General features: G+C 40.4%; 1 protein-coding gene and 1 pseudogene across 3 annotated transcripts; one reads left to right on the forward strand and one right to left on the reverse strand.

Moving 5' to 3' along the window:
• The first annotated feature begins 22,784 nt into the window (after positions 1-22,784).
• Positions 22,785-196,720, forward strand: CLCN5 (chloride voltage-gated channel 5). Of its 3 annotated transcripts, none has more exons than XM_030934234.1 (15): positions 22,785-22,981; positions 23,593-23,670; positions 25,379-25,520; positions 145,051-145,197; positions 166,709-166,860; positions 169,642-169,741; positions 173,008-173,195; positions 177,730-177,852; positions 178,784-178,990; positions 183,447-183,527; positions 183,796-184,338; positions 186,167-186,353; positions 187,621-188,019; positions 188,175-188,391; positions 189,620-196,720. In XM_030934234.1, exons 3-15 carry the CDS (start codon positions 25,505-25,507, stop codon positions 189,708-189,710), a joined length of 2,451 nt encoding a protein of 816 aa, XP_030790094.1. In that variant the 5' UTR covers positions 22,785-22,981; positions 23,593-23,670; positions 25,379-25,504; the 3' UTR covers positions 189,711-196,720. The 3 variants fall into 3 exon arrangements, with proteins under 3 accessions (XP_030790094.1, XP_030790096.1, XP_030790095.1); XM_030934235.1 differs by having other exon boundaries at positions 22,809-22,981; positions 23,593-23,930; XM_030934236.1 differs by lacking the exons at positions 166,709-166,860; positions 169,642-169,741; positions 173,008-173,195; ... (6 more) ...; positions 188,175-188,391; positions 189,620-196,720 and having other exon boundaries at positions 145,051-145,229.
• LOC115898843 lies at positions 41,837-41,936 on the reverse strand (annotated as a pseudogene).
• Positions 196,721-288,358: the final 91,638 nt, after the last annotated feature.

The following is a 288,358-nucleotide window of genomic DNA, read 5'->3' on the forward strand; positions in this document are numbered from 1 at the left end:
AACACTCTGGAAACATGCACAGGGTCCCCTTGAGTCTTTAGCTGAGTACCAGTCAGCACATGCATGTGGGAAAATTACCCAAGGCCAGGGAACGGATCACAAAAGACAAGCATGGAGGACACGTTTTGGAGCTCAAATAGGGCTGAGGCTTTGGGTTGAGTACTCAGAGAAGTACTGCTTCAGTGGAGGGCAATATTAGCCTTAAACTGCTGTTCTAATCTGTAAGGGAAAAATTAAAAGTAAAATTTCCTGTCAACCCATGACATTCTCTCCATGAATGGTAGGAAAATAAATAAAACAGTTTTGTTATTGAATAAGCATTAAACCAGACTCTTTTGCATCACAGGCAATCTGCTAATGAGATTACAAAAACAAAAATAACCCCATTCTTATGTATGTAACGTATCCATTATAAACATGTTATTCAGATAAATGATAAATTGTTCTTATGTAAGAGAACTTGACAGCACTGTTTACTATACATTCTTTTATAGTTCATCCTAAGTTCACCTGGTAATTGGAGTAGCCATCTGTGCTAGTTAATTGCCTTTATCGGAAGGAAATATGAAACTTCTCATATCTCTATGACAAGCAGGTGCTTACAGCTTAGAGCAAGGCACCTAGGCTAAACTCCCAGGATGACAGGGAGATATAGGGCTGCTATCTTCCTTGATGTTTACATTTCAAAGAGATGTCTTCCAGTCCCTTAAGAAAAACATTCCTGAGTTATAAGGCTGGCAAGAGGCTTATTTAGTCTTTAAAGAGATTTACATACATATCAAAGGGACAGAGGAAGGATTCACAAATGCGAAGTTTCTCAAGGAAGTATTACCGAAAAGGGAGAGAGAAAAGGTCTCTTTCTCTTTTGGCAACAAGAAAAGTTCAATTTTATTTTTGTTTACTCTTCCAGATTTCATCTTACAAAGATCAAAAGCAAGCTTCAAAAGGATTAAATTCTTTCCAAGTAACTTAACTGCTTCTCAGAAAAAGCTAATAGTTATTAAAAGAAATATAAAAATTTAGTACCAAACAATATAAAATTCACAACGTCTACCATCCAACAAAAAATGATCAGGTATGCAAAGACACAGGAAAATGATCCATAATAAAGAAAAAAAATCAATAGCAACAGACCTCGAAATTGCACAGATGATATAGTTCATAGACAAGGACTTTAAAACAACGTATAAATATATTTCAGATATGTAGAGGAAAGCATAAGCATGTTAAGAAGAGAAATGGAAGATATAAAAAGATCTACATTGAACTTGTAAAGATGAAAATATAATGTCTATGATATAAAATATACTGGATGGGATTAACAGCAGATTAGACATTGCAATAAAAAAAGATTAGTGAGCTTGAGGACATGGCAATAAAAATCATCCAAAAAGGAACATTAACAGGAAAAAGTCTGAAAATAAACGAACAGGACATTAGTGAGCTGTAAGAAGACTGCAAACAGCTTTATATGTGTGTAATTCCCAGGAGAGGAGAAAGAGGAGAGCAAAGAAAAATTACTAGGATAAGTAATGGCCAAAATTTCCCCAAATATGATAAATATATAAACCCACAAATATAAGAAACTCAACATACTCTAAGCACAAGAAATATAAAGATGTAAAAATCAAGTTGCTCAAAAAATAGTAATAATGAAAAAAATCCTAAAAGGCATCAGAAAATAATACACATTATGTACAGAGGAACAAAGATAAAAATGATAGTATATTATTCATCAGAAACCATGTAAGCTAGAAAACAATGAAGTGGTATATTTAAAAGAATGAAAGAAAGTACTGTCAGCCTAGAATTCTCTACCTAGCCAAAATACTTTCAAAAAGAAGGTAAAATGGAGACCTTTGCAGACACACAGAGGCTGAAACAATCATCACCAGTGGACCAGCCCAAGAAATGCTAAAGGAAATCTTTCAGGTAGAAGGAAAATACCAGGTCTACACAAAAAAAATAGATAAATATCTACTTAAAGAAATAAATCTACATAAAGATATAAAGGGACTGAAAAAGATAACTACTTAAATAAATATATATTTTTTCTTATTTAAAAAAATCTTGATTTTTAAGACCTCACATCATTTAAGTTTTTTTTTTTTTTTTTTTTTTTTTTTTTTTTTTTGAGATGAGTCTCACACTGTCCCCCAAGCTGGAGAGCAATGGCGTTATCTTGGCTCACTGCAGCCTTATGCGATTCTCCTGCCTCAGCATTGTGAGTAGCTGGGATTACAGGCACCCACCACTATGCCCGGCTAATTTTTTGTATTTTTAGTAGAGACGGGGTTTCACTATGTTGGCCAGGCTGGTCTCGAACTCCTGACCTCGTGATCCACCTGCCTCGGCCTCCCAAAGGGCTGGGATTACAGACGTGAGCCACCGTGCCCGGTCAGCATGTTTTTTAAATAATAAAAATGAGGGAAAAAGTCGTTAGTCATTTAAACGCATGCAAAATTTAGGAGTGGAGTTTAATATGTAAAGCATAAACTCATTTCTATTTTAAAGTTTTAAGTCATTAAACATAAATATTTGCCACATGCCATAATCTATGCTAGATACCAAGAGTACAAATAAGAAAATATATGAATCTTGACATCTATGAACTTATATTTCAGATACTACTTATCTTCAGTGAAAATAAGATTATTTCATATTTTCCTTTATATTTTCTGTTGTATCTTAATTTTAAAAATCCTCTTGATTTTATCTTTTTTTTGTTTTGTTTTGTTTTGTTTTTTTGAGGCGGAGTCCCGCTCTGTCGCCCAGGCTGGAGTGCAGTGGCCGGATCTCAGCTCACTGCAAGCTCCGCCTCCCGGATTTACGCCATTCTCCTGCCTCAGCCTCCCAAGTAGCTGGGACTACAGGCGCCCACCACCTCGCCCGGCTAGTTTTTGTATTTTTAGTAGAGACGAGGTTTCACTGTGTTAGCCAGAATGGTCCCGATCTCCTGACCTCGTGATCCGCCCATCTCGGCCTCCCAAAGTGCTGGGATTACAGGCTTGAGCCACCGCGCCCGGCCAAAAATCCTCTTGATTTTAAAATAAAGAAACAAAAAGGAGATTAGAAAGCATTTTGGACTGAATGAAAATAAAACTATGACATATCAAAATTTGAGGGTGACAACTAAAGCAGTGCTTAGAGGAAATCTTTTTTTATGGTCAATAGTACTTTATTTGTTTAATTATTATTATACTTTAAGTTCTAGGGTACACGTGCACAACGTGCAGGTTTATTACATAGGTATGCATGTGCCATGTTGGTTTGCTGCACCCATCAACTGGTCATTTACATTAGGTATTTCTCCTAATACTATCCCTCCTCCATCTCCCCACCCCATGACAGGCCCCAGTGTGTGATGTTCCCTGCCCTGTGTCCAAGTGTTCTCATTGTTCAATTCCCACCTAAGAGTGAGAACATGTGGTGTTTGGTTTTCTGTCCTTGTGATAGTTTGCTGAGAATGATGGTTTCCAGCTTCATCCATGTCCCTGCAAAGGACATGAACTCATCCTTTTTTATGGCTGCATAGTATTCCATGGTGGATACGTGCCACATTTTCTTTATCCAGTCTATCATTGATGGACATTTGGGTTGGTTCCAAGTCTTTGCTATTGTGAATAGTGCCGCAATAAACATACGTGTGCATGTGTCTTTTTAGTAGCATAATTTATAATCCTTTGGATATATACCCAGTAATGGGATGGCTGGGTCAAATGGTATTTCTAGTTCTAGATCCTTGAGGAATCGCCACACTGTCTTCCACAATGGCTTAATTAATTTACACTCCCATCAACGTATAAAAGCATTCCTATTTCTCCACATTCCTTAGAGGAAATCTTATAGCATTAAACACTTATATCAGAAAAGAAGAAAGGTCTCAAATAAATGACCTAAGCTTCCATCTTAGGAAACCAGAAAAAAAGAAGCAAGTCAAACATACATTAAATGAAAGGATAGAAATAAATAGTAGGGCAGAAATCACTATAATATGAAATAGGAAAACAACAGAAAAAAAATCAATGAAACCAAAAGTAGATTCTTTGAAAAATTCAATGCAATTCATATATATCTATTCAGACTAATCAGAAAAAAAGAGTAAAGTGCAATTTCCTGGTATTCAGTCATGAAATAGGGGAACATCACTATAGATCCTAGAGATACTAAAAGGAAAATGAAGGCATATTATGAATAACATGATGTCAATAAATCCAGCAACATGGATAAAATGAACAAATAATCTGAAAGACCTAAACTACCAAAACTCACTCTGAGGAAACAGATAATCTGAACAGCCCCATTACTAGAAAAGAAATTGAATTTTTATTTACAAACCTTCTAAAACTCATGTCACAGGTGGCTTCACTAATAAATCCTATCAAACATTTATGAAAAAACCCCCACAATTTCTACATAAATGCTTCCAGAATATAAAAGAGGATGGAATGAAGTGAGCACTTCCTAACTAATGGTATATGGCCAACATTACTCTAATACCCAAATGAGAGAAAAAATTTAAAAACAAAAACCTATGGATCACTATCCTTCATGAACATAGATGCAAAAATTCTTAACAAAATTTGAGTAAATCATCAAATACATTATGAACAAATCATTTAATCCAAGCATACCAGGAGGGTTTGACATTAAAAAACCAAACAACGTAATTCACCATATTAAAAGATTTTTTAAAAAACAAGCCATAAGGTCATTTCAACATATCCAGGAAAAGCATTTCACAATATCCAACATCCTTCATAATAAAAAACATCTCAGCAAACTAGGAAACAAAAACAAGAACTTCTTCAACCCATTATAGAACATCCACAAAAAGTCTACATGTAGTATCATATTTATGGTGAAAGCATATTTTGGCTCTGCTCCCAAGATCAGGAACAAAGGAAGAATATCTGCTCTCCACTTATATTCATTATTCTACTAGAGGCTCTAGCCAGTGCAATAAAGCAAGACAAAGAAATAAAAGGTATACAGAGTGGAAAGGAAGAAGTGACACTCTCTTTATACTCGCATGACATGACAGTATATGTAGAGAATGCTAAGGAATTCACAAACGAAGCTGCTAGGACTCTTAAAGGAGTTTAGCAATATTGCAGTATATAAGATCAATACACAAAGATCAATTGCATTTTTATATACTAGCTGCGAATTATCAGATTCCATTAAAAAATCTATGCCATTTACTATAGCTTAAAATATATAAAAACCTAGAGATAAAAATCTGACAAAATGTGTGTCAGATCTACACACTGAAAACTACAAAACATTGCTGAAATTACAGAAGACCTAAATAAATTGAAAGGTGTATCATGATCATGGAGCTGAAGACTCAATATTGTTAGCATGTCAGTTGTCTCCAGATTGAGACAATTGATTCAATGCAATTCTATAGATTCAATGCAATTCTAACCAAAATCCCATCAGATTTGTTTGTAGAAATTGGCAAGCTGATTTTAGAATCCATACACCAATTCCAGGAACTTAGAATAGTCAAATATAATTTTGAAAAAGGAGAATAACATTGGAATACCTATAATTGACTTCAAGATTTATTATAAAGCTACAGTGATCAAGACAGTGTGGTACTGGCATGAATATATGTAAATAGATCAATGGAATAGAATAGAGAGTTCAAATATAGGCCCACAGAATTGATTTTTTACAAGAATGGAAAGGCAATTTATTAGATAAATGATAGTGTTTTCAACAAATGGTGCTCAACTGATTAAATATCCATATGGAAAAAAATAAATTTTGATGCATGTCTTTTCCCATATTAAAAAATTAACCCAGGCCAGGCATGGTGGCTCACGCCTATAATCCCAGCACTTTGGGAGGCCGAGGCGGGCATATCACCTGAGGTCGGGAGTTCGAGACCAGCCTAACCAACATGGAGAAACCCCGTCTCTAGTAAAAATACAAAATTAGCCGAGCATGGTGGCGCATGCCTGTAGTCCTAGATACTTGGAAGGCTGAGGCAGGAGAATCGCTTGAACCCGGGGGTCGGAGGTTGCAGTGAGCCGAGATTGCGCCATTGCACTCCAGCCTGGGCAACAAGAGTGAAACTCTGTCTCAAAAATAATAATAATAATAAAGAAAATAATAAAATAAAGAAAATAAAAAAATAAAAATATTAACTCAAAATGGTCATATGCCTAAATGAAAAAAAAAAAGCTATAAAACCGCTGGAAGAAAGCATGGTAAAATTTTTTTTTTTAACTTTGGGTTAGGCACATATTTCTTATACGTAGCACCAAAAGCAGAGTCCATAAAAGAATAAACTAACAAATTAGATTAAATCTTGTTTTTAGAAAGACACAGTTAAGAGAATGAAATTACACGCCACAGGCTAGTATAAAATATTTAAAAATCTATACTCAATATAAAGGATTCATATCCAAAATATGTAAAGAACTTTCAAATCTGAATAGACTAGTAAACATTAAATAAGTCAGACTGTTAGAAAAAAAAAAAAATCCCCTCAAAGAAGGCCGAAATGACTTCATCATAGTTTTTGTTGTTGTTGTTGCTGTTTATTTTATTTTATTTTATTTTATTTAGCGAATCTTCGAAAAATTTCTAACCTCAACTTTCTTGGTGAATAGGAAAATGTTACATATTTTTGAGGCTAAAATGATCTTGATGCCCAAACCTGACTGAGACAGTACATGAAAAGTTTATGGGCCAATCTTGATTGCAAGCATAAGTGAAAAATCCTAGCTAAAATACAAGCAGATTTATTCCCTAATGAATGTTTTTTAAAATATATAAACAAGTAAGGTTTATTTCGAGAGTGGCTTAATTAGAGAATCTACTAATGTAATTCACCACATTAATAGATAAAAAGGAGAAAAATCATATGATTATGTTAGCTGTAGAAAAGCAACTACAATTCAACATTCATTCGTAATTTAAAAACAAACAACAAAACATAACGGACACAGAAGTGAAAAAGGATAGCTACTCCAAACCCACAGCAAACATAGCACCATTATTTTCCAACATGACACTGAAAGTTCTAACGAATGCACTAAAATGACAAAAAGAAAACAAAAAGAAAAAGAATATAAAAATATAATTCACAGATGATATGGTTATGTATAAAATCTATGAGAATCTATAAACGAACTATTAGAATAAGAGAATTCAACAAGGTTGCTAGATACAAGAATTTCATATAGTATCATTAGAATTCCTGCATAGTAGCAATTAGCACTTAAAATGTAATTGTTAAAGAAGGATCTCATTTGCAGTAGAATAAAACTCTATAAGGTATCTAGGAATAAGTCTAAAAGTAATATTTTACTCAATATATTAAAATGATCTCATCTAAAATTTATTTGATCTATTTAATTATACTTTAATCTCCATTCAATCAAAATTTTGAGTTCTCACCATGTGCCAAGTACTGTTGTTAGGAGATGTAGTGATGAATGAGACAAAGTTCCCACCCTCATGAAACTTATATTCTAGTGAGAGAAGGGGATAAGAAATAAAATGAGTAAAATATACAGCATTATAGAAAAATAAATCAAGTTAAAAAATGGAGGACAAAGGGGGGCGGTATTTTAGAATAAGTGGTAGAAGGAAAGGAGGACATATAACAGAGACCCAAGTGAAGTGGGGGAGCTTGCAAAGGTGGGGGTAAGGAGGGATAGCTTTTCAGGCAGAGAAAGCAGCAAGGGCAAAGGCCCTGAGGTAGAGAGAGCATGGCAGGTCTAAAAACAGCAACATGAAGTCACTGTGGCTAGAGGACTGAGTGAGGTGGAGAATGGTGGAAGACGAGGTTACAGAGTTATGCATGGAGCAGATTGTAGGGCCTTCCTTGTAAGCTATCATAAGGACATAAGGAGTATTGATTTTCATTTGAGTGAGATGGGAATGCCACTGGCGGGTTTTGAACAGAGAAGGAACATAATTTGATTTGTGTTATAAAAGGATCATTTTGACTTTTGTGTTGTGAATAGAATATAGAGTGATAAGGCTATGTAGACTCAGGGAGGCCAGTTAGGACAATATTGCAGCAACAAAGTGAGAGATCACTTTGTTGGTGTCTGGGAACAGTGTGGCAGTGGTAGAGAAGGTGAGAGGTGGTTCAGTTCTGAATGTGTTCTGAAGAGAAAGCAAAGGGATTTGCTGATACAGTTGTCCCTCTATATCTGCTATGGGGGATTGGTTCCAGCTCTCCCCATCAAAATCCGTGGATGCCCCAGTCTTAATGGTGTAGTATTTGTATGTAACCTACACACGTCTTCCCATATACTTTAAATCATCTCTAGACTATAATATCTAATACTATGTAAATGCCATGTAATAGTTGTTGTACTGTGTTTTTTATTTTATTTGTATTTTGTTTTTTCCTCTGAATATTTTCAATCTGAGGTTGGTTAATTCATGGATAAGGGCTTACTGTAGTTTCAAGGTATTCTGGCTTGAGTGATTGCAAGGATAGTTTTCCATCAACTGAGATGAAGCATGCTGGGGGTGGAACAAGTTTTTAAGGAAAAATTAGGGATTCAGTTTTCAACATGTTAAGTTTGAGACATCTGTTAGACATCCAAGTTGAGATGTCAAGAAAGCAGTTAGATATATGATCTAGAATTTAGGGGAGAAAATAGGTCTAAAGAGGTAAATTTAGAAGCCATCAGCTTCTTGATGGTAATTAAAACCAGGAGACTGGATAAAGTAACCTGAGGAATGAACATAGAAAAGAAAAGACAAATAAGAACTAAGCACCCTGAGCAGTTAAACAGCATATCAACCATGTTGTTATTGATCACTTAGGTTTTTGGATCTAAGTGATGGATCCTGTTCTTTCTCCTCTTAAGCTTGGTATTTTCTACATTTGTCAATGTCAGTGTGTTTTCCTATGGTTTATGTGGGAAACACCACTAAGTCTTGTTTCTGCCATCCTTAGCTTCTCACAACTAGGTCAGTTAACTTCCTCACCTGTAGTCAGTCCAGTCCCAGTTTTTAAAACAATTCATATTGGAAGCTTGAAGAATTTCAGAAATATCTAGATCTTCTTCAGCAGGGCTTAGGATCACGTTGCTCTCTTTATTGGCTAGGAATAGAGCTCCCCTCTCCAGGACTCTGCATTTCCATTAACAGAAGTGAAGAGCAAGCCTTGATCACCCACCCATTTCCTCACCATCAACAATCACAGAGGTGCCATGAGGTGCCATGACGATCTGCCTTAAGATCACAGAACTAAGTCCTTTATACCTTTCAACTTTGCTTATGTCAGTCATGACAAGAACCCTGGAGCTCCTTGGCCACTACCTGTGTGTCTCATGTTTTAATCCTCATACAACTTCCCTATTCTTACCTCTTAGCCCTCTCCAGATCCTGAAATCCTTCTATTGTGTCCTCTAAAACCGTAGTCCTGGTTTGCCCAGGAAAATTTCAGTTTACACATGGTGTACCACTGTCCTGCATCTGTCATTCTCTAAAGTGTCCCAGATTGGATGATAAATTATACAGTCACCTCATTCAGAACCCAAAGTCATCAGCAAAATCCCCTGTATCCATTTCCTGTTTGCTGAATGCTCCCCTCACCTTCTTGAGTTAACTGAAATCTGGATCCACCCAAGGACTTTACAGCCCTTTCAAGCAGTGTTTTTTCCTTCTTCCACATCCTGAGGCCCCTCATTGCTGCTTCCAGATCATTCTCCCTTTCTCCTCCCTAAAAATCCCCGATCTTTGAATTCCCTGTCACAGAGTATATTACCCACCATCCTACCTTGCTGTTATTTATAGACCATCAGTGTCCCTCCAGTTTCTCAAAAATTTTGGCTTCTGTCTCACTGTCACTCTCTTCAATTAATCTTGTCTTAATTCTTTGTGATCCCAACATCTCAATGCCTGATCCTTCCAACATCCCAGACTCTCAATTCCTTGAAACATCCCCTTCCAGTTTCATCCTCCACCTAATCGCAGCTCCTTGCCTCTCTCTTGTCCTTATCAATAACTCCTCCTTCTCCCCTCCATCACCAGAGCTGAACATGGCTGGGGAAAAACACAAAATGACACTCTCACTTTAAATTCAAGCCCACAAACCTCAAGTGGGCACTTAATGTTGCCAGGAAATCACATAATATTATCCTAGTCCATTTACCCTGCTGGTTTCCTAGACAACTATTTTATACCTTCTCCTCTCCCTTCAAACCTCTAATGCCTCAGCACACATCCTCATTCTCAGCCCATGACCTTGCTTCCGGTTTCACTGAGAAAACAGAGGCAATCAGAAAGCAAAGCCCACAAATTTCTACCACCATATCTTTTCACCTGCCTAAATCCGTGTATACACTCTACCCTTTCTCCCATTATGATGGATGAACCGTCTCTGCTCCTAGCTAGATCAACCCCAGTACTTGTTCACTAGATCCTATCCCCTTCTGGCAGTCTTCTCCCCTCCTGCCCTTGTAGTATAAATCCCACCCTCACCACACCAACAGTTTATTTCTCATCAGCTTTAACCATGCTATTATTGCTCCCATTCAAAAATTTTAAATATCTTTTGAGCTACCATCCCTTGCTGACTATGTAGCTCATATCTCTGCTCCCCTTCACAGCAAAATTACTCGCTAGAATTTTCTATATTCAATCTCTGCCATTTCTCTTTGCCCATTTTTGAACGTTTTATTTTGAAATAATTATAAACCACATGAAGTTGCAAAAATAGTACAGAGAGGCCCTTTGTAAACTTTACCCAGATTTCCCCAATAGTCACATCCTACAAACTATAGTATTTCAAATCTAGGAAATTGACATTGGTACAATGTGTGTGAATAATTCTATGCCATTTTATCATACATGTAGATTTGTGTAACCACCATAGCAATCAAGATGCAGAACTGATCCATTACCACAAAGAACTCCTTCCTGCTACCCCTTTATAGCCACGCCTACTCCCCTCTCACCCACCTTTCCTATTCCCTGGCAACCACTAATCTGCTCTCTATCTCTGTAATTTTCTCAAATAGAAAATATGATATAAATGGAATCCTATAATTCCTTTTTGCCCTCATTGTGATATCCTTGAGATCCATTTGTTAATTGCCTTTTTGCCCTCATTGTGATATCCTTGAGATCCATTTGTTAATGTATGTGTCTATCATTTGTTTTCTTTCTCCCACTTTCCTTGTGTTTTGTACAAAAGGGGATTGGGAAGCAGTGTACAGGGACAGCAGCGGCATCCATGGGCTAGAAGTGGCAGTGACACTGTATGCCTCCTATAGCCATTCAGGACAATGTCAGGCGTGGCATGGATTTTTTCCGTCAGCTAACCACCATACCCCATGGTGCTGAGGCAAAGGCAAAGGTTGAGCAGTTCTTGGTTGAGGACACTCTACTTGGTGTTCTCTAGGATGCAACGGTCCATGTGCAGCACCTGAAAGGCATAGGAGGTTGAGGCCAGCGAGGCGGCAAGGTGGGGCAGCATGGTGTTTGGAGCGTTCTGTAGCATCAGCAGCCCCTGGGAGGTTTTCTTCACCAGCAGCAGACGCCCAATACCACCAACCATTGTGTTCTCCCCACCCCTGCACCAACTGTTTGCTGGGTCTCTGGGGGACTACCTGGCATAGGGTCCTCCAGAATGTGTACACGCGGGTGGCTACATGGAAGGCTGCCCAGCTTAGCAGTTTCTGATGGGTATATGTACACCATAAGGTTGTGGTCTTTGCTGGACACCAGGATACTGGCTGGGCATTGCCTGCCGTGAAGTCCATGCTGTACACCTCGAGGAACTTGGCATCCTGGGACATGTGGCTTGGTATCTTGTTCTCCTCTTGGTAGTGACATCTGCAGCCAGATGAAGTTCTTCATGCTACTCATCACGTGAATGTAAAGCTGGTGTCCACCAAGGCCATGCCTGTCAGCTCACTGGCCTTCATGATCCACAGGAAGCTCTTCTGGCTGATGACTGACACCAGGTGGCCATTGCAGGACACAGGAGAGTCATGGGCCCCTTCAATTTCTTCCCATACAAGATCTGGAACTTGTTCCTGACCGTATAGTAAGTGTTTGTTTAGTTTATTAAGAAACTGCAACACTACTTTTCATAACAGTTATATCATATTACAATTCTCACCAGAAATGTATGAAAAATTCAGTTTCTCTGCATCCTTGTCAGGACTTAATATTACCATTGTGTTTTAGCTTTGCTGTTTTAGCAGGTGTGTAGTGATATCTCATCATAGTTTTCATTGGCATTTCCCTAATGGCTAGTGATGTTAAATATCTTTTTATGTGTTTATTTGCTAGCCATATATTCTCTTCAATGGAGTGCCTTTTTGTGTCTTTTGCTCATGTTCCCACTGGATTTTTGTTTTCTTTGTTCAATTTTGAGTATTCTTTATACATTCTATTCTTTCAGCACTTGGAAAACATTGTGCCTATTCCTTCTGGCCTCCATGATTTCCAGTGAGAAATATGCCTTCATTCAAATAGCTTTTCCCCCTAGGTAAGGGTGTCATTTCTCATTTGCTGCTTTCAATATTTTTTCCTTTATCTTCAGTTAGCAAAAGTTTGCTGTATCTTGGCCTGGGTTTCTTGGAGTTTATTCTGCTTGGGGTTTGGTCAGTTATTGAATCTGTAAGTTGTCTTTTCTCATATTTTGGAAAATTTGTGCCATTATTTCTTCAAATACATTTTCAGCACCACTTTTTTTTTTCTTCTCTCCTTCTGGGTCTCCTGTAATATGAATGTTATATCTGTTGTTATAGTTCCACAGGCTCTGTTCATCTTTTTTTCCCAGTCTATTTCTGCCTGTTGCTCAAAATAGGTTATTTCTGTTGTCTTATCATCTAGTTCTATCATTGTTTCCTCCATATTCTCCATCCTGCTGTTGAGCCCATCCAGTGAGTTTTCATGTGTTAGTTATTATATTTTTTTGGTTATAAACTTTCCGATTGGTTCTCCTTTATGTCAGTTCTTTGCTGAAATTTTCTATTTTTTCACTCATTCAAGTTTGGTCATAATTGCTCTTTGAAGCGTTTTTATGTTGGATGCTTTAAAACCCTTGTAATATAATCCCAACATCTGTGTTACATAGGTTTTGATGTCTGTTGATTTTTTTAAATTTGAGATTCTTCTGGTTCTTGTTATGACAAGTGATTTTTGTTTGTATCCTGGACATATTAGGTGTTATGCAATGAGACTCTGGATCTTATTTAAATCTTCTGTTTTAACTGGCCTTCTCAGACACCCTGCCAGGAAGAGGACCACCATGTTACTTCCAGTTGGAGATGGAAGACCATGTATTCACCATGGGTCAGGAGAGGCACCTCATTCCTATTGGGAAAGGGTGGAAATCCAAACTCTCCATTAGGCCTCCACTGATAGCACTCAAGCACTGTGTCATTCCTCAGGTTCCAAGGTCCTGGTCGGTCTGCCTTCTCTTCATCATTCAGAATCATCTTGTTTGTTTTCCATATAATTTCCAGGGTTTTTCTTAGCAAGAGGAATAGGGATGGGTGCATTCATTCCATCTTGTACACAATCCGAAGTTCCCTCTTTTCCATTTTGTCTTAAATGCACTCGTATCAAGCTTTCATCTTCCATGACTCTAGCAAAATGGATCTCGTCAAAGTCACCAGTGACTTCTACATTGCCAAACGTAATGTTGTTCTCATTTTATTTAACCCATCAGTAGAATTTAACTCAGCTGATCTCTCTCTTCTTCTGGAAACGTTTTTCTTCACTTGCTTCCAGGACACTGTTCTGGATTTTCCTCTATCTCATGGCTACTTTCTTCGTTTTCTTTTGAGTTCCTCCGTGGATTCCTGATCTCCTAAGGTGGGAGTGCTTGAGGAAATCAGTCTTATCTTCATCTCTCCTCTCTCCCTTGGTCATTTCATCTGATCTCATGGCTTTAAACACCGTCAGCTGTCAACTCTCAAATTTATGTCTCTGGCCAAACCTCTTCTCTAAATTACAATTTGTACATCTAGTTGCCTATTTAGTATCTCTACACTTGTATATCTAGTACATATTTCAAATTTTAATATGTTAAAAATGACACTTCTGATCTCTACCCTCCCCAGACTCTCTTGTCCTTCATTATTCCCAGTTCCTAAGGCCACAAGAGAGGTTATTTTTGACTTTTCTAACAACTTTTTCCAATCCATCAGCAAATCCTGATGTGCTACCTTGAAAATAAATGCACAATCTGACTCTTGATCACTGTCTTGTTATCACCTTGGTCCAAGCTACCATGCTGTCATCTGCCTGCATTGCTGAAATCACCTCCTAACTGCTGCTTCTCCTTCCATCTCTGCCTTCCTACTTAACGTAGTAACCTGGGCAAGCCTTTTACAAGAGAAGTCAGATTCTACCACCCTTTATATGAAACCCTCCCACGGCTCTCAAGCCATGGCTCAAGCAGGAGCAAAAGTCAAAGTCCTTCCACTGGCTGTACATGATCGGGCCCCTGTTAGTTCTCTGACTTCATCATCAACTGCTCGCTTCCTAGCTTATACTGTTTCCACCACACCAGCTGTTTCCAGTCACGCCAGCATGCTTCCATCCAAGAGCTCTCCCGCTTGCTTTCCCTTGACCTGGAATCCTCTTCCTCCAGGTACCTCCAGGAACTTTCACTTCCTGCAAGTGCTTTCTCATGGGTCACTTGTTTTCAAGTGTCACTTTCCCTCAAGGCCTTCTCTGATTACACTATTTTAATTTGTAATTCTCCAGATCTCCTTATATACATCTTCACAGCTTATTTTTTTTTCATAGCATGCACCTCCTACATATACATATAATATTCTTATTTGTCTTACTTCTCATCTCTCTGTACTTCCACCCTTCCCCAGTGTAAGCTTGTTGAGGGCCTGAACCTTTGTCTTTTTGCTTACTGATGAATTTTTCCTTCCTTCCTCCCTCCCTCCCCCTTTCTTTCTTTCTTTCTCTCTCTCTCTCTCTCTTTCTTTCTTTCTTTCTTTCTTTCTTTCTTTCTTTCTTTCTTTCTTTCTTTCTTTCTTTCATTCTTTCTTTCTTTCCTTTCTTTCCTTTCTTTCCTTTCTGTAATGGAGTCTCACTCCATCACCCAGGCTGGAGTACAGTGCTGCAATCTTGGCTCACTGCAACCTCCACCTCCTGCCTCAGCCTCCACAGCAGCTGGGATTACAGGCATGCGCCACCATGCCTGGCTAATTTTTGTATTTTTATTAGAGATGAGGTTTCACCTTTTGGCCAGGCTGGTACTGATGAATTTTCTGTACCTGGAACAGTGAATGGCACATAGTAAGTGTTCAGCATATAAATAAATGCATATATCACTTTTTTTCAGGTTGTGGTGTCCCAGTACTATTGGCAGTGGCCACTTAAATCTACATAGGCTTGGAGTCATAAAGATTTATTTTAAATTGTAATTATTTTACCTGTATTGTATTTTAGAGTTAACTTATCTACTCTTGTATCTATTGTTAGATTACAGAGATTGCCAGGATAACAGACCAACAATAACAAAAAATAGAATATATTCTTGTCAAACTTTATATAGTTTAGTAAATCACTATTCTCTATATCCTAAAGGGTATCCAAAGTGACTACAAAATAGACGTAAAAATGAGATAATCCGATCAAGAAAAAAAAAAAATAAAATGCAAAAATAAAATGAAACAGTAGGAGCATGGAAGAGAGTAGCTGGTGATGAGGTCAGAGAACTAACAGGGCGCCCGATCATGCGCAGCTGTGTACATGGAAGTCCTAGTGTAAGGACTTTGACTTTTGCTCCTGCCTGAGCCATGGCTTGGGAGCCACGGGAGAGTTTCAGATAGGAAAAATATAATGCAACTAGAGGTAAGTTTAACAATCTGTAAAGTCCTGTTCACTTGCCAGGGGTGGGGGATACCAAATATCTGGCTCCAAGCTTTCTAGCAGCCAATGCAAAAAAAGAAATAAAGGGCATGGTTCCTACGGAGAGCAAAGCCTCTTCCTAGAGCCATGTTCCCTACTCTACCAGCAGATGGCGCGCATTCCATGTGATGAGGATTAAGGAGCAAACTCTTCAAGGCAGGGCTTCTAAACTAAGCCTAATATTAATAACAATTATTCTTTCTGAGCTACGTGCCTGGCTATTTAATTCACCATATAGTTCTTAGTGCAGCTTTGGGAGACAGTATCACAGGTAAAACTGGCCCAAGCTCGGATTTGAGTCTCTACTCTTTCTATGGTACCAGGCAGGCAACTTATTATTTGGAAAACTTAAGTCAGGTTTTACTCTAATTGGTGGGACTCTTCGACTTAGCTTTCTTAGTGCCACTGCCACAAGATGCAGTAAGAGTCAGAGACGAATTTGGGGTTCTGACACAAAGTAGCTGTTTCAGACCAGGGAAATCGTTTAATCTGCCTGCCTCAACTTCCTCTTCTGTCAAATGGGACTGACAAAATCAGCTCCACTTAACTCTGCAAGTGGTGTGAGTATAGCAGAGGGAAATAGATGTGAAAACACAAAGTCGAAAACATTCTATAGGAATGCCATATTAAACCCAAGATTTATCGAATTCCTACAATGAGCTGGGTGCTGCGGTAGTCCTGTCAGGTAGTATTATTCAAAGTGTGGTCCATGGCCCACTGCTGGTCCACAAACTGTTTGTTACTGGTTTGAATCAAATGGGATAAAATGGAGAGAAAATGTTTCAAAACCTTAACAATTTGACAGAGTAATTTTATGTGTGTTGAATATAATCACGAAAGAGCTGCACTTGTATTTTGTGTTTTGTTTTTATTTCATTTTTCTAGTACTTTATTTGTATTGTATTTTATAAAAGTATTAATACATGATATATTTTGGGGAAAATGAGTTTTTCCTACAAATAGTTTCAAAAGCACTGCTGTAAGGAATATAAAGTAAAATATAGGACATGGGCCTGCCATCAAGGAGCTTGCAGGCTAGTTGGTGAACAGGTAGCAGAGTGGTTCAGAGACACCACTACCACTATTCCACTGTGCTTTAACTCCTCTGTGGAACAGAAGTCTATACAGAGCTGATGAACTTACAAGTGAAAAATCTTCAAATCCTCAAAAACATTCCCTAAACAAACCCTCATATCTGCTGCCATATAATAGTAGCAACTCTAACTAGACTTGGACTTCTCTCATGTGGAGGGCAGCCTGACATGGGATTTTTTTGTTTGTTTGCTTGTTGTGAGATGGAGTCTCACTCTATTGCCCAGGCTGGAGTGCAGTGGTGTGATCTCGGCTCACTGCAACCTCTGACTCCCGGGTTCAAGTTGTTCTTCTGCCTCAGCCTCCCAAATAGCTGGGAGTACAGGCGTACACCATCACGCCTGGCTAATTTTTTGTAGTTTTAGTAGAGATGGGGGTTTCACCATTTTGGCCTGGCTGGTCTCGAACTCCCGACTTCAAATGATCCACCTGCCTCGGCCTCCCAAAATGCTGGGATTATAGGCATGAGCCATCGCACCTGGCCTGACATGGAATTTTTAAAAAGTAAAATTTCTCATGAAAGCCACTTGTCAAAAATTATTCTTCAATTAAACACTATTCTTGTTTTTCTATATTACCTTTAAAGATATATAATTGAATGGGTAATACACATCCATGGCACAAAATTGAGAAGGTGGATAGCTCTACATCCACATACTGTATTGTAGAGAATTTTGCATATAAGTACATAAAAAGCTTTCTCATTCTTTTTTTTTTTTTTTTTTTTTTTTTTTTTTTTTTTTTTTTTTTTTTTGAGATGGGCTCTCACTATGTTGCTCAGGAAGGAGTACAGTGGTGCAATCAAGGCTCACTGCAGCTTTGAACTCCCAGATTCAAGTGATCCTCCCACCTCAGCTTCCTAACTGGGACCACAGGTGTGATGCCACATCTGGCTGATTTTTGTATTATTTCTAGAGACAAGCTCTCACTATGTTGCCCAGGCTGGTCTTGATCCCCTGGGCTCAAGCGATCCTCCCACCTTGGCCTCCCAAAGTGCTGTGACTATTCGTGTGAGCCACTGCACCCGGCCTCTCATTCTTTTTTTTTCCACTGGAGAGATGCACCATTATTTATTTGATCAGTCCCCTATTGAGGGACATCTGGTTGCTTCCCAGTTTTTATTATTACAAACAATGCTACAGTGAATAACTTTGTTCATATAACATTTTACACCCATGCAAACATAACTGAAGAAGAAATTTCTGGAAATGAAATTTTGGGATCAAACTCTCATATATTCATAGTTTTTATAGTTATTACAAAACTGCCCTCAATTGACTAATTGCACTCCAACCAACAATTTATGAGAGGACTTACCCTCCCACCCCTGCTTTGTCAATACAGTGTATTATTATTACTATTATTATTATTATTTGAAGCAGTCTCATTCTGTCGCCCAGGCTGCAGTGCAGTGGTGCGATCTTGGCTCATTGCAACCTCTGCCTCCCGGGTTCAGGCGATTCTTCTGCCTCAGCCACCTGAGTAGCTAGGATTACAGGCATGCACCACCACACCCACCTAATTTTTGTATTTTCAGTAGAGATGGGGTTTCTTCATGTTGGCCAGGCTGGCTTCGAACTCCTGGCCTCAAGTGATCTGCCCACCTTGGCCTCCCAAAATGCTGGGATTACAGGCATGAGCCACTGTGCCCGGCCAACACAAACTATTATAAATATTTAAAACTTTGCCAATGGTATCTCACGGTAGCTTTCAGTAGCATTTCTCCAGTTATGAGGTTGGCTATCCATTTTTGGTATAGAAGCCATCTGCTAATTTTGATACCCTGCTCTCCAGGCACAGGGCAATTACAAATGACTTCGGATCACTTTGTTATCAGGATTTCCTAACCTACTGTTTTGATAGATCCCCTGAGCTAGAGAACTTTGTTCATTTTCTTTTATCCTGCTCCATTTTTTTTTTTTTCTAGAACTATCCCAGGCATTTCTTAGGCACTCAGGAAATTTTACTTTAAAATCAGTATTTCTAGCGGCTAGCACAATGGCTAGCATAATAGTAAGGGCTCGAAAAATCTGAAACAAATAAATAAGAACCATACAAGAAACACTCACTACTCTACATGGCTACGTATTCATCTAACTATCTGTCTCTATTTGCAATGCCAATTTTAAAATGAAAGTTAAAGCTGCATTTAGACATGATAGTTTAGGTGTCACTGTGATCTATTGTTCTAAAGGTTTTTCTTTTGCAATATTAAGTCTAAAGTGTTACCTTTTATTATACAGAGAAATTCCCTGTTTTTTTTTTTTTTTTTTTAAATAAGCTTTAAGATCACAATGTATTTACTCTTTGCTCTATAAGACCTGAAATGGCTCTTGACCTGTTAACAGTTTGTTGACCGTCATGGGAGGTGGGGTGGGAACACCTTTTCAGTTTTTTCGAGGGTAGGGGGAGGAGAGCAGAGGACTCATTATGTTGATCTATCTTCACTCTCTTGGCCAAACCCACTCATGACCATGGGCACAAACACATGGGACACCTGGCGGGATTTCTGTAGACAGTGGTCTGAACCATGGGAAAGAAAACAAGTTAACAGTCAGAATCTGTACCTCTTGATTGAACTGCTAATTTTGCCACATTAGTACCAAACTCTCACCACTTCGCTTGGGAAGGTATTGTATAGGCATTTATACTCACCACACAAATAGCTTCTGAAAAACTTGGGGATCCAAAGGCCGAAGGAGACTTGGTCATTATCATCATTATCATTATCAATAGTAATACAAGCTAGCATTTATTGAGTGCTTAATCTGTTCTAACTGTTCAACATCTGTTAATACATTTACTCCTATTATCCCATTTTATAGGTAAGAAACCTGAAACAGTGATGTTAGATAACTTGAACAAGGTGACACAGCTAGTAAGCGTCTGAGTGTGGTTGGCTTTGAGCCCAGGCAGTCTGGTTCTGGAGCTCACTCTCTGTTTTGTTTTGCAATTCGCAAAAGAAAAAATGTTCTTTTTTTGAAATGCACATTTTTTGGGGGGAGGGGGAGATTTGGTCCCCAACTGGAGCCCTCCAAGCTGTCATCGGTCAGTGGCGACACCAAGTGGTAACATGGATGTACTGCAGCCCTCTTATAACTCCCAATTCCCCCCAATTCCTTGCTCCCTCCCACCCCCTCCCACTCGCTCCCCAGCTCTCCCAAATAAACCTGTATGTACTTTAAGTAAAGCCAATACGTTTGCTTTGCAGAGGCAGTTTCGTGACATGTCTCCTTCCAACCAGACTGCCATCCTTCAACCCGTTTTTTCCTGTATCAGAGGAAGAGGTGTCTGAGGTTAGTTTGTGTTTTGAATCTCATTTCTCTCCTCTCAATTATTTTACTCTATTAGTTATCCCCTCCTTTTCTTGCCTCTTTTTTGTGTGTATGTGAGACAGAGTTTCGCTCTTGTTTCCCAGGCTGGAGTGCAATGGCACAATCTCGGCTCACTGCAACCTCTGCCTCCTGGGTTCAAGTGATTCTCCTGCCTCAGCCTCCTGAGTAGCTGGGATTACAGGCGCTGGCCACCATGCCTAGTCATGTATTTTTAGTAGAGATGGAGTTTCATCATGTTGGCCAGGCTGGTCTCAAACTCCTGACCTCAGGTGATCCACCCACCTTGGCCTCCCAAAGTGTTGGGATTACAGGCGTGAGCCACCGCACCTGGCCTCTTGCCTCTTCAGTATTGATTTCACCAGTAGTTTTTCTGCTCGACCTACATATAAGCTCCAGTTTCTTCTACTTCAATGAGAGAAAAAAAAATCAAGCAAACAATCAGACCTCTCTTTGAACAATTACTCTAGATTCACCTTTTTAAAGATGAATTCCAAAAGGGGATTGCCTTGTTCAGAAACCTCAATTCTTTCTCAGTCACTTTCTGAATTAAATATAAGTCTTAGTCCAATATTCAGGACCTCCAAAATTGGGCCCCAATTTACCTTCTGGGTATTCTCTTCCACAATTCCCCTGTACTTCCCTACCCTAAACTTCAACCACAAAGGGCTACTCATGGGTCCTCATAAAACTTCCTGCCTGTTCATCTTTGCCGACGGTGTTACCTCCACTTGGATTTACCTTTATTAGAGGCCTGTACTGATATTTTCTGATACTGATATTTTCTATTCATTTGTGGCTATCCCATACACCGTGAGTGCCTGAAGGAAGGAACTGAATGTTACCAGTTCAGAAAGCAAGAATTATTTTGGACTCAGAAAACAAAAATCCAGCCATTCATCAGGCTGGAATAACACACAGATAAAACCAGATGCAAATTTAACAGAGAACAATATTTCTTTGGTGGACATATTGCAGCTGTAAAGTGGTAAAGATGTTTTTATTTCAGCGACCACCACTTTTTTATTCACTGAGAGACTTCGTTCCCTAAAATCGTAGATTATCAGAAACTCTTCTGCTTGAAATCATATCAGTAAGAATGAAACATCCCACATGCATCTGGAGGACATAAGTTTCTTTGACACAGAGAAGCAGCCTCAATTTCCAACCCAGGTGCGGAGCTTCAGATAAGGGGTATCTGGACACAACATTCCACATCTATCTTTATTTTGTGGTTCCCAAGGAAACACAACTCTGGGTTCACTTTGCAGTTCAGACCTGATGGTGACCCCAAATGACAGTACTGCTTTGCTTTGAGCTTACCAAAAACACTGCTTTGTTTAAAATTCACCTAAACTCCACTCTTCTCTCCAATCCTATAAATGACTCTATGTTTTTCTGTTTGATGAAATGCCCATGGTTTCTCTGGTGTGCAGTCTCTCATATTGCAATGGGTCAAAGCCTGACTATGTCAGATTACAGATTTGTCCCTGGTAGCCTTATGCTGATTGGGCTAGGATAGGGGTTTTTAAATCCCTGACCACTTAGCTTGTCCAAAGTAGGCATTCCAAATTGTTCACTGCAGTAGAGTACCTGGGTTCTAGTTAGATTACTTGGATTGATTATATGGATTCCAGTCTCAGGTCTGCCAAGAACTAATTAGCTGGATCATCTTAAGTGAGTCAGTGCACCCCATTTGGCCTAAGTTTTCTCTTCTGCAAAATGGGGTGCTATTTCTTTCAAACCTAGGATAAGGGCTTTGGAGTCAGTTAGACCTAGGTTGGATTCCCAGTTCTACCACTTACTAGTCCTGTGACTTTTGCTTTTCTGAGCCTCTTAGATAATGCAGTACTAACAACTGCAGTATAGTTTTTGCAGCGTTGCTCAGAGCATCAAGTTGGCTATTAAAAGTATCACTACGTTCCATCACTGTTCCTATTCCTACTATTATATGAGCTTAGGCAAGTTACTTAACCTTTCTGTACCTGTGTATTTTTATGAGTAAAAATGGAGAAATACCCCTCGGGGTTATTCTGAACACCAAATGACACGAAAAAAGTAAAGGGCTTAGGAGCGTGCCTGACACATAAGAAGCAGCTTAAATTATGTGATCTAATGTTTTTAGTATTAGATTTCTACTACTAATTACTCTGTGGGCCGAAAGCTCAGGATAGACAGTTCTATTCTAAGGACAACCCTTCTCCCCAACAAAAAAGGCGCTGAAAACTGGAAATAGTGAAACACAATGGGGCATTGCGTTTTCAAAGGCAACTGACACGCCCAGGGCTGGGATAGGACCCGCCCGCCCGCCCAGTACTCATTAAATATGGCAGCGAGCGGGACCGACGTACTGCGGCTGCGCAAGTTGAAACTCCTCCTGTCAGCTCCTCCCCGGCGGGCCTCCCCTCACCTCCGCTGGGCAGAGGTGCCGGGTGTGAGCCCGCCGTGGCGCGCACGCGCAGACGCTGGCTGGGCTGAGCCGATACTCGCGAGGCGCCCTGTCACATGAGCCGCGCGCCCGCTTCGCTCCCCCTCCTCCTCGGCTGGGCTGTGTGAATGAAGCTCTGCCGGCTACGTGGGGCGCTCACTCAACTTGGTGTCCTGGACGCCAGAGCCGACCGAGCGCGCTGCCCACCGGCGGTGGACACGGACTCCGCCGCTCCTGACCTCGGCGACAGGTAAAGGCAAACGGGCTGTCCCTTCCCCAACAGGTCCTTGGCGGGCCGCTGGCCCCCGGCCCACCCCCGGAGCACCCACTAAGCGCAGCGACACAGGGGAAGCGCAACCCCGCTGGCTTGGACCCCCGGAGATGGGGCTTCCTCGCGCCCGGCGGCGGCAGCCCGGCGCTTGGAAGAGCTAGACAGGCTAGTTCCAGCCAGTGCGGAGCGGCGTCTTCCCGGGAGCCCAGCCCTATTCTCCGAGTAAGGTCCCTGGGCTGCCCGAGCGAAGTTTCCTTGCGGAGCGGCGCCAAGCCCGCCCCGCTTTTGAATCGGAGTGTTTAGCCGCCTGCGTCCCCTTTCCCGGACTGGGGTAGGGTGACTTAGGCTGGCAAAGCTCAGCCGAGGCCCGGCTCTTCTCCCTCCGGCTCTGGACTTGCCGCTGGTTTTGTATGGGTCTTAGCGAAGTGGAGAAACTCTCGGAAAAGTAGTCGCTGCGCTGTTTTCCTTTTGCCACTTAACGAGCGTAGCTGGTTCTCTCCAGACTTTTGCCTTGCTCTTGAGCCCCTTGACCCATACGGGAAAAGCTTTACCTTTACATTGACGCACGTTTCCTTTGATTAACATTTCAGAGCAAATCAGTTGCCCGGAGTTCCCAGCGAAGTTGTACCTGTGTGCCCGTGCGATAACGTCAGTGGAAGCTGCCCCGAGTAAGTGCGGGAAATCTAGAAGTTTGGAGCATAAAAAAACAACACGAATCCACTTTACTTAAACTTCATACATTTATTAGCAACTGCTCGGGTTTAACTTCAGAGATGTTGAATTTCGCCTAGTCCCACGGGACGACGATCATTACTTCTTAACTGCCCGCGAAACAGGAGAAGAAAAAAAGGCAAATCAAAACAGACTGTCTCAGGTCTCAGATAAGTCATCGGAGCGCTTTTTCCTGGTGAATTCACCCTAGGAGTTTGTGGGTTCCTAATTTTCTTGGACTTCGCGAACTTCTCCTTGTCCAAAGCACTGTCTTTTCTCTGTTGGTGTTTTGGGACTGGTGTACACATTAACCCTTTTGTCATTAAAGAAGGCCAACAGGATTCTCACGTTAGTATTAACCTTCAGTGTTTGTGCTTTAGCGCTTTCACTTAGGAGGCGGAGGCGTTGGTTGTATAAAAGATAGGGAAATAGCAATCTACTTTAATGTTCAGCAGGTCAAAAAGGTGAAGACTTTTAGAAAAAACAGATTGCCTTGTATGCTAAGTAGGGAAGACCAATTTATTAACTGAGATCTTCTTTAAATGGACAAGCAGAATGTTAAGCCTCTAAGTCAAACTAAGTCGTCAGACCTCTCATTTTTTCTCCCATTCCTAGCTCCTATTTTTTTTTTTTTTTTTTTTTTTGAGACGGATATCATTCTGTCACCCAGGCTGGAGTGCAGTGGCACAATCTCGGCTCACTGCAACCTCCGCCTCCCTCCCGGGTTCAAGCGATTCTCCTGCCTCAGCCTCCCGAGTAGCTGGGATTACAGGCGCCACCTGTAATTATAATGCACCACCATGCCCAGCTAATTTTTGTATTTTTAGTAGAGACGGGGGTTTCACCATGTTGGCCAGGCTGGTCTCGAACTCCTGACCTCAGGTGATCCGCCTGCTTCGGCCTCCCAAAGTGCTGGGATTACACCACACGCGGCCCCTAACTCCTTGAATATCTTTGTAAATAGTATTGTCCTAGGACTGGATTTGAAGTTTTAACAACAGGAATTAGCTGAATTAATTTGGTTTTCTTTGAACTGGTATTCCATTTTTACATTTTTCTTCTTCTTTGGTTCATTTTCACCCGACTATAAAAGCAATATATGCTCACTATAGGAAATTTGCAAAGGGTGGGAAAGTACAATGACACAAGGAGAAAGAACTACTACTCAAAGGGTATCATCACTCTTCACTTTTTATTCCGCTTCTTTTTTTTCCCCCCATACAAGATCTGTTTCCAAACTTTAAGTATTCATAAATTTTCCTCTCCTTCTACTGATTTTAAAATGTAAAGTTGGGTATTTTGGGGGTTGGTTAGGGCACTGGATATTAATGTTGCTCTTCAGTCTCCAAAGCGTGAAACTTCAAGGTAGGAAAGGTGCTTAACAGTGATTTCATCCAGCATCTCACCAACTGAGACTCAGAACTTATTTACTGAGGCTCCAGTGATTCATGCAGCATTGTATAGCACTGAGTGGCAGCATTAACTCGCTCCAGATCTCTGGTGTTCTCTCTCTTCAGAGATACCTTGCTGCTTAGAGGGAAACTTGACACTATCCATGCCTGCATATCTTTGAAAGAGAGGTTCGGAGAGGGGCAGGAGATAATTTTCAAGCATTTGAAGTGTATAGTTTCTTTTAGGTATTCATTTTTCTGTTTACATTTTCAGGTTTGGGGCTTTAGCACCTTGCAGAAAACAGCCACAGAGCTGCTTTTCTATCAAGTCTCCCTATAAAACTGAGTGGCTCTGGGAAACTTAGCCTGCGACCCCAGAGTGGGTGAAGATAGGATCAAGATGGCCATGTGGCAGGGTAAGAAATTAGCACTTATTCTTCTAACTGGTTTTTCCTCCTACTCTATTCTCTACCCTCACCCAACCATTCCCCACCCAGCCAATGGCAGGCAGCCAGCTGTTCTTTAATTTAACCCTTTGTCTTTGCAAGGACAAAACACATTAGTTTAAAAAGAAGCTGCTGCTAGCTATAAGTTTAAATTATTTAAAAGTGGGGTTGGAGGAGAAGTAGGAAAATGGCATGCCAGCAACATTTAAAAGAACTCCCTTCATTTAAACGAGTGATCGTTGGGGGGTTATATGCCAGGAGACAGGATATTTTTTCCCATTTGTGTTTTTTATTTGTTTCTGGCAAATTTCTATCATAAGATTCCCCACGATAAGGTTGGGGAGATAGATGTCGTGCCTCTCCAGCTTCATCTTCCCAATAAAAACTTTGTGATGTATGCAGTTTGAAAGAGCATATTTAATGTTACAGTGTTTATATTTGATACAATATAAACATTGAGAAGGAAAATGCCTATTTTAATAATATGAACTACCTGAGAGCAAAGCTCATTGGTATCTTAGCTGATGTATTACATCTCTCATGAACTTGTGAATTCCTACCACATACAAAATTATGTTTTATTTTTAGTGGGGTTGAGGCTTGTGCCCTTTGGAGGGTTTAGGAATCTCCAGGGTTATGTGGGATTTTTATGGTTATCAAAAGTGAGTGTGGGTTTAAGAAATGATGACAAACACTACCAAAATTGGCCTGTGACCCATAAAAAGTTAAAGACCACTTAATGGAGTAGAATGAAATAGCTTGAATATCTAGAAATATTCAGCAGGTTGGTTAGTTGGTGGTCTAATGTGTCTTTTAAAAATGTTTCATTGTGTTGGTTGTGACTTTATGTAGGCACACAAATGTAACAAGTAGTTTCCATGTATAAAGATTATCAATTTGAAGACATTTATGGAAACGAGATTTGGCCTGTATGCTTGCTTTGACTCACACAATGGGCATTTATCAAGAGCAGTTTGGATATTCTTGCTTAAATCCTGAGACGTTCTTTCATTCAACAAACGAAATACAGAGATGAATAAGTTGCAGGATGCTAGAAGATTCCTTGTCCTCTAAAGACAGACACATAAACAAATAATTTCGCCACATTGAATAAGTTAGAATAGAGAGGTACAAAAAGCAAGGGAAGCCCCGAGAAAAGCTTGATGAAGTCTGAGTTTTGAGCTGGTCTAAAAAAATGAGTAGGAGTTTGCCAGATGGGCAAATGAGAGAATTGCATTCTGGGCAGACAGAGCAGCACTGTTTGGGAAGTTCCAAGTTGCTCTGTTTGCCTCATGTGAGATGTGTAGGGGCACGACCTCAGACGAAGCAGGGAAGGTAGTTGGAGGCCAGATAATAAAGAGCCTTGTATGTTCTAGGAAGGATTTTACACTTTATCCTGAAGACAAAGATTCTAAACAGGGAAGTAACATAATCAGATTTTGTTTTAGAAAGATTACTTTGGCAGCAGTGCTGAGCTGGAAATGGTGAAAACTAGGAGTCAGTCAGGAGGTTTCTGGAATAGTTTAGGGGAGAGATGGTAAGGGTCTGAACAGAAGCAGGGGCAGAAAGGTTAGAGAGAAGGGGATTCTAGAATGTTCTGTGACTGGATGTGGCAAGAAATGGGCCTGGATTAACTACCAGCTTGGGTGCCTGGGGGCCACTGGTGCCATTCTCTGGGATGGGGAGCATGAGAGGCAACTGATGGGCATGGGGATGGTACACTGGATTTGGATGACCTGTTTGGGTTGAGACACCTGTGGGCTGTCAGGTTGATGTTTCAAAGACAGTTTTGAAAGTACAGAACTGAGGCTGGCACAGATGGGGATCTAAAGTTTTGTTCCTAATGGTGCATAAAGAGCTTGTTTTTTTTTTTTTTTCTCTGTAGTTAATGGAAATGTCATTACTAGTTAATGATTTATTTTATAATAAAAACATTTTAATGTTTAACAACTCTTAATCATAATGTCATATTTTCATAGTAAATAATGTATTTTGCAAGCCCAGGTCCTGAAATCAGATGTGCTTAAAATTACATTGAAGTGAAACCTCATTTTTCCAGCATTAGTGAAGAGGGGAGTGTTCCGTATAAGTAAGCTCTTTGGGTAACTGCAGCTTATCCCTTGTTTTGGGTAACCTCTGAAGTAACCAGCAAAATACGATGATAGTTTGGAAGCAGTGTGGTATGATAGTTATATGTGTGGGTCTGAGTTCCACTCCATTGGTTCCGTCACTTGGTATCTACGAGGCGTTGGGCAAGTCACTTAATCCCTCTGTGTGCAAGTTTTCTCCTTTACAAAATGGAGATAGTAATATAACTCATCCCATTGCTGAGTATATAGCCAAAAGAAAGGAAATCAGTATTGAAGAGACAGCTGCACTCCCATGTTTATTGCAGCACTACTCACAATAGCCAAGATAGGAAATCAACCAAAGTGTCCATCACTGGATGAATGGATAAAAAACATGTGTTACATATATTCAACAAAATATTATTCAGCCATAAAAAGAATGAAATCCTGTCATTTGCAGCAACACGGATGGAACTGGAAGTCATTATGTTAAGTGAAATAAGCCAGGCATGGAAAGATAAATACTGCATATTCTCACTCATATGTGGGAGCTAAAAAATGTGGATCTCATGAAGGTAGAAAGTCGAATGGTGGTTTCCAGAGGCTGGGAAGGGAAGGAGGTTGGGGAAGGAAGAGAAGTGGGTTAATGGGTATAAACATACAGCTAGAGAGAAGGAAAAAGTTCTAGTGTTCAATAGTACAGTAGGGAGACTACAGTTAACAATAATTTATTATGTATTTCAAAATGGCTTGAAGAAAAAAATTGGAATGTTTCTAACACAAAGAAAAGGTAAATGTTAGAGGTGATAGATATCCCAATTACCCTGATTTGATCATTACACATTGTATACATGTATCAAAATATCACATATACCCCCAAAATATGTACAGCTATTATATATCAATTTTTGAAAAGGGGGAAAAGCAGAACACCTGTTAGACTTGGTGTGATGACAAATTAAGCTAATATATGCAGAGCACTTGGAACATAGTAAATGCCATGTAAGTGTGTGCCATTATTATAATAGTGAGACATTTAGAATATTATTTAGCATATAGTAAGTGCTCAGTAAAATTTAGCAATAGCTGTTATTACTACTGTCACTATTATTTTCCTATAACCTGGGATGGGACAGGGACCTTGTTCTGTGGAGGTAATTTCAGGTTGTCCTCGGAAGCCCTGTCCTGTGGTTGTCTGTTTGGGTCTTTAAATAGAAGTTTAGACTTGAAAAGATCCTTAGAAAACATCTAGCAGCTGGGCGCGGTGGCTCACACCTGTAATCCCAACACTTCGCGGGGGTGGATCACGAGGTCAGGAGATCGAGACCATCCTGGCTAACACGGTGAAACCCTGTCTCTACTAAAAATACAAAAAATTAGCCGGGAGTGGTGGCGGGCGCCTGTAGTCCCAGCTGCTCGGGAGGCTGAGGCAGGAGAATGGTATGAACCCAGGAGGCAGAGCTGGCAGTGAGCCGAGATCACGCCACTGCACTCTAGCCTGGGCGACAGAGCGAGAAAAAAAAAAAAAAAAAAAAAGATCTAGGTCACCTAATTCCCTATTCCAGTATTCTTTCTGTGGGCTCATGGAAGAGGGAATGCATGAGTCTGTTCTCAGCTCAAGGAAGCTTCTTTTTTTTTTTTTTTTTTTTTTTTTATTATACTTTAAGTTCTAGGGTACATGTGCATAACGTGCAGGTTTGTTACATATGTATACTTGTGCCATGTTGGTGTGCTGCACCCATCAACTCGTCAGCACCCATCAGGTCATCATTTATATCATGTATAACTCCCCAATGCAATTCCTCCCCCCTCCCCCCTCCCCATGATAGGCCCCAATATGTGATGTTCCCCTTCCCGAGTCCAAGTTTCCTCATTGTTCAGTTCCCACCTATGAGTGAGAACATGCGGTGTTTGGTTTTCTCTTCTTGTGATAGTTTGCTAAGAATGATGGTTTCCAGCTGCATCCATGTCCCTACAAAGGACGCAAACTCATCCTTTTTTATGGCTGCATAGTATTCCATGGTGTATATGTGCCACATTTTCTTAATCCAGTCTGTCACAGATGGACATTTGGGTTGATTCCAAGTCTTTGCTATTGTGAATAGTGCCGCAATAAACATACGTGTGCATGTGTCTTTGTAGTAGAATAATTTATAATCAGCTCAAGGAAGCTTCTGAGTCAGTCTCTAGAGCTTGTTGAGGAACCTTAAGGGCTACAGGAACCCAAATCTCCTTAGGTTCTTGGCTCATTGCTGTCTGGTTCCTCCATGGAGAATTTGATCTGAATTCCCATACCTCTTAAATGGGGCCAACGTTATTTTGACTTCACCTAATGGAGCCCTCTAATATATTTTTCTGGCCACTTTAAACAGTGTACTGAGCATAATTTAATATTTTTGATAACTCAGGGTTATCATTAATAACCTCCAGCCAGTTTGAAGTTGGAAACTTGTGTTGTCAGGTGTTATTTATTTATTCCATTAACATTTATTGAACACTAGTTGTACAGCAGGCACTCTGCTGGGCCCTAGAAACGCAATGGTCAGTGGAAACAGGTATGGTTTCTACTATCATGGAGCTTATCAACCAGGATAAAGGTAGCACTTCAAATTAATGAAATGATTTATTTAACACGTGTGCTGAAGTAATTTGGAAAAAATGACAGCATAAAGTTAGAAGGGTTAATGTTTCTTAATAAAGGAGGGGGCATCAGAATTACCTGTAGAGCTTCAAAAAATATTCCTACTCAGGTCCCCATTCCCCCAAATTGTGGTTCAGTCTTAAGACCTGAGCATTGCAATCCTGTTTTAGAACTGTGGCAATAAATAGTTGTTTTTTTTTTTTTGAGAGAGGGCAATGATAAAGGAACTAAAAAAATATGGAAGACTATGTATATAATCTTGGGGATAGGGAAGATATTTGTGTGCATAATATCAAAGGTAGAATAATGAAAAAGATTAATATAATCAATTATATGAAAATTTAAAATTTCTGCACAAACCATAAATAAAGTTAATGAGAAAACAAAAACAATTGCAGCAAGATTCATTATCTGTAACACAAAGACTTAACAGGGCAATAAGAAAAAACAAATATTCTACTAGAAAAATGTACAAAGGTCGAGGAAAAATGTGCAAAGGGAAATATATCAAAGAAGAAATGCAAATGGCCAGTAAACATGTATCTCAGCAGTAGTCAAATAAAGGGGAATTAGAATGGCATACCATTTTCTCCAGTATAATTTGCAGAGATTAAAAAGGAATGACAGAACTCACTGTTGGCAAAGACGCAAGGAAGCAGATGTTCTCATACACTTGTGGTGGGAATGTCAGTTTGGCAATATTTATTAAAAGCTTTAGAAAATATGTTTACCTTCTGACCCAGCAATTCATTTTCTTGGAATTTATCCTAAGGAAGTAATTAAGGGTGTGCACAAAGATGTATCAATAAGGATATTAATTGCAGCATTTTCTATAATGGGAAAAATTGAAAACACTTGCATTTTGATGCATCTATACAACAGAATATGGTAATTTCCAAAAATAATAATGTAGAGTTCTATTTAGTAACATAGAAATAGGTTCATGACATAATGTTAAACCCAGGGGTCAGGGAGTTGGGGAGCAGGGAAAAGCAGATTCCAACTGTCGATACAGTCATCCCTCCATGTACTCGGGGGATTTGAAGACCCCAAATATACTAAAATCCTAGCATACTCAAGTCCTGCAGTTGGCCTTACAGAACCTGCATATAGGAAAATTTGGCCTTCCATATTCATGGGTTTCATATTCTGAGATTACTGTATTTTCCATCTGTGCATTTGGTTGAAAAACATCTGCATGTAAGTGAACCTGTGCAGTTCAAACCCGTATTGTTCAAGGGTCAACTGTCATTAAAAGTATGGACTCTGGGCTTAAATCTGAATTCAGATCCCAGCTACACCTTTATCAGCTGCGTACTGTTGGGTGTATTACTTGTCTTAGTGTTCCTTGATTTCTCCATCAGTAAAATAGGGATAAAATAGTAGCTAACCTACCAGTTCCTATCTAGTGTGCCCAAAGATCACCTGGTGATCTTTCCAAACTTCCCAAGCCCAGGCTTCACTCAGCCCAATTAAATCTGAATCTCTGGGGATGGGACAGAGAACGGTATTGTTGAAGTTCCCCAGGTGATTCTAATGTGCAAACAAGTTTGAGAAAGCTGAGCAGTTGTTGAGGGGATTGTTGAAGGGATTAAATGAGAAAATCACAGTGCCTGTCATGTGGTAAGTACTCAATACATAGTAACTATTATTATTGTTGCTTTTTAAAAATTATTAATAGTATGATCCCATTTTAATGTATGTGTTTGTGTCCATGTATGGATAGTATAAAAAAAAGTCTGAGAGGATATATACAAAAGTATTTTAAAAAAGAAATTATAGTTGACTTTATTTTTGCTTACATGTATCGTTCCATTTTTCTGTAAATAACATGGATTGTTAATTTTAAAAAGTACAATTTCTGAAGGAATTATCAGATATATGTACCCAGCTTTATATACCAAAGTATTTATAGTGAAAAAACTGAAGACATAGTTTTCATACTAGGGGAATGTAAGTATATTATGATAGTTCTGAACAGTATAATATCTGGCCATTAAAAATAAAGACTAGCTGAGTGTGGTGGCTTATACCTGTAATCCCAGGACTTTTGGAGGCCAAGGCAGGAGCATTGCTTGAGTTCAGGAGTTCAAGACTAGCCTGGGCAACATAGACTCTGTCTCTACTAAGATAAAACTTTTTTTTTTTTTTTTTTTTGAAACAGAGTTTCGCTAACTTAGCCAGGCATGGTGGTGCACGCCTGTCATCCCAGCTACTCGGACGGCTGACATGGGATCACTGGACCCCAGGAGATTGAGGCTATAGTGAGCTATGATCTCGCCACTGCACCCCAGCCTGGGCAACAGAGTGAGACCCTGTCTCAAAAAAAAAAAAAAAAGAAAAACAACAACAACAAATAAACAAAATAAAAAACAAGACTGATGCTGTGGGGACTCCCTCTGTCACCCAACCTGGAGTGCAATGGTAGGATCTTGGCTCACTGCAACCTCGAACTCCCAGGCTCAAGCAATCCTCCCACCTCAGCCTCCTGAGTAGCTGGATCTACAGGCACACACCACTATATTTGGCTAATTTTTGTAGTGTTTGTAGAGATAGGGTTTTGCCTTGTTGCCCAGGCTGGTCTCGAACTCCTAAGCTCAAGCGATCCACCTGCCTTGGCCTCCCAAAGTGCAGGGATCACAGGCGTGAGCCATCATGCCTGGACCCATCTCTCTCTTTTTAACTCAAGTGTGGGTTTATGTATCTCTGTGTGTTTACATGTTACATGTACACCTATTAAGTGAAGATAAATACAGAAAGAAAGGAAATGATCCAAAGTTGTTGCACTGGCTGTCTCCAGGTGATAGGATACAGTTACTTTTATCTTCCTTTTATTATGCTTTTATTTACTTTCAAATTTTATACAATGAATGTGTATAACTTTTATAACCAGAAAACAAGTGATTTGAAAATGAGATGTAAGAGTCAGTAGACTCTCAACAAGTACCTGGCAGCAAGGAGCGCAGCATGTGTGGCCCGCTGGACAACTGCTTCAGTCACTCTGTGTGCCCTTCTGCCTTCCAACAAAAGAGCAAAAGAGAAGAAACCAGGCCCCTGAGGGTTTGGTTAGAACGGGATTTTTGCTATTAATACTTCCTGAAGTACTCTTGTAATTTTTCACTGTCTCTCCCAGTGACTACAAAAACCTCTTTTGGAAGTTGTGCAAAAGATGGGAAATTACACTGCATCTAATGTAGAGGTTGCAGAATAAGGTGAGATGGCAAAATACACGTCAGGATAAGTGTGAAAATAAGGCTAGAGGAAAATCATAATAAAATAGTTGCAACGAGAAACTGTTCTTCAAATTGAAAGGAAGTATATGTTTTGACTGTGCAGATTTTTTTTTGGCACATTGCAGTGTATTTGTAAACACTCTGGTGATTTAGCTAACACATGGAGGGTGGGGAGCAAGAGGGAGCCTCACAAAGCAGTCAGTGAATTGACGAAAGCTTCAGTGTGAAATCTGGGTAGCCATGTGGCTTACTAATTGGACCACTATCACCTAAGAGAAGCCATCTGGTCCTGCCTGTTGACGGAAACAAAAGTAGGTAACTCTTGAAAGAAAGTCAGGTTGTTAGAGCAGGAATAAAGAAGCAGGCAGCCCCCACCCCCAGCCCCTTTTCCTCTATCTGGCACAGTGCCTCACCTATAGCAGGCACTCAAGAAACGAGTTCTTTGTCAATTAAAATAATAAATAAATAAATAATTTTTAAAAAGAAATGAGTTCTTTGTCTCTCTTTGCCTTTTGCCTTTCCAAAACTCTTCAAGGGGGAGAAATTGGTGGGGAATGGATTCTGATGGAAGGCATTGCATAGAGGGTAAACGAAAACAACCTTTCAAAAAATTGTTCTCTAAGAATCAGTTATTCTTTCCCAAGCACACAGTTGTGGAGGGAGCACAGGTCTTGGCGTGCAATAACCTGAATCTGAACCCAGGTCTGCCATTTGGTAGCCAAAGTTATTTAAACTCCCAAAGCCTCAATTGTCACATCCGGGGTCAAGTGTCATGTCTGGAGACAGACTCGCTGGATTTGTATCCTGACTCTGTCACTACTAGCCATGTGACTTTGGGCAGGTTATTTAATCTCTTTGTGTCTTACCTTCTTCATCTGTAAAATGGGGTTAATACTAATACCTATTCAGGATTATTGGGAGGATGTAGTGAGTGAATACAAATGCAGCAAAGCACTTGCAAATGCTGGCCTTTACTATTATAATATGTGAAAGGTTGTGATAATATTTACTGCACATGCTTCTAGATGAGAGTCAGTCATCAAAATGCCTGGTCCATTATAGCTGTTCTGATTGGATTATAAGTTTTGACATGAAAAATAAAATTAGGTATACTATGAAAGAGATGTTTTTAAACTGGAAGGAGTTTTCAGAGGTGATCTGTTTCAGATGTATAATCTCGCAAAGGAAGAAACTGAGGCCCAGTGAGACTTATTTTAGGCCATACAGCTGTCACATCGTACCCAAAGCCAGGATTAGACCCTGGGGCTCCTGATAATGCTGCCCAGCCCTCTCTTTCTCTGTCAGTCTGTCTACCTATTTGGTCCTACTGCATTGCACTGCCTTCCCCAGGCTTGGGTATCTTACAGTTTTCTGCTGAATCTTAGTCTTTTCCTACTATGCTTTATTGCTACCATGAAAAGTTTAGTTTTTTTTCTCCCCTCAAAAATAGGTTTTTCATTGAGGCTTCCAGGATGTTTTCTTTCCCCTTCTCACTATGTTAGCTTATGAAATAAACTGTAAGTTCTTATTATTTAACCAGAATTATGATTCAGCTTCCTGTTTCATGTAATGCTGTTCTGTGTGTCAAGGGTTGGGGGAGGCGGGACTAGAAAGTTTCACTATTGGTGGCTACAAATGCCAGATTCTTCTTCTTCTCCTTCCTACCTTCTGTTAACTACCCAGTATTTATAGACCCATGGTCAGGTCAAAGAAACTGTTGAGGAGTTAATAGTATGAAGTATCTCCCTTAATAATGTCATATTTTGATGATTTTCAACCCAATACCATTCTGGCATTAGATGGCATTTTATTATATTTATTTAGGATTTCTGCCCTGACTACATCCAGGAGGAACATAGAACAACACAGAAATTAAAACATAGAGCAATTAGAAATAAATGCAGGACAGGGACCATCCAGTGGAAATGAAATCGATATTACTAGGCATGTGAGATATTAGACACTGAAGTTTTCTCTTTCTTTTCTTCTGTGTCCCTCCCTCCAAAAGATAAACACAATAAGTTACATTGTTGACATCTTCTGGCCAAAAACATGTTCAGATACAGAAGAAAACCCTGGCTCTGTCTATGCTAAATCTTCTGGTCCTTCCACTGCCCTCCCTTTGGTCTGGCCTTACCTGTGGCCACCTGTGACTCAGCACTGAATATTCCCAGGTTGAAATAATAATCTTTCCTATTTAGCTTTGAGAATGGTGAGAGACAGGTAGGCAAGAGAGTTCCTGCCATCCAAATTCTCACCTCTGTCAAGCTATTCTTTTCCTTGGGTCCTATACCCCAGTAATACATAATAATAATAGAGTTTCCTTATCTTACATTTCTCTGTATTGAATAATTATACCACCGTGGACCCAGATGTCAAAGCCCAAATTCTAAGAGACACCATACATTTCTTGCTCCTCCTTATCTGCAGTCCGACCTTGCTGGCCTAGATCATTTCAGTAGGTAGCATTCCTAGCAAGCACCTGCTTACCTTTTAGCCATGAGCTTTCCTGAAGCCTCCCCCATCCTCTGGTAAAATTAGCCTCTGGCTCTATTGTATGGTCCTTGAGGGCATTGACTGCACTTGTTCAATATTTTTGTTCTCACGTCTGCTGTGTGCCAGGCAGGCATTGTGTTGGGTGGATGCTGGGGTTATAGCAGTGAACACAAAAGTCATGATCCCTGCCCTCTTAAGCCTTGCAGTCTCATGGGGGAGTTGGAGTGCAAATAAATACACAGCTATTTTCTTATAAAGTGTTGTGAGTGCTAGAAAAGTCAAGTCTTATGAAAAAGAATAGTAGAGACTGAATTTATAGAGAGAAGAAGGGAATGGGAGGAAGTGACAAGTTCATCTGAGACCTGAAAGATGAGGAGGAGTTATCCAGGCAAAAAGTTGGGGGAACAGCATCCCAGGCAGAGGACACAAGGTGGAAATCCCTGAGGTGGGAAGAATCCCTGGGTCCTTTCCCAGCATGGTCCATTGCAGCTGGACCATAGTTAATGAGGCATAAAGGGACATGTGATAAAATTGGAAAGATGGGCAGGGGACAGGTCATACAGGGTTTTGTAGGCCATGTTACCAAGTACCCTAACTTGGTAACATGAAGGCCTTGGAGATAGATTGGATATGGCAGAGTGACCAGTGAATGAGTGAGGAGTGTCTCATTCATCTTATACCGAATACCTGGCAGAGAGTGCCCAGCGTATAGTATGTGCTCATTGAATCTTTGTTTAATGAGTAATAACTGCCTTGTGTTCCTATCAGGATTGCCATGGAGATGAAATGAGATAAGGTATGCTAAGATGCTTTGCAAAATAATTCAGTAGATTCTATGTAGTGATGCTTACAGATCTTCACTGTCACTAGGAACCACATCCCCCAACTCCATTCTCTGTTAAACTAGCAAAATCTTTCAATTAGTTCATCCCATGCCATGAATATGCTGATGTACTGTGTTCTTACATATTCAGTGTGTCTCTTTTATCAATGCCTTTAACTAATTATGAGTGAGTGGAAACTACCTTATATCACACCATTATGTGACACTCCTAGTGTTAGAGATAATTATGGGTAGTGGTGCCAGGAGCAGTATAGCTTTCTCTTCTGTGCTAAATCTACTTCTATATCTCTCAACCTATATAATTCATTATTTAGGAGCTGGATTAATACTGAGGAATAGCACCCTCTGAATTTGCATTTGGATAAGGGCAAGGCTAATTATATCAGGATGTGGTTGCTACCAATTATGGCACTTGGTTTTCTAGACTGTTAAAAGACGTAACAAAATGATCACTGTTTTGCTATTTTTGTGTTAAATATCTGTTCCCTATTTAAACTGCAGGAACTTCAGAGGATTGACTGAAAAGCCCAGCTCTGTGTACTGTTGGTAGGATATAGGTTGATAGAATCTATTAGAGGGCACTTTGAAAGACTTCCTCAAAATGTAACTTGTATACCTTTTGTCCCAATGAATCTATTCTCAAAAGGAACTGCACAAAGGTCACTTGTTACAAGGATGTTGGTTGCCTTCCTGTTGCCATCTTTTTTACTATCAACAGTCTTATTAATGTACAGCATGAGAGACCGGTCATGTTAATTATGGTATTTACGTACTATGGTATGCTGTTCATTTCATTTAAAAGAGTAAAGTAGCCTGGATGTGGTGGTTCACGCCTGTAATCCCAGCAATTTAGGAGGCTCAGGTGGAAAGATCACTTGGGATCAGGAGTTTGAGGCTGCAGTGAATGTGCCACTGCACTCCAGCCAGGGTGATAGAGTGAGACCCTGTCTCAAATAAGAAAATAAAACAGTAAAGTAGGTATACATATAGTGACAGGGAATGGTGTCCAAGATAAATTTTTAAGTGAAAAAAAGGGTGCAGAATGGTATATATTACAGGATCCCACTTGTTCAACACAAAGAAGGGAGGTATTATATAAGAATTCGTGTATATGTGTTCTTGCATTTGCTTAGAAAATTTCTAGGATGATGCACAAGAAATAGTTGTCAGTTACCTTGGAGATTAGAGGTGGCGAGGCTAGGGATTTTAGTTTTCACTTGACACCTTTCTGTACTGCTTGACTTATTTACAACAACCTGTAAAACCTTTAAATACTAAAATTTAAATAAAAACTGTATCTCACTAGATTCTTTCCTCGACAATTTATACTAAGAAATAAAAGGAATATTAGTGGTTGAGGTGAGAGATCAGGTCTGAAGCAAAGGAGGCTGACCCTGATAAAACCAAGGGTCTCTAAAAGCTACCTCTGTGGCCAGAGGACTTAGGAGAGATGTTGCTTTGTTAAAGCATAATGCTAAGAAAACAAGTAAGATTAAATTGGGTAAAAATTACTTTATTAGTTTTTTGATGAAACAGTTGTAATCATGTCATTAGTTTTCATCTCTGGATATATTAATACCTAAACAGCATAGTAATTGTATTCCAGACTACAATTTAAACATTAAATGTTTCAATGTGTAGAATGATAGCTGTTTTTCTTGTTCAATTTGTTTAAATGTTGCAAGTGAATGCTAAGCTACAGTTTCTTGAGCTTTTTACTTAAGGACCTGAGGAAAAATGCAAGTATAATCTTATGCTTGAAGTAGAGAAGATATAAATTACCTGATATTTACCTTATAATGTTTGGATTAAGTTAAATCTTCAAATTCTTAAGGCCCCTTCTAGCTCAGTCTCCTCCCAAAAAGGGCTTTTGTCTGAGATACAAGAAGTCAAAGGGTTGTCTGTCAGTGTCCTCTTGGTTTGGCATAATGAAGAGTTCCTTCACCCAGTTGTGGATGTTCAGAGACAAGAGTCACTATCCTGTGTTAAGTGACCCTCCTTCTCTAACATTTGGGGTTTTAGCCAGGAGATAGGTGGTAGAACACAAGACAGGTTTTACTCTAGGATGTTGATTGAGAAAGATATATAATCGGGCAGGTGGTAGAGACTGGAGTAATGGGAACAGTTGTGAGTAAAGAAAAGGCTATGTAATTTCAGGCTGTAGAAAGACTGGAATCAGGGGTAGAAAGACTGGAATCATAAAGAATGCAACTTTTGCGATATTTTTTCTGGTTGTGGGAACCAGAATATGAGGAGCTGCCTGGAGTTTGGTTTGCAGTTGAACCTGGACCTGGAGATTATGCCTAGAGCACGAGGCATAAAGATTCTTATCTTTGTTGGTGATCACAGAAGCTGTTAGAACTGGCCCCAGCTTGGACCGGGCATGAAGGAGGGAGGAAATGGGAGAAGAAACCAGACATCCTAGAAAGACAGAGAAGATGCTGAGCTCTGAGTGGGCTGGACTTTGTATGTGCTCAAAGCCTGTACTTGACTGCCCTGCATGGAGGATGTTGCTTACATTTCTTACTCTATAATAAAGTATTCTGAGTTGACTGAGGTCAAGAAAGAGAAAAGAACCAATAATAATAGCTATCATTTATGAGTACTTACCATGTGCTTTTTTTTTTTTGAGACAGAGTCTTGTTCTGTCACCTAGGCTGGAGTGCAGTGGCGTGATCTGGGCTCACTGCAACTTCTGCCTCCTGGGTTCAAGTAATTCTCATGCGTCAGCTTCCCAAGTAGCTGCGACTACAGGCATGCACCACCATGCCTGGCTAGTTTTTGTATTTTTAGTAGAGACAGAGTTTCACCATGTTGGCCAGGCTGGTCTCAAACTGGCCTCAAGTGATCGCCCACCTTGGCCTCCCAAAGTGCTGGGATTGCAGGCGTGAGCCACCATGCCCAGCCTACCATGTGCTTCTAAAAGTGCTTTACATGGATTATCTCATTTAATCTTTCCAGTAACAGTATAGCAGATAGGAACTGAGGCATAAAGTGGTTGGGTCGTATTCTGAAATTGTAACTGGTAGAGCCTGAGTCTGAGGCAGTCTGCCTCTAGAACCTGTGCTTTTAGTTATTCTGTATTTCTAGGACCATAGCTCCCAGAATCCCTTCTTCACTGCCACCCCCAATCAATCAAGGTAATGGCCAGCTGTGAAAGAAGGAAATTTCCTGTTAGAGTACTATTGCTGTGGCCCTAATGAGCAAGTGAAATGATTTCAAGGGAGTAAGAAAGCAGAGGCTTGAATAAAGCCTGTGTGTAAGTGAAGTACAATTCTGTAGCCAAAATTCTGTTTTCTTTCTAAATTTAAATAAGTGATTTTGTATCTTCTGTGTGGAAGACACTATTAGGTATTATGTGTGGGACTAAGAAGATTCAGAAGCAGATACTGTCCTTCCAAAAGCTAGTCTCTGAGGAAGTTAAAACATGTGCACTAATAACCATAACCCAAGCTTATGTTAGAGACATGGTTAGGGAGTCATGGACTACCACAGAAGTTAGACAAAGGTGAGGAGGTGGCGTGTGAGGAAGACCATGCAGTATGGGTAGGTTCTTCTGTAGCTGGAGATGTCAGAGATATGATTTCAGCCAGCAAAGTACCAGGTACATTTGAGGGAACTTGAAAGTGTCATGCCAGACCTGTTATATACATTGTCTCATTAACTCTTTGTAACAACCCTTTATTGACCAAATGATTTAATTGTCAAAACGAGAACACTTTTGAGAGTGGAGTACTAATCAGATGGAATAGGAATAAACAGGGGCTCAGGAAAACCAGGACCTATGAGGCAGTTGTTATTATTCCCATTTAACACGTTAGAAAATGAGGCCACAGATCACATAGCTAGGAATTGGTGGAGCTAGGATTTGAATCCAATCCTGGCTTCAAAACTAAAAGATTCATACTTCATTCCATATACAGTGGGGTACAATTGAAGGGCTTTGAGCAGAGAACTGTCATGGTCAGAACTATGCAGGACAGATGGAAAGGAAGGACTGGAATTGGGGTGATGAGTTAAGAGATTGCTGAATAAGATCCATGTAGAACATTCTAAGGACCTGTATATAAGATGTTAACTTTGGAATTTAAAGGAAGTGATAAATGTAAGAGATATCACAAAGCACAAAGGAATAAATAACAAAGTTAGACTACTGGGCAACTTTGAAGGGAGAAGAAGAGTAAAAGGTAATGTAGGATTTCAAATTATTTTAATGAAAACATTTTGTTAACCAAAAGTAGCCGCTAAGGTAACTTAGAAAGATAATGTGTGTTTTCACTAGTGTACTAAACTAAGAGAAAATCTGCTTCTCAGTATAGTTGACTTGCTGACTTGTAATCATGAGCAAATTATTTAACCCTTTCTTGCCCAGATTTACTCATCTTTAAAACATAATGTTGTCTCCCACTACAAAAGCCCCATGAACTAGCACAGATTGAATGCTTCTTTATCTCCACATTTTCAAAATTTGAGTGCTCATGCTCAATAATGTGAAATTGCATCCAAGTGTTGAATACAACCACTTTTATGTCATATCGTAAAACAGTAATAATATTTATCATGTGATATGTTATCACCCTCTTCTGAACTCCTGCTTCTGTTATTACCTTTAACTAGTTGCCAGATAAATTGTAATGCCAGCTTTATAACATCTTTTCTGCCATTGTCTTCAACTGTTATTTAACTTCTTTATTATGGTTTAACTTTCTTATATGTTTATCTTAGCTCCCTAATAGAGTGGAAGATACTTTAGGGATGGGAACATAGTTTATACATCCCTCCATTCCTCCTAATTCCTTAGGTAGAGTCACCCAGGAAGTATTTATTGATCTGATTCAACCAGTTCATGTGGCACAATAAGACTTTTTGTTTTGTACATTATACCCTGTTAATATGGTCTCAAATAGTATTGGATTTTGGATAATTATTTCTTACTATGAACTCATAATGATCCCAGAACCTACTTTTCCCTCCAAGTTTCTATCTGTCTGTCCCTTTCTCTTATAATTTTTTCAAAAATGTGCACGTCATCCCTGTGCAGGGACCATGCTAATCTTTTCTGTATCATTCTAATTTTAGTATATGTGCTGCTGAAATAAGCGCCTTTCAATTTTTTTTTTTTTTTTTTTTTTTTTTTTTTTTTAAGATGGAGTCTCACTCTGTTGCCAGGCTGGAGTGCAGTGGTGTGATCTAAGTTCACTGCAACCTCCGACTCCCTGGTTCAAGCGATTCTCCTGCCTCAGCGATTCTCCTGCCTCAGCCTCCCGAGTAGCTGCATTTACAGGCATGAGCCACCATGCCCAGCTAATTTTTTCTTTTATATTTTTAATAGAGACAGGGTTTTACCATGTTGGCCAGGATGGTCTCGATCTCCTGACCTCATGATCTGCCTGTGTTGGCCTCCCAAAGTGCTGGGATTACAGGCATGAGCCACCGTGCCTGGCTACCCTTTCGATTTTTTTTGTTTGGAGACAGAATCTTGCTCTGTCTCCCAGGCTGGAGTGCGGTGGCACGATCTCCACTTACTGCAATCTCTGCTCCCTGAGTTCAGGCAATTCTCCTGCCTCAGCCTCCTGAGTAGCTGGGACTACGTGCACATGCTGCCACGCCCGGCTAATTTTTTGTATTTTAGTAGAGACGGGGTTTCACTGTGTTGCCCAGGCTGGTCTTGAACTCCTGAGCTCAGGCGATCCACCCACCTCGGCCTCCCAAAGTACTAGAATTAAAGGCATGAGCCACCGCGCCCGTCTTAGTTTTTTAAACAAGAACCTTTCTATGCCTTTACTTAAATATTAATGTAATTAAATTTTTATTTATTGTTCTTCTTGTCAGTTTTAGCTTTATTATCACATATATTTCATAAATACCTTTATTCAAAGAGTTAATAAAACATCATTTGCTATATTTGTTTTCTGTTGCTGCATAATGAATTACCACAAACTTAATTGCTCAGAACAACAAACATGTATTATCTTGCAGTTTCCATGGATTAGGAGATGGTCATGGCTCGACTTGGTCCTCTGCTCAGGGTCTCACAGGCTGCAATCAAGGTGTTGGCAGAACCGGTGGTCTCATCTCAGGCTCAGGGTTCTCTTCCAAGCTCATGTGATTGTTGGCAGAATTTAGTTCTTTGTGGTTGTGGGATTGAGGCCCTCAGATCCTAGGGGCTGCCTGTAATTCCCTGTCACATGGTCTTTCTATAGGCAGTTCATATAACAGCACCTTGTTTTTCAAGGCTTGCGAGGGATAAAGTCTCAGTTTGTCTCTCACAATGGCAAGAAGGAATCAATAATATACACATATATATCTAGTCATGGGAGTGACTTCCGATTACCCTTGCCATATTCTATTGGTTAGAACCTACTCACATGTCCCACCCATACTCAGGGAAAGGGGATTAAACAAGGACATGAATATCAGGAGGTGGGCATCATTGGGGGTCACCTTATGGTCTGTCTGCTATATTTGGCATAGCTCTGAATCAGGCTAATTGAATACTTTCTTTTTCTTTTTTTTATTTTTATTTTTTGAGATGGAGTTTCCCTGTTGTTGCCCAGGCTAGAGTACAGTGGCATGATCTTGGCTCACCACAACCTCCACCTCCAGGGTTCAGGCGATTCTCCTGCCTCAGTCTCCCGAGTAGCTGGGATTACAGGCATGTGCCACCATGCCCGGCTAATTTTGTATTTTTAGTAGAGATAGGGTTTCTCCATGTTGGTCAGGCTGGTTTTGAACTCTCAACCTCAGGTGATCTGCCTGCCTCAGCTTCCCAAAGTGCTGGAATTAGAGGCATGAGCCACCGCGCCCAGCCAAGACTTTTTAACTTACTGTTATCCATCAACAAACACTCACTGGGTAAGGCTATTCTAACAGCTGTGACTCTAACTTTACTGTCATCCACCAAATTTTTTTCATCTACTTACAAAGATAAAATGAGAGATGATGTTCAGTAATTTGCCTGAAGTCATTCATTGTGTGAGGCCTTCCACTGAGACAGAGTGCTGGAGTGGGAGCAAAGTTGAGATGATTTGAATTTGGGTGCCTATCAGATATCCACATATATCCCATGGCCTGGGGTATAGAGAGGGTCTGGTCTCTAGTAGAGATTTGGAGATTCTTCATGTATAGATGATATATGAAGCCTAGGATTTGAGTATACTTTGAGAGGGAAAAGGTGCCAAAGGTAGAATTCTGGGGGAAATCCAGGTACTCAGTTTGAGGGATTTCCCTCACCTCCTTATATAACAACCCAAACAAAAAGGAAACAAGTTATCCAGTCTCAGAGGAAAAGTTGTATTATTTTGTCTACTTCTGCTTCAGTCCCTTCTCTGTCTGTTTATTATAGATACTACTTACTCAATTATACCTCTTTTCCTCTGGTTTCTTCTTCTCTTCCTTTCCACTGGAGCCATTCGCTATCGTCCATAAACATGTTCTGGTCTCCCTTTGCTGTATCTTCTGGCTACCAATACCTATCTAGTCAGCCACTTAATCTTTCTGGGCCTCAATTTCCTCAGAGATTGCGGGATGTGATGTAGGGAGGAGATTATGATTTTTAAGAGGCCTCTTTCTGACCTAAATTTTGTTCTGCCGTCTTATTTCTCTACCTTTTCCCGTTTTGGGTTGTGTTGACTATTCAGTTCCTTTTTGAAACTTCCCTCCCTGGGCCACAGAGTTGTACTCCTCTGGTTCCCTTTCTGCCTGCCTCTGTCACTGCTTCTCCATTACTTTTGTTTCCTCCTGCCTCCTAATTATGTCCATATTCAGGAGTATCAAGTTCTTGGCCTTTTCTCTCTTTATACTCACTGCCTCAGAGATTTCATCTACACTCCTGGCTTTACCTTTTTTTTTAAATTATAGAAGTAACACACAATTACATGTTCCTATTAAAAAATAATACAGATGCATCTAGAGTAAAAAGTGAAAATGCCCCTTCAACTTCATCCTTAGACGTAACCACCATTATTTGATTGGTGTTCTTTCTCCAGGTGTTGAGTCCCAAATCTATCAAGGTAGCTCTAAACTCTAGTTTTCATCTATAGCTGCAATCAGGATACCTTTATTTGGATGCTCCACTATCAGCATATAAAATCAGCTAGCTAAATGACTTTGGGCATGTGGTTGATATGGTGTTTTTTTTTTTTTTTTTTTTTTTTTTTTTTTTTTTTTTTTTTTTTAATTCTGTGGTTCTTTCATGTCTTGTATTTATTTCTTTTTGTGTCTCCATAGCATTAAACAGTAGATATTCCTTACATGTTTGGTTGATTCTGTTATTTTGCGGCTCATTAGTACTCCTTCCCAATTTGCTTATATGCATAGACCCAAGGAAATAGAATAACCCTCTGTTAGTACTTTAGGTGAAAAGGTGGGTGGCTGAATATAGGGCTTAATCATTGGGAACCAGAACACATGAGCAGTTAAATGGGTAACAGTAAGTATGGGGGCTTGATGGAGGAGAATGGGATGGTAGATGGGTAGTATATTGAAAACTTTGGACAGTAAATTAAAGCCAGGGTGCTAACATTAAATAAATATATCATGGGTTGTAAAATATAAATATCTTAATCTAAAATATTAGCTACCAAAATCACTGTTCATATGAAAACATTGTTTTGGCTCTGAAAAAGATACATGGATAATCTCTGCAGTGTAATGGGTCATTTTGCAAAAGTATGTTCTACTGTATGTGTATTAAATGCAAATTAATTGGAAAGATTGCCAATGAGAGTGTATCATTGCATGTTGTATTAATGAGGCTGTGTCGCATAAGCAGTTACACACTGAAAATTGCCAGTCTCTGTAAAAGCTTAATTCCAAAGAAATTTAGGGTAATCATGGACAGGATCCATAGTAGTGGCTCTCAACTGGAGGCAATTTTACCCCCTGGGGAAATTTAGAAATGTCTGGAGACATTTTTGTCACAATTGTGGGGAGGCGTTACTGGCAGCTAGTGGCAACAGGCCAGGTAAGCTGATAAACATCCTACAATGCACAGGCCAACTCCCTACCATGAAGAATTATCTGACCCGAGATGTCAGTAATTCTGAAGTTGAGGAATTTTCATGAAGGGAATTTTGGGTAGGGCAGGAGACCCATGGAGGTGACCATTGATGCCCCTTTGTATTAATGCTGATGTCCTGTAATTCTTTTTTTTTTTTTTTTTTTTTTTTTTGAGACGGAGTCTCGCTCTGTCGCCCAGGCTGGAGTGCAGTGGCCGGATCTCAGCTCACTGCAAGCTCCGCCTCCCGGGTTTACGCCATTCTCCTGCCTCAGCTTCCCGAGTAGCTGGGACTACAAGCGCCTGCCACCTCGCCCGGCTAGTTTTTTATATTTTTTTTAGTAGAGACGGGGTTTCACTGGGTTAGCCAGGATGGTCTCGATCTCCTGACCTTGTGATCCGCCCGTCTCGGCCTCCCAAAGTGCTGGGATTACAGGCTTGAGCCACCGCGCCCGGCCTTGTCCTGTAATTCTTAACCTTGCTACCTAATTGAAAGCTAGAGGTTATGACAATTGTTTGGCTTTTAGTAACAGCATACATATCAGATAGATGGACCATTTATTTTCTTTTCTAGGTGTTTTGGTTATTTGACTATTAAAGTAACTTATCCCCAGACTTTGTCAATGCTGATTTTTTTTGCAGGGGGAACTTACCACCAGAACGTTTAAAGAGCAACAGACAAAAATGCTGAGACTTGATAAAATTTTATGTTGAGTTATTGCATATTAATACTTAGTCCTAAATACTGTATGCAAATGTATCTTAAACTGAGATATAGCTCAGGAGTGTAAATGGGCTGGCTAAGGTAATGTAGTGATTTATTCATAGACCCAAGGCCAGAAATCAGATTCCTTGATTCCCAGGCCATTATTCCTTTGATTTGGCTATTGCTTCTGTATAACATCTTTTCTGCTTTGAGTCTCCTGAAGAGCACAATCAAGTATGTCGAAGATTGAATCATCTTAGGTGCTGGACGTTTTGCACATTTATACAAGAATATTCAATATTACCAGTCATCTTAAAAAAGCAACAAAATAATGCTGAGTAAAACACAAGAAGTTATGTTACTTTTTCACTTAGTAACATGGATGAAATATTACAGCAAATGGGGACAGAGCTTAAAGGAAGTGGTAGGGTGAAAGGACCATTAGTGTAACACAGCTGGATGGCATTTCTCTAAGCTACCATTTTGAAGAATGTTGCTCTTTGGACTGACTCCCAAACTCCATCTGGCTAGCACTTTGGAATTTTAAATGGGTAAAAAATATGATTTTCCATTGCTCCCAGCTGCCCTGCATGGTTTAATAGACAACTATGTAAAAGACAGGGAGTAGAACCAGCATTTGCTTTGCTTTATGAAATTGGGAAATACACTTGGTTTTTTAGCTCAAGTTTTTTCATAAGTAGATGATATGGTAGAGGATTATGGTAGTTAATATTTATTGATTCCTTACAATTTATCAGGTACTAAGTCCTTCCACATATTAAATTATTAAACCTCAATATAGTTCTATAAGGTAAATACTATTATTGCCCCTCTTTTAAAGTTGAGGAACTAAGGCAAAGAGAAATTAAGTAACTAGCTTTCACAGCTAATAAGTAGTTCCTGGTATGAATTGAGATATACTGTAAGTGTAAAATACACACTAGATTTCAAAGACAGCGTGATAAAAAATGTAAAATATCTCAACAATGTTCTGTATTGATTACATGTTAAAATGATAATATTTTGCTTTTTAAAAAATTCTTAGTTTTTGTGGGTATATAGTAAGTGTATATATTTATGGGGTACATGAAATGTTTTGATACAGGCATGTAATACATAGTAATCACATCATGGAGAATGGGGTATTTATCCCTTCAAGCATTGTTTGTGTTACAAACAATCCAATTATACTCTTTTAGTTCTTTAAAAATGTATAGTTAAATTATTATTGACTATAGTCACCCTGTTGTGCTATCCAATAGTAGGTCTTATTCATTCTAGCTATTTTTGGTACCCATTAACCATCCCTACCTTCCCCATAGTCTCCCACTACTCTTCCCATTCTCTGGTAACCACCCTTTTACTCTCTGTGTCCATCGAAGTAATATTTTGGATATATCGGGTCAAATAAATTAGAGTGTTAAAGTTAATTTCACCCGTTTCTTTGTGCTTTTCTTAAGGTGGCATCCAGAAAATTTCAGATTACATATGTGGCTCACATTTTTATATTTCTGTTAGACAGCACTGCTCTAGAGAGTTTCATCTAGCTCCTGGAGGTGGGTGATATCTCGATCCTTCTATCATGTACGTGAGACTAAAAGCTGAAGAAGCCAAAAAATTAGATACATTGGATTAAAGTTTGCTGTTGTAGCCATTAAGTCTCTAAGGTGACATTAGACCTATTCTCTAATGTTTGCATTATTAAGGGGTAAGGAACAAGGAAGCTGTTATACTTAGGTACATTCTAGGGTTTTAGTCCCATAAACACCTATTGAATAACTGTGTAAGGCATTGTGTTGATACTGTGACTCATATAAAAATCAGTGACTTAGACTTTGCCATCAAGGAGCTTATTATGTGGTAAAAGAACATGTATACACGCAACTGTTCATAAAATCATATATAATGGAGTGGTAGAAACAAAGGGCTTAGAATCTTAAGAGAACAAGAGGTTATTTGCAGCTAGCATGAGGGTGGAGGGTTTAGGAAGGAGGTGACATTTGAGCTGGTTGGAGAAAGATGGATAGGATTTCAGTAGAGGTTCCCTCTATACTCAAAGGAACATGCAGAACTGGGTGACAGGTCACTGAACTGACATGCTTTTCTCTTCACAAAACGGAAACTCTGTGCGGCACAACATGGAGAGAGGTCAGAGACCTTGACGTGTAGGTTTTTTAAGGGCCCATTTGTGTTGGTATGCCTTCCTCATCAGACCCCTGTCTTGCATATACATAGAAACTTCCAATCATAGAATACACTGCTTATCTAAGTCTTTTGGTTTCTGACATCCTGGATCAGCCAGGCAGCAAGTGATGAAACACATGGCTCATGCCTGTGCATATGTTTCTAGTTATGCATAGATGAATGGGCAGGCAGATAAATTGTTTTTAAACTGTAGTGGAAATGGCCCCATCTTGAAATTGAGATACAACTTGAATTTCTGTTGTCGAATCTCTTGGGCAAATAATTGTAGCTCCTACCATGGGGAAGAATAAAGAAAGGGGCAGAAAGAGGCTGGGAATGTTACTCTAACAGAAGTATCTCTACCTTAAAGTGGGAAAAGTGGGAAAAAAAATACTCTCCTCACTCCACCAATACCACTATGTTCAAGTCTGGCCTTCCCTTCCAGCTACCGATTGTAGCTGGATTGGTTTGGTTTTGTTTGGAGGTCATTTGGCATTACAAAAAAATTGGGAAATAAAAGACTATTATTTTCAAGATAAAACCTGGAAAGAAAAGAACCTATACCCTTAAGTAGCAAGGACTCTCCAGTCTATATTTGCAGATAGGCTGACTTTGTCTTCCAGGTGGGTTTTTTTTTTCAGTTGTTTGTTTTATGCTAATAGAGTTTTGCCCCATTAACATAGAATATGCTTCAGTGACTCCTTTCTGCTCTCCAGAGGACACCCGCACAGTTAATTGGCTTTTCCTTTTATAGAATTCTAAAATGTTAAAGCTACAAATGGATACTCTTATAGAATGTTGCAGTAGCTGAGTCCCTTAGTTAAAAAATGGTAATGTAGTTCTTCTCTTTAAAAAATTAAAAATAAATGTAATATGTTATTGTAATATGTATTTAACCAGTTTTAAAAATTAGAAAATATAAATAAGAAACAAAAAATTTTAACATCCCAGATTTAAAAAGAGAGAGAACCATTGTTAACACCCATGCATATAGACTTCTAGATGTGTGTGTGTAACTTTTTTTTTTTTTTTTTGAGACGGAGTTTCGCTCTTGCCCAGGCTGGAGTGCAATGGCACGATCTCAGCTCACCGCAACCTCCGCCTCCTGGGTTCAAGTGATTCTCCTGCCTCAGTCTCCCAAGTAGCTGGGATTGCAGGCGTGCACCACCACGCCCAGCTAATTTTGTATTTTTAGTAGAGACAGGGTTTCTCCATGTTGGTCAGGCTGGTCTTGAACTTCCAGATCACCTCAGGTGATCAGCCTGCCTCGGCCTCCCAAAGTGCTGGGATTGCAGGTGTGAACCACCGTGCTCGGCTGTGTGTGTGTCACTTTAATAAAAAATGGATCACATCATTTTGTTAAGTATCTTTTTGATCTTTACATTGTAGATATGTTTCTATATTGTCACCTCTTCATCTACAATAACTTTTTTGTGTTTTTGTTTTGTTTTGTTTTGTTTGAGACAAGGTCTCACTCTGTCGCCCAGGCTGGAGTGTAGTGGTGCGATCACAGCTCATTGCAGTCTTGACCACCTGGGCTCAGGCCATCCTCCTACTTCAGACTCCCAAGTAGCTGAGACCATAGGTGCAGGCCACCGTCAGCTAATTTTTTTAATTATTTGTAGGTATGGTTTCTCACTATGTTGCCCAGGTTGGTCTTGAGCTCCTGAACTTAAGCCATCTTCCCGCCTCGGCCTCTCAAAGCATCGGGGTTATAGGTGTGAGCTACCACGCCCAGCCTACAATAACACTTGACTACTCCATTTTATTTATGTACCACGAGTTATTTAATTAATCCACTGTTATTGGATATTTAAGTTGTTTCCATTGTTCCCTATCATTACCTGTGCTACAGTGAATGTTCTCATACTTAAATCTTTCTGTATATACTTAATGTTTCTTTAGTATAAATTCTAAAAAAGTAGAATTGGATAGGTAGGCGGGTAAAGATTGATCAATGTATACTATCCCCAGTAGTCAACTGAACTCTTGCCAATCCTGTGTATTCTCGTTTGGAAAATGCTTGTCAATTTGGTAAGTCAAAAAGGGCTTTTTGTTGTAGTGTATTCCTTTAATTATGACGATGTTGGACTTTCTTCATATATTATTGACAGTTCTTTATTGGCAGTCACTTTTTAATTTATTTATAAGTTATTTTTAAGGATAGTGACTCTCATAATGTTGCACAGGTTTCTTCTCAGTTTTGATATTTGTTTTTTAATTGATTTATTTTTAATGTCCATGAGTGTTCCACTTTTATATAGTCAAATGTATCAGCCTTTTCCTCTATGGTTTGTACTTTACACATATCTCACCACAGAGCAAGGAATTCTAAGGGCCAAGGAGATGTGCCTACCCATAACTCCTGCCTGTTTCTTCTAGACCAAGCTTGTGCAACCCGCAGCCTGTGGGCCACATGCAGCCCAGTACAGCTTTGAATGTGGCCCAACACAAATTCATTAACTTTCTTGAAACATTATGAGATTTAAATTTTTTTTTTTCTCATCACCTATCACTAGTATATTTTATATCTGGCCCAAGACAATTCTTGTGGCTGAGGGAAGCCAAAAGATTGGACACCCCTGTTCTAGACCATACTCTAGGTACTTGGAAGCTGAGGAATCTCTGTTCAATGTGCTACCAGGGCTTGTGAGGGCCTCTGCCCTGGATCTGTCCTCTCAAGGAGAGACTGTGCCATATGTGTGAGCTCTTCTAGGTCTAAGGGGGTGCTTGTTTGGTGGGAGAAATGTATGGATGAAGCTTGGCTATGTGGACTGAGTGGTCTACACACAGGCGGCCAAGGTTCCTAGCTGTGTAGGAAGGAGTGGGGTAGTGGAGAGAAGGAAGGAAAATTAAGAGCCTATATTTGTATTTTTGCCCCTGGCCTTGTAAATATTAGGGATGGACCTATTTCTCATAGCAACAGTTATAATTTTATTTACAGATAAAGATTGGATCTTTGTGGCATTTCCTTTGGGATAAGATGAGATCAAAAAACTTTAACTTTCCCCCCAAATGCCACCCCTCTTCTTTTGTAGATGGGGAAACTGAGCCTTAGGCTGTAATTGGTCCAGAGTCACTGGGCTGGTTAGTGGCAGAGCTGTTTCTTATGACTGATAGACTAGTGCTCATTTTTTTAAAGGAAGATAGACCTGGGTTTAACTCTGGGATCTGTTACTAACTTGCCTTTCATGTGTTATGCAGGACAGGTCACAACCTCTCAGAGTCTCTAATTAAGTAAATAAGAGAATCCTACCCACCACCCATCCCTGTGCTACCACCATTCCACCCAACTAGCTGCATTTTCCAGGTTATGCCCCTTGTAGGCAGTGTCGACCTCAGCCTTGTACCTTGTCTTGTGGACTGACTGTTGCCTCTGTTTCTAAAACAGTCAAAGCTCTATGGCCCTTAGTTGAAACCTGTACCCCTTAAGCTCCAACCAGAACCCTGAGGATGGGAATACGCATATTTGTAGACACCCAACAAAGTATTTGTGTTTTACAGAGTTGGCATTTTTTTTTTTTACAGCTTCCAATTAGCTGTTTAGATAGTCACCCCCCAGCCCATGACTCCCCCATGAGGTACCATAAGCATAGCCACTGTTAAAAGTCTGAGATAATTTGATTGCTTTTGAATACTCATTGTTTGTTATAATGACTTTAATGTGTTTTCCACTGTTCAATTTATTGTTCAAACATTCATCTAGTTTTGACTCAGTATCTTACATTCTGTCTTTACTTTTATTTTATTTTATTTTTTTTTTATTATACTTTAAGTTCTAGGGTACATGTGCATAACGTGCAGGTTTGTTACATATGTATACTTATGCCATGTTGGTGTGCTGCACCCATCAACTTGTCAGCACCCATCAATTCATCATTTATATCATGTATAACTCCCCAATGCAATCCCTCCCTCCTCCCCCCTCCCCCCTCCCCATGATAGGCCCCAGTGCGTGATGTTCCCCTTCCCGAGTCCAAGTGATCTCATTGTTCAGTTCCCACCTATGAGTGAGAACATGCGGTGTTTGGTTTTCTGTTCTTGTGATAGTTTGCTAAGAATGATGGTTTCCAGCTGCATCCATGTCCCTACAAAGGACGCAAACTCATCCTTTTTTATGGCTGCATAGTATTCCATGGTGTATATGTGCCACATTTTCTTAATCCAGTCTGTCACAGATGGACATTTGGGTTGATTCCAAGTCTTTGCTATTGTGAATAGTGCCGCAATAAACATACGTGTGCATGTGTCTTTGTAGTAGAATAATTTATAATCCTTTGGGTATATACCCAGTAGTGGGATGGCTGGGTCATATGGTACATCTAGTTCTAGATCCTTGAGGAATTGCCATACTGTTTTCCATAATGGTTGAACTAGTTTACAATCCCACCAACAGTGTAAAAGTGTTCCTATTTCTCCACATCCTCTCCAACACCTGTTGTTTCCTGACTTCTTAATGATTGCCATTCTAACTGGTGTGAGATGGTATCTCATTGTGGTTTTGATTTGCATTTCTCTGATGGCGAGTGACGATGAGCATTTTTTCATGTGTCTGTTGGCTGTATGAATATCTTCTTTTGAGAAATGTCTGTTCATATCCTTTCCCCACTTTTTGATGGGGTTGTTTGTTTTTTTCTGGTATATTTGTTTGAGTTCTTTGTAGATTCTGGATATTAGCCCTTTGTCAGATGAGTAGGTTGCAAAAATTTTCTCCCATTCTGTAGGTTGCCTGTTCACTCTGATGGTAGTTTCTTTTGCTGTGCAGAAGCTCTTTAGTTTAATTAGATCCCATTTGTCAATTTTTGCTTTTGCTGCCGTTGCTTTTGGTGTTTTAGACATGAAGTCCTTGCCCATGCCTATGTCCTGAATGGTACTACCTAGATTTTCTTCTAGGGTTTTTATGGTATTAGGTCTAACATTTAAGTCTCTAATCCATCTTGAATTAATCTTCGAATAAGGGGTAAGGAAAGGATCCAGTTTCAGCTTTCTACTTATGGCTAGCCAATTTTCCCAGCACCATTTATTAAATAGGGAATCCTTTCCCCATTTCTTGTTTCTCTCAGGTTTGTCAAAGATCAGATGGCTGTAGATGTGCGGTATTATTTCTGAGGACTCTGTTCTGTTCCATTGGTCTATATCTCTGTTTTGGTACCAGTACCATGCTGTTTTGGTTACTGTAGCCTTGTAGTATAGTTTGAAGTCAGGTAGCGTGACGCCTCCAGCTTTGTCCTTTTGACTTAGGATTGTCTTGGCAATGCGGGCTCTTTTTTGGTTCCATATGAACTTTAAAGCAGTTTTTTCCAATTCTGTGAAGAAACTCATTGGTAGCTTGATGGGGATGGCATTGAATCTATAAATAACCTTGGGCAGTATGGCCATTTTCACGATATTGATTCTTCCTATCCATGAGCATGGTATGTTCTTCCATTTGTTTGTGTCCTCTTTGATTTCACTGAGCAGTGGTTTGTAGTTCTCCTTGAAGAGGTCCTTTACATCCCTTGTAAGCTGGATTCCTAGGTATTTTATTCTCTTTTCTGTCTTTACTTTTAATGATGTACTTACTGTCTACTCCAAAGACAGTTCGACCTAACAACTATTAAACTGACTTTCAACATGGCAGGTTTCTTTCTTTTTTCAATATTTAATGAAGGAAAACCCTACTGCTCTATTTCCCCAGAGGTAGAAATCTCAATTTATGTTGTTTGAACTGGGAGAACTTGTTAATTAAAACTGTCAAACTGTAGTGAATTTTGCTATTTTAATATATGTTGCATCAGTTGATGGGGGCAGGGGTTGGAATAGTAAATAGTACACAGATACTTTTGTGATTTGGTTATGATGAGACTGATCTTGTAATGGATCTTCAAATTGACAAATTCTGGGAAAGCCAAAAACCAATCCCAATGTGTATAGAACTGTACCACTATTCCAAAGGTCTGTCTTAATTATTTGAGCCTGATGCTCTTGCCTTCACTCTGCTTTAGGACCAATCTGCTTTAGGACATTAGAGCTAATATCAGCCTTAGACTGGAGCCAAGCCACTTCCAGAAGGGTTCAACACTGGGTTTTGCATCCAAACAGGCCTGATCTTCCAAGATTCCTAAAATCCTATTGTCTTACCTCTGATCTAGTGCAGCCTCTGACTAAGGCTGGCATGCCACTCACCCTGCAGGGGCCTTAGCAGGTGATTGTTCCAGCTACCCCACAAGCAGTGACTCTGGAGTGGGTCTGCCTGGATTTGAATTCTAGCTCTGACACTTGACCAGCTGTGGTTATAGTCACATTTTACTCCTCTATGCTTTAGTTTTCTCATTTGTAAAATGGGGATAATAGTATCTACCTCACAGGACTGTTGGGATGATTAAATCAGCTAATAAATGTATAGTACTAATGTCTACTAGCCTATTGTTGTTGGTTTTGCTGCTGTTATTCCGTTGTCATGGAGATCAAAATGCTTGAAAATCCTTCCTTATATTGAGCTGAAACCTGTCTCTTATCTCTAATCACTGTGGCTGCACAGAAGAAAGTATAACCCTTTCCCCACTTGCTAGCCTTTCAGATACGGGACAGGTAAGGACATACGTATGAAAGCACATTGTAAGCGGTAAAGTGATATGTTATGTACAACAAGGTATTTAATATTATCATTATATTGTAGCCTACATTATAATTATTATCTAAATTGTCCTTTCTATCTGCCATGTCTTATATTTTTTAAATTGCATACCTTGCATTCCTTCTAGTGTTCTTTATATGACACGATTTCCAGATATTTAACCATCTTAGTTGCCTTATTTGGGATACACTCAAGTTCATTCATGTCTTCATTAAAATGTGGCCCTCAGGAATTGACTTGGTCCTGTATAGGCAATTGAGCTAGTACAGAGCACAACAATAGTATAATGTTTACCTCTCCTCTCTCTTAAAAAATACATACCTTGTGGCCGGGCACAGTGGCTCATGCCTGTAATCCCAGCACTTTGGGAGGCCGAGGCGGGTGGATCACTTGAGGTCAGGAGTTCGAGACTAGCCTGGCTAACATGGCAAAACCCCGTCTCTACTAAAAATACAAAAAATTAGCTGGGCATGGTGGCATGCGCCTGTAATCCCAGTTACTCGGGAGGCTGAGATATGAGAATTACTTGAACCCCAGAGGTGGAGGCTGCAGTGAGCCAAGATCGCACCACTGCACTCCAGCCTGGGTGACAGAGTGAGACTCTATCTCTATAAAAGAAAAAAATACATACCTTGTTAATAAAGTGGAATATTCCGCCAGTTTGAGGGAATATTATCATTCTGTTGACCTCAGAGCTTTTTAGATGAAGTCCCATTAAACCCTTTTAACCATTTTAAAACTTGCATCCACTGATTTTTTCACTACATAATTTTTGAGTTTTCTTTGTGTCAGGCACTGTGTTGCATGCTGTGGGTACGATGGTGAGTTCTACCTTTATCTCCATTACCTTTCAGTTCCTAGCCTCGCCTGTTGGTATTTTTGGATTCTAGTTCTATTTGAAACAGATTAACTGTGTCTCCATGTTTATATCATTCATGAATTTTATGATCATGCTTCCACTGTCTTTTCTAACTTGGTGGTATTTCAGTAATGCCAAGTATAGAGCCCTGAAGCATGCAAGTTGATCTTTTGTGAGGTTGACATTGATCCATTAATTGGTATTCTTTAAAAACGCTTTTTATTTAAACACAATAATTGATTCAGATAATTAGGGTTACTGCAAACAAATGTACAGGGAAGTCTCATGTACCCTCCCTCCAGATTCCTCCAGTGATAGCATGTTACAAACTATAGTACAATATTGAAACCAAGAAACTGACATTGATACAATCCACAGGGCTGGGCTTATTGATAGAGAGGTGGAGAGGGAGAGAGAAAGCGAATGGGGGGAGGGAGGGAGAGAGAAAGAAATGAGAGAGGCTCCATGCAACTTTATCACATGTAGCTTTGTGTAACCATCCCCACTATGATCAAGAGACTTTACTATCACTACAAGATTTCCTTTTGCTATCCCTTTATATAGCCACATCCCTTCCTCCTCCTCATCCTTAATCCCTGGCAAACACTAATCTGTTTTCTATCTCTACGATTATATTATTTCACAAATGTCACATAAATGGAATTGTGCAGCATATATCATTTTGAGATTAGTTTTTTTCTCTCAGCATAATTTATTTGAGATTCATCCCAGTTGTTGCATTTAGCAATAGTTTGTTCTGGTGGCATTCTTGTTGAGTAAGGTTATTTGATCAATCATAAATCATCCTCCTTGTTCAGGACAGGGCATACCTGTCTCACATGAACATATTCTATAGGGAAAAAATGTCTTCAGTGACTTACTGAAACTCAAAAGCGCTTCGTTCCATTACCTCAATCTATGATTCTCATGACCTGATCATTGTTCATAACCATCTGTTTACTAGTTCATTATAAACTGACTTTTTTCCCATCAAGATTAGCAGTCTTTGTTTTCTGAGCCATTTCAGAAATGCCCCAGCTTTTTAGTTTTACAAGTAACAGCTCAATTTTTCTAGTCTGCTATGATTTTTTTCAGAGATTACCAGCAGTGGCCTCTCAATCAGGAAAGTAGGTTATCTCAGTACTATAAGATATACTTTATCTGGGCTCACAGGTCCAAGTTCATTTGAAACTGCTTGCTACTCTCATTATCTCTGCATCAGATGGGCTGTGGTGAACTCTTATTCACGTTCGTGCTATTGTTTCCAGTTTGAAAAATTATTCTTATCATTTAAGATGAAATAGGAACTGAGTCATTCTACTTGCTTGCTCACTTGCTCTGTCACCTGTTCACATATATCTTCTACTTAGGGTAGATTATCTTAGTTTGAAAAATCTGCACCTGCTATAGCTGCATTAGTTCCTGTAGCGTAAAAGCATGTTTTCTGGGTAGCTTATGTTGTGTTCTTTAGTCACTTCTCCTTTTTTTTTCCTTCAAGATCATGGGGGATTGATAATATTATGAGACCTATCCTCCCAAATATTTTATTCCTCTTACACATTAGTCCACTTACGGGTCACTGTGGTCTCTTGTAGAAATTCTCATTCTCAGTTTCTGGGGAATACCTTCATTCCCTATTGTTTTTGTTTGTTTGTTTGTGGTCATTACCCAACAATACTTAAAATGACATGGCCATATTTCCTAAAGTTTCTTTCACTTCTACTTTTACCAATCAGTTCTTCTGTCTTGGTCAAACTTAGTTACAAAGTTTGTAGTTCCTCTCATTGCTTCCTCAGCATCCGAAAGGATGGAATTTTCCTTTTATAAATGCAACACAAGCCTTCCCCTTTCATAAGCATGGTATTTCCTGGCTGACATTCCCTTCTCAGATCTCCTGTGCCCTCCCAGAACTCTTGTTCATTGGTCAAGCATGTCTGTATATTCGCAGCCATTTTTTTTTTCCAGAACTCTTTCCCTTATGACACTGTTTTCTCCACAACAATCTTAAATGGAGCTTGCTCATTTGCCGATAATTCCTCAATCTTAAGCTAGCTTCTGTGCCAGAATGTTGTTCAATGACTTTCCTTTCCTCTTATTCTTTGACATGCATGCTATCAGTTATTACGCCTATTCTTTTCATTGGCACAGACCTATCTTTAGGTTACTTGCTCTCATTCTATGAGGCCTCTGGAACCTAGCTTAGTCTTCTATGCTCCTCTGACTCCTTGTATCATCCCAGACCATGCCAGTGGCCTCCTTGATGCATCATCAGATGTCCCCGCATGATATTTCCTTGACCTATGATAATATGACCTCCATTTTCACTCTGCTTCAGCAACCTCTTCATATGGGCACACTTACTAATCATGTCACCATCTGGAACTGTTTACTTCTGATACTTAAACTCTGAAATTCAGGTTTTTGACTAAAACCTCTAGCCTTTCACATCTCCTATTCCCTGACTCTCACAGAACCTCTTTGACATCACCAGTGCTTCTAGTTCCTTCCCCTTTCTCCCAGGAAGTCTTCCAGCCTTCTCCTGCTTGTATGTTCTTTCCCACCCAGCAAGCATTTCCCACCCCCACTTGACCATGCCAACCATTTGATATTAATTCTCACAGTATCCTCAATTCCCTCATGTCCTTCTTGTTCCACTGCACCTGCCCTGCCAATCTCCAAACCTAGATAGACTTCAGCATCTGTTTTTTTCTGTTCTGTTCCCAGGCTGCTGAGTAAGTACTAGGGAAAATTGCCTCACCATGCTGATTATATCCATGACCAAACTGTGATTTCTAACCACAGCTGGATCCTCAACGGCTGTTCACTAATCCTTTTTTACACATTCCTGGTTGTTTTATTTTCCAATTTCCCACAGCAACTGTTCCATTTTCTTACCACACCCCTCAGGCCTCCTAACTTAGTCCTGTCTATCCCCAGCTTCCTCTCAGCAGGTAGTCTAGTTATATAGATTACCTGCTGAGGGAAACTGGAGAAAAGAGAGAGCCCATTGGTCACAAACTTTCTCTTTCCCATCCAAACATTTATTTCCATGTGTACTTTCACCTTTATTCTTTTAATATCATCTTTTCCAAAGCTAACCTCATTTTCCTTTTTACCTATCTCCTGATGCATCTTTTAAGATACTCTGTTCCATTAATCATCTCCCTTCTCTCTCTTGTATCTTTAGTGTTTTTCTTAAAGAGCTTTTACTTCTGCCTGCAGACATGTCCAAGAATCCCTCTTTCATTTCCTCCCCCAAAATCTTCTTTTTAATCCTACAGTTCCCATAGGCTAATGGGATATCTTTTTCTCATACTTTATTTCAAAGTATGTTAAAAGAGCCATCTATACTTCCTTATCTTTCAGTCTTCAGCTCATGAAATCTGGCTTCTGTACCCTTCCCTCTACTAAAACCTGACCTCTCACAGGTCAGCATGACTTCCAAATTCAGATTAGGTGGGATTATGTGTCCCAAGACACACAAAACAGAGGAGGGAAAACATGTGTCCATGCACACCAGGTTGCCCATGCCTGTTTAGATGAGAAAAGAAGTATGAAGCAGGAGGAACAGAGTTCGATACTACGTCTTTCTTCTATTCCAGGGTAGTCCGTAGTGTGATCCAGTAACACATTACTTCTTTCTCTTCGCTTTTATTATTGACAAATGTTTTTACCTTCTGGTTTGTTAAATTCCATAAGGAGGTGCTACCTTTTTATTACAGATGATGATGATGATGATGGCCACCTACTGTGTGACATATACTATGATAGATATTTAAATGCATTCTAAACTTCGATCTTCATTAACAGCTTAGTGAAGTAAGTATTCTAATACCCAATTGATCCATGGGCCACTTAAGGTTCAGAGAGGGCAAATATCTTGACCAAGATCACATGACAAGAGGCAACACAGAGAGTTGAACCCTGGTCAGCCTGGCTTGAAAGCACCTTCCTTAACCATTACACTATTGCCTTCTATAATCGAGTGCCAGATGCCATCTCACCAGCTCTTGATGATCATAACTGTGAGATTATTTTTGCTTTTTGCTGTTTCAAGCATCCTAATAACTTTGTTACCAGTCCTATTAAATCAGTATGTAGACTCTTCTAGCCCTGGGTATGATTTCTGGCTTTTTTGCCTTGTTTTCTCTTGAGAAGCAGTGAATATCCTTTCCAGTATGGTTTTTCTTTGTCACAGTTGGTGGTATTTTTTCCTTCTCTTAACATTTCCCTTTCAGTCCATATTTATCATGTTAGTGAAACTACAGCGAAATCATTTCTTCCTGCTCTTTGTGAAATTTCCTCCATTTAGTCTGGCCAGAATAATGGCCAGAAGTCCATTATTCTGAGATCTTAAGTGATTCTCCAGAAAAACTACATCCTATTCTTTGACATCATCTAAGTAGCAAGATATTAATTTCCCATATCTTCTCTCCTAGTGAAAAGTCATGACCTTCAACAGGAAGAAGCAGTGAAAAGCTTCCATGTGTCCTTTAAGTCTTCAGTTTTCTACCTAAGCTTTCAAAGTCAGGTCCTTCTTGGTTATATAATTTTTCCCAGATCTAAACATTTGCATGAATAAAAATAAAGTAAAAGATGCATAACATCCGTGTCTATTTTATTGAAAGAGTCAAAAAATACATGAAATAAGGATCCAACTGGGACTGAAAAATAAAAAGGCAGCTTCTGCTGTTAATGGGGCTGAGACAATTGCAAGGTTAACAGGAAACACCCTTTCTCCCAACATAACGCAGCACCTGGAAAATGCCATGAAGACACCCTCTTTCAATGGCTACTGCTTTCTTATCAATGATGCTTCAAGACCCACTTGGCTCTTCCCATGTATTACTGGAGATTCCCAATTGCTGAGCTGCAATTGCCCATAACAGCAGCGAATCCCTAATTTATTCCTGCTTCTCCTGTTCCTGCCTCATAAATCATAACCAGTCCAGGACTGATCCCTGCTTTTTTTAGGCCTTCCTCAGAATCCTTCACCAGGTACCCATAAGAAGCTTTTTCCTCCCTCTTGTTGAGCACATTCCATGATTCCTCTGGAGTATTGTCCTTATGAAAGAGTGAACAGATCGGACTGTCAGACTACGGGCTTGTCCTTGGTGGTCTTTAGTTGATTAGTCTTTAAATGTCATTCTCACCTTGAGCTTCCCTCAAATGAAAATTTGACCTATTTAATTTCAAGCCTGGCCCAGTCCCGTATTTTCTGCCATGACAATGAAAGCCCCCACCCTCTTCTTGGTCCAGTCCAGGTATAGTGCTAATAACAGACTGATCTGGTGCCATCTTAAGCCTAGGGGCTGTAGCATGAGCTAACAATCCAATATTAGAATGATAATAGGGAATTGACATACCAGGGTCAATCCTGTACATGGTGGTAAAAGGGGTACAGACTTAATGAGCAGCCAGTGACTCCAGAAGGAGCTGAGAGGTGAAGGAAGTGAGAGACATAAATTGACCTGAAACATATTTTTAAGGAAGTGTTTGAATTGAGGTAGGGTAGAGAGGTAAGAACAAGTGACTCTGGGCAGATTAGGATGACTTGTGTAAAAGGATAGGTGCAAGAATGAACAAGTCATGTTAAAACAAGAGCCCTTCCTTTGAGACTGGAGAGGCGAAGAGCAAGACATTTTACATTTATTCATCTCTCTTTTTTGGGAAGTATGTGGTTTAAGGGCCAGGGAGAAGCTGATTAGGATTTCAGAAGATACTGTTAAAACAGGTGGCCGTCATAGTAATGGAAAACTAGTCTAGAAAAGAGGAGGAACAGATATATCGAGCAGTATGTGGGACAGGGTGGTAACCATATATAACTGATAGCATGCTCTGTGCTGAAAAGCCCCAATCCATATATGTGTACATATGTGTACATAAACCAGGCAGCTTCTTTTGAAGGTACTTTACTTGTTATCTGGAGAGAAGATGTTTTTAACTTCTCCTCACCTTGACCACTCAGAGCAAGAAGATGTTTCCTGTTTCTTAATTCTGGCCTTACATTTGGAAAAGGGGAATTTTATTTCCATCCTTAGAAGTCCATCTCAGGACAAATATTACAAATCAGTATTCCCTGCAAAAGAGGGACGACCAGTGAATTCCATGTCAGAGTTATTCCGAAGACCTGTGCTGTTTTCTACTGAGGCCATTTAGGATATAGTAAGTATATGTTCTTCCTGTTTGTGGCCCAGGTTTAAGTCTGTCTTTTTTTTCTTGTTATCACTAAGAAGAACTAAGAAATGCCTGCATTGCATCATCATTTCGACAGAAACCAAAACTTTAATTCTGCTGCTTTTGAAGTAAACTAGCACCTTTCTTGTCTTGGGCAAATTCACTGAAACTTGTTAACCAGTTAGGTGGTAACTGTACCTCTTTATTCCCTATTTGGATGTAATGCATGTTGCATTTTTAACTCTGACTATATAAATAACAATATAAAGTATGGTACAGTTGCTTTGGCCTGGAAGGATGTTTGTCCAGCAACCATTTATTGAGCACCAACAATGTGCCAGAAAATGTCAAACGATGTTGAGAAAAATTGAGCTGCTTTTGTTCAAATCGAAGCAGTAAACTACTTCTAAGATATGTTCTTCAGAAATAGTTATCACAAGAGGAGTAGGTAAGAGATTACTTTTTGTAAGGAAACTTCATGAATTCTATCCAATTGTAAGTAAAGTCACTGCATGTTAGTGAAAAGTGTAGCTTGAAATAGATTTTTTTCAGTTACAGCTGTAATGAACAAGTAGCAATTTAATTATTTATATTTTACTTAAATAGGATGAACTGTGTGCCAGGCTTTATTCTAAGCAGCTTACAAATATTAACTCATAAATCCTCACAACCACCTTATGAGGTGGATACTGTTTTCACTCCATTGTATAGATGAAGAAACTGAGTCACACAGAGATTTAGTATCTTGCCCAGGGTTATGTGGCCATTAACTTGTGATGTTAGGATTTGAATGCAGTCTATTTCCACAGTCTGTGCGATCTATACTAAGCTGCAAATAGGTTCTTACTGAGTGGCCCATAAGGTTAATTAAGTGGATTTATCATGCCCCCGGAAGTCTTATTTATGCTATTGATCTGTTTATTAAACTCATCCCGATCTTTTTCTACCCAGATCTAATCAAGATTATGGCAAATTCTGAATTGTATTTATTTTTAACTTTTTAAAAAAATATTATTTTAAGCTAATTTTTCAGGACACTTACTATGTACCAGGCACTTGTCTCCGAGGCTCATTCTTTCTGCCATCACACTGTTCAGTTCCACAAGCCCTCTCTTTTCCATTCCTCCTCCAGCAGCAGACTCCCACAGACTGCACATAGAATACCTTTATTCTGCCTCAATTTGTTAGTGACCAAGTCTCCAAAGTTCAGGGGAAAACCTTTCTTGAACTATATCAATATGTACAATGACTCAAAATTGTGTCATGTACAACAAAATATATGTACTCTCTAGGGCACTCAGCAGGATTGAAATAAGTCAGTCAACAGTTTTGTATAGCTCATTCCATTTGGAAGGTGAACAGATAGGGTCACTTCGGCTTACTCCTCTTCAGCTTAAAATCAGGAGCATCAGAGTAACAAAGGGGCCGAAGGTGGGTCTGATGATTTGTGAGATTCTGTTCCACCTTGAGAACATGTGATTTTTATCAATTTTTATCAGCTTTATTGAGATATAATGATATACAGTATACCAAGATATCTTTATGTAGGTTGTACTCCATTTATCTCAGCAATATTTTGTAGTTTTCAATGTACATACAGGTCTTGCATATCTTCTGTGAGATTTATCCCTAAGTATTTCATGGTTCTGATGCCATTTAAAATGGTGTTCTTTATTTCAATTTTTGATTGTTGCTAGTATATAGAAATAGAATTTATTTTTTACATTAGCGTTATATTTTGCAACATGCTAAACTCACTTATCAATTTTAGTAATGGTTTTTGTAGGTTCAATACATGGATGATCATGTCTCCTCTTAATATGAGTTTTAGGTGCTCCTTTCCAATCTGGATGCTTTTATTTCTTTGTCTTGCCTAATTGCACTGGCTAGAACCTCTGATACAATGTTGAAAAGTGGTGAGAACCTTGCCTTGTTCTTGATTTAGAGGGAAAGCATCCAGTCTTTCATCTTCAAGAATGATATTTGCTGAAGGTGTTTTTTTTGTAGTTGCCCTTTATCTGCTGGAGGAAGTTCCCTTCAATTCCTAGTTTACTGAGAGGTATTTTAAAATTAGAAACAAATGTTAGATTTTCTCAAATGGTTTTTCTGTATCTATTGTGGTGATCATATGGTTTAATAGTCTTTTAATATGGTGAATTACATTGGTTTTCAAATGTTAAATCAATCTTGCCTTCCTGAGATGAACCCCACTGGGTCTTGATTATTGGCTTTATATATTGTTGGATTTGCTAAAACTCTGTTAGGAATGTTTACATGTATGTTATTAGTGATATTGGACTTCAGTTTTCTTTTCTCAAGACATCTTTGCCTGGTTTTGGTATCCAAGTAACATTGGTCTCATAGAATCGGAGGAGAACAACTCTGTCCCTAGAACTAGTATTATTTCTTCCTTCAGTGTTTGGTAGAATTCTAGTGAAGCCATCTGGACTTGGAGTTTTATTTAGGGGAATGTTTTTAACTACAAATTCAATTTTTTAATAGGTGTTGTATATTCAAGATATCTACTTCTTTTCTTCAGTCTACTTTGGTAGTTTGTGTGTTTCACATAATTTGTCCATTTCGTCTACGTTTTAAAATTTGTGATAAAATTCTTCACAGTATTTTCTTACATGTTTAAAATTTGTAGAATCTGTAGAGATGTCCCCTCTCATTCCTGATAGTGATAACTTGTGTTGTCTCTCTTTTTAGTTTGTTCTGTCTGGTTAGGGGTTGGTAAATTTTATGGATCTTCTCAAAGAACTAGCTAAGTATTTCCTTGATTTTTCTCTTATTTTTATGTTTCCTTTTTAAATTGTTTTCTCTCTCATTGATTTTTATATCTCTGATCTTTAATATTTTATATCTTTTCTTACTTTGGGTTTCTTTTGCTTTTTGTCTCTTAAGTTTCTTTTTTTTTTTTTTTTTTTTTTTTTTTTTTTTTTTTTTTTTTTTTTTTGAGACGGAGTCTCGCTCTGTCGCCCAGGCTGGAGTGCAGTGGCCGGATCTCAGCTCACTGCAAGCTCCGCCTCCCAGGTTTACGCCATTCTCCTGCCTCAGCCTCCCGAGTAGCTGGGACTACAAGCGCCCGCCACCTCGCCCGGCTAGTTTTTTTTATATTTTTTTAGTAGAGACGGGGTTTCACCGGGTTAGCCAGGATGGTCTCGATCTCCTGACCTTGTGATCCGCCCGTCTCGGCCTCCCAGAGTGCTGGGATTACAGGCTTGAGCCACCGCGCCCGGCCTTAAGTTTCTTTAGTTGCAAGCTGAGACATTGATTTGAAACCTTTATTTCTTCTTTCTTTCTTTCTTTCTTTCTTTCTTTCTTTTCTTTTCTTTTCTTTTCTTTTCTTTTCTTTTCTTTTCTTTTCTTTTCTTTTCTTTTCTTTTCTTTTCTTTTCTTTTCTTTTCTTTTCTTTTCTTTTCTTTTCTTTTCTTTTCTTTTTCTTTTCTTTCTTTTCTTTTTCTTTTCTTTCTTTTCTTTTTTCTTTCTTTTTTTTTTTTTTTTTTTTGAGACAGAGTCTTGCTCCGTTGCCCAGGTTGGAGTGCAGTGACATGATCTCAGCTTACTGCAACCTCCACCTCCCGGGTTCAAGCAATTCTTGTGCTTCAGCCTCCCGAGTGGCTGGGATTACAGGCGCATGCCACCACGTCCAACTAATTTTTGTACTTTTAGTAGAGACAGGGTTTTGCCATGTTGGCCAGGCTGGTCTCAAACTCCTGACCTCAGGTGATCCGCCTGCCTCAGCCTCCCGAAGTGCTAGGATTACAGGCGTGAGCTCATGCACCTGGCCTGAGACCTTTCTTCTTTTCTTTTCTTTTCTTTTTTTTTTTTTTTTTTTTTTTTTTTTTTTGACTTTGGTAAAATTTATTTCTTTCTCCCAATATAATCCTCATTCACCATTAGGTCATATTTTTAATAGTTGTTTTGTTGGTAGCTAGTTTGTTCAAATATAGACTCCCTTTTTTAGATACAGGAAGTTCAATTTTTTCTGTTTGTGAGTTTTTTTTTTTTTATTATACTTTAAGTTCTAGGGTACATGTGCATAATGTGCAGGTTTGTTACATATGTATACTTGTGCCATGTTGGTGTGTTGCACCCATCAACTCGTCAACACCCATCAGCTCGTCATTTACATCAGGTATAACTCCAAATGCAACCCCTCCCCATAATAGGCCCCGGTGTGTGATGTTCCCCTTCCCGAGTCCAAGTGATCTCATTGTTCAGTTCCCACCTATGAGTGAGAACATGCAGTGTTTGGTTTTCTGTTCTTGCAATAGTTTGCTGAGAATGATGGTTTCCAGCTGCATCCATGTCCCTACAAAGGACTCAAACTCATCCTTTTTTATGGCTGCATAGTATTCCATGGTGTATATGTGCTACATTTTCTTAATCCAGTCTATCATTGATGGACATCTGGGTTGGTTCCAAGTCTTTGCTATTGTTAATAGTGCCGCAATGAACATCCGTGTGCATGTGTCTTTATAGCAGCATGATTTATAATCCTTTGGGTATATACCCAGTAATGGGATGGCTGGGTCATATGGTACTTCTAGTTCTAGATCCTTGAGGAATCACCATACTGTTTTCCATAATGGTTGAACTAGTTTACAATCCTACCAACAATGTAAAAGTGTTCCTATTTCTCCACATCCTCTCCAGCACCTGTTGTTTCCTGACTTTTTAATGATCGCCATTCTAACTGGTGTGAGATGGTATCTCATTGTGGTTTTGATTTGCATTTCTCTGATGGCCAGTGATGATGAGCATTTTTTCCTATGCCTGTTGGCTGTATGCATGTCTTCTTTTGAGAAATGTCTGTTCATATCCTTTGCCCACTTTTCGATGGGGTTGTTTGTTTTTTTCTTGTTAATTTGTTTGAGTTCTTTGTAGGTTCTGGATATTAGCCCTTTGTCAGATGAGTAGATTGCAAAAATGTTCTCCCATTCTGTAGGTTGCCTGTTCACTCTGATGGTAGTTTCTTTTGCTGTGCAGAAGCTCTTTAGTTTAATTAGATCCCATTTGTCAATTTTGGCTTTTGCTGCCATTGCTTTTGGTGTTTTAGACATGAAGTCCTTGCCCATGCCTATATCCTGAATGGTATTACCTAGGTTTTCTTCTAGGGTTTTTATGATATTAGGTCTAACATTTAAGTCTCTAATCCATCTTGAATTAATTTTCGTATAAGGAGTAAGGAAATGATCCAGTTTCAGCTTTCTACTTATGGCTAGCCAGTTTTCCCAGCACCATTTATTAAATAGGGAATCCTTTCCCCATTTCTTGTTTCTCTCAGGTTTGTCAAAGATCAGATGGCTGTAGATGTGTGTTATTATTTCTGAGGGCTCTGTTCTGTTCCATTGGTCTATAGCTCTGTTTTGGTACCGGTACCATGCTGTTTTGGTTACTGTAGCCTTGTAGTATAGTTTGAAGTCAGGTAGCGTGATGCCTCCAGCTTTGTTCTTTTGACTTAGGATTGTCTTGGCAATGCGGGCTCTTTTTTGGTTCCATATGAACTTTAAAGCCGTTTTTTCCAATTCTGTGAAGAAACTCATTGGTAGCTTGATGGGGATGGCATTGAATCTATAAATGACCTTGGGCAGTATGGCCATTTTCACGATATTGATTCTTCCTATCCATGAGCATGGTATGTTCTTCCATTTGTTTGTGTCCTCTTTTATTTCGCTGAGCAGTGGTTTGTAGTTCTCCTTGAAGAGGTCCTTTACATCCCTTGTAAGTTGGATTCCTAGGTATTTTATTCCTTTGAAGCAATTGTGAAGGGAAGTTCATGATTTGGCTCTCTGTTTGTCTGTTACTCGTGTATAAGAATGCTTGTGATTTTTGCACATTAATTTTGTATCCTGAGACTTTGCTGAAGTTTCTTATCAGCTTAAGGAGATTTTGGGCTGAGATGATGGGGTTTTCTAAATATACAATCATGTCATCTGCAAACAGGGACAATTTGACTTCTTCTTTTCCTAACTGAATACCCTTGATTTCTTTCTCTTGCCTGATTGCCCTAGCCAGAACTTCCAACACTATGTTGAATAGGAGTGGTGAGAGAGGGCATCCCTGTCTTGTGCCAGTTTTCAAAGGGAATGCTTCCTGCTTAAGCAGCATCCCTATTTTTGATATGGTATGTTTTCATTTTCCTTCAGTGCAAAATAGTTTCTAATTTTCATTTTGATTACTTCTTTTATTCATGGGTTATTAAGAAGCACGTTAATGGTTTCCAAACATTTAGCAGCTTTTGCAGCTATCTTTCTGTTATTGGTTTATTTAATTTCATTGTCACCTGAGAACAGACTATGTATAGTTTGGGTTCTTTTAAATTCGTTCAGACTTGTTTTATGGCCCAGAATATGGTATATCTTAGTAAATCATTCCGTGTGCACTTGAAAGTAATGTGGCTTCTGCTGTTGTTGGGTGGTGTGTTCTAGAAATGTCAATAGGGTCAAATTGTTTGCCATTATTTTTTTAAGTCTTCTATATCCTGATTTTCTTCTATCAATTATTGAGAGAGTGGTGTTGAAATCTGTCTGTGATTGTGGATTTATCTATTTCTGCTTGAGTTCTGTTTTTGCTTCATATATTTGAAGCTTGGTTGTTAGGTGCATGCATGTTTAGGATTACTATGTACTCTTGATGAATTGCTCCTTATATCATGAAATGACCTTTTTTATTCATGTTAACAGTCTTTGGTCTAAAATCTTCTTTCTCTAATGTTATAAAGACATTTCAGCTTTCTTTTGATTAGTGTTAGTGTGATGTATCCATTCCTAGCTTTTTACTTTTAACCTATTTATGTCATTATATTTAAATCAGGTGTTTTGTAGGCAACACGTAGTTAGTAGGTTCTTGCTTTCTAAATCTAGTTTACAGATTTCTGCCATTAATTGGTTCATTTACACCATTTATACTTCAAAACAGCTTTATTTAGATATAATTTGCATACCATCTAATTCACCCATTTAAAGTGTACAATGTAATGGTTTTTATTATATTTAAAGTTGTGCAACCATCACCACAATCTAATTTTAAACATTTCTATCACCTTGAAACACTATACCCATTAGTAGTCAATCCCTACTCCCCCTACCTGCACCTGGGCACTCTATCGCCACTAATTTACTTCTTATCTCTGTGGATTTGCCTGTTCTGGAAATTTCTTATAAATGAAATCATACAGTGTGTGGTCTCCACATAATTTTTTTCTAAGTTCATCTATGTTGCAGCAGGTAGCAAACAGTACTTCATTACTTCATTTGTTTTATAGCGGAATAATATTCCTCTATATGGATATATGCTACATTTAAAAGAATCCATTCATCAGTTGATGGATATCTGGGTTGTTTCCACTTTTTGGCTATTACAAATAATGCTACTATGAACATTCACACATATGTTTTTGGGTGGACATATATTTTCATTTCTCTTGGCTATATACCTTGGACTGGAATTTTTGGGTCTTATGATATCTCTGTGTTTAATATTTTGAGGAACTGCCAAACTGCTTTCTAAAGCAGCTGCAGCATTTTACATTTCCACCAGCAATGCATGAGGGTTCCGGTTCCAGTTTCTCTGTGTCCTTGCCAACACTTGTTATTGTCTGTCATGAGATATCTTTCCATTTATTTAGGTCTTTATTTTAACAGTGTCCTGGAGTTTTTGCAGTACAAATTTTATACTTCTGTTAAATTTATTCCTACTTATGACATAATTTTAGTGCCATTATTTATAAATGCAATTGTTTTCTTAACATCATTTTAGATTATTCATTGCTAGTATATAAAAATGCATGGATTTTTTGGTATACTGACCTTGTATCCTCCAACCTTGCCGAACTTATTTATTAGTTCTAGTGGTTCTTTGGTGAATACCTTAGGAATATATGTGTGTGTGTGTGTATATATGTGTGTGTGTATATATATATATATAAAATCATGTTATATGTATTTAGAAATAGTTTTACTTGCTTTCAAATCTGGATGCCTTTTCTTTCTTTTTCCTGCCTAATTGCCCTAGCTAGAACAATATTGAATAGAAGGTGTGAGATTGTACATTTTGTCTTGTTCCTGATTTTAGGTGGAAAGCATTCAGTTTTTCACCAATAATTATTATGTTAGCTCTGGGTTTTTCAGAAATGGTCGTTAATCAGTTTGAAGAAGTTCTCTTCTATTCCTACTTTATTGAATGATTTTATCATGAAAGGATATTGCAGCCTCTGCCCTGGGAGTGAACTGGGATGAGGGTGATCAGGACCCAGTGTCCTTGGCCTGCTGTGCCTGGAGTGGAGATTGGGGGGAGGAGCTGCCATTTTCTTGGCTAGCCAGGGAGAAGCCTCTGTAACCCAGAGCTGGGGGAAGTGGTAAGGAAGTAGTTCAATGCTCAGATACCCCCTGCTCTACTGTTCGTGCTAAGATTTAGTAGATTTTGTTGAATGTATGTTTGCTGTATGTCCTTAGGATAATTTCCAGAAGCTTTAAATGATTGCTTTAACAAGTATTTTTTGCCAGTTAAATTGTTGCTTTACAGGGAGAGAACCTGCCAAGTTCCTTACTCTTCCATTCTGGAACTCTCAGTCAATTATTAGGACTAATTTTTAAAAATATATTTAGAAATAATTTCAAACTTGTAAAAAATTTGCCCAAAAAAGTACAAAGAACACCCTTACACCCTTTACTCAGATTTCAGATTTACCTGTTGTTAGCATTTTACCCTCTTTGCTTTATCATATGCATTCTCTGGTTTGTGTGTATGTGTGTGTGTGTGTGTGTGTGTGTGTACATATTTCTGCGACACTTGGTGATAAAGGTTCATACCTCATGGCCCTTTACCCCCAAATAATTGAGTATGTATTTATTAGGAATAGAGACATTTTCTTATACAACTATAGTACAGTTGTCAATTTCAGTAAATTTGACATTGATTATTTCTCTTCTCTACCATAGAAATTCTAATCTTCAAATTATTTTTATCATCCTTCCTCCCTCTGTTTTTGTATAAGTTTTATATTGTACATAATATTAGTACAATGGTACATACATGGGAGTAAATGTTGAAATGTTTTTCTACTGACAGACATGTGCGATAAAAAAATTATGAAGCAACCAATCCAGAGGCTGACAAAATGCTTTCACTGTATCAGCTCAGTTGATCCTACTATCACCTCATGACACAGGCAAGATTTATTTTCCCTACTCATATCACATATGAAGAAACACTAAGGAATTTACTAAAGATATAAAGCTTTTATTAACAAGTGTTAGATATGGGCTTCAACCCCACGATTTTTGACCCCAGAGTCTGTACTCTTTCCCTACCAAATTACCTTGCTGAGTAAGCTCTCAGCTGTCTATATGTGACTTTTCTACTTTAAGAGTTTTAAGGCAATTTAAGATCATTTAATTCTAAAAATTGTACCGGATGCTTCCAACATACAGAATTGAAGACATCGTGGTTCAGTGAGGTTAAGTGGTCATCATTCTTAAACCCTCCCTTAAGCAAAGTAGGAAAAAGGAAACCTTACTGTCATTCCTCTTCCTTCACTCAAAATCATACCCCCCATACATCCTCAGAAATGTTTGACTTGTCTGCTTAGCAACCTTTATATGGTGCTTTACTGATTACAGTGCATTGTAATTCATTCTTTCATTTTAGAGCCACAATAACCTGGCGAAAACAAGACCACAAGGTAATTAATATGCACTAAAGTTGGAGAAGCACTCCTCTAGAGCACTTACGCTTCACTTCTGCACAAACCTGGCTCTCATTGTCCCCTCACCCATCTCTCTGGCAGTGCTCATGAATTCTTGTCATGGCTAGTGTCAGAGAGACTTTATAGCCAGATGATTTCTCTGTGGTTGAAATCAGCAGTCTTCAGGGTGGAATATACAAGATAATGGAATATAGGAAGAAAATAATTAGTATTTTTTTTTGCCATTTCTCTGTTTTTTATTCTCTGTATCTTTCTTTCTTAACAGCTTTATTGAGATACAATTAATGTATTATACACCTCACCTATTTAAAGTGTACAATTCAATGATCTTAAGTATACAGATGGTCCCTGACCTATGATGGCTCAACTTACTGTTTTTTTGACTTTATGATGGCGTGAAAGCAATAGCAATCAGTAGAAACGGTACTCTTCTTGCAGTGCTGGCCGGTGGCAGCCAGGCGCAGCTCCTAGTCAGCCATGCATTTTTAACTTACGATATTGTCAGCTTACTATGGGTTTGTTGGGACGTAACCCCATCATAAGTTAAGGAGCATCTGATTCGCACTAATTTCAGAACATTTGTGTCTTACCAAAAATAAACTCCCTTCCCATCAGTAGTCACCCTCCAGCCCTGCCAACCGTCAGTTTACTTTCTGTTTCTATGGATTTGACTATTTTGGATATTTCATATAAATGGAATCATAAACTATGTGTTCTTTTGTGTCTCACTTCTTTCACTGAGCATAGCATCTTCAAGGTTCATCTGTGTCATAGCATGTATCAGTACTTCATTCCTTTTTATTGCCTAATAATATTCCATTGTATGGATAGACAGCATTTTGTTTATCCATTCATCAGTTGATGGATATTTGTGTTGTTTCCACTTTTTTGCTATTATTTGGTATGAACATTTGTGTACGAGTCTTTTGGTGGACATATGCTTTCATTTCTCTTGGGTAGAACTAGTTCCTAGATTAGTATAAATGCCATATGTTAAATTTTGAGAGAAAAGCAATAGAAAAGTAAATGTGGCTCTTGGAGGGGATGAAATTCTTCACCTTACATGTTATTCCTCTCACTCTGCTCCATTTTATTGACCTTCCTATTTAACTCTTTACTGGTCTTTTTTTGCCTGTTTTCCTGTCCACTTCTTACTCCTGCCAGGGATGCTCTGGGGAAAGGAAACATTTATTGACTAACACTGAAGCTCACATTTAGCTCTGTAACAACCTTATGAGGTTGGTGCTATGAAACCCATTTAAAGATGAGGAAAATAAGGCTCTGAGAGTGTAATTAACTTATTCAAAGTCACCCAGCCCTTAAGAGGCAGAAGTGAGATAAGCCCATCTCTACCTGATTCCAAAGCTCTTTCCATAGGCTGTCTCCCAGATGAAGTGCTTATTGAAGTTCAGAGGACATATCTTGCCTCTCATTTGAGACATCAAAGATGGATGTGTGAAGGGAGAAAACGAAGTGAAAGATGATGTTAAGATTTTGATGAGCCTATGGGAATGGGTTGTGCAAGAGGTGGAAGGATGGTAGGTACCATAACTGAGATATTAAATACAAAGGTAGAACCTGGTTTGGGGAAGGAAGGAGTTGGTGAGTGTTCAGTTTTGGACAAATGGAATTTGAGGACATAATTCATTCAGCTGGTATTTCATTGGCTTCTTTATGCAAGGCACAGTATAGGATGCTGGAGATACACTGAAGAACAAGATAGCCATGGTCACTGCCCTAATGGAACTTGTGGTCTTAGTAAGGCAGAGAGACAAAAACAATGGTAATCAAGTGTAATGGGTGCCATGATAGGAGAGGAGGAGGATTTAACCCATTACCAGAGTTTGCAATTTTTTAAATTTTTGCCTGGGTGAAAAATCAGACCTTGGCAATAACCTTGAGCAGTAGGATATAAATAACTCCTATATCCTTAGTGTTCCAATAATGGAACACTAGGCATAAGTGGGTTAATGGAAGCATCTGATGAAAGTGTTTCTTAAGGTTCTGAGGCTACTGGAAAGAAAATCAAAGTAGCCATAGCTTACAGTACAAATGGGGACACAGAATTACCAGAGATGGATATAGGAGATAAAAAGATTTAAAAGTCATTCATAGGAAAGAAAGAGTTGATAATATTATTTTCCTCCATTTACCTTCTTCCTATAAGGGAAGAAAATAGGATTGCCTGCAGCCACATGGAACAGCTGGCGATTTTCTGACTCTCATCCTCTGCTCATCATCTTTGCATATGCCCTGCCCTCTTTCTGGAGTTCTCATCTCCCATCCCTTTTGTCTAGCCAGCTCGTTCCTATCTTTATTATCATGTTTCAGAAAGCTTACCATGACCCCCTGTTCCATGTCCCCACAGTCTCTTGGGCCTACTTGATCACACTGTCTCATCTATTAATTGTGAGTATTCTAAGAGTTGGGACATGTTCATCAATCCAAGTATCCTCACAGTACCTGACACATAGTGAGATGGATGCATGAATAATTAAACAAAAAGGACCAAATAATGAGAAAGACCTGCGTCCTTTGAACAGGTAGAAGAGGCTTCGTCGCTTCATGGAAAGAGAACTTGGTCATTAGTCTAACTTGGTGGTTCTTAACTAGGGGTGATTTTGCTTTTCCAGAGAACACTTGAGAATGTCTGGAGATGTTTTTCAGTGTCAAAATTGGCTGGGGGTATCTACTGGCATCTAGTGGGTGGAGGCCCAAGGATGACAGTAACCATCCTACAGTGCACAGGACAGCCCCTGACAACAAAGTTAGTAGTGTCAAGGTCCTAGAAATCCTGGCCTAATCTTGTTTAGCTCTCTCTTACCTAAAGCAGTTATTCTCACAGTGTGGCTCTCAGCCGTGGCAGCATTACCTGGGAATTGTTAGGAAAATTCTAGGGTCCTACCCCCAAATTCCTGAAGGAGAAACTCTGGGAATGGGGCCCAACACTTTATTTTTATTTTAACAAACAAATTTTTTAACAAACCCTCCAGGGGATTGTGATGCAGGCTGAAGTTTGAGAACCGCTCCTAAAGTGAAAAATCTGGTTGGTAACAAGGCCAGCACCAGAACTCTGAGAGGAGCCAGCATAGAGTGGTTGAGGGATAATATCAGAAAAACCCACAGGAGGTGATGGTTTCCAGGGTGAAGTGATCATTGGTATCAAATATTGCTAGACATGAGAACAGGCAAAGAGAGGGGAGACTGCCACTAATAGTTAAGACTCCTGAAATGGAAGGAGGTAAGGATGATGTTGTTACAAAGTTATGGGTTTGTGCAAGGAGGGGGTGCTGAAAACTTTTAATTTGCAGTCATCTATGTAAAAGAACTGCTTTTAAACTTTCTGTGTAATGTCAGGCGTGTGGGAATAGCATGCCAGGACTATCATCCCTTTAAAACAGCAGCTCTCATTATTTTTGTTTTCTTCCAGGCTTTGTCTATTTACATAACTATTTTTACAGTGGAGTGTTCTGCTGTCACAATAAATACCAAGGCGTTTTCAAAGGTTAAGACAGCAGGAGACAGCATTTTGATATGGCAGCAAAGATAAACTTGATCCCATTGTCAGTTTGTTCTGCTTGAGGGGAGGGTTGTTTGGTGGAATTTCTAGGAAAAGCAAGGCAGATGCACTTAGGCTAATTTTGGTTACTTGAGAAGGAAACAATAAAAACCCCTCTGGTACAGAAATGTTTCTTAAGCCTCATTAAGGAAGCAAGGACACAGATAAGACAAAGTGGAAGAAAAGGTCTCTTTTAGCGGAATAAGCTTGCATCATAAATAGTAGATATCCAAAATGGTGTCTCAGAGCCACTCTGTGGTTTCCTAGATTTTATCTGGATTGTTCCTTTGGATTGGATTATTTGCTAAAGAAGTTGTTTATTGAGTGGAGTTGAAGAGCAGGGAGAGATTTTAGAGTGTAGCTATTTTGAGGGAGGGGGAATTGAAACAAGGCGCTGAGGTTAGGGATTTGTTTCCCTTATAAAATGAATATATTAGGGCAGTGCTCCCTAACATTGAATATACCCCTTAAAAAAGTTATTGTGCATAGGGGACTTTTTCTCAGTCTTTTAAAAACTTTATGAATATATATGTGTCAAGCACAGTGCAGTGAATGTAGTGCACACTTCACAACCCAGGGAAATCAATGGTGTATATGCAATTTATAAATGAGGGAATTGAGGCTCAAAGAAGTGAAACAACGTGGCCAAAGTCTGACATCAAATAAGTGTCTGGGCGGGAATTCTAAACCCTGGTATGTTTCACTCCAAATCTAGTGTAATTTCCACAGTGATGCAGTTGCCATATGTTGTCACATTCTTAGAGGTATCTGAGACTCCTTCACTTCACTTTTATACTTTATAACTTTACTTTTATAAATACTAACTAGGTTGTATATGAGGACCATAAGGGGACTTTTTCGAATTATCTGTGTCCAGACTCCCCCCATAGAGGACCTCTGGAGTGAGAAAAAAAAAAAAAATTAAAAGAACACTCGCCCTCTCATCTCCTAGTGTCTTTTCTTTTCCCCCCGAGAAGCCCAGGCTGTACACAGGCTGATTTTAGAGTTGTAGAGCAGGTGGCGGGCAGGGCTGGGCCAGCCAGCAGCAGCAAGCCGATTCAGCTGTGACGGTGACAGCTGCTCCTCCCCAGCTGCCCATAACTAGCTGATCTCAATCACCTGGGAGAGAGACAGGGTGCAAAAGGGTCTTTTGTGGCCACAGGCAAACTGGAGTCAAACTGCCTGAGTTCAGATTTTATCTCTGTTGCAAACTAAGGGTATGACCTTGGGTAAGAGGATCCCTTAAATTCCCCAGGAGGCAGAATAGTGAGTACAGGTAAGGACTCTGAGATCTGAGGGAAGTAGGTTTCAGCCCCAGCTCTACCACATTTACTAATGATATACCCAGGGTGGACTTCATGGGCATGCAACCTGTGCAGTCTCACAGGGCCGGGCGCTTAGAAGGGCCTGCGTGTGCAGGGTTTAATCCTCTGCTGTCACCGTCTTGAAATTCTTAATAGTTTTTGAGTAAGGGACCCTACAGTTTCATTTTGCACTGGGCCTCACAGACTACGTAGCTTGTCCCATACTGCCTTTGGGAAATTACTTAACTGCTCTGAGTCAGTTTCCTTAACCATTGAATGGCAATTGTCCTGAGACTTATATGAGAGGATGCATGTAAAGCACTTGCTTGGTACAGAGCACGGGCTCAGTAGCCAGCATTAACACAGCCCTGGACATCAGTGTCTTCATCTATAAAATAAAAGTGTTATATTAGAGCATGTCTAAGATTTCTTCTACAAATACAATGTACCTACAAGATTTCCTTCACTCTAACCAGTAGGAAAACACTTTGAAAAACATAATGTAAGGCTTCATTTCCTTTCTTTACAGTTTCGATTTTTAAAAAAAACATGTCCATGTTAATTGTTTCTCCTCGTAGCTGCTGCCTACTAGTCTTAAAATCTCTTTTTGAAAATTCTAACAGAATCATTTTAACCTCTATTTAACCTATTTTAAGTGTGCCTTTTATTTAGTGAATGTAATGTTGAGAGAGGGGTGGGCTTGGCCTGTAGACTCTCCCAAGAGGGTGGACTTTTTAAAAACCAATGTGTGGCCGGGCGCGGTGGCTCAAGCCTGTAATCCCAGCACTTTGGGAGGCCGAGACAGGCAGATCACGAGGTCAGGAGATCGAGACCATCCTGGCTAACACGGTGAAACCCCATCTCCATTAAAAAATACAAAAAACTAGCTGGGCGAGGTGGTGGGCGCCTGTAGTCCCAGCTACTCGGGAGGTTGAGGCAGGAGAATGGCGCAAACCCGGGAGGTGGAGCTTGCAGTGAGCTGAGATCCGGCCACTGCACTCCAGCCCGGGCGACAGAGCGAGACTCCGTCTCAAAAAAAATAAAATAAAAAAAATAAAATAAAAAAAATAAAATAAAATAAAAACCAATGTGTAAGATAAAGGTAGGAACAAAGTATGTGTGGAAGGGTGGGGGATTGCTGGAGGGGATAGCATGATTAAAGGGGTGTTGTGGTCTTGCTTTAAATACATCACTGGAGATGTAGAGGTCTGATGGGGACAGTTGAAGCACAACCTCCACAAAGGTTAGAAGAAGATAATCAAAACACAGGACAGGGGGCCAACTTTGGAGAGGATAAGGGGAATGTCATCCTCTGAAATAAGCAAAAATAGCTTGAAGATACCATGATTTTTTAATTGTATGCTGAAATACCTTAAAAGAAAGAAGGCAATACCTTTCCTACAAAGTACCTACTATTTATACAACTCTGGAATCTCCTTGTATCCTTGTTGTTTTTACCAAAAAAGATGTTTCTTTTCTCCCTTTATTTTAGTAAAGTCTTGCTTGCAGCCCACCTCTCCCACATTCCCCACCATACGCCACACATTGATCATTTTTCACTTTTGATGGCTAGAGTTTAGTCCTTCACAAATATACCAGAGGTTATTTAATCACTGATCAATTAGAAAACATTTGAAAAGAAGATGATTTGTTTGAAAGAATGAACTTGTCTATAAGTCTCATATATTGCTCATTTCTGTGTATCACAGGGTAGTTCTGAAGCTTTTTACCTGCTTTGAATAATTTCTGTTCATTCTTCCTACTTAACAAAATATAATTCATTTTCTGACAGCCAACTCAATTTGTCAATGTCTTCCTGGAATTTAAAATTTTCCTCCAATATTAGGTAAACTTTCAGGTGATTCATTTTAATTGAGAAGTAAAAATTGTATATATTTATCATGTACTACATGATGCTTTTAAACGTGTACATTGTGGAATGGCTAAATCAAGCTAACATATGTATGACTTCACTTACACTTTTTTTGTGATGAGAACATTTAAAATGTAGTCTCTTAGCTATTTTCAAGAATATAGACTACATTGTTATTAACTGTAATCACCATTGTTGTATGATAGATTTTTGAACCTATTTCTTTTATACTTTATAACTTTACTTTTATAAATACTAACTAGTCATATTAAAAGTCTAGCACTCTCTAATGTATTTAGGGTTAAAGATATAAATATATCTATGATTACTGGAATGCTGAATTAATTATATGTCTATATATGTCTCCCTTAATTTTACACTACAGTGTTAAAATTAGTATCTAAAATCTAATGCTACTTTTAGGAATACCTAACAAAAAATTCAGCCATTCCCTCAACTCTGTTGAAAGCTCATTTCTCTTTAGAATATAGGCTTTAGTGAAGCAAAATAATTTAAAACAGCCCAAAATGCTTTTTTAAAAGTATGTTTTAAATACTGTAAAATAACAAGAAAATATACAAAAACTATTTATGGATAAATGGACTTGTGATTGGAAACATTAATGTCAGCCAAATTTCCAAAAGCAGTTTCACTTAATGGCTGAAATAAAATGGAGAAAAATGTATGAAAGATTGCCTAACAAATAGATTAGGCATAAATGACTAAAAATGAATCTGAAATTTTAAAAAAACCTGAAAGAAACTGAACTGCTGAAAATACGCATTGAAAGTTATAAAGCTGTCCTAGCGGTGCATGGAAATGACCAGTATATAAAATGCCAGTGACTGAAAATACGAAGTTTTCTCCAGTATTTGTTTCTTTGACCAATTCATCTAGAGCCAATAGAGTACTGTATACTTAATAACTGGTATTGCTTTTCAGGAAAATAAAATATGATATACCATTTAGTTGTATTAGGAAGCTAATAGGTATACAGGGCTTTCATTGCTGATAAGGCTGAACATTTTCTAGTGTTCCTTTCTTGTTGGTGTAATGTTTTTATATCTTTAACACTTATCTAGGGGAAAGTAGTATTAACCATAAGGGTGTATCAGAACTTTATTGTTTTCTATATTAAGTTATTTGTCCATCAAAATCATGGCTACTTCCTATCTATATTGCTTTCCTTTTAAACTTTTAAATTTTTAAATATACTTTTTTTATTGCCTCTATAATTGCAAAATGTACTTTATGTAGTCATATGCATCACGCATAGGTGACCATTTCATTTTTTGCTTTGGTATTAATGAAATTCTCTCACATGTTGAGTATAAATGCACCATTGCATTTTCTTATAGTTTTTCATAATTTAAAAAAGCTTGAATCCTTGACTCATCTGGAATGAATTTTAATTGTTTCCCCAATAACATTTATTAAAAGTATTTTTCCCCAATGAGCCATCATTTCTCTACACTGTAATCCAAAAATGTTCTGTGAATTCTTTTTCCAGAGTCCATTCTCCTACACAGCTGAAGTTGCTTGAATCTTATTCTAATTTCTGATTTCATGGTTAATGCATTCCCCTGTCTCTGAGCCTTACACATGTCTTTCTTTACTTTTTAATCTGGAAACCTCTTACACTACACCCCAACCACAAAATGGTAATCAAACAAACAAACAAAACTACATGTTGAAATTGCATCAGAAAATACTATGGATATTTTCTTTCATTTTTCCATGCCTCAGCTTTAGCATCTCAGTCTTAGCAGTTTAATTATATTTATTTACTTATTTTTAAGTGAAATTTCAAAGTACAAAAGTCAAGTCTTTCAAGATTCAGCCTGTAAATCTAAATATTACTAAATTTATTCCTTTTTATTACCAGCAGCCAGAGAGCAGCAGCCATTGAACTTTTTTTTTTTTTTTTTTGAGAGAGAGAGAAAAGGAAAAGAACTCAGAAAATAACGTATTTGGACTACAATTAATTGTGTATAAGCTAAATATGAAGCTGAAACCAATATAATAAAGGTACTCAAGATTCAATTCATTAAACTCTTAGTGGCATCATTAAGGAAATCAGTTTAAGTCTTCGCACCCAGTGTACTTTTGCCTCTGAGTCTTAGGACTTTGTGATGCTTCTAACTAGAGCCAGTCAGCCTGTATTAGAGGGGATCTGGGGGCGATTATCCTGGCTTTAGTGGCAGTTACTCTTTTCCCTTTTACTGCCATTATCAACCCTGCTCATTTCGTTCTCTGTTTTGCCCTGCTAATTTTATGCTGTTTTGCAAAGCAGCAACAGAGACAAAACATTGCTTTTAATGCAGGTGACATTTAGGGAAAAAAACAAAACAAAACAGTTGGAAATTTTAAGAATAAACATTATAACCTTTGAATGACTTGAAGGGCCCAGGGTAGCATAAATGTAGAGGAGCCTTCTGCCCCTGATGGGAGACTTGTAATGTCTGCTTTCAGGATTTCTTTTTATATTCCAACAAATAGCATCATATAAAACCAGGTTGAAGAACTTTTTAAAAAAAATCAATCAAGGGCCACTGACCCACTGAAAAAATTCAATTAAGGGTGGTGAGGGGGAAAAAAGCAACTGTTACAAAGTAAATAAATAGAATTTGTTCAATTCATCTGGTTTTAAAATTAGGAAAAGAGAACATAAACCCCCTTTTTCAGTAAATGCAGCAAGTAATTTACAAGAAGTACTTCAGTTTTATGTTATTGGCAATTAAAAGAGAAACACAGGAGAGAGAAAAAGAGGAGTATACAGTTACATACACATAAAGACTGGCCCCCTCTAAGAGGTACAGCTCTGGAATAGAAGCTGCTAAATAATGCCAAACGTTGCTATTGAAAGCATTCTAAAAGATGCAGTGCAAGCTTGTGTGCATGTATAGAAAACTATTTTATACTTTTAAAATGGCAGCTATATACATTATTGTCCATCTCTTACAAATTCTTGTCTTTCTCCTTTGTTTCTGTTTGTGTATGTAGAGAGAGAAAATCTTTTCACATTGCTTTTATCACTGGGTATACAGTTTTTTGTTATTGTTATAGACTTTTCCAACTAATGTTATTTTGTACATTCATTTCCATATATTAGTGTGCTACAAATACTTAATAGCTAAATTAAGTAATATCACATAGATTCCTTGAGATCAGAGACTGTATGTTTTTCCCCCAGCTTTATTGTGGTATAGCTGGTATACAAAAAAAAAACTGCACCTAATTAACATTACAATTTGGTGCAGAGACTGCATGCTTTGTTCACATGCATATCACTCAAAACGAATGATCAATGAGCGAGGAGAATAAATGCTCTATCAGAGTTGATTCAATCACATCTCTGGGATTTTAAAAATAAATCATGAATACAGCTGTGAGGAACATATTTTGTACAAGATGGAAGATGAGAGGTCTATTTGGGGGGACAACTGCTGTCTGAACTGGGAGTATTGGCTCAGAACAATGCAGTTGATATATGCTGTAGTATAAACAGTTTGAGTGTCTTCATTATCCACATAGCCCCACAGTTATTTGTTTTCTCTTTATTTTTTTTTTTTTACTAACAATGGGTGAATATGGTACTTCATACTCATTTACTTGTGCTTCATTTTATTCATTCCTTTTATACAAGCCATCTGCTTCTAACCTCTTGTTCTGAGGAACTGGCATTAACTTTGTATTTAGATGGGAAACTTTTTGTTTGTCATATTGTCATATTACAGAGGTAACATTGACAGGATTCGGCAAGTGTCCAGGTGGAAAGGAAGGCCTAACCTGTTGTTCTCTTTGCCATACTTAGTCCCCACAGTGTATATGTATACAGGGTAAAATATATATGTATAGGTAAAATATATCAATATACATAATGTATTATAAACTAATATAAATATATTAATATATATAATGTATATTATGTTAATATGTTATATAAATACATATTAAAAATATAAAACTTGGTGGTTGTTGCTGTGGTAAAAGGGATTTCTGCCCTTCTAATTGTATTCAGTAGATATTTATTATTGGAGTGGGAATGCAATAGATTTTTGTGGTTTTATCTTATAATTTGCGCCTTTGTTGAGCTCATTATTTTTAACTTTGTTTATCAAACATCTTGGCCTTTTAGGTTATGTAATTAATTATATATTGTGCAAATGGTGTTGTTTTTATTTTATCTTCTTACATTACTCATTTATTTTTCCTACTTGATTACAATGGTCAACATTTTCTAACATAGTTAATTAGGAATGATGATTGGGTATCTTTGTGGGGGGGGGGTTCTTCTTTATTTTAGATGACTGCTTCTAACATGTCTCCCTTAAGAATAACGTTGACTTCTTTCAGACATATCGTATTTGTGATAATAAAAGAAAATCCTTCTACTTTTAAAATTAGAAACAAATGTTGAATTTTTAGATTTTTTACCCTATTATATTATTACCCTTAATTATATTTTTACTATTTTTCTTATGAATTGTTGTCTTTATTTAAAATCAGCCATGCAACCTCAGACTAAAATCCAACTGATCATGACAAACAATTCTTTTCAAGTATTGATGTATAGCTTGCTAATATTGTATTTAGAATTTTGCATCAGTGTCCAGAAATAGGAAAAATCTATAATTTTCCTTGTGAGATTTTAGCCATAGATCAGGTTTAGTAATCAAGCTGACCTTAGTCTCATGAAAATAAGTTTGATAGAGCACTTTTAGGAACCATTTGTATTATAAGATTATTACTGATTTAATATTTGAACTGCTTGTGTCTTTTTTGTTTCTTTTGACGTTTGTTGATAATATTGCTTATTTCTTTTCTTTCTTTCTCTTTCTCTTTCTTTCCTTCTCTTCTTTTTCGTTTTTTTCTTTTATTTCTACAGGGTCTCACTCTGTTGCCCAGACTGGAGTGCAGTGGGCAGTGACATAATCATAACTCGATGTAGTCTCAAATGTTGGGGCTCAAGTGATCCTCCCACCTCAGCCTCCTGAGTAGCTAGGACAATAGGCATGCACCACCACACTCAACTATTAAAAAAAGTTTTTTTTTGTAGAGACAGGATCTCACTATGTTGCCCAGGCTGGTTTCGAACTCCTGGGCTCAAATATCCTCACACCTTGGCTTTCCAAAGTGCTGGGATTACAGGTGTGAGCCACCGTACCTGGCAATATTGCTTATTTCTTTGGTATATTTAGATTCTTTCTCTCATTTTGGGTACTTGGGCTGTTTTTTTTTGTTTGAGAAACTTATTCCTTTTTGTGATTTGTAGCATATTTACATATGGAATTCCCTAATGATTTAAATAGTTTTTTATTAAGTATAACTAAAATATATCTTTAAAGTGAATAATTTATCTGCTTTTCTCCTTTGTTTAATTGTACTAGCAGTTTATCAATTTTATTAGTTTTTTCAAACTTCTTAAGACCCAAATGTCCATCTGTGACAGACTGGATTAAGAAAATGTGGCACATATACACCATGGAATACTATGCAGCCATAAAAAAGGATGAGTTTGCGTCCTTTGTAGGGACATGGATGCAGCTGGAAACCATCATTCTTAGCAAACTATCACAAGAAGAGAAAACCAAACACCGCATGTTCTCACTCATAGGTGGGAACTGAACAATGAGATCACTTGGACTCGGGAAGGGGAACATCACACACTGGGGTCTATCATGGGGAGGGGGGAGGGGGGAGGAGGGAGGGATTGCATTGGGGAGTTATACAAGATATAAATGATGAATTGATGGGTGCTGACGAGTTGATGGGTGCAGCACACCAACATGGCATAAGTATACATATGTAACAAACCTGCACGTTATGCACATGTACCCTAAAACTTAAAGTATAATTAAAAAAAAAAAAAAAGATTTATAATATGTAAAAAAAAAAAAAAAAAAAAAAAAAAAAGATAGGCTTGTAGAGCTGTGGATACATTTTGATTCCTTGTTTGTATTTTAATTAGTTCTTTATTCAGTTGCCATTTAAGAAAGATTTTTATGATTTCTATGTGGTTGGATTGTGTTCTTATATCCCATTTCCTATCTTACTGCCTTGTGCTGTGTAGAAATCCTGCCATTTCATATTGAGAATGTCTGTTTGAGTATATGACAAATTATTGTGAAAAATAACATTTTCCCAAATATTTTTACATGAAACAAATCATATAAACCTGATGATTATATTGTATTGTCTTGTTTAGATATACTGAATTCTTTCATTGTTGTTTTTGTTGCTAATTTGATTCCTTATTCAGCTAATGGAATAATTCTGTAACTAGGAGTGTGTTTGTCTCCGTCGTATTGAATTGATCAGTTTTTTGTTTTATAAAAAATCATTAGATTTTTAAAAAATTTACTGGGTATTTAAAAAATCATTTCCTGTTTCATTTGTTTATCATTTGATAGTGTCCTTGTGTTTTGGTTTAAGGTGTACTTTTTTCCAATTCCGTGACTAATGTCTTGCTCTTTTTATTTGCATTAGCAAACTTACAGGGAGTAACCATTTAATTAATTAATTTATTTATTTATTTACTTTTCAAATACCTAGAGCTCAAGGAGAGAGTAACCATTTTAAACGTGTATTTTTATAACTAGAGTCAGATTTTATTAATCTTATTTCTAATTATTTTAATATTTAATGCATAAAATTTAGCATATTTATCTTACATTTTTAACTTAGCAGTGAACTTTTCTTTTTAAATTCATACTCTAGTAAATTTGAGGGATGATTTAATGATATGAAAAGATAGCCTTAATTTCTTAATTTATCTTGTGGCTTTGATTCCTTTTATTGCTATGTACAACGCTTTCTTTTATTTGTAATAATGTATTGGTTATTTGCCATAGAACTGTAGTCTTTCTTAGGTACTTTTTAGGCCGTCCATCTTATTCTGTTTGTTTTTCTTGTGGTCTTTCCTATGTTATCTTAACTGATGCTCTCTTCACCCTATCATGGTGACTTTGCTTATCTACTTCTAGTATTGTAAAGCTTTTAAAATTGGGCCTGGCTTACTTCTTAAACAATTATAGTAATTGAGTCCTATCTTGATTATTTTTTATTAATAATCCTTGTTATTCTTCCAGATTTTAAAAAATGGTGTATTTAATTTCAAAGGCACTGTTGGTTTGCCATCTGCCCAGATGTCTGGCTTTATTTAGTCATTTTCTTTATTTATTAACAATTAGCATGTTTTAAAAACACTTACATGAAATTTTCTTTCAGTGACATGAAAATAAATTGTTTTTCCTTAGCTAAACGTATATAAAGATTTATTTGTCTAAGTTTCTAAAATCTTTTGGGTCTTTTAATCTTTATGTTAGCAGATATGATATTTAGCACATTCATATGTTGTAAAACTTTCAGATGATTAAGAGTTTCCTTTGTATGTATGGTTTAATTTTCTATCCTTTCTCATTTTTAATTTACAAAAAAAGTCAGTTATTGAAGAAAATGCTTAGGAATCTACCTTCCTCTTTCCACTAGCAGATTATTTCCAAAATGATGAGTTAAATGAAGAATGTAATGTTTCTTTACTGTGGGATTTCTCATGGCTTTTAATCCGTTTGTATGTTTCCCCAATTTTTTCTTGACCGTGGGACAATCATATTTCATTTTTTAATGATAGAACCAAGTGTTACGTAATTCACAGTTTAGAAAATGCTGGTGTAAGGTATATATACTTGCTTTTATTTAGAAGAGGCTGCTGAACTTGATAATCTTCAAAAACAGAAGATTATGTAATAAGGAAAAATGCATAGCATATTCAGGAACAGTTAACACAGGTGTAGATTAAGCCAAAAGCCCAAAGCATCAGAATGCTGATGAGAGAATTAGCTTATATTGCCCAACACATTTTTTGAAATGACATATTATTATTCTCATAGGTACTCCCATCCCACCTTATATTCCTAAAATATTTCATTGGCCAAAGTCCATTGATATCCCTTGTTTATTGAAATTTCTAGAAGTATGACCTCTCTTTAGGAGACTGCAGCCACATAGTTTTTTGCTATCTTCTAAACTTGTCCAAAGTTGTTGGTAGTCCCCCCACCTTTAGGTCAAGATAACCCCTTTGGAGAGTAAACAGTACATTTCTCATACAAGGTGGATGGTATCTTATCCAGTAAGACCGTCTCTCAATCAGATTATCTGTATGTTCTTTTAGAAAATTACGAACAGCAACACACTTGTATAAAAAGTTTATTAAATACTGCTTATTAAATCCCTAAGAATCAACCTCTGACAGGTACAAGTATGGCAAGGGGGAAAAACCATATTCCTTCCTATAAGATACCCTTGGAAGTACTTATGTGCCACAAACTGAACGTTCACAGACCACTGGTGTTGTAATTGTAAGCTTTATATGATAAAACATTCTTCCTGGAAGTCTCCTAAATAGAGGGGGCGACTTAATTAGGCTCTATTAAATCTTGGGTAACATTTCTGTTGCCTGCGCCTGTGAAAGGGAAGTCCAGGGAAGCATTGCTATTTAGACCTTTACAGAATGGCCCTCCCTCAATCATGGTCTTGTGCAATCAGCCATTTTAATATACTCACTACAGTGCAAAGGAATCCCAGGGTAGAAATGTGATAGATTCATTTGCAGATTATATAGACTTGAGTTTCGCCATTTAAAGTGATACTTTTACACCCTTTCCTGCTTTCTATGGCTATACCCCTAGGCCCCCTGCCACTGCAGAAAAACTCCTCCATCCTCCAAGTACTTCAGTGTTTTGAGTCCCCTGCATTCCTCATTAGTCTGTCTTTACTTGTCATTCTCTGTCAAGGCTTAAGTTTTTCTTTTAGAGAAGCGAGGCCTTTTTATGTCTGGCCTCCAGCAAGAAACCCTGGAGTCCTGTTTTTTCATTTTTACCCCCAGAAAGTCAGCATATCTAAGTTTGCCCCTTGTTCTCCAGTGCTATATTGTCCCATCACCCAGGCCAGGGGTGATTCAGGTTCAGCCTCCTCACCGCTATTTCCAAGTTACTCTAATCCCTTTAGTTCCTGAGCTATTGTTCTTCCTTCCAATCAAACCCAAGAAACTGCTGCCAGACTCTGCCCTATAAAATAGCTGCATTCTTTATGTCACTTCCTTATTTATGAACCTAGGGTGACTTTCCAGTGCTTATTGGCTCCAGTATAAATTCTTCTGTGTGCTTGGATTTCAAGTCCTTGGTAATCTTGCCTCACCTCGTTTATCCATCCTTACCTCCCCCGGCTCTCTATACACACCCTAGCCCCTCAAATGATAGATAGCACCACCACTGCTTCTCAAGGCAGCTGTGCTGAAAGACCTGCTCTTTTAATTTTTTTTAACTTGTAAACCGTCATAGACAGATACTTTTGCAAAATACAATAAAAATCATTAGAAGAAGAAAATTATAAAGCCATATAAAATATAAGCTTCATTTTTATTAGATTAATGAACATAAAATTACTCTGTCAAATTGGTATAAAAGTCCCTAAATGCTTATTAATTTCTGTTCTTATCTCTATAAACACTGATAATAATAAGAGTGTGGGGGCTGGCACCTGTCCTTGTGCCATACTAGGATTAGTACTGCTTTGCCTCCTGTTCCTTCACACTGCCTTGCCTTTTGCTTGGACTCTCCCTGTCCTAGCTTGGAATGCCCTGTCTTTTTCAGCAACCTCACCTGCCCATGCTAGAGAGCCCCAGGTGGGTTCACCCTGCAACTATACAAAGCTATACTTAATAGACCCCTTCCTTGAACTCCTGCTGCTCTACTTACACTTAATACCATACCTCTTAGTGCCTGATTTTACACCATATTTTTGAGACAGGTTCTCGCTCTGTCGCCCAGGCTGGAGTGTAGTGGCATGATCATGGCTCACTGCAGCCTGGAACTCCTGGGCTCAAGCAGTTCTCCTGCCTTGGCCTCCTGAGAAGGTGGGACCACAGGCGTGCACCACCACATCTGGCTAATTTTTTAAAAAAAGTTCGTAGGGATAGGGCCTCCCTATGTTGCCCAGGCTCATATTTTAATTTTTCTGTAATTGTTCCATCTCTGTTAGTCCCACCCACTTAATGCCTTTGCAAGTAGCCTGAGATACTAAAGGGTATAAAGTGTGTGTCCTTCCCCCAAAAAACATATTATATCCTAGCACCTAGCCTTATAAGTCCCTTGATACATATTGGTTAAATGAATAAACAAATCTTCTATTCAAATAAAAATATTTTTCTCTCCTCCAAAAGATGTGTCTTCTATAATACATAGTAGGCCCTTCATTAAAATATTTATTTAAAAAGTATATTAAGTTGGTTGGTTATAGTCTGGGAACATACAGAGCACCTACTTTCCAACATTGCCCTGTGACATAACCTTTTGGCTACTGTATAGTGCTGACTATAGCACAGGTTTTCGTTTAGTGCCTTTCATAGTCAGTTTTCTGCTGATTCAGACCAGTTATTGCCGGATCTGATTTTATGATTCCATGGAGTGTCACATGTTGAGAATGTTGTGAAACTTTAAAAATTGTTTTCTGTTTACCCAATTTCTATTAACATTCATATCCACATGCGATGCAATGTTTTTTCCTCTTTAGAGGTTGGAGGAACCTTTAAGAGAGTATTACAGTTGCCCAAAATTTGGAAATTGCTGAATTAACCTGTTTCAGGTTAAGTTGTCCAGTCTGCACACTCCTTGATCAATGAATCATTTCTCCATTATGTGCTTAGTTTCAGGGTTGGTAGTCAATAAGCAGTGGCATTTCCATCTCAACCAGTGAGTTTACTCCAAATTCCTGGAATAAGCATTTGTATGGCAAGGTGGGTATTTTCCCCTTTCACTTAGTTATTTATTTATAATTGTTTTTCAATAGTTTTGTGGGAACAGGTGGCGTTTGGTAACATGGGTAATTTTTTTTTTTTTTTTTAACGGAGTCTTGCTCTGTCGCCCAGGCTGGAGTGCAGTGGCGCGACCTGGACTCACTGCAACCTCCGCCTCCCAGGTCCAAGCAATTCTCCTGGCTTAGCCTCCCAAGTAGCTGGGCTTGGTAAGTTCTTTAATGGTGATTTCTGAGAGTTTGGTATACCCATCACCTAAGCAGTGTACACTGTACCCAATGTGTAGTCTTTTATCCCTCACTCCCCTCCCACCCTTCCCCCCAAGTCACCAAAGTCCATTGTATCATTCTTTTTATTATTATTATTTGAGATGGAGTCTTGGCTCTGTCACCCAGGCCAGAGTGCAGTGATGCATTCTTGGCTCACTGCAACCACCGCCTCCTGGGTTCAAGCAATTCTCCTGGCTTAGCCTCCCAAGTAGCTAGGCTTACAGGCACCTGCCACTACACACAGCTAATTTTTGTATTTTTAGTAGATATGAGGTTTCACCATTTTGGCCAGGCTGGTCTCCAACTCCTGAACCTCAAGTGATCTGCCTGCCTCGGCCTCCCAAAGTGCTGGAATTACAGGCATGAGCCACCGCACCCAGCCATTGTATCATTCTTATACCTTTGTGTCCTCATTGCTTAGCTCCTATTTATAAGTCAGACTATATGATGTTTGGTTTCCATTCCTGAGTAACTTTACTTAGAATAATGGTCTCCAACTCCATCCAGGTTGCTGCAAATGCCATTATTTCATTCCTTTTTATGGCTGAGTAGTATTACGTGGTATATATATTCCATCTTTTCTTAATCCACTTGTTGATTGATGGGCATTTGGGCTGGTTCCATATTTTTGCAATTGCAGATTGTACTGCTATAAACATGCGTGTGCAAGTGTCTTTTTCATATAATGACTTCTTTTCCTCTGGGTAGATACTCAGTAGTGGGATTGCTGGATCAAATGGTAGATCTACTTTCAGTTCTTCAAGGAATCTCCATACTGTTTTCCATAGTGGTTGTACTAGTCTACATTCCCACCAGCAGTGTAGAAGTATTCCCTTGTCACCATATCCACGCCAACATCTGTTATTTTTAAATTTTTTAATTATGGTCATTCTTGGTGGAGTAAGATATATCATCACATTGTGGTTTTGATTTGCATTTTCCTGATAATTAGTGGTGAGCATTTTTTATATGTTTGTTAGCCATTTGTGTATCTTCTTTTGAGAATTGTCGATTCATGTCCTTAGCCCACTTTTTGAGGGGATTATTATTTTTTCTTGATTTGTTTGAGTTCCATGCAGATTTTGTCTATTAGTCCTTTGTCAGATGCATAGTTCGTGAAAATTTTCTCCCACTCTGTGGGTTGTCTGTTTACTCTACTGATTATTTCTTTTGCTGTGCAGAAGCTTTTTAGTTTAATTAAGTCCTGTCTATTTATCTTTGTTCTTGTTGCATTTGCTTTTGGGTTCTTGGTCATGAACCCTTTGCCTAAGCCATTGTCTAGAAGAGTTTTTCTGGCAAGGTGTTTAATAATGCTACAAGTTTAGCCAAAGGATGTCAGGGGGTTTTAAAACTTTCTTATTAACATATAACACACCTACAAAACAGTGTGCAAAACCAGAGTTACACCCCCATGATTTACCACAAAGTGAAGACACCCATGTAACCAAGGGTGGTGAGAATTTCACTGGGAACTTTCTTTCCTTTCTTTCACAGCCCCAATGATGGCTTCTTAAACATATGGCGTTAGTGGGAGTGTATGTTATGAAGTGTAAATAGTAATCCATGTGCAGAGGTGCTGCTCAGTTGAATGAATTAAGCCTTTGACTTGTCTCATTGTCCTGAGAGCATTGACGCCATCTGTCTGGCAGCACAAATTCTGACAACTGCCCAAATCTATAGGGTCTTTCAGTTCATTTATTTTTTTTAAAAGCTTTCCAGGTGTTTTGAATTATATTTAGTTGTGGTTAGTGGTAAATTTATGAGCTGGCTGGCTACGTCTTCTTGACTTGTGCCATAGAAATCTGCAAAAGGGTCCCGGGGTCTCTCTCTTGGGGTCTCTCTCTCTCTCTTTTTTTCTTTTTTCTTTTTTTTTGCCTTCCAAATTTCAGCTTGGAAAAATAACAAAAATGTTCCCAGCTCCCCATTTTCCCACCATTACTGCTTTCTTTGAGCTTTCAAGGGATGAATTCTGACATGCAGTTTCATGTCCTACCCTAGGATTATACACTACTCTCATCAAGTACCTGTGGGTAGAAAACCTGCCTGTTTTCTCCTTAAAAGCCCTACGTGGTTTGTAGGGTTGACATTTTAATCATTACCCCCCTTAAAATTCCCAGTGACTGTCCAGGTGCATCACTGGCAGAATCTCCAAAGTTTAGCAATAACAAAGGAAGAAGAGAAGAAACACTTAAATATTATACTTACAGTTTGTGTCGAGGAGAAAAATGCTTACACTGCTAAAGTCTATTGCAGCTTAACTAACACTTTGCTAGGACAATATGCTGAGTGTTCTGCATGTTGTTTTCTTTATTTTTTCCCCCAGCAATAATTTCTTAACTCAATGTTCCATTAACCTTGAGGCAAGCCAAGAACTTTTTAAGGATGCTTTTAATGCAAGTAATTTACTTACCCATTTGATTAATTAAGGGATATACTGCAATTATAAAGGTTTGCATATATGTAGAGCTATAATTTTTCCTTGGTTTATAAAGTAGTTTATAAAGTTCTGCTGACCCACAAAAATCTAACTGTTGCAGTTACTGTTAGGCAGAGTACAGTAGGGTGTGTAACTGGTGTGCTGTCGTTTCCTTGAGCTAACTAGGGAGAACTTGTTATTTGGTGGCTGGGTGATGGGTTAAGCAATACAATAGTTTAAACAGATTTAAGAATCTAGCCAGACAAGTTAGGAAGTGAGACTTCTGTGAACTTCTGGCATTAGAGAGAGATGTGCTGGCCCCAGTGGATTTGGGTCTCTTCCTTCCTTGGCTTGAGCTGTGGATTCTAGGCATTTAAGGTTTCCTCCCCACACCCACCTTCTCCACCACCAAGGTCAGCCTCAGAGCAGCATCTCCTAAGAGACCTGGAGAGGAAGGGTTTCCGGTTGTCCTTGCTTTTTAATTTAAGGGCTTTGTTTAAACCTGAATTCAAGGGGGAAACAGCAGTTTTTCCACATATAAGGGAAGTATCTAGCTGGATTTTGTGGTCCTTTGTTACTAAAGTTCTAAAATTGTGGACTTTTAGTATGCTGTGATATGTGTTTTTCATGTGCTAAATTCCAAAGGCAGGACGGGAGTCGGGAGGGGGTCCAGAGTGTCCTCTCATCAGCTCTTCCAGATTCAATATGTAATCACTAGGGAGAGAAATAAGAGCAGAGGTTTTAAAATAAATAATATAGTTTGAATGGTAATCGTCATATAATCCAAAAGCATTTCTTGAGCAACTATTGTGTGTCTAGCACTGTGAAGGAGGGTCTGAGTAAATTTGCCTGAATCCTGGTTCCCTTGTGCTTATTATTCAATGAGAATACAATAAAGTAGTGAGTGGCATTGTCCTAGGGGAGTTTACTAAAGGGAAAATATCATGAAAGAAGTGAGACTTGAGCTAGCCTTTCAAGACGGTTAATATTTGGGCCAGTCTGGCCCAGTAACACAAGTCTGGTTAGAGGTGGTTGCGGAGGCTGACCATGAGGAAATTGGCTTGACTTGAGAAGAGATCTGTGCGGCAGCTGGGAAGCAGGGCAGGGGAGTTAGAGATGGAATGTGGCCAACAACAGGGAATGACCTTGGAGAGTAATAATGTAAGGAAAAGGCCAGGATATCAGTGAGAAAAATAGGGATAGAAAGTAAAGGAATAAATACAAAAGACTGCAAACAAGAAAGTTTGGACTTTGCACCAAATTAAATATAGGGGTTAAAAGAGGAGGGAGCAAAAGAGGATCAACATTCTAGATAGGTGACATCAAAATAGCAATTGTGATTGCAGGGAATTTAGGGAGAAAGAAATCTGCTTTGGGGAGCAGTAATGAGTTTAGCTTTAGGGATGTTTTTCAAGTGTCGAACTTTTTATTTGGTGGCAATTATTTAAAATATGCTGTGGCTTGAATGGGAGAGCAGGAATAGATTTTTAGAATTTGGAAGTTATTTGAGAATAATGTCTGTAACCCATAATAGAATTCAGAGAAAGGTGATTAGACAGATGTATGGTGGGGCAAGGTGGAGTGGTGGTGGGGGGCTAGACACAGTAGGAACCTTGAGGAAGGAAGAAGTGGCAACAAATATTGAAAAGAAGGAAGGATCAGAGAGGTAGTAGGAGAACCAGAATACTGTACCATATAATATAAGCTAAAATGAGGGTATTTCAGGAATTAGGGAGTCATCTTATATCAGATGCCAAAAGAAGAAATTGAGGAGAGTAGAAAGTTAAAAATCCTTTTAGCTGTGTTAGAGTCTAGTGTATATTAAGCCCCTTTGCCATGCAAAGTTAGAATCTCATTATAACACAACCTGCAACAGTACAGAATTTGATACACTACCATTTAGTTTTGTGCTCTATTCCAAGAGGATAGATATTCCTGGAAACATCTTATCCATGACTCTTCTGCTGCATAAACCCTTAGGGACTGCGTAAGATAGAAGTTTATGCATATTCTCTTAAAAGATATACAGCAGGTCACAGCAGTTAAACATGATTGGGTGAATTCTTCCACCAAATTTTAGCAGGCTTTTTACCCCTCCAAACAAATATTTGTTCATATCAACTTTGGTATGATGAAACTAAGATGCAGAAGCATTCGCCTCTCACTCTTGAGGCTCAACTCAGGTCAGTCAAATGGGGTTGGAACTATAATCCAGTTCTCCAGATTGTCTAATTTGTTTTTTTCTTCTCTAACCCATTGAGAAAATAAAGATTAACCTTCAGCTCAGTATATCTGGTCTCCTGGACCTAAATTCAGATCAAGACTTATTCCTAAGCTTACATTTTAGAATTACAGAGTAAGGTGTAGGCGGCATTTGTCATTCTAGTAGTCACCACGCCTGGGGTGGGTGGTTGGGCAGAACAGTGACTGAAGGATGGAGTGTGTGTCCCTAAACCCGACACGCCCTGAAATCTTCCTGAATTAGTAAGTCACTTTATCCATATATTCTTGCACAATAATGGTGAAGGGGAAGTAATTTGGATAGCTGCTGCTAAGACATTTTTGGGTCCTGTGAAATGGCAATACTTCAAACAGAATGGGAGTAGCTGTACTAAACTAAGCAAACAGAATTCTTTCGAAAATAGTTTACGGAGTTTCTACCTTGTAGCTGAGGCTTCCCAGCAAGGGTAAAGTCAGTCCCTTCCCTCAGGGAGAGATAAAGCACAGTGTAAGTTACTGGAATGCAAGGCAGGATGTGTCTAAGTACTATGTGAGCGAGTCATATCAGAGACATTCTTAGAGTGGGCTCTTGGAGGAAATGTAGAGTGTAAAGTCTTGACAGCTCCTAAGAAAAGCATCAATGAAGAGATAATGAACCTATTCATTATGCCAATCTACCAAATGGTAAGATGTAATAAGTTTATGTACCAAATGAATAGTGTAACTGTGTCTATTTTTACAGGGGACTTGAGCTCATGAGTAAAGTCCTTCCAAGTTGTCATTTTTGTTTAAATTTCCCTTGAGCAATAAAGTAAAATTCACTCAACTGCCAGTTTTATCATGTGTTATGTACTGGCTTTAGAGCTGCAGGGGTTGGGAAATGAGGGAAATATGAGTGTTTCATGTTAGGAGCACCAGCACAGGATAGGTAGCTTGCCCAGGATGAAGAGTAGCAAAATAAATGCCTTGTTATCCACGTGGCATAAGACATTCTGTTGTTTAGTGCTTTGCAATACAGTGTGGCCATTTCAGTGAAGGGTGCTAAGACTCCAGATACTTAATTCTTGGCCTAAGCCATTATCTGTCTCTGTGTTAATGCTGGAATCCTTGGCATTTTCTGACATAATCATGCCTAAGCTTGATTACCCAAGTTCTGTAGATTGTTCAAAGTGTCCCTTGTGCTTATCTCATCTATCGGCTCAGCTGTCATACTCATTCAACCCTTGTGCTGAAGACTGTGTAAGATTCATCTTCATAAAACACAACATAGGATGAATTGCCAGTTTCCGCTCTTGAAATCTATTGAATCACTCCTCACTCCACACCCCATCACTTCCTTTCTGCTCTCAGCTCTACTCAGCCTAGTTCAGGCCCTCCTGAACTCTCTCATCTGTTAGTTGTGAGAGCTGAGCTTTTAAATTGATTTCCCTGGTGCAAATCCATATTTCCACTTGCTGCTAGACTAAACTTCCTGAAGAAGCATTTTGCTCTTCAACTTATAAAACTTTGGTAACTGCCCATTGTCTGTAGCTCTGTTTTGCAGCATCGAACCCCGTGATTTGCATAGTGTCTTCACAGTCTTATGTCCATCTGGACTTGTTATCTTCTTTTAAATCAGCTCATTTTAAATATTAAAACATATATATTAAAACATGTAGCCTCACTGCAAGCAATAAACTCCATGCAAACATGAGTCAGGGTTAGTTTTAATTTATTTCTCTTCACAGTCAAATGGACACATTAAGTAAGAGGAACAACATTGGTGAGCCACCTAAAATTCCCTCTCCTAAGAGGTTGCTCACCACACTGATAGTCCACCTCGTTATTATTATTGCAGCATTTAAGGACCACAGCATGGCCTTGACATCATTCACCCTCTTCTCTCTGTCGGAACTCTCCACTCCAGCCAAACTGGTTTCTTTGTGGCCTCCTTAGGTAGTAACTTTACATATTCTCCTCCTTAGCTTCTGAAATACGTTTCTCTACCTCCTCTTCCTCCTCCTCCTCCTCCTGATCTGTGTTTGTCTTTCCCATCCCCTTTGGTCACTCTTCACTCCAACCCATCTTATGTATAGCAGTGCCTCCACCTCTCTAAATTCTGGCATTTTGCATCTACTGCCTTGTATCAGTAGTTCAGCATTTTCATTTTATCTGGCCTAGTTCTAGCCTCATTGTATCATACAGTGTCAGAGTTAAGATGTATCTCAGAGAACTTTTCATAGGACTCTTACTGGATGTAGACCCTTGAAGCTCCTTGAGGACAGCAATCACATTATTCCTATCAAGCCCCAAATGTGTGTCTCTCTTTTAGGGTTTTTCTGACTCCAGAAGTCATTGAATATACCATTATTTCAGGATTTTTCAGGAGTTACTTTATCTAGCTCATTCTGCTGATCAACAGTTTTTCCACCAGAGATGCCAAAGTCATACCTTTATTATCTTGCCCCTCGCTTGTCCCTGTTGTAAGTTTCCACCCTTCACACCTTACCTCAGTACCTCCTCACCTCCTGACATACATTCAGCCTTCCCGGTTTTCAATACATTTTGTTACCTTCTCCTTTACTTCCAAATAATAATAATAATAAACTCTTGGTTTTTTTTGTTTTGTTTTGTTTTGTTTTGTTTTTTTGAGACAGGATCTCACTCTGTTGCCCAGGCTGGAGTGCAGTGGTATAGTCATAGCTCACTGCAGTCTTGAACCCCTGGGCCCAAGCAATCCTCCTGCCTCAGCCTCCTGAGTAGCTGACACTACAGATGTGTGCTACCATGCCCAGCTATTTTTTTTTATTTTTTTTTTATTTTTTTATTTTTTATTTTATTTTATTTTTTTGTGGAGATGGGGTCTCACTGTCTTACCCAGACTGGGCTCAAACTCCTGGCTCAAGTGATCGTCTTGCCTCAGCCTCCCAAAGTGCTGGGATTACAGGCATGAGCCACCATGCCTGGCCAATAATAAACTTTTTTTGTTTTTGAAGATCCCATCTGAGTCTGTCTCCCTAGTTCTGTCTTTCTTTTATCCTTAGCCCCAAGTTGTTGAACATAAAGTCTGGAACTCACTACTCTTTAGCAGTTCCTTTCTGGCCCCAGACAAGAGAGAAGCTAAACAGTTGGGGTCAGGGGCATTCATGGGGATCTTTGAGTGATATTTCCCTAGTGATATTTTGCTGTTGCTGATGCTAACAATGATAGTTAACATTTGCCACTCACAGTGTCCAGACACTGAGCTCAGCACTGGTCATAGTGTCCTTGTTAATACTTGCAACAACCCTAAGAATCAGGGACTCCTACCCTCCCCATTTTACAGATGATGAAATGCAGGCATAGGGAGATAAGACACAGCTGTTAATGGCAGAACCAGGCATTCCAAAGCTGAAACTACACTGTACTGCTCAAACGACACAGGTGTAGGAGGTGTATGGGAGCCTGAGCCCCATTTCCTGTTTGCATATTCCTGCTCATACATGCACAGGAATATATACTTATGGGGTACAGTCACTGGACCCTTCTCACTTACTCTTTCACGACCCCCTCTGCTCCTGCCATTTTGTGGGCACCCACATAGACGTAGTGCTGCAGAGTGAACCTGCCTTTGAGCAGATCCACACAAAATGTGCAGATACACAAGCCTTCTACCTCAGGCCTGTAGCACGCCTGCTTTCTGACCTGCTTGGTACCTCTCGGGCCCAAAGTGTCGGAGTGTGGATTTTCACAATCCCCCTCCCACATTTTAAGTTTGCAGGCAAATGAACCTTAATGTGCCTTCTCTACTTCCCTCCCTCCCTCCTTCCCTCTCACACTCAGAATGCCAGAAAGAAGAACCTGCTGACACTACCACCCGTCTATGTTTTGACTGTAGGAGAGAGAGCTTTCTGGATCCCACTCCTATCTGTGGGGTCTGTGGGAGAGCAAGCCGTCTTGCCTTCTTGTTGTTTCTCTCCTTCACACATGCATGACACTGCAAAGGGTTTGCTGGCTTGAGTCTTTTACACACACACACACACACAAACACACACAGTCTGAGACATTTGATTTGTTCACCCTCCCATTTGCCTTGAATGGTAGTGTGTGTTTTTTAATTCCACTCTCATATACACAGCTTACAGGAGAGTTAACTTTCTAGTGCCACCCACCCGCCCCCTCATAGGCTATGTGCCCCCTTGTTTTTTTTCACCTAGCATCCAGGGCCAAGATTGTTTAGTGCCTTTCTTACAGGCCTTGTTGGCAAGAATGAGCTTTATTATGGTGACACCCTCCCCACCCCCGACACAGATGATGCACATAGGAGTACAAAAGGATGAGGCTCCTGATCACCCCACGCCTCCTTAGACCTACGTCTGCGTACATCCTCTGTCTGTGAGGGAGCGAAGAGGTGACTCCTTACCTGTTTGTCTCACATGCCTCTCACATTGGGGTGTGAGCTGTCTCAGTTCCCTCCCACACATGAGGTTTACAGATGTGCAAGCTTTCTGAGCTGTGCCCTGCCTCTTAAACCCAGCATGCCTTCTTAGTGCTCTTCCCACAAGCATGCATTATTGGAGAGTGGACTTTGCTTTTTTTTTCTTTTTCTTTTTTTTTTTTTTTAAACTTGCTGAGTTGAAGGATTTGAAGGATAGTGGGCCTAAAAAAACTGGCTCTGACAACTGGCACATGTGCCTTCACATGTGTACACACACATGTACACCACGAGGGAGACAAATCCTTCGGCCTGTTAATGTTTGCTTTGTATGGTAGATGTGTTGAGGAATAAAAAAAAATAATCTGCCCCTTATAGCTTAGGGGAAAAATAAGTTCAGAAATGGCAGTTGATCCATTAAGGATGGTGGGCAGTTTCTAAGCTACACTCTGTTGGCCAGCAAGTTTAAAGACTAAAGAAAAAGTGTCAAGGTGAACACATATTTGGCTCTTTTCACTATAGTTAGTGTTGTCAAGCAGCTGGTACATGAGGAATAGAATATGAAAATTGTGCTACAAGGAATACGTTTGCTTTCTTAGTCTGTACATTAAAAGCTGCTTGTTTTTTTAGTTGTTTTAAAGGTTGTGGAGCATTGTTTGAATGATAATTATTTACATTGTAAAAATAGTATGAAATTTATGATATTTAAAATATTTGCTAGGATTCATCAGTGAGCATTCTTCCTATATCTGTCCTGTCTCTGCCTCTGCTCTCTACTCCCCCAGCTCTCCTGCCCCATGCAAGCCTCTCGAGCTATCCCATCCCACTTTGACCACACAGGAATACAGTGAGCTTTTTATTTTAAATATGCTTCTCCAAACCTGTTGTACTGTGGGTTTCCCCATCCCCCTCCTGCTGCAGCCTCCCTCTCTAATCCTGCTTTTCTCTTTCTTTCTCTCATGTGCACACACTCACGTTATGCACGTAAGGGAGACACCTGAGTTGCTCCATTGCATCCAGCATCGCAGGACTGTGAGCTGTCTATTGCTGTCACTCTCCTACCCCACGCATGGCTTAACCTAAAATAAAACTGACCTCCCAATTGGGAGGTTATTACAATCTCCCAATGCACACACTGGCTGGGCCACAGTGGCGTGTGAGCCACTGTGTCAGCCGCCTTATTACTGCTTTTCTGTGCATGTCCCCACACACATTTATGATACGAGCTTGAGCCTCCTTATTCTCCATCCTTGCTCTTTCTGTCTTCCTTTTCCTCCCTCATCCCACATGTGTGTGCCCAGGATGTGCCAGAAAGTGGGTCCTTATCATTTTCAGTTCTCATACACATATGAGTACACACAGCTGTAGGCTTCAGTGGTTAGGCCCACTGTCTTGACAGTCAGATTACCTGTGGTGGAATCCTGGCTTGATCTGTAATAAGCTTTGTGATCCTAGACAAGTGACTTATCTTGTATCTCAGTTTCCACAGTATGTAAATGGGATAACTAATTGTGCCAACCATATAGGTTTGTAATAGGCACTGAAGGAGGCAATGCATATATTGAGATTAACATGTAATAAAATTCCTTAACCCACATGCTTTGCCTGGAGCAACTGATTCTTCTAAGAAAACTCATACCTAGGCTGCTTGGTCCCATTATTTGAAAATGTTTGGAAAGTACTGCCTTGGATGACTGTTTCATAATCCTTTCCTGTCCTCAAATCTGCAGTGTCACCTCCCTTCCTTCCTCCTCACTCTCAGCTGCTGACTTTGCTTTCTTCTTCCCTGAGAAAATGGAAGCCATCAGAAGGGACCCTCCGAAGTTCCCTGACCTCTCCTCCATTACCTGTGCATGTCCCTAAGTGTGAGCTCCTCCCCATTATTGTAGATGAATTACTGGCACATGTAGCCAGGACCAGTTCCTCCACTTGTATACTAGATTTCAACCCCTATGACCTATTCAGTGACACTGCTCCTGCAACTTATCCCCCTCTACTTACTGCATCATCAACTGTTCACTGTATACTGGAGTGTTTGTACCAATATTTAAATGTGCTGTCACATATCCCATCTAAAAATAATTTTAAAAATTAAAAAGCACCACCTTCTCTACCCAAAAAGCTCCTCCAGTTTCTACAAATTTCTCTGTTCCTCTTTACAAAAAAAAAAAAAATTTTAAAGGAGCTGATTGAACTCCATCTCTACTTCTACTTCTCCCATTTACTCTTTTTTTTTAAACTTTAATTTCTAGGGTACATGTGCACAACTTGCAGATTTGTTATATGTGTATACATGTGCCATGTTGGTGTCTGTACCCGTTAACTCGTTAACTCATCTTTCACATTACGTCTATCTCCTAATGCTATCCCTCCTCCCTTCCCCCCACCCCATGATACTCCCTGGTGTGTGATGTTCCCCACCTTGTGTCCAAGTGTTCTTATTGTTCAATTCCCACCTATGAGTGAGAACATGCGGTGTTTGGTTTTCTGTCTTTGGATCCCTTCCTTACACCTTATACAAAAATTAATTCAAGATGGATTAAAGACTTAAATGTTAGTCCCATTTACTCTTGAACACCCTCCATGTAAAACTGTAACCTGTACCACTTAAATGACGCTGGTCAAAGTCCCCAGTGTCCTTCACATCTCCCAGTTTACTGGGCAATGTTGTCATCTTACTTGACAGATCAACACACAGTTGATCACTCCCTCTGCCTTGAGACTCTACCTGCTTTCCAGGATTCCACACTCATGAGGTTGTTTTCTTACCTCACAAGTCTCTCTTTTCTCAGTCTCTTGATGGTTTCTCCTCCTCTTCCTGAATTCTAAGTATTAAAGAGATATAGGGCTTAGTCTTCAGACTTTTTTTTTTCTTCTCATTAGTCCTCAGCTATTCTCGTCTTGCAACTCTAAGTACCATTTTATGTGGATGATTTCTGTGTTTATATTTCCAGCCTGGACTTCTCTCCTGAATTCCAGATGCCTGTGTCCAACTATGTGCTGGACATCTGCCCCTGGATGTCTAATAAGTATCTCAAAACTTTAACACATCCGAAACTGAGGTCCTGGTTTTCCTCCCCCTCTCTCAAAAAGCCCTACTCCTCCCTCCGTGTTCTCCAACTCAGCAAACAGCATTTCCCAATTGCATAGGCCAAGAATATGGAGAATTTTAATAGGCTAAAGGTTTTGGATTCATCTTTGACACTTTTTTTCCTCCATTCTCCAAATACAAACCACTATCAAATCTTGTTGGCTCTACTTTCAAAATACATTTCTAATCTGACCACATAGCCACTTCTCATACTTCTCACTTCCTCTATCATTTCCACACTAATCCACCTTTTCCCTGGGCTGACAAGTGTAAGTTCTCTTGCCTCTCTCTCTCTCTCTCTCTCTCTCTCTCTCTCTCTCTCTCTCTCTCTCTCTCTCTCTCTCTCTCTCTCCTCTCTCTCTTTCTCTCTCTCTCTCTCTCTGTGTGTGTGTGTGTGTGTATGTGTGGTGTGTAGTGTGTGAACACAAAGTGGTTGGTGGCTGAGGGCTTGAGCCTTCTTTTATGAGTTCTCTTTTTAATGACCTGCATGCCAGATTCTAAGCTTTCTTACCATCTGTTCTTGTATGTGTGGTCTGGTGTTATTTCTTCTGTAAAATAGGGATAATGATCACCTCATGGATATTTTATGAGAATAAATGAGCTATGTGTGAAAAACACTTAGAACAGTGCTCAGCAAATGTAAATACTATACTGGTGTTAGGAATGAAAAATAAAGGAAAAGAAGGAAGGAAAACAAATATGTTGTAGATAGTGAACATTTCTGAAGGTACATATGTAAATTTACACAAACACACCTTCTCATTACAGCATGTCTAGGGCACAGTCATAGAAGTCCAAGGCATCTGGGACACACCTGCACACAGTATACAGGAGAGCAAACCTCCCGACTTGCTTTCTCTCCTCCATGCCTTGAGTGTAGGACCGTTGGCATCTTAATTACCCTCCCACACCCAAGGCTTGCAGAAGAGCAAGCCTTCTCTTCCCTCTCCAGTGCATAGGCATGAGCACATGGACAGGTACACCAAAGGGATGTAGACCTTCTCTTACGTGCTCTGTGTGTGGGGTACATTGTTACCAGCCATCCCATCTGGATGACTGTCCTGCTTCCATGGCCACCCCTCCTAGTTTACCCATCAGCATTCCTCCGGTGGCTATCTTGCTGCCCACTTGCACCCCCCAGGCCAGTGCCCCTTGCTTCCTAGAGCATATCCATACGTCGTGCCAAGAGAGCGAGCCCTTCCCTGCTCCCTCTCTCACATCCCTTGCATGGTGGAGGGTGAGCTTTCTGAAAACCCCTCCCACATGCAGGGTTTGCAGGATGGTGAGCCTCAGCTTTCCTTGCTCTCTTGTGCATGTGCCCATACACATATGCACCCCTTCACCAAAAGAGAAACACACACCCAGGTGGTGGGAAGGAGAATGACTCTCAGCCATGTCATTTCTCCCATCTCAGTCTTACACGGATCCTGTAGGAGAGGGAGACTTCTCTTAGCTTTCTCTTGTACATGGTGCAGCCCCTCATACTCAGGGATAGGCACAGTCTAGAAGGAAGGGGGGTCTTTTGACCTGGTTCTGTCTTGCCAGCACCCAGAGGAGGAGAGAGAACCTTCTCAGGACTCCTATACATGGGGCATGATGAAAAGGGAGCCTTCTAGCTAATTCTCACAAACCCAGTTTGTGAGGAAAATTGTGTCTATATCATAACCATATGCAGGGATGCAATATGCACACACATTTTCGGTTCAGGAAGTAGAATCCACTCACTATACCTGCCTTTCCATATGCATACTTGTTTGCACAAGAGGGTGTGTGAAGATCTGTCTTCTTAAACACTCATGTAGATATGAGTCAGAGTGTGAGTTTTCTCTGTTATCTCCCCAGATCCAGGATTTGCAGCCGATTCATTTGGTGAGCCACTCATTCATTCAGCAAATATTTATTGAGCATCTACTGTGTGTTGGGTACTCCCCTGTGCACCAGGGATACACCAGTGATCAAAAGACAAGAATCCCTGCCCTAGTGAGGGGAGGCAGGTAATGAACAAAATAAGTAAAATACGTAGTGTGCCAATTGGTGATAAGTGCTCTGGAGAATAATAAGGCAGGAAAAGGGGACAAGGAGTGGGTGGGGGCAGTTACAGCAGAGATGGTGGTAGAGAAGTTTTGATATCAAATAGGGTAGCCAGGAAAGGCCTACTGTGTTCTAGGAGCAACAAAGAGCCACTGTGGCAGAAGCATACGGCTGGGAAGTAGTAAGATACAATGGAAAAAGGGGAAAGCTGATAATTACTATGTATCTCTAAAATGTAAGGCCTCTTTTTAAAAAAATCATGCCATTATCACACTTAAAAATAATTACCAGCCAGGCCCAGGGACTCATGCCTGTAATTTCAGCACTTTGGGAGGCTGAGGTAGGCAGATCGCCTGAGGTTAGGAATTCAAGACTAGCCTGGCCAACATGGTGAAACTTCGTCTCTACTAAAACTACAAAAATTAGTTGGGCCTGGTGGCAGGTGCCTGTAATCCCAGCTACTCGGAAGGCTGAGGCGGGAGAATCGCTTGAACGTCAGAGGCGGAGGTTGCAGTGAGCCGAGATCGTGCCACTGCACTCCAGCCTGGGTGACAAGAGCGAGGCTTCGTCTCAAAAAGAAAAAAAAAATACCAACAATTTCTTAATATCATCACATATCTGCTGTTCTCATTTCCACTTGTCTCAGAAATATCATAAATTAGGATCGAGATAATTTCCGTTCATTGCATTTGGTTGATACGTATCTTAAGTCACTTTGAATTGTATCGTTCCCTTCCATCTAATTTTTTCTTTCCTTATAATTTATTTGTTGGAAGAAAGTGGGCCATTCATCCTATACAGTTCTCCATAGTCTGGATTTTTGTGATCACATCCCTATGATGTAGTTTACATGTTCCTTTTCCTTGTTTGTATTTCCTGTAAATTGATAGTTGCATCTGGAAGCCTGATCAAATTCAGGCTTAATTTTGAGGAAGGGGGAGCAGAACTACTTCCATTAAGAGGCACAAAATGACTGATGGTCATCTCTCTGTGATGTTAGTTGCCACAGATGCTCAATTCATAGAGCCATTATTTCATTAGAGGTTGCAAAATGATGATATTCTAATCCCATTATTCTCTCTTGATTTATTAGCTGGAATACTTCTATAAAGAAAAACTTCCCTTCATCTGCTATTTGATCACCCAGTGTTACAGTCTTTATAGGAAAGATAGGATAAATGTTTGATTCTCTTTATTTATCAGTACTCAGAATAATGAGTTGGTTCACTAGCTTACTCTAAAGAGGATTTTTAAAAAAACTATTATAATAAACTCATAGATTTAAATATATTTGAACTTTTAATCAATTGCAGTTCTTTCCTTCAGTGAAGCTCCAATGCCCCATCTTTAGCCAGTAGGAGCTTCTTCAAATTGGTTCTTCAGTCCTTTTGACATGGCCTCCATAGTTATCTGGTAGCTTCTCTGCTTTCAGAGATGAAATAATGTACAAAGCTCATCGCAGATACCTTCCCCAGGCCTGGAATCTGCCATATCTTCAAGAAGCCCTGGTTTCTTTTAGTCAGACATGATATTTAAAGACCATATTTGCCTCTGGATTGGTCATTGTATTTAGGCTTCTCCAGTGATTAGAACAGAACAATGTTTTGTTTTTGTGTTTTCTTGTTTCTAGATAAATATATCATGATTCCATTATACTTCCAATTCAAAATCAGGATTACAGTTTTCTGTGTCTTTGCTTCACAAGTGTGGTTCTGACTGTTGTATGGCAAATAGGAGGAGAAAGTGCAGAAACTGGGAGACCAATTAGGAGGCCATTGAAGTAATTCAATTGAGAGATGGATGGAGGCCTGCATCAGAGTGATCGTGGTGAAGATAGTAAAAAGTGGTTAAATATGGATATATTTTAAAGTTACAGCCAGTTGAGTTTACTGATACATTGCATGTGAAGTGTGAGAGAAAGAGGAGTGGAAGACTGAGCCCTCTCTTCCCTCTTTGTCACATATGAGTCGGGTACATATGCTGACACTGCCTCTTTAATCTGTAGCGTCTGCATGCAAGTGCTGTCCCAGTGCAGTACACCTGGGCTAGGACTCACAGATAGTATGTTATGCATAGAGCAGAGAGTGCCTGTCACCTCTCCTAGTTCCTTTCAGAGAGCTTTTTGAATGCCTCTTGGATTTGGGGATCCAATAGTGGGAAGAGCATCAGGGACGCTGGGTTTACTGTGGGGTGAGCTTGTGCCAGAGAACACAGTTCATCATTCCCATTCAGCCTGCCTTCATGTGTTCAAGGGGCTGGAAAAGGGGAGCTTTTTCTTTCCTTCCTCCCATGCTATCCTTGGGGTGCAGGTACCTGAGCCTTCTCATTTGCTCCTTCTCTTTAATCCTTGATACTGGTGCTAGTGCTCTCCACATGTAATGCACCTTGGCAAGGATTCGAATGGGGTGAGCCTTAGCTGCAGATGGAAGGACAGAGCCCTTGTACATCACCTCCCTCTCCTGCTGCCTGCCAGTATTATTTACTTTCTGTAGGGAGCCAGAAGAGAACAGGACAGCCACGGTCCCCTGAGTGTACTGCCTGGCTGCACATATAGGAGGATAAAGCTCATTTGTACTCACTGTGCAGGTGTGCACACATGCTGGGGATACTGGAGAATGAATTTACTTTAGTTCCCACTCCCCAAGCGCCCCACCTTGTCCCCCAGGATGGTCACGCATATAGGGATGTAGACCCATGTACACGGAGTCCCACTGATCAGGTAAGCTGTGGGTGGATCCTTCCTGCCCTAACTCTACTCTCTTTGTCCTCCCATAAAGGGCAGTGAGCTGTCTCGGCATTCTTCCCTTAGGTAGCTATTGAATGAAGATGCACTTGCTTGTTAATGTTCTCTCTCACAATCACAGATACACAAATATTCGTATATGCACATGTGCACAAGCAAGGCAGACAGGAGAATTAGCATGCAAGGAAGGCCCACATGTGGCTGGATGCCCAGCATATGCAGACATGTGAGCATACAGGGACAGGAGAGACAGGAGCCTTTTTGTTTTTTGGTTTTATTTTATTTTATTTTATTATTTTTTATTTTATTATACTTTAAGTTCTAGGGTACATGTGCATAACGTGCAGGTTTGTTACATATGTATACTTGTGCCATGTTGGTGTGCTGCACCCATCAACTTATCAGCACCCATCAACTCGTCATTTACATCAGGTGTACTCACAGGGCCAGATGCCACTATCTTCCCATCTTTACTCATTCTCTCTCTCTCTCTCTCTCTCACACACACACACACACACACACACACACACACAGAGTGAAACTTCTGATGTTTTCCTTCATATCCCTTATGTGAAGGGGCGTGAACTTTGTTGACCTAGGGAGATTGAAGGAGAACCTCATCAACTCACACATGAAGAATTTAAGAGGATGAATCTGTGTATCCCCCTTGTGCAGGCACTCACACTCACAGATATTCAGACCTCTTCTCTCCCACATGTCCCTTGCATGCAGGGGTTTCACCATCCCCCTTAAAAATGCACATTCATTCAAACACATATATACATAAAAATGGAGAGTAAGAGGTAAAAATATTGATGGCTGTGTGCCAGGTACTCTACTTTATTTCATTTTCTTGACACCATTTAAGAGGTAGGCTTTAAATTGTCCTCATTCTTCAAAAGTGTTTAACTTGACCTTGGGAAAATCAGGTCGATTCTCTAAGCTAATATGTGGTAGAGTGTGCATTTGAACCAAGGTTCGTAGATACCAAAGTGCATGGTTTTTCCACTATATTAGTGATTCACCCAGTGTAGTCCCTGGACCAGTAGCATCAGCATCACCTGAGAACTTGTTGAAATGCAAATTCATGGGTCTCACCCCAGACCCACCAAGTCAGAAACCTCTGCAACGTGTATGTTACCCAGGTCTTCAGGTGATTCTGGTGCATGTTAGAGAACAACTGTGCTAAACTGTACTGCCTTCTTGTTGCATAGCCACACAAAGCATTTGTGGGATCATGAGCTTTTGTGTTATATTCATTCTCTTTCCTCCCTTTCACACTCCTCTCTCCTCCCAGTCTCTTTGTCTTTGTAGGTTTATACATTTTTGTTGTTGTTATCTGAGAGAACAGACAAAATATGTGTTCAACTAGACATCTTTAATGCAAAGCTCAAGAACTGTTCTCTTTACTTCTGTATCATCACAAATAAGTACCTTATGTGAAGAAGAATGAGCCCTCTTGCTGAACCCTCGCAGGGCTTTGTGCTCTGCTCCCCCTCTCTAATCCTTGCTACCTGGGTGAGAGTGCTGTCTGAATGCAATGCACCTGGGCAAGGATTCTGAGAGCGAGAGCTTCATCTTCGTGTAGGACAGAGCGTCTTTCTATCCCCCTATCATCCATTCCACAAGTATTTATTGACCACCTTTTCTGTATATGATACTAAGTTGGGTAATGAGCATACAGTTGCTAACAAGACATGCCTGGTCCCTACCCTCATGGAGCTACAGTTGAGGAAGAAGAATGAAATTCCTCATCAGCTGTTACACCTACATGCCCTGAGAGTGGGTGGGCCACAGAGTGGACTTCTCATTACCACTGTCACCCACAGACATACACAAAAGCATGAATCTTCTCTGATCTCACATGGAACTCTGCAGGAGAAAAGATTTTCTGCCTTTCTCTAAAGTCCCTAGTAAATGACACTCTATATATATGAGAGTGAGACTTGGTTACAGCTACACATGCACACATACAAACACACAAAGGGCAGGTGCCAGAGCCTTCTTGTCTGCTCCCCCTCTCGAATCCTTGGAACCTAGGTGTGAGTGCTATTTCAGTGCAACACACCTATTCAAGGATTCAAAGAGGCTGAGCCTTGTCTGCATGTAGAAGGACCAACAACCTGTCGCCTTCTTTCACATGTTCGTGTTTCCTGTGCGGTGCCAGATGCTGCAGTGGGTGGTGGAGATACAATGGTAAATAAGACAGCTAAGGTCCCAGGGCTCTGTAGAGGGCACCTGTGGGAGAATGAATTTCATCATTGCCCTAGACAAGCTTACACCTCTTTGAGAGCATGAGCTTTCTGTTTACTCCAAGCTTACTATGTGTCAGATACTGTAATGGGGAAACACAAATTGGGTGATGAGACTTGCACAGCCAGTCTTTGCTCTCAATGAGCTTATAGTTTACCAGAGGAACAGAAGGGAATAAAGTATTCCAATTTTCTGTACCATCTTCCAACATGTGCGTGTACATGTGTGCCCATATACACAGTTTGTCCCAACCTCCTTGCTAGGCCCCAAATACATCTAGCACATGCAGACCCTCAAGTGTGAGCTGAAAAAGATTCCACTCACATCTTTTATTCTAGTCTGAGGTTTTGTCTGAGAGGGCATGTCCATGTGACCTTGTGCATGGGGATGAATACATATGCTATCCCTGGAGAGAGGCATCTGTCTTAGCAAATGCACACAGAGATACTTTGCAGGGATGGGGCCGTGAAAGTCAAATATACATGGAGATATACATGCAGGGTGCAGGTGCCTGAGCCTTCTGCTCTGCTCTTCCTCTCTAATCCTTTGTCCCTGGGTGAGAGTGCTTTCTGAATGCAATGCACCCGGGCAAGGATTCTGAGAGGGTGAGCCTCCTCTGCGTGGAGAATAGATCTGTATGTCACCTCTCAGCTGCTTGCTACTCGCATGCCTGCTCTCTGACTCTCATTCATTCTTTCCTTCCACAAATAATATGTATTGGGCACCGTGTTGGGCATTGGACATAGGACATAGAAATGAACAAGGCAGACTTGGCCCCTGCCTTCCTGGATATTATAGCCTGAAAGGAGAATGGACTTTGTCACCACTCATTGCCCCTGCATATACTGAGGGTGAGTGGGCCACATAGGGAACGTCTTCTTTTTTTTTTTTTTTTTATACTTTAAGTTCTAGGGTACATGTGCACAACGTGCAGGTTTGTTACACATGCATACGTGTGTCATGTTGGTGTGCTGCACCCATTAACTCGTCATTTACATTAGGTATATCTCCCAATGCTATCCCTCCCCCCTCCCCCCACCCCACAATAGGACCCGGTGTGTGATGTTCCCCTTCCTGTGTCCAAGTGATCTCATTGTTCAATTCCCACCTCTGAGTGAGAACATGCGGTATTTGGTTTTCTGTTCTTGCGATAGTTTGCTGAGAATGATGGTTTCCAGCTGCATCCATGTCCCTACAAAGGACACGAACTCATCCTTTTTTATGGCTGCATAGTATTCCATGGTGTATATGTGCCACGTTTTCTTAATCCAGTCTGTCACTGATGGACATTTGGGTTGATTCCAAGTCTTTGCTATTGTGAATAGTACCGCAATAAACATACGTGTGCATGTGTCTTTATAGCAGCATGATTTATAATCCTTTGGGTATATACCCGGTAATGGGATGGCTGGGTCAAATGGTATTTCTAGTTCTAGATCCTTGAGGAATCGCCACACTGTCTTCCACAATGGTTGAACTAGTTTGCAGTCCCACCAACAGTGTAAAAGTGTTCCTATTTCTCCACATCCTCTCCAGCACCTGTTGTTTCCTGACTTTTTAATGATCGCCATTCTAACTGGTGTGAGGTGGTATGTCATTGTGGTTTTGATTTGCATTTCTCTGATGGCCAGTGATGATGAGCATTTTTTCATGTGTCTCTTGGCTATGTGAATGTTTTCTTTTGAGAAATGTCTGTTCATATCCTTTGCCCACTTTTTGATGGGGTTGTTTTTTTCTTGTAAATTTGTTTGAGTTCTTTGTAGGTTCTGGATATTAGCCCTTTGTCAGATGAGTAGATTGCAAAAATTTCTCCCATTCTGTAGGTTGCCTGTTCACTCTGATGGTAGTTTCTTTTGCTGTGCAGAAGCTCTTTAGTTTAATTAGATCCCATTTGTCAATTTTGGCTTGTGTTGCTGTTGCTTTTGGTGTTTTAGACATGAAGTCCTTGCCCATGCCTATGTCCTGAATGGTATTACTTAGGTTTTCTTCTAGGGTTTTTATGGTTTTAGGTCTAACATTTAAGTCTCTAATCTATTTTGGATTAATTTTTGTATAAGGAGTAAGGAAAGGATCCAGTTTCAGCTTTCTACATATGGCTAGCCAATTTTCCCAGCACCATTTATTAAATAGGGAATCCTTTCCCCATTTCTTGTTTTTGTCAGGTTTGTCAAAGATCAGATGGCTATAGATGTGTGGTATTATTTCTGAGGACTCTGTTCTGTTCCATTGGTCTATATCTCTGTTTCGGTACCAGTACCATGCTGTTTTGGTTACTGTAGCCTTGTAGTGTAGTTTGAAGTCGGGAACTTCTTATCTACCCTCTTCCCACCTTAACCCACCCATAAGTGTGAGCCTTCACATTCCTGCTCTCACAGTGATACTCCTTCCTTCCCTCCCTTCTTTCCTTCCTTTCTTTCCTTTCCTTCCTTTCTTTCCTTTCCTTTCTTTTCCTTTCTCTTTCTTTCTCTTTCTCTCTTTCTTTTTCTTTCTCTTTCTTTCCCTCCCTCCCTCCCTCCCTCCCTCCCTCCCTTCCTTCCCTCCTTCACTCCTTCCCTTCCTCCCTCCCTCCCTCTGTTGCTCAGGCTGGAGTGCAGTGACACCATCACAGCTCAGTGCAGCCTCAACCACCTGGGCTCAAGCGATCCTCCCACCTCAGCCTCTCAAGTCGCTGGGACCACAGGCTTGTGCCACCATACCCGGCTAATTTTTGTTTATTTTTTGTAGAGATGGGGTCTCACTATGTTGCCCAAGCTGGTCTCAAACTCTTAGGCTCAAGCAATCCACCAGCCTCAGCCTCCCAAAGTGTTGGGATTGTAGGTGTGAGCCACTGCACCCAGCCTGATACTTGTTGAAGCAACTTTTCTCTACTTTAGTTTAATTCAAGGCAAATGCACTAGGCAAGAAGAGCAAGCCTTCTTGTTAGATGCACATGTGAGGTGTATGGGTGCTGGAATCTTCTGTCCTGGCTCCTCCTCTCTAATCCTTGCTACCTGGGTGAGAGTGCTTTCTGAATGCAGTGCGCCCAGGCAAGGATTCTGCAAGGGGGAGTGACATCTTCGCATAGGACAGAGCACTTCTACCTCCTCCTTCCATCCTTTCTATGACTATTTGGTGAGTACCTGCCTCCCCTATTGCAGGTGCTGTCCTGGGCAGTTGGCCCACAAGAGAATGAGCCACATCTGATTCCCTACCTTCATGGAGTGTACAGTTCAGAGAGGAGAATGGACTCCTTCTCATTCATTATACCTGCACATCCTGAGGGTGGGTGGGGTACAGACTGGGACTTGATGAGCACCCCCCAACACACACACACACACACACACACACACACACTATCACTCTTTGTGGAGTCACACAGATACGTGCTGGAGAATCTACTAAACCTCAGTACAATCACACATAAATACGCTGTGTGCAAGAGAAAGGGCCGACATGGTTACGTACACAGAGACATGTCCTCACAGAGTGGTCCCTCTGACCTGGTGTATCAGTCACATTCTTTCAGCCTGTGTGCCAGTACTGCCTTGACTCACTGTCCCTTTTCAAGAACTCCAAGGGAAGAAGCCTTGTCTGTATTTAAAAGGACAGAGCTTTTGCACATCAACTCTCCCTCCTCTTCCTTCCACAGATATTCAAGTGTCTATTAGACAGCAGGTATTATGTTCATCACCAAGGATATAGCAGGGATCAAAATGGACAGGTTGCTACCCTACATTCTGGTTGGGACTCATAAACACACTATACATGAATGTTGTGGATGGATAGGCCACTGTTCAAAATAATGAAGTAGATCTATATGTTCCTTGCCACCCAGTCTGCATGCATGACCATTTGCAGGTTCTGCTCGAGTGAAATTCTCAAATGTCTCCCATCCTTGTACACCCAGACACACTCAGAGACATGGCCCTGCATGCAGAGAACCCCACCTACTGAAAGGGTAGGAGATGGAGCCTGCTGTGCTCTCCTGTCTCCCATTCTCAGCATGCAAACCAGTGAACTTTCTTAACTCCCTTATAGATAGGGATTAAATGAGGGAAGTCTTACTGCTACTTTCCTTCTTGCTGCTCTGTATGGGAGAGATCCTTTTCATTACTTTTCTGTACAGTCACAGATGAGCACACTATATGCGGTGAGCCTTCCCTGTAAACCCATGTGAGCACATGCACACACATGCACACCTGCACAAACACACTCTGTGTGGCTGCTTGGGCCTTCAGTCCTGCCTCCCCCTCTTGAATCCTGGTACCTGGATGCAAGTATTGTGTCAATGGGGTGCACCCAGGCAAGCATTCCAAGGCTGAGCCTTTTCTGCACAGAGCGAAGAACACCTGTTTATAATCCCCATCCTTCATTCATTCATGCCTTTAACAAGCAGAGGTGGAGCTCCTGTCATGCACCAGACATGGAGAGACAGGGTGGTCAAGAAAGACACAGAACCCATACTCACATGCCTAGTGAGTATGTTTAAGAGAAGGAACTTCTGTTGCCCACATTGTTCATGCGTACGTATGTGGCAGACAGTGAGTCTTCCCATCATCCCCTCCCCAACCCCAAACAGTGCTCAACTAGAGAACCACAAAAGGTGTGTCCCCCCTGTACACAGAGCTGCAGCCATGGTGTGCATAGGATAATGAGTGTCATTAGCAGCTTCTTCTCACTCATGTCTGGTGTGCAAGGCAGTAGGCTTTCTACTTGCTCCTTACGCCCCAGAGCTTGAAGGAAAGTGGTCCTACTTGTCACTCATCTCACACATGCATATGAAGAAAAGACACTTCACCTTTGTATGGTCATAGGAAAATCACCTGTGAGCCAGAGAGTGCTGTTTCTTTTGTACACACATACAAACACAATAGATTTGAAGATGTTTGAACCTTCTATTCAGCCTTCTATTCTATTGTCCCTCTCTTTCATTCTTGGTAGTTGGGTACAAATGCTATTCCAGTCCATTGCCTTGGACAAAAATTCAGAGAGGGAATCTCATCCATGTTTAAAAGTGTAGAGTCTTTATGTCACACCCCTATATCCCATTCTTTCATTTCTTTAAGTTATGTGTAGAGCAGTGGTTCTCAGTGTGGTCCCTGGACCAGCAGCATCTGTATCGCCTAGGAACTTGTTCAGAATGCCAATTCTTGGGCTCATCCCTGACCTACTACATCATAAACCATGGAAATCTGTACTTTACCAAGGCTCCCAGCTGATTCTGATTCTCACTTAAGTTTGAGAATCACTGATTTAGTGTAAGTGCTAGCTAGGGACAATGATAAGCTTGTCAGGTGAAGGGTGGAAGAGAATGAGCTCCTGCATTGCTCATGTACGTTCTCCATGCAGACTGTGGCAGGGAAGCCATCATTTCATTACTCTCTCCATCTCCTCCATAACCACACATTCGGTGAGCACATGAGGCTAAGTGAACCCACAATAAGTACTTTATTAGGGAATAGCACTGGCATTGCTTCTAATCAATCTCTCTCTCTCTCTCTCTCTCTCTCTCTCTTCCCCCCTCCCCCCAGCCCCCTCTCATGTGCAGAAGAATGAACTGCTCCTTCTCCCATACCCATTGCATATCGGAGTTGTAAATTCTCAAAACACCTCCTGTGTGCATGGATTACAGGAGGGTGAGCCTTGTCATCGTGAATCTTCTGCTGAACAATTCAAGTAGCCTGTGTTTATTGAGCACTTCTGATGTGCCATGAGCTGTGCTGGGAGTACCCTGCTAAATAATAGACAGTGTCTCTCTCCAGGACTTCCTAACTAGTGGAGGTGTTAGGTGCCTAGACTTCCCCAGGCCTAGACAACAGACACACAGGTGTGTCAGGAATTGAGCCTTCTCATTCTCTTATGAATATACATGCTCGCACTGTGCATGCATGTGCACATACATGTGTAAGTGTAGAAACATTTCTCTACAAAGCTGAATGGAAGGAGCCTTCTTATTATCTGAACTTGCCTGCAAGAATGTGAACTTCCTTGCCATACACACTCAGATGCATGCCTGGTGTGAAGGTACCTGGACTTTGACTTTTGCTTGCCCTCTCCTAGTCTTGCAGCCTAGGCACAAGTGCTGTCTTAGCAGTGCAATGGGCTTGTGCAAGGATACCAGCCCATGAGCCTTGCCTATGTGTAGGACAGAGCCTGTCCATCCCTTCTCTTTCCTTTGCTCATTCTTTCAGTCAGTCATTTGTGTGTGCATGTTTTTGGTCCATTCATTTATTCATTCCTTTAACAAATTTACTGAGTTCCTGCTGTTAGAGAATGCCACAGTAAACTAACCTGTCAGAGATGCCGACCTTACTATTTAGCAGGCTCATGGAGAATAAACATTCTCATGTCATCCAACTCACTGTGGATACATGGGCTCAGGGTGCCAGAAATCAGGCTTCTCTTTATTCCCTCACACAGACATGGGTACCTGTGCAAATGCATGTGGTGTGCACATCCTGAGCCTGCTGCTCTGCTTCCCCTTGTATCATTGCCACCTAAATGTGCATGCTGTCTCAGTGCAACATCTATTTCAGGACTCTCAGAGGGGCCCTTTTCTGCCCATAGACAGACAAAGTGCCTGTGAGTCACACCTCCTCCTCTCCTTCCCCTCTACCTCCCTTTCACAAGTATTGAGTACTTAGTACATGCTAACACTGTGCTGCCAGGGCAATGGGCATATGGTACCACACAAGATGGACTTGGTTCTTGCCTCAAAGAATATGTGTAGAATTGACTTTTTGTCACCTAATATTCCTGCATGTGCTGAGTTTGTGTGGGCCACAAAATGGGACTTCTTATTGACACCCTCTCCCAACATATACACAATGCAAGACTCATTCCTGTTCTCACACAGACCTGTGCAACAGAGAACCTTCTCTGCTTCGAGCACAGCAGGTGCCCAAGCCTTCTGCCCTGTTCTCCCTCTCTAATCCTTGCTATCTGGGTGCTAGTGCTGTCTCAATGCAATGCACCTGGGCAAGGATTCAGAGAGGGGGAGCTCAACTGTACCAAGAAGGACAGAGAGCCTAGACATCACCCCTCCCACCCTCCCCGTCATAGTTTTTGAGTGATGGGTGTGTGTTGGGGAAGCACAGAACAGAACAGTTAGGGATTTCAGGTGCTCTGATGGGCTTGTCTGTGTGTTAGAATAAATGGCCTTATTAAATAATGTCCATGTGTGCAGGTATCCAGAGTGAGAGTGAGCTTTCTCTATGTTCCCCACCTGCTGTCCACACACAGAGTGGTGGGCGGGAACCAGAGCCTTCTGATTTGCTCGCTCACTTCCTTCCAACCTAGATGTGAGTGCTGTTTCAAGTATTAAGTCAAGGATTCAATGAGATGGAGCCTTGCCTACCTATATGTATATATATGGACTGAGTGCATATATGTCTCTTTTCTTGCCTTCCTGAGTATGTCTTGAGTTTCTAGAGTGTGACAGGTACTCTTTTTAGTGTTAAGGATGCAGCGAAAACAAGAGAGTCAGAATCACTGGATGTACTCTGATGGGCAGCGTTAGAAGAATGAACTTCAGACAGGTGGGCACAAATGATGGGGGCCAAAGAGAGAGTCTTCCTATTCCCCCCACTCTGTCCACTCTGAGGACAGGGAGATGCACACATTCATGAAGCTTTGCACTTACAGAATGTATAAGAGTTTGAGTTTGTAAGCTGCCCTTTATCTTCCAGGACATCCCGAGCAGAACTTTGAGCTGCCTTTAGATGTCTGCTACAGACTCTTCTTGAATTAGAGCGGGTGAAGAGCAAGGGACACTTCTTATTGCTGATCTTGCATGCACGCCACACAATATGGAAATGAGAACAGCTTATATCTTTATATTTATCTTACTTTAGTCAAATAGAGATGGACTATGTATGTCTCTGTTTCAGTCTATCCCTCTCTCTGTCGGTCTGTCTGTCTCTATCACCTAGGGAGTACAGGTGCCCATGATCTGATTCACTCCCCTCCTCCCATCCTTAGTGCCTGAGCCTGAGTGCTTTCTACGGTGACCTCGGCAGTATTCTTCAGTTGTTACTGTCTACTTAGCTAAGCTGATCTATTCATTCCTACCCTTCTTATCATTTTTGCCCATTGCCCATTGCAAATTTGTGATGTTCAGGTCAGCGTAGCAATACAGTATTATAAATAGTGGTGACAGAGCCAGAAAGAGACAGACACTCCGTTTCAGGCCTTCTCAAGTTCTTAAACAGTTGGGACTTACAGATTCTGATCCTTGGTCCTTCTTCTCTCCCAGATTCTCCCAATCTAATCTGCAGTAAAGATTCAGCTTATTTAATACATGCTCCTTATCTTTTGTATATTCTAAAATCTCATTTTGGTTACTGCTCAGCCTTAGTCTTATTTTATCAGACTTTACATCTCTCTTGATGCCCAAGACTGACATCATCAGCATCCTCCAGGAACTTGTTAGAAATAAACTCTCATGCCTCACCTCAGACCTAGGTAATCAGAAAGTCAGGAGTGGGGCCCAGCAATCTGTGGTTTAACAAGCCCTCCAGGTGATTCTGATGCACACTAAAGTTTGGGAACCATTGGTTTAAATGACTTAACATTTCTATTCTGTCATTACTAGGGAGATTTCTGCGTTACACAGGATGATTTTTGCATCAAAATTTCCTTATGTGTAAACTGCTCTTTTAGTTTCTTTTCGTATTTTAAAAATTAATAGACTTTTTTGAGCAGTTTTAGGTTTACATAAAGATTGAATGGGAAGTATAGAGTTGTCATATATTCTCGAGACACCCCAGTTTCCTCTATTAACATCTTGCCTGAGTGTTGTACACTTGCTAAAATTGATGGGCCAATGTTGAGACATTATTATTAAATAAAGTCCATAGTTTACATTAGAGTTTCCTCTTTGTGTTATATACTCTATGGGTTTTGACAAGTGTATAATGACATGCATGACCATTATAGTATCATACAGAATAGTTTCACTGCCCTAAAACTCCTCTGAGTTCTGCCTATTTATCCCTTCTCCCCCACCCTAAACCCCTGGCAACCGCTGATCATTTTACTGTCTCCATAGTTTTGCCTTTTCCAGAATGTCATATAGTTAGAATCATACATTATGCAGCCTTTTCAGAATGGCTTATTTTACTTAGCACTATGCATTTAAGGCTCCTCATATCTTTTCATGACTTGATAGCTCATTTCTTTCATTTTTTTCCCCATTTATCCCATATAGTAACCAGCTTATTTCTTTTTATTACTGCATAGTATTCCATTGTCTGGAGACACCAAAGTTTATTTATCCTTTCGCCCACTGAAGGTCAGCTTGGTTGCTTCTACATTTTGGCAATTATGAATAAAGCTGCTATAAACGTTTGTGTGCAGGATCTTGTATGGACATAAGTTCTCCACTCACTTGAATAAAATACCAGGAAGTGTTGCTGGATCATATGGTAAGACTATGTTTAGTTTTGTAAGAAACCACCAAACTGTCCTCCAAAGTGGCTGTACCATTTTACATTTCCATCAGCAGTGAATGAGAGTTCCTGTTATTCCATATCCTCATCATCATTTGGTTTTGTTAGTGTTTTGGATTTTCGGCATTCTAATAGGTATGTTTTCTTATTCTTGAGCTTAAAGAGTTTCTTACTTATTTTAGATACAATCTCTTTCTCAGATATGTCTTTTGTGAATATTTTTCCCATGTGTGATTTGCTTTTTCATTCAATTAACAGTGGCTTTTGCAGAGCAGAAGTTTTTAATTATAATGAAGTCCAGTCTATCAATTTTTTCTTTCATGGATCATGCTTTTGGTGTTGTATCTAAAAAGTCACCACCAAACCTAAGATCACTTAGATTTTAGCCTACATTATTTTCATTTTCTAGGAGTTTTATAGTTCTGTGTTTTACATTTATGTCTGTGATCTATTTTGAGTTAATTTTTGTGAAAGTTGAAGACCTACCTCTAGATTCTTTTTTTGCATGTGCATGTCCAGTTGTTTCAGTACCATTTATTGAAAAGAATATATTTGTGTCATTATATGCCTTTGCTCATTTGTCAAAGATCCATTGACTATATTTTTGTGGGCACATTTCTGTATTTGTTCTGTCCTATTGATCTATATTCTTATGCCATTATCATCCTGTCTTGATTATTGTAGGTTAATAGTAAGCCTTGAAGTTGGATGGTGTCAGTCTTCCAGCTTTGTTCTTCTCTTTCAAAATTGTGTTGGCTATTCTGGGTCATTTGTCTTTCTGGATAAACTTTAGAATCAGTTTGTTGATACCCACAAAATAACTTACTGCAATTTTGATTGGAACTGCACTGAACCTGTAGGTCAAGTTGGGAAAAACTTCTTGACAATATTGAGTCTTCCTATCCATGTTCATGGAATATCTATTTATTTAGATTTGCTTCATCTGAGTTTTGTACTTTTCCTCATGTAGGTCTTGTACATATTTTGGTTAGTTTTATACTTAATTATTTAATTTTTAGGACTAATGTAAATAGCATTGTGTTCTGATTTTTCAAATTCCAGTTTGTCATTGCTAGTGTATGAGAAAGCAGTTGATTTTTGTATATTAACCTTATATTCTGCAACCTTGCTATAGTTACTCATTTGTTTCAGGAGTTTTTTGTTGACTCTTTGGATTTTCTATATACACAATCATGTCATCAATGAACAAAAAGTTTTATTTCTTTCTTCCCACTCTGTATATCTTTTACTTCCCTACCTTGTCTTTTGGCATTAGCTAGGTCTTTCAGTATGATGTTGAAATGGGTTGGTGAGAAGGGATATCCTTGCTTTTTTTCCCTAATGTTGCTGGAAAAGCCTTGAGTCTTGTACAATTAAATGTTAGCTGTAGGTTTTTGTAGATGTTCTTTATCAAGTTGAAGAGGTTCCCCTCTATTCCTGGTTTAATTAGAGTTTTTATCATGAGTGGGTGTTGGGTATTGTCAAATGTATTTTCTGTGTCGATTTATGTGATCATGTGATTTTTCTTCTTAAGTCTGTTAATATGCTAGATTATGCTAATTTATTTTTGAATGTTGAACTAGCCTTCCATAACTGGGATAAATCCCACTTGGTCATGATGTACATATAATTCTTTTTACATATTGTTGTGCTCAATTTGCTAATATGTTCAGGATTTTACATCTATGTTCATGGGAGATATTGGTCTGTAGTTTAGCTTTCTTGCAATCTTTCCATTCAGTTTTGGTATTAGGGTAATGAATTAAGAAGTGTTTCCTTTGCTTCTATCTTCTGAAACAGATTGTAGAGAACTGGTACAATTTCTTCTTTAAATGTTTGGTAGAATACACTAGTGGATCCATCTGGGTCTAGGGCTTTCTGTCTTGGAAGTTTATTTATTGGTAGTTTAGTTTCTTTAATAGATACACACCTTTTCATATTATCTGTTTCTCCTTGCATGAGTTTTGATAGATTGTGTATTTCAAGGAGAATTGATCCATTTCATCTGAATTATCAAATTTGTAGGCATCAAATTGTTAATATTCCTTTATTATATTTTTAATGTCCATGTGATCGATAGTGATGGTTTCTATTTTATTTTTTCCTTAATTATTTTTAAATTGGCATATAATTATACATATTTGTGGGATACACAGTGACATTTTAATATATACAATGTATAGCAAACAGATCAGGGTATTATTTTTTAATACCAAAATACAAAAAGTAATTTGTGCCTTCTCTCTTTCCTGCTTAGTTAACCTGGCTAGAGGTCAATTATATTGATCTTTTCAAAGAACTAGCTTTTGGTTTTGTTGACTTTCTCTATTGATGTCCTGTTTTCAGTTTCATTGAATTCTGCTCTCTGCTCTAAGTTTTATTACTTCCTCTCTTCTGCTTACTTTGGATTCAATTCTTTTAATTTTTTTAGTTACCTAAGGTGGAGGCTTAGATTATTGATTATAGATCTTTCTTCTTTATTAATATATGCATTCAATACCATAAATATCCCTCTAAGCACTGGTTTCACTGCATCCCACACATTTTGATAAGTTGTTTCTTCATTTTCATTTTGTTCAAAATGTTTTTAAATTTTTCTTTAGACTTATTTAACCCATGTGATATTTAGAAGTGTGTTTAATCTCCAAGTATTTGAGTTTTCCTGATTTGCCTTACTGATTTCTAGTCTAATTCCATTGTCCTCTGAGAACATACTTTGCATGATTTCTGTTCTTTTAAATTTGTTAAAGTATGTTTTATGGCCCAAATGTTTTCTGTCTTAGTGAATGTTCTGTGTGAGCTTGAGAAGAATATGTATTCTGCTGTTGTTAAATGAAGTGTTTTATAGACATCAACTTGATCTGGTTGATTGATGGTGCTGTTCAGTTTAACTATGTCTTCACTCATCTTCTGTCTGCTGTATCTGTCAATTACTAATAGAGGGGTGGTGAAGTCTCCAACTACAATAGTACATTCATCTATTTCTCCTTGTATCCCTATCAGTTTTTGCCTCATATGTTGACACTGTTATTAGGTACATATTTATTAGAGATTATTATGTGTTTTTAGAGTATTGACCCCCTTATCATTATGCAGTACCCCTCTTTATCGCTGATAATTTTCCTTGCTGTGAAGTCTGCTCTGTCCGAAATTAATATACCTACTCCACATTTGTTTTGACTAGTAGTAGCATGTTATATCTTTCTCTGTATCCTTGAAGAGAAGATTTCTGAAGATCTCTGCTGTAATTGTGTCCTTGCTCCTCCATAGGTAAAAGGTAAGGTATTTGTTTTACCCCGGCAACTTTCAAGATTTTTTTCCTTTGATTTTCTGCAGTTTGGATATGATATACCTAGGTATAGATTTTTTTTTTTTTATTCATCCTCCTTAGTGTTCTGTGAGCTTCCTGCCTGGACCTGTGGTTTGGTATCTATCATTAATTTGGAGAAATTCTTAGTCATTATTACTTTATGTATTTCTTCTATTTCTTTTTTTTTTTTTCTTTTGAGACGACGTCTCGGCCTGTTGCTCAGGCTGGAGTACAATGACTTAATCTCGACTCACTGCAACCTCTGCCTCCCGGGTTCAAGTGATTCTCCTGCCTCAGCCTCCTGAGTAGCTGGGAGTACAGGTGCGCACCACCAAGCCTGGCTAATTTTTTGTATCTTTAGTAGAGACGGGGTTTCACCATGTTGGCCAGGCTGGTCTCGAATTCCTGACCTCGTGATCCACCCACCTAGGCCTCCTAAAGTGCTGGGATTACAGGGGTGAGCTACCACGCCTGGCCTCTTGTATTTCTTTCTTATCCTTCTGGTATTCCCGTTATATGTCTTTTGTAATTGTTCCACAGACCTTGGACATTCTGTTCCTTTTTCTTTTTTTTTCTCTTTGAATTTCAGTTTTGGAAGTTTCTGTTGCTATTTCTTCCGGCTTCCTCATTCTTTCTATGCTGTGTCCAATTTATTGACGAGTCTATCAAAGGCATTCTTTATTTCTGTTATGGTGTTTTTGATTTCTAGCATTTCCTTTTGATTCTTTCTTAGAATTTCCATCTCTCTGCTTATATTACTCAGCTGCTCTTGCATGTTGTCCACTTTTTCCATTAGGGCCTTTAGCATATTAAACATATTTTAAATTGCTGTTATAATAATTCCAACATTCCTTCCATATCTGACTCTTTATCTTCATGCAGTGTTTTTTTTTTTTTTTTCTTTCTTTTTTGTCCTTTAGTATACCTTGTATTTTTTTTGTTGAAAGCTAGACATGATATACCGGGTAAAAGTGATTGAGGTAAATAGACCTTTAGTATAAGGTTTTTGTTTATCTGGATAGGAGTTAAGCTGTGTTTACGTTTGCTGTAATTTCATGTGTCAAAGGTTAAGATTTCCAGTGGTGTCTGTTTTTGACTCTTGTGTATTTAGGTTTCTGTTTCCCTAGAGACTGCTTAACTAAGGTTTAAAATGTACAATTCTTTCAGTCATATTCCTCTGTTATTATACAGGATCTCTATAGAAGTAGTGATAAAATATTGAGAGATTGGAAGCATTCTGTAGTCATATGATTAGGTTTCAGTTTTTTAGTGAGCCTGTGCCCTTAGTTATGACTTTGACAAGTGCTTCTCCATTTTGTTTTGTTTTTTCCCCACTTAGGTGAGATAGAAAGACTGGTGGGAGATAGAATTAGATATTGACTTTCTCCCAAGTTGGTTAGGCCCTGGTAAAATAGTTTTTCATGAAGATATGCCTTATAAGAAAAACCAAATGCTCTGGTTGTAATTGTAAAATGACTGTTTCCCCTCCCTCTGCTGGAAGCAGAAAGAGATTTTTCTCTGATCTTCACTGAAAGAACAAGAATGTTTTAGGACTCCTGGAGGTAAAACTCTTGAAAGTGTGAGGTCCCCCTAAGACTGGGCTCCCTGGAGTTTTTAAACTCAGCCTCCAACTGTTCTTCAGTTATAGTTTAGGTTTTCCTACCCCAGAGAACCTAAACTGTAAGTTTCTGTTCATGTTCCTATGAAGGTTTCTGTTCATGTAAGCTATGATTCTCTGTATCCGTCTGTGTGTTTCTCTAATTTTGGGGGCAGCAGTTTGCCCTGTGGTCTCAGTTCTCTGATGGAGCTGAGAAGAGTTGTTGATTTCCAGTTTGTATTGTGGGGATGGGAATGATGACTTCCAAGCTCCTTATACACTGAACTAGAAACTGGAAGTCATCCTTTGATTTTTACTTGGATATTTGCATCCACCTTTTCTTTAGCCTTTATCAGTGATGATGCAGATATGTCCTTTTTCTGTTCCTTTCACTTCATTTTATTGCATACATTGCCTGATGCAAGAAGTTATTTCTTTATTTTAGTATGTATGAATTAATCAATTTTATATCTTTCTAGATCAGAACTAATTTTGTCTGTTCACATCTGGGACAAATATACTATTCTATGTTTTTTTAAAAATCAACTTTTGAAAAACCCATCTGGAACCTTTGTACTGTGGTACATGTTGTAATTCTATATTCCCCATTTTGATACCGAGTGGTTCCTAAACTATTTACTAAAAAGTGATTCTTTCCTTATATTTGTGTTGCTTCTGATTTATCAACTATTAAGTTCAAATAGTTTGGATCCATTGCTAAACTTTCTATTCTTAACCCTGTGCCATGAGGTTTTGATGATTGCTTCTTTGTAGAAGAACAAAATCTACAGATAAATTTGCCATATTTACATGTAAGGAAATACATATGCTAGTATCTGTGTCTACTTATTTTTCTAGATGAATATCACTGCCAGTCTGTCAAGTTATATAAAGGATGCCATGGGGACATTCTTGCTATATTTAGACTTTCCAATCAAGAGCATAATACATCTCTGTTGATTTATATCTTCCTTTTTTCATTCCTATTTGGCTTTTTATAAATTTTAAAGTAATATTGTGTTTCAGGTTTATGTCTCTATTATGTCTCTATCATATATGAATTCTTTTATCATCATATTTTCTAGTTCTATGGTTATATGTAGGAATGCAGTTTTTTGTAGATTTACCTTCTAATTTCTGAGTTCATATATTACTTTTGGCTATTTTTAGTTAGTATTTTTGGAGTTGTATAGGTATGCATTCATGTAATCCATACTGGAATACCATATATCTTCCTTTTCTATATGCATTCCTCATTTTTGTCCTTTTAAAGCTTTTCTTGTACCGTGTTAAATATAATTGGCAACAAGAGGTATCATTGCCTTCCTGTATTAAGGGGAATAGTATTTTGCTTCTTGGTTTTTTAATTTGGATATTCTACATCATGTCAAGAAAGAAATCCTCTACATGGAACATTGTAAACTTTTAAATACAGAATGACTGTAAATTTAAAAATCAATTCTTGACATCTGTTGAGATAATTATGGATTTTAAATTTTTATCTGTTAATCTGATAACTTATGTTGGTCGTTTCCCATGTGATACCGGTCTTGCGTTCTTGGAATAATTCCTTCTTATATATAGCAGGCAAATCTTTCAAGGTGATGCTATATTTAGTTTCTTAACGTTTTTTTTTAGGAGTTTGACGTGTGTATTCCAAAGTGAAAGTGATCTTTACATATCTTCTTCTTATTATTATTATTATACTTTATGTTCTAGGGTACATGTGCACAACATGCAGGTTTGTTACATATGTATACATGTGCCATGTTGGTGTGCTGCACCCATTAACTCGTCATTTACATTAGGTATATCTCCTAATGCTGTCCCTCCCCCAGCCCCTCCACCCCACAACAGGCCCCGGTGTGTGATGTTCCCCTTCCTGTGTCCAAGTGTTCTCATTGTTCAGTTCCCACCTATGAGTTTGAACATGAGGTGTTTGGTTTTCTGTTCTTGCAATAGTTTGCTGAGAAAGATGGTTTCCAGCTGCATCCATGGCCCTACAAAGGACACGAACTCATCCTTTTTTATGGCTGCATAGTATTCCATGGTGTATATGTGCCACATTTTCTTAATCCAGTCTGTCACTGATGGACATTTGGGTTGGTTCCAGGTCTTTGCTATTGCGAATATTGCTGCATTAAACATACGTGTGCATGTGTCTTTATAGCAGCATGATTTATAATCCTTTGGGTATATACCCAGTAATGGGATGGCTGGGTCAAATGGTATTTCTAGTTCTAGATCCTTGAGGAATCGCCACACTGTCTTCCACAATGGTTGAACTAGTTTGTAGTCCCACCAACAGTGTAAAAGTGTTCCTATTTCTCCACATCCTCTCCAGCACCTGTTGTTTCCTGACTTTTTAATGATCGCCATTCTAACTGGTGTGAGGTGGTATGTCATTGTGGTTTTGATTTGCATTTCTCTGATGGCCAGTGATGATGAGCATTTTTTCATGTGTCTGTTGGCTGTATGAATGTCTTCTTTTGAGAAGTGTCTGTTCATATCCTTTGCCCACTTTTTGATGGGGTTGTTTGTTTTTTTCTTATAAATTTGTTTGAGTTCTTTGTAGGTTCTGGATATTAGCCCTTTGTCAGATGAGTAGATTGCAAAAATGTTCTCCCATTCTGTAGGTTGCCTGTTCACTCTGATGATAGTTTCTTTTGCTGTGCAGAAGCTCTTTAGTTTAATTAGATCCCATTTGTCAATTTTGGCTTTTGTTGCCATTGCTTTTGGTGTTTTAGACATGAAGTCCTTGCCCATGCCTGTGTCCTGAATGGTATTACCTAGGTTTTCTTCTAGTGTTTTTATGGTTTTAGGTCTAACATTGAAGTCTCTAATCCATCTTGAATTAATTTTCGTATAAGGAGTAAGAAAAGGATCCAGTTTCAGCTTTCTACATATGGCTAGCCAGTTTTCCCAGCACCATTTATTAAACAGGGAATCTTTTCCCCATTTCTTGTTTTTGTGAGGTTTGTCAAAGATCAGATGGTTGTAGATGTGTGGTATTATTTCTGAGGGCTCTGTTCTGTTCCATTGGTCTATATGTCTGTTTTGGTACCAGTATCATGCTGTTTTGGTTACTGTAGCCTTGTAGTATAGTTTGAAGTCAGGTAGCGTGATGCCTCCAGCTTTATTCTTTTGGCTTAGGATTGTCTTGGCAATGTGGGCTCTTTTTTGGTTCCATATGAACTTTAAATTAGTTTTTTTCCAGTTCTGTGAAGAAAGTCATTGGTAGCTTAATGGGGATGGCATTGAATCTATAAATTACCTTGGGCAGTATGGCCATTTTCACGATATTGATTCTTCCTATCCATGAGCATGGAGTGTTCTTCCATTTGTTTGTGTCCTCTTTTATTTTTTTGAACAGTGGTTTGTAGTTCTCCTTGAAGAGATGCTTCACATCCCTTGTAAGTCGGATTCCTAAGTATTTTATATTCTTTGAAGCAGTTGTGAATGGGAGTTCACTCATGATTTGGCTCTCTGTTTGTCTGTTATTGGTATATAAGAATGCCTGTATAATCATGTCATCTGCAAACAGGAACAATTTGACTTCCTCTTTTCCTAATTGAATACTCTTTATTTCTTTCTATTGCCTGATTGCCCTGGCCAGAACTTCCAACACTATGTTGAATAGGAGTGGTGAGAGAGGGCATCCCTGTCTTGTGCCAGTTTTCAAGGGGAATGCTTCCAGTTTTTGCCCATTCAGTATGATATTGGCTGTGGGTTTGTCATAAATAGCTCTTATTATTTTGAGATACGTTCCATCAATACCGAATTTATTGAGAGTTTTTAGCATGAAGGGCTGTTGAATTTTGTGAAAGGTCTTTTCTGCATCTATTGAGATAATCATGTGGTTTTTGTCTTTGGTTCTGTTTATATGCTGGATTACGTTTATTGATTTGTGTATATTGAACCAGCCTTGCATCCCAGGGATGAAGCCCACTTGATCATGGTGGATAAGCTTTTTGCTGTGCTGCTGGATTCGGTTTGCCAGTATTTTATGGAGGATTTTTGCATCGATGTTCATCAGGGATATTGGTCTAAAATTCTCTTTTTTTGTTGTGTCTCTGCCAGGCTTTGGTATCAGGATGTTGCTGACTTCATAAAATGAGTTAGGGAGGATTCTCTCTTTTTCTATTGATTGGAATAGTTTCAGAAGGAGTGGTACCAGCTCCTCCTTGTACCTCTGGTAGAATTCGGCTGTGAATCTGTCTGGTCCTGGACCTTTTTTGGTTGATAGGTTATTAATAATTGCCTCAATTTCAGAGCCTGTTATTGGTCTATTCAGGGATTCAACTTCTTCTGGTTTAGTCTTGGGAGAGTGTATGTGTCCAGGAATTTATCCATTTCTTCTAGGTTTTCTAGTTTATTTGCATAGAGGTGTTTATAGTATTCTCTGATGGTAGTTTGTATTTCTGTGGGGTTGGTGGTAATATCCCCTTTATCATTTTTTATTGCGTCTATTTGATTCTTCTCTTTTTTTCTTTATTAGTCTTGCTAGTGGTCTATCAGTTTTGTTGATCTTTTCAAAAAACCAGCTCCTGGTGTTGTCTTCATCAGGCCTGGTAGACCCTTGTCCTTGATCCTCCAGGGTGCCTCTCTACACTTCCCATTTATCGTACTCTTGAAAGCCTGTATAACAGGATATTTGTTATCATATCTGAAGAATCTCTGAGATAACACCAAAGAAAAGCTGATTAGCTAAGGGAAGATAGCATATTATTGTTTTAATTTTAATTTACCTGAATTTTTAAAGCCATTAAAAAACAAATTACCTATGTCTTTTGCCTATTCATCTACTAGAATCCAATGTTAATGATTTAAACAACCTCTCTCTATAGGCTGTTACTCCTTTGGGAGAATTTACAGAAAATATTAGTTTGTCATTTGCTTCACTTTCCCAGCTGTCCACATGTCTCTTCTGACTAATTTGTCCTCTTCCTCTTTCTCATCAACTGTGGGTGTTGCCCAAGTACAATTTGTCCATGCTGAGTTCTTTCTTTACTTCAGACATTCTCACAGTATAGTCTGTGAGTTATTGAGACCCTTTTAGGGAGTCTTTAAGGTCAAAACTATTTTCATATTAAGATATTATTTGCCTTTTTTACTCATTTTCTCATGAATATACAGTGGGATTTTCTGGAGACTGTAGTATGGTAGAAGATGACGTTGCTCTGAGAACTAGTAGAATATGTTAAGCAGAATCCAGTAATCCTCTATTAACCCAGACATTTGAGTATTGTGACATTTCAATAAATCATTATATATTTTAAACATTTTTCCATTTTAATTTCAAATGCAATATATATATATATAGATGTCATCCATATAAATAAAAGCTCTTTAAGGGTCCTCAGTAATTTTGATGACTAAAGGGATCCTGAGAGCAAAAAGTTTGAGAACTGCTGCTCTGGTATTGCCTGTTCAGAGTCCTCATCTTTTTCTCATAACCCCTACTTATCTGTAAGGATGACTCCCAGATGAAGACTACTCTGTTAGAAGAAGCACTATTACTTCCTTCTGGAATTCTAGCCTGAAATATCTGAAATTCTAACAGGTGGAGAAAGTACTATGGGTTAAGAATTAGTCCAAGCCTCTGAAATAATCACGTTCTATGGCACTCAGAGATTAACATGCCAGATTTGCATTTCATTTCCATTTCTCAAAATAAAGTAACTAAAACTGGAAATGGAGTATAAGCTAGATTATTTTCTGAGCCCTCTCTTTGTGTCAGGCACTTGGGAACACAGATTTAAGTAACTCTGTCCTTGAGTAGCTCAAAGTATAGTGGGTAGACAGAAGGTGATTTTATGTGTGTGCCAGCTCCTATTGCTTTCACTGCTTTACTTTGGATTGTCTTAATGTTTTATTTTAAATGATATGACAATACTTGTATCTTCGTTAATTGTATAATGCATCTGTAATCCCCTTCTTCCTCTTGCATTCTCCCTTTTCTGTGTTTGCAGTATCTGGCATATATTACTTACCCAGAATACCATGTATAGGTTAACAGATACTTTTGTGGAGCAAAAATAAGAAAGAAATAGAAAAGTTTATTGCTTCTCTGTGCTTGCTAGCATTGAAATATGTGCCATGCTTTATATTTTCACTTGTGGGGTCATGTGTGTCAGCCCACCTGTTGTTTTATACATTTGTTTTTGCCAAATGGGTTAGTTGAGATGGTATTAATTTATTTGAACCAACACATGTCAATGTCACTAGTAAAACAGTATGCCAGTAAGCCATACCACAAGCTAGCACAATCCCGTCCACCCCCACCAAGGGCTCTTGCCTTGATCTTAGTACAGTTATTGGGAATGTGTACTCTTCCTTCCCTTTTCCTTCTTTCTCCTCCAACCTAAATCACCACATTGAAATTGGAAATGGCAAACTGCCTTACTAGCCCTCTCCTCCTCTTCTCTTCCAGACTACTGCTGTCACACCTCCTAAAATGATGTTTTTGTCATGTTACTCCTCAAAAACCTCAGTGACTCCATTGACTTCCCAGGTCCTTCATGACCTGTCTCTATCCATTTGTTCATTGTCTTCTAGCCAAGCATGAATGCCACCTTCATTCTCATCTTCAAGTCTTTGACCATTTTGTTTCCTGGGTCTGGAATACCCTCTTTTCTCCCTGAAGCCTCTAGCTTACAATCTCCCATTCCATTTTCTGAATGCCAGTTGTAACAATTTAACACCTAGCTGCTGTGTAATTGCATGGTGTGAAGGTTTTCTTCCCAACTAGATCATAAATTCCTCGAGAGTAATGATGAAGTAATAAACTCTTTTTATATCCCCAATTCCCTTCCCTCATAGGGCAAGGTAAAGATTTATTGGGTGTCAGCCATATAAATATGTTGATTACCTGTTAACCCTTCCTCCCCAACTGGAATACTCCTCAGTAAGCATTTATTGAACACCTACTCTGAGACAACACTGGAGTTGCTAGAACAATGGAAGTGAGAAGGACATAGTGTAGTCACAAGACTCAAGTAGAAGAGAGTATGCAGTCAACGTAGATATGTGAACAAAGGGAATGTTGAGAGGAAAGCCTATTTGAGCTGGCCCTAGGTATGTTGAATGGGGTTTTACCATACTGAAAAAAGAATGGAGGTGGGGGTGGGTGGGATTCCACATAGGGCAGCTTGCCTGAGCACAGGCATGGAGGCCTGAAAGTACATGGCCTAGGTAGGATATAACAAATTTGTGGCAGGAGATAAGTCTGTTGGTGTAGATGGGATCCAGATTTGATAGGACCCTGAATGCCATGCAAAGAAGTTTAAACTTAACTCTATAGGCATGGGGAACCAGCTTATAATTTTAAGCAAGAAACTGACAAAGGGTATGCAAGCTTTGTAACATAAATATCAGCCAAACAACAGTTTCCCTTGTTTACTCTCCTCCTTAGCTCTCAGTTGCATGACAAGTCCTATCTGTAATCCTCTAGTTGGGAAAATAAATCAAATCCCATTACATTTGTTCCTGGCCTACCCCAAATTCTGGCTGACCTCAGGCTTGTGGCCATCTAGAAGTTTAATTTCTTCCAGATGTGCCATTCTCTGGACTGACATGTCATAGTGCAGCCCCAATGTGTTATGGAAAGAGCACTGGGCTTGGAGTTCAACTAGATGTGGATTCAAATCTCAACTCTAAGGAACATTGGATTGGTTTCTCATTACTCTGCAGCTTTAATTTTTTCTCTTGAACATTCTAAAGACTGTGTCAAAATGCGCAATATCACTTGCACTGTGGGCAAATACCACTTTCACTTTTACTGATTGTGTTCATAATATATGTTTTGTTTGATTTACTTGCTTCTTCTAATTTTCTTTTGTTGACCCTTTCTTTCTATGCATTTATTAAAGGGACACTTTATAACCCAAACAGTGAACCAGATAGCTGCTGCAGGAAATGTTTGAAATGAGGCAGCTCAATTTAGCTGGATTGTTCTGTCAGTGGGTTACAGGAAGAAGTTCGTAAGGTGCCTATGGGGAAACTAAAAAGTTTTCCAGCTTCTCCTTTGTTGGGTCTTCATCTTATAGTGTCGTTATTTTGTTTCAATGAATTCCCAGAACAATAGGTACGCCCATCTGAACTATGGCTACAGGACACATTCCAAAGCCAGAAGTAAGTTATTTTTGGACTCCCTGTACCTTTACTTCCTATGATTTGTTTGGCTAATGTAGAGTTGCTGGAACCATGTATTTTAAATCACTTCCTGAGTGAAACATAACCAGCCCGGGGAGAGAGGGAAGGGAATTCTGCATTACTTTGCAAGTTTTCTTGCTTTTTCTTTCTGTGCTAGTCACCATATGGGACTCATGGGCATTTAATAAATTTACACTAAAAGAAAACTTATTGAGTTGTGCTACTCTCTTAGTCTCAGTTCTTCTCATCAGCTAAAATGGTTCTTGTTTTTAGCTAAGATTACTAGAAACCTTGAGGGCCTACTTGTGAGATTGAGTGCTTTTTGTAGGTTTGTCAAATGTAAATCTCAGAGTTAGACAAACATTAACCATAAATATTGACTCTGATGCTGCCTACATTTATAAAGGAAAGTTGATTTGTCTTGTTTGGATTTTATTATTTGTGTTTAGGTTAATATTATTTTCACTGTTTTTTCCCTTGTCCTGCTCTTAAGTTTAAAGTAGCAATAAAAGTGTCTAATGGAGTTCTTGGTAATTCAGGACTGTAACTTGAGGGAGAAATGAGAGCTAGAAATAGTAAGGTTCCTTAATAAATCGGATTGAATCTGGGAAATATCTGTTATCTGAGTTACATAGGAGCTAAGATCCAGAACAAAGTGGAGGGGCTATTTGTTTTCTCTTTTCTTTGTATTTATTTTGTTTAAAGAGGACATCTGTGCATGTAGGTGGCCTTGCTTAAGGAGTCAGAGCCTAAGTGATATGAGAAGGGCACCCACTCAGATGGTTGACTTTAATACTAGAACTTAAACACATTGGAGATGACATCTGGATTTCCACATGGATATGTGGCTTGCTGTGGGTGTCAGAGGCTGAGCAGGGTAAAGAAGGAATCTACATGGAGTAGTAGTTCAGTTGTGTGAGTCAACCTGACAGGTATGAGGAGAGCATCTGTGCAGAGAAGAGTTGAGGAAAAGATAGGAGACTGGTTATATACAGGGGAGGTTGTTCAAGAAAGTAAAAAAATTAAAAGATTTCTCATTGTTAATGAAGGGGAAGGTACATATACAGGAAGAGAAAAGACTAGATTGAGCCTTGTTATGCTGGATTGGAATCAGAGATATAAGTGAAAACTTACAATTTTCATATGTGTAAATATTCATATATATAAAACATATGTTGTCAGTATATATAGGTGGATGTGAAAATATATGTGAAAGTGTGTGTGTGTTCCCTGTGTCCATTGGGGAGCAGCAACCCCAATAACAATGAGCACCCAGATCATGTCTTTTATTTTTTTTATTTTTATTTATTTATTTATTTATTTATTTTATTTATTTTTTTATTATACTTTAAGTTCTAGGGTACATGTGCATAACGTGCAGGTTTGTTACATATGTATACTTATGCCATGTTGGTGTGCTGCACCCATCAACTCGTCAGCACCCATCGATTCATCATTTATATCATGTATAACTCCCCAATGCAATCCCTCCCTCCTCCCCCCTCCCCATGATAGGCCCCAGTGTGTGATGTTCCCCTTCCTGAGTCCAAGTGATCTCATTGTTCAGTTCCCACCTATGAGTGAGAACATGCGGTGTTTGGTTTTCTCTTCTTGTGATAGTTTGCTAAGAATGATGGTTTCCAGCTGCATCCATGTCCCTACAAAGGACGCAAACTCATCCTTTTTTATGGCTGCATAGTATTCCATGGTGTATATGTGCCACATTTTCTTAATCCAGTCTGTCACAGATGGACATTTGGGTTGATTCCAAGTCTTTGCTATTGTGAATAGTGCCGCAATAAACATACGTGTGCATGTGTCTTTGTAGTAGAATAATTCATAATCCTTTGGGTATATACCCAGTAGTGGGATGGCTGGGTCATATGGTACATCTAGTTCTAGATCCTTGAGGAATTGCCATACTGTTTTCCATAATGGTTGAACTAGTTTACAATCCCACCAACAGTGTAAAAGTGTTCCTATTTCTCCACATCCTCTCCAACACCTGTTGTTTCCTGACTTCTTAATGATTGCCATTCTAACTGGTGTGAGAGGGTATCTCATTGTGGTTTTGATTTGCATTTCTCTGATGGCGAGTGATGATGAGCATTTTTTCATGTGTCTGTTGGCTGTATGAATGTCTTCTTTTGAGAAATGTCTGTTCATATCCTTTCCCCACTTTCTGATGGGGTTGTTTGTTTTTTTCTTGTATATTTGTTTGAGTTCTTTGTAGATTCTGGATATTAGCCCTTTGTCAGATGAGTAGGTTGCAAAAATGTTCTCCCATTCTGTAGGTTGCCTGTTCACTCTGATGGTAGTTTCTTTTGCTGTGCAAAAGCTCTTTAGTTTAATTAGATCCCATTTGTCAATTTTGGCTTTTGCTGCCGTTGCTTTTGGTGTTTTAGACATGAAGTCCTTGCCCATGCCTATGTCCTGAATGCTACTACCTAGATTTTCTTCTAGGGTTTTTATGGTATTAGGTCTAACATTTAAGTCTCTAATCCATCTTGAATTAATCTTCGTATAAGGGGTAAGGAAAGGATCCAGTTTCAGCTTTCTACTTATGGCTAGCCAATTTTCCCAGCACCATTTATTAAATAGGGAATCCTTTCCCCATTTCTTGTTTCTCTCAGGTTTGTCAAAGATCAGATGGCTGTAGATGTGTGGTATTATTTCTGAGGACTCTGTTCTGTTCCATTGGTCTATATCTCTGTTTTGGTACCAGTACCATGCTGTTTTGGTTACTGTAGCCTTGTAGGATAGTTTGAAGTCAGGTAGCGTGACGCCTCCAGCTTTGTCCTTTTGACTTAGGATTGTCTTGGCAATGTGGGCTCTTTTTTGGTTCCATATGAACTTTAAAGCAGTTTTTTCCAATTCTGTGAAGAAACTCATTGGTAGCTTGATGGGGATGGCATTGAATCTATAAATAACCTTGGGGAGTATGGCCATTTTCACGATATTGATTCTTCCTATCCATGAGCATGGTATGTTCTTCCATTTGTTTGTGTCCTCTTTGATTTCACTGAGCAGTGGTTTGTAGTTCTCCTTGAAGAGGTCCTTTACATCCCTTGCAAGCTGGATTCCTAGGTATTTGATTCTCTTTGAAGCAATTGTGAATGGAAGTTCATTCCTGATTTGGCTCTCTGCTTGTCTGTTACTGGTGTATAAGAATGCTTGTGATTTTTGCACATTAATTTTGTATCCTGAGATTTTGCTGAAGTTGCTTATCAGCTTAAGGAGATTTTGGGCTGAGATGATGGGGTTTTCTAAATATACAATCATGTCATCTGCAAACAGGGACAATTTGACTTCTTCTTTTCCTAACTGGATACCCTTGATTTCTTTCTCTTGCCTGATTGCCCTAGCCAGAACTTCCAGCACTATGTTGAATAGGAGTGGTGAGAGAGGGCATCCCTGTCTTGTGCCAGTTTTCAAAGGGAATTTTTCCAGTTTTTGCCCATTCAGAATGATACTAGCTGTGGGTTTGTCATAAATAGCTCTTATTGAGGTACGTTCCATCAATACCGAATTTCTTGAGCGTTTTTAGCATGAAGGGCTGTTGAATTTTGTCAAAAGCCTTTTCTGCATCTATTGAGATAATCATGTGGTTCTTGTCTTTGGTTCTGTTTATATGCTGGATTACGTTTATTGATTTGCGAATGTTGAACCAGCCTTGCATCCCAGGGATGAAGCCCACTTGATCATGGTGGATAAGCTTTTTGATGTGCTGCTGAATCCGGTTTGCCAGTATTTTATTGAGAATTTTTGCATCGATGTTCATCAGGGATACTGGTCTAAAATTCTCTTTTTTTGTTGTGTCTCTGCCAGGCTTTGGTATCAGGATGATGTTGGCCTCATAAAATGAGTTAGGGAGGATTCCCTCTTTTTCTATTGATTGGAATAGTTTCAGAAGGAATGGTACCAGCTCCTCCTTGTACCTCTGGTAGAATTCAGCTGTGAATCCATCTGGTCCTGGACTTTTTTTGGGGGGTAGGCTATTAATTGTTGCCTCAATTTCAGAGCCTGCTATTGGTCTATTCAGGGATTCAACTTCTTCCTGGTTTAGCCTTGGGAGAGTGTAAGTGTCCAGGAAATTATCCATTTCTTCTAGATTTTCTAGTTGATTTGCGTAGAGGCGTTTATAGTATTCTCTGATGGTTTTTTGTATTTCTGTGGGGTCGGTGGTGATATCCCCTTTATCATTTTTTATTGTGTCTATTTGATTCCTCTCTCTTTTCTTCTTTATTAGTCTTGCTAGCGGTCTGTCAATTTTGTTGATCTTTTCAAAAAACCAACTCCTGGATTCATTGATTTTTTGGAGGGTTTTTTGTGTCTCTATCTCTTTCAGTTCTGCTCTGATCTTAGTTATTTCTTGCCTTCTGCTAGCTTTTGAATGTGTTTGCTCTTGCCTCTCTAGTTCTTTTAATTGTGATGTTAGAGTGTCAATTTTAGATCTTTCCTGCTTTCTCTTGTGGGCATTTAGTGCTATAAATTTCCCTCTACACACTGCTTTAAATGTGTCCCAGAGATTCTGGTATGTTGTATCTTTGTTCTCATTGGTTTCAAAGAACATCTTTATTTCCGCTTTCATTTCGTTATGTACCCAGTAGTCATTCAGGAGCAGGTTGTTCAGTTTCCATGTAGTTGAGCGGTTTTGATTGAGTTTCTTAGTCCTGAGTTCTAGTTTGATTGCACTGTGGTCTGAGAGACAGTTTGTTATAATTTCTGTTCTTTTACATTTGCTGAGGAGTGCTTTACTTCCAATTATGTGGTCAATTTTGGAATAAGTGCGATGTGGTGCTGAGAAGAATGTATATTCTGTTGATTTGGGGTGGAGAGTTCTATAGATGTCTATTCGGTCCGCTTGGTGCAGAGATGAGTTCAATTCCTGGATATCCTTGTTAACTTTCTGTCTCGTTGATCTGTCTAATGTTGACAGTGGAGTGTTGAAGTCTCCCATTATTATTGTATGGGAGTCTAAGTCTCTTTGTAAGTCTCTAAGGACTTGCTTTATGAATCTGGGTGCTCCTGTATTGGGTGCATATATATTTAGGAGAGTTAGCTCTTCCTGTTGAATTGATCCCTTTACCATTATGTAATGGCCTTCTTTGTCTCTTTTGATCTTTGATGGTTTAAAGTCTGTTTTATCAGAGACAAGGATTGCAACCCCTGCTTTTTTTTGTTCTCCATTTGCTTGGTAGATCTTCCTCCATCCCTTTATTTTGAGCCTATGTATGTCTGTGCATGTGAGATGGGTCTCCTGAATACAGCAGACTGATGGGTCTTGACTCTTTATCCAGTTTGCCAGTCTGTGTCTTTTAATTGGAGCATTTAGTCCATTTACATTTAAGGTTAATATTGTTATGTGTGAACTTGATCCTGTCATGATATTAACTGGTTATTTTGCTCGTTAGTTGATGCAGTTTCTTCCGAGCCTCGATGGTCTTTACATTTTGGCATGTTTTTGCAATGGCTGGTACCGGTTGTTCCTTTCCATGTTTAGGGCTTCCTTCAGGGTCTCTTGTCAGGCAGGCCTGGTGGTGACAAAATCTCTAAGCATTTGCTTATCTGTAAAGGATTTTATTTCTCCTTCACTTATGAAACTTAGTTTGGCTGGATATGAAATTCTGGGTTTAAAATTCTTTTCTTTAAGAACGTTGAATATTAGCCCCCACTCTCTTCTGGCTTGTAGAGTTTCTGCCGAGAGATCTGCTGTTAGTCTGATGGGCTTCCCTTTGTGGGTAACCCGACCTTTCTCTCTGGCTGCCCTTAAGATTTTTTCCTTCATTTCAACTTTGGTGAATCTGGCAATTATGTGTCTTGGAGTTGCTCTTCTGGAGGAGTATCTTTGTGGCGTTCTCTGTATTTCCTGAATTTGAATGTTGGCCTGCCCTACTAGGTTGGGGAAGTTCTCCTGGATGATATCCTGAAGAGTGTTTTCCAACTTGGTTCCATTTTCCCCCTCACTGTCAGGCACCCCAATCAGACGTAGATTTGGTCTTTTTACATAATCCCATACTTCTTGCAGGCTTTGTTCATTTCTTTTTCTTCTTTTTTCTTTTGGTTTCTCTTCTCACTTCATTTCATTCATTTGATCCTCAATCGCTGATACTCTTTCTTCCAGTTGATCGAGTCGGTTACTGAAGCTTGTGGATTTGTCACGTATTTCTCGTGTCATGGTTTTCATCTCTGTCATTTCGTTTATGATCTTCTCTGCATTAATTAGTCTAGCTGTCAATTCTTCCACTCTTTTTTCGAGATTTTTAGTTTCTTTGCGCTGGGTACGTAATTCCTCCTTTAGCTCTGAGAAGTTTGATGGACTGAAGCCTTCTTCTCTCATCTCGTCAAAGTCATTCTCTGACCAGCTTTGATCCGTTGCTGGCGATGGGCTGCACTCCTTTGCAGGGGGAGATGCGCTCTTATTTTTTGAATTTCCAGCTTTTCTGCCCTGCTTCTTCCCCATCTTTGTGGTTTTATCTGTCTCTGGTCTTTGATGATGGTGACATACTGATGGGGTTTTGGTATAGTTGTCCTTCCTGTTTGATAGTTTTCCTTCTAATTGTCAGGACCCTCAGCTGTAGGTCTGTTGGAGATTGCTTGAGGTCCACTCCAGACCCTGTTTGCCTCCGTGTCAGCAGCAGAGGTTGCAGAAGATAGAATATTGCTGAACAGCGAGTGTACCTGTCTGATTCTTCCTTTGGAAGTTTCCTCTCAGGGGTGTACTCCACCCTGTGAGGTGTGGGGTGTCAGACTGCCCCTAGTGGGGGATGTCTCCCAGCTAGGCTACTCAGGGGTCAGGGACCCACCTGAGCAGGCAGTCTGTCCGTTCTCAGATCTCAACCTCCGCGTTGGGAGATCCACGGCTCTCCCCAAAGCTGTCAGACAGAGTTGTTGGCGTCTGCACCGGCCCCCGCTGCTTCCCCTGTTGGTCTTCAGCTGTGCGCTGTCCCCAGAGGTGGAGACTACAGAGACAGGCAGGTTTCCTTGAGCTTCTGTGAGCTCCACCCAGTTCGAGCTTCCCAGTGGCTTTGTTTACCTACTTAAGCCTCAACAATGGCGGGCGCCCCTCCCCCAGCCTCGCTGCTGCCTTGCGGATAGATCGCGGCAGACTGCTGTGTTAGCAGTGAGGGAGGCTCCGTGGGTGTGGGACCCTCCCGGCCAGGTGTGGGATATATTCTCCTGGTGTGCCTGTCTGCTTAAAGCGCCGTATTGGGGTGGGAGTTACCCGATTTTCCAGGTGTTGTGTGTCTCAGTTCCCCTGGCTAGGAAAAGGGATTCCCTTCCCCCTTGCACTTCCAGGTGAGGCAATGCCTTGCCCTGCTTCAGCTCTCGCTGGTCAGGCTGCAGCAGCTGACCAGCACCGATTGTCTGGCACTCCCTAGTGAGGTGACCCCAGTACCTCAGTTGAAAATGCAGAAATCACCGGTCTTCTGTGTCGCTCGCGCTGGGAGTTGGAGACTGGAGTTGTTCCTATTCGGCCATCTTGCTCCGCCCCCCCCCCCCCCCCCATCGTGTCTTTTAAATACCACCCCCAACTAAAAGGACTCAGAGTTTCTGGAAGAAATGGCTGATTTTGGAGATGGAGCGTGAAAATACAAGATTAGTCTGGAATGTCTTTTGTGACAAATTAAGGAAATTCTCAAAGCATGATGGGGATATGTCAAAAGAACATAGAAGCCAGTTTGAAAAGGTTCCCACTGGACAAGTTTGGAAAATTTGAGTATGAAAACAATAGCAATAGATAACCCATTTGAAAAAATTAGGATTTATGTATATATAAATAAATGATCAAATGAAAATGTTTTATAAGAAATGTAAACACTTAGTGTCAAAGTACCTCATCATAAAATAATCACTATTACAAAGAGACAAATAATATATTAACAATGTAAAGACCTGGAAGATATCACTTTTTTCAAGTGATCAAGTAAGTATCATCATTAATGGGGCAAATAAAAAGTATGTGCCCTCTAACAGGATGCAAACAGAAGAACACAATGTCACTTCTCTGATATATTGCCACAGATGTATATAACCTGAGTCTGTTCATGAGGAAACATCGAACAAACCAAAATTGAGATATTGTCTGCAAAATAATTGGCCTGTAATCTTCAAGAGTGTCAGGATCATGGACCTAATAATCCCGGAACAGGATCTGTTCCAAGTAGCAATTACATATGGGTATTCCTTCCAGCACTTTTTAGGAAGTTTATGTTTTTCCAAATTTTGATTCTCCGCAAAAATCAGTTGAGAAATTGGGAAAGTGGGAGCAAATTAGCAATCAACATAGAAATGTTACTGGTTTGAAGGAAGCTGCTGATGTTACGTTCAAAGCAAGAACAGAAAACATTGATGCATAGAGTCAAAGGTTGAGGTCAACATATCCAGGAAGAGGTCCAGGGGCTTATAAGAAAGAAAGTCATGATTTAATTAGTTAACCTTGGTAATAGCTGTTACATGTTGTATGTTTATGTCCATGGTCCTGTCTGTTGCTAACAGTGAGTCATTCTTCCAATGAGATAAATAGTAGGTAGGGTGCAGTGGCTTACGCCTGTAATCCCTATACTTTGGGGGGCTGAGGTGGGAGGATTGCTTGAGTCCAGGAGTTCAAGAGCAGCCTGGCCAAAATAGTGAGACCTTATCTCTGCAAAAACGAACAAACAAAACAAAACAAAACAAAAAATTAACTGGGCACAGTGACGCACACCTGTAGTCCCAGCTACTTGGGACGCTGAGGTGGCAGGATTGCTTGAGCCTGAGAGGCCAAAGCTGCAGTGACCAGTAGTGGCACCACCACACTCCAGCCTGGGTGACAGAGCAAGACACTATCTCAGAAACAAACCAAAAAAAAAAAAAAAAAAACACAAAAGATAAATAGTAATACGTTTATATGCATAGTATACTTTATATAGATCCTATGAGTGGTGTTCCAAGAAATAACAAGCTTCAGAAGTGAAACAGGCCCTTATATTGGCAGTTTTGTCATGTGATTCTGTGTGGTGGTGTTTAACCTTGCTTAGGAGATCCAAATGTTGTTTAAATATTACCCAACAATGTTTGCTGATCTTATACATGTTGTGTGTTGCAATATTCACTATAAGGTACGGTTATTTGTAAGGCAGACAAAATAGTTTCATCATTAAAAAAGAAAATAAACTTATATGAGCCAACATGTGCCCAAAAGCCCAAGTAAAGATGCTTTGGATGCACTCTTAATCTGACCAACATCAACACAGAATGAAATTTTTTCTTCTTTTCTTTTCTTTTCTTCTCTTTTCTCTTCTTTCTTTTTCTTTTCTGATAGAGTCTCGCACTGTCGCCCAGGCTGGAGTGCAGTGGCGCCATCTCCGCTCACTGCAAGCTCTGCGTCCCGGGTTCACACCATTCTCCTGACTCAGCCTTCCGGGTAGCTGGGACTACAGGCGCCTGCCACCACGCCCAGCTAATTTTTTGTGTTTTTAGTAGAGATGGGGTTTCACTGTGTTAGCCAGGGTGGTCCCGATCTCCTGACCTCGTGATCCGCCCGCCTCGGCCTCCCAAAGTGTTGGGATTACAGGCGTGAGCCACCGCACCCGGCCTTTTTTCTTTTTCTTTTTTGAGACGGAGTCTCACCCAGGCTGCAGTGCAGTGGCACAGTCTCAGCTCACTGCAGCCTCCACCTCCTGGCTTCAAGTGATTCTCCTGCCTCAGCCTCATGAGTAGCTGGGATTACAGGCACACACCACCACACCTGGCTAATTTTTGTATTTTTAGTAGAGGCAGGGTTTCACCATGTTAGTCAAGCTGGTCTCGAACTCCTGACCTCAGGTGATCCGCCCACCTCGGCCTCCCAAAGTGCTGGGATTACAGGTGTGAGCCACCGCACCCGGCTGATTTTTTTTCTTAAATAAAAAGTAAAGGCACTTCTTCCTGAATGACAGGCGAGAAGACAGACGGAGTCAATTTCTCGTGTGTTGTTGGTAATAGGAAAAACCTGCTAACAATCCTGTATTAGGCCTGGTTCCCTAGAAGCAGAAGCAGAGACAGGATTTGGTGTGAGTCCTTTACTGAGAGAGTCCTCTCAGGAGAAAGGGATTGAAGAAAGCAGGATAATGAAGGGCAGAAAAGTCCAGCAAGTTTGGATTGGTGAGCAGCAAGGGAGCTTGGCTGAGACTATAAAACATGGCTTCTTAGTATCCTAGCACCCATTTGATCCACACATCAAGGTTAGCTTTTGTAGCTGAGGAAATGGCTTTATGGTCAATAATTTTGTACATTATTAAGTACCCTGGGGTAACTTTGTATCCTTCCCTACCTGACCATATATCATCATGTATGCATGGTAGTGTTCCAGTATAACCTATTATTTAGTTGATATTTGCGCAGATTTCAAGTTACTTGTGCATGCTAAAGAAGAACATTGAGATTGCATTTCTTTTTAAATTTTATTTTAAATTGATATATAATTGTACATATTTATGATGTACAGTGTGATGTTTCAATACATGTATACTTTGTGTAATGATCAAATCAAAGTAATTAGCATATCTATCACCTCAAACATTTATACAGGAAATTTCCCTTGGGGTATCTGTTCTCTTGGTTTTAATCATCACCTTGATGTTGTTAACTCCCAAGTCTTTGCCTCTCAATCTTCATCTCATCTGGCCTATCCAGCATCATTTTTGTATCTGACCCACTATCCCACGATGATTCATACATAGTAGGTGTTCATAAATGTCACTCACACTTCAGTCAAGCTGGTCTCTTTATCACAAATGAGGTATTGTGAAATTGAACACATGATTTGGACCTTAACTTTAAAAAAAAACAACAACAACACTAACTGGGCAAGTTAGCCTTTTGCAGCTTTCAGTTTCCTTATCTGCACTAGGAGTGATAATGCCATAGCATAGGAATGTAGGAAAAATTAAAGGAAATAATTCATTTTAACCACATAGCCCAGTGCCTAGAAATTGACAAGTACCTGGTAAATGTTGGTTCTTTCTCCTTTTTGCTGAATATTTAAGGCCTACTTTTTAGGCGTCTTACTTAATTTATCCTATTTGGTTTTTACCACATTTATCACACTTAGTTCTGACAACCTAGGACAAGAAGTTTCTTAAAAGAGTTGGAAAGTTTAAAACAAATAATATTTGTGTAATAGAACTTTGCTGGCTATGATTTTCGACTACGATTTCCTTTAAAAAATAGGGAGGGTGCTTTTGGCAGCAAAAGCAAAAATTGACAAATGGGATCTGATTAAACTAAAGAGCTTCTGCACAGCAAAAGAAACTACCATCAGAGTGAACAGGCAACCTACAGAATGGGAGAACATTTTTGCAATGTACTCATCTGACAAAGGGCTAATATCCAGAATCTACAAAGAACTCAAACAAATATACAAGAAAAAAACAAACAACCCCATCAAAAAGTGGGGAAAGGATATGAACAGACATTTCTCAAAAGAAGACATTCATACAGCCAACAGACACATGAAAAAATGCTCATCATCACTCGCCATCAGAGAAATGCAAATCAAAACCACAATGAGATACCATCTCACACCAGTTAGAATGGCAATCACTAAAAAATCAGGAAACAACAGGTGTTGGAGAGGATGTGGAGAAATAGGAACACTTTTACACTGTTGGTGGGATTGTAAACTAGTTCAACCATTATGGAAAACAGTATGGCAATTCCTCAAGGATCTAGAACTAGATGTACCATATGACCCAGCCATCCCACTACTGGGTATATACCCAAAGGATTATAAATTATTCTACTACAAAGACACATGCACACGTATGTTTATTGCGGCACTATTCACAATAGCAAAGACTTGGAATCAACCCAAATGTCCATCTGTGACAGACTGGATTAAGAAAATGTGGCACATATACACCATGGAATACTATGCAGCCATAAAAAAGGATGAGTTTGCGTCCTTTGTAGGGACATGGATGCAGCTGGAAACCATCATTCTTAGCAAACTATCACAAGAAGAGAAAACCAAACACCGCATGTTCTCACTTATAGGTGGGAACTGAACAATGAGATCACTTGGACTCAGGAAGGGGAACATCACACACTGGGGCCTATCATGGGGAGGGGGGAGGGGGGAGGGATTGCATTGGGGAGTTATACATGATATAAATGATGAATTGATGGGTGCTGACGAGTTGATGGGTGCAGCACACCAACATGGCACAAATATACATATGTAACAAACCTGCACGTTATGCGCATGTACCCTAGAACTTAAAGTATAATAAAAAAAAAAAAAAGAAAAAAAAAGAAGAAGAAGAAGAAGAAGAAAGAAAGACTCAATTAGCAATGAAGTAAAGCAAGCATGACCAAAGTGGAGGGCAAGTTTTAACTGTACCTGATCCCAGTGAGTCATCAATTGATATTTGTTGAATGGGTGAATTATATGCAATAACATTGGCTCTGTATCCAGCTATCTAGGAGCTTAAATGCCATTACTAAAAATGTCTGTTGTTTAAAATGTGAGTATTTGGTCTCATATATAAAACAAAAAAAAAATAGGGAGGGTGGACCTACATAAAGTTGGCCATAATGCTTTTAAAAACTATATAAATCAGTATACTAATATTTTTAAGTAAAATTTATAATCTGAAAAAATTACACTTGGGATGAAGAACATTTTTCATCTTTAATATTGAATTCTTAAGAACAGGATTGAATGGCACACTATGTTTCTTTTCCCCATGTCAGTCATCTAGTATTTCTGTGCATGTGCACTGTATTAAGACATCTGGGAGAGTCAGAGGAATAAGATAATGTTGTTTTTTTTTTTTTCCCATTCCCAAATGGCCAGCACATTTCTCAATACTGATGTCTAGTTTTTATTTCAGTTGATTACTTGTGAACTACCGTTACGTTTATACACATGCCCTCATTTGGTTTTATACTCATTTGAATGGTTCTCAAAAATTGCCATCAACTACATGGTAATGCTAGAGGTACATTATATCTAGAGGATAACTGAATATATTTAGTTTATATAGCATGAAAGAAGACATAAGACTAAGTCCCACCCCAAAAGGTGAAGATTACCCAGATGTCCATCAACTGATGAATAGATAAAATGTGGTCTATCCATACAGTGAAATAATATTCAGCCATAAAAATTAATGAAGTGCTGGTACATGCTGTAACATGGATGGATATTGAAAATATTATGCTAAGTGAAAGAAACCCGACACAAAGTGTCACATATCGTGTGATTTCATTTATATGAAATATCCAGAATTAGCAAATCTATAGAGACAAAAAGTATAATAGAGGTTACCAGGGCCTAGGGGATGGGGAGTTACTGTTTGTTGGGTACAGAGTTTCTGTTTGGGTTGATGAAATAGTTCTGGAAATGGATAGTGGCGATGGTTGCACATTGTAAGTGTACTCAATACTACTGAATTGTATACTTCAAAATGGTTCAGATGGCAAACATTACATGTAAGGGACTTGAAGATAATTGTTATAAGCCTCCTATTTTTCTTTCTGCACAGGTGCCATGGATAACAGAGGCTTTCAGCAGGGGAGTTTTAGTAGCTTCCAGAACAGCTCCAGTGATGAAGACTTGATGGACATTCCAGCGACCGCTATGGATTTCTCCATGAGAGATGATGTTCCTCCCTTAGACCGAGAAGTAGGAGGTATCATTATTGGTGATGATAATTTATCTTAATTTTTTTAAATTTATGTACAATAAAATTCATTTATTTTCTGGCACATAGTCCTGTGAGTTTTTAAACACATGGCTAGATTATTGTAACTACCACCACTGACAGGATACAGAACAGTTCAGCTCCCTAGAGAATTCCCTCTTGCCACTCCTTTGCAGTCAGACCTCCTTCCTCCCTAACCCCTGGTACCAGTGATCTTTTCTCTGTCCTTATAGTTTTTTCCTTTTCAATGATGTCATATACATGGAATCACATAGTATGTCACTTCTTGAGACTGCTTTCACTCAGATTAGTGCCTTGGAGATTTATCTAAGTTGTTCATTTCTTTTTCTTACTCAGTAGTATACCCAGGAGTAGGATCACTTAGTCATACAGTAAATATGTTTAACTTTATAAGAAACTGACAAACCATTTTCCAGAGTGCCTGTACCATTTTGCATCTGAACTAGCTATGTATGAGAGTCCTACTTGCTCTGCACCCTTAACAGCACTTGGTATTTTGGCCATCCTATTATAATACGTATGTAGTGTTATCTCATCATTGTCTCAATTTAATTTCCTTAATGGCTAATGATGTTGAATAGCATTTCATGTGCATATCTGCCCACCTTATATACTGTCTGATGAAGTGTATGTTGAAATCCTTTCCTCTTTCTATAACTGGATTTTTTATTAACTGGAATACATTTGTAAAATTAAAATCCCCCTCCTTGGTTATCTGGTTACCTAGTTACATATTCTTTTCAATGGCTGCATACAGTTTCATGGTATGTTTGTGCCATGGTTTATTTAACCAAGCTTCTATTGATGCACATTTCAGTTGTTTCTGATCTTTTGCTGTTACAAACAATGCTGCAGCGAGCAACCTTGTATCTGTCTCTTCTAAGCATATGAGAGCATTTTTGTCGCATGAGTGTATGAAAGTGCCTATTTCCCCACAAAGTTACCAGTGCTGACATTACCATTCTTTTTTCATCTTTACAATATGATAGGATAAATAGATCTTAGCATTTTAATTTTCATTTTTTTACTTAATGAGGTTGAGCATATTTTTATATGTTTACACACCATTTCGATTTCTTTCTCTGGAAGTTTCCTGTTCGTGTGATGTTCCTATTTTTCTAATGGGCTGATTATTCTTATTTCTTTATCAGAGTCCTTCATATACTATTATTACTCTTTTGTCTGATGTAGGTTTAATATATTTTATCCACTTCTAGTTTGTCTCTTTTAACTTTTTTTAAATTTACAGATATTTAAAATGTTTATATAGCCATGTATATTGCCCCTTTCCTTTATGACTTCTGAATTCCTTATTGTACTTAGAAAGGACAGTATCACTTTAAGATTACATTTGTATAGTTACTTTAAAACTCTGTCTGGTTCTTTAACTGGGGTTGCCATTGTCGAAGTAGACAGAGGACAAGGAACTGCTGTCAAATTCATTATTTAGCAAACTCATATTAAGTACATATGACATTGTAGACACTTTACTGAGCTCTGGGAATTAGCAAGGCTTGAAGATACCATTCCTGCCTTCATGAAGTTGATTATAGCTAGCTAAATAGCCAGATAAATACTTATGATAGTTCCTACCCCTTAGAGTTATTTTCAGGATTAAATGAGATAATACATATATAGTGCTTATAACTATACCTGGCACAGAGTTAAGTACTCAATAACATGTTCAGTATCATTATTTTATTATTATTGCTAAAACCCTGTATTATAAGTTCTATAGCTCTTATAGGAATTTAGCAGAATAAGCATTTCATGTGTGGATGTGTCTGCGAAGGTCTGGAGATTTCACAGAGAAGGTGTGTTAGAGCGAAGTCTTGAAAGATTAGTTATTTGGTAGGAAGAACGCTTCAGGCAGAAAGTATACTTTTATAGAGATATCAACAGGCAGAATATATGGAGGTATAAAAATGCAGAATATAAGTCCGGATAGCTTAGTTGGTGTTACACGCATCCGTATAAGAGACCACTTGAGCAGGCTTAGTGTGAGCAACAAGGCTGTTTATTCACTTGGGTACAAGTGGACTGAGTCTGAGAAAGGAGTCAGCGAAGGGTGGTGGGATTATCATTGGTTCTTACAGGTTTCGGATAGGCGGTGGAGTCAGGAGCAATTTTTTTGTGGGCAGGGGATGGATGTTACAAAGTAAGTACATTCTCAAGGGTGGGGAGGGTGTTACAAAGTACATTCACAAGGATGGGGAATATCACAAAGTATGTTATCACAAGGGTGGGGGAATGTCACAATGGCTTGACCATGGTGTGGCCAGCTCAGAGAACGTTACAGTCAGGGCCTTGAATGTCATGCTAATAAGTTTGAATTAACCTTATTGTCACTGTAAGGATGAAACTCCTTCATCAATTCATTCAACAAATAGTTTTAGAGCACCTGCTGTGAACCAGGCACTATTCTAGGCACTGGGGATACAGTGGTGGGATTAAGACAAATATTGACCTAGAACTTAGATCTAGGTGGGGAGGGCAGTAAACGAGTAAAAAGGTTACTTAGTTAATTACCCATCATGATGAGTACTAGGATGGAAATAAACTGAATAGCAATAGATTATAACTGGGGAATAACACTTTAGTTAGGAAGGTCAGGGAAGGTTTCTCTGAGGAGGTGCTAATTTGGAGTGAACATACCAGTATAAAAGCCACCGGTTAAAAAGAATAACAAGGAATTTGCCTTGGAAAGATATGTCAGGAAAGCGACAGTAGGAGAGGGCCCCTGAATTTAAAGTTCATAAAGGAAAGGTACTGATGGTATAGTATTTAGTGGTCATCTGCCTACTTCTACAAAAGAGAACTGTGTTAGCATATTGCTTCCGCTTATGTGGTCATAACCATCCTGAGTCAGTTATACCAATCACCGACTTTAGTGAAGTGGTCAGTTAGGGGGATTCATAAGCTTACATTGGCTACCTCTACTTAAAGCCTTCTGGTTAAACCAGAGTGGCTAATCATTGTTACTTCTAATAGAAAATGGTATCCATCATCTATAACTGCAAAGTACTTTGTGTGTTCATGTTGCTCTCAGTAGATGATTGGGGCAAGTGACTGTGTATTATTCTCATTTCATAGACTAGAAAACTGAAGCAGAATGAGATTTTGACATTACCTATGACTGTAGAATGTGTTTTCACATGAATAGTCCTTCATCACTTTTCATTAGACTTTACAGGAGAACTACTGCTTCTAGTTTACAAGGTCTAACCGTAAAATAATGAGGCTGCTTTTCATGAAACACACATGAAAAGCAGCCCACTTACAGCCCGCTCTGTAGTGATATAACTTTCTTGCTTTGCTTTCTAATTGCTCTTACTTTATTTAATGTTTTCACATGGGATTTCCTAATAAAGACAACAACAACAAAAAGGTCACAATGTCCTTGATATTCAGAGGTGAAACTGCATAAAATACTACATTTTGTACCAGGCACAATAGCACGCACTAAAAAGATTAGCGAGAAGGGGCTTGAAAGGCAATAAAAGTGGTTCTTGTTTTCCAGATGGCTAGAGGGCTTGATTTATGAGGAATGAATAAATAAATTATGCATAGCATGGTTAAATGCATCTGAGGTAGTATTATAGTAGTCTGTAAATTAGAAGAAACAAACATGGAGATCTGAAAGAAGGTGGAGGGAATAGAAAAAGAGTTTGAGTAACAGAAAAACACGGAGGACTGTTCTCATAGTCCATCTGTTCTCACTTCCCTGCCTCTGCAGCCTGCACCTTATGGTCAGCAGTGCATTCATTCATTCATTCACTTATTCATTTGATACTTATGGAACACCCAGATATGAGCCTAGCACTGTGCTGTTTTAGTAATGCTCTTCGATTCCCTTTTTTTCCTCACCTCCCTGTCTTTCTACCTAGTGTGCCTTGCTACTCCCTAACTGTTGAATGAGGAGACATTCCTGGCAAGGAGAGTAACACAGGTAAAGGTCCAGCAGCATGAGAGAGCCTTTTATATTCAAGAAACAGAGTCTGCATATTTGAGGTCTAAGGCCCCTGGGGTGGGAAGGATGGTGGCAGTTGGAGCAAGAAGGAAGACTGCAGGGGCTAGGGTAGGAGGAGATCTAGTTAGAAATCTAGGTGGGGTCCAGATTGCGTACACTTTTTGACCTCATTTGTAACCAAAGCACCATCAAATAACTTAAAAGGAGAGGAATGATATGATCACATTTGAGTTTTAGAAAATTTTTGGCAATGTGGAGGGTGGCTTGAGTAGTGTAGGTTGGAGACGGGAAGACCAGTGAGTGAAACTTGTTTTTTTATAATCTAGGCAAAAGATCAAAAGGCCTGAATGAAGACAGCAGGAATGTAGAGGAAGAAATAAGTTCTGGACAAATTTCAGAGGGGGAACTGATAGGACCAATTAGATATGGGAAATAAAATAGAAAAGAGTCAGGGATGACTTCAAAGCCTAAGCATATTATTGCGTAGACTGTATTCCCCCATACCGCCTGCTGAATTTCAACATAACCTACCAAAATCCAGGAGAGGAAAAAAAATCTTAATACTGAAATATGATAGAATAAAAAACCCGAGGGTACTTGAAATTTACAAAGTAAATTGCGAAACATTTCTATCTGTTTTGCCACACTATAAAAATATGTCGTAGTTTTCCTCCAGAGAGAAACTGAAAACAAAGTAAAATATCTTGGGTTCCAGCTCATGGAGAAATATACTATCATCACTTCAGTTAGGCTTCCCTCAAGCTGTCTGACTAGAGCAACTGTGTGGATTGTGTGGGAACGAAAAGAAAAGGTATTATGAAATTTATCATTCTTAATAACACTTGAACTTCCCTAAACACTTAGCCTGGAAGAATGGCAAACATTAATACTGCCTTTTGAACTTAAAAAAAAAGTGGCCCATATGGAAAGCTCTGCAAGTCTATAAACCACATCAGTTTAATATGCTGAATCTTTAAAATGAAACCTATGATGATGTCCACAGGCTTTAAAGGGTTCATTTAGGTTACTTAATTAGGAAAACGGCCAAATTTTAGAATTGATATCCTCTAATTTTTCCCCCACTTACTTTTTTTTTTATTAGCTAAAGTGCATAATTTCTTCAGATTTACTTAGTTTTTACCTAAATGTCTCATCCAGGATACTATATTACATATTCATCATGTCTCTAAGGAGCTAAGGGTTCCTCTTGGCTGTGACAGTTTCTCAGACTTTCCTTGTTTTTGATTACCTTAACAGTTTTGAAGAGTACCGGTCAGGTATTTTGTAGAATGTCTCTCAACTGGGATTTATCTGATGTTTTTCTCATGATTACAATAGAATTTTGGAGAGGAAGGCCACAGAGGTGAAGTGTCTTTCTCATTATGTCTTATTAAGGAGCACATACCATCAATATGACTTATCACTGTTGATATTGACCTTGATCACCTGGCTGAGGTGTAATGTTTGCCAGGTTTATCCACTGTAAAGCTATTTTTTCCCCTTTCCATACTGTGTACTCTTTGGAAGGAAGTCACTGTGTAGACCAGCGGTCCCCAACATTTTTGTCACCAGGGACAGGGACCAGTTTCATGGAAGACAACTTCATTTTCAACGAAACCAGTGGTGGGGGGTGAGGATGATTTTGAGATGAAACTGTTCCACCTCAGATCATCAGGCATTAGTTAGATTCTCATAAGGAGTGCACAACCTAGATCCCTCGCATGCGCAGTTCACAAATAGGGTTCGTGCTCCTCTGAGAATGTAATGCCGCCACTGATCTGACAGGAGGTGGAGCTCAGGCAGTAATGCTTGCTCGCCCTCTGCTCACCTCCTGCTATGCGGACTGGTTCCTAGCAGGCCACAGACTGGTATCAGTCCATGGCCCTGGGGTTGGGGACCCCCTGGTTTAGATCACACATAGGACTAGGAAGTTAGGTTTCACCTCCATGAGGGTGAAATATCTACAGAAATTATTTGGAATTGTTTTACATGGGAGATTTGTCTTTTCTCTCCCATTTATTTATCTATTAAATCATTTATATCAGTATGGACTTATTTATCTTGTCCTTTGAGTTATAATCCATTACTACGTTTTGTTGCTCAAATTGTTCCAACTTTGACTATGGGGAGCTCTTTCAATTGGCTCCATTTCCCTTTGACAAACTCCTATCATTGTGGGGTCTTTTTTGAGCATATCCTTATTTTTTGGCATTACAGCGTGCTCTAGGCTCATATTATATATTTCCTCCCCCAGTGCTAGAATCAGCCATTTCTCCAAGGAACCCTGGTTCCTTTTATTGGAGAATGGTATTAGAAACCATGATACGGATACTAGGTATGCTCCTTTCTGCTGATGCATTTGTTGCTTCTAGGCCCTGTTAGCCAATGCAGTAAGGAAATATGTGTATACTGACCCATACATATAAACACACACATACACACATATCTATGAATATATCTATATGTAACCACCTGTATCTGCAGTAAACTAAACATGAGATCATACTCATGTCTCTAATTCTAATCTATTACCACATGGATCACTCTAGCCTCCTCCCTTTGCTTGTCTATAACCTCCAAACAGTGAAAAACCTGGTTCCTACCACTCACCATCTGTTACTTAACTGTTTACTTCTGGTATATAGTCATATGCTGCATAATGACATTTTGGTCAACTACAGACTGCATATATGATACCACATTTTAATAGTTTGTGGTATAAATAGTACCAAATTTTTACTGTACTTTTTCTATGTTTAGACATACCATTATGTTACAGTTGACTACAGTATTCAGTACAGTAACATGCTATACAGGTTTGTAGCCTAGGAGCAATAGGCTATACCATACAGTCTGGGTGTATAGTAGGCTAGACCATCTAGGTTTATGTAAGTACACTCTATGATGTTTGCACGATGATGAAATTACCTAACAACACATTTCTCAGAATGTATCCCCATCATTAAGTAATGCATGACTGTACCTGTATAGTGGTTTCAGAATTGTTAACCCATACCCTCCATAAGAAACAACTTTATCAAGAGTGCAGTGTTTATGCATCATTCCTTTTGCTTTAGTGTTACAAATTTTATTCATTTTCACAGTTACCTGGATCAACATTTTTCCCCTTTATCCCTTTCATTGAGGCTGTTTTATAAATTTGTGATGCAATTAAATTCTTTTCTCACATGCTGCATTCTATCCTGGGATCTTCAATCTCCTAAATGATTTTTTTTATTTGCATACATTAGGTTCATTCTTTCTTTCTGCTGTGAAGTTCTATAAGTTTTGATAAATATATAGTGTATCTACTATTACAGTATCATGTAGAATAGTTTCACTGCCTTAACAAGTCCCCTGTTTATTACCTATTCAATCCCTTCTTCTCTTGAGTCCGTGGCAACCACTGACCTGTTTCTTGTCTCCATAAATTTGCCTTTCCCATAATATCATGTAAAATGAATCATACAGAATATAACCTTTTTAGACTAGCTTCTTTCACTTACCAATATGCATTTAAGATTCATCCATGTCTTTGTGTGGATTTATTGCTCATTCCTTCTTATTGCTGAATAGTATTCCATTGTCTGTATATACTACTGTTCGTTTATCCATTCACCTACTGAAGGACATCTTGGTTGCTTACTGTTGGGGGCAATTATGAATGAAGTTGCTGCAAACATCTGTGTGCAGGTTTTTATGTGGATATAAATTTTCAAATCAAGTAAGTAAGTATTTGGGGGTGCGATTGTTGGATCATATGGTAAGACTATGTTTTGTTTTGTTTCATAAAAAAAAGTGCCACCAAAGTGTCTGCCAAAGTGCCAAAGTGGCTATACCATTTTGCATTCCTACCAGCTATGAATGAGAGTTCCTGTTAGTTTGAATCCTTGGTATTGTCAGTGTTTTGGATTTTAGCCATTCTAATAGGTATGTAGTGGTGATATCTCATTGCTTTAATTTGCGTTTCTCTAATGACAAATGATGTTGAGCATCTTTTCACATGCTGTTTGCCATATGTACATCTTTCTTTGGTGAGGTTTGGGTTTTTTGCCCATTTTTAATTTGGGATTTTTTTTTTAGAGTTTGAGTTATTTGTATTTTGGATACCAGTCCTTTATCAGATATATGTTTTGTAAATGTCTTATCCTAGTCTGTGGCTTGTCTTCTTGGCTTTTTTTTTTTTTTTTGAGACGGAGTCTCGCTCTGTCGCCCAGGTGGGAGCGCAGTGGTGCGATCTTGCTCGGCTCACTGCAGGCTCTGCTTCCTGGGTTCACGCCATTCTCCTGCCTCAGCCTCCCAAGTAGCTGGAACTACAGGCGCCTGCCACTATGCCTGGTTAATTTTTTGTATTTTAGTAGAGATGGGGTTTCACCATGTTAGCCAGGATGGTCTCGATCTCCTGACCTCGTGACCTGCCCGCCTCAACCTTCCAAAGTGCTGAGATTACAGGTGTGAGCCACTCCGCCTGGCCGTGGCTCATCTTTTTATTCTCTTTACAGTAGCTTTTGCAAACCAGAAATTTTCGATTTTAATGAAGTCTAACTTATTAATTTTTTTCTTTCCTGGATCATGCTATTTGTATTGTATATAAAAAGTCATCACTGAATCCAAAATCATGTAGATTTTCTCCTGTGTTATCTTCCAGAAGTTTTATAGTTTTGCATTTTACATTTAGGTCAATGGTACATTTTGTGTTAATTTTTATAAAAGGAGGAAAGTCTTTGTTTAGATTATCTTTTTAACATACTTATGCCTAGTCATTGCAGCACTGGTTGTTAAAAACACTGTCCTTTCTCCACTGATTTGCCTTTGCACCTTCTTTAAAGGTTAGTTGACTGTATTTGTGTGGGTCTATTTTGGGGCTCTCTATTCTGTTCTCTTCATCTGTGCATCTTTTCTTTTGGCAATACCATACTGTCCTGATTACTATGGCTTTATGGTAAATCTTGAAATGAGGTAGTGTGAGCTTTCCACCTGTTCAGCTTCAGCATTGTGTTGGATATTCTAGATGTTTTGCTTTTCCACAGAAGCTTTAGAATCAGTTTATTGTAGCTGCAAAATGACTTGCTTGGGTTTCTGTTGGGATTGTGTTGAATATATAGATCAAACTGGGAAGAATTGAAATCTCGATAATACTGAGTTTTACATCCCATGAACATAGACTATTTATTCAGATCTTTAATTTATTTAATCAGTATTTTGTAGTTTTCTGCATATAGATCTTGTGTATATTTTCTTAGATTTTGACCTCTAAGTATTTAATTTGGAGGGGGGGGGCTATTGTAAATAGTATTGCTTTTTAAAATGTGCAATTCTAGTTCATTACTGGTATAAGGAAAGCAATTGACTTTTGTATATTGAGTTTATATCCTGCAGTCTTACTATGTTGTGTTTTTTTTTTTTTTTTCTTTTTTTTTCTTTGAGACGGAGTCTCACTCTGTGCCCAGTCTGTAGTGCAGTGGCGCGATCTCAGCTCACTACAAGCTCCACCTCCCGGGTTCATGCCATTCTCCTGCCTCATCCTCCCAAGTAACTATGTTGTCTTTATTAGTTCTAATAAGTTGGGTTTTTTCCCCTTCAGGATTTCTTTAGGATTCTTTGGGATTTTCTGCATAGACAGTTATGTCATCTGCAAATAAAGACAGTTTTATTTCTCTCTTTCTAACCTGTATAATTTTTATTACCTTTTATTGTCTTACTTTACTAGCTAAGGTGTTGAATAAATGAATGGTAAGAGAAGACATCCTTGCCTTCTTCCTGCTTTTAGGGGAAAAGAGTCTAGTTTTTCACTATTAAGTGTGATATTAGCTGTAGGGTTTTTTTGGGTAGATGTTCTTTATTAAGTTGAGGAAATTATACTTTATTCCTACTTTGCTGAGAGTTAATCATGAATGGATGTTGAATTATGAATTATGTCAAATGCTTTTTTGTTGTCGATTGATATATGACTTTTCTTCTTTAACCCATTGTTATGGTAGATTACATTGATTTTTGAAATGTTGCTCCAGCTTTGCATACCTGGAATAAATTCCACTTGGTTGGGATTCCACTTGGTTGGAGTTAATTGATATTATGCAATGTTGAATTCAATTTTCTAATATTTTAAAAGGATTTTTACATCTGTGTTTGTGAAAGGTATTAATCTGTAGTTTTCCTTTCTTGTAATGTTTCTATTTGGTTTTCATATAGTTTAATGTTGGCCTCATAGAGTAACTTATGAAGTGTTCTCTCTGCTACTATTTTCTAGAAGAGATTGGGGAAAATTGGTATCATTTTATCCTTAAATGTTTGGTAGAACTTACCAGTGAAACCATGTGGGCCTGGTGCTTTCTTTTTGGCAAGGTTATTAATTTTTGATTCAAAAATAATAATAGTGAATACATTTAAGTTCTGCAGGTCTATTTTACAGCACAATGATGATAGTTAATAATAAGGTATTGTATGCCTGAAAATTGCTAAGCGAATATATTTTAAATGTTCTTACCACAAAAAATAAGCATGTGAGATAATGAATGTGTTATTTAGTTTGATTTAATAATTACAATGTATATATATATAAAAACATGTACACCTTAACTATTTATACAGTTGCTGTTTGTCAGTTATACCTTCATAGAGGTGGAGAAAAAATAGAAGTGGGTTGTTTAAGCTTTGTGTATTTTGGGATTTCTAGCTCTCTTTGTTATTTATCTCCAGTTTAATTCCAGTTTGGTAAGAGAGCAAACTTTGTATGATTTCTAATCTTTTAATTTTTTTTAAGTGTGTTTTGTGGGCCAGGATGTGATCTATCTTAGAAAATATGTGTAAACTTGAGAAGACTGTGTATTCTGCTGTTGTTGGATGAAGAAGTTGATAAATGTCAATTATATTCAGTTAATCCGTGAAAAAGATGATAATAATAGATATGGGGCTATTCAGATTTTCTGTTTCTCCTGTGTAAGTTTTGGTAGTTTGTGTCTTTCAAGTAGTTGGTCCATTTCACCTGTTAGTAAATTTGTGTTCATAATATTTCTTTATTATCCTTTTAATGTCTGAGAGATCAGGAGTCATGACCTCTTCTTCATTTCTGATATGGAAATTTGTGTCTCCACTCTTTTTTTTTTCTTGGTTAGCTTGGATAGTAGTCTATCAATTTTGTTGATCCTTCCAAAGAACCTGCTTTTGTTGATTTTTCTCTATTTTTTCAACTTTATTGATTTCTGTTCTAAATTTCTTATTGTCTTTGGTTTGCTTTAGGCTTATATTGTTCTCTTCTTCTCCTAGTTCCCTAAGATGAAAGCTTAGTTTATTGATTTTAGATCTTCTTTTCTAATATATACATTTAATCCTATGAATTTCCCTCTAAGCACTGCTTTTGCTGCATCCCTCAATGTTACGTCTCATATATATTTTCATTTATTTCAAAATATTTTAAAATTTGTCTTGAGAATTTTTTGACTTACAGGTTATTTGGAAATGTGTTGTTTAATTTTCAGGTATTTGAGGATTTTCCAGCTACTTTTCTGTTATTGGCTTCTATTAATAGTTCAATTCCATTGTGTTAGGATTTACAGCAAACTGGCTAGGACTTGGGCTGTATTTCATGTTTGGCGTAACTAGGCGCCAGAGGCTTCAGATTCCTCTAGTGTCCTTGTTTTTGTCTCTCCTCTTGATTGTGAGTTTCCCTGAGGACAACTCCTCTAGAGAGTCTGTGTCTTGCAGCTCTTTCAACTGTGATCCACTGTTATTATACTCGAGCCCTGCTGAAGTGGTGGTGAAGTATGGGGGGGATGGTAATTTTATAATGCTCTGATTAAACATCACTGTTTGATGGAACTGTGTTTTATGGCTATGACCTTCATACATTTTTCTCCAGTAGTATAGTTTTTTGTCCTCCCTGCCCTCTACTCTCTTCTTTGACTGCAACATTCCCAATGTGTTTACTTGAAGCCCTGCACCCTGTTGAGTATATTCCCCTGCTTTAGGTGAGATAAGAAGGCTAGAGGGGGTGGGAGTGGGAGGAATGTCCTTCTCCCAACCAGGATAAGGCTCAGGCAAAGTATTTTCCCGAGGCCTTTGTTACGGAGAAATCTCTGGCAAATTTCACAATGATATCTCTTTCCCTCCCCTTGTCAGAGCCAGGAGGGATTCTTAGAACTTCACTGTGAGAACTTGGTGGGGTTCCTGGAGGTAGAGCTTTGGTGTAGGAGCTCCCCTGAGACTGTGGTCCCCAGGAGTTTTTTGTACTCACACTAGTCCACACTCAGCCTTCAGCAGCTTGTTCAAGTTGCCATTTGTGTTTCTACCAGCTCCAGCCATTTCTACTCCAGGTAAGCAGATCTCAGCTGTGTTTCTTTGAATAAGCTTGTCTCTTCAGATTTTGGGGTGGCAGTTTCCTCTGCAACCTCAGTTCTCCAATGGGTCCAAGAAAGATCATTGATTTTTTTTTTGGTTTATCCAACCTTTTGTTGTTATAAGGATGAGAGTAATAACTTCTAAGCTCTTTGCTTGCAGGAGCTGAATCCAGAGGTTCCCCATTTTCATTTGATAAAACCACTTTGGTCCCTTCTTGAAGGAAATATATTTTTTGGCTCCACTTTGTTCCAATTTATGACACATGGTAGAGGAAGGGGTTGCTGTAATGCCTCAGGGGGTATGCGCCGTATGTTTCTAAGATCTGGGGCTACCAGGTAATCCAGAGATACTGTAGCCATATGGGTATAGCTCTGTGTAGTTAACTATATGCCAGAAATGTTGGGTCTCAGTGAGATACTAGATAGTCCTATACCTCGCTGATGAGCTGAGTCTTACCTTTCTTTTCTAATGATTGATAGCACCATTTTATGATCTTGCCAGTAGAGCATTCTCAGTTAGCTATGCAATCAAAATATCATTTGGAATTCCTTAAAGATAAGGGCCTCTCAGAAGTCATTCAATCCAATATATGAGTGACCAAACAAAAAATCAACTCTTAAATGATAGAGTATGAATTTGGAAGGGACCTCAACATTATACTTGCTAATATCCCTTCATGTTACAGATGGCAAACCTGTAAACTCACAGAGAGTAAGGCAGTTGCCCAAGGTGACACAACTAGTGAGTTATGGAGCTAGGATTGGAATCCACATCTTCTCACTGCAGGATAATAGATCTAATCACACTTTGTTCTTGTTTAAAAACTGAATAAGCCACCTTCCTCTCAGGGCTTTCCCTCTTGGTGTTCACCAGAAACTATCACCTGCTTTGTCCACAAGTATCCCAGTAATCTGCCTTCCAGAACGTAGGTCCGCTCCTTGCAATGTCCTGTCTCTACTCTTCCAGTTGCATTGCTAGTATTTTTTCTTTTCAAAATCACTTATATAACTCATAAATATGTCTCACTATAAAAGATTCAAACAATACACAGGTTTTTAAAATGTGAAAGTCTCCCCTGTTCTTCCCACTCCAGAGACAACCACCGAAAAGAATTCAGTATGATCCTTCCAGTTCTTTCTCTATCCAGTCACATATACAGACACACATTTAAAAAAATAAAAAAAAAAAGACATATTCTGCTTATTTCGTGACTTGCTTTTTTCACATAATATGTCTGGAATATATTTCTATTTCACTACACATCAGTCTACTTCTTTCCTTGCACCGTTTCCCTATTACTAGATAATTTTATTGTTTCTGGGTTTTTGCTACTACAAACAGTGCTGCAATGAATAACACACATACACTGGTGTGCACGCGTGCAACTGTGTCTTTAAGGGTAATTCCCACATGAGATATATATATGCTTTTTTGAAACTTATTTTTCTGTCCATGACATCACACAATTCCTATGAATCCAAGGAGAATCTCACGATTGGTATTTTTCTCTCTTGAAATTCCACGCCCCCCACCCCCACTAAAGAATAATTGCTAGTCTCGTGTGCCCAGTTTCCTTTTGGAAATTAATAGAAACCAATGTAGACTTAGGACAGAACTGGAGAATTGCTGCTTCTAAAACAATAATTAGAAGTTATTAGGCAGGATCATGCTACCCAAAGGATTTCCCAGCACTGTGGTATGTGATATGCATTTTAGGGCAGTGTCTCCCTACCCATGACATTCCCCATTCTCTTGACAATCCCATAAATGTGTACAATTGAGAAGGAAGGAATGAAGAATAAGTAAGAGAGTAGGGCACTGTTTACTTTTTGTGGAGAGCCCTCTCACCAACTTTGTCAAATCTAGCCCCTTTACTTCATTGCTACATTGCTTTCTGTGGCATCTTAGTCCAGTGGGAGCCTGCAGATACCAAGCCAAAGTCCTCATGCTGTTTTGGTTACTTTGATAACTCTGTCAATTAGCACCCTGGTTCCACTGGCTATGAAAGTGAGTTGAGTCAGGAACTTCCAGATTTGAGCATATGCTGGGAATAAGAGGGCTACAAGAGATACACCTCAAGCAAATATCTACAACCCAGTGAAGATGGAGCTGTATCCACTGGGAATAAAGAGTCAGAAGGAGGTGTTAGAATCTGAATTCATGCTTGTCTCCACAGCTTTCCCTATGCCTTTCTGCCATGCCCAACCTTCCTGTATTTTTCTCATAACTCTCAAACTTCATTTCGATATAATAGATTTGTTGGGGTTCTTGCAGTTCCATTTCCCACATCCTTCACCACCCCTTTTATTGTCTAGCTCTCAGCAGAGTCGGGATAGAGTTTCTTCTTTGTTGTCCTTCCTGCATGGTAGATACCTTCAAGTTTTAACCTGCTGTAAACAGGAACCAAAGCAGTGGATCACTAAATGAAATGAGTGCAAGGATGAGATTCAAAACAACACGGGCACTGCCCAATCAGATTGGCTGTCAGACATAGCACTGGGGCAGTGTCCTGGAGCCTCCTGGTATTCCATTTGCTGGATCATGGGGAAGTTCAGGACTTTCTAGGGTAGGGTGAGGTGGGGGAGGAGAGTCCTCAGGAAAAAAGTGGTTATTTATCTGTAGCTACTGAAGTATTTCAGTATTTAGCAAACTGGTATGGCATATAGATGCATACCAACAGAATAGCTGCCCTGAATAAGTGTCCCAGGGGTCGACTAAGAGTATACTAAAGCATAATGTGGTCCTGGATAGATACTATCCAGTACTTAGATAGGAGGGCTACTCCAACAACATTTGCTTTTTGACCCTGGACTTAGTTAAGTGGGAAAACAAAATAGAAGCAAAATGAAGGCACAAGTTGCTAGATAGAAAGTTCCTACAAATGTTGATTAATTATCAGGTCTTCTGCTATAATGTACTATCAGACAAATAGGTGAAATGGGATGTGAAAGAGTTTATGTGACTTACTGGGAGATCTAGAATGGATGAACCAGTACAAGAAGCGAAGCAGGGTGCAGGTATGGAAGTAAGAAGTGACATATAATAGGCTCTTAGTAGTTGCTGTTGAATGCAAGTAAAGTTTAAATGACCACAGGATGAATATCTGCTGATGTGTGTTAGGCATAATGTTGAATTTTTTATACATGTGGTTCCAGCCTTGCAAAAATACAATATATCCCTGTAAAACTGAAATACATTTTTTAACGGGATTATTTTCAAGTCCTGTGATATATACCAATAGCCCTGCCCCATTTCTTTGAGTGCTTATTTATTTCCTTAGGCTGCTGCCAATTAGTGAGCCCTCATGCAGCTGTAATATTACTAAAGCAGTACTTCAAGGTCTGTGCATGAGATTTCTTCCTATCCTTTTTCCCCTTGTGTTTTTATTAGTGTTTAACTAGTTCACTTAATCAGTTACTGTTCAGCCCCCTAGGTAAATTTCTAATGGCATATTGGTTAGGGATTTAAATAAACTATTCTCAACAGATTTTTTTTCTTGTATTTTAAGGGGTTTTCCAGTTTAAAGCATCATGTGATTTTTAGAAAAAAAAAATTAGAAAGTGGTTTCCATAATGGGAACCGAGTTAAATACATTAATTTATATGCCTGCTCATTCAAGCAGTGTGTTTCTAAAGACCTGTTGTTAAATCTTTAGACCTGAGTATAACCCTACGGGAAAGCTGTTTCAATGTTGACTTTTTTCTCTGACTGGTTTACTGTACGTTTTTCCTGGACTCAGGCAATGCAAATTAGCCTTTTGGGGGCTTTTTGTTCTGTCATTCAAGTTGAGATCTAATTGTACTTTAACTTGAATAATTTTTCTGTTAGAACATTAAGTTATTTTATATATAACATTTACTATGCCTTCAAAATTTGAGATAAGTTTTACTTTTTTTTTCTTGTAGAGACAAAAATCTAGACTCACATAAGTACCCCAACCTGATATGTAGGCTCATTGTTTAATTTTACTCTGCCTTCCTTGGCAGCATATTTACATGCCAGAAGCTTAGCTCTTAATGCCTTGTTTTTTGAAAAACCTTTTGCATTTCGTTACTTTGCGCATCATTAGTTGATGGGTAGATCATTTCTGCTGCCATTCTTGACAGTTAAATTTTAAAAATTTATTTTTTTCTACTAAGTTTTAAAAATGCTAAGAAAAGAAACCAGCTAGATGTGGAATATGACCAACGACTTAAGCTGTTTGTCATCAAGTCAGCTATAGATATCTTGACGAAAGTGTGTGAACAAGTTAAAACTTTTTCATTGATGAAACCTAAATTGTAGCAATGGCTGTCATCATCATCATTATTATACATTTTAAAATATATTGTTTTTCCTATTCTAAAAAGTAGGATGAATATTTTTAAATTCAGAGCCCGCACTTGTGCCAGTTAACCATTTAGAGCTCTTCATGTGCTAAAAGTTTTCAAAATATTGCGCAGGGGCCACTGGCATTGTAAAAATTGGGAAATAGTCTGGTCAGATCAATGTTTCAGAAAGTATTCTGCTTATCTCAAAATATTCTATTATTGCGTTTTTATCATAGGACGCATTAAAAATTGGTAAGAATTTCTTTATCTGATTTTCACAATAATATCAATTGACCTACACTGAGCAGTCTCTATAATGAACACACACTAAAGATGGCAAGTTTGCCAGAGAAAGCATGGAGGGTAGAAAAGAATAAAAGAAATAAAGTGTGTCAAACTCTGATACTGGTGCCTTATTTCTTAATCTAAATTATAATTAAATCTTATTTTAGTATGAGGACTGAATCATAACCACCAGCCCTCTAGTGCTCAAAGGAAGTAACTGTACATGGAATAAAAAAAAGTGCCTCCCTTGGAAGTGCTGATAAAGCATTTGAGAAACACATGAACTTTCATTAAAAGTTAATAACATGGCACCAGCCATGCAATCCATAGAACTATACATTTTTATGTACCAAAAAAGATAATACCTTTGCTAAATTGACTGCTAAATACTATAGCTGCTAAAGTGTAAAATAATCTAACAGATAATGTAAATCATACTAGATAATACAAGTGAATTCTGTAGTGGTCTTCAGATACTGTTACAGGTAAAATTGTGTTTACAAATGAGCAACTTGGAAGGAGGCTTTAGAGGTTGGGCACATTACCCTCTTTGAGTGAGATGGACATACTTTTCTAAAAGTTTAATCAAATAAGACAGTCACAGTTGGGCCACAAATGGTTTTTTGCTTCTCACAGCAATGTAGCTCATGGCCACTTAATACAGTCAGTTGCCACTTCATTTTCAATCCTTCTCCTTAATTAATGCTAGATTAGTTCATCAAGTGGGTGAGATAATATAACAATGATGAACTGAAAGCATACAGGTCCCATGCAGTGCCTCACCTTTCATAAAGTTTTGTTGTATTAACATTTCAGGGCATATCGAACCTTAAGAATTGATGCGAGTAATACCATTTCAAAGCTCTACACATAGGGTCCAATTATTACAGCACACTGTGACTGGGTTAATGTTTAACAGTGGCTGTCTTTCACGTTCCCTTAGGGAATCCTCCCAATTTAGGGATTTGGGAGATAGCAGTTTTATTCTTCTTTACCGAACTGGCCTTATTGTGCAATTAATTAAGACCTGCTTTAAAATAGCCTTCACAACCCTTTAAAACCATGGAAACATCATAGTGAATTTATTGTCAGGCTGAAATAGCTACTTTCATCCAGGTTGGATTAATGAGTATCAGAGTTGTCATTGCTTTCTGGGTAGAGCATTACTACTCAGAAACAACTCATTTTCTTGACTATACTCTGGGTTTTCAAAGTGGTGAGGTGCTGTTAAAGAACCGACCTTGTATAGTAAGTTCACATGAAGTTCAGTTTTTCACATTTTTCTTTAATCATGACTTGTACATGAAGCATAAAACGTGTACAGTTTAAAGAATAATTATTAAGTGAACGCTCAGATAAACCACCTCCCAGATCAAGAAAAATGACCAGCATTACAGAAACCCTGCCCTTGCCATGTGCCCCTCCCACACGGCAGTCCTCTACTCTGGATAGCTTCTGTCTTTACTTTTGCCATTTCCTTGCTTCTCTTTGAAATGTAATCACTTGCATTTGTATTCTAAAATGATATAACTTGCTTGCCTGTTTTTGAACTTAGAGGCATAGAATCGTAATGAATGTTACGTGCATTTTTGTGTCTGGTATCTTTCACTCAGCATTAGGTTTGTGAGACTTTACCCACGTTGCTATCCAGTGTATTTTTTAAAAAGCCTTTTTTATATTTGCTTTTTCCCTTTTATACTTAGGACCCCTGTAACTCTAAATTCTTTTGGGTATTTCTACTTTTTCTTCTTGGACTTTCTGCTAAATGAAGATTAAGACTTGTCTGGACCCAGGTTTCCTGAGCTGACCCGACTGCCACCAGTTTGATGGCATTTGTTTAGATGAGACTACATCTTTAAGGCTTCTGTGCCCGGTTAAAAGTCTTCCTTTCTCCCAGGCTGGTCCAAAGGTCTGGTCACGTGACTCCAGCAGTGACATCACATTCTGACCGCCAGGGAACACTGGTAGTTCTTTAGGTGGTGTTTGTTGCTGTGAAAGGCAGAGAATGCAGCAAGTGCCCTTCTAAAGCACTTCAGACTGGGGCTTCTTTTGTAAAAGCTCCCCAACCTAAATGACCAAATGCGGGCTGCCAAGGTTATTTCTTCCTTGAGGCAGAAAAAAAGAAAACTGTGATTGAAGGTAAGCAGACTTGAGCCCGACCAAGGACTGAAGCATGCCCCCCCCCCCCCCCGGGAGCAGGGGGTCTGGAGAATCGCACACAGTCTGTTGTAGGATTCTAATCACTGCCTGCTCTTTGAGAGGGGCCTGACAATTGCGTTTCTAAGGAAACCGGACTACAAAGGAGGAGGATGCGGTGCTCATGTTACCTAGTGATGTAATAGGATTCTTTCTTTCCTGCTAGAAGCTGTTGCAGATCTTCATTTTGCCTTAATATCCTTAAAGGTGGGGGCCTTATTTGATAGATAGCGTAACATTAGATAGCTATCAGATGATTTTTAAAATCAGTTTCACAAAATCCTGTTTTTCCCCTTCTGAAAGGAAAACTCTTAAACCAGAGCAAATTCAACTGGAGCATTAACCTGCCTTAAAAAGTAAATATCTGGTTGTTTGGTGTCCTGTGTTCATGTCAGCATGGGACTTGAGAATTGAAACAGCTTGCCCTCCCCCACCTCCACACACACATACTTTATCCTTTTTCTGCACTCATTTCCTAGCTGGCTTTTTCCCTCTAAGCTCTCAAGCAACACACCAGCTTTCATCTTTATCGGTATGACACTGACATGATAGGAAATGCTGGGCTAGTGATTCAGCAGCCATCCATTTTACAGTCAGGTACGAATGAAGATATGGAAAGGACTTTGGTTTGTGGTTTTAAGATTAACTTGCTCACCTTTTCTACTCCACCCCCACCCCACCCCCACCCTACAGATGATTTGGACTCTGCAGAGTTTTTTCTTTCAAATATGCACCTTGCCTGTGAAAGGCGTGCTGACTTAAGTATTCAAAAGACTTACAATTGGTCAACCAATTGTAAGTACAGCTTGGGGTGTTCCTTCAAACTTTCCCCATAAGAGTGCTAAAGTTGTCTGTTTGGAGTTTACAGTGAAGATGGGGATGCAGATGGGAGGAGAGGGAGTCAGTTTAGGCCCACTTGGGCCTCCTCTGCAGAGGTATTCATTACCAAACAGTCTGGAGGAAGCCTTGTCCCTGCCAAGGTTGGTGCTGCAAATGTGAGCTTTGGCTGGGTGAATTAAATGATGACATTACTCTGCACTTTTCCCCAGTGTGCATTTGCATAGATTCCTCAGTACTGTTTTGTATTTTGTGTTTAATAGCAAAATCTTATTCCATCAGATGATGTTGCTGAAATATTTTGTCAAGTTTAAGCCTTGTGTGAGTATAGCTTGTGAGTTTAAAACTTTCTCCCCCATTCCCACCGTTCATCAAACAAATTTTGGTTCAGTTGATATTTACTGATTCTTGGATATGTGCTAGACACCGTAGAGAAGGGAACGATGAATCAGATATCGGGCTACCAGCAAAGAGCTTCTAGTCTAGAAAGGAAGATAAAGCATATGCAAAAGTAATTGTAATGAAAGTACCCAAAGCAAAGTAGATAAGGGACTATGGTGGGTGGGCAGGTGGATATGTTTCTTCCAGTTGAAGGATCAGAGAGGGACATTTCATCACTGAATCATGCACTGTTCTTTAAATCTTAGACTGTGCTGCATACTTAGAGCTCCTACAAGCCTGTTACGTCAGAGATCAAGTCTTATACCTATTGAAGGGAAATTTGTACATTCCAGCGAACTTGTGAAGAGGCCCACATGCTTTATTTGGAGTCCCCAGTCAGGCAAAAACCACTTCATAGGATTGAATTATTGCCTTATAAATGTAAAATGGTTCTTTTTTTTTTTTTTTTTTTTTTTTTGAGACGGAGTCTTGCTCTGCCGCCCAGGCTGGAGTGCAGTGGCCGGCTCTCAGCTCACTGCAAGCTCCGCCTCCCGGGTTCACGCCATTCTCCTGTCTCAGCCTCCCGAGTAGCTGGGACTACAGGCGCCCGCCTCGTCGCCCGGCTAGTTTTTTTTTTTTGTATTTTTTAGTAGAGACGGGGTTTCACCGTATTAGCCAGGATGGTCTCGATCTCCTGACCTCATGATCCGCCCGTCTCGGCCTCCCAAAGTGCTGGGATTACAGGCTTGAGCCACCGCGCCCGGCCGTAAAATGGTTCTTGATGTGATATGGCTGTAAGTGCCTTTGACCCTTTTCTTTCCCTTCCACAAACTGAAATACCTAAGCTGCTCCAACCTCCTTTTTGTCTTTTGTTTCATAAATCCTTTCCCATTGCACATCAACTCCTGTTGTTTCTCTCTTTGTACTGTCACTCTCATCTGTCGCTTTCCATTCACACTGCCTTTAGCCACTCATCATTTTGTGCCTACACCACAGAAACCTCTGAATGTAATGGATGTTCCTACCAGGTGACTGTATTCCTTTATCAACCCCAACTGTAGTCATCTGATAGTTTAAGGGCCTGCCTTTTGGAACCAAAAAGAACGTGTTAAAAATGTTAAGAGTTTCTGAAGTACTAATGTCTGTTTCTTGTTCAATACAGAGGACAAGTCATACAATGGTGGAGGAATAGGTTATTCAAATAGGATCATGGACTTCTTGGAGGAGCCAATCCCTGGTGTAGGGACCTATGATGATTTCAATACAATTGACTGGGTGAGAGAGAAGTCTCGAGACCGGGATAGGCACCGAGAGGTAAGACAAAAGATGACACTTGGGTAAGTGTTAGGAAATACAGGGGAAGAAATTGAAGATACATATTCTTTCTATTCTTTCCTTTCTTCAACCCTGGATGTGACTGAATCTGGTTTCTGTTGGCAATATAGGGTTTCATTTTTAAATTTGTTTTTAAAGACATCTTGCACATAATATTTTGAATTACACTTTAGGTTCTAGGGTACATGTGCACGACGTGCAGGTTTGTTACATATGTATACATGTGCCATGTTGGTGCTTGCACGTAATTTTTATCCTAAATTTTAAAAATTGTATTTAATGATTTATCTTCCTATAGTAAATAGTCGAAAAGGATCCTTACAGCAAAAAGGGATATAGATGCCTCTGAAGAGAGGTGAAAACAAACTTGGAGGAAGGTGGCAAAATAAATGTCAAAGATCTTCCTTTCCCATCTCATTTCTCTTTTATAGTTTTTTCCTTAATGCAGGATATTCATAACAAAGAAAAGTAAATGGTTTTCTGTTAAAGGAATAAAAGAAAAAAATCTCAGAGCCCTAGTGTTTACTGAGTTTACAAAGTAAACTCCTTGTGATTATTGCTCTTGTGCAACCATAAAACCAAAGTAAACTTATGCTTTCAACTCCAACAAAACCACAAGACCAGTTAAATTCAAATTGGGGACATTAACTTAATGTGATAGGTAATAGATGGTACTTATGGCTATGGCACAGGTTCTTTTGAATTTAGCAAGAGGATTTCCCCACTTCTCTCTTTTTGAAGTACCGTGAAAACTTCTCAGAGAGACCTGGCAAGGTCATTTGCCTTTAACTTGTTGCTGTGTATCATTTAAATTAGGGAATCACAATTTCTGGTTTGTAGAAGGGCCACATGGAGAGCTTATTAAAAAAAATAGGTGTCCAACCCCAGAGATTCTCAGTAGGTGGTTCTCTGGTGAGTCACTTCTTCAACCCACAATAGATATTATTATTTTTTTTCTTTCTTACTATTTCTGCTTGGACTCCAGATTTGAAATGTGATTTTTTAAGCTGCCCCATTCTCTCCCAAGTTCATGATTTCCTCCTCCTAGAACCAAGCAAATGTCTTGAGTAGTCAGATGGAGATTGCCTTTCATTCTTAAGCCTTTCCAGCTCCTGACTGGTTTTCTCATGACCACCTCAACCCAGGAGTCAGGTTGTCCCAAGTACAGGTTTTGAGAAATTCCTTCTTAATCCTTGGATATTTGGTGATCCCACTGAGTTTTCTTGCCACAACTCGAAAAGTTGATCACTATAAAGCATTTCATGTTTTTCATAAGATTTCTGCCATTTGGGAACATATACGCATATTCTTTTTATTGTTATGTATCAATTCATCAGGCAGGCTTTAGAATTTCTGCCATCTGTAATTTACCAGTTTGTCATCAGTCGCATATTCAACATATTATCCAGATTATGAGAGTCACCTGTGATATGACAAGTGTACACTTCCTTTTGTATTAATGGTTGCATCTGAGGCAAATGATGCCAATTAGAAATCCAAAACCAGTTAAATTGTGTTTATCAAATAGCCCAAGGGGGCTTTTTTTTTTTTTTTTTTTTTGCATTAACTGTTCATTATCAGAAGGGAAACAGTGTCACAGGGAAAAATGTAACTGTTCTTTTCAGTACTGAAACTGGAAACTTAGAGTCACATTTTAAAAAATGCTTTTGAAATTTTCAGAATAATTGATTGTTTGTGACGTTACCGTAGATAAGGTGGGGTAACTAAGTTGCTATTTCAAAGATAAGAAATAGAGGTACAGAGAAAGGGGAGGTACCAGTGACAAAACTGTCAGAATGTTGATTTTTAAAATGTAGGCTCTGAAGGGTTAAATTGTCAAGTCTAGGACTTACAAGATAAAACTTTCTGCACCTCCTGATAGCCTTGATGTTACCAGCAGGTTTTTGAAAATGAAAAGAGATACATTGTTGCTATCTATCACTTAGTATCTGTGACCACTGTACAATTAGAGGTTTGTGGGATTAAGTCTGGGAATTTGCCTGACCTGAACCACAGCCCCCAGGTATTAAGCCTCAGTTTGTACTTTTATCACTCAAATAAGCCTGTGTTTGTTTATTATTTGAAAAACATTGAAACTATTTGCTGTGAGTCAAGAGATTGTCCTTGGAATATCTGATGTCCAGGACAGAAAGATACCACTGCAGTAAGCAAAACAAGTTGATGCTGTAAGAAATGAGCAGCTTGGGCGGAAGCTCTGAATAAGGGACTTGTGGGCATTACAATACTGTAGATGAAGGTGGGGTTTCAGTAAACCTCAAAGTTGTTAGTGAAACTGGTTGAGCTAAAGATTATGTGAAAAGTAGCTCTAAATTGGTCTCTATTCTCCAGTGATTTGTCTTTGTATTTCTTTGTTGAACAGTTTTTAAGTAAAAAAAGGGTGTGCCGGGCGCGGTGGCTCACGCCTGTAATCCCAGTACTTTGGGAGGCCGAGATGGGCGGATCACTAGGTCAGGAGATCGAGACCATCCTGGCTAACACGGTGAAACCCCGTCTCTACTAAAAAAATACAAAAAACTAGCCGGGCGAGGTGGCAGGCGCCTGTAGTCCCAGCTACTCAGGAGGCTGAGGCAGGAGAATGGCGTGAACCCGGGAGGTGGAGCTTGCAGTGAGCTGAGATCCGGCCACTGCACTCCAGCCTGGGCGACAGAGCGAGACTCCATCTCAAAAAAAAAAAAAGAAAAGAAAAAAAGAAAAAAGGGTGTGTGTAGAGTGTACCAATGTTTTCTCATTTTCCCCTAGATTACCAATAAAAGCAAAGAGTCAACATGGGCCTTAATTCACAGTGTGAGTGATGCTTTTTCCGGCTGGTTGTTGATGCTCCTTATTGGGCTTTTATCAGGTATGGTAAACTGTTAGTTTTCAAAACAAATCTCCTAAAATTGTGGTATGTCTCTCCCGTAAGTCCTGAGCTGAGTCAGGTACTGTGTTTTCCTATTTTTCTACCTTAAATGAATTGCTGGTGAACCTTGTAGAAGCTTGATGTCCCCATCTGTAAAGGGTACTAATACCTGCAATTCTTACCTTAAATAAATGAGGAAATGCATTTAAATGTATTTTGTACACTATAAAATACTGTATCCATTTTAAGGTGATGTTCGCCCTTTGGTGCTTGTTTTGAGGAAGAGCCCTTCTGTTGGAGACAGTTTTTTTTTTTTTTTTTTTTTTTTTTTTTTTTTTTTTTTTTTTTTTTTTCTTAAATGTATACTGCATGGGTTTTAGGAGATAAGATGTGGAAGAGGACTTCCTGAGACATTTTATGGGTGTTTCTTAAACATCTACTCTCTCATTTGGTGATGCAGAAAAGCATGTAAGATATGGCTCATACTCCCAAGAAGCTTATGATCTCATTCTTTCACAGTGGCTGGGGGTGGAATGGTGCCACCTTGCCCTGTAAACTCCATCAATCTCCCCTGCCACTCCAAATAATATACAGTCTCACTAAAAATGGTATAGTTGCTGTACAAATACAGCTTTCAACCAAGTTCCCAAGAAGGTTTCTCACCCAGTGGAGGAAGCAGGGGGCCAAGGACACTAGATAGAGATGGTAAGAGGTGTGTCCTTATGGCATTAAAGGATAGGGCCTAGGCAAATCTGTAATCCTGAGCTGAAAGAGAAGTTAGGTGGAAACCTGGAGGTGGAAGGTATACAGTGGTAGTTAACAGCGAGTAGATGCTCTAGTTTTAGGCTGCCTGGATTTGAATCCAAGCCCCACCACTTGATAGTTTTGTGGCTTTGAGCAAGTTTCTTAACCCCTGGAAGCCTTAGTTTACTGCTCTGTAAAATGGTGATAATCAAAGTCCCTATGTTAGAAGTTTGCTGTGAGGATTAAATGAGATATAGCACATAATAGCACTTATTAAGCACAGCAGCCAGTTGTTAATGTTGCTGCTGCTGCCGTTACCAAGAGAGAATAATTCATGAGCCATGAAGTAGAACGTGACTGTAGCAAATGAGGAATGGCTTATCTATAGCTGGGTTTTCAAAAATTGTGTAGGGCAGGGATTGGCAAACTTATGCTGTAAAGAAGCCAGATAGTAAATATTTTAGGATTTGTGGGTCAAGTGTTCTCTGTAGCACCCACTCCATTCTGCTGATGTGGCATGAAAGCAGCCGTAGACCATAGGTAAACAAACAAGCCTAGCTGTGACCAGAAAAACTTTATTTGCAAAAATAGGAGATAGGCAGGATTTGGCCCTTGGGCTATAGTTTGCCAACCCATGGCCTGGGGTGTTAACTCTGCCCCTTCTGGCTCTTACAGGAGAGAGAACATGGTCTGGCTGTTTGGAGCTGCCTAATAATAGACTGGGTGGTCTGTAATGCTAAGTATTGCAGAGAGACTGAGGAAAAGGAAGATGGCTGAGAAAAGATTATATGACCTAGCAGTTAGGAACACAGCAGTTACCTTGAAAAGCCATCTCAGAAAAATATTAGGAGCTAAATCTATTCGGTTGGTGCAAAAGTAATTGTATTACTTTTAATGGCAAAAACCGCAATTGCTTTTGCACCAGCCTAATAGATTTCAAGGGAAGGCAACCACTGTAGAAGTTTTGGTAGTCATAGGAGAGAGAGGAAAGGTAAAGGCTTGAAATGATAACAAGGACAAGGGACAGCATTTTATTCTTCAGGGTAGGGGAAACCTAATAAAATTTGTGACCAGAGAAGAAAGAACTGACTCTGGGGAGGAGGAGAGGTAGAAGGAGAGGATTGAGGGTACCAGTGTTAGGTGAAATAAGACATGCACACATGAAACAACCAGAGAATAAGCCAAACTGCATAACATCATGGTAATTTTCTGAATCCAGGCAGTAAGAGTTAGAAGGCAGAGAAGATTGTGGACCGGAGTGGCCAAGAGTAGGTGTCAAACAATGTGTTAGATTTGACTAGATTCTTCAAATATGTAAATAACCTGTGTTAACACTTTTAGCACCTACCAAAACATACACATGACATGGCCTCCCGCCTGTTGGAATGTAGGCATAATATCCTCAAACTTTTAATGTATTTCTTGTCACTAGGTGGTCAGTGAATATTTTTCTTTCCCTTGTACACACAGGGTATTTTGTTTTTAAGCATTGGAGAGCAACAATAGAAGCAGTGTGTCTGAATGCTGGAACAGTCTGGGAATTCAGAGACTGAATTTTATGATGGCTTTACTGTTTCCCTAAAGCATGATTCTGGGCCATTTAATTTCTTTATGCCAGAGTTTCTTCATCTGGAGGACAGAAATGATGAGAAGACCAGAATCTAAAGTACTATAACTGTCTTAACCCTATCAGTCTATTAGCCACAGTACATAAGACCCCAGTTCACGATTCCATTTCCTCATCATTTTCTTTGGTGAATGTTCTGTGTATAATACTGTTTGCTCTTTCTCAGTAAGAAAACTTCAGGATGTTCATGTCCTAGGTTCAGGAGGCTTCAACATGTCTATAGCTTCATCTCACCTTCCATGAACATCACAGTTTGTGCTTTGATAAATTCAGCTCCTTTAGCCTAGAATGCCTTCCTGCCATTGCTCAAATTCCCTTGTCCATGGAGCACAATCCTGCTATCAGGGCTTAGCCCTTCTCCCCATAATCTTCGTCAGCTCTCCTCTCTAAGCAATCTCAAATAAACATCATAGAATATTCCTCAATGTTGGGCAATTCACATTTTCTGAATCTTGTGTGTATATATATATATATATATATATATATATATATATATATATATATATGTGTGTGAAAATAAAAGAATCTTTAATACACTTGACTCTTTAGGGATCAGTATTCATAAAGTTGAAGTCAAAATAGTGTTTTTGTCCTCTTAGTTCAGCGTAAAGACAGGCCCACTAGCCCCTTGCTCCCACTCACCCATTTTGCTTTCCCTAAGTGCCTTCTATATAGAAATTCTACAGATGGCAATGTTTAGTGCAGAGATAATAAGTGAAAATCAAGCAAACACACAATGAGAAAGAGGTTACAGGTGGAATGGGGAAGTATGTGCTCATCTGTTGCTTTGATTCCTTTCCCCTCATTTTCTCTGACAAAGCTTATTCTGAGGACCAAAGAACAGTTTCTGAGATTCAGTTTAACTTTGGCCTTTCCCTCCCTCCCCACAAATCAGGTTCATTAGCTGGTTTGATAGACATCTCTGCTCATTGGATGACAGACTTAAAAGAAGGTATATGCACAGGGGGATTCTGGTTTAACCATGAACATTGTTGCTGGAACTCTGATCATGTCACCTTTGAAGAGAGAGACAAATGTCCAGAGTGGAATAGTTGGTCCCAGCTTATCATCAGCACAGATGAGGTAACGTGTAGTGATGTTTTATGAGCCATTGACTTTTATTCTTACATTTATTTTGTTTCTTATACTGTGCTCACAGCAATTGCGGAATCTTCCTTTATTTTCCTTTCCACAGAAAGGGGAACCAGTACCAGCTGCCTTTCTCTGTGGTTTAAGTGCAGCTCTATTTCCATTTCTGCTGATGTGTGGAGTCATTTGACGCTTATGTTTAAAATGGTTTTTTGTTAGCTTTAATAAGCCTGGTGTTTCTTCTTTGGTACTAGTACATAGTGTGACTGAATTTCTCTTTTTCTAATAATTTCAAAAGAAGTGTCGGCAGCCAACAGGTGAGCTATAATTTCTAATGAAGGATGGAGTGGGTTAAAAATGTGTTTATGCATATAGATACAAAAAGTGATTTTCCCTGAGCATTACATTAGAACATTGAAAAAAGTACAATGCATTCCATGTCAAAATAACAGAAACCCAGGAATAAAATTGCCTATCATCCCATTTTGTGATCAGATCAATATTTTAATTTGTCCTTGTTGTCTAGCACTTTTTTTTTTTCTTGAAACAGGGTCTTTCCCTGTCACCCAGGCTGGAGTACAGTGACACAACCATAGCTCACCGCTACAGCCTCGACCTCCTAGCCTCAAGCAATGCTCCCACCAATCCTCCTCAGGAGTAGCTGGGACTAAAGGCGTGCACCACCACACCTAGATTATTTACTTACTTATTTATTTATTTATTTTGTAAAAATGGAGTCTTACTGTGTTGCCTAGGCTGGTCTCTAACTCTTTGGCTCAAGTGACCCTCCTGCCTTGGCCTTCCAGAATGCTGAGATTACAGGCATGAGCCACTGTGCTTGACCTAGCATATGTTTTTTGATGCTAAGGTAACTTTGCTTATTTTTCAGTTCCTTACCTTTCTTTTACCACTCAGTTATATGTTTGATCTCTCCCACTGAAAACAAAAGCACACAAAGCAAAAAAACTCTCAGCTCCCAATTCCACCCTGACTTCCGCCAACAAAGACAGGTACCATCTTAGTTCACTACTCATCTATTTTGTTAGTGAGGGAAACAAGACTAGGATGTATGTTTGTACTTTTAAACATTTATATTACCCACCTTGGTCTACAAACAATTTGAGGTGGCATGTGCACACACATACACAAACACAAACAGTCCAGGGAAAAGGAGGATAGGAAAAGAATAAAGATAGAAATAGGAGTGTTTATATACATATATGACTATGCATATTGGCTTAGGTAAAGGGTTCAATAAAAGGGATAGATACATGCTGTATGTTTGAGAGGGTTTAGGTCTATGCTTCTCAAACTAGGGTAAGGTCAGCATGCCAGAGGGTAGGTGGAACCATAGGACAAACGTTATTTGCCTTCCCAGAGCATTACTTTTTTCTGAATATTTGGCATTTTTTTCAAAAATTATGTGTAAATAATCATTTAAAATGGAATGCAAAATTTCATACTTGTTAAGAAAAAACAAAATCTTTCAGCTCTGCTGCCGGGTACCCTGTCCCATACTCTGATGCCTTTGTTTACTCTCTCCTAGATTAGGAGAACTTAGGTAGAAAAGTTTGAGAAGTCCTGTGACTTAGGGTGAGAGAGAGAGAGAGAGTGAGTATTTCCCTTGCTTTTGGGGAGATTCTTTTATTTTAAACATAATTGGCCAGGCATGGTGGTCTGTAATCCCAGCACTTTGGGAGGCCGAGGTGGGTGGATCACCTGAGGTCAAGCGTTTGAGACCAGCCTGGCAAACATGGTGAAACCCTGTCTCTACAAATATATATATATGGATGCCAGGTGTGGTGGTGAGCACCTGTAATCCCAGCTACTCGGGAGGCTGAAGAAGGAGAATCGCTTGAACCTGGGAGGCAGAGGTTGCAGTGAGCCGTGATTGTGCCACTGCACTCCAGCCTGGGCGACAGAGTGAGACTCTAACTCAAAAAAAAAAAAAAAAAAAAAATCCTCTCCTCCAAGGACTGAGTGAGGTGTGCCTCATGCCTGGAATCCCAGCACTTTGGGAGGCTGAGGAGGGAGGATCCCTTGGGGCCAGGAGTTTGAGGCCAGCCTGGGCAATATAGCAAGACCCCTGTGTCTAAAAATAAAAAAACTGGGCATGGTAGCAACCACCTATAGTCCCAGCTACTCAGAAGGTGAGGTGGGAGGATTCCCTGAACTCAGGAGATCCAGGCTGTAATGAGCAATGATAGTGCCACTGCACTCCAGCCTGGGCAATGGAATGAGATACTGTCACACACACACACACAAAAGTAATTACAGATTCATAGGAAGTTGCAAAACAGTGTACAAGGAGGTCCTCAGTACCTTTCCCCCGAGCCTTCCCTCCCTCAGTGGCAACAGCTTGCGTAACTGTAGTACCACAGCAAAACCAGAAAATTGACATAGGTACAATCCACAGGCTTTATTTCACCAGTTTTACACACATTGATTTATGTATGTATTTTTGTGTGTGTGTATGCACACACGCATGTAGTTCATTGCAATTTTATCCCATGTGGACATTTGTTTAACCACCACCACAGTCAAGATTTAGAACTGTTCTATCACTGCAGGGCTCCCTCATGCTGCCCCTTTATATGTGTGTAAGTGTTCCAACAGTTACTTTAAAACTGGAGCTTGAGATTTGCTCAGGTGACAAATTTCTCCGGCTCTTCTTTTTTATGAATGAAATCCTTCCCTGGGGAAAGAGTCCTTTAGGTTTCGTTTTTTGTTTTGTTTTGTTTTTTGAGATGGAGTCTCGCTCTGTCGCCCAGGCTGGAGTGCAGTGGCACGATCTTGGCTCACTGCAAACTCCGTCTCCCGGATTCACGCCATTCTCCTGCCTCAGCCTCCCGAGTAGCTGGGACTACAGGTGCCCGCCACCTCGCCCGTCTAGCTTTTTGTATTTTTTAGTAGAGACGGGGTTTCACCATGTTAGCCAGGATGGTCTTGATCTCCTGACCTCGTGATCCACCTGCCTCGGCCTCCTCTAGGTTTTAAGAAGCCTTCTCCAAATGGCAGGAAATTGGCCTCCTGGTCTCTGCCTCTGGCCAGTTTGAGTTACTTTTCCTTTCACTCCTTTACCCTCTATGTTTCCTACCTCTGCAGTCTTCTTCCTCCTTAGCGACATTGGAAAGGCAAAGAAATAGCAATCATGTGTTCCTCTGAGGGCCTAAGATAATGGAAAACCTGTGTCAAATTTACAACTCAGAAAATTCCTGAGCATTCTGGTTCTCTTTGTCTAGTTCAGTGAGTTACTTTAATGGTGTTTTGTGTTTTGAAAAGTCAAAAGTCCATTGAGTTTTGTATTTTATGTAAGTTGAGCGAGTTGCAATTCATAATATTTCTACCAGTAAGCATAACTTCCTAATCAAATTGCTTTTTTTGTAAGACATGACTATTTGCAGGCCCTTTAATATGGATGAATCTTTCCTGCTGGTCAGAGCTAGATTTCTTTTGTGGCATGCTTCATTTATCACAGGGGAATAGTCTCAAAAAGTATATTCTTTCCATTTTAAAAATAGTTGTTTCCATTTTATTTATTTGTATCTGGTATTGCCAGGGTCCGAAACTTTCTATTTATATGGTTGTTGCTGAGTCTGTGGTACTAAAATTTTCTTGAAGATGTAGTTATATGTGGACTCTAAAAAAGAAAGCTGAGTAAACAGAACCAGAGAGCAGAATGGTGGTTACGTGGGGCATGGAGGAGGAGGAAATGGGGAGAAGTGAGCCAAAGGGTACAAATTTGCAGTAAGGTAGGGTGAATAAATCTAGAGAGCTAATGTACAGTAGAGTTAATAATGCTGTATACTAAAAATTTGCTAAGAGTAGATTTTAGATGCTCTTAACCTCACATACAAAGAAAGGTAACTATGGAAGGTGATTTGCGTGTAAGTTTATTTCAATGTGGTAACAAATTCACTGTGTATGTATATAAAACATCATGTTGTACACCTTAAATACATACAATAAAAAATTTTAAAAAGTAAAGAAAAACCAAACACTCAAAATTTTGTTACTATAAACTATGAGAATTTGGCACCAAGGTAGGTAGCCAAAGGTGAATTTAGTGGAACTTTAGATCTGCTCTTCACTTGAAATGTGAAGCCAAGGTTCAGCCATTCCAAAAAAGGGGGAGGAGGTGCTCTTAAGACTCTTGGTAAAATGACATGGAATCGTATATATTTGACTACAAAACCCATCAAAGCACTCATATAGAAAGAGAATTTTGTTTCAAGGTTTTCAGTTTGCTCTTTTCCTTGTTCATCCTTAGAATCCATGGTAAATTTCCTTTGGGTATAGCAAAGCATCTCATTTTCAGTACTAGGTGGCCTGACAGTGTTTCAGTAGTTGACAATTCAGAAAGAAACATCTTGAACAATTTAATCTTGGTGGTTTTTTTTTGTTTGTTTTTTTTGTTTGTTTGTTTTTTTGGACTTTTTTTTTCCTGAAAAAAACATTACTCAGAAGAGCTGCATGTCTCACTGAAGCCGTCTAGGCTAAAACAAGCTTCTTTTTCCCCCTGTTCCAGGGAGCCTTTGCCTACATAGTCAATTATTTCATGTACGTCCTCTGGGCTCTCCTATTTGCCTTCCTTGCCGTATCTCTTGTCAAGGTGTTTGCGCCTTATGCCTGTGGCTCTGGAATCCCTGAGGTGAGTCTGTTAAAATGGTTTATAAATGGTTACAATATGAATACTTTTTGGTTAAAATCTCTTAATATGTATTCCAGCACATACCACAATTTGATGAATGTTAAACAGGATCGGATCCTGAGGCCCTTTAAGGCCTAGGTCTTTCCACAAGTCCCTCTCAGCCTGGGCTACCTGGAAATTAAAGGGAGTTGATTCTTAGCCTCCTGAGGGTTCCTGTTGAGCCAGGCGCTGAAAAACCTACCCTGTTCACTATCCAAAAAGCTTCCAGAGTATATCCCAAGATTCTGAAAAAGCAATGTTATTGTCAGCTTTTTCAGAGCAAAAGAAAGAAAATCATTTGGTACCTTTCCCACAGTATGATTTAGGCTACATGGGGTGGTTAAAACCCTGTTTCTAACTACTTTTGGCTTAGATTGCTTGACAGTGACTGAAGACACTGAGACTTAGATTACCAGGATGACTTTGCCCTTCCCCGTTTCCTGACCAGGTAATAAGTCACTTTTTTTTTTTTTTTTTTTTTTTTTTAAGCCAGGGAATCAAGACTATACCTAACCTTTAAGGTTGTTTCAGGGACATTAGCCTTGTCTTCTCAAAACATGCCTCTTGGGCTACCACGTTGTAACATGAGGCAAACACCTATCCCTCCCTCATCAGCTCCTCCTTCATATATGCACACTCTCATACTTACAATACATCCTGGTCTAGCTATCACTCCCCTCCCCCTAAAAAGAGGGAGAACATGAAAACTTAAAGAAGAGTTCTTGCTTTCTTCGGCTCCTGGGCTCCCTTCCAAACAGGGATCACTGTAGGTCAAGCATTTATATGTCACTTATTCCAAAGGTGCAGTTTCTATAATGAAGTCCAGATTTTTGCTTCTTAACCTTGTTGACTTCCTTAGTCTATATTCAATCTTTCTTTCTTTGACCTGCAGATAAAAACTATCTTGAGTGGTTTCATTATTAGGGGCTATTTGGGTAAGTGGACTCTGGTTATCAAAACCATCACCTTGGTGCTGGCAGTGTCATCTGGCTTGAGCCTGGGCAAAGAGGGCCCTCTAGTGCATGTGGCTTGCTGCTGTGGGAACATCCTGTGCCACTGCTTCAACAAATACAGGAAGAATGAAGCCAAGCGCAGAGAGGTAATAATGAATGGCCTTAATAGTCTCTTTTTGGTTGTGACCATAAATGATACAGTCTTAGGGGGTGAGAATTTGAGGGTTCTACCAATGTTAATGCAAACACCCTTTGACCCAGCAATTCCACTTGTAGGAATTTATCCTACAGACATCCTAGCATGTGTGTGCACAAAGGTGTATAAGGATAGTGCAGCATCTGTCAACATAGTAAAAAACTGAAGCAACGAAAATGTCCATCAACAGGGAACTGATCTAATAAATACTATTCTGTTCATACTGTAGAATACTTTGCAACCATTAAATGAGACAACCTTATATATATTGACTTGGAATTCTGGCTATGAAACACCATTAGATTTTAAAAGCCAGTTTCTGAATAATGTATATAATATAATTCATATTTTTTTAAAGTGTACATGCACTTATTGATAGAAAATGTCTGGAAAGTGGTTTTACCCCAAACTGGTTTTACTTTTTTTTTTTGAGACAGGGTCTCACTCTGTCACCCAGACTGCAGTGCAATGGCATGATCATGGCTCACTGCAGCCTCGACCTCCCTGGGCTCAGATGATCCTCCCACCTCAGCCTCCCAAGTAGCTGAAACTACAGGCACACACCACCATACCCAGCTAATTTTTGTATTTTTTGTAGAGATGGGGTTTCACTATGTTGCCCAGGCTGGTCTCGAACTCCTGCGCTCAAGCCATCCTCCTGCCTCAGTCTCCCAAAGTGCTGGGATTACAGGCATGAGACACCATGCCTGGCCTATGCCAAACTGTTAAAAATGTTTATCTGTGGTGAGTGGGAGAGTGAGGGGTAGTGAAGGAGAAGTAAGAATTTTAACTTTTTATTGTATATAATTGTATTCAAGTATATATTGCTTCTCTTACAAAGTAAGTAACAGAAGGCCGGGCGCGGTGGCTCAAGCCTGTAATCCCAGCACTTTGGGAGGCCGAGACGGGCGGATCACGAGGTCAGGAGATCGAGACCATCCTGGCTAATACGGTGAAACCCCGTCTCTACTAAAAAATACAAAAAACTAGCCGGGCGACGAGGCGGGCGCCTGTAGTCCCAGCTACTCGGGAGGCTGAGACAGGAGAATGGCGTGAACCCGGGAGGCGGAGCTTGCAGTGAGCTGAGAGCCGGCCACTGCACTCCAGCCTGGGCGGCAGAGCAAGACTCCGTCTCAAAAAAAAAAAAAAAAAAAAAAAAAATAAGTAACAGAAAGAATAGATTTTAAAATAAGTTGTTTATTGCTATGGAATAGTACATGTAGGTGCAGTGTATGTTTCAGATGTTGGTTTTTTCACCTTCTATTTCTGTCTAACATTATACTTGAATTAGTTTATCTCTGTATTGGACCTCTCTCTACCTTTTGTTTCAGCCCAGCTAAATTAGTCCCACCACGGCAACTCTGTAGTGGTTGTCATGTTTATGCAGTTGTTAATGTATGCTGTTTTGAGGAGGAAGGACTTTTTTTTAAAAAATGTTCCAAGTCATTGGTTTACTTTTTTCTTGCTATGATTAAGGGCCTAAGAAAATAATGGCTCTTGCTTTATTTTCTTTGAATTACAAAGAAGTCACATATGGAATGGGTCAAGATCAAGGTCATTTCATTTAAAAGGATTCTTCACAAAACGGGAACCTAATGATTTCTTATGAAAACCAAAAAAAAAAAAAAAAAAAAAAAATTAACCACAAGACCCAGAAGGAAACTCAAAGATACTGAGATTTCAAATATAGAATAAATTTTGATGGTTCAGTTCAAGGGAGAAAGGTCCTGGCACAGTTAGAAAAGAGAGGAAAGCTAGCAGGAGAGAAGATGGGGAAATATGAATAGATTGTTTAACTAACTGTCATGCAGTAGAGGGACTTAAAGGCAGTGTTAAATTGGTGAGGTTGTTAAATGGGAATGATGTTCAACAGAAGGGAAGAGTTGAAAAAACATTTTGTTTTTCTAGAAAGGCTTTATTAGAGCAGTTATGAAATTTGAATGAGATTTATAGATCATATAACAGTTATTAGTGTAAATTTCCTATTTTGATCATTGAACTGTGATTATGGAAGAGAATGTCTTTGCTTTTAGGACAAAAAAGCATTTATATCCTAAATGAACTGAAACATTTCAGGGTACATGAGCCTTATATGTGCAACTGACTTTTCTGAGTGAAATTCCAATTCTTCAGAAAAAAATAGAGAATCATAAAACAAATGCAGTAATGGTAGCAATTACAGAATCTACATGAAGATATGTAGGAATTCTTTGTGCTGTTCTATCACCTTTTCTGTGTTTGAAATTTTTAAAGAAAATATTATAATGGTTAACAGTGAAGTGGTGATTGTTGCTGGTTTTGCATGGATGAAGGTGAGTTTGAAACTACAGATTGCTAGGGACTTTCATTCTAAAAATTGGCATTTTTGTTCAAATAGTTTCTAATAAAATAAGAAGGGAATTTGATTTGGCTGTTTCTCTATACAGATGCCATGTATTTCTCCGGCTAGGCTCATATGAATATAGTCATGTCTCAGTAACAGGGATACGTTATGAGAAATGCATTGTTAGGAGATTTCCTCACTATGCCAGCATTATAGATTGGACTTACAGAAACTTAGATGGTCTAGCCTACTACACACCTAGGCTTTTATAGCCTACGGCTCTTAGGCTACAAACATTTACAGTATGCGACTATACTGAATACTGTGAGCAATTGTAACACATTGGTAAATATTTGTGCATCTAAACATAGAAAAAGTGCAGTAAAAATATAATTTTATGGGGCCACCGTGTTGTATGTGGTCTATCATTGACTGAAACATTGTTACATGGTGCATGACAGTATTTGAATCTTTTTTTTTTTTTTTTTTTTTTTTTTTTTTTTTTTTTTTTTTTTTTTTTTTTTGAGACAAGGTCTCAGTCTGTTGGCCAGGCTGGAATGCAGTAGTGTGATCTCAGTTCACTGCAACCTCCATCACCTGGGCTTGAGCAATTCTCCCATCTCAGCCTCTCGAGTAGCTAAGACTACAGGCACATACCATTATACCCAGCTAATTTTTAGAATTTTTCTGTAGAGACTGGGTTTTGCCACATTGCCCAGGCTAGTGTTGAATTCCTGGGCTCAAGTGATCCTCCTGCCTCAGCCTCCTAAAATGCTGGGATTATAGGCATGAGCCACCACAACCGGCTAGTATTTGAATCTTAAATTTACTTTCTAGTACTTATTTAGACTTTCCAGTTATTTTTTCCTGTTGCTTTCATCATCAGTGGCAACCTTTTTTGTCTTATGGCCTTGTCAAAGTGGGCAGATGGTTGAGAGTAAAACAGACTTGAGAAAGAAGGGTATAGACAGACTCCACTCTGCAATATAAAATTAAAGCAAGCTAGCCACCCCGATTCTTTCTTTCTCTTAATTCATCCTAAATGTAGTCACTGAAATCCCCTTTCTCAAGTTGCATGTTGGCTGTCCTCATCTTAAATGAAAGCCATTGTAGCTAGGAATTTCAAAGCCCTTACAGCTAGCACCAGAGACTCCACCCTTTCCTCCCCATCATTTTCCTGAGCCATCCTACTCTCCCAGATAATCCTGTATGCTTATTTTGCCAAGGACCTTTTTATTCTTCAAAACTCATAATTTTGTTCAACTTTCTTTAAAATATTTCTTTACTTCTTCAAATCATCTCTCTCCATAGCAACCAGAATCCAATGAAAGGACTTGGTCCATCTGTTAATTTTGGTTTGTTTGCCATTACTAGTGTTTGTCATGTACATTTTACTTGTACACACACACCTACACAGAGGTGGAGGTCTCTAAGTATCACTATTCTCTTTCTCTCTTTGTCACTTTTTCCCTTTGGCTCCTTCTTCCTCTCCCACTCTCTCCTAGTCCCTTTCCTTGCCATATCTTAAGTCTTCTCTTAAAAATCTAGTCACCTCCCTATTTCTGTGTCCACAGGTTATTAGGCATGGAGTAGGACACAGGGTATGGGAGACTCTAAATACCTATTGCATGAATACTTGCAGCTGCTGAATAACTGTGAACCAATTGTGACTTCAGTTTTATGTCATTAGAGCCTTCTTGAACATCTCATTTAAAAAGCATTCCTTTACAAAGTGCTATATAAATATATCACTGTAAGTACATCATTTAGATGGTGAACAAATAGGTCTAGAAACTCAAATGCAGTTACTGAATTGGGAGTATGGGAGATGGGGGGCATAGTTTAGAATAAAGCACATGGCTAAATGAATTACAAAGGAAAGGTCCTTTTACCTGGTCAAGCATGTGAACTATGGATGTGTATTCAAAATTCAGCATACAGTGTTTGAATTTTGTTTTTGATGATATGGAGCATATGAAGGTATTTTTAAATGTTCAGTAACTACTAACATTTCTTCTAAAAATGTGATTGAGTGGAGGAAAGCAGCATTATTCTATCACTAATTTTGAGTTTTGGATTGTAGGTCTTGTCGGCTGCAGCAGCAGCTGGTGTATCTGTAGCCTTTGGAGCACCTATAGGTGGAGTATTATTCAGCCTTGAAGAGGTAACAACTTTTCATTGTACAGCATGTGTATGTTTTTGTGTCAGGAACTTTGTACATTGCAGTGCAATAATTTTGTACATAATGTACAATATCTGTGTATATCCCAGTCCCTGAGTGCTCTCCCCAGCTTGGTGCTTTACCATGTGACTAGAAATCCAATGGGCAGTTTTCATCCATGAGTTGACTCTCATGTCTGCAGCACAGCTTTTCACCCGAAACAGTTTCTACATATTGACTTAAGTTTGCTTTCTCACCTTCTTTCTTCTAGGTCAGCTACTATTTTCCCCTGAAAACATTGTGGCGTTCATTCTTTGCTGCCTTGGTGGCAGCATTCACTCTACGCTCCATCAATCCATTTGGGAATAGCCGCCTGGTACTATTTTATGTGGAGTTTCACACCCCATGGCATCTCTTTGAGCTCGTGCCATTCATTCTGCTGGGCATATTTGGTGGTCTGTGGGGAGCGCTGTTTATCCGCACAAACATTGCCTGGTGTCGGAAACGAAAGACCACCCAGTTGGGCAAGTATCCTGTCATAGAGGTACTCGTCGTGACAGCCATCACTGCCATCCTGGCTTTCCCCAATGAATACACTCGGATGAGTACAAGTGAGCTCATTTCTGAGCTGTTTAATGACTGTGGCCTTCTGGACTCTTCCAAGCTCTGTGATTATGAGAACCGTTTCAACACAAGCAAGGGGGGTGAACTGCCTGACAGACCGGCTGGCGTGGGAGTCTACAGTGCAATGTGGCAGCTGGCTTTAACACTCATACTGAAAATTGTCATTACTATATTCACCTTTGGCATGAAGGTGAGGAATTCTTTTGTGACTCAGTGGCTGCATGCGTGGCTGTGGGTTTTGGAGGGCAGAGCTCAGGTATCATACAATCCTGATAGCTCATATGGTGCTTTCAAATCCCCCTCACATTATTCCCCCACCCCAAAGCCTCTTTTACCCCACATGTTCTCATAATTTGCTAGACAATTGTACCTCTATCTCAAATTGTCTAAGGCTTAAGCTATCCAAATGCCAGCCTCAGTGATGAAATTTTAGGAAGAGTGTTTTCTCCTTTTCTGTGGAAAACATATTTTGCCCCTCAAAAACGATGGTGAGGTATTTATTCCAGTACATTTTATATTAAAATGATATCTGGCCAGCACAGTGTTACTTCTTATAGGGTGGCTTTAGAGTTTACCAATAAAGCACAATCTTGATTGAACCAGAGAAGTTGCTGGGATTCGACCATTTTGACTGCTAAAATGGCACTTTCCTGTGGTTCAACCCAATATATAGCTAAATATAGTTTTTACAGTTGGTATCAATGTTCAGTTGTCAAGAAGTGGGATCAATCCACTTCACAAGTTATCCTTAGTTAATATTTAAGCTATCAAAAGTGGACATCAGGCTGGCATGTTTTACTTTCAGTACCTGTTACTATTTCCATGTTTCAGAAGAAGCCAGAAAAGAAAATTTGTTGAAGTATTTTCCTCCTCCCTTCTAGGTTTTTGTTTGTTTGTTTCTTTTCTTTAGCACCCTAACTACCAAGTTACTTTCCTCTATTCTCTAGAGAAATGGAGATTCAAGCCAGAAGAGATAGCAACTCAGTTTAGGCATTACTGTAATCTCTAAGATGATGCCATCCATCCCCTCAATACAGGGAAGGGATGGAGACCCTGGGAAGTTTTGCAGTGTTTCTTCAGTTAATTTTCACCTCATGCCTGCATTCTTTCACTTAAAGGGAATTTGTAAACCATCAGAACACCAGATTCAAATGCATTCAAAAATAAAACACAGGCTGTTGAAAAAGCATCTGCTGTTTTGGTTGTCCTTATCATCATTTCCCTCTCTCAGTACAGAATATTAAGAATTTACTATAGTATCCTAGGAGTCAAGAAAAACAGTAGGGAGATAGATGAGCTTTTCCTTTTTTGATTAATCGTGTAGCCATAGTCATGATCTTATTAAAACTTTTTAATTGTTTAATCTTTCTTGATATTGTTACAAAATAGACTGAAACCTCATATGCTATATCCTTTTTGTGTGAGCAATGGGCTAAGATTCAATATATGAGCATGGTTATGAGCATTCCATTTAAATCCCAGCACCAGTCTTTACTAAATCTTGACCTTGGGTGGGCTACTTAACCTCTCTGAACCTTAGATTCTTTGGCATTTGGGAATAATAATACCTGTCTCCTGGGGTTATAAAGGACCCATGAATCTTGCATGTAGAGCATCCAGCATAGAACATGGTAGGTACTCATAAACGGTAGTCATTGTTGATAAGAATTCAAAATTGGTGGAAATGTCTGCATATATGAGAAACTCCATCTATTTTCCTTTTTCTTTGGGAAAGGCCTAATTTCTGCCTCCAGTTCTGTGTTGGTCTGGAGACTTCAGGCTCTTGCCTGATGGACCCCGAATCAGGGTAAGCTTCTTTGCAGTCGTCTTTGCCTGCACGTCCCAGAGAACCCCTAGTCCCTGTAGTGTTACACAAATCTTTACAGCCACTTGCTAGCATAGTGCATAGTTAAATTGTCAATGGCCTGTTTGCTTTGCAGAGGGTCAGTCCTCCAGCCCTTACCATGTGCCAAGCAATCATCATTTCTCACTAACCGTCTATTGCTTTCTCTTCGCAGATCCCTTCTGGCCTCTTTATCCCTAGCATGGCTGTTGGTGCTATAGCAGGTCGACTTCTAGGAGTAGGAATGGAACAACTGGCCTATTACCACCAGGAATGGACCGTCTTCAATAGCTGGTGTAGTCAGGGAGCTGATTGCATCACCCCCGGCCTTTATGCAATGGTTGGGGCTGCAGCCTGCTTAGGTGAGTAGTGTTTGCATTAATTTCAAAGAAGTTGCTACCCAGGTGACATAGAAGAGTTTATTAAACACAATTGACTGTAGGAAAATTTAAATGCCCATCACTTTCCAGTTAAGTTTGCCATTTTCCAAGCACATTAAGAAAGCGTCTGATAGACAGATGAGGAAACTAAAAAAAATAAAAAATAAAAATCATAATAAAAAAGAAAGAGAATTCTACTCTCTCATACTGGGGAAATAATCAGAAATTTGGACAAAGATATCTGCACAAGAATATCATAGTATAAGAGCAAAAAATTACAATCAACCTAAATTTGCACATGAAGGACTGGTTAAATGAATTATGGTACATCCATATGATGTTATACAATGCAGCCTTTAAATATGATGTTAATATGTTTAGCATCTTAAAATATAATGTAAATATGTTTAACATCTTAAAATATGATGATATATAAATTTGTAATAATATGCAAAATGTTCCCAACATAAAGTAGAGGGGGAAACATGGCAGAAAATTAAACATATAATGTGAGCTCACTTATTTAAAAACGTATGTTTTTGCATAGAAAAAAACATGAAAAAGGCATTCAAAATTTTTACTCTGCTTATTTATCAGCAGCGAGCTAATAGATAGTGACGTTCTTTTATATTTTCTGGATTTTCCACAGTGGGCATGTATTTTCTAATTAGGGAAAAGAAGCAACAGAAAAATGAAAGAACAAAGAAACAAGAAGGCATCTTGGACTGGACATGGTAGCTCACACCTGTAATCCTAGCTACTTAGGAAGCAGAGGTGGGAGGATCGCTTGAGGTTAGGAGATTGAGACCAGCCTAGGCAACATAGTGAAACCCCAACTCTACAAAAAATAAAAAGTTAATTAGGTGTGGTGGCATGTGCCTATAGTCTCAGCTACTCAGGAGGTTGAGGTGGGAGGATCATTTAAGCCTGGGAGATGGAGGTTGCAATTAATAGTGATAACGCCGGTGCACTCTAGCCTGGGTGACAGAGCACAAAACCCATCTCGAAAAAAGAAAGAGGGAAAAAAAAAAAAAAAAGAAAAAGAAAAACAGAAGGCTTCTTGTAGATGTTATTTTGAGAACTCTGAATCGTGTCCATTGTAACCTTGCTTTCTTGCGATCTCTGGAGTCTGCACAGTTGTAGGTGAGACCTCATTGTTTCTGGTAGGTCAGCTTTTCCTGGAAAGGCCCACAATTGTAAGAATCCTGTATTTTGCCTGCCTGAGTAGACTATGTCTATTTCTTTGCAGGTGGGGTGACTCGGATGACTGTGTCTCTTGTTGTCATAATGTTTGAACTGACTGGTGGCTTAGAATACATCGTGCCTCTGATGGCTGCAGCCATGACAAGCAAGTGGGTGGCAGATGCTCTTGGGCGGGAGGGCATCTATGATGCCCACATCCGTCTCAATGGATACCCCTTTCTTGAAGCCAAAGAAGAGTTTGCTCATAAGACCCTGGCAATGGATGTGATGAAACCCCGGAGAAATGATCCTTTGTTGACTGTCCTTACTCAGGACAGTATGACTGTGGAGGATGTAGAGACCATAATCAGTGAAACCACTTACAGTGGCTTCCCAGTGGTGGTATCCCGGGAGTCCCAAAGACTTGTGGGCTTTGTCCTCCGAAGAGATCTCATTATTTCAATTGGTAAGGATTTCAGAAAGGGGATAGTGGAATCCACTGTGGAACTCAATATATATGCATGAAATGGGGGAAGACAGGGAAGAGGGGACTGGTTAGGAGCCAGAAGGATAGAACTAGCACGTCCATCTTCAATTTACTTTTTCTTTCTGTTTGAATAGAAAATGCTCGAAAGAAACAGGATGGGGTTGTTAGCACTTCCATCATTTATTTTACGGAGCATTCTCCTCCATTGCCACCATACACTCCACCCACTCTAAAGCTTCGGAACATCCTGGATCTCAGCCCCTTCACTGTGACTGACCTTACACCCATGGAGATCGTAGTGGATATTTTCCGAAAGCTGGGACTGCGGCAGTGCCTGGTTACACACAACGGGTAAGAAGTCTTGAGTGAAGGCAAATTGGATTGTGGGAGAAAGGAGAATACAGAGAGAGAAAGAAGTAGAACCCAGTTTAAGTGAACATTAGTAGCACTTTTAGGACTTTTTGAAGCTCTGAGATGAAAGTGGATAGGTTTTCAAAATCATAATTAGTGTAAAAGGAGTTTGGGAAAGAACATGTGTTTGAGAGATGTGAACTGCTGGTTGCATCTTATAAATAACTCAGTTCCTCCCTGACAAAGGAAACAGCTGCGTTTTGTGCATAGGCAGCACTGAAATTACAATAGCATCAGGTAGTAGTATATTTGCTGGGTGTTTGTTCCCTGCAATCTCCTTGTTATTATTACTTGAGGATGAGAAAACCAAGTTTCAGTGAGGTGAGATTTATACTAGGTTCCCCAGCTAACAAATACTAGAAAAAGGCTTTAAACACAAGTCTTCTGACTGCCAAACCCAAGGCTCTTTCCGTCCTGGGATAGTTCTTATCCAGTAAAGGGAACCCTTCTATTTTTATTGGAAAAGAAGGGAGGTTGAGGAGAGGGGTGGATTTTTTCCCCAAACATGTTATGTTAATCCAGCAATTATATAAGAATTTCACCTCTGAAATTTCTAAATGGTGTGACAGATGCCTTGCAGGATTTAAATCAATAAGGGGACTTCCCTAACTGGTTCATTTAACATCGACTGAATCCCTGCTCCATGTAAGAAGGTATTCCACTAGATTCCAGGGAGACACAAAAATGAGTAAGACCCTTCTGTGCCCTCAAGGAGCATGCAGTGTTTTAGGGAAGGCAAGAACCTAGCAGTGGTTATAGTACAATAGCAAAGAAGGCAAGTGCCACTGAGGAGGCCTGCAAAGAATGTGTATGCTGTTGCTGTGAGGAGGGCAGAGTTCCTGCTGGCTCATAGAATCAGGGAAGGTGCTCTGGAATAGGGGCGTTTGAATTGGGCTGCAGTAGATAAGATTCAGATATGTAGTGAAGAGTATTTAAACCAGAGGAAATCGCAGGGTCTGAGACCTAGAGGTAGAAACACTTGCATACATTTAGGAACCCACACATCATCCTATTTGCCTGGAGCACACGTCCTACTCCTGTGATCCCATACTGGAAGGGCAGCTAGTGATCAAAGACAAAGTTGAAAAGGAGGACAAGTATCACCTTTGGGAATGCTATTTTAAGTACAGATTTATTTTTGTTTTGTTGTGTTGTGTTTGTCTTTTAGGCGATTGCTTGGAATCATTACCAAAAAGGATGTGTTAAAGCATATTGCACAGATGGCGAACCAAGATCCTGATTCCATTCTCTTCAACTAGAATCATAGAGTTCTGGATATAAAGCGGGAAGGACATTACAGACCATGGATATGTTTTATTAACTGGGTACCCAAAACACATTTTCCATATTTGGATGGTGAAGTCACATTAGTGTCTTGCCTCTTTCCTACAAGTTAACCAGTTGCACTACATAATCTCTGGAAATTAATTTTCTCTTTAGGAGAAATTACAGTTAGGCTTCCGTGATGTTACATTAGGAAGATCTCATGAAAGAATAAATAAGATTGCTGTGGTTTAATTATATTTGTTTTTTTAAAGATTTTTTTAACTTAAAAAGTAGTTAGCCAATATGCAATCACTGAAAACTATGCAAGAAAAATTCCAGCCGTCCTGACCTATAACCTGTAGGAAACCAATGAAAAAGTCACTCTTTTGGGATCTAACTGTTGTTACTGGAAGACAAAGTGTAAACTAAGGGGCTTTGCTTTTTCAAACCAGAGAAAGGAAAACCAGAAGGAAAAGGGTAATGGTATTTTCTAGACTGTGAAGATTCAGTTCAAATGTTATCCTTGTTCCTGTTACAATATTTAGCATTATTAGTTTGTTATGTGTGTATGTTTATGTTAATTTTAATTTTGATTATAAGACAATGCTGCTTTGGTTAATCTCTTCTAAATGAATTTAGAGAGATTGACTTTTATAGCTTGCTTGTTCCTGGTACTCTTTTGAAGTGCACAAAGATAAGTTATAGAGCTTTCTCCTTGTCTGCAAAAAGGGTAATTTTCCAGGTGGCATTTGTTAGCTGGTACACAAGGACTTTGCCATGGATTTGTTAGTAGCAAGGAATGATTTCTTCCAGCTTCCTTGAAATGAATAATTAGTAAACTTCTAAGCAAAGTCAGTGAGTAGGAGTTTCACATTTTTGTGAGGTCCTAACTAATTCTCTTACCCAGATACCACCTCCATGAATGATGGTGCTTTAGGCTTCTGGAATATGTAAGAACAGCAAAGGGAACCAAGTCTAGACTGCATACTGGTAAACCAGGGAAGATTCAGAACTGCACCTGCATCCTCATGCATTCCTTTTTAAAGACCGCCAGTACTAAAATAACTGGACACCTCATTGCACCTCCCAGCGATAAGTACGTGTAGCAGGCCAGTGTATTGTCCCTATGAGCATGAATTAGGCTTGGGATACTTCCAAATATATTCAAGGTGTTGGAACAGGATAGGCAGCTGTGACTCCTTCAAGAGTCCTTAGAATTCTAAATAAAATGCAGAGCCATCCTAAGACCCAGGAGTATGGACAAGGCCTGGTGACCACCAAAGGTGCTTGTATCCAATTGAAAAGGTGCCTGTCTCAATTTCATACCACCTTTATTGCAGTTTAAAAAAAAATCACACTCTGGGGACACTTGGTGGAATTACAGAGCCACCATCATCATTCTAACCACTGTTTCATTTTCTGTAATTTTACCTATGTGCAATTACTCCCCCTCCATTCTGTTCCACTTCTTATCCTAGTACCAAATCCTCTGTTTGAGACTGAGCACTGCTCCTGGTTAATCATTCCTACTACAAAAAAATAGCTCCCAGGCCCAGTTAAATTGTAAACCAAGGCTCAGCAGTCTCACAACACATGGACCAGAGGTGACACACAGCCATTTTCTTTGCCATGTGGCCCCGTTGCTGCTGCCATGCCTCCATTTCCACACTGGATGCCCACGGCAGTGAGATTTCACTGCCGGGGTAAGAGTTCAGCCTGGATCATTTTGTAGCTCTGTTCCTAGCACTTCCTACCATCCTTCCAGCCCAGAATCAGTGGTCATTCTGCATATTCCCACCAACCCTCTACCCCCAAACACTTCAGTGTACCTCATTTTAAGAGTTGCTGATCCCTGATTCTAGGACGTTTTTACCCCTAGTTCTTATCTTTCCAAAATCTGAAATTCTTTTTTTGGCTCAGAACTGGGTAGCCAAGGGTTATTTTATTTTTATCTTTAAAATAATCAAGGTGGTCGCTAGAGTTTCTCCTTGTGAATAGATCACTCTAGCACTTTAATGAAAAAGAAAAAATCTCTCTGGGGTATGTTATATCATAGTCATGGCTCAGTAACTACGTATTTTGTCCTTTCCATGCCACTGATTCTTTCATATGAGACTATTTGACTGACTACCCTGTATACTGTGTAGAAATCAAAGTCCTTATCTGTACATTTCTGGTCCAATACCTGTCTTATTAGTTGTCCTTCCCCACTAAAGTTTGCAAAACAGAAAATGTTACTATTTCTGGTATTTAATGACAATGAAAGGTTTGGTCATATTTCATAGTGCAGTAGGGATAAGGAGGGTGTCTTAAGCTTGCCTTTGTGTTTCTTCTAGGCTTTGTTCTTGATTTTAGACAGATGAGCCAGTGTTAAGGTGCTACTTCAGAGAATACATTCGAGAAATCAGATAACACTGTGCCAAGGTATACTTTGTAGATGCTAAGCACCGATTGGCCCTCCAGAGAATGACAATATCCCTTTGATACCTCACTCCTGATCAGTCTCATTCATTAACTTCAGCTTCTCAGGAATCCTTGTAGCTTGTATGCTAGAAGTAGCTATAGTATATGGTATCCACTATACATCCAATCCTATGGTTTGGCTCAAAGTTTGGCTAATTGCAGCTAGAGCTCTCAACTGCTAGCTCAGCACCTTGACACTCTAAGTTTCTTGTCTTGTGGAAAAGGAAAATGTTCTTTCTGCCATTGCCACTTTAACAGTAGGACATGCTTAAGCAACAAATACAGCCAGTATAGAGAGGACTGTCAGTAGCATCAAATGGCCACATACCTCAATGGCAGAAGACTAGATGGTTTGTGATTTAAAAATTAATGAGTCGAGATAAAACTATTTTGGTATTAAATGAGGAGATTGCCTGACACAAGGGAAGGGTTTACAAAAGAATGCCAATTAGTGTTTCAATGGAGTTAGGATTTTCCAAGGAAGAGTAGCTGGTAGCCATCCAGCCATAAAATGAATGAGAGTCTATAGATTTGTAAAAGTGAAACTACTATATTTTATATCTTCAAATCTTCAATTTCAAGAATTTAAAGAACCTGAAACAGTTAATGCATGATTCGTTATATTGAAGGGAAAAAACGGGGGACTGATAATACAAAATAATGGCAACTTTAAAGATCATTTCTACTTGGATGTTTGGTTAGAAACATATTCCAATGCTCTCCTCTTTCTCTGGCCACAGCATCCTGGCTCAGCCCCGCTATGGAGTAGAGGTGGTAAGATCCACAGAACAGATATCCTCTGGTAGATAAGCTGACATTGATGATACTTTGAATTTGCCAGCTGGTGAAGCAAACGATTAATTTGTGATTGAACTGAAAAGCAGTTGAATTGTTTTGGCACCAAAGGCTGAATCTAAACCCTTTACAGGAAGAGCGGAGCATAGTATACATTTCTTAGCAAATCTTCAATTCTGTTTGAACATGATGAAGTAACCAGGGCTTAGGGAGATCTAAGGCCATGAAGTAATTCACAACCAAGATCTTATGAATGCATTAAGGTGTGAGGGGGCAAATATGTTTTCAAAAACTTAGTGTGCAATAGAATCCATTATAGAAATTAACCACTGCTGTATGTTTTAAGTAGTTCAATCACCTGTTGCGGTTCGGTCTTGATTTTCGTTTATTTTGCTAGGTGATGAGTAGGAAGATGTACTTGTTATCCCACACTATCTCTTGTTTTGTTTTTTTTTTAAAAAAATAATGAACAGTGCAATCTTTGAAGTTGAGTTTTTAATAATGATAGCGAAGACAATGGTGAGAACTTGAAACAGCTAGCATATTTTATATTGCCAAAGTACTTACTAATGACTGACCACACTGTCTTGTGAGGAACTGGGTCCCCTACACTGGATCAGAGCCAAATGCAAGCCACCCATCAGTTCAGAGGAAGCAGGAGAACATCTTTTGGGTGGTGCATAGAACGTTGAGCTCTTAAAAACCCTGAGAAAAATTAGGAATTTAGAAAGTAAGTGGGAGGTAGAATATTGAGTCCTTTTTTAAAAAAAAAAAAATTAGATGTCTAAATATGTGGTCTGAACTTAAGTGTCCTAAAACCTTTTTTTTTGTTTTTTGTTTTTTGTTTTTGAGAAGGAGTCTTGCTCTGTCGCCAGGCTGGAGTGCAGTGGTGCAATCTCAGCTCTCTGCAATCTCTGCCTCCCGGGTCCAAGCAATTCCCCTGCCTCAGCCTCCCAAGGAGGTGGGACTACAGGCGCACACCACCATGCCCGGCTAATTTTTGTATTTTTAGTAGAGACGGGGTTTCACCATGTTGGCCAGGATGGTCTCGATCTCTTGACCTGGTAATCTGCCCATCTTGGCCTTTCAAAGTGCTGAGATTACTAGGCATGAGCCGCCACACCCAGCCAAACCTTGATTTTTTTAGCCACCTCTGGGATTGCCTGGGTTCCCTTTGGAGAAGAAACTAAAAGTTATGGCCATGGAAAAAGCCCTGGTAAGAAAATATTTGGATGGTGTAAGATGGTGGAAGGAAAGCCATCCCACACCCCTATAACATATGTTCTGGCATTTATAAACTGCTTGATCGTGTGCCGCAAGGGGGAAAAAAGTCAAGTAATCCTCCAAAGGCCAGGCTTTCTACGCAAATGAGTGGTTCAAAGCAGTGTTTGGCTCAAGGGCAGTCTAGTTTTATGGATAGGGCCGACCCAAGACATCTGCTCATGAAGAAATGTGGTATCTGTTGCCATTTCCTAAACTATAAGGTTTAGATAGATTGTCTTGAATTTTGATAGCAATTTTTTAAAAATATATATTTTTGCCTCCTCATATGTCCTTATTATATATGGGGGAAAAAAAAGAGTTCCTCAGATCAGAGCTCAAGAGCTGTGTCAATTTGAAGTTCAGTCGGTGTAGTTGTCCTGAGGTGATCGCTGACTCTGCTCTGTTTCATATTTCAGTTGCTTGCTCCAAGGAGAGAAGTTCTGAGAACAATGGCTGTTAGCAACTTTAAGTTACTCCCCAAACGTTTGCTGGCCACATTCTCATTTCTAAACATCTGGATCTGGGTAAAGGTTTGAATAGATGTAGGGAACAAAATTGGTTTTTCCATGGTGTAGTCTAATTTTGCCAAATCACCCAAGAAAGAAAGTATATGACGTGTGGAGTTTGCATTTCTTGGATGGGACCTATCAGATCACCCAGCCCAGTCTTGCAGTCATAAATTCCTACCTCTTAGTTCCTGCCAAAGGGCCTTCAGCCTCTGTGTGCACACTCATTGAATGAATGCTTTGCCTAAAATTTGGCCTTTTGAAGAAAAACAGCATGTAATAATATAAAAATATGAGAGTTAAAAAAGAAAAGATCTCTGCCTCTCCTCTCTCTGCCTCGTCCACCTTGCCATTTGTCTTGTTCTCTTTCTCTCCCCACACCATGCCCTGAATTCAAATTTCTCTTTGTTTTATTACAGGCATGTTGTTTTGAATGTGGACTTTGTGGGAGGGAGATGATTGCTCTGAGAACAGAAACTGGAAGATACTTCTGAGTTGATGGGACCAACAGGGCTTTGCTCCTCTGTGAGGGCCAAATCCATTGATACTTGTCGGGGGTGATGAGGGCTTTAGCATCTCAAGGCAGACATATGAAGTATTTACTGCTAAACTGTATTACCTACTAGTTCAAATCTGTTGGAATTCAGGGGCAGTCTAAGATTTGGTGAGTGAAATGCCATCTGGCAAAATTGAGAAGAGGGTGTGGCCTGAGAGGGGAATGTTCAGCCTCAGTATCACATTAAGGGTACCTCAAAATACATGGTCCTTCCAGCTTGTTCGTTTTCCTCCCTCCATTTCACTTTGTCCCTCTTCTTCCTTTCTCTCCCATTGTCCTGCCTTTTTAGCACTCAGCTTTTTATATAAGTATGTATTTACTTTTTATTATGTATTTGGTCCTTTGGGACTATGTGATGATTAAGAATTTATTCCATTCAAGATTTTAAAATGATGTGTTTAATATTTTGTTCTCTTAAGCTGTCTTTTGAAGCTATGCTGCTAACCAGGTATAGGCCAGAAAGGAGGTGGCCCTGTCAGTACCTTGGTCACATCAGCTAAGGGGGACAGTGATGTCATGTGGGTGACTCTTCTTCATTTGACCAAGGCCAGCCTCCTGCTCTTACCTCTGCCCTTTCATTTCTGGCTATGGGAAAACTACCACCTGTTGGGTGAGCCAATGAGGCCAGGAAGATCAGAGGGGCTGGGTTACAGCCCATGGGCCACTATTTGAATTTCTCTGTAGTAAGCTCTTTGTAGGGCTGGCTCCAACTGCAGTAGCCAAAGAAAACCTGTCCGACTCAACATTTTAATGCCTGAGAGTTGGTGAAAGTTCAGCTGAAGCTAGTGTCTAGACGTCAGCAGTAACTAGGCATCCAGAAAGTAGCTTCAACCAAAGCTAATAGAGCCCAAGTTTCTGCAGGAGGTTTGGTGCTGAGCTGTCCTAGAGCAGTTGTTTATCTGAGTGTTGCTATCCCTTAGCCATGCTTTCTTAGCTTTATTCTCGCCTGTTCCTAGGCATAGCCTGAACCAGAGCTATGGCTCATTGCTCGCTTTAGTCTACTCCCTAGTCATGTGGAACAACATAGTCTAAAAAGGAAGATGTGGACTGGGGAGTTAGGAGACCTGATTTCTATTCCCTATGCTTCTACTAACTAGCCTTGAGATCTTAACCGCTCTGTGCCTCAGTGTTCCCATCTGCAAAATGGGGATAGTGTTAATTGCCCTACCTACCTCACAGGGTTGTTGTGAGGATAAACTGAGACAATGAATTCAAAGTATGTTGACAAGTAAGTGCTATGCAAATTGTAAGAAATGGAAACAATCATGTTAAAGGCAATGGAATGGACATTGGCAGAAGGGTTAATGGATTGTCCAGCCCTTTCTCTCTGTGGCTTAAACCCAGGTCGCCATTGCTTTATACATTTCCACTTAGCACAGATTTGTAATTATGCATGTAATAAAGCACAGCCTTATCCACCCTGGTGTCTGGTGTGTTTCTAAAGACCCTAAACTTGGTAGCTATTGATTTCTGATCAGAAAGCCACAGGGGCAGAGTGGAAGGCTCAGGGGAGGGTAGTATAAAACACAACTGCACACCCCTACTGGCAGGCCCACTGCTTAAAAAGGTTTATTAAATACTTATTTTCACATTTACAGACTCAGTAATACTCTTTACCGTAAGGAGGCAAATGAGAGGCAGCTTGCATTTTTGGAGATGTTCCAGATACCCAGATACCTCATTCATTATGGCTACTTAAATGTTCCTGTCTCATACATCGGTGATACTTTCCTGATGATGTGAGAATTGGCTGGGAATTGTATTTTTCTCTCTCTTTGAGCTCTTAATGATGTAAGGTCGCGGGCTTTGACAGGCCTCTTGCCTACAGCTTCTTTGTACAAGGTGGAGGATGGGTGATCAAAACGGTCCTCCCATGAGTACTAGGATTCTTAGTACCCTCTTTATGGTGTATTGGGATTAAAATGTCTTATGTGCGAAATCCTCTGAAGTTACCCTGTAGATTAAAGTGGGGTGAGCTATGGGGAGGTTGTTGTATCTGCAGACATTTTCATGCCTTGCTGGAACATGGAAAGCTACACTTTGAAGTACAGCTTTCCTACTTTCTCACTCTATTTTTCCTGTGTCTGACTCCCCCACTCCCTCCTGCTCTTTGTTAGCCAGACAGTACTAGGAAGACAGTGTACCATGTGTCCAAGTTTTACTTTAAGAATTTCCCTAGTTGACATTTGATCACACTTGCACTGGTGTTGACTTGATTTCTTGTTGCTACTGAGAACTTTAATGACTTTGGCCTAGTTGGTATCATTTCAGGAAGGACACCTCTATGTGAAAATGACTCCCTCATAAGCCTAAAATCCCATGAAATTTCAGTTATTGATGTTATTTGTCATTTTACTGTGCCCCTTCCACACTACCGTCATTCCTGCCTCTAATCTCTATACCTTTTAAGAAATAGCAATACATCTGTTACCAGCTATCAACAACTTGCTGTGAATCAGAATGTCATGTCTAGTCACTACAGAGCTCAGATAAAAGTTGCTTTGATGGAATATGAGGTACGGACCTATCCATCATCTCTTACAGGCGCAGCCCAGAGAAAAAGCTGGAAATAACCACCAGATGTCAGTGCAATCATTAAAATACTGATGTGGCTGAGGTCCGGCCAGAGGGGAACTGTGTCTGAGGGGTAGGCAGGGCAGAAAGCATTAATTCATACATGTAGCTAGGTGCTGGGAATGCAAAATTCAATCACATGAGTATTTCTTCCTTTATCGGACATTCTCTTAATGTACATAATACACTTTATGCTTTTCTTATTGTTTTTAAAGAAATCAATCACAAGGCAGTCCCTGCCTGTGAGGAGCTTACTGTGCTGGTATCTGAAAGTTGTATTTTCTTTTTCAAAGCAATGTCCCAGGTGAAAACAATGAGGAAAGAAGGGCTCTAATTCCTCCCTCAGTAGGGGTGGCCATATAGTTTGCTTTATGACTAGGGCACTTTTGCCAGTGGGAGGGACAACAGGCATAAACTAGGACTCTCCCAGGGCAACCAAGAAGTACAGTGGTTCTGTTCCTTGGGGATCTTCAGTTCCTGTCCTTTGGACTCTAACTCCAGGCCTCCCAAGCTCCTTTCCTAGCATCTCAGGCTCTGCCCTCCCCTTGAGCTCCCAAGGCCCCTCCCCTGGACTCTCTTTCCTTCCTCATAATAAGCACTCTCAACTGCTACTGGGATATAGGATAAGAGAAATGCTCAAACAACCTCAAGTAAAAAATTCATATCTCAAAAACAAAAATAGAGCTCTGAGCAGAGAGCAACATTCAGGGTAAGAGGTTCACTGGTGCCTCCTCAAGCTGCCAGGTTGAGGATTTTCCATACCTATATGTTGCCCACTGCTAGTGTCTCTAAATCGACCATTTGAGCATCTTCACCCCAGAGGTTGCAAGTAGAAGAGAAGGTAGAGAAGATGGAAAAAGCATAGGATTTGATACCAGAGGACCTGGACTCAAGGTTTACTACCTTGAGGAATTGGCTACCTTTCTTTCTTTCTTTCTTTCTTTTTTATTATACTTAAGTTCTAGGGTACATGTACACAACGTGCAGGTTTGTTACATATATATACATGTGCCATGTTGGTGTGCTGAGACAGAGTCTCACTATGTTGCCCAGGTTGGTCTACAAAGTCCTGGGCTCAAGCGATCCTCCCACCTCAGCCTCCCAAAGTGCTGGGATTACAGGCATGAACCACTGACCAGCTACCCTCCTTGATGAAACAAAACTCAGGATCTCTACATTTGGCCTTGGATGAACAATCTCCTCTTGAAAAGGGGCTTCTGCATCTCACAGTATGGCTTTGTGTTTCACAAGATTCTCCTTGCCTTGGAGGCAGTTTTCCTAGTTACCTCATTGGCCTAGGGGTGTGGTGGAGATCATCCCCTTTTTAATATTCTGGCTCAAGTGTGCCTCCAGAGCCCAGCTGAACTGAAAGTAGAACTTTTCATCTAAAAGTCTGGGAAAAATGAGACAGAGCCATCGTCATGTGCCATGAAATCAGCCCAGCTCACCCATATTGGTGACTCCCAAACCTAGCTGTGCATCAAAATCATCTGGGTATTAAAAATGAGACTCCTGGACAGTTTGGCTTCAGACCTTGAGCTAGTATTTGGAAAACCCTGGAGGAGCATTCCAGGCTTCATCTCACCCTAAAGTCTTATCAGCCTCCTGTGTATGGGCCCATCTTAACACCTGCCACCACCTGAGAGAACTCATTGTCCTACTTGTTCACTATTGTATCCCAAGCATCAAGTGTAGTGCCTAGCACAGAGCAGGACCTCAGAGAATACAGTGCTTGCTGAACGCTGGCTGGCGGTGCAAAATAGGACTGCTTAGTTCCTGTTTCCTGCCTGGAGATATGTCTCTTACCTGGTCATATACCACCTTCTGGGCACACCACACTTACCCAGCCACAGGGGATTCTGATTCTTATATTACAAGTCACAACCTGATCATCACCACTGAAGTACAACCCTGTGTGGGTGATGGAGGGCATCTCTCCCACCAAAACGTTTCCCGACTATTTTTCCCTCTGAGACTCTGAACATGTCTCTAAATCAGGGCATCCCAGGTACACTCAAACGAGGCTTGTCATTTGTGGTTTTCAAGAGGGACACACTCACTTTATTCCCCCCTGCTCCAACTCCCATTTGGCCACATCTGAGCCTACAAAGACAGAAAACCCTTGCCCCAGAGATCACCCAGCCTGACAAAGTCACTTGTACCCCATCTGCCCTCACCTTGTCCTCAAGCATGATGCCTCTTGCTAGTTCTAGTTACAAAATAAAAACTCCCTTGTCTATAAGTGGTAAGCAGATATGGCTGTGTGTATGTAGAAATGAGGGTTGTCTTCATTAGCAATAATATACCAGAAGTGCTTTATTACACATCCTTGAACTTTACTACAATCCTGCGATATAGGCAAAATATGAAGAAACCAAGACTTGGTTGTGATTTGCTCAGTAACTCAGAGGCAGGAAGTGATGTAACAGAAACTGGAACTCAATGTCTTTGACCCCAAGCCCAATGATCTACTACTAATTTTGTGGCTTAGTGCTCCTGTTCATCCTGAACATTTTCAGGCCAATTTATGGGAAGAAGGTAACAGAAGCTTGCCTGGTGAAGTTGGGCAGTTGGCCTAGTGTTAGAAATTTGCTGTGGGTAAGAATCTGCATAGAGACATATAGATGATTAGAAACAATTCTAGGAAGGGGACCTCCAAAGAGATTTCTTTTAAAATGTGAATGTGAAGAAATTGAGAAGCGGGAATGGATAGGGGATGAGGAGCAGTGTCTGGAGTCCCATATTAATTTGTCTCCCTTAGTATTACTTGGAGTTTTACCAAGAGCTTGTATTACTTTTCTTATTTTTTAGAAGTAAAGGTGCAGGAAAGAAAATAATATTTTTGTATGTGATTATAAGGATGTGTTCGTCTCATCAATTGGAAGCTAAATTTGTTTTTCCTATGAACTAATGATGAACAATGAAAACTAAAGCCTCAGGTCCAGTAAGTGGATGTTATGACGAGAATTTCCATCCCTAGCAGGGGGGCCATATGACTCATGCAGGCATCAGGGGCTGTTTTCTTTCATAATCTAACACAGCAGCCAGAATTATCCTTTTAAAACATTAATCAGATCATGTCACTTGCCGTATTTGAAACCTCTCGGTGACTTCCCATGATATCCAAGGCAAATCCAACCCCTTCCCCTGGTCTCTGAGGTTTTCCATGTCCTTCATGTGGTATGGCTTGCTAACCTGATGTGTTGAAGTGTGTCCTCCAAAAATTCATGTTGAAGTCCTCATTATCTCAAAATGTGACCTTATTTGGAAACAGTGTTGTTGCAGATGTAATTAAGTTAGAATGAGGTCATACTGATGTAGGGTGGGCCCCTAATTCAATATGACTGTTGTCCTGATAAGAAGGGGAAATTTGGATGCACGGAGAACATCATGTGAAGATGAAGGCAGAGATGGGGTGATGCTTCTACAAGGCAAAGAACTGCAAAGATCACCAAAAATCCACCAGATGCTGGGGGAGAGGTGTGAGACAGATTCTCCCTCCCAGCCCCCAGAAGGAACTGACTCTGCTGACACCTTGATCTTGGACTCGTAGCCTCCAGAACTGTGAGAGAGTACATTTCTCTTGTTGAAGCCCCCAGTTTATGGTACTTTGTTACAGCAGCCCCAGCAAACTAACACGCCTCCTCTTGCCGCTCACCCTCTTCTCTCACTTGCCCCCAGCACAGTATCTTTTTTTTTTTTTTTTTTTTTCAGTTACACACATACACCAAGTTTATTCCACCCCAGGATCTTTGCACTGTATGTTTTAGTTTTCTTAAATGTACTTCCCCCAGACCTTCACATGACTGGCTCCTTCTTGTCAATCAATTTAAATGTCTTTTCTTACAGAGGGCTTCCCTGACCGCCCCACCCCCACCCCCAGCCATTTTTAATTGCATCATGCTCATGTTTTTCTTTGGAGAAGTCATCATTATCTGGTATTTTCTTGTTTGTTTATAGTATATCTTCCCCAATTACCATGTAAGTTCCATAGGCTTTTTGTTTGTTTGTTTCAGAAATGGGGTCTTACTCTGTCACCAAGCTGGAGTGCAGTGGAGTCATAGCTCACTGCAGCCTCCAACTCCTGGGCTCAAGCAATCCTCCCACCTCAACTTCCAAGTAGCTGGGACTGGACTGTGGGAGTGAGCCACCACACCCTGCTAGTTCCATAGGTTTTTTTTTCACCCTTGTATCCCCAGATTCTACTTAGACTTACCAGACACACTATAAACATTATAAATATGTATTGAGTGAATGGGAAGAATTCTTCACTGACAGGCTCATTCATTAAACATTTATTGAGTCTCTGCTATTTGACAGCTACTATGATAGAAATTGACGTACAAAGTCTAATAAGATAGGGCTCCTGCCCTTTGACTTCTTAAAAGGCTGTGGCTCCTGCCAGGTTCCAATACTGGTGGAGTAGAAAGAGCATGGGCTTTGGAGTCTGACAGGCCTAAGTTCATATCCTAGCTCTGCCACTTACTAGCTGTGTGGTCTGGGCAAGGCACCTAACCTCTCTGTCTCAATTATCTCTTCTGCCAAATGGAGATACCCAGAGAACTGTGGTAAGAAATAAATGAGATATGTAATGTGTGTGAAAAGCTTAGCAGTGCCTGGTTGGTACCCAGTAGGTTCTCAAAAAAGGGAATTTCCCTTTCTACTTCCCTCTAGTGAGATAACCAAAGCCCCTCTTCTCACAGCTGTCTGCCTCTGTGGAGGAAATTAGCAGTTCTCCAGGACAGCAGTAGAAATAATTTGGCCTGAGGGGAGCCCCCGGCTTACTCCAGTGCTCTTATCAGGGATCCCTGAGGAGCCATTCAGGTGGAGGTGCCCCATGTTGGAAATAAAAACCCAGTGTATTTCTCTTCATGCTCCATATATGAGGTAGCCATTCATTCATTCATTTGTTCATTCATTTATTCAGCAGCTATTTATTGAATGTATATTCTAGGCACGGTGCTAAGTGCTAGGAATATAGCAGCAAATAACAACACAGACACGGGCCTCGTCTTCACAGTACTTGCAGTCTAGTGAAGTTTTTGTTGATTTGTTTTCCCTGTATGCCTCCAGTAAATATTTATTGGGCCTGGCAGCTCTAGGCTTTCTCTAGCTTGAGAAAATGGTGACTATGGCAACAAGACTTTTATCATACCACTACCAGCCGTTGCCCCAGATGACCAAGTGGCCCTGGATCTGGCGCAGGCAGAGAGAAAATGTTTGTCCTTGGAGTTTTACAGGCTTAGGAACTCTCTGCAATTTATTCTTAAAAGTTCTACATATTGAGTGCTCTGTTTCAAGCACTAGACTTCTTGCTTCACATCCATGGTTTTGCTTAATCCCCCACAACAACCTTGAGAAGTAGATACTGTTATTAAACCCGTTTATGTCAGATAAAGAAAGGGAAGTGTATGCCAGTGGGTAGGTGAAGTGACTTGCTCTGGGTCACACAGATAGTAAGTGGTGAGGTGACATTCAAGTCCAGAGCTGTATGACTCCTGACTCGTTTTCTACAGTACCACAATGTTTCAGATATTTCCACAGGATATTTCTGCAAAGGAAGCATTACACAGGGCTGACTTGCTGGAACCTAGGAGAGCCCTTGAAAGAAAAAGTAAAGGCCAATCACACTCAGTTTATAGATGTGAATCCTCAAGTTTCCATATCTTCTTGTATTAGTTATCTGTTACTGTGTAACACTCTTACCACAAACTTAGCAGCTTTAAACAACACACAATTATTACTTCACAGTTTCTGTGGGTCAGGAGTCTTGGCATGGCTTAGCTGGGTCCTCCATAAGGCTGCAGTCAAGGTGTTGGTCAGGGCTGGTCTCTCATCTGAGGCTCAACTGGGTAAGAATCCACTTCGAAGCTCATATGATTGTTGGTAGCATTAAATTCCTTGTGGGCTACCAGACCAAAGGCCTCAGTTCCTAGCTTACTGTTGACCAGTTGCCACTCTCAGTTTCTTGCTGTATTAGTCGGGGTTTTCCACAGAAAAAGAACCCCTAGGATGTGTATATGTGTGTGTGTGTGTATGTGTGTGTGTACATATGCATGTGTATATCGAGAGATTTATTTTAAGGAATTGACTCATGTGATTATGGAAGTTGGCAAGTTCAAAATCTTCATGGTGGTCTGGCAGGCTGAAGACCCAGAGAAGAGCTGGTGTTGCAGTTCAAGTTCAAAGGCCATGCACTGGCAGAATTCATTCTTGCTCTGGGGAGGTCAGGATTTTGCTCTATTCAGGCTTTCAACTGATTGGATGAGGCCCACCCTCATTAAGAAATCTGCTTTACTCAAAGCACATTGATTTAAATGTTAGTCTCATCTAAAACCACCCTCACAGAAACATCCAGAATAAACTTTGATCAAATATCTGGATACCATAACATAGCCAAATTGACACGTAATGTGGAAAACTAAAAAAAAAAAAAAAAATTAACCATCATGCTTGTCATAGTGGACCTCCCCAACATGACCACTTGCTTCATCAAAGTCAGCAAGGAAGTGAGTCTCCTAACAAGAGACACCTTGCAAGATTATGTAACATAATCACAGAAGTGACATCTTGCCCACACTCAAGGGGAGGAGGATTACACAAGAGCATGAATTCCAGGAAGCAGAGATCACACAGGCCATGTTAGAGTCTTTCTGCCACAGTCTACTCCTTGACTTCCAATGATTCATGTCTCTCTCACACAAAATACATTTATTTCTTTCTCAATATTCCTCAAAATCTCATCCCATTGTAGCATCTGCTTAAAGTCTAGAATCTCATGATCTAAATCAGCTCCAGCTATAGATGCAGTCTTTTAGGCAAAATTCTTCTCAATTTGTTGATCTGTAAAATGAAAGAGACATGTAATCTACCTCCCATAAAACCAACATAAAATGATGGGAAGGCTTAAGATAACTGCTATAGACATTTCCATTTGAAAAGGAGGGGGAAAATGGGAGGCATGCAAGACTCACTTGTCCATGACAATTCTGAAATCCAGCTGGGCCAATGTTGGGTGTTCCTTCATTAGTTCTTAAGTCCTGTTTGGTCTCTTAGTTCTGCCTTCTGAATTGTCCTTCCTTTTCCATGAAAGGTAGCCCATGTTTGCAGCTAAGTAGTTTATCAGACTGCTCCCTGTCAGTAGAATTTTGGGGGTCCAGCAGCTATCTTTAATTTTGTATGCTGTCTCCATCCAAGCTAACAGTGTTTCTGCTTAAATAACTTCCTCCAAAACTTTGAATCTTCAGTGGATTTAACTGGAGTTTGCTCCCTTAGAAAAAGACATACCCACAGATCTGTTCAAGATAGGCCCTTCTTTACTTTGGACTCCTTCTGCGTGGCTTAGGTACACAACTCTTATGCATCCTGAGAGGCCTTATTGTTTGAGAGGTTCTTGGAGTCACACCTTTAATCTCTCGAAAGGGCCCTTTGTGTGACTGAATACCACTCTGATCCTTTGATCTTTCTGAGATTTTAACAAAAGCTTGTCCAGTTGCTGTTGACTTTTTTCTCTATGCCATGCTTTCCTAACAGTGCTTGGAAGCCATTTCTTAATTTTAGCATATTTTGCCATCTGGAGAGGCTGAGAATCAAGTACTGATTTCTTTTTGGTTTAAAAGTGCTTCCCTCAATTTATGTCTCTCCTCTCACATTTGACTATAAGCATCAAGAAAAAACCAGCCCACAGCTTCAACACTTTGCTTGGAAATCTTGTTAACTAAATAACCACATTCATCACCTACACTCTACTTTCCACATAATCGCAGGCAACAGTTTCAGTAAGCGTTTTTCCACTACTTAACAAGGAGCCCCCATAGCCCTGTGCCTGCCACATGGTACGTGCTTAATAAATTTTACTATTGCTATTACAACATACACAATGGGAAACAGTAACACCTATCTTATGAAATGGTTGTGAGAATTTCATGAGATTATGTGTGAAGCTGCCTGACATATAGTAGGTACTGTAAACCAAAAATAAAATTCTAAGCCCCCCAACCATTTGAATGGACCCCTCTTCTCAGCCAAGGGCATTCCAAAATTAACCTGAAAAACTAGTTCAGGCCATGATGGGAAGGGGAAGTTGGATATACCTTATTATTCCTTCCTTCCTTTGGAATTCAGGCACAGCTGACCAGCACTAACATCAACACAGAGACCTTAAGTCTGATAGAACAGACTCTTGAAGTCTGATAAGAAACATTTACAATCTATTCTCTCTGAAGCCTGCTACCTGGAAGCTTCATCTGCAAGACAAAACCTTGATCTCTTCAACCCCCTATCATAACCTAGACATTCCTTTCTATTGATTCCACATCTTTAGATAATAATTGCCAATCAGAAAATCTTTGAATTCACCTATGAACTGGAAGCCCCTGCTTCCAGTTGTCCTACCTTTCTGGACTGAACCAATGTACATCTTACATGTATTGATGGATGTCTTATGTCTCCATAAATATATAGAACCAAGTTGTAGCCCTACCACCTTGAGCACATGTTGTCAGGATCTCCTGAGGCTGTGTCATGGATATGTCCTTAACCTTGGCAAAACAAACTTCTAAATTGATTGAGACTTGTCTCAGGTGTAAACTTTTTGGTTTACAGTATGCATATCCCTTCCCTTTGCTTCTGTCATGAGCTGAATGTTTGTGCCTCACCAAAATTTATATGGCAAAGCCCTAACCTCCATTGTGGCTGTAATTTGGAACAAAGAAAGAATTAAGGTTAAGTGGGATCATAGGATGGGGCCCTTGATATAATAGGATTAGTGTTCCTATAAGAAGAGACATCAGAGTATACGCTCACTCCTCACTCTTATGTTCTCTCTCTCTCTCTCCCCCTCACCCCCATGGAGGCACTGAGAAAGTCCCCATGAGGATGTAGTGCAACTGTCCAGTAGGTTCTTCTTCCCTGCTGCTCAGATAGAGTCAATTTATCAAGACAGGGGAATTACAATAGAGAAAGCATTTAATACAAGTAGAGCCAGCTAAATGGAAGACCAGAGTTTTCTTATTACTCAAATAAGCCTCCTCAAAAATTTGGAGGCTAGGGTTTTTCAAAGACAGTTTGGAGGGCAGGGGTGTGAAAAATGGTCCTTGTGTGCAGAGTCTGCTTCTGGGTGAGGACCACAGGACTGGTTGAGGGTCAGTGTGGGGCCATCCAGTTATCAGAAAAGCAAAAGCCTGAAGGGACATTTTTAAAAGCCAATTTTAGGTTCTACAATAGTAATGTTAATTACAGAAGTAATTGAGGAAGTTGCAAATCTTGTGACCACCAGAAATCTGGTTGCCTTTCATTTGTTTTACAAAAGTGGTTCAGTTTTTGGGAAGGGCTGTTGTCATTTAAACTATAAATTTCTCCCCAAGTTAGATTGGCCCATGCCTAGGAATAACCAAGGGCAGTTTGGAGGTTAGAGGCAAGATGGAGTTGGTTAGATCGAATCTCTTTCACTGTCATAATTTTCTTACTGTTATAATTTTTGCAAAGGCGGTTTCTGTAGTGAGAAGATAGCCATCTGTAAGCCAAGGAGAGAGCCCTCATCAGAAATAAACTTTGCTAGCACCTTGGTCTCAGACTTCAAGCCTCCAGGACTCTAAGAAAATAAATTCCAGTTATTTAGGTCACCTAGCCTATGATATTTGGTTTTGGCAGCATCAACAGACTAAGACACCTTCTTTGGGTGAAGCCATTATAATCTGCAGATCAAAACCCACTCTTCTCAGTTTGCAGCTGCTCAACAGATGGCATCGGACACCTGGAAACAACCTGCATTTAAAAACAATTGTGGTCATTTTTCTCTGATTATAAAATAAACATATTGGGCCAGGCATGGTGGCTCATGCCTATAATCCCAGCACTTTTGTTACAGGTGGAGAGTGTCCATGTTCTTGGCGTCTTGAACAAAGAATTGGAAAAAATGCACAAACAAAGCAAGGAAAGAATGAAGCAACAAAAGCAGAGATTTATCGAAAATGAAAGTACATTCCATAGGGTGGGAACAGGTCTGAGCATAGAGGTACAGAATTTTCTGGGGTTTAGATACCCTTTAGAGGTTTCCATTGGTTACTTGGTGTATGCCCTGTGTAAATGAACAGGATATTTCCTGTCATAGGTAAAGTGTTTCCATTTGATTTAGTTCTAGGAAGTCCATAGGTTCCTTGCCTCCAGGCCCTGTTCTCCTGCCTCTCTTTGGGAGACCAAGGTGGAAGGACTTCTTGAGTTCAGGAGTTTGAGACCAGCCTGGGTAACACAGTGAGACCTTGTCTCTACTAAAAATAAAAAAAATTAGCCGGGTGTGGTGGTACACAGTGGTAGTCCCAGCTACTCAGGAGGCTGAGGCAGGAGGATCACTTAAGCCTGGGAGGTCAAGGCTGCAGGGAGCCATAATCATGCCACAGCACTCCAACCTGGGCAACAAAGTGAGACCCCATCTCAAAAAAAAATAAAAATAAAAAGTTGGTTCATTGTAAGAAAAAATTAGAAATTTTTGAAGAAAAGTTCTAAAAGGCTTCAAAATCATTATGAAGAAAGTAAAATTACCTGCAGTTCCCTCACTCAAAGATACCATCGTTAATATTTGGGTAAATTTATTTTTATTATTTTTCTATATATGACAGTGTATACACACACACAAATAGAATTGGAATAATGCTGAACTATAGTGCCTTATATTCTTTTTTCCTCTCATTTAACATTTCTTGGAGCGAATTGCTTTCCACAGATGTCTTTTCCTTCAGAATGATTTCTCCCCTGGGCTTTTGACTTCCTGATCTCTAGCCTATTTTGAGCCAGCTCCAGCCTGTTTCAGGGCCTGGCTCTAAGCCCAAAGGAGCTTTGCCCTTGTAGACTTTCCCCAGGCCATGTGACTTTCTCAGTAACTCTGTTTTCACCTGCAAACTCCCTCAGGAGGGTGAGAGGAAATGATGGCTGTGGGGAGCAGGTAGAAGAAGTGAACTAGAACCTGTGACGCCCACAAATCACAGAGTCAAGTTCTCCTTTACTAAAGCATAGCAGTAGAACCCAAACCATAGGCTGTATGATTTGCGTGGAGGGAGAAAGGGAATGCAAATCGACTCTGGGATGATGACAAAAGTCTGAGATTAATAATGATCCAATGAGAAAGGCCAAAAGTGAGGCACCAAATAATACCCTAGCTGTGATTTCAACTTCAGCAAAAATATGCATGGGTTACACAAAAGTGGGACTGTAGTGCTCTGAACTTCTTGAGGAATGGTTGCATTAACATTCCATTGTGTTTTCCATCTCATTAAATATTCTTTGAAAGAATGACTTTAAAAAAACAGAATAACTTTTAAAAGGCAGCCTGCTTTTCACATTAAGAATGACAGAAAATAAATAATACAGAACATCTCAAAGAAATAATGCAATTGGAGCTTCAAGTGGTGGAGGGTGTATTTTAAGCCCGAGCTACAGGAAGGGACCTGAGGGTGAGGGCACTTTAAAACACCAACGGCAGGGGAGCGGGGCAGGAATTGTAAGGGCATGTAAAGAGGGTGTTTGATCTGATTTTACCAAACTCTCTGAAAATCAGTGAGATCTTAGCTGGCAATACAGTATAGCGATTATAACCTGTGGCCTCTGAAGTCAGATATACTGCATTGAAAACATGACTCCAATACTTAATAGATTTGTGAACTTGGGCTAGTCCATTAAGCATCCATGCCTCATTTTCCTCATCTATTAAATGGGGATGATAATAGTACCTGCTTTATAGGCTTGTTGTGAGGCTATAGATATTTCTGAAGGTTGCATGAAATAATATCTGGAAAGTAATTAGTATAGTACCTGAGACAATGTTAAGTGCTCAATCAATGTTAATGTTAACTATCAGCATTATCACTACCCGTGTTACAAAAGTAATAGTTTTTTTTTTTTTTTTTTTTTTTTTTTGAGACAGGGTGTCGTGTCACCCAGGCTGGAGTGCAGTAGTGCAATCATGGCTCGCGGCAGCCTCAACCGCCTAAGCTCAAGTGATCCTCCCATCTCAGCCTCCCAAGTAGCTGGGACCATGGGCATGTACCACCACACCTGGCTAAATTATTTATTTCATTTTTTTTGTAGAGACAGGGTGGTCTCAAACTTATGGACACAAGTGATCCTCCTGCCATGGCCTCCCAAAGTGCTGTGATTACAGGTGTAAGCCACCATGCCCAGCCTAAAAGTAATACATTTATTGAATTGATTTATTGAATACATAACTACCATGTTTCCTCAATTCTATGATTTACTATTTTTCTAATTTCTGAAACTGGGATTCATCATACCATCATTTTACATTTACATTTTAAGTTGTTTTTCTTCTTCACTAAAAAAAAAAAAAAAATTAAAAACTAATTCAAAACCATGCTCTAGGTTGGTATTTCTAGACTTTAATGTGGGGGATTTGTTAAAATGCAGATTCTGATTCAGTGGGTCTAGGGTGGAGCCTAAGATTCTGCAGTTCTAATGAGCTCCCAGGTAATGCCAGTGCTGCTGGTTCTTGGACCATACTCTGGGCAGCAAGGGTCTAGCTCTCTGAACTGTAACTGGTCTGAGGCCAGAGGCCATAGGTTGGAATAGTATCCATATTGGAGTCAGGCCCTTGAAGCAGTCTTCTTGATGTAGCAAGCTCCCGTTCCAATAGGCATGGGACTGAGGGTTTAAAACAGTGCTGAATCTGTAGGTAAAAAAAAAAAAAAAACAAATTGACTCTTTAGCTAAAAAAAAAAAAAAAAAAATTGATGAAAAGAGTCAAACGCTGTAAAATATTTGAAAAGATTTATTCTGAGACAAATAGGAGTGACCATGGCCCATGACACAGACCTCAGAAGATCCAGAGAACATGTATGTGCCCAAGGTGTTTGGGGTGCAGCTTGGTTTTATACATTTTAGGAAGGCAGGAGACTTTAATCAAATATATTTAAGAAATACATTGGTTTGGTCCAGAAAGGCGGGACAACTCAAAGAGGGGATGGGGGAGGTAGGCTTCTAGGTAGATTTAAAAATTTTCTGGTTGACAATTGGCTGAGTTTATCTAAAGACCTGGGATCAATAGAAAGGAAAGTTAAGATAAGAGGTTGTGGAGACCAAAGTTTAATCATGTAAATGAAGCCTCCAGGTGGCCGGCTTCAGAGAGAATAGGATTGTAAATGCTTCTTATCAGACTTAAAGGTCTGTGTTGATGTTAACGCTGGAGAGGTATAACAAGGCATGTCCAACCCTCCCCGCGCCCCCCCCCCGCCCCCCGCCGCCCCTTTCTGTTATGGCCTGAGCCAGTCTCTCATGTTAAAGTTTATAAGAGTGCCCTGGCTGAGGAGAAAGTCCATTCAGATGGTTGGGGGGCCTTAGAATTTTATTTGTGGTTTACTGGGAGGTAGTGAGTGTTCCCAAATTAGCATCTGTGATTACTTCATAACAAAAGAGAGTTTAATGGGACGTCTCACGTAACAGCCGTGTCAGTCATTCTGAATTGGAACTGTTTTGATTCCAGGAGTTCTGGAAAGGAGATTCAGAGACCTTGGCCTTGTTGGTTTACCTCTAGTCAAACCTTACTAATTGGAGTCTTCTGCAGTCACCCCACACATACTCAATATGTAGGGAACAGACTTCCAGTTGAGGCAGGAGAATAGGGCCTGGAAGCAGGGAACCAAAGGCCAATTAATGCTGACTTCTTAGAACTAAATCAAAAGGAAAACCCCAACTTTCCACACCTAAGTAACAAAAGGATAGGAGGCTACTCCTTTTGCAACCTCCCCCTACTCCACGTACTGCCCCACCCCATCCCCCTCTCCGAGTATTCTGCCTGGCAGATGGAAAATTGAAAATATCTCTGATTGGTTGCAGAACAGACGTTTGCATAGGAGTATAACTTTGTAACTTTACTTCAGCCTCAGATAGTTGCTTTCCACAACCGATCAGACTGATCCTGGGCCACTACTTCATTTACATAGGGTGTATATCAGGTAACCAATGGGAAACCTCTAGAGAGTATTTAAACCCCAGAAAATTCTGTAATGGTGCTCTTGAGACCCTATGCTTGGGCCGTTCCCATCCTGTGTAGTGTACTTTTGTTTTCAGTAAATCTCTGCTTTTGTTGCTTCATTCTTTCCTTGCTTTGTTTGTGCATTTTGTCCAATTCTTTGTTCAAAACGCCAAGAACCTGGACACCCTCCACGGGTGACACAGTCTCAGATCTCTACCTAGAGTAAAACCAGCCCCTCCAACTAACTCTATCCATTCAACAAACAAATATAGGGTTTTCTACTTTCTTCCGTTCTCCTACTTCATACAGACAGGCAGCAAGGCCTGGGACTGTTAATTCATAACATTTTGGTGATCTGGTTCCTCCTTCGTTAGTATAGCCTCTAGCTCTCTCCTGTACTGCAACAGCCTCCTACTGCCCCCCACCCACCAATTTCCACACCCTAAACTGTTCTGCCCACTGTTCACATTAATTTTTGCCTAAAACATCTCCATTTCCCGCACTGCTTTAGTAGCTTTCCACAATCATTCCATTCCGCATTTACTGCATGAATGAATCTTCCACTTCTAGTCTTATCTCACTGTTGTCCTTCTAAGTACACCATCCTCATTCTGAAGCTAACCTTGCAGAAATTATAAGTGAGAAAATGATGACAGTGACAGAGATCTGACCTAACTGACTCCATCTTGCCCTGGCTGGAGTTTAGTGGTGTAATCTTGGCTCACTGCAACCTCTGCCTCTGGGGTTTAAGCAATTCTCATGCCCCAGCCTCCCAAGTAGCTGGGGTTACAGGTGTGTGCCACCATGCCTGGCTAAGTTTTGTATTTTTAGTAGAGATTTATTTATTATTGGTAGAGATTTATTTATTATTAGGGAAGGAGACCACTACTACTCCTGCTACATTTCTTGGTTCCCTGACCGGGAAGCAAGGTGATTAACAGACGGTCGAGGCAGCCACTTAGGCAGCTTATACCTGCCCTGTAGAGCATCCCTGTGGGGGACTCTGGCCAGCTTCAGGGATGTGGTTCCTGAGAGCGCTCCCGGGTAGGCATTTGCCCTGGTGGAATGCCTCGTCAGAGCAGTGCACAGCAGGCCCCCACGAAGGATCAACACAGTGGCTGAAAACATTGCTAGCAGCCTGGATGTTTCTTCAAGTTATGTTTATAAAAAGGCTAACATAAGAGACCAACGGCCTTGAGAAGCAAAAGAGTTAATGCCTCAAGATAACTTTACTTTAACTCTTTCCCCAAACAGATGCCCCAAGTTCAAGCCTATGACTCTTAAAAACTTCTGTTATTAAAAAAATACTGTGTTACTTGCTAAGAAAAAGGTTTTAAGGCCCAGTAAAAAAACCTAACCTGCTTAGGACATGACAAAGTTGATACATGTGCCTGTACAGGTTTAACACAGGTTTGATCCTAGGTCTTCATTTAGAAAATAGTTTCCAGCTATAAGAAAATTTAAAACCCTCACTGTAAGTGTATTACTAGTAATAGAAACTTGCTTGCTGCTCCCCTGTGTATTACACTTCCTCCTTCAAGTGATAAAAGGTTTTGTAACTACCATGGTTCATCAGAAAACTTCAGCACAAGTGTATTACATAAAACACTATCGCTCTGTTTCACAAAGAGACTCAGAAAGTAAAAATAAAAGTGAGAGCTCCCACTAATTAGTGAAAATTCTCAAAGGGGGGAGATAAGGAAGGAGACTATTACTACTCCTGCTACATTATTAGTTTCACCATGTTGACTAGGCTGGTCTGGAGCTCTTGACCTCAAGTGATCCACCTGCCAGCCTCCCAAAGTGCTGGTATTACAGGCACGAGCCACTGTGCCTTGCCTAATTTATAGTTTAACTTTCAAACAAAGACAATAACAACCTCTCCCTGAAACAAACCCCTTTCTTGCCTGGGGACCAGACTGCCTTTAGGACTAACAAATTAGCCACAATATTTGCAACTTCCCCAATTACTCCTGCAGATTACATCACTATTGTAGAATCTAAGATTGGCTTTTTGAGATGTCTTTTCAGGTTTTTGCATTTCTGACAGCTGATGGCTCCACCTGGATTTGCCACCTGGTCCTGTGACCCCACTCAGGAAACAACTCAGTGCAAGAGGACAGCTTCAACTCCCTATGATTTCATCTTTGACCTGACCAAGCAGCACTCCCCATTCCCTAGTCCCCTGCCTTTGTCCTTGAAAAACCTAGTCTCCAAATTTTTTATCTGAGCAATAATAAAACTCTAGTCTCCCATTCAGTCAGCTCTGTGTGAATTAAACTCTTTCTCTATTGCAATTCTCCTGTCTTGATAAATCGACTGTATCTGGGCAGCAGGCAAAATAAACTCATTGGGCCGTTACAATCAGAATTGACACTTTGATTCATTCTGAGCTTCCCACCCACAGGACCTTCTCTCATCCAGGAAAGAGTTTTAACAATAGCTAAGAGTAACGACTGTTTATTGAGTACTTATTCTATGCCTAGCTCTGTGAAGCACTTGCATGGATAATTATTTATTACAATAGCCCTATGAGCTAGATATCTTATAATTATTCCCACTGATGTGAGGGAACTGAGACTCAAATAATTTATCCCAGTCTGTTTCTAGATATGTGGACTCTGCCCTTGTCTTTTATTACTGATTCCTTCTCCTTCTCCCTATTTAAATACCATCTTACTACTTTCAAAGCATATGGGAAATACATTAACTAAGCTTTGATTCTTTGAAGTGTTTCTGGATTCTGACTTCATAAACACATTATTTATGTTTGCATGTTGATCGTAGGGAAATGGTACCTTTAAAGCTTTTGAAGGACTTTAAAGCCATTTTGTCCATATAAACTGTTTAGTCATTTTCTTTGCAGTCTTTTTCTTCAGTTCTTATTTGAGATTTAAAGGTTACATGTGCAGGTTTGTTACATGGGTATATTGCATGATGCTGAGGTTTGGGGCACAAATGATCCCATCACCCAGGTAGTGAACATAGTACCCAATAGATAGTTTCAACCCTTACCCCCTCCCTCTCTCCTGCCTCTAACAGTCTTCAGTGTCTATTACTGCCATCTTTATGTCCACGTGTACCCAATGTTTAGCTCTCACTTATAAGTGAGAACATGCAATATTTGGTTTCCTGTTCCTGCATTAATTTGCTTAGGATTATGGCCTCCAGCTGCATCCATGTTGCTGCAAAGGACATGACTTAATTTTTTTATGGCTGCATAGTATTCCATGGTGTGTAGGTACCAGATTTCCTTATATCCATTCCACTGTTGATGGGCACCTAGGTTGATTCCATGTCTTTGCCATTGTAAATAGTTCTTTGCAGTCTTTATTACTGCTGATTTGCTCGGCAAACCCTTCCTTCCTGGATATTGTAAAAACTGAACCTTAGCCATGCCCCTGTCATGAGCATCCCAATCATGACTCAGAGGAAGCAGAATGAGTGCCTGGTTCTTGTGTTTCTAGCAGAGTGACACTTGGGCACACAGCAGTGTCTCTGCAGCTCTAGGAAGTGAGACTGTAGGGTTGGGGAGAGAAAGGGCTTTCCTTTTTTGACTCTTTATACTTCTGTATCACTTTTCTTTTTACAATGAATGTTATTTATTACTTGTGTAAGAAAAAGCAATACAATTATCTATTTTAAAATAAAAGACAACAAATAGGAAAGATTAGAGAGGAGCTACAGAAGAATCATAATCATGCAAAGCTAGTTATCTCCAGCGATAAGCAAGGAGATGCCGTTTGTTACCTACCAGAATGGTAAAAAACAAAAAAGTTGGATAAATGCTCATGTTTGCCAAAGCCTGAGGAGGAATAGATGCTACTCTATTGTTGCAAGAACCTCTACTATTGCAAGAAGCTCATCTTGGTACAGGTTCTTTGGGGACAATTTTGCAGTGTGCATCAGAACTTACCATGTATTTATCTTTGACTCAACAATACTACTACTAGGAATTTACTGTGTGGATATATGCTCAAAAGCATGTCATGATGTAAGCATGTGAGAATGTTTACTGCAGAATTTTTTCATAATGGCAAAAACTAAATGGTCCATCATTAAAGTTTGGTTAAACCAGGCTTGGTGGCTCATGCCTGTAATCCCAGCACTTTGGGAGGCTGAGGTGGGAGGATCACTTGAGCCCAGGAGTCTGAGACCAGCCTGGCCAACATGGTGGGACCCTGTCTTTACGAAATATTTTAAAAAATCAGTCCAGCATCATGGTGCATGCCTGTAGTCCTAGCTACTTGAGAGGCTGAGGTAGGAGAATCACTTGAGCCTGAGAGGTCGAGGCTGCAGTGAGCCATGATTGTTCCACTACACTCCAGCCTGGGTAACAGAGCAACACACTGTCTCAAAAAAATAAAAACGTTTGGTTAAATAAAACGCAGTTCATCCATTAATATTAAGAATATTAAGGACTATTTAAAAGCAAAAGGCAGAGTGTAGTGCTGAAGTAGAACGATCTCAATGATGCACTGTTAAGTAGAACTGCAAGAAACTCTGAATATAACATGCTACCATTGGTGTCTTTTCTTTCTTCCTGGAAGAATACACAAAAACTGTCAAAAGCAAAATTATATTTGAGTAGAAGGATTAGAGTTCTGGGACCAGGGAGCTTTTAATTTTAAATTTTAACTTCCAGTGCTTTGCAAATATTTTATCATGTGCCTGAATAACTTTTAAATAAACACCAAAACACCATTCTAAAACATCAAATGGGTCATTGACAGACTTGAAAAGCCTGGTTTATGGACTAAATGTTAAGAACTCTTATCTTAGGGGAAAGAACCTGCCCAAATATTCAATGTTCAATTTCTTCAGTCTGGTAGTGCCTCAAGATTAAAGGCTCTCTCCGGACACTGAGACACTGGTGGAAGGTTAATGCCCTTGTACACCACCCTTGCACTAATACTCTTTGGGAAACAAGGGCCAAGTGAGTATTAGAACACTAGGAGATAGTTTTAACTAGCCAACTGTAGATTTCTTCTCTCTTTTTTAACATTTTTCTTCATGCTTTACTGAGGCATGAATGACAAATAAAAATTGTATATCTTTAGAGTGTAAAACATGACGTTTTGATATATGTATACATTGTGAAATGATTACTACAATCAAGCTAATTGATAGATCCATCACCTCACAGAGTTACCTTTTCTGTTTGTGTGGTGAGAACACTTGAGATCTACTATCTTTGTAACTTTCAAGTATACAGTACATTATTATGAACGATAGTCAACATGCTGTACATTAATTAACTCTCTACTACATATTAATCTTGTACCCTTTGACCAATCTCTCCACCTTCACCCACTTTCAAATCCCTGGTAATTATCATTCTACTCTCTGTTACTATGAGTTTGACTTTTTTTTAGATTCCACATATGAATGAGATCATAACAGTATTTGTCTTTCTGTGTCTGGCTTATTTCACTTAGCATAATGTCCTCAAAGTTCATCTATGTTGTCTCAAATGGCAGGATTTCCTTCTTTTTTTTTTTTTTTTTCCTTGTTTATTGCTTTATTTATGGAATATCACCCTCTCTTCAGAATGCAAAATAATTTAGAGTCAATATGTTATTCTGAAGAGTCTTGGAGTAGGAAGTCCATGGGCATTAGGAGGAAGATCTGAGAGGTGAAGATAGAAATGATGCTGAAACTGAGAGAAAATAAAACCACTGAATTTAAAGCAAAAAGAAACAAAGTGAGTCTTTGGGACCTTTCCTACCTGTATTAATCTTTAGTGTTACAGAATAACTAAACTACTTGGATCCTTCACAGTCATTTAATGTCCAACATCACCTTGATGGGAGATCCAGGGGTGGGTTGAGGAACTGTTTAATCACTATTCTTTGTTTTGGGTAAGGGACGCAAGTAAAAGGATAGCTAATATCAAAATTCAAACGCTAGCAAAAAGAAATTTAGCAGCGTTAAATAGTATTTCTAATTTTAAGAAGATTAATTTGCCCAAGCGCCGTGGCTCATGCCTGTAATCCCAGCACTTTGGGAAGCTGAGGTGGGCAGATCACGAGGTCAAGAGATCAAGACCATCCTGGTCAACATGGTGAAACCCTATCTCTACTAAAATACAAAAATTAGCTGGGCGTGGTGGTGGGTGCCTGTAGTCCCAGCTACTCGGGAAGCTGAGGCAGGAGAACTGCCCGAACCCGGGAGGCGGAGGCTGCAGTGAGCCAAGATCGCACCACTGCACTCCAGCCTGTTGACAGAGCAAGACTCCATCTCAAAAAAAAGAAAAAAAAAAGTTTAATAAATCAATTTCTGCTTGTAGCCAGGGGGGAGGAACTGACACCAGACTAATCTTCGTGTGAAAAGAGCAAATACAGTAACCCCACCAAAAGTCAGTATAAATGGAATAAGCCATGACGCAATTGCCTTCAGGCACTCGACAACAGGTAGAGCAAGACTGCAATCTCAGGGTGAATGTAAACTCAGCAGGTGAACCCAGACTCTGCCTGGGGACCTTTTGTGATACAGCCCAGGGACTGGAGTAGAGCAGGGCAGACCTGTGGATAGGGGAGCAGGACATTGAGTGTAGGGCCACAAAGATGATGTAGTCTGGGGTGAAGGACACAGGGGATCTGAAGTCTGGGGAGCTTTTTAAACTAGTCATTTGCTGATGGACCACACAGATGCAGGATGAGACTATGACGATCTTCACAGAACAACTACACGGGTCCTGAACACTGATCACAGATCTTAGTGGTTGAGGAGTGCTGGAGATGAAGTTCCTTCAGCCGGGCCAGAGTGAAGACAGCATGTTAACACCTGGGTGGGTGCCCAGCTGAGAAAAAAGGAAGGCCATACCTTAGGAGTAAGGAAGGAGCCTGCCCTAATGTCAGAAGTGAGACTCAGAGGCAAGGCCGGTCTCAGGGAAGGTAGTACAACTTCTCAAGTAGAATTATGAACCAACTGGGGGTGGTTCAGGTGCTACTACAATTGGGGTAATCTGTTTTCACTTCCATGAAAACTGAAGTGAGCTTTGTGTTCCTAAATGAAAGGACAAGCACTTCAATAGGCATGCAGCTAATTTTAGATGGACGTAATTGAATCAATAAACAATTTAATTTTAACATTTCCTTTCTTTTTTCTTCTTTTTTTTTTGAGACAGACTTTTGCTCCTGTGGCCCAGGTTGGGGTGCAGTGGCACAATCCCGGCTCACTGCAACCTCCGCCTCCCGGCCTCAAGCCATTCTCCTGCCTCAGCATCCTGAGCAGCCGGGACCACAAGAGCATGCCACCACACCTGGCTAATTTTTTGTATTCCTGGTAGAGATGGAGTTTCTTTTTCTTTTTTTTTTTTATTATACTTTAAGTTCTAGGGTACATGTGCATAACGTGCAGGTTTGTTACATATGTATACTTATGCCATGTTGGTGTGCTGCACCCATCAACTCGTCAGCACCCATCAATTCATCATTTATATCATGTATAACTCCCCAATGCAATCCCTCCCTCCTCCCCCCTCCCCCCTCCCCATGATAGGCCCCAGTGCGTGATGTTCCCCTTCCCGAGTCCAAGTGATCTCATTGTTCAGTTCCCACCTATGAGTGAGAACATGCGGTGTTTGGTTTTCTGTTCTTGTGATAGTTTGCTAAGAATGATGGTTTCCAGCTGCATCCATGTCCCTACAAAGGACGCAAACTCATCCTTTTTTATGGCTGCATAGTATTCCATGGTGTATATGTGCCACATTTTCTTAATCCAGTCTGTCACAGATGGACATTTGGGTTGATTCCAAGTCTTTGCTATTGTGAATAGTGCCGCAATAAACATACGTGTGCATGTGTCTTTGTAGTAGAATAATTTATAATCCTTTGGGTATATACCCAGTAGTGGGATGGCTGGGTCATATGGTACATCTAGTTCTAGATCCTTGAGGAATTGCCATACTGTTTTCCATAATGGTTGAACTAGTTTACAATCCCACCAACAGTGTAAAAGTGTTCCTATTTCTCCACATCCTCTCCAACACCTGTTGTTTCCTGACTTCTTAATGATTGCCATTCTAACTGGTGTGAGATGGTATCTCATTGTGGTTTTGATTTGCATTTCTCTGATGGCGACTGATGATGAATATTTTTTCATGTGTCTGTTGGCTGTATGAATATCTTCTTTTGAGAAATGTCTGTTCATATCCTTATCCCACTTTTTGATGGGGTTGTTTGTTTTTTTCTTGTATATTTGTTTGAGTTCTTTGTAGATTCTGGATATTAGCCCTTTGTCAGATGAGTAGGTTGCAAAAATGTTCTCCCATTCTGTAGGTTGCCTGTTCACTCTGATGGTAGTTTCTTTTGCTGTGCAAAAGCTCTTTAGTTTAATTAGATCCCATTTGTCAATTTTTGTTTTTGTTGCCGTTGCTTTTGGTGTTTTAGACATGAAGTCCTTGCCCATGCCTATGTCCTGAATGGTACTACCTAGATTTTCTTCTAGGGTTTTTATGGTATTAGGTCTAACATTTAAGTCTCTAATCCATCTTGAATTAATCTTCGTATAAGGGGTAAGGAAAGGATCCAGTTTCAGCTTTCTACTTATGGCTAGCCAGTTTTCCCAGCACCGTTTATTAAATAGGGAATCCTTTCCCCATTTCTTGTTTCTCTCAGGTTTGTCAAAGATCAGATGGCTGTAGATGTGCGGTATTATTTCTGAGGACTCTGTTCTGTTCCATTGTTCTATAGCTCTGTTTTGGTACCAGTACCATGCTGTTTTGGTTACTGTAGCCTTGTAGTATAGTTTGAAGTCAGGTAGCATGACGCCTCCAGCTTTGTCCTTTTGACTAAGGATTGTCTTGGCAATGCGGGCTCTTTTTTGGTTCCATATGAACTTTAAAGCAGTTTTTTCCAATTCTGTGAAGAAACTCATTGGTAGCTTGATGGGGATGGCATTGAATCTATAAATAACCTTGGGGAGTATGGCCATTTTCACGATATTGATTCTTCCTATCCATGAGCATGGTATGTTCTTCCATTTGTTTGTGTCCTCTTTTATTTTACTGAGAAGTGGTTTGTAGTTCTCCTTGAAGAGGTCCTTTACATCCCTTGTAAGCTGGATTCCTAGGTATTTTATTCTCTTTGAAGCAATTGTGAATGGAAGTTCATTCCTGATTTGGCTCTCTGCTTGTCTGTTACTGGTGTATAAGAATGCTTGTGATTTTTGCACATTAATTTTGTATCCTGAGACTTTGCTGAAGTTGCTTATCAGCTTAAGGAGATTTTGGGCTGAGACGATGGGGTTTTCTAAATATACAATCATGTCATCTGCAAACAGGGACAATTTGACTTCTTCTTTTCCTAACTGGATACCCTTGATTTCTTTCTCTTGCCTGATTGCCCTAGCCAGAACTTCCAGCACTATGTTGAATAGGAGTGGTGAGAGAGGGCATCCCTGTCTTGTGCCAGTTTTCAAAGGGAATTTTTCCAGTTTTTGCCCATTCAGTATGATATTAGCTGTGGGTTTGTCATAAATAGCTCTTAGTATTTTGAGGTACGTTCCATCAATACCGAATTTCTTGAGCGTTTTTAGCATGAAGGGCTGTTGAATTTTGTCAAAAGCCTTTTCTGCATCTATTGAGACAATCATGTGGTTCTTGTCTTTGGTTCTGTTTATATGCTGGATTATGTTTATTGATTTGCGAATGTGGAACCAGCCTTGCATCCCAGGGATGAAGCCCACTTGATCATGGTGGATAAGCTTTTTGATGTGCTGCTGAATCCGGTTTGCCAGTATTTTATTGAGAATTTTTGCATCAATGTTCATCAGGGATATTGGTCTAAAATTCTCTTTTTTTGTTGTGTCTCTGCCAGGCTTTGGTATCAGGATGATGTTGGCCTCATAAAATGAGTTAGGGAGGATTCCCTCTTTTTCTATTGATTGGAATAGTTTCAGAAGGAATGGTACCAGCTCCTCCTTGTACCTCTGGTTGAATTCAGCTGTGAATCCATCTGGTCCTGGACTTTTTTTGGTGGGTAGGCTATTAATTGTTGCCTCAATTTCAGAGCCTGCTATTGGTCTATTCAGGGATTCAACTTCTTCCTGGTTTAGCCTTGGGAGAGTGTAAGTGTCCAGGAAATTATCCATTTCTTCTAGATTTTCTAGTTGATTTGCGTAGAGGCGTTTATAGTATTCTCTGATGGTAGTTTGTATTTCTGTGGGGTCAGTGGTGATATCCCCTTTATCATTTTTTATTGCATCTATTTGATTCCTCTCTCTTTTCTTCTTTATTAGCCTTGCTAGCGGTCTGTCAATTTTGTTGATCTTTTCAAAAAACCAACTCCTGGATTCATTGATTTTTTGGAGGGTTTTTTGTGTCTCTATCTCCTTCAGTTCGGCTCTGATCTTAGTTATTTCTTGCCTTCTGCTAGCTTTTGAATGTGTTTGCTCTTGCCTCTCTAGTTCTTTTAATTGTGATGTTAGAGTGTCAATTTTAGATCTTTCCTGCTTTCTCTTGTGGGCATTTAGTGCTATAAATTTCCCTCTACACACTGCTTTAAATGTGTCCCAGAGATTCTGGTATGTTGTATCTTTGTTCTCATTGGTTTCAAAGAACATCTTTATTTCCGCTTTCATTTCGTTATGTACCCAGTAGTCATTCAGGAGCAGGTTGTTCAGTTTCCATGTAGTTGAGCGGTTTTGATTGAGTTTCTTAGTCCTGAGTTCTAGTTTGATTGCACTGTGGTCTGAGAGACAGTTTGTTATAATTTCTGTTCTTTTCCATTTGCTGAGGAGTGCTTTACTTCCAATTATGTGGTCAATTTTGGAATAAGTGCGATGTGGTGCTGAGAAGAATGTATATTCTGTTGATTTGGGGTGGAGAGTTCTATAGATGTCTATTAGGTCCGCTTGGTGCAGAGATGAGTTCAATTCCTGGATATCCTTGTTAACTTTCTGTCTCGTTGATCTGTCTAATGTTGACAGCGGAGTGTTGAAGTCTCCCATTATTATTGTATGGGAGTCTAAGTCTCTTTGTAAGTCTCTAAGGACTTGCTTTATGAATCTGGGTGCTCCTGTATTGGGTGCATATATATTTAGGAGAGTTAGCTCTTCCTGTTGAATTGATCCCTTTACCATTATGTAATGGCCTTCTTTGTCTCTTTTGATCTTTGATGGTTTAAAGTCTGTTTTATCAGAGACAAGGATTGCAACCCCTGCTTTTTTTTGTTCTCCATTTGCTTGGTAGATCTTCCTCCATCCCTTTATTTTGAGCCTATGTATGTCTCTGCATGTGAGATGGGTCTCCTGAATACAGCAGACTGATGGGTCTTGACTCTTTATCCAGTTTGCCAGTCTGTGTCTTTTAATTGGAGCATTTAGTCCATTTACATTTAAGGTTAATATTGTTATGTGTGAACTTGATCCTGCCATTATGATATTAACTGGTTATTTTGCTCGTTAGTTGATGCAGTTTCTTCCTAGCCTCGATGGTCTTTACATCTTTGCATGTTTTTGCAATGGCTGGTACCGGTTGTTCCTTTCCATGTTTAGGGCTTCCTTCAGGGTCTCTTGTAAGGCAGGCCTGGTGGTGACAAAATCTCTAAGCATTTGCTTATCTGTAAAGGATTTTATTTCTCCTTCACTGATGAAACTTAGTTTGGCTGGATATGAAATTCTGGGTTTAAAATTCTTTTCTTTAAGAACGTTGAATATTGGTGCCCACTCTCTTCTGGCTTGTAGAGTTTCTGCCGAGAGATCTGCTGTTAGTCTGATGGGCTTCCCTTTGTGGGTAACCCGACCTTTCTCTCTGGCTGCCCTTAAGATTTTTTCCTTCATTTCAACTTTGGTGAATCTGGCAATTATGTGTCTTGGAGTTGCTCTTCTGGAGGAGTATCTTTGTGGCGTTCTCTGTATTTCCTGAATTTGAATGTTGGCCTGCCCTACTAGGTTGGGGAAGTTCTCCTGGATGATATCCTGAAGAGTGTTTTCCAACTTGGTTCCATTTTCCCCCTCACTTTCAGGCACCCCAATCAGACGTAGATTTGGTCTTTTTACATAATCCCATACTTCTTGCAGGCTTTGTTCATTTCTTTTTCTTCTTTTTTCTTTTGGTTTCTCTTCTCGCTTCATTTCATTCATTTGATCTTCAATCGCTGATACTCTTTCTTCCAGTTGATCGAGTCGGTTACTGAAGCTTGTGCATTTGTCACGTATTTCTCGTGTCATGGTTTTCATCTCTGTCATTTCGTTTATGATCTTCTCTGCATTAATTAGTCTAGCTGTCAATTCTTCCACTCTTTTTTCAAGATTTTTAGTTTCTTTGCGCTGGGTACATAATTCCTCCTTTAGCTCTGATAAGTTTGATGGACTGAAGCCTTCTTCTCTCCTCTCGTCACAGTCATTCTCTGACCAGCTTTGATCCGTTGCTGGCGATGGGCTGCGCTCCTTTGCAGGGGGAGATGCGCTCTTATTTTTTGAATTTCCAGCTTTTCTGCCCTGCTTCTTCCCCATCTTTGTGGTTTTATCTGTCTCTGGTCTTTGATGGTGGTGACGTACTGATGGGGTTTTTGGTATAGGTGTCCTTCCTGTTTGATAGTTTTCCTTCTGACAGTCAGAAGGACTGTCTGTTGGTCTGTTGGAGATTGCTTGAGGTCCACTCCAGACCCTGTTTGCCTGGGTATCAGCAGCAGAGGTTGCCGAAGATAGAATATTGCTGAACAGCGAGTGTACCTGTCTGATTCTTCCTTTGGAAGTTTCCTCTCAGGGGTGTACTCCACCCTGTGAGGTGTGGGGTGTCAGACTGCCCTTAGTGGGGGATTTCTCCCAGCTAGGCTACTCAGGGGTCAGGGACCCACCTGAGCAGGCAGTCTGTCCGTTCTCAGATCTCAACCTCCGAGTTGGGAGATCCACGGCTCTCCCCAAAGCTGTCAGACAGAGTTGTTGGCGTCTGCACCGGCCCCCGCTGTTTCCCCTGTTGGTCTTCAGCTGTGCGCTGTCCCCAGAGGTGGAGTCTACAGAGACAGGCAGGCTTCCTTGAGCTGCTGTGAGCTCCACCCAATTCGAGCTTCCCAGTGGCTTTGTTTACCTACTTAAGCCTCAGCAATGGCGGGCGCCCCTCCCCTAGCCTCGCTGCTGCCTTGCCGATAGATCGCCGCAGACTGCTGTGTTAGCAGTGAGGGAGGCTCCGTGGGCGTGGGACCCTCCCGGCCAGGCGTGGGATATATTCTCCTGGTGTGCCTTTTTGCTTAAAGCGCCGTATTGGGGTGGGAGTTACCCGATTTTCCAGGTGTTGTGTGTCTCAGTTCCCCTGGCTAGGAAAACGGATTCCCTTCCCCCTTGCACTTCCAGGTGAGGCGATGCCTCGCCCTGCTTCAGCTCTCGCTCGTCAGGCTGCAGCAGCTGACCAGCACCGATTATCCGGCACTCCCTAGTGAGATGACCCCAGTACCTCAGTTGAAAATGCAGAAATCACCGGTCTTCTGTGTCGCTCGTGCTGGGAGTTGGAGACTGGAGCTGTTCCTATTCGGCCATCTTGCTCCGCCCCCGATTTCCTTCTTTTTTAAGGCTGAATAATACTCTTGTGTATATACACACCACATTATCTTTATCCACTCATCTGTTAATGGACACAGGTTGTTTCCATATGTTGGCTGTTGTGGATAATGCTGCATGCAGTGCAGATACCTCTTTGACATACTGATTTCACTTCCTTTGGTTATATACCCAGAAGTGGGGTTGCTGGATCACACAGTAATTCTATTTTTAATTTTTTGAGGAACTTCCATACTGTTTTCCATAAAGATTGTACTAATTTACATTCCCACTAGCAGTGTACAAAGGTTCTCTATACTCTATCATTGCTAACACTTACCTTTTTTTTTTTTTTTGATAATAGCCATTTGAACAGGTGTCAGGTGATATCTCATTGCAATCCCTATCAAAAATTTAATGGCATTTTTCACAGAAATAGGAAAAACAATTCTAAAATTTGTATGAAACCATAAAGATCCTGAATAGCTAAAGCAGTCTTGAGCAAGAACAAAGCTGGAAGCATCGCACTTGTTGATTTCAAACTATATTACAATGCTATAGTAGTCAAAACAGCATGGTACTGGCATAAAAACAGACACATAGACCAAGGGAATAGAACAAGCCCAGATATAAACCCACATATATATAGTTAGCTAATTTTAGACAAAGGCACCAAGAATACACAATGGGGAAAGGATAGTCTCTTCAATAAATGATGTTGGGAAAACTGGATATCCACATGCAATAAAAATGAAATGGAATCATCCTCTTACACCATACACAAAAATCAACTCAAAATGGGTTAGATACTTAAATATAAGACCTGAAACTGTAAAACTCTTAGAAGAAAACCTATGGAAAAAGCTCCTTAACTTTGGTTTTGGCAATGACTTTTTGGATTTGACACCAAAAGCACAGGCAACAAAAGCAAAAATAAACAAGTGGGACTACATCAAACTAAAAAGCTTCTGCACGGCAAAGAAAAATTCAACAAAATAAAAGACAACCTACAGTACAAGAGAAAATATTTGTAAACCATATATCCAATAAGGGGTTAATATCCAAAATATATAAGGAACTCATACAACTCAATAGCGAATACAAAGCAAACAAACAAACAAAAACTGGGCAAAGGATCTGAATGGATATTTTCCCAAAGATGAAATACAAATGGCCAATAGGTATATGAAAAGACACTCAGCATCACTAATCATCAGAAAAAATGTAAATCAAAAACCACAATGAGATAACTTTTTATTTCTTAATTATTATAGATTCACAAGAAATTGCAGAATTAGCATAGAGCTGTGCCCCCTTACTCAGTTTCCCCAATGGGGATATATATACTTTTTGAGACAAGGTCTTGCTCTGTCATCCAGGCTGGAGTGCAGTGGCACAATCACAGCTCACTGCAATCTCAACCTCCCAGGCTCAAGCGATCCTCCCACCTCAGCCTCCCTAGTAGCTGAGACCAGAGGCATGTGCCACCATACCTAGATAATTTTTCTTTTAATTTTTTTTTATAGGGACAGGGTTTTGCCATGATGCCTAGGCGGATCTTGAACTCCTGGATTCAAGAGATCCCCCTTCGTTGGCCTCCCAAAGTGCTGGGATTATAAGCATGAGTCACCACACCTGGCCCCAAGGGTGATACCTTATGTAATTAAAGTGCATTTCAAAACTAGGAAATGAAGTGACTCAATACAATTATGTACCACGGCCCTTACTCAGATTTTACATTTTTTGCATGCATTTGTTTTTATATGTCTTTGTGTATAACTGTATTACATTTTATGACATGTACAGATGGCTCTAGCTCCCATCACAATCAAGACACAGAAGTGTTTTGTCACCACAAAGGAACTCCCTGTGCTGTTTATACACATACTCCCGCTCCTTCTTTATTTTTAGATGTTCTCCATCTCTTTAATTTTGTCATTTTGAGAATGTTATATGAATGAATCATAAAGTATGCAATCTTTCCAGATTATCTTTCTTTCACTCAGCATAATTCTCTGGAGAGTCACCCAAGTTGTTGCCTGCATCAATAGTTTGGTCCTTCTTATTGCCACGTTGTAATTCATTGTATGGATGTACAGTTTGTTTAACCATCCGCCCACTGAAGGACATTACATTGTTTCTAGTTTTTTGGCTATTACACATAAAGCTGCTATGAATATTTGTGTACAGGTTTTTTGTGTATGAATATAAGTTTGCATTTCTGTAGGACAAATTTTTCTAGGAGCATAATTGCTGGGTCATATGGTAAGAAATCACCAGACTGTTATCTACAGTAGTGCTCTCATTTTTCATTTCCAATGGAAATGTATGAGAGTTCCAGTTACTCCATATCCTGGTCAGCACTTAGTATTGTCAGTACATTTTGTATTAGCTATTCTAATAAGTATGTAGTTATATCTCATTGTGGTTTTAATTTGCATTTCACTAATGACTAGTAATGCTGAACATCTTTTTCATGTGTTTTTCGCACCTTATCATCTTGTTTGGTGAAATATCTGCTCAAGCCTTCTGCCAATCTTCTAATTGCATCCTTTGTTTTCTTATTGTTGAATTTAAAAAGTTCTTTATATATTCTGTAATATGAATTCTTTGTCAGATCTGGGATTTGCAAATATTTTCTCCTAGTCGATGGTTTGTCTTGTCATCGATTTAAGATTCTTCACAGAGCAAAAGTTTTTAATTTTAAAAATATTTAATTGGTTCATTTTTTCTTTATGGATTGTGCTTTTGATGTCATGAATAAGAACTCTTCCCTTGGAGAGAATGTAGAGAATTAATGCACTTCTTCTGTAAATGATTGGTTGGAGTCCCTGGAAAAACCATCTGGGCCTGAATCTTTTTCTTTTTCTGAAGATTTAAAAACTACTGATTGAATTTCTTTAATAGTTATAGAACTATTAAGTTTATCTGTTTTGTCTCAGGTGAGTTTTGGTAGTTTGTGTTTTTCAAGGGACTTGTCCATTATGAAGTCTATGTTATCTGACATTTAGTATAGCAATGCCAGCTTTCTTTTGATTGGTGAATATTTTTCCATACATTTATTTTTAATCTACTCCTATGATTATATTTGGAATGGGTTTTTTTTTTGTAGACAGAAAATAATATATTTTTGTGACACAGGGTCTTGTTCTGTCACCCAGGCTGGAGTGCAGTGGTACCATCAGGGCTCACTGCAACCTCTGCTTCCTGGGCTTGAGCGATCCTCCCATCTCAGCCTCCCAAGTAGCTGGGACTTGAGGGACACACCATCACACCTGGCTAATTTTTGTATTTTTTGTAAAGACGGGGTTTCACCATGCTGCCCAGGCTGATCTGGAACTCCTGAGCTCAAGCAATCCACCCGCCTCAGTCTCCCAAAGTACCAGGACAACAGGCATGAGCCACCATGTCCAGCCAACAAATAGTCTTAAAACAAATGACAAAATAGAAAGTCTCAAGCAAAGAAACACGAGATGTAAGGAATAAAATGGAAATATTGGAACTGAAAAATACGATAACCAAAATATTTCAAACTCACTGTAATGACTGAATAGCAGAATGGTGACAATAAAGGAAAGAGTCAATATCCTAGATCAACTGAAATCATCTAGTTAAACTAACAGACAGAAGACAGATTTTTTAAAAAATGAGCAGAGCCTAGAGAACTGTGGAACAATAATAAAAGATTTAACATCCACATCATCGGAGTCCCAAAGGAAAAGCTAAAAATGGGGCTGAAAAATATTCAAAGAATGATGGCTGAAATTTTTACAATTTTGGCAAAATTGTAAAGAAGATTCAAGAAGCCAAGAGAAAGTCAAGCAGGATAAACTCAAAGAAATCAATTCCAGACACATCATACTAAATCTTCTAAAAAGTAAAGACAAAAGAAATCTTAAGAAACAGTCCTACACAAGAACACAGATTCAAATGACAGTGGAGTTCTTATCAGAAACCATGGAAACCAGAAGGATGTGGCGCAAAACTTTTCAAGTGCTGTAAGCAAAGAACTGTCAACCAATAATTCTTTTTGTAAAAAAATTTCAACTTTTATTTTAGGTTCAGGGGGTAAAACATGCAGGTTTGTAACAAGGGTATATTGCATGATGCTGAGGCTTGGAATATGAATGATCCTGTCACCCAGGTAGTGAGCATAGTACTCAATAGATCATTTTTCAACCCTTGCCCATGTCTGGTAGTCCCTAGTGTCTATTGTTCCCATCTTTACATCCATGAGTACCCAGTGTTTAGCTCCCACTTTTAAGTGAGAACCTGCAGTATTTGGTTTTCTGTTCCTGCATTGATTTGTTTAGGATGATGGCCTCCATCTGCCTAAAATTCTTTATCTATCAAAAGTTTTCTTCAAGAATGAAAGTGAAATAAAGACATTCTCAGATAAAGGAAAATCAGCAGAATTTTTCACCAGCAGAACTGCCTTAAAAGAATGACCAAAACAAGTCCTTCATATAGAAAGGATGTGACAATGAAAGAAAGCTTGAAACATTGAGAATGAAGAAAGATCGACAGAATGGGCAAAGATACATGTAAATACCATAGACTAGCCATCTCCTCTTGAGTTTTAAAGATTATGTTAGATTATTGAAAGCAAAATTAGGTTGTCTGATGTGGTTCACAATGTAGGTAAAGGAAATATTTAGGATAAGTAAATGATAAAGTAGGAGCAGAAAGGAACCTAAATGGACATATATTTCACTTGAAGAGGTAAAATATCAATATGAGGAGGATGTAACAAGTAATGCTTATACTGTGATCTCTAGAGCAATAAGTTAAAACAAACAAAAACAAAACAGTTCAAAACCAAAAACTATACAAAGATACTGTCTAGGGGGCGGTGGGGGGAAAGATACCATCTACACCTGGTATTACAACTTTCCTTCTGATTTCAGATGACCTTTTTTTTTTTTCCATTTCGCAAGTCACAAACTACACCCCTTCAACATCTGTTTCCACAAGCAAACTTTCGAGGCTACTTGCAATATTTCCTTATTTCTCAAGTATTTAACCTATGTGAAACTGGACTACCCTTTTTATTAGGTTCTTATCTTTTTGTGTGTATCATGGATGAAGGCTTTGAACGCTGTACCCCTAACCCTATTTTCCCCATAAGCGCTGTGGTTTGTATTGCACAAATCTGCATAGCATTGTGATTTTGAGGACTGTATATGTCCCAATTTAGTGGGACTCACTGTACCTAAGAGACCTCTTCAGAACTGAGCAACCACTTTCAGAACTCTCCCATTATAACTCAAAAATATCCCTCATTTCATCAGTACCTTTGTATTTAATTTAGAGTGGCTGACCTGGCGTGATGTAATCCCAACACTTTGGGAGGCTGAGGTGGGCAGATCGCTTGAGCCCAGGAGTTTGAGACCAGCTTGGGCAACATTGGGAGACCTCGTCTCTAATAATAAAAAATAATAATGATGATTGATAGAGTGTCCAAGGCTGCCCTTTAAGTGCTTGTAAAGTAGATTTGTTCTTTATTTACAATAAAAAGTAAAGCTCAAATGTAAAAAAGTCAGGACAAGTTTAAAAAACCAGTATCATTGATATTTATTGAGTGCCCACTATGTGGCATGTGTTGGGCATACATTGCCTCCAGTGCACACCCACAGCAATCCTTTAAGGGAGGGATTTTCACCTTCATTTCACTTACAAGGAAAACTTGGGCTCACAAAGGGGGCAGGTTCTTTTTTTTTTTTTTTTTTTTTTTTTTTGAGGCGGAGTCTCACTCTGTCGCCCAGACTGGAGTGCAGTGGCCGGATCTCAGCTCACTGCAAGCTCCGCCTCCTGGGTTTGCGCCATTCTCCCGCCTCAGCCTCCCGAGTAGCTGGGACTACAGGTGCCCGCCACCTCGCCCGGCTAGTTTTTGTATTTTTAGTAGAGACGGGGTTTCACTGTGTTAGCCAGGATGGTCTCGATCTCCTGACCTCGTGATCCGCCCGTCTCGGCCTCCCAAAGTGCTGGGATTACAGGCTTGAGCCACCGCGCCCAGCCAGGGGTCAGGTTCTTGCCAACGTCATTCACTGATGCAGGTGCATTCTATACTCCTTTTGCTCCACCACACTGGCTCCCAATGTGTGAATAACTAAACGGACCCTATAAGTGCAGGTACTAGAATGCTTGTAATTCCCTAGCACCCTGCATGATGTTTCATGCTGTCATGCTTTTGCCTGTGTTGTTCCTTTGCCTGGAACACCTTTACAGCCCTTTATTGCCTGGGAAATTCCTGGTCATCCTTCAAGAATTTTGTATTCGTAGTGTTTAAGTATCCAGCCTGACATAGAGCAGGCACTCAGAAAATATTTGTTGACCTGAAATGAATCAGAATACAGTGTTGTTCAGGCCGGGCACGGTGGCTCAAGCCTGTAATCCCAGCACTTTGGGAGGCCGAGACGGGCGGATCACGAGGTCAGGAGTTTGAGACCATCCTGGCTAACACGGTGAAACCCCGTCTCTACTGAAAAATACAAAGAGCTAGCTGGGCGAGGTGGCTGGCGCCTGTAGTCCCAGCTACTGGGGAGGCTGAGGCAGGAGAATGGCATAAACCCGGGAGGCGGAGCTTGCAATGAGCTGAGATCCGGCCACTGCACTCCAGCCCGGGTGACAGAGCAAGACTCCGTCTCAAAAAAAAAAAAAAAAAAAAAAAAAAGAATACAGTGTTGTTCATAGGTAGCCCTCATTATTCAGGTGCTTAAGAGGCAGGCATTTCCTAGTACAGATCATGTTACTGTTTTTCAAGGGGGAGGATGGCCACTTAATCTGGGACACCCAAGAGCAGCACCCCAATTTTGTTATCAACCAAGGGTCTTGTTTTTTTTTTTTTTTTTTTTTTTTTGAGATGGAGTCTCGCTCTGTTGCCCGGGCTGGAGTGCAGTGGCTGGATCTCAGCTCACTGCAAGCTCCGCCTCCCGGGTTTACATCATTCTCCTGCCTCAGCCTCCCAAGTAGCTGGGACTGTAGGCGCCCACCACCTTGCCTGGCTAGTTTTTTTTTTTTTTTTTTTTTTTTGTATTTTTTAGTAGAGAAGGGGTTTCACCGTGTTAGCCAGGATGGTCTTGATCTCCTGACCTCATGATCCATCCGTCTCGGCCTCCCAAAGTGCTGGGATTACAGGCTTGAGCCACCGCGTCCGGCCCCAAGGGTCTTGTTTTTTATCTCTCATCACTCCTTCACCCCCAAATACATTTTCAGTACATCCACAGATTCTTATACGTTTGGTGATGGCTTCCATTAACCCTAGACAGGTGATTTAAACCTGAATACCCACTTATTACTCCACATTTGTGAAGATCCCCTTGTAGTTACCACAGTGTCTGTGGCCCTAGCCAGGGCCATTCCCCAAACTAGAATCAAGCTACTTGGGAAGTAAAATCAGAAGTTTGCTTGGTGAATGTGGAGTCAAAACAAGAGAAAAGGAGTCATTTGGAGAGGCTCTGTCACTCAGGATCTTGAGAAACAAGAACACTGATTAAAATATTCATCTCCTATATCCAGCATCTCTTTTCCCTAGGATAGTACTGGATAAACACCCAATCTAATTTTATCTTTTGGAACCCTAATTTTTCTATGCTGGCCCCTCATCTTCTGTTGACACATCCTTTCCTTCTAATGCTAAAATCATTTGTTAATTTAGTTGTTGTTCCCAGTGATCTATAGGGATAGTCTGCCTCGTCCTATTATGTATGACCAACAGCTCCACACTGTTTTGAATCTAGCGATCAACTAGATTCCCTTTGCTGAAAACTCAATAATAATAATAACTAATATCTATTAAGTACTTACTAATTATCATGTACTATGCAAAGCACTTTACGTGCATTATCTCTTTTATTTTTAACAGGAGACACTACTATTATCCCCATTTTACAGATAAGGAAATTGAGGCAAAGTATAGTTAAGTTACTTGCCTATGGTAAGTAGGCAATTTTTGTTCTTAATAAGTGGTGAAGTCAGGACTTCATCCCATGTAACAGAAGATTGGTAAAATTTAGTAATCAGTGAATTAGTAAAAGAAACTGGATCCTAGAGGCTGTCTTGATCTAACCAGGAGTATGTGCATTTGTTTACAAAATCTTAAATTATCTCATTGTTTGGCACATCTCATGTGCATGAAATTCTGTACCAATAGAGTTACTCCTCACCTATCCAAGGGTGAGAGGAAACGTAGGTCTACTCTGGAAGATATTCCTTACTAAAATCCAACCAAACTTTGCTAAGTGGACTGTGACAAGATTATAAATGATATAAAAAACATTTGGTCCTCAATTTAAGGAAATAATTTGCCTACACAGATTTTTGTCATTTCAAAAAGGTAATATATTCCACTTTCGTATGGTCCTTAGAATTAAAGCATAGCAAATAGAAAAGGAGAGGAAAAGAGTATAATTGAGTGCTAAGGCAGAATATCTTGCCAGATGTAATGAAGATAGATTATACACTAAATATGTGCATAGAGTTTCATAGAGTTAACCAGATAACTGCTTGTATTTTTCACTTACACAGACAAAATAGATTTTGCAGTTACCAGTTGTATTAAATGCATCAAATAAATCTCCTCAAATCAATACTATAAAGTGCCACTTAAGTTCTCTGGGTTGCAGCTGTGTATAATTTTAAAATGGCTTTCACAAATTTATTTATTTATTTGAAACAGGGCCTTGCTCTGTCACCCAGGCTGGAGTGCTGTGCTTCGATCACGGCTCACTGCCTCCTTGAACTCCTAGGCTAAAGTGATCCTGGCCATTCAGCCTCCCAAAGTGCTGGGACTACAGGATGAGCCACAGATGTATTTATTTAAACATAACATGAGGAAGGTATTAAAACCTTTCAGATTTTGGGAGGTATGAAGAAGGTGATGCTTAGAACTCTTCACAAGGATTCCACTAGAAGTGGATTAAGTGCTGTGCTTTGTGGATGTGACAATTAGTCAATGCCACCAGCTTGATGGATCTTTCTTTCTGTACTAAATCCCCCAAAATTCCATGCTTTCAGTGATCATTAAAAGCCGAGCTCCATCTTCAGCTAGGTGGGTTAAGAATTCAATGCTCTCATTCAGTCCCAGAGTGGTCCAGTGACTGCAGCAACACCTGGCCCATAGGAGATGTTTATTAAATATTGGTTGAATGAATGGATGAATGAATGAGAAAAGAGATCTGGGAGCTTGACTTGCACTGGGTAAAATCCCAACAGACTGCCAAACAGAGCAAGGTGCAAAGTTGGGGAACATACCTGCGAAGTCAGTGGAACATACGGATTCACTGCTCAGTGTATTCTCTCCTCAAAAAGAAAGATTACTTCAGAAATCACAAATGCTGCTTCTGTTCCACAGTAGTAAACAAAGGGAGCTGTGTAACAAGATCTGAGATTATTATCAAGTTCTACTATCCTGATGCAGCCATCTCCACTCTAAGGGTGTTTTTCCCCACAATGTATACATGTCAGCTTTCACCCTTCTCATTGACTAGAATGAAGGTAAGTGATGAGTCAATCTGACCATGAAGATGAGAGTAACGCCAGAGAGTGGATGGAGCAAGAAGACAGAAGCAGGTTGGATCCTGACAATTTTAAAGAGTAGAGCCACCGTAATGGCTTAGACCTTTATGTGTGGGAAAAATAAACTCCCATCTTATTGAAGCCACTATTATTTTGGATCTTTCCATTGTAGAAGCTACTGACATTGTACCACTTTCTGAGAAAGGGTTTATTTCTGCAGATTGCTGATCTCATGCATTTTGTTTAATTCTTCCAATTCTTACTCATGCAGGGTAACTTTACATTTGAATGAAAGATTAAGTCAACAAATATTTGTTGAGCACTCACCTGTGCCAGCATTGTGCTAGGAGAGCTGTGTTATACTCCCTATGTACTATGAACATCTACTGCACAGACCTGTTGCAAAGATTAAAGGTGTGTGATTAAAGCTAATGAGCTAATGTGTGTGAAAGTGCCTAGAGCAAATGGTAGACACAGAACAAGGACATATCTCTTTTATTCAGAAACCCACATTGACTTTTGCTGCTTTTGGTTCTCAAAGATAAGCAGGTACCTCTGAAAAGATTGTTAATTTATTTCTGAATTCAGTATCAGTGTCAGTGGGGGAGAATACCTGTAGGTCTGAAAAACAAAATCTCTGGTGAGAGAGGCACTTGTAGTAGAATAAATAAGCATCAGAGCTAATGCTAATTCTAGGCATGATAGATCTATCTTTCTTTCTTCTTTCTTTCTTTCTTTCTTTCTTTCTTTCTTTCTTTCTTTCTTTCTTTCTTTCTTTCTCTTTCTTTTTCTTTCTCTTTCTTTCTTTCTTTTTCTTTCTCTTTCTTTCTTTTTCTTTCTTTCTTCTTTCTTTCCTTCCCTCTCTCCCTCCTTTCCTTCCTTCCTTCCTTCCCTCCTTCCTTCCTTCCTTCTCTTTTCTTTTCTTTCTCTCTCTTTTTTTCTCTTTCTCTTTCTTTCTCTCTCTTTCTTTTTTTTCTTTTCTCTTCTTTTCTTTCTTCCCTTTCGACAGAGTTTCCCTCTGTTGCCCAGGTTGGAGTGCAATGGTGTGATCTCAGCTCACTGCAACTGCCCCACCACCTGGGCTCAAGTGATTCTTGTACCTCAGCCTCCCAAGGGACTGGGGCTACAGGTACATGCCACCACACCTGACTACTTTTTGTATATATGTATTTTTTTGTAGATGGAGTTTCGCTATTTTGCCCAGGCTGGTCTTGAACTCCTGGCCTGAAAAGATCTACCCGCCTAGGCGTCCCAAAGTACTGGGATTACAGATGTGAGCCATGGCACCTAGCCAGAAAAGGAGACCATTTTTTATAAGGGATTACAGCCTGCAAAGTGGTCATTACACAGGCTGGGAAACATAGCCTGTGGCAAAGACCAGAGGCAGGTGTTATGCCCAGACCGTTTATTCCCTGAAGAAGACCACCAGAGTCCAGAGTCAAAGCCAAGCGGCAAGGATCTTTACTGCAAGTTCGAACTTGGTCCCTCTGCTCCACAGCATACAAGAGGGCCCTGAACGACGCATGTGCTCGCTTTTTATAGCCCGATGTAAACAGGATATGTAAGGTTACAGAGAAACAAGGGAATTCTTTTGGTTACAGCATTACAATTGGTTAACATTTTAAGTTATACATTTAGCAGTTTTTTTATTGGTTCCCGTGCTTTCAGTAAAACCACTCCACAAACGGTTGTGACCTTATTGGGGACTCTCCAGGTGGTATTTTTCTAAAGTTGAGACAAATGGAGGAATGTTTGTACTGGGCCGTTGAGACAAATGGAGGAATGTTTGTACTGGGCCCAGGAAGTTGAGACAAATGGAGGAATGTTTGTACTGGGCCCAGGAAGTTGAGACAAATGGAGGAATGTTTGTACTGGGCCCAGGAAGTTGAGACAAATGGAGGAATGTTTGTACTGGGCCCAGGACTGAGATATATGGAGGAATGTGTTTGTACTGGGCCCGGGACTGAGATATATGTTTGATTTCTTACATTCCCCCCTTTCTCAGGTACCTCTGGAGCCAATCTTGGGTCTTATAAGTCTGATTCTGTTTCCGCGTTTACAGGTTGGTATTGGGCTCTGAGGACCATGAGCTGTATGGTGTCAAACCTTTTCCTGACAAACTGAAAAAATCGGTTAATAACACAGGGTCCTACGGTAAACAGAAATAGTAGGCTTAGCAGGGGTCCAAGGAAGGGAGCTAACAGAGAAAACATAGAGGAATTCCACCATTGGTTTGCAGCTGAGGCAAATTGCTGTTTTTTCATTTCTATGCTTAACTTGCGTAACTGTTGGACACGGTTCTCTACAAGCCCTGATTCATTTATGTAAAAACAACAGTCTTCCTTCAGGAACATACGTGTACCACCTTTTTCAGCAGTGAGTAGGTCTAGGGCCCTCCGGTTCTGCAAGGTTACCTGAGCTAGGGATGTGAGCTGTCGCTGAAGGGAGGCAAGGGACTCAGCCGACTCCTCCATAGCAACGGCAAATTGTTGGTACAATTTGTTGCTTTCTATGAGGGTGTGACCTAGGGCTCCCCCTGCCAGTCCGGCCGCAATGAGGGATGTGGTGAGGGAGATTCCCGCAATGAGGGGGAGAAATATGGCTCGTGCAGGTCTCGGTCTAGGGGCTGGGTGAATAGCAGTGCTAGTCCAGTTACCGGTGTACCCCAGGAACTCGCCGGCAGTTAGTAGAGTTAACCGGGGAACTAGTGTGACAGGAAGACACAGTAGGTTGGTAACAGAGGGACCAGATAGGGTCTTAGATAATGTTCCATTACACCAAAAGAATATGCCCGGTGGGGCCCTCAGGTTGGTATTAGGGGACGTTACAGTGATGTTGCAGAGGCTAGAGTTAGTGCCTGAAAAACAGTAGGGAAACTTCTCCTGACTGGGGTTCCGGTGCAGTGGCACATTAAGAATAGGGGCATTCGAGAGATTCCGAAGGTTGTTAGTTTGGGTAAAGGATTCCCATGGCAGAGGGACAGTGGTTAGCGGTGGACGCCCTAGGGTGGCACACAGAAAGCAGCCAGACAAGCTGTGAAGTCCTGTAAGGTTAGCAAGTTCTAATCCTTCTTGTAATAATTCTAACCAGGAGAAAGGACGTAAATCTTGTGTTAGTCTGTCTTCCTGTCATTGGATATCCCCATGGACCAGGGGCCGTACCTGAACTAGGCCACGCCACAGATAGAGGTGACTGCTAGGCCACATGGAGGAAGAGGAATAGTATACAGCCCCATGTTGAGGCGTGGTCCAGCGGGAGTTCCAAGGGTCCTTAACTATCCAAGTATAGATGCCGCCTCTACCCTGCTGGTAGAAGTTCCACCCGGATTGCTCGTTCCACCCGCTGACTGAGTGCATTTTACAGTAACTGTAGGGGCAGCCTGCGTTTTGGTGCCACCGATAGTGTTTACAATTGTACTTAGTCTGATCAAACTCAAAACATATCATTGGTACCACTGGTTTGGCTATCTGAAAACCAGTAAAATTTAGCAAAACTGGGTCACTGCACCCTGTGGAGGGGCAATCAGCACTGGCCAATAACTTCCCGGGCTTACGAGGTTGCCCAGGGTGGGTTCGGTTTTCATAAAGCCAGAATCTCCAGACAAAGGGGTTAGGAACTGGTTTTGTGTTTGCCCCAGCGGCCACTAGGGCGACTAACGTTAGCGTTAGACTACCTAGCTGCATGTTTGCAGTGAGCTATGCTGCTGGTGCAGGGTGAGTTTTAAGGGGTTGTTCTTAGCTCTGTCCACAGTCCACGTGGCCAGTGCTTCAGTTGCCGCTGTGATTGGCCCCAGAAGGTCGGAGGTTGGGTCCACTGGTTTGACGTGGGTGTAGTGGATCCACGACGCGATGCCTTCTACCTTCAGGGCGGTGGGTGTGGTTAGGAGTACCTGGAGTGGTGCCTTCCACCTGGGTTCTAGGGTCTCTTGTCGGTGTCGCTTAACCAGGACCCAGTCTCCCGGCTGGTACGGATGGGGTGTCGGTGGGGGACCGGTCTCATATAGTTCCTTCAGCTTGGGCCAGATTTCCTGATGAATTTTCTGCAAGGCTTGTAGGGAAAATAAGAGTTCTGAGACATTTTCTGTTTCAGATTTGAGCAGATCACCTTTTAGGCTGGGAACCAGGGGTGGGGGTCTGCCATACATGATTTCGTAAGGGGTAAGGCCCAGTCTGTAAGGGTTATTACGGGCCCGGAACAGAGCGTAGGGGAGAAGGACCACTGAATTAGCGCCAGTCTCCATAGTCAATTTAGTTAAGGTCTCCTTTAAGGTCCAATTCATCCTCTCTACCTGTCCTGAACTTTGGGGCCTGTAAGCGCAATGTAGTTTCCAATTTGCCTCGAGGGTGGAAGCCAAACCCTGACTTACCTTAGCAACGAAGGCTGGCCCATTATCTGACCCTATCTGGACGGGGAAACCATATCTGGGGAGGATATCTTCCAGAATTTTCTTTGCTACAACCTGAGCAGTTTCTCTTTTGGTTGGGAATGCTCCAGTCCACCCTGAAAAAGTATCTACAAAGACAAGTAAGTACCAATACCCGTATTTTCCTGGCTTTATCTCAGTAAAATCTACTTCCCAGTAGATACCAGGCCTGGTTCCCCTGAGCCTTGTTCCCGTTGCAGCCTGGGATTGCGGATAGGCGTTGTTAAGCTGGCAGACTTTGCAACTTGTCACGATGCTGCTGGCCGTCTTGGCTATGTGTCTGATCTTGAGCTTGGAGCATCGGATCAGGTCTATCATCCGCCAGGCACCCAGGTGGGTGGTTCGGTGGATGTGTTCCAACACTTGTTGTCCTAATTTTTCTGGTAGGATAGTTTGGTCATTAGTATCAGTCCACCACCCATTCTGGATCCGTTTCAGGGGAAGTTTGTCAATCCACTGGAGATCTTGTTCTGAATAATCAGGGAGATATGATAAGTCCCAGGGGCCCGGATCAGGGAGCTGGAGTGCAAGGAGTTGGTTGGGAGCCTTTGCCACACTACTTGCAGTTTGGTTTGCCAGAAAGTTGCCTTGAGCAATTGGAGTGGTTGGTTTCTGACGCCCTGGGCAATGTACGATAGCCAATTTTTCTGGTCTCCATAGGGCTGTTAACAGGGCTAGGATCTCTTGCTTGTTTTTTATCTCTTTTCCATCAGCCGTTAGTAACCCTCGCTCCCTGTACATGGCCCCATGTATATGAGCCGTAGCAAAAGCATATCGGCTGTCTGTGTATATTGTCAGTTTCTTCCCTGCCCCTAAGGTAAGAGCTTGGGTGAGCGCTATCAGTTCGGCCTTCTGGGCCGATGTCCCCGGGGGCAGGGGTTCCGCCCAGATTACCTTAGTCTCTGAAGTCACTGCTGCTCCTGCATACCTCTGGCCTTGGTGTATGAAGCTCCTCCCATCAGTGAACCAAACGAGGTCAGTGTCAGGAAGTGGGCGGTCCTACAGGTCCTCTCGAACTCCGTGCACTTGAGCTAGTATCTCGGTGCAATCATGGAGCGGGGCGTCCAGGTCCGGGTTGGGCAGCAGCGAGGCAGGGTTTAAGGTTGTTGGGGGCAGGAAAGTTATCCTGAGGGGGTTTAGTAGTAGTCCTTGCTAGTGGGTGAGCCGGGCGTTACTTATCCATCGATTAGGTGGCTGTTTGAGTACACCCTCGATGGCATGTGGGGTAACGACCCGTAATTCTTGTCCCATGACAAGTTTATCAGCATCTTGTACCATCAGGGCCGTGGCTGCAATCATTCGGAGACAAGGGGGCCACCCGGCAGCCACTGGGTCTAATTTCTTTGACAGGTAGGCAACTGGCCTCCGCCAGGGGCCTAAGCTCTGAGTTTGCACCGCCTTGGCAACACCCTTGCTCTCGTCCACGTATAAGTGGAAGGGCTTGGTGACATCAGGTAGTCCTAGTGCAGGCACAGAGAGTAGGGCAGTTTTGATCTGTTGGAAAGCCGACTCAGCTTCTTCTGTCCAATTAAATGGCTGCTGTCCCCGTGTTGCCTGATATAAGGGTTTAGCCAGCTCTGCGAACCCAGGTATCTATAGTCTACAAAATTCCGCCGACCCCAGGAATTCCCTTACTTGGCGAGTGGATTGTGGCCTGGGGATCTGCAGAACAGTTTGCTTCCTGGCGTCTGTTAACCAGCGTTGCCCTCCTCTTAGCAGGTACCCCAGATATGTTACTTCTGGTTTACAGATTTGAGCTTTCTTTGCCGAGGCTCGGTAGCCCAGATACCCTAGAGCTTGTAAGAGACCCTTGGTCCCTTGGATACAAGCTTCCTGGGTCTCGGCAGCAATCAGGAGGTCATCAACATACTGTAGTAAGGTTATTTCAGGGTGTTTGCGTCAGTACTCACCCAGGTCTTCATGGAGGGCCTCATCGAACAGGGTAGGAGAGTTTTTGAATCCCTGCGGCAGTCTGGTCCATGTCAGTTGGCCACTTATGCCCCTCTCAGGGTCAGTCCACTCGAAGGCGAAGAGCTTTTGGCTCTGAGGGGCTAAAGGCAAACTGAAGAAAGCGTCTTTCAAATCTAAAACAGTGTACCATTGATGTTTAGGGTTTAGGGTACTCAGGAGGGTGTATGGGTTAGGCACAGTTGGATGTATGTCCATAATCCTCTTATTGACTTCTCTCAAGTCTTGTACAGGTCTGTACTCTCCGCTATTGGGTTTCCGTACTGGCAACAATGGAGTATTCCAGGGCGAGTGACATGGGCGAAGGACCCCTTGGTCGAGGAGCTGGCGAATATGTGGTGCAATCCCTTCTTTGGCCTCTAGGGGCATCGGGTATTGGCGAACCCGAATGGGGTCTGTCCCAGGCTTGACTTCAACAAACAAGGCAGGACGGTGTTTTGCTAGCCCTAAGCCCCCCGTTTCCGCTCAAGCTCCTGGATATTGCCGGAGCCAGGTTGCTATGTCCTGGTCAGGGGCCGCTTGCTCCTGGTGGAGCCGGTACTCATCTTCTAGGGTTATAGTCAGGACGGACATGGGCTGATTTTGGGAGTTGGTCACGACGGGCCCCTCAGGGAGGAAATGGATCTGTGCTCCCATTTTAGTTAGCAGGTCTCTCCCTAATAGGGGACAGGGGCTCTCAGGGATGACCAGGAAAGAATGGGTTACATTCCTGGCTCCGAGGTTTACTGTTCTTTGTGTCATCCAGGGGTATTTCTTAATCCCTGTGGCCCCTTGTACCCACGAGGACTTGGAGGATAATTTTCCATTAGTTTTAACTAGGACCGAGTGCTGTGCTCCCGTATCGACCAAGAACTGAACTGGGGACCCCTCCACTTGCAAAGTTACCCTAGGTTCGGGGAGCGGGTCCGAACCCCATCTTCCCTAGTCTTCGTCTTGAGTGACTAGTACGGGTGTAGACCTAGGGGGTCCCTGTCCTCTGCGTTGTTTCTTTTTAGGGCAGTCCTTTATCCAGTGGCCAGCCTCCTTACAGTAGGCACATTGGTCTTTGCTTAGATTATCATGTCTGGGGGACCGCCTAGGTTGGGCGTCCTCTGGCTGTAGATGCTCTTTTTGTACTACTGCTGCCAGGACCTTGGTCATTTTTTCAGTGGCCTTAAATTGCTTTTCCTCTGGAGTATCTCTATTATTATAAACTCGCTGGGCTATCTGAAGGAGGTCCTGAATCTGTTTTCCCTCTAAGTCTTCTAATTTCTGGAGTTTCTTTTTAATGTCTGGGGCCGCCTGATTTACAAAAGACATTACAACAGCTGACTGACTTCCTGGGGCCTCTGAGTCTATGGGGGTGTACTGTCTCAAAGCTTCCATTAATCTTTCTAAATAGGTAGCTGGGCTTTCTGTCTTTCCCTGCAGAACACAGTATACTTTAGCCAAATTAGTGGGCTTGTGAGCAGCTGCCCGGAGACCTGCCATTAGAGTCTGGCCATAAAGGTGTAGCCGTCCCCTACCTTCTGCCGTGTTGTAGTCCCACGCCGGCCTGGTCAGTGGAAAAGTCGCATTTATGAGGTCGGGGTTGGCAGTCAGTTGACTGTTGTCCCCCGGGACCAACTTTCTAGCTTCTACCTGGATTCTCTCTCGCTCCTCCATTGTGAACAAAATTCGGAGGAGCTGCTGACAATCATCCCAAGTGGGCTGGTGGGTGAACATGACACTATCTAGTAAAGCCATTAAATCTTTGGGGTTGTCTGAAAACCGGGCACTCTGAGTCTTCCAGTTATACAGATCACTGGTGGAGAATGGCCAGTACTGGAGCCTGGGGATTCCCGTGTCATCTGGGGGTCCTATTTCCCGAAGGAGTAGAGCCACTGTGAAGTCAGGCGGCTGGGGGGGGGGGGGGCTACTCCACAAAATGCGCCCTCGTGTCCGCCCCGCCGGCCCTCCTGAGCTACTTTCAATTTCAGCGGACTCGGGTGCGCCAGCCGCCTCCCGTCCGCCTACTTCTTCCTGCGGCTCAGCCCGGGGGGCTGGGGCCTGGGGCCCGGAGGGGTACGGAGGGGGATCTATGGACAGTGGGTCCCCACTATCAGGTAAAACAGGATGGGGGGGGCGGTCGGTTGCTTGGATTTTAGTGGCTGAGCAACCAGTGCCTTGCATGGTTCGGGGGCTAGTAGGAAAGGGGACAGCCAAGGGGGCGGGTTCTCAACAAGGTCCTGCCAGATGAGGATATAAGGGATCTGGTCCAGGTGTCTGGCGCGTCCTGGCAGGAAAACCTTGGATTTTACTCTGGTGATGACAGGAAGACAGAAAGTCCCTTCAGGTGGCCATCCCATGTTAAAGGTGGGCCATTCAGAGCTGCACAGCGTGTTCAGCTTTCCCCTCCTTACCTCTACACTAAGATCATGGGCCCTCGCTTTAACATCCTTAAAATTATTTATGAGGAGAGATAGAGGTGTGCTTTGGGTATTACCCATCTTAAACAGTAGCGTCTGGAGTGGCGTCTGGAACAGGTCCTGCAAAGGAAAGTGAGTTGCTGGAACAGGTCCTGCAAAGGAAAGTGAGTTGCTGGAACAGGTTCTGCAAGGGAAAGTGAGTTGCTGGAACAGGTCCTGCAAGGGAAAGTGAGTTGCTGAATATCAACAACAAGCTATGTCAGTCGCAAGCATGCTCCAGAAATCTGGATCAGAATTAATTCAGTCAAGAATCAGATGAGAGCCAGGGGATGTCTCCCACTGGTCTCTGCTGGCCGTCCTATAGCGCGTCCGCCAGGACTGTGTCAGCTTTCAGCTTCAGTTACAGACCTCGCGAGTCACAGATACAGGTTCAGAACAGACACAGACAGACAAACAGGGACGAGCCGGCTCACCTATCAGCAGATCAATCCTGGTAGATCTGTTGACCAGGGGTCTGGTGGGCTTGGGGAATCCTGGACAAGCCCCCAGATGTTATGCCCAGACCATTTATTCCCCGAAGAAGACCACCAGAGTCCAGAGTCAAAGCCAAGCGGCAAGGATCTTTACTGCAAGTTCGAACTTGGTCCCTCTGCTCCACAGCATACAAGAGGGCCCCAAGCAATGCATGTGCTCGCTTTTTATAGCCCGATGTAAACAGGATATGTAAGGTTACAGAGAAACAAGGGAATTCTTTTGGTTACAGCATTACAATTGGTTAACATTTTAAGTTATACATTTAGCAGTTTTTTATTGGTTCCCGTGCTTTCAGTAAAACCACTCCACAAACGGTTGTGACCTTATTGGGGACTCTCCAGGTGGTATTTTTCTAAAGTTGAGACAAATGGAGGAATGTTTGTACTGGGCCGTTGAGACAAATGGAGGAATGTTTGTACTGGGCCCAGGAAGTTGAGACAAATGGAGGAATGTTTGTACTGGGCCCAGGACTGAGATATATGGAGGAATGTGTTTGTACTGGGCCCAGGACTGAGATATATGTTTGATTTCTTACAAGGCACTTCAAAAGAGAAGGGTTTGTACAGGAATTTAAGGTAAACAAGTTGGCCAAGTATACATATTTAACAGGTTACATGAAGAGCTATAGTTATGGTTTGTGGAAGAAGGGGTCAGTCAGTGTCTGGTGGTAGATTAGCTACAATTGTTTTAATATTGCTTATTTTGAGGCCAGTGCTTGTTTAGTTGCTAGAGAAAAAGAAAAACCTTGTGGCAGTGAGAACAGAGTTGATTCTTTAAGTGTGAGGAGTGCATGACTTCAGCCTTGCCTGGCATGGCTTTAGGTCCTGTTTATAATTTGGTATCTTATTGTCACAAAGAGCCTATCCTGTCAGTCTTATGATCTCTATTTTAACATTAATGCTGGTCAGTTGTTGTGTCTAAACCATAAAAGGGAGGGGGTGTTATGAGGCAAGTCTGACCTCCCGTCTTATGGCCAGGAACTCAGTTTTTGTTTTTTTCTGGGGTTCCCTTGGCCAAGAGGAGGTCTGTTCAGTCAGTTGAGGGGCTTAGGATGTTAATTTTAGTTTACAATAGCACATAACAGAGGGTTCCAAATTGAGGAGTTCAAGGCAATTCATCGAATTGTAGTGAGTAAATATTATAATTTGTTTAATATTCAGTTTTAACTTGAAACTATAGAGTATAAGAAATAATAAAGTATCAGAAGCTACACATTATTAATATTTAATATAAGGATTGATAGTAGCATTTTCACTCAGCTCTTATGCAGGATGGCCACCTGTTACATACTATAGGTGAGGTATCTTCAGAAAAGAGTGGGAGTTCCAACTAGGATAGGGATTAAGAGTGCCACACTCTCTCTGATGTTATGGCAACTCTTTTCTATTCACACGAGCTCAGGTAAATGGAATTATGGATTTATTTATTTACTTTGGTTTTTTAAAGCTAATGCTCACCAAATGGACAAATTGCTTCAAAAGAGACCTGCAAAGAAACTACGGATTAAAGATAAAATAATGTGACTGGGCGCAGTGACTCATGCCTGTAATCCCAGCACTTTGGGAGGTCAAGGCAGGTGAATCACCTGAGGTCGGGAGTTCGTGACCAGCCTGACCAACATGGAGAAACTGACCAACATGGAGAAACCCCATCTCTACTAAAAATACAAAAACTAACCAGGCGTGATGGCGCATGCCCGTAATTCCAGCTACTTGGGAGGCTGAGGCAGGAGAATCGCTTGAACCTGGGAGGCAGAAGTTTCGGTGAGCTGGGATCACGCCATTGCACTCCAGTCTGGGCAATAGGAGTGAAACTCTGTCTCAAAATAATAATAATAATAATAATAATAATAATAATAATAGTAATAATAATAATGTAAACTCATGCAAGACAAAAGAAAACAAAGAAAATCCAAAACAACCAATCATGGCAAAGAGCTGGCACTTATACTTCTGGTAAGAGAACTTTATCAGTCACACTACAAGTTAAGGGCATTGATAATCTAATGAGATCTGACAAGACACTGACCCCAACATCCAGCATTTTCTTTCTGTCATTATGAAATCTTGGCATACATTCAGCACTTCTAAGATGTTTTGAAATCTGGATATACACTCATGATCATTAAAAAGAAATCTTGCCCTAAGTGCTTGGATTTTATAACTTGAGATTATCAGTTACTGATAGTAAGAAGCTATCATGATAGTTAAGATACCTAAAAATAATATTTATTCCATTTTTATCTTATTTTAGAATTTCAAATTGAGATATTCTCAATTCATTTCTCAATATTTTTTAACTAATTGTGTTTGGAGGTCACTGGTATTGAAAGAAGAGCATGGGTATTGAAGTCAGAGGGATCTGAATTCAACTTCTGTCCCCTACTCTCCATATCTACAGCCAAACAAGGCAAGAGCATCGCCTTCCTGGACTAGCACAATGATCTCTTAATTGTTCTTGATTTCCCTCTAATTCTCTTAGGCCAAGGCTATGGTCTTACTAGGGGATGCCATTCACATAGAATACAATGTGTGCTGTCCCAGCAACCCTGCAGCCAGAATTACTTTCCTAAAACAAATCCACTCTTGCCACTCCCTTTTAGAAGCTTTTATTGAGTTCCTATTAACTCTGAACCAAAGGTTCCCAAAATGGGATCCAAGGGTCCTTGAGCGTCCTTGAGATTCATTAAGCAGGTCCACGAGGTCCTCCTTTTTCTAATCACCTATCTGTGTGAAGCCAGATTATTTTTCATATACTTTAACCAAAACAACATAATGCAACAGTTTGAATTTACTTATTTATTTTTCTTTCTTTCTTTCTTTCTTTTTTTTTTTTTTTTTGAGATGTAGTCTTGCTCTATCTCCTAGGCTGGAGTTCAGTGGCACGATCTCGGCTCACTGCAACCTCCGCCTCCCAGGTTCAAGTGACTTTCCTGCTTCAGTTTCCCGAGTAGCTGAGTACCTTGGATTACAGGCGTGTGCCACGACGCCCAGCTAATTTTTGTATTTTTAGTAAAGACAGGGTCTCACCATGTTGGCCAGGCTGGTGTTGAACTCCTGGACTCAAGTGATCCACCCATCTCAGTCTCCCAAAGTGCTGAGATTACAGGCATAAGCCACCACACCTGGCCTGAATTTAGAAGCAGGTATAGGAATCCAATTGTCTGCTATTGAAGAGATTTGGAAATATGTAAAACAATACCACTTTTCTCACTTTTCAGTTTTGGAAAACAGAAAATATTGTTATTTTTCACAAAATGCTATTCATGCTAAAATATAGCTAATATATAGTTTATTGTTGTTATTTTATTTTTGAGATAGTGTCTCACTCTATTGCCTAGGCTGGAGTGCAGTGGCACAATCTAGGCTCACTGCAACCTCTGCCTCCTGGGTTCAAGCAATTCTCTTGTCTCAGCCTCCCAAGTATCTGGGATTACAGGGGCACACCACCACACCCAGCTAATTTTTGTATTTTTAGTAGAGATGGGGTTTGGCCGTGTTACCAGGCTGGTCTTGAACTCCTAACCTCAAGTGATCTGCCTGCCTCGGCCTCCCAAAGTGCTGGGATTACAGGTGTGAGCCACCATACCCAGCCCATTCTTGCTATTTTAAAATGAGTAAGTAAATACTTAAAATGTTTTTCAGTTTAATTTCTAATGTAGTAAAAATCAATAGATACAGCCCATATAAACAAAAGCTTCTGGGAGTCCTCAATAATTTTTAGGCATTTACTGTGAAGGGGACTTAAAGCCAAATGTTTGAAAACTGCTATTCTGAAAAGTAAAGTCCAAAATCCTTAAGCACCAAGGCTTACCAAGATTTTTCTGATCTGATGCCTGCCTACTCATTGGCCTTACCACTGCCCACTAGAAGTTTCCAGTCTAGTTATACAGAACTGCTTACAGTTTCCCTAACTAGTACAACTGTCTCTACCTCTTGGGACATACACTGGGGACTTGTAGGGTTATGTATGTATGTAGAGATGGGGTCTTGCTATGTTGCTAGGCTGGTCTCAACCTCCTGGGCTCAAGCAATCCTCTTGCCTCAGCCTCCCAAAGTGCTGGGATTATAGATATGAGCCACCATGCTCGGCCTTGTAGGGTCATTTCTGAAGAGAGAGGGCCTAGGAAAAAATCTTAGCGCTAGTAGGAGTCTCAAAGACTCTTTCGGTCAGGGTTCTTGGTGACAAACAAGCAATAGAACTCACTCTGGCTAGTTTTAGTAGAAAAATAATAATTTAAGTATATTAAGTAACTCAGAAAATTTGAGTTGTCCACCGAACCAAAGAAATTTTGTCTCCAAAAACAATAGCCCAGTTGAGCTTCTCTGGGAGAGGCACTATTGCTCTCTGTAGGTAGGCTTAGTGTAGCTTCAACACCAATGCAGGCCTGATGCATCACTGCAAGGCAATTTAGCACCACTGCCTGTGAAAGCTGGCTGTCTCTCCTCCACATCCTCCACAGTGGACTCTGAGCAGGGCCTCTTTCATGGCATGCTCTTCCAAATTGAATTCTCTTCCAAATCGCTATTGGGTTCAGTAGGCTCTAAGTCATAAGCTTGTAACCTATTGGCAAGGGAAGCAGGAATGCAGATGTCTGGTTCCTGCTTTGGGAAAATGTGGGCTTATAAAGTAGCGGAGGGCTCAGACAAAGGAAGAAGGCTCAAAGATGTCACAAAATGATAAATTTCCACTCCAGAGACCATAAAATCCAACCCCCTAGGTTTTCAGATGGGGACTGACCTTCCTAATGTCATACAGCTCTCTCATTCGTGACAGAGCCGATCCTGGAAGCCATGTGCCCCTTCGATGCTCTTTCTCCCAACAAGCATTGTTTCTCAAGTGTCCAACTGTGTCATATGCAATATTCAGACAGGATGTACTCAGGAAGGAAACCAAACAAAAGTTGGTATTTGTTGTTTTATTCATTCAACATAAATTTCTTGAGCAACAGATGTGTGCTAGGAACAGCTACATAATGATCTCTAGAGATCACAGCCTGGGGGATGAAATGGACAGGTAAACAGGCAACTTCAATACAATGTTAGAAGTGCTAAAATAGAGAAGCATAGGTAGCCCTGGGAATAGAGAGAAGGATCCAATGGTGTCAAACTCTTGTTATGGGAGGTTTTCCATCAGAAAAACCCTAAATAGCATATTCCTGGGATTTTACATGGGTCTTTAATTTCAGGTGCTTAAGCAATATAAAGATTACTCACAGGCATTTTCAGACATAGGTCCGATGAGGTTCTGGAAGTTGCCCAATGTTGCACAGCCTCCATGAGGCATACCTCATTGGAAACCATATTCTGTTGTATGGCTGACTTCTGGGGCTCCTCAGTTTCTTCGTCTGTAAAATGAGGATGATGACTACTCTGATTTCATTTGATCTGAGGACCAAACAATGTAATATCTTCATCAAGGCTCTTCTGGTTGCTAGCAACAGAAACCTACTTGAGCTAGCTTAGTTAATAGGAAGGCTTATTACAGGATATAAGGAGTTTCATGGAACAGAAGGTCAGTAAGTATAGCCATGTTTCAGGAGGGACTAAAGCCATGAACTGGAAACTCACCAGGAATCAAGGCACTTCTGTTTCTTTTAATCACCCTCTCAGTCCATGTGTTCTTTTGTCTATCCATATCCACTCCAGTCTCTTCACGATCCTGATTTCTCTGCTTTTCCATGACCTTGACTAAATATAGCTTCTCCACAGCTATTGGATTTATAAGTCCCGGGTTTATGTGACCAAAAGTGACTGACTGGCATCTCTGAATCCAATTCTAAATTTTCAGGATGGAATCTGCTTGTCCCAGTTTAGATCAGGGATGCTGTGTGGTTCAATCAGTTCCACCTCTGGGTTGCAACACAGCTGCCAGGAACCCACCCCTGTGGCTGGTGACTGGGAGAGATCCAGTTCTTAGAGTAGGGGGATTAGGGGCTTGACAGTCCCCCCAAAGCAGATAATGTATAAGAAGGCATGACAAAAGAAATAGTGGAGGATCCCAATAATGGCCATCTATTTTTTTCTGCCTGCCTGCTACCTGTTCTTTTTTCTGGTAATAGTTTTTATTCTTTGGGCTATGAGTGGTGGACACATGATCCAAGTTGGATTGATCATAGCACCTCATACCCTGGCCAAGCTCACTATGCTCGTTCCATTTAGCATCATTTTAGAATCCTCCCTCTCCATAATCTGGCCATCGAACTCCTCCCACCCTTTTAGGCTTTACCTCAGGTTCAGTAATGTTTATAGTCGGTCCTACACAGTTGCAAGGATTTTATGTTCTTTACTGACTTTGAGCCACATATCCCTAATGAGATATACAGGGAAATCTTTTGGGAGGCATCTGGATCACAACCTGGGGACATAATCCTTTCCCGGAAGTTTCATAGACCTCCCTTTATACTTCACTGGCTGGAATTGGGATCAATCACTGTGAGGGGGAAGAACATTGCCGTAACTGTTGTAAACTGATTTTGGCCCATCTAGTGCTGACTCACCTCCTGAGATCAAGAGATCTCTGTCAAACACTTGATCGATGTTGGGCTGCTGTTAGCAAGAAAATAGGAGAAGAAAATGGGGCTGGCGTGGTGGCTCATGCCTATAATCCCAGCACTTTGGGAGGCTGAGGTGGGCAGATCACTTGAGGTTAGGAGTTTGAAATCAGCCTCGCCAACATGGTGAAACCTCGTCTCTACTAAAAATACAAAAATTAGCCAGATGTTCTCACTTGAACCCAGGAGGCAAAGACTGCAGTGAACCAAGATTGCGGCACTACACTCCAGCCTGGGTGACACAGCGAGACTCTGTCTCAAAAAAAAAAAAAAAAAAAAAGAGAGAGAGAGAGAATGCTTGCTAAAAGTGTCTGTTCCAGACTGTGACCTCTAGAAAGATATAGACTCTTTGTGGTTTACTCTGTCTGCTATCGGTTTCCTTCAACTTGCAGGCCTTCTCACACAGCCTCTAATTTCCTTCCTCTGGCCTCCTTCTGTTGCTTGCTTCAGGGCAATTCATGACTTCTAGCCTATTCCCTAGAAGGGTAACATATCTGAAACCCTGTAGCTCTGGTGAAAAGGAATGGGTGTAGCAAAGAAGGGTAAATGAATACTTTCAAGTCTCTTTTTTGCACGACCTTCCTACCATATTGCAAGAAGAACTAGGTAGTATCTGTCTGACACGCATGGCTGCATAGCATACGGTAGGAGCAGGACTCCAGGGACAGATCTCCTGCATTCCGACTCTAGCGTCAATAGTTGTGGTAACTTAGGTCAAGTAACTTAAACTCTCTGTGCCTCAATTCATCAGTTTATTTATTTATTTATTTATTTTGAGATAGGTTCTCACTTTGTCACCCAGGTTAGAATGCAGTGTCAAGATCCTGGTTCACTGTAGCATCGACTTCCTGGGCTCAAGCCACCCTTTCACTTCAGCACCCCCAAATAGCTGGGGCTACAAGTATGTGCCACCAAGTCATGCTGATTTTTTTTTGTTGTTTGTTTGTTTGTTTGTTTTTGTAGAGACAGGGTTTTACCATATTACCCAGGCTGGTTTCGAACTCCTGAGCTCAAGCAATCCTCCCGCCTTGGCCTCCCAAAGTGCTGGGATTACAGATGTGAGCCACTGCGCCTGGCCTAATTCATCAGTTTTAGCAAGGATAATAATACTATGTATGTACCTCATAGGGTTTTTGTGAAGATTGAAATGAGATAATAAATACAAAACCCTTAGTATAGTGCTTGCATATAGTAAGTACTCACTAACTATCACGACTTATTACAGTAACTATTTTTCATGCTACTCGAAAAGTCTGGAAGGAAACAATACTTGTGTCCAAATGGTGGATGCCAGGGGATTTAAAAAATTTTCTTCCTTATACTGTTCTGTATGCAAATGTCCTACAATGAGCATGTACTGCTTGAAACAATCAGAATGTAACACAAGATATCTCATTAAAAATGAGTATTCAAACCCTGATATAAACATGAAGCTCAAGAAAGGTCTTACGTTGAGACATTTGAAACTATCAAAAAGAATCTACCTGCTACTGCCTGTCAGCACAACTAAAGTGTAGACTAGTCACTATACCTCTTAGACTCCACTCAAGCAGGGGAATGTCTCAGCTGGTATTTCACAGCATTCCTAGGACAAAATGATGAAATGATGGATGGGAAAATATTTTGCAAAACTGAAAGCATATAGGGATAGAGAATATAATGATAATTAAGTTCAGATTATTTGAATTTAGCTAAGCCAAAGAAGGCTGAGGATGCTAACCACTGAACTTTTTGAATGGGTAGGACTGGGTCAAGAGTTACCAGATTGCAGGCTGGGCGAGGTGGCTTATACGTGTAATCCTACAACTTTTGGAGGTCAAGGCAGGCAGATCACTTGAGGTCAGGAGTTTGAGATCAGCCTGGCCAACATGGCTAAACCCTGTCCCAGTGAAAACACAAAAATTAGCTGGGTGTGGTGGCATGCCTGTAGTCCCAGCTACTCTGGAGGCTGAGGCAGGAGAATTGCTTGAACCCGGGAGGTGGAGGTTGCAGTGAGCTGAGATTGCACCACTGCACTCTAGCCGCTAGCCTGTAGTACAGAGCAAGACTCCCTCTCAAAAAACAAAACAAAACAAAACAAAACAAAAAAACAGTTATTAGGCTAGAAGCTGGTTGGGCATTTTGAGACACAGTGTCCTACTGTGCAGAGTAAGGCTGAAGCTAGGGTAGATGGTGGAAATAGTGGACCTGACCTGAAGGCATAGGGAAGATAGGAGGAAGGAAGCTAGCGTTTGTTAGGCACCTGCAACTGTCAGTTACTTTACATAAAATCTCAAGGAACTTATTCCTCACCTCCATGACAAATGTCAGAGGGACTTTCTATCACTGGAGTATGGCCTTAAGACTTTGTGCCCAAGTCATGAACCATCTTTTCACTCTTCTCTCAGATGCTTCTTACCATGGTTTTCTTGCATGGAAATCCTATTAAACAACTATCCTGATATTCATTCCATCTCCTTTCTTTTTCTTCTGAAACAGAGTCTCGCTCTGTCACCAGGCTGGAGAGCTGTGGCACGACCTTGGCTCACTGCAACCTCCAACTCCCTGGTTCAAACGATTCTCCTGCTTCAGCCTCTGAGTAGCTGGGATTACAGGCACGCGTCACCATGCCCAGCTAATTTTTGTACTTTTAGTAGAGACAGAGTTTCACCATGTTGGCCAGGATGGTCTTGATCTCCTGAACTTGTGATCCGCACGCTCCGGCCTCCTAAAGTGCTGAGATTACAGGCGTGAGCCACCGCGCCCGGCCTCATTCCATCTTCTTTCTAAGGTAAGAAGGTGCTAGACTTGGGGTTTTTAATGATTGGCCCACTCACAGGACAGCCCTGGAAAAATGGCAGCAGGATTTTTCCCACTTGGGGAAAATTTGGTGAGAGCCAGGCAGAGGATCAGGGATCAACTCAGGGACTGGAGTAAAGTTGCAAGAGGGTCCCAGTTCTAGCATGTTGCTGGAGTATTGAGTGGAAAAACCAAGGCAAAAGACTAGGTCTTTGTAGCAAGTTGATACCTGGGGTCTAAAGAGAATTACAGAAGAAATGAAGGCAATAGGAATGCTTACAATCTGGAGGCCAGTGTCAGTTTTACTAGGAAAGACTGAAGTAAGAAGAAGGAGTCAAGGAATGACAGTCTTTTTAGGTAGGGTGCAGTGGCTCACGCCTGTAATCCTAGTACTTTGGAGGCCGAGGCGGGCAGCTCGTATGAGCTCACAAGTTCAAGACCAACCTGGGCAACATGGAAAACCCCGTCTCTACAAAAAATACAATAATTCGCCGGACATGGTGGTGTGCACCTGTAATCCCAGCTACTTGAGAGGCTGAGGCGGAAGGATGGCTTGAGCCCAAGAGGCATAGGTTGTAGTGAACTGAGATCCTGCCACTGCACTCCAGTCTGGGCAACAGAACCAGACCTTGTCTCAAACAAACAAACAAACAAAAAAGACCACCACCACCAAAAGTCTTTTCAGTAGCCTTACATATTGATTTAATATACATAATCAATAGTAGAGGATATAAACACAAGGGGCTGCACAAGTCTCAAGCTGAGAGCCAGCAAGAACTTACTTGTCCTCTTCCCTCAGCAGCAGCATCTACCTGTTCTACAGAATCTATGTGCTACTACCTGCTATGAAACAACTGTTTTGCCCTTCACTTTGCCTATTCCATGCCCTTCATACCCTGGAGAAAAGGACAGGGTATATAGGCTTGTGACGACATGGGCCAACAGGAGGTACCCAGCGAGATCAGTCTTATAGGTCACTCCTGGAGAATGTACCTCTCAGCTCCCAGCTGTGCTCTGCTGCCCTAGGAGTGGAGATGCAGGTGAGAACTGCTGTCTTCCTCTGGGACAGGCCTCCTGCCTCTCTTCATCCTCATCTGTCTCCTCAGCCTTGTTCCCTCTGGACTTGAGGCTCTACATAGGCAGACAAGACAATGCTGGGCTTTCAGGACCTCATAGATTGGATTCCTGAGGGAGAGGTCTTGAGAAGGGGATCCACAGGCCAGCCCCAGTTGGTGGGCCTGGATGCTGGCATGTGAGCATCTGGACATCTTTTAGTTCTCCTGCTGGGGACTCACAGTGCAGGGAGGGTGTGTGATCCAGTCAGGCTACTCTCTGCCTCCAGGCCATGAGCTTGATCACATGGCCAGATGGAAAGCCCCCAAATGATTGGGTGTCCTGTGTGGGAACTCTAAAGAGGGAGATAAGAAAGACACAAGGAACTCCTCTTAGTCCTGAGCTCAAAGATGTCCGACTGTACTATAGCCAATCTTGAGTGACCAACATTTTGTGGCCATACCCTTGAGAGGTAGAATGGGATGGAGGTAATCAGTGCAGTGATTGATGCATTGTATCAGCTGCTGGTCCATCAGGAAGGGCTCCTTGTCCTCATCCTTGCTACTGAAGTAAAGTGGACCTAGGAATACAGATAGTACTTGCCACTCTGGCTGGGCAGAAATGCCTCTCCCTGGTAGGTGAGATGAGGTTGTGCAGGTGAGACAGCAGGTCTCAAGGTTCCCAGTTGTGCAGGAATAATGCTAGGACTGGGGTAGCTCCTCAGGATGGACCCGAGTTTCTGGAGGGGAAGGAAGAGAAGCAGGTGGCTGTTAAGGATGAGGGAGATCATCAACCTACAATCCCATTGAATCTTCAGATTCAATTCTAGTCTTGGCCTCAGCTTTCCAAAGTCTCAAGGATTCTAATCCAGGAGAGTGACTTGTTTAAATTGTGACAAGAACCAGAGAGGCTAGGTTCAAGTCTGGGCTGTACCGCTCACTAGCTAGGTAACCTTGAGCAAGGGGTTTTAACTTCTCTGGACCTCAGTCTCCTCAAAATGTAAAACTGGGAAGATAATCTCTACCTTAATATGGAGATTACATGAGAAAGGGCAGGAAAAGTGCTCAGGACAGAGATTGGCACACTGGAGACATTCAACAAGCAGATTACTACTATTATTACTGAAAGGAAGGCCATATACCTTAGCTAAGCTTTCAGGTCCCTCCATTACATGGCCGTTCCCTCTGCTTCAGCCTTATCTCCCACTTCTTTGTTGGGGCTTTCAGCTCTAATCCTGTGGGATCCTTTAGTCTCCTGGCCCATTCACGGTTCCACTTCTGTACCTTTGATTGTGCTCTTCCCCAGCTTAAATTGCTATTTCCCCTCCTCTTTACCTAAGCAAATCCATCCCACCCTTCACATTCCCTCCCACCCAGAGAGGTGGAGCTGCAGGGCACCAGAGGGAGGTGAGCAGAGAGGAGTGAGGAATGGCAGCCAGCTGCCCCTCCGATGCATTGCAGAGTTCATCCTGGCTCTTGCAAAGGAAGTGGAAAAACAAGCCCTGATGGAGATGGGCATGGAGCAGAGGTGGGATAGTGGTGCAGTGAAACACCATTGGAAAATTTTTTCTGAGAACTCTTAGACTTTAGACTAACACAAAGTGGGAAGGGATTGCAGGCTTGTTCAGTTAAGGAGCCCATCCTCCCAAGAAGAATGTAAGTTCTCAGAGCCAAACTTGTGACAGCGTCAAGATCTATAGAAATGGAGAGCTTCTGAACCATAGAATGAGGCCAAATGGAGTTATATTTTACAGAAACTTGCTTGTAAATACTTCAAGAAAGAGAATTTAATCGGATGCACACACACACACATTTTCTGTCTTTTATATATATATACACACATTTATATTATATATCAAGATTATATTGTTATATGTTAATATATTAAGATGGTAATATTATATATTATATAATATATAAATATTATAATATGATTATAATGTGTTATATGTGATATATAATTATAATAGAAAATTATATATAAATATTATAACATATTATATTATATTAATAATATAGTCCAGTATAGTATGATAGCTTATTATATTATTTATAATATATAATATATACATATCATAATATATTAACTATATAATATTAATTACTTAATATAGGATATCTATATATTATATATAATAGGATATAGTATTATACATAATATGTATTATATATACACTAACCAGTTATATTTGTATCCTTGTTATACCTAAGCCTTGTTATCAAAGACCTCTAGGATGTTAACACTAACCAGATATCTGGTTAACATCCAAAATATCTTAATTAGGAATACACACTCCATGTGTTATTTCTTTGAAGAAGCCCATACTTCAGTGGGCTGCCACCAACACCAGAGGTTGTGAAATAGCATAAGGAAAATCACAAGTGACTTTTCCTTGGTGAAATGAATTATGCTCAACTGATGATGTTCAAGACATGTGGACTGGCTAGAAATACTATACAGAAACTACACATGTATATGCATAGACTACAAGAATTTAACCAGTCTAGTGGACGGATTCCTCTTGGTTTAAGTTTCCCAAGCAGTCCAGCGTTCAGAGGCTTACTGCATGATGGTTGCCTTAATCCTACCACTAAAATATGTCACATGCATAGTGCTATCAGGGCATGTAAAGGGACAGAGACCTGGGATTTCATGAACTTATAGAAGAGGCCATATATTTGTAAGTGTTTGCTCTCTCCTTCATACTCTATATCTGGTCTGTCAGCGAGTCCTAATGTTCTACCTTCGAAATATTTATCCAGAATCAACCCACTTTGACCATGCCCATGGCCATTGCTCTGCTGCAAGCCACCATGAATCACCTTTAACTGAATGACTGCAAGAGCCTGCCAACTGGACTCCTTGTTCCACCCTTGACTCCTTTTAGTGTGTCTCTCCATAGAGCAGCCAGAGTGTTCCTTTTAAAGCATATGTCATGTAAGTTGACAAGTCACATGACTCCTCCACTCACAACCCTCTGATGGTTTCCTGTTTCATTTATTAGAAAAGCTGAAGTGCTAACTGTGGCTCCGAAGATCCTCACTGATCTGGTGACCCTCACTGATCTGGTGACCCTCACTGATCTGGTGCTCCTCACTGCTCTGGTGACCCTCACTGATCTGGTGCTCCTCACTGATCTGGTGCTCCCCCACCTGCTGATCCCCATTGTTAGCCTTGTTTTTTCCATTACTGTTCTTTCCCTCATTCACTTCTCTCTGGCCACACTGGCCTCCTCACTGTCCCTCAAATATTCATCTTTTCAAATTATGTGGATAGGTAGGTTATTTATCCACAGATTTCACTTCAGGATAACAAAAGGGTTTTACAAACTATTTACTATAAAAACACATTGAGTTTGGTGGATCACTATCCATCAAAAATTGGATAGTGGTTAGGAATCACTATCTTAGATTTTCTTTCCTTTACAATCCTCCCTTCTTCTTCATGCGGCTATGTCCTGGCCTCTACTTCTCTGCATTTCACTGCTGACCCTCTATTTTATAGCTTACCTTTCCCTAAAAATTTGTGGATAGTCTGTGGTAGCCAGCTGTATTAGTTCGTTCTCACATTGCTATAAAGAAGCACCTCAGACCGGGTAACTAATAAAGAAAAGAGATTTAGTTGACTCACAGTTCTTCAGGCTGTTCAGGAAGCATGGCTAGGGAGGCCTCAGGAAACATACAATCATAGAAAGTGAAGGAGAAGCAGGCACATCTTACATGAGACAGGGGAAGAGAGAGTGAAGCGGGAGGTGCTACACACTTCTAAACAACCAGATCTCATGAGAACTCACTATCACAAGAACAGCAAGGAGGAAATCCACCCTCATGATCCAATCACCTCCCACCAGGCCCCTCCTTCAACACTGGGGATTACATGAGATTCGGGTGGGGACACAAATCCAAACCATGTCACTAGCCTCCAGGATGGCCCCCAATAATTCCTGCCTCCCAGTATTCATGCTATTATGTAACCCCATTCCACACTGTATAGGGTTGGCCTGTGTAACCAATAGTATATTGTGGAAGTGATGGCGTGTGACTTCTAAGGCTAGACCATAAAGTACATTATGACTTCTGTCTGTCTTTCCCTCTCGGACTACTCTTTCTGTGGAAAGCCTGCTGCCATGTGATAGGGACACTTAAGCAACCCTGTGGAGAGGTCCATGTTATGAGGAACCAAGGCCTCCTGCCAACGTACAACACCAATTTGCCAACCATATGAGGGAGCTATCTTGGTAATGAATCCTTCAGCTCCAGTCATGCCTTCAGAGGATGGCAAGTGCCATTGACATCTTGACTACAATCTCATCAGAAACGGAGCCAGAATCACCTAGTTAAGCTTTCCCCAAATTTCTGACCAGCATAAACTGTGTATGATAATAAATGTATATATTTTTTGTGACAGGTTCTCTCTCTGTTGCCTGGGCTAGAGTACAGTGGCATGATCACGACTTCTTGCAGTCTCAAACTCCTGAGCTTAAGTGATCCTCCCACCTCAGCTGGTGTGCGCCACCACGCACTGGTTAGTTTCATGCTTTTGTTTGTTTGTTTGTTTGTTTGTTTGTTTTTTAGAGATAAGGTCTTGCTTTGTTGCCCGGGTTGCTCTTGAACTCCTGGTCTCAAGCAATCCTCCTGCCTCCGCCTCCCAAAGTATTAGGATTATAGACGTGAGCCATGGTGCTGGCCATTAATAAATATTTGTTGTTATTTTAAGCCACTAAGTTTTGGAATATTTTGCCAATGGTGATTGACCTTTTTATGCCTTTCCTAGATTGTCAGTTTCTCCTGAATAGAATATAAGCTCTAGAGAGTGGAAACCTTGTCTGTTTTGTATCACCAGAGTGTGAAACAATGCCTGGCACATAGCAGCTACCCAATAAATATCAAATAAAAGAGTAAATTACCTTTGGCCAAAGAGATAGCAATATTAAAAAGAAAAATATGAAATCATTATTTGTTAAAAATATCATTATTTACATTAAAAAGTCAAGGCAATTAACATAGAAGCCATTAAAACCAATAAATATAATTCAGCAAAGTGGCAAAATACAAGAGCAACATACAAAGAAATGTTTTTATACATCAGCAATAATATACCAGAAAGTGTAATAGATGAAAATCTCAGTCACAATAACTTCCAGAACTCAAAAATGCTTAGGGAAAGAATCTAGTAGTAAATGTACAAAATCTAGATGAAGAAAAATATAAAACTTTAGTGAAGGTCATAAAAATAATATCTGAATGAAGTGATAGCTATGTTATAATTCAACACGGTAACACTCACTTTTGTAAAAATGTCAACTACCTTAAAATCTGTAAATTTAATCCCAGTAAAAATTCTAATGATTTTTTAAATAGAACCCAACAGAGTGATTCTAAAAACCACCTGGAAGAGAAAATATTCAAAAATAGCTGAGATGATTTTGAGAAAAGAACATTGGGAGGAAACTCACCGTACCAGATTTCAAAACCTAGAATAGAAGAGTAGTAATTAGAATGAGGCCGAGCGTGGTGGCTCACCCCGTAATCCCAGCACTTTGGGAGGCCGAGGTCAGGGATTCAAGACCAGCCTGACCAACACGGTGAAATCCCGTCTCTACTAAAAATCCAAAAAAAAAAAAAAATTAGCCAGGTGTTGTGGCATGCACCTGTAACCCCAGCTACTCGGGAGGCAGAGGCAAGAGAATCGCTTGAACCTGGGAGGTGGAGGTTGCAGTGAGCCGAGATCGTGCCACTGCACTCCAGCTTGGGCAACAAGATTGAACTCCATCTCAAAAAAAAAAAAAAAAAAAAAAAAAAAAAAAAAAAAGTGTAGTAATTAAAATGATGTGATAATGGAACAAGCTTTACAAATAAATCAATGGATCAGAATAGAGTCCAAAATAGATCCAAATATGTACAGGAATCCTGTTTTTGACAAACGAAAAAGGATGAAGTATTCAATAAATGGTATTAGGAAAACTGGTTATCCATTTAGGAATAGTAAAGTTAGACCTTCACCTCACAATTTTCATAAAAGTAAATTTTAGACAGATTAAAGGCCTGAACATATAATATGAAATTGTGTAAGTAAAAAAAAAAAAAAAAAAAAAAAAATACAGGAGAGGGTTGTAAGCTGTGAGGTAGGGTAAGCATAAAACATACAGATACAGGTAAATAATATTGACTGCATCAAAAATACAAGGCATCTATAAGACAAAAACATGAAAACAAAAGTCTCTCATGGTGGCTAAGAACCTTCAAATTACCTAATGTTTGTTTTTGTTTTTTGAGACAGGGTTTCACTCTGTTGCCCAGGGTGGAGTGCTAAATAATTTTGACTGCATCAAAAAATCAAGACGGCTGGACACAGTGGCTCACGCCTATAATCCTAGCACTTTGGGAGGCCAAGGCAGGTGGATCAACTGAGGTCAAGAGTTCGAGACCCGCCTGGTCAACATGGTGAAACCTTGTCTCTACTAAAAATACAAAAAATTAGCCAGGTGTGGTGGCGGGCCCATGTAATCCCAGCTACTCGGGAGGCTGAGGCAGGGGAATCACTTGAACCCTGGAGGCAGAGGTTGCAATGAGCTGAGATCATGCCATTGGACTCCAGCCTGGGCAACAGAGCAAAAACTCCATCTCAAAAAACCAAACAAACAAACAACAACAACAAAAGTTATCTATAATACAAAAACATGAAAACAAAGGTATCTCACAGTGGCCAAGAACCATTGGATTACCTAATACTTGTTTTTGTTTTTACTTTTGCTTTTGATTTTTGAGACAGGGTTTCACTCTCTTGACCTGGCCGGAGTACAGTGGCACGATCTTGGCTCACTGCAACCTCTGCCTCCTGTGCTCAAGAGATCCTCCCACCTCAGCCTCCCACGTAGCTGGGACTACAGGCATGCGCCACCACAGTCAGTGAATTTTTGCATTTATTTGTAGAGATGGGGTTTTGCCGTGTTGCCCAGGCTGGTCTTGAACTCCTGTGCACAAGCAACGGCCTACCTTGGCCTCCCAAAGTGCTGCAATTACAGGCGTGAGCCACAGCGCCTGGCCTGCTAATATTTGTCTTTTATGAGTTGAATATTAAAGAATGATTTTAACAGTTTTTTTTGTTTTGTTTTGTGCTTTTAAGAAATGAAGAAACAAACTTTACGGGTTTTTTTTTTTTTTTTTAGTAGACTTTAATTTTTAGAGCAGTTTTAGGTTCACAGCAAAATTGAGTGGAAGGTACAGAGGTTTCTCATCTTGCCTTATGATTTTAGACAGCAATGACTCTGTTTTGGGGGGCTACTTGAAAATTACAATATCTGTGTTCATGAAGACGGAATCTTGAACAAGAATTAATAAATAATTGTGGGGATTTTCAGAATGGCTTAGTAAGGAGCTTGGAAAATATTTTCCCTCCAAAAAACAACAGTAAAACTAGGGAACATGATCAAATACAACATTAGAAATGTGATTTAATGCATACAACAAAGTGAGAAGCAGTTATTCAAGAAAAACCATGAAGCCTTGGTTAGAACGGTGGGAGTCTGGCAAACATCACAGCTGATCTGAGGTTTCTCTACAGATTGGGGAAAGCAAGAGACTAACAGACTATTCAGAAATTTAACAAGGAGATCTGGGGAACAAGACAGGCATAGTGGGTTTTCACATATCCCTGGTGGTCTGTAAATCTGTGTGCTTGCACAAGGTAGCACACTTGCTAGACAGAGAGGGCCCTAGCATCTACTGATTCCATGCTGAATATGAGATCTTGCACACAAAGAAAACAAAAGCTTGGGCAGTTTTGTAAACTGCCTGAACTTTGAACACATTTACCAAACCACACACAAAGTAATTGGCAAATGGTGGAAGTCTTAAAGGCTAAAAATGCTTAAGCACAACTTCTGATTAATCATAGGCTGACCATTAGGTTATGCTGACTCAGTGGTAACCTCTAGAAAGCCGGGCTTAAGAAAACAATTTTTTTTTTTTTAAAAAAAATGAGCGGACATCAGTAGCTACATACTGCAGACAATATAGACTCTACAAAATGAGTCCAAGCAAGCTACTAAATAACAAACAGAAACGATAACCACTGGGGACAGAAATCAGAATCCAGAGTTTGTACAATATGTTATCTAAAATATCCAATTTTCAACCAAATGTGAGATTTACAAAGAAATAGGAAAGTGCAGCCAGGCACGGTGGCTCACACCTGTAATCCCAGCACTTTGGGAGGCTGAGGTAGGTGGATCACCTGGGGTCGAGAGTTCGAGACCAACCTGGCCAACATGGTGAAACCCCATCTCTACTAAAAATACAAAAATTTGCTGGACGTAGTGGTGGGTGCATGTAATCCCAGCTACTTGGGAGGAATAGCAAAACTGCAGATATAAATGCATCCATAGCAATAATTACATAAATTGATGACATCAAATGACAGAGCTAGGTCTCTGTGGTTCTCAGAATCCTAAGATGGCCCCCAATATTCCTGTCCCTGGTATACACCTCTTGTATAGTTTCCTCCTCTTAACTGTAGACAGAACCTGTGAACGTGATGGGAAATTACTCCCATAGTTAGGTTACTCTGAATGGCAAAGGTGAAGGAATTCTGCCACTATAATTAAGGTTTCTAATCAGTTGACTTTGGGCTAATAAGAAGGAAGGTTATCCTGGGCAGGCCTGGCCCAATCAAGTGAGTCCTTAAAAAAAAGAGTCTCGTGTTGAAGAAGTAAGCTACCATTTGTGAGAGGGCTTATGGAGGGAACCACATGGCTGGAGCCCCTTTTGGGGACGGCCTCTAAGAGCTGAGGGCGGTCCCCGGTAGACAACTAGTAAGAAAACAGGGCTATCAGTCCTACAACCGCCAGGAAGTAAATTGTGCCAACAACTGGTGAGCATGGAAGAAGATTTCAAGCCTCAGCTGAGATCACAGCCCCAGCCAATGCTTTGACTTCAGCCTGGTGAGACCCTGAGCAGAGACCCAGGCTGATGGACTGGATGTTGTGTTTGTGTCCCACTGCAAATTCATATGTTGAAACCCTAATCCCCATGTGATGGTATAAGAAGGTGGGACTGTTGGAAGGTAATTGCTTATGAGGGTAGAGCCTTCGTGAATGGGATTTGTGCCCTTATAAAAGAAACCCCAGAAAACTAAAGTCTTACCCTCTTTCTGCCAAGTGAGAATACACCGAGAAGGCAGCAAGTCTGTAACCCAGAAGAGGGTCCTCCCCAGAAGCTGACCATGCTGGCACCCTGTGGTCAGGTTTCCCAGCCTCCAGAACTGTGAGCAGTAAATTTCTGTTGTTTAAGGCCTCAAATCTATGGTCATTTGTTACAGCACCCTGATCTGACTGAGATACGCAGTTAACCTGTACCCAGAGTCTTGACCACAGAAACTGTGAGATAATAAATGGGTGTTGTTTTGACCTGCTAAGTTTGTGATCATTTGTTATGCAGAATAGAAAACAATACAGTCTTGAACTCAGGTCTTTCTTATAGTTAATTCATACCCTGAGCTACTTTGCTCTATACCACCATTCAGAAATTGGCTGTTCATGTACCACAAAGGCCTAGTAGACACTTTTTGTTTAGCTTGGAAAGTATGTTAAAACATTTTTTTAAAAATTAGCTGTTTTGGGAGGCCGAGGTGGAAGGATTGCATGAGCTTAGGAGTTCAAGACCAGCATGGGCAATAGAGTGAGAACCAGTCCATAAAAAAAGCCAAAACAATTAAACAAAACATAGCTGCCTATATCTAAATGTCAGAGGAGTTCACATACAAATTCAAATTTCTGGCTTTCCTAAAAAAATCTGGCAGACATGGCATCATTGGCCCATATTACCACCTAGGAAGAACTGGCTGGAGGTGAAAAGTCCCTGCCTTGTTGAGACAGGGTCTGAGCCCTGTAGTTCAGCACAAGCCAGCTCCACCCTATAAGCTTCATTTATTTAGGTGACCCACATGGCTGCAGTTAGGCATTTGAGTGTGTAAGTCCTGATATCTAACTTCAAAGGTGATCGCTGCTTGCCTCAGTTTTGTTTCTAGTGCAGTCACTGTTTGTATTCGCTCTCTTCCTGAAACAATGCTACAAGAGTTTAGACCATAAATCCTTTGGGAATGGGTGCCCAGATCAGAGTTGGATATTAATTTGAGAAGAGAAAAAGAACTTTGGTACTATGGATTCAATTAAGTTGAGTCTGGGAAACTCATCTTTTCACTAAATTTCTTGTTAGTGTAGGATTTCAGTTTGGCAAAAGTCCTGCATTCTTTTGTCCTTTGAGGAATAACAGATGGTGAAACGAGCAGCATGTTTTGTTTTTTTTCTTTTCTACCATGGAACGTGAGGGGGAAATGCCGTGAACCCTCAAAAGGAAGGCTCCATTGAGGTTGTGTAGTACAAAGAATGAATGGTTAAGTTTTTAAATCAATGCAAATTAACATAAAATATAAAACAATTTTTGGAAAATGATATAAATGATGCCAATTGTGTCCACTCATGTAAAAGAAAAACTTTTTCTTTTACTCACAACGCTTCTGACACTGAATACGCAGGAATTTTTCCCACACCAAGCAATTCTTCAATTTTCCACACACCAATTGGATATCCTACAATTTATTTCTGACACTAATTACCCCATGTTAGCTCAGACTCCACAGGTTAAGGACTCAGTCCACAAGACTGCCCTCACATCACGTGCCAGTTACAAGTTCCAGGTTGTCACCTGTACTTTTGACCTATAAATCAGGGGTTCCCACAAGCCACTCCTCATGTTTATAGTTTGCTAGAATGACTCACAAAATTCCAGGAAGCATTTACTTACATTTATCAGTTTATCCTAGGATATTACAAAGGATACAGATAATAGCCAGATGAAGAGGTATAGAGGACAAGGTCCAGAAGGATGCTTAGCGCAGAAGCTTTGTCTCCATGCAGTTAGAGTGCACCACTTTCCTGGCACGTGGATGTGTTCATCAACTCAGAAGCTGTCTGAACCTCATTGTTTAAAGTTTTTATGGAGGCTTCATTACCATGTAGTTATGATTAATTAAATCATTGGCCACTGGCATTTAAGTCAATCCCCAATCCTTCTACCCTCCCCAGAGGTTGGGGATGGGGCTGAAATTTCCCACCCTCTAATCATATTCTGGTTCCTGTGGCATCCAGCCCCCATCCTCCAAGAGTCACCTCACTAGCATAAACTCAGGTATGGCTGAAATGAACTTATTGTAAATTAAAAAAAAAAAATGCTCTTCTCCCTCTAATCACTCAGGAAATTCCAAGGGTTTTAGAAACTCTGTGCCAAGAATAAAGGATAAACTCTGTGCCAAGGATAAAGAACAAATATATATTTACAATTTTATCACAATGTCAGAGGCCACTCCCCTGGTCTTTGAACATGGATCCCTTACAGGAAAACAACTGTATCTGTCAGATAATTTGTAACCTCCTAATGCATTCTCCTTGCCCATTGCCCAGATAGAGCCAATTTATCAAGAGGGGGAATTGCAACAGAGAAACAATTTAATTTATACAGAACTTGTTAAACAGGAGACCAGAGATATATTACTCAAATCAGTCTCTGAAAATTTGGGATTAGTGTTTTTCAAGGGTAGTTTGCGGGAAGGAGGAGTGGCTTGGAAATGAGTGCTGCTGATTGGTTGTGGAAGTAATCATGAAGATGTGCAAAATGGTTCTCAAGTGCACACTAAGTCTATTGCTGGGTGGGGCCACAGGACCAGCTGGTAGTTCAGGGTGGCACCATCTGCAGTCAGAAATGCAAAAACCTGAAAAGATATCTCAAAAGGCCAATCTTGGGTTCTGCAATAGTGGTGTTATCTGCAGGAGTAATTGGGGAAGTTGAAAATCTTGTAGTTGATTTATTAGTCCTATAAAAGCAGTCTGTTTCCCCAGGCAGGAACGGGTTTGTTTCAGCAAAGGACTGTTATCATCTTTGTTTCAAAGTTAAACTGTAAACTAAGTTTCTCCCACAGTTATTTCAGCCTATCCCCAGGACTGAACAAGGGCAGCGTGGAGTTTAGAAGCAGGATGGAGTCGAAGTCTGATCTCTGTCACAGTCATACTTTTCCTACTGTTATAATTTTTGCAAAGACAGTTTCACATTTACATTGGGGGCAGCATTTATAGAACAGATATAGCACTAGTATGAACACCCATATGACTAGCCCTTGAGGAAGCCAGTTAGTGTGGGGTGGGGATAGATAGAAAGAAATAACTAATTTGCCCTGATTTTTGTTGTTTTGTTTTCCTTTTTTTCCTAGGGGACATGAGGGAGGAAAACCTTGTGGGCCAGTAAAAAGGAAGGCTCCAATGAGGTTGTGCAGTATGGACAGTGAATGGCTATTAAGCTTTTTAAATTGGGGCAAATTAACATGAAATATAAAGCATACTTTGGAATATGGTATAAGTAATGTCAATTGTAGCAACTCATGTTTTGTTTTTATTTTTCAAAGATTTCTATGCAATAATAGAAATTACTTGTATGAATTTAGTGTACCCATGATCTCTGAACCTGGCTGTAAGGAAGTCTTTCAGAAAAACAAAAATGTGAGCCTATATGAAATATTTGTGTGTACATGCACATGCCGTACCTGACTTGGAATAGAATTCTATATGCATTCAGTTTCAGAACTTGCCTTTAGTTTTAGAGTTTGTAAAAGGTTGAAAATGTTTCACTGTCCATATTAAATGTTTTACTATGCTAAAAAGAACATCTAAAAATCAATAAGGAAAAGACCAACAACCTGTTTTGTGAAAGAGCTGTGTATGCAAAGCAATGCCCAAATGCAGAAGGAGCTGAGAAACCAAAGGAGGTGGACAAGTCCAGCTCGTCATCACAGGGTGATTTTACTGCAGAATATAGTGACAGAAGCGTGGTCTTGGGTGGCCAGAAGACAGGTAGATCTTTGTGCCATTACTCCCCAGACCCAGGGATTATATACCATAGGGAAGGGTACATGTGCTTCAGAGGGAATGGGTTGGAGTTTTATCTAAGGACAGGATTGACAGTAAATATGAATTTATCAAAGTTGATTTGGTCTAAAGCCAGGATTTTTGGTAAGGATGTGCTCTTTCATACACAAGGAACAATAGATAAACTGGAAATCTCAGAGGTATTCCTGGAACTGGGGCTAATCAAAAGTCAGCATGGCAGATTGGCATACAAGATGGAGTTACTTTAGCTTCTACACATCCTAATTGAAAAATGAATGAAAGATATGAATAGAAAATTCATAAAACAGAAAATAAGAATGACCACAAGGAATATGAAAAGTTGTTGAATCTCAGTACTAATCAGTGAAAGTCAAATCAAAATAACTAGATTTTTCAATAAGTTTGCTAATATCAAGTATTGGTGAGGGTAAAGTACACTCTCATACACTGATGGGGAGTATGTACATTTGAGCCACTCTGAAGGGCAACTTCACAGGAACTATTAAATTTTATAAGAATGTATTTATGCAGAGGAGGCCTCAGCTTGACCTCCGGCAGTCCAGCCCTTGGGAGTTCCCTCGCCTTCCACCTCCTGCTCATCTGCTTCACTAGCTGTCCCTATGGCGTCAGTGTGCAGGCCGTGGCCTGCTGTGGCTGCAGCACTTCTGGCCCTGTTGGTCTGCCTGGGGGTGCTGGTCGATGCCTACCCCATCAAACCCGAGGCTCCTGTTGAAGACGAGTCCCTGGAGGAGCTGAGCTACTATTATGCTTCCCTGTGCCACTACATCAACATGGTCACCAGACAGTGGTGGGATGGTGCAGACATGTGGTGAGGATCCCTGAGGCCTCCTTGGGGATCTGCTAACCACGCCCACCTGATTTGCGTATCCACTTCCTACTGGGGAAACCCAGATTCCCCTCCTGGCCATCCACATCAGGATTTGGGTGGGGCCCTCCACCCACATCTCGGTGCCCCCTCCCCCTGGGCTGGAGGGTTGTGTGTAGTCCTTCCCTGGTCCCAAAATAAAGAGCAAATTCCACAAGAAAAGAAAATAATGCATTTATGCATTACATGTGGGAACAATAATTTTTAAAATAACGAGTCCATTCTTCTCTCTTCCTCCAAATACCCCTTCTGGCCACAGTAATAAGTTCAGGAATAAGATCTCAGCCCTGGCCTAAGTCATTCAACAACTAAAAGTCACTTGGCCACAGTGATTGATTCAGGAGTGGACGTATGACATAAACTGGTCCAGCTTTAGCACTTCTATTGGAAATGCTGGGTGGGACACAGACTCTCTCTTCTGGCCATGAAGGAAACATGTACTTGGAATCTGCTAATAACTATTTTAGGACCATGAGGGGATAACTTGCCTGAGAATGGGGCCAACACTAAGGAAACACTGACTTACCAAGCCTCGTCTGAAGCCAGTCCTGTCTCTGGTCTTGTCAGTCACATGAGCCGTTCAAGTTCCTATTTTCTTTAAACCAGTTTGAGTTTTTCTGTTACTTGCAATTGGAAGTATGTTGACTGACACAATAATCCTTCACCAATCTCAGTTATCAGGGCCTGTGACAGATCCTATGGACTGACTCACTCAATACCCTTTCCAATCCCCTTATTGCATGCCTTCCTGTATTTCAGAGTCTGGAAAGCTGAAACTTCTGTTTCTCACAATTCCTTGCAGCTGGGGTTCTGGATGAGACTTAAGTTCTACTAATCAGAACTAGCTCAAGACTTGAATTTGGATGTGAGTTAAGCGGAGAAAAACAATACTCAAGGCCAAACATTTACTGGTGCAGATCATAGCAAAGATTGTGCAGTCTGGGAATCAGCTGCTATTGATGGTGGCTTTCCAGCTTCCTGATCATACCAGGAATAGCAGCTACCTAAGGTAGCTCAGTTCTGTGGTATGGATTTCGAAGCACTCCTGGAAGCTCTACCTAGATCCTTTTTCTTCATCCCTACCCATGATTCTGTAAGCCAGTTAAATACCATAAATTACTTTCTGCTGACACTACCTAGAAAAGATTCTGTTCTTTGAAAATAAACTCAGATCACACAGGATTCTTTGAGCCTTTGACACTACACTCAGGGCTGTGGGAGCCAGTCTAAATTTTTTCTCTTTTTTAAGACAGGGTCTCACTCTGTTGCCCACATTGGAGTGCAGTGGTGTGATCACGGCTCACTGCAGCCTCAACCTGCCCGGCTCAATTGATCCTCCTACCTCAACCTCTCAAGTAGCTGGGACTACAGGCATGCACCATGACACCTGGCTATTTTTGTATTTTTTTGTAGAGATAGGGTTTCACTGTGTTGCCCAGGCTGGTCTTGAACTCCTGGGCTCGAGCAATCCTCCTGCCTTGGGATTACAGGTGTGCTGGGATTATAGGTGTGACTCACTGTGCTTGGCCAAGAGCCAGTCTATGTAGCAGAAATAAACCAGAGCTAAATAAAAGCATACCCATTTCTAGACATTTGCAATTATCTCTATCCTCACCACTTAAAACTAGGATTTAAAAAAATGTCCTGGGTTTGGTGACCCAAGAATAGCCTCTGTACAGTTCTAGTGTCACCCTGCTTTTGCTTGTACTTATCCCTCAACCTCTACCCTCAATGGTATAACAGGCTTCTCTGTGGAAGGTCATCCATTATTATTACCAGCAAAGAGAATAACGGCAGTAAGAGGACCCAGTGAGAGGCCTCTGGAATGTGAATGTTCCCAGGCATTGTCCAGACTCTCAAATTTCAGCTATGTTTAACTAGAAAAGATGATGCCAAACAACAATTTTCAGGAACAATCAAATGCAGACAGTTTAGTAAATAACTCGCCTAGATCAATTGTCCCTGCCAGAAATTCAGCATTTGATTATGTTTTCAATTTAGATTTTGCCTCTTTGTACTCTAGGGATAGGTCAGGGCATGCAACGGACAGTCAATAAATACATCCTAAAGAAATGAATTTTGTACCAGCTCTACATTCTAGGATAATAGGTCTGCTCAGAAAACAAATGGTGTCAGTTGTACCCCAAATGGTGTCAGTTGGGTCATTCTGTTGGGCTACCATAACAGAATACCACAGACTAGGTGACTTAAACAACAGAAATTTATTTTCTCAGGATTTAGCCAACATAACCAGGCTTAAAATGCAGTTGTAAGAAGGAGGTTGTGAGGGAGTGATGACTTTGATAGATAGCCTCAATAAAAGCCCATCATTCATTCAACAAAGGTTTACCAAGTCCCAACCACAAAGTGCTGATGGTGCAGAAAGGAACAAGGTACAATTTTTCTCACAAAAGGTTGTCTGATGTTGGGAGACACACAATAAACATCTAATTCCAATTCATTGTGTTCAGCACTAGGAACACAGTTTGGTGGCAAGGAACCACTAACTCTACCTGGAAGAGTCATAAAAAGGAAGAGGACACATGGGCCTGGTGCCAGAAGGCCTGCCAATGTGGCATCTGGTAACTCGATGTGTCATTTACCTAGGGCAGTACTGGGTTGCCTAAATAGTCAGATGCCTAGGGCATTAGCAAAGCAGGGGTAAAACAAAAATGTAAATCAACTTTATATTATATATAAAACAAGGGAAAATTTTATTTTGAATTACATATGGAGTAGGAAGTGGTGGGCATAACTTTTTCTAAAGTATATGTATTCTGGCCAGGTTTGGTGGCTCACGCCTGTAATTCCAGCCCTTTGGGAGACTGAGGCAGGAGGATCACTTGAGCCCAGGAGTTTAAGACCAGCCTGGGCAACATGGTGAGACCCCATTTCTACAAAAGATTTTTAAAAAATGTTTAAAAAGTATCCATATTCTGAAAAACAATACACATACACAAAATTGCATGAAGTATAAATGTACAACTAAAAGTTGTTATAAAGTAAACACTATGTAACCATCACCCAGGCAAGAAATAGAACATTGTCTGCAGCATCCCAGGAGCACCACCTCAGACGGCCAGGTGTCTTGATTTGCCTTGGACTGTTCCACTTTTAGCACAGAAAGGCTCAAATCCCAAGGAAACTCCTCCCTGGGATGTGAAAAGTCTCAGTTTTCTGTGATAAGTACAGAAGATTGGGGGAAAAGTACAAAACCCATGTGGTGACCTGCCCCCCTCCCCAAATAGGGAGTGAAAACAGCACAGTTTTTAGTGTGAAATGGATATGGCATAGATTCTCTGACTTCTGTAGTTGCTGTGACGACGTTTTTTCCCAACTGCTGAGGTTGACAACCGTGATTTGCAGCTCACAACAATGATCATCCATTGTTGCATCACAGTGACTGATGCCACTTTAGCATGAAACTTAAGTGCATTGAAATTGTGAGCATTAATAAGTTCGCTTTTGTATTTGCCTGTGGATCAACTGTTGGGATTTGTATCAAGACAGTTTAACCTTTGACATCGTGAGTATTGTGACCATGTGCATTAGTTTGCTAAGGCTACCATGACAGAATGCCACAGACTAGGTGGCTTAAACAACAGAAATGTATTTTCTCACAGTTCTGGAAGCTGACAGTCCAAGATCAAGGTGTCATCAAGTTTGGTTTTTTCTGAGGCTTCTCTCCTTGGCTTGCAGATGGCAACCTTCCTTCTGTGTCCTCACAGGTCTTTCCTTTGTGCTTGTGAATCCCTGGTGTCTGTGTGTAGAAATTACCTCTTTGTATAAGGACACTGGACAGATTAAATGAGGGCCCACCCTAATAGCCACATTTTAATGTAATCACCTCTTTAAAGGCCCTATTTCCAAATATGGTCACATTCTGAGATACTTGGGGCTAAGGTTTCAGTGTATGACTTTTGGGGGGACACAATTCAACCATAACACATAACACATTCTTACAATGTTTTGTAAGAATGCAGATAACAGGTGGCAGAATTGCTTGAGTCCAGGCAAGAGGCTCGAGAGTTCGAGTTCGAGACCAGCGTACGCAACATAGTGAGACACTGTCTCAACAAAAAATAGAAAAATTAACCAGGCGTGGTGGTGCATGCCTGTAGTCCCAGCTACAGAGGCGAAAGGGGAAGGATCAATTGAGCCTGGAAGGTAGAAGCTGCAGTGAGCCGAGAATGCTCCACTGTACCCCTAGCCTGGGTGACAGGGCGAGACCCTGTCTCAAAAAAAAAAAAAAAAAAAAAAAAAGATGCTTCATATTATCTTCTCGATTTCATTGAAGATATTAATAAAAACACAGAAAATATGAAAAAAATACAAACAAGGCTTTTCTCATTTATCTGCACATTTAGCAGATAGCATAAATATCAATTGTGTGAAATTCCATTCAGTCTATAAACTTTTTATTTAAAAAAATGAAAAGACCTTGCCTGCTAAATGTCATGCACACCTTGTACACGATCCTGCTAAACACAGATACATTCTGCTTATCTATAAAATTGAAGTTTTATAATGAAAGTTTTTGATGACTTTTTAATTTCTTCAAAATATGCAGAAGTATGTCGTGAGTTTTTTTTTACTTTATAGAAATGGGAGGAGATAGCCTCCTTAACAGGTGCCTACAATGTCTATCATTGTTGCCAGCCATAGGAAAAAAAATAGTTAAAATGTCAGCCTGCCATAAAACCATAATTTCAAAGTGTGGTATGAGAAGAATGTCCTTCTGTAACTTGGAAATACATTGAGAATAAAAATGGAGAAAAGGATGACAACAAAACAGAAATTTATCAGTGGTTCCTCTAAAACTGTTTGATGACCATTGAAGAGGTCATATGGAGCCTAGGAAAGAATGGACTCATTACAGCTGAGCTGTTACATTTTATGAGTAGACCTCAACAAAAAACCACATGGCAAAAAATGACTCATTCATGCGGACATCATAAGACTGCTTCAGAACAACAACAACAAAAAAGTTACCAGGAAAAGGCAACAACATGAAATAAGACTTCATCAATTTCTCTAATAAAACTGTGACTTATTTGGAATCCAACTGGATTCCTAAAGCAATCAAAAAGTTCAAATTACCTCTGCCCCTTGGGACCATTCTCCCTTTGAAAGAGAAGTTTAGCTTGTGGTAACATCTATTTATTGGGAGTTGTGCAGGGAAAATCTCTCCACAAACCATGTTCTTCCTCTACTCTCACCACCACCAAAATCATCAACACAGAAAACTTCTGTGACCAAATGTAAGGGGAGGTTTCCCCACACACCAACAGTGGGTACCAGCTGGGTATCCTCTAATTCTCCAAGAAGATAGTGTCAGATCCTACAAGTTGGGGGATCAGTCCCCAAGACTGCCTTCCCCACACCAGTTGCAAGTCTGGGCCTCCGAAACTTCTGGCCTATCGGTTTCAAGTTGGGGTTCCCATGATCCCCTCTTTCAGTTTGATTAATTTGCTGGAGTGGCTCACAGAACTTAGAGAAACACATTTACTGGTTTATTATAAAAGATATTGCAAAGGATACAGATGAAGAGATGTACAGGGTGAGCTATGGGGGAAAGGGTGTGGAGCTTCCCTCCCCTCCCTGGATGTGCCACCCTCCAGGAACCTCCTTGTGTTCGGTTCTCTGGAAGCTCACTGAACACCGTCCTCTTGGGTTTTTATGGAAACTTCATGACATTAGCATTTCTTCTCCCTTCTCCCAAGGTATAGGGTGGGATGTTCTCATGGGAGGTCTTAAGACCCACAATCAGAAAGGTGGGGGAACATCAGAGTAAAAAGAGGACAGGAGGTCAGAGGCCTGTTACTGAAGCCTAACACACCCAACATTTTAACAAAAGACTGGAACAAGGGTTATGGGAGTTATGAGCTAGGAACCGTGGACACAAACCAATATATACCATAACACCACAGGAGCATTTAAAAATGGTAAGCATATTAAAACATGGATAGCCTCATGGATATGATGTATTTATAGATGTAAGAGGCCTGATTGACAAACAGCTGACCTACCAAAACAATCCTGTAGACAGAAAGTGGTGGGACATTTCTAAAAATCTAAAAACCTGCTGTTGCTAGTAAGTAAAATTCTAAGTATTCAATGCTCACATTTTTGTGGTTCTTGTTGTTGTTGTTGAAAGGCTATGCAGCCTGGCAAACACCAAAAATCAGTGCAGAACTGCAGGTCAAAATGACTTTTTATTTGATTGTATGAAACTTTACTACTATATGAAATAAAATTTTTTTTTCATGCTCTAATGGTCACAGGCAGTTCTGAATTATTATCAGACAAAAAACAGAAAGAATAAATACATCCTACTATATCATGAACCAAAAGAAACACGTCATTACTATTTTGAAAAATCAAATATAGACAATATCTGTTCAATTAGTCCTCTTGTATTTATGTTTTCCTTTTTAATAAGTCTTATATTTATGTACCTGAAGAATACAGAATATTATAGCCTATAAAATTTAAATATCTAGTAAGAAGCTAAAAAAAAGAGTTAAATAGCTATATTGCGCAGAAACATTATAAAAACATTGTTATATTTTTGTTCCCCATATTATTGGTTTAATTAGTCTTGCTATTAATTACTACTAATTGCCACTGTTGACTAGTCCTACTAGTGTTTCATTGAAATAACAGAATTGATACACAGAAAGGAAAATAATAAATAATGTATAATTCTAAATAAACACCTATTTTTAATATTTTTATGTTAAGGTAATAACACATGTATAATTATTTATTACATATTATATCATTACGGTTTTCTTTTGTCTGGTGTGACTGTGTCCTAGTTTGCTTTGTAAAAAGTTGGTCATCCAAACCACCACCACAACCACCACTAACTATCCCCATTATAATATTAATAAATAGTCTTAACCCATTTATGCCTTAGGTTACAATTTTTTGAATTTTTGCAATCTGAGCTTGGTGATGACATTGTAGGATATAAATAACTCCCTATGCTTAGTGTTCCAATAATGGAACACTAGGCATAAATAGGTTTAATTTAGCTTTGGTTTAGGGTGTGAGAGTGGAGGGTGAAATGCACACTGAAATTTGTCTGGCTTGTCATCTCAGGAGGCATGTGTATTCCTCTCTCTAGGGAACGTCCTAATTGTGAGGGAAAAACCAAAAGCTGGGAATCAATACATGTAGCCTTGAGTTTCGCTATTCTCCGTTTGAGTTATCTCTGAGCTTTTGTGGGCCCCATTCATGTACTAGTCAAAGGCAGATTCCTACTTCCCTATGAGAGTGGTAAGGGCTCAGAAATGTTTGGGAATATAGGGATGGGGCCACTCTTCCTTTGCTCTTGATCTCTTCCTCCTCAAATAATATTTCTTCTGCTTTGGGAATCACTAGATTTTTATTCAACAAGTCAGAAGTGGAGTGAGAGATTTTTACTCTTTGGAAATCAAAGTTGAGACATAGAGTTGAAGTAACCTTCCCACGGTCAAACAGCTAGTAAGTGATGGTGTTGCTATGTGAACCCAGGTGGTCTGGCTGAAGTGTTTGTTCTCTGGGATGCTGAATGCATCCTCAGCTCTTGCCCATATGTGCAGAGTTCAATCCCAGGATGTGGCAGTATGTAATGTCCCCACCTGCAGGGTGGAAGCATACAGACTGCCCAGAGGCCCCACTTTGCTGCATTGGTCCTTTCTGGGCCAAACAAGCTTAGTCCCATTCCCACTACAAGCCATCCACTAGGTTACAGTTAAGCCCATTTTGAGACCCTGGCCTGCCTGAATTTGCATTTGGGCCATAAGGAGGGAAACTCAGAAACCCAGATCCTTCTGGAGAAAAGTGTGGAGGAAATGAGGTTATGGTTGGGGCTAATGAGACCCACAAGAATGAGAAGATTAACCCCTGTCAGTGCCAGACCCTCCCTGGGGCACCAGGGGTCCATCCTCCAGGGTTCCAGCTCTCCTGAGCAGGAAACGGACATGGAAACAGACAAAGAGGCAGGTGGTGCAGGTGACCTGCAGCACCCAAATAGCTTTGGTTGAAGTGGTGAACTCTGAGGAGTTGCTCGACTTGGCTCTCCCTCCCCCGCCAAGGCTCCCTGGCTGCCTCTTCCTGGCCCTTGCCAGTATCCAGCCTGCAGGCAGATAAGTCTTTGCTGTGGGACCCGTAATACCACTGACAGCTTGGCCTGAGCTGGGGATTGGGGTGGGGGTAGGAGTGAGGGGTGAGAGAATGAACGGAGTTCTGGGGCCCTCCTCGAAACCCTTAAATCGAACACTGGTTTAGCAGAGTGTTTGTCCTCTCCCTTGGCTTACACACTCTTCTATCCACACGGAAGTTGGCATGGAAAATTAGTCTAGGAGAAGATAAATCTGGTGGGTGGGGGAGGGAGGGCATTGACACTATTGTTCCAAGATGAGGAGCTGCGACTACTGAGCACTAGCGAGAGTGAGGTTTACCTCATACAGAGCACCACTTAATAAAGTCTGGACATGGTTAAATGATTTTTTTTTTTTTTTTTTTTAGATGGAGTCTCGCTCTGTTGCCAGGCTGGAGTGCGGTGGCGTGATCTAGGCTCACTGCAACCTCTGACTGCCTGGTTTAAGCAATTCTCCTGCCTCAGCCTCCTGAGCAGCTGGGATTACAGGCACGTGCCACCACTCCCAGCTAATTTTTGTATTTTTAGTAGAGACGGGGTTTCACCATGTTGGTCAGGATGGTCTTGATCTCCTGACCTCGTGATCTGCCTGCCTCGGCCTCCCAAAGTGGTGGGATTACAGGCGTGAGCCACCGCGCCCAGCAGGTCAAATGATTTTTAACTATGTATAGTACCATTGCTAGCCAGCTAGTTAGATATAGCCTCCCCTTGGCCTGGGAACCACTTCATGGGCTGCCAGACTTCTTGAAAATCCTTTCTCCACATCTCCAGTTCTCTGTGTTTGAGGCTGTTTCCTCTCTACACTATCACCTTGAAAGCAAGGTAGGTTTTGTAAGGTTTACTACCAGACATGGATCTTAGCCAAGTGATGGAACAAAGAATAAGGGACTTGTGCATAGAATACACAAGGGGCTCTTACAACTCAATAATAAAATGACAAATAACCCAATTCAAAAACAGGCAAAGAATTTGAATGGGCAATTCTCCAAATGAGATGTAAGAAAGGTGAATAAGCACATGAAAACATGCTCAGACATCATGAGTCACCGAGGATGCTGCAAATCGTAATCACAATGACGTACCACTGCATACCACCTGGGATGGCTAGAATCAAGGCAGATAACAAGTATTGGTGAAGATGTGGAGAAGTGGAAGCCCTCATAACCTGTTGATGGGAACACAAAACGGTCCAGCTTCTTTAGAAAAGTCTGGTGGTTCCCCCAAAATTATATATACAGTTACCATATGACTCAGCAATTCTACTCCTAAATATATACCCAAGAATATTGAAAACATAAGCCCACACAGACATTTGTTCATGAACGTATATAGCAGCATTAGTCACAATAGTGAAAAGGTGGAAATGAACCAAATGTTCATCAACAGAAGAATGGATAAGCAAAATGTGATATACTCATACAATGGAATATTATCCAGCTATTGAAGGAATAAAGCACGGATACATATGTTCTCAAATGGATGAACCTTGAACACATACTAAGTGAAAAAAGCCAGTCACAAAAGACCCCACATTATATGATTCTATTCGTATGAAAGCCTAGAATAGGGAAATGTATAGAGACAGAGAGTAGATTAGTGATTACTTAGGGCTTGGGGAAGCGGGTGGATGGATAGGGAAATGATAGCTGAACGGTTTCTTTTTGAGATGATGAAAATGTTCTAAAATTGACTGTGGCAATTGTTATGCACATATGTGACTATATCAAAACCACTGAACTGTACACTTTAAATGGGCAAATTGTATGCTGTGTGAATTATGTCTCAATAAAGCTATACTTAATTTAAAAATCAAGTATAAAAGGATGGGGAAATACTTAAATTAATGTATTCCAAGTGTATATGAGCAACAGAAAGTCTTTTGTCACCTCCTACACACCTACCTACACACTTCCTAAACACACACATACACACACACTGCCCTTCCAACTCACCCATGGCAATGGCATATATAGTGGATGCTTAAGAAGTATTTGTTACCTTGGTGAATATATTTTATATCTAAGAATGGATATACAGGGGGTGGGCCAACAGAGTAATAAAATAACTGCAAGTTGTCTGCCAAGTGGAACAGTGGACTGTTAGATGGGCATGGGCTGTGGTGGGGGGTGGTCAGTGCAGGTCCTCTCCCTGCATACATTTTGTCAGCCTGGCAGACAACTACTTCCCTGAAATCCTGGGAAACACACCAGTTTTCAGTTGTACCGTCCTAGATTCAGTTGCTGCTTCCTCTCTAGTCAAATCCCTTTTCTTGCCAGATGCTCCATCACAGTCTGCTCCCCCAAGGCTACCATTTGCCTTTCCCTCTCCCAATCCTACTACCTGAATGCCCACAGTCCCACTAGGAATCGAGCAGACCCTACAGCAAAAGAGATGCCTTGTGAGCTAATGATCTTCATGTCACCAGAAATGCGAAGGCTGACGATGGAAATCTACTTATTGAGAATTTTGGAGAGACGATTCTTGTATAAGATTCCATCACATTCTGTATAAGCATGCTTGACTCATTCAACATTACCAATTTCAACTTCCTTATCTGTAAAGTGGGTGCATGCATGCGCATCCTCCCCAAACTGTCTACCAGAATGTAATTCAGATAGTTTCTGCTTTAAACAAACCCCAAAATAAGGAATTGTGGATTTGCAAGTCGATAACCTTTCAAAAGTGCAGAAATGACAAAAAGGAAGAAATAACATAGTATTGAATTATAACCCAAAGTATGAAATACATGAGTCCATGATGATATAAATAAATGATTGAACAAATAAATAAATGGGGGAGAAAGGGCAAATTTTCCTTACAGAATGATTCCAAATAATATATGTAGATAATCCCTTCCTCCGGGAGGTGGAGCTTGATACCCTCCCTCTTGAGTGTGGGCTGGACTTAATAACTCACTTCAAACTAATGCATCCATAAAGTAGAAATATATATAGAAATGGAAACATAGTAACTTTATGGTAGAGAAACCGTACGAACACTACCTTGGCCAGGTGATCAAGATTAACTTACTAGTGATAAGTCATGTGGATATTATGTTCCCAATGACACAATTTGATGAGAAGGGCATTTCACCTCTGTGGTATTCTGCCCTCAAACCCATAATCCTGGTCTAATTATGAGGAAAACATCAGACAAACCCAAATTGAGGGACATTCCCCAAAATACCTGGCCAATACTTTTAAAAACTGTGAAGGTCATTAGTACCAAGGAAAAACTGACAAACAGACCAGAGGAGAGTAAGAAGACATACTGACTAAATGAAATGTGGTATCCTGGATTGAATCCTGGAGCAGAAAAAGGATATTAGTGGCAAAACAGGTAAAATATGAATAAAGTCTGTAGTTAGTTAACAGTAATCCACCAATGCTGATCTCTAAATTTTGATGAAAGGACCATGGTTATGTAACAGGTTAAGAAAGCAGAAACTGGGTGAGGGGTATACGTGAATACTCAGTACTATCTTTGCAACTTCTATGTAAATCTAAAATTATTTCAAAATAAGAAGTGTGTTTAAAGAAACAAATATTGGTTAGTAAGTTGATAAAAAAAAGAAGGAAGACAGAAAAAGAAAAGGAATAGTCTCAAGATTCCTTTAACGGGATTTAAAGGACCTTAATACAACCATTCATCAAAAGCATTTGTGGAGACAGGCACTATGGTATAACAGTTAAGAATTGACTGAATCTCAGCTCTACAGCTTACTACCTGTGTGACCATGAGTCCACGAGTAAGTAACTTAACCTCCTGTGCCTCAGTTTACTCATATCTAAAACGAAGATAGAAATAGCAACTACCTTATGGCCCAATACAAGGTTAATTTTTTTTTTTTTTTTTTTGCTAGTCAAGTGAAGCAGTGGGAGTAAAGAAGCAACAAAGAAATCTATCACTGGTTGTTGTCATTAGTTGTAAACGCCACTGCACTTGGAACTGCCTGATTTTTTTTTTTTTTTGGGCAAGGTCTTGCTTTGTCATCCAGGCTGGAGTACAGTGGCGTGACCACAGCTCACTGTATCCTGGAACTCCTGGGCTCAAGCAATCCTCCCACCTCAGCCTCCTGAGTAACTGGGACCACAAGGAGCCACCACCATGCCTGGCTAATTTGTTTTATTTGTTGTAGAGACAAGGTCTCACAATATTACCCAAGCTGGTCTCAAAGTCTTTGCCTCAAGTGATCCAACCACCTCAGCCTCCCGGGTAGCTGGGACTACAGGTGTGCGCCACCACACCTAGCTAATTTTTTAAATTTTCTGCAGAGAAGAGGTCTCACTATGTTGCCCAGGCTGGTCTCAAACTCCTGGCCTCAAGTGATCCTCCCACCTCAACCTCTGAAAGTGCTGGGATTAGAGGCGTGAGCCACTATGCTTGGCCAAGGTTGATATTTGTTAATGAGTTAATATAATACAGTACTTAGAACAATGCCTAGCACTAGTAAATGCCATGTGTTTGTATGTTTATATTATAGGTAAATATATAAGTGTTTGTTAAATAAAATATCGAGTCATACTGCTATAAACGCTCCTGGATAGGCACTGCCTGTGCAGCAGCTCATCATTTACCTCAGTACACATCCACTGGACTCATACAATAGATCCAGAATACAATTTACGGCAACTTATGAAACTAGTGACCTGTGAGCTAGCCTGCAGAATCCCCAAGTGGTGATCAGAGGAGCTACTTTTGAATAACAGGCTGCCTTGGGGACTCCAGGCATAGATCAGCAGTTAATTGTAGATGATGATATATCAGAGAGAAACCTACCAGACACCATTGTGTCCAAGGAAGCATTTCTATTCCTTCCTCCACATGTTTGCTTGGGTTGCTTTTGTCCTCTAATACTCTCCCTACTTACCTGATAATTAATTAAAACCTTCCCTTCCTTTAACACCCAACTTAGATCCTATCTCAGCTCTGAGGCCTCCTGGGCCTAGCCCAGTCTTTCCTCTGAACTCAAACAGTACTTGATCCCTTCATGTGGCCCTTAGAATATGCTGCCTTGTACTTTTCTCTTCTCTCCTCAATTAATCATAAGTACCTCAAGGGCAGGCACTGCTCTTGTGTCCCTCGCAGGAATGAGCCCACCCTCCCCTGCCCCTGTGAGAGGAGAACCAACAAAGGGTATGTGAGGGAAAACAGAAAGTCCACTCTTCCCATCATCCATCAAACACTGACTGAGCCCTGTGCCTGGGGTGGGGGATGTGCAGGGTGAAAGAGTTGAGTCCTTGTCGTCAGGAATCCCACAGTCTTGAATCAAATCGTTACATCCCACATGCATAATAATATTTGCCTCTGGTGGGGGTAGGGAAAATGGGACAGGGGAAAGAAGCAAATGAAGTTGTGTTCGTTTTAACATAGTTATCTACAGGATAAAAAAGACTCTCCAGAGGCTGTAAAACTGAGGCAAAGGTGGGGGTCGGGCAATTCTGATGAGAGAGAGAGAAGAATTTGGAGCTTAGGGCAGCCAGAGCATATAGCTCACAAGAGAAACAGTAAGGGAGAGAGGAGAAAGTATGACCCTTCCTTCAGTCTCTCCATCTTCAAGAAATTCTACTCCCTCCCATCAATTATTATCACTATTATTATTATTATTATTTTGAGTCAGGGCCTCATTCTGTCTCCCACACTAAAGTGCAGTGGCAGGATCATCGCTCACTGCAGCCTTGAACTCCCAGGCTCAAGCGATCTTCCCACCTCAGCCTCCTGAATATCTGGGACCACAGCTGCATACCACCATGCCTGACTAATTTTTAAAACAAATTTTTGTAGAGACAGCGTCACCCTATGTTGCCCAGGCTGGTGTTGAACTGCTGACCTTGAGCCTTCTCCAACCTTCTCCTCACAATGTGCTGGGTTTACATGCGTGAGCCACCGTGCCTGGCCCAGTTACTTAAAACAACAACAACAATAACAACAACAAACTTTGATGCTACTTGATTGTGATAATTGCTAGGAAGAAAACACAAAGAGAAAGTAACAGGGTAGAAGGTGCACTTTAGACTTGGCATGCAGAGAAGGCCTCTTTGGGGAGGAGATATTTAAATTGAGACCTAAAGATGAAGTTGCTAGAAGTGTAAAGACTGGGAATAGGAGTTGGGGTGAGTGTTGCAGATGAGGGGAACAATGAAATAGAGAAACATCGCTTTTGAGAAAAGAAGAAAGCGTTGAGTGGAAATAAGCAGCAGGAGATATTACGTCCACTGAGATTTGGGTTAAGTGACTTGCTCAAGATTACGCAGCTAGTCAGTGACAAATGAGATAATTCACGAACTCTATTTTGAGAAATAGAATTGAACAGAAGGCTCCTGGAGCTTCAAGGTAGCATCTAGCAGGAGCAGCACAGACAAAACTATAGGGACAGAAACTCAGGGAGCTTTCTTGCTTTCTTTTAAAAAAATACATGTGTCTATTTTCCCCTTTTCTATGCATCCAAACATCCATTATCTGTGTCTATTTGTATTGAATATATTTAAGGTGTATGATGTGATGTCGAGACTTTTTATTATTCTGGAAATTTTGTCAAAATTCCAGTGTTATTGATTTTTGTGAATCCCTCTGTGTTTTCCTGAAGGGGCTAACAACCAAATCCTTGAATGAAAATGATGAAAAGTACTGGATTCGTCAGAATTTCTCAAGTGCCAGGCCATAGCTGCTTGTCTTCGGGGGCAGCAAGGAAGGGGGGACCTTCAGGCCTGGATCCCACACTTCAGTCAGTCTTGGGAAAGGTGAAGCCTGAGACTCTTTGAAGGAGAAAAAAGAAGCTGAATGAGGCCGGAAATGGTGGCTCACGCCTGTAATCCCAGCACTTTGGGAGGCCAAGGCAGGTGGCTTACGAGGTCAGGAGCTCAAGACCATCCTGTCTAACACAGTGAAACCCCATCTGTACTAAAAATACAAAAAATTAGCCTGGCGTGGTGGCACCCGCCTCTAGTGCCAGCTACTCAGGAAGCTGAGGTAGAAGAATTGCTTGAATCCGGGAGGCAGAGGTTGCAGTGAGCCAAGATCGCACCACTGCATGATTGGAGACGTGGTGGGGGATTGAAGGGATGATGGGGGCTTCACAGTTTAGAAGAGGTCCATGTGTGTCTCCTAGAAAACAGCTCAGACAGAGTGGTCATCTTGCTTAAGGTCACGGAGCTAGTGTGTGGCAAAACCAGGAGTGGAGCCTATGTTTGATGGGTTCCACAGCCTTTCTATCACCCAAGATGATTTTCCCCACAACTCCCGTTTAATGTTGCCATTACATTGATTTTCGAATGTTATTTACAAAGTATGAGCGTGTGTATGTGAGCACGTGAGTGTGTGTTGAGGAGAGGCCTTGTTAGCATGGGTGTACTTTTGCTCTTGTATGTGCATATTTCTCCCATGTTTACCTATGACTTGGTGGGATTCTCAGGTGAATGTATTTCTTCCTGTTGAGAAACCTAACTCCGGAGAACACAGGGAAATCCTGAAACCTGAAGAGAGGGGTCTGAGGCACACTGACACTCCCCTTCTTGCCAGACCCTTTGGATTCTTGGGACAGCTGAATAAGAATGGGGAGAAAGCATCCAAAAGCGTCCACCTGGAGTGCAGGCTGAGCCTCTAGATTGAGCTTTTACAGGACTAGAAACATGGAAGGAAGTTCAGACAGTGACAGCCAGAGAGACACCTGTTGGCTAGAGTCTAAGGGAGACCAGATAGTGGGATGTTGAAAGAATAAGGACAGAACAAGAGGTCTAGGTAGCTCACAATCCTTCCTGAGTTATCATTTCATTGTGTGAATTTTTTCTTTTCTTTTCTTTTTCTTTCTGAGACAGCATCTCGCTCTGTCACCCAGCGTGGAGTGCAGTAGCATGATAGCAGCTCAGTGTAGCCTTCACTTCCCCGGCTCAGTTGATCCTCCCACCTCAGCCTCCAGAGAAGCTCAGATTACAGGCATGTGCCACTGTACCTGGCAGATTTTTGTATTTTTGTAGAGATGTGGTTTCTCCATGTTGTCCAGGCTGGTCCTGAACTCCTGGGCTCACGGGATCCTCCTGTCTTGGCCTCCCAAAGTGCTGGAATTACAGGCTGGAGCCCCATGCCTGGTGTGAATGGAAAGTGCTATCAACTCCCAGCTTCTCAAATACGGTATATGTGATAAGAGTATGAGCTCTGAAGTCTCTACTAACCTTGGCAAATCAGGGAACCTCTCTGATTCTAGGTTTTCCCATCTATAAAACAGGGTTAATGATAGTACCCATCCCATAGGAATGCTAATGAGATTAAGTGGTATGGAAAGCCATGGGAACAGAGCCTAACACACAGTAGGCCACCAGTGCATAGTATCTATCCTTATTTCCTCCCATTGAATGAAAATGCAAATGCAAATGACCATTGGATCATCCAGGCAACTGTATACTTCTGTAAGACCAAATTATAAAACCACTGGGGTGGAAAGAATGTTCCAGATCTGTTGCTCTCTCTTAGTTTGACACATGAGGAACCCAATACCCAATGGAAACAAGTGCATTAGAGGAAAATGAAAAAGCCTGTGCAAAAGCAAAGATCATGAAAGGGAATTATAAGAGATTTTTGAGTGGCTGCAAGAACAGATGAGTTAGTGTGCATGTACACGCTTCAGAGCGAGAGGGAAAAAGAGGAAACTGGAGGGGGGATAAGGCTATCAAAGAAGGAAAGACCAGCATACAATGCGCTTTCCTGTGAGTCAGGAGTTTGAACTTCACCTACATCAGCATTGTCCGTTAAGAATATAATGTGATCCACGTATACAATTTTAAATATTCTAGCAGCCACATGAAAAAAGAAATGGGTAAAATCAACTTTAATATTATAATTAATTTAACCTACTATATCAAATATATTATCATTTTAACATGTAATCAAAAAGAATACTGATTAATGACACTTTGCACTCTTTTTTGAATACGAAGTCATTGAAATCTGGTGTGTAGTTTTACCGTGACAGCACGTCTTAATCTGAACTAGCCACATTTCAAATGCTCAAAGGTCACATGTAACTCAAGGGCCACATGTAACTAGGGACTAGTGTATTTGTCAGTGCAGACCTAGGCAATGCGGAGCAGAGCAAGAAAAGGAGCCAGCCACTCAAGATTGTTATGTGTATTTCTGCAGATCGTGTGTGGTATAAGGGATGTGAATGTGGGCTGCAATGCAGCCCAATAATTCTATATATCAAGCCAAGCACCCCAGCACAACACTGCCAGCTCAGAGGAAAGTGAGCCTTTTCCTGATGGGTCAGCCCAGAGGTAGTTCCTTTCAGAAAAAACAACAACAACAATAACAACAACAAACACAACTTCCACGAAGATGCTAGATGTGCTAGCACTAGCCTTGGGGAAAAGCTAGGCCCATGTAGCAGGTACACGTATTAGTCCACCACTCAGGTAAGAAGTGGCACATCTTTTTACAAATCAGAGTGAATTCCACTTTGAGCTCCCAGGACCCACAGTCTGGAGGGAAACTCGACCTCAATTATTCTTGGGACTCTTCACTCAGAGTTGTGCCTGAGTTCTGATTTTTGTATGTACCAGGACATAGGGGTATGGCCCTCTCTGGTCATCAAGTCATCTACTCACAGTGGCTAATGCTGAGATAGCTACTGGCCCCTGTGCAGGACCCTTCAGGCCCAACAGCACTCTGATGATTCTGCAAAAATCCTCTGCTTGACATCCCACCCTCCTAGATTCCACCTCATCATTTCTCTCTGGGGTCTTGCTGCCTTCCCATGCACACTGCCCAGAAGCCAGCCCAGGCTCTGCTGCTCTGGAACTTTCACTTCTCCCCTTTTATCAGGGAAATCACTTTTTTGATGTGGAAAACATCCTTTTCCCTTCATGTCTCCTCCAAGATGGTTTTTGTTTTGTTTCTTTACTGGCAGACTTTCCCCCCTCTGAGGCTCAAGGCTGTTGTGAACCAAAATCAGAAAGTGCTGTAGTGTGCCAGGCCTAGTGACTTACCCCTGTAATCCCAGCACTTCCGGAGGCCGAGGCAGGTGGATTGCAAGGAGTTCCAGACCAGCCTGGGTAACATGGTGAAACCCCATCTCTATTTTTTTAAAGTGCTGTAGGAAAAGTCACTTTTCTGCCATATTTTCTGCCCTGCTACAAACCTCCTGGTAGCCAAGAGGACCTGAATCAGCTATCTACTTGATGGAAGGAAAGAAAAGGAGGAATGTACAGGAAGAAAAAAAATAAATAAATATATTAATCTCCTAAAATATTATCCAGATATAGAGCAATAGAAACTCTCCTATACCACTGATGGAAGAGTAAATTTGTACAAACACTGTGGCAGGGTTTGTCACGATCTATTAAAGTTGAATATAGTCATGTCAAGAATATCACCTGTAGGTATGTATCCAATAAAATAAGTGCTTGTGGCTAACAAAAGTCATGCATAGGCGCATTCATAGCAGCGCTCTTCCTAATAGGCTCAAACTGGAAACAACCTAAATAAATGTACATCAGCTATACAATGCATGATATATAATGGAATATTATACAATATTAGAATAAAACAACAAACAACAATATGGTTGAATCTCAGAAGCATAATGTTGAGCAAAAGAAACCAAATGCACAAAAAATCATACAGTGTGATTCTATTTAGCTATGAAGTGTTGTAAAAGGCAGAACTCAGCCTGGCCAACATAGTGAAGATTCATTTCTACAAAAAATACAAAAATTACCCAGTGTGTTGGTGCATGCCTGTGGTTCCAGTTACTTGGGACGCTGAGGTGGAAGGAGCCCACTTCACATGAGCCTTGGAGGTTGAGGCTGCAGTGAGCTGTGATTGCACCATGGCCTTCCAGCCTGAGCAACAGACTCTGTCTAAAAAAAGAAGGCAGAACCAAGAGGGGCTTTTGAGTGCTTTGAATGTTCTGTTTCTTGACCATGGGTGGGCTCAGTTTGTGGTAATTTATTGATAATGTTTTGAGCTTATAACTTTGTTCAGTTTTCTGTATATAGCCAATACAATGTTTACAAAGTAGGAAGTCAACAAAAGAAAAACAATTTCCTAGTCACACCAATTAACTGGCAACAAGCAATAATCCAGGCAAGAAAGAATGAAGGCATGAATAATGTAAAGTAGTGGAAATAAGGAGAGGGAAGCCAGGAGTGAATGTATGATTGGATGCAGACATTAGACAGAGAGAGGTGTCCTCGACAATGCCCAGGATTCCAGCTTGGATAACTAGGTAAATGAGGATGGTGGGACTGGTTGATATAGGGAACACTGGAAGAGATAAGGCAGGTGAGTAGATGATGAATACAATTAGCACAGGATGAGTTCATAGTGTCTGTGGACATTCATGTGGAGAGGCGCAATGGCATGGATTTAAAAGTGAGGGCTGATTTTTATTCCGTACGTGATGGAATAAACACACACCTCCCTTTATTGCCTACTGAACTTGAGTACAAAGCCTGTACAGAATGCATGCCAAACTATTCGAGAATTCTGAAAAGTAAATATTAGCAGACAGACCAGAAGAGGCTAGAATTACAAGTGCCACCAAACTGGTAGTGAGTTTACTATTTTTGTTCCTCCAGCATCCCCCAGCAGGAACTCAAGACAACCTGAAACTCAGAAGTGAGCACTCTGGTGCAGACAGAGTTTCAGTAGAAACCCTCTACTTCTGGTTGGAGGGGTGGAAAGGGGAGATCCAAAATGCTCAGAGAGAGTGGAGGAAATACAAGGGTGCTGTTTTTACTCTTTCCCCTGTGGTCTGTCACCCCTGTCAGCAGGCAGTCCCACAGTTGAGGTGGTGGCAGAGGCAAAGAGTAACCGGGGATGGGAAACTGCAGAAGCCAAAAGTGAATGAA

The sequence above is a fragment of the Rhinopithecus roxellana genome, chromosome 7 (genome assembly GCF_007565055.1).
Source record: "Rhinopithecus roxellana isolate Shanxi Qingling chromosome 7, ASM756505v1, whole genome shotgun sequence".
NCBI lineage: Eukaryota > Metazoa > Chordata > Mammalia > Primates > Cercopithecidae > Rhinopithecus > Rhinopithecus roxellana.

Bases quoted from the DNA above. Each gene is read 5' to 3' on its own strand.
- CLCN5 (XM_030934234.1), top strand. The intron at 169,742-173,007 runs GTATGGTAAACT...CCCACAAATCAG, and splicing joins CCTTATTGGGCTTTTATCAG to GTTCATTAGCTGGTTTGATA. The intron at 177,853-178,783 runs GTGAGTCTGTTA...TTTGACCTGCAG, and splicing joins GTGGCTCTGGAATCCCTGAG to ATAAAAACTATCTTGAGTGG.